Genomic DNA, 281,895 nt, shown 5'->3' with positions numbered 1-281,895 from the left:
GTAGAACTCTGTAGATATTAACAAATCTCATGTTGTTTCAGACCTTGTTTCTCTTTCAGGCCTGAGAATTCTCCAACTATTCAGCCCAAGATTTGTGAAACTGAAGGTGGAATTTTCCCACGGTGCAGCAGTGATCAAAACAGATCAGCATCTCCATTCACAACCAAGTTCAGAGGAGACATTGGGATTCAAACCATTTTGGTCACATTGTCATTAAAAGGAATGAAACAGTTGAATACATATTAGCATTTCAAGCTCAATTGGCTGGTAAACGGGGAACAAGGTAGCAGTTGTTAGAGGGTGGAGAGGGACAGGGCTCACTGTTACAGAGGTTTGGCAGTGACTGTAGGAACTTTTTCTGGGTCTTTTCATATAATATACTGTACATAACCAAAAATCAAATTTTGCTATTTTGCTTTTTATTTTGTCTTCAAGGATGCAGGCATGGTTTCTCCCTTGTGGCTCTAGGTTGAGATCTTCAGGCAGAGCAGCATGCATCTTGAGGGGTTGCCTTCCACCAGGGCTCTTGAGGCAAGGGTCCTGCTAAAGGTTCTTGCTGTTCTTCTTCTTCCCTGCCAGTTTAGTTGTGTTCCCACTTGGGGGAGCTGCTGCAGCAACAATAGACTCTGCAAACAATAGACTCTGCAAACCCTACCCTTCTGCCTGCTCTGTAAATCAACCTAATTTTGATTTCAGATACTTTCCTGGCATAACAAGGAAAGTATGTACTTTTTGACAAAATATATGGGAAGGAAAAATCAATAATCAGCTAGTGCAGAACACAATGGCCCAGAGGGGTCTGCACTCTGCATAGAATTGCTCTCATCTGTTTAATATAAGGGGCAGGGTTTGATATAGGCCTTTATCATCTTGGGCTCACCATTCCTCACCCCCATGTCCCAAGGCAAAGGTCAAAGATATTTATTTTATGTGTGAAACTTGCATGTCATCTCTCTCTGCTCCACCACTGTCCCCTCGTCCAATCTGCATAGAGATCATGGTGTGGGGAAGAAGTGTGGTAACCCTTTGCCCCTGCCTGAGTCCTGATCTCGCTTGCAGGCAAGCCTGCTGGTTCTAAGGCGGCTAGCCTGCCTAATTCCCCCTCTCCTTAAATGAGGTTCATGGAGCGAGCACTCTGTTAGCCTCATTTTTTTTGCTTGTGTGCCGCTGCGGTGCGCGGTGATGCACGGGTGGACCCCCCAACCAGGAGGCTGCAGTCAGCCTCCTGGCCTCAGGGGTCTCTCCAGAATGCCCCACGCACTCGCGCGGGGCATCCTGGAACTTCCGAGGGCCAGGCAGCCCCCGATCCCCACAGCCTCCACCAGCTCCATGATGGAGTTGGCAGTCGTGTGGGCAGCCAATCTGGCCGCCCAGGGCTTGGAGGCTGCTTGTGTGTGGGGAGAGTGGGCTAAGCCTGCTCTCCCTGCAGACATGCCAGAAGCTCTTCTCACTGATCGTGAGAAGAGCTTCATTATGTATTTACAGATGGACAGCTTGAGCAGGCATAAAATGATAGTACTGGTTCCAGGGGCGTAACTAGGTTGGAGTGGGCCCTGAGACAAGATTCTTAAATGGGCCCCCCCCGCCGAGAATTTTTTTAATAATAATAATAATAATAATAATAATTCAATTTCTATACCGCCCTTCCAAAAATGGCTCAGGGCGGTTTACAAAGAGAAAAAGGTGCCTCTTTGCCCAGTTAGCAGGGGACTTTTATTCTCACATTTCTGTCCTCATTCAAAACATACAAAAAACAGATGTACAAAACTGAGCAAATGAGAAGACACTAGAAACACTAATTATTAAAATGGGCCCCTTGCTGCAGATTAGCAAAGGAGACTTTCAACCATGCAGGGTGAGCCTATGTTTGTTTTCTCAGAATTCTGAACCAATTCAGTAAAGTTTGATTCCAGGAGGTTTTTCACAAGAGGCTTTTAAAGCCCTTTAACACACATCTCCTCTGGAATGGAGGTGCTGCATTCACATGTTGGCCAGATTTACCCTAAGGGGAAAAAATATAAAAGCTCAACACATGCGTCACAGTTCTCACTCATGTCTCAGTTCTCACTCAGACCTGGGTTGCAAAACAACTTGAACATAAGTGTATTTATGAATTAATTAATTAATTAATTAATTAATACGTAAATAAATTTGTTCCAGAAGTTTTTGTAATTTCCTGTCATGAAACAAGCCACTTATAGGACTTTTTAGAGGGTTTTTTTTAAGCCAGCAAATTTTCCAATCAGTTTTAAATTAAATATTCAGAGACTTCTCAGTCTTCCCTCCCCCCCCCCATCAAAGCCCTATGGCAAGCAGATCCCTATATAGGGGGTGGGGGGAGTGTAACCACAAAAAGGAATTCATATTCTACCTGGCAAAGGCTGAGCTGTCTGGCCTGGGAAGAGGGTCTGCTGCAGAGAGCTGTAGTGGCCACTCTGACTGCCAGCCTTCTTCCTGGGGCTTGCCAGCCTACTCGAATTCAGGCTTCACTGAGGCCTACACGGAGGCCTCCCTGGAAGCCCCGCCGATCAGCTGAGAGGCGGGGAGAAAAGCAGCTTGCCTGCTGCTTTGATTTCGACCAGGACGACAAGCAGGAGAGAGGGCAAACAGCGCAAGTGGCTGAAGGGTCTTGGGGCTGGGCAGGGGGCAATGGGGAGTCATGTGAGGTGTCTCTGGGGGGGCCCCTCAAGGCAGTGGGGCCCCGAGACGACTGCCTCCCCCTGCCTAATGGTAGTTACGCCCCTGACTGGTTCCAAACATAACCAGCATGGTCACATTGAAGATAATTCCCCCAGAAAATCAGACATAAGAGCCTAATTAGAAAATATCTTGGAAATCTGGGACCAAATCTCCAGTCTCTTTAAATTTTAGCAAATAGCTGCTAATGGAGGAGGGCGAAATTTGGATCAGGAAAATGGCACTGAGGAGGAGGTTAAATCTTTCCCCCAGTTCCATTTTATTGATGCACACCCCACCCACATGGCCCCACCCCCTGCAAAACTACTGTTTGCTGCTTTAGGGGAAACTTACATATACATAGCCTGTGGAAACACACACAAAATAGCTTGTTAACTAACTACTGCCCTAGGAAAGATGTATGTGCATGCGTGCGTGCAGGGGGAGAATGCTTGTATAGTTATCACAAGTATTTAGTCCATTTTAGGTAAGAGTAATTGCTCCCCTGGGAGCCAAAGAGCAGTGTTTCCTCTAACAGGGATTTTCAGATTAATATACCCCTGCTAACTGGGCAAAGAGGCACCTTTTGAATATGATTCTCTCTGAGGCTCTACACATGAGAGTTCTGTGGGGGCTTAGCCCGCTCTCCCCACAGATGAGCAGTTGTCACAGAGCCGGTGGGGGCTGTGGGGATCGGGAGTACATGAGGCATTCTGGGGGGACCCCCGATACTGGGAGACTGCTTGTAGCCTCCTGGCTGGGCGGTCTGCTCACGTGTCGCCATGCACTGTGGCACAAGAGCAGGAAAACAAGATTAACGGAGTTTCCGTTCCATTAACCTCACTTAATGGAAGGGCGTTTTAGGCAGGCTAGCCACCTTGGGGTACCAGGCTTGCCCGCAAGCCCGGTGGTTCCCACGATCACTGGAAAGTGGGCTAAGGGAGTTTAGCCCACTTTCCAGTGACCGTGGGAATAGCCTATTTATTTAGCAGAGGGAGAGTAACTGGCCCTATCCAGCCCCAGCACAGTACCTCCAATGACTGTTACTGGTGTCTATCTTATGGGTTTTTTTAAAGATTGTGAGCCCTTTGGAGACAGGGATTCATTTTATTTATTTATTGTTTCTCTATGTAAACCGCTTTGGAAACTTTTGTTGAAAAGTGGTATATAAATTGTTGTTGTTGTTGTTGTTCACTACAACCTTCAGCATCCCCAGCTGCAATGGCCTTTGGCTGGGGATTTTGGGAGTTCTAGTCAGCAACATCTGGGAATCCCTGTTAGAGGGAACACTGCCAAAGAGGTATATGTTTTACACCATGATTCTCCCAATGCAGGCACACAGGACAGAAGGACGAAGAAGAGATCAAGGGCACATCTTTTCAATAGAAAGTCTCTCCTGGGAACTGGGGTAAAAAATAATACTATGAGGTTCAGAACTTCAAAGAGGTTCCTGATGTTCTCCTTGAAAATGGTGGGTGGCTGCTTCTCTTAATTCTTTTCTTAGGACTTCCATCCCAATGATTATTTTGTCAAGCTCCAATGCCCTAAAGGCTTATTAAACTAAAGGCATAAATATAGAGTTATAACTTCACCCATTCACCCCTGTTTTGATGCAGGGTGTGTGTGAAGATATTTTCATATAGCTTTTACTGATGACACTATCAAAATCTGGACCACATGCATGAAATGCTGTTCTCCTTGGACTCAAATACACACTTCTATCCAGAAAGATACCATGGTCAATTGTATCAAAAGCCTCTGAGATGTCCAGGAGAAATAACAGGGTTGTGCTCTTTGCCTTTCTCCTGGCAAAGATAATCTATTGGGGTAACCAAGGCAGTTTCTGTGCCAGAATCAAGCCTGAAACTGGGTTGAAAGGGATCCAGATAAATAGTTTTATTTAATAGTGACTGGAGCTGCCTGGCAACCACCTGCTTAAACACCTTGCTCCAGGAGGGAATATTTGCAACTAGCCTGTGCCTCTATAGCATTGTGATCTGGCAACCCTAAGGGTTCTACAAGTGACACAAAATATCAGAAGGGGATGAACTGCACATGCCGATTTGAAATAACCAGTCAAATCTTTGACTGTAGGCTTCTAGTGTGCTGTATTGGCTATAAGTTGAGAGGGACACCCACAGGATCAGTGAGAGGAGTGGGGAGATGCATAAATGCCAAAAAGCCGAGTGGTTGGGAAGTTGGAAGAAAATAGTTCTGAGAACAAGAGGGCAAAACCTGACAGCACCCTTGAAAAGTCACTCCCTAGATCCGTTTCCTGAGGCCTCAGAGTGGAGGAAGTGAGTGCTTTCTGTCTCGTCCTCCACATCGACATCCTCCTCTTACAGATCTCTCACATGGGCACCCAGGGATTATGAGAACTTCCTCTTTGACTTTCCTTTCTCCTGCATCCTGTCACACAGCCTCCATGCATTCCTCTTTACCATCACTATACGGCTCTAAATAAGGCCTTGCAAGCTGCACATGCACCAGGGACTGGAATCTTGACTGGAAAGCCTGTAATATTGTCAGGCGTTTGTCCTCTTGCTAGAACTAGCCATCTTCGTTCTGATTATTATCTCTCTCTTTGGCATTGCATCCTCTATTCCCCACTGGTGCCTTTGATGGCCAAACTGGACATGGCTTTAAACATATTGTTTGGCTCTGTGTTGTTTGTTCTTCATAAATAGAATTGTGGGTGCCTCAATCCAGATCAGTCAGTACCACAGCAGGTGCAAAGGGTTAAGCCCCCCTCACATCACATTCCTAATCCAGATCAGGCTTCATGCTGCAATCTTAATCCGGATCAGGCCCTCCTGTCAGAAACCAGCTACTGTAGCATCATCCAAAGTCAGGGTGTTTTCCATATCACATGCTACAACAGTGGTAAAATGCTTCGACTTGGCAGGATCATATGAAAACGACCCCCAGAATCTCAATCTCTCAGAACAGGAAAATACAGCTATTTTCCTGCAATGGACTTGAAACGTTGTAGCACTATAACACAAAGATAAAATCCGAAAGAAAGCATCAGAAATGTGAATGGCACCTTGCTGTCTGCGTAGGGACTGCATGTAACAACACAGTGGACCGGATCTCACGATCAGTGAGACCCGGTTTGGGGCGGTGAGCGGGGAGAGCGGGTTAAGCCCGCTCTCCCTGTACATGAGCAGAGAGGGAGCCCTGGGCGGCCGGATCGGCCGCCCACACGATTGCTGGCTCTGTGACAGGGCCGGCGGGGGCTGGGGGGGAGTGGGGGCCGATCGGCCCCTGCAAGCTCCAGCATGCCCTGCGTGAGTGCGCAGGGCACGCTGGTGAGACCCCTGGAGCCAGGAGGCCGCTTTTAGCCTCCCCTCTGGGAGTCTCCTTGTGAGTAGGCACGGCGCAAAGCCAAGCCGCAGCTACTCACAATCTTCAAATCCATGGTTTGCAGAGCGTTTGCTCCGCAAACCTGGTTTTAGGGTAGGGGCTCTTGAGCGGGTTACCCGCTCTAGAACCACCGGGCTCGCAGCTGATTTTCTAGCCCGATTTTCTTCGATCGTGAGAATAATCCCAGGAAGTTCTGAAGCACGCTTAGCAGATCCATACTGACACTTCTGTAAGGTTTAATCTGGAAAGTGCCCAGGAGGGCCAAGCAGGGAACCAGGAGTGTGTGTGTGTGTGTGTGTGTGTGTGTGTGTGTGTGTGGTGATGGAAGAGATGAAGAACCAGGGTTTGGAAGCAAGAGTTGATGCAGAAGTCAGAGATCAAAATTAAGCCAGCAACCTGGAACCAGGAATCAATCTGAGAGTCAGAGCTGAAGCCAGGGGCCAAACCTGAGCCAGACAAAGTGACAAACCAGAATCAGGAGGTAAGCAGAGAGTTCGAGTGTAAGTCAAGCAGACAAAACCAGAAATCACAAATGGTCCTGGACCAAGAAGAACTTGATAGGCAAGGCTTTAGTTCAGGCAGGAAGCATTTATGTCCTTCCTCCTCAGGAAGGATTCAGCAGCAGTCAGCCCAGCTGAATGAGGTCAGTCCAGAACCTGGGAGCTTTATGTTCTGGTAAGGCTGTTGCAGTTCTGCAGTCTGCCACATGGGGCAGCTATTTGCAGAGTCTATGGCTCTCGTCTTCAACCAAGGCTGCTCTTGACAGCTCCATGGCTACTATTTACAAATAAACACACAGGGTCAAACGACATGTTTAAAATCATGTCCAGTTGGGCTTTGAGTGTCCCTCCAGGACTAAACAGCATACCAGAAGCATGCAGCCAAAGAAATGGCTGTTAACTTCAATATGTGCAGTTCAGCTCCCATAGCTTTTTGGCCTTTGTTGCTCCTTTAGGGTTGCTAGGTCACAACACTGCAGTGGCAGACGATAGTGGAAGCCATAAGTTAACACTTTCCCTGTCAGGGTCCATACTATACACCTCACACCCATCTCTTGGCTTCCTTTCCCTTTCCTACACACTCTTCCAGAGGTGCACCTAAGAATTTTGGAGCCTGGACCTAAAGGCCTTTGGGTGCCTCCCTGCCTGCTGGATGCCCCCCTCCACCACTGCAAGGTAAGCATAACCCCCCTACACACACGTACATCCGTGACACACATGTGTGTCCCCACTCCCCGCTCTGTCTCGAAAGCACCCAGCAAAGGTCATAATCACACTCGGTCGCAGTGTGCGGGCCAGCAGCAACCACACTGCCCGGGACAGACTAAAGAGGATTTGGGGGCCCCCAGAGGGGTGTGGAGGTAATTCTGCCACTGCTTCCTTCCTACCAATCAGGTACAGTCCCAGCTGTTCCTTCCAGCTTTGCCTCAGTCCTGCTTCCTCCTGGGCACCCTGCTTTCTTCAACTCCACTCTATCCATTGATTTTTCAGGTCACTGCTCTCCTTTGTCCCCATTCCCTTTACTCACTCTGCCTTTTGACCATCATTGATCTCTCGCACATCCCCATAGCATATTTTCTTAGTTATCCTATATAATAAAAGGCTAAGTGAGTGGCCGTGGCTTTGGAACGTTGGGGATCTGCGTCCCTGCCTCCCTGGGCTGTTCTGGGCCTGCGCGAAGCGCAGGCCCAGAAGAGCCCAAGGGACACAGGACCTCAGACACCAGTGTCCCACAGCCACGGGCGGCCATTAGCCGGTGTGTGGCGGCGGGGGAAAGTGGCCGAGGCGGCGGCGGAGCCGCCGCCTCGGCCATGAGCTGCGGCACGGCGAGAGGAGGCCGAGGCAACCAGAAGCGGCCGCCCTGAAAAAGGCGAGGGCAATGGCGGCGGGGGAAGACCGAGATGGGGGACAGGGAAGCTCGGCGAGGTGGCGGCGAAGCTGCCAACGAGGCCCCCGCCTGCTCACAGCCGTCGCCCCCGCCTGCTCACCCGCCCTCCCAGCTGCCCAAAATCGCCTTCCCCGCTCCCCCCCCAAAAAGATTAAGGGCCAAAATGGCCCATGAGAAGGTCGCCGCCCCTGCCTATCGCCCTCCCGCCCACCCAGCTGCCGAAGACCACCTTACCCGCTCCAGCCCGAGGGAAAAGAGAGGAGCTCACGAGCAAGTCACTGCTCAAACTGCCGCTATGGACGCAAAGGACGCCTATTGCGTCCATTGCGACAGTATGGGCAGCAGCTTAACACAGAGAGTAGCTCTGTTCCCGAGTTCCTCTCTTCTCCTTCGGGCTGGAGCGGGTAAGGTGGGCTCCGGCAGCTGGGTGCGCGGGAGGGCGATAGGCGGGGGCGGCCACCTTCTCATGGGCCATTTTGGCCGTTATTCATCCACCCCCCCCCAAAAAAAAGTATAAGCAAAATAAGGAAGAACAAAAACAGAGACAACAACAACAACAACAACAACAAAAAAACAAAAAGAGAGAGGGGACAAGGGGGAAAAAAAGAGACAGAAAGAGAGAGAGAGAGACAGAAAAGACGGGATAGAAAGCTAGTGCCCGTTATCATAACGGGCTTAAAAATACTAGTTATTAATAATTTTATACAGCCCTATATTCTAAGACCCCAAGGTGGCTAACAACAAGATAAAAACAATCATGTGAAAGTGCAATATGATCCCCACCGCATTTTAAGGTCATCAGGAGAGGTCCGTCTCCAGCTGCCGCCAGCTCACCTAGCAGCGACTCAGGATCAGGCCTTCTCTGTAGCTGTTCCTGGGCTCTGGAATATGCTCCCTATGGATATTAGAGGCTAAAGAGTTTTAGCAGCCTTTAAAAAGAGCCTTACAACCATAACCTTTTAGCTCTGGCCTTTAGTGAGTACTAAAATGATTTTAAACTGGTTTTAATTTTGTTTTAATGAGGAGGAGTTGTTTTTTAAAATCTGTTTGTATATTTATATTTTTTACTGAGAAGGCCGATCCCAGGTTTCCACCAGATGAACCAGTGGCACCTGAAGATGGACCCCTCCTGATGATCTCAATGAGCAGTGGGGATTTTGTAGAGAAAGGCACTCTCTTAGGTAACCCAGACATAAGCCATTCAGGGTGCTCTTGCGCTCTCTCTCTCATATATATATATATATATATATATATATATATATATATATAGTTTGCTTGCTTGTTTTGTTTACATTTCTAGCCCACCCTATACCCAAAGGTCTCAGAGCGACTTACAATAAAACCAATATAAAACATAATTAAAATACATCATAAAATCAAAAATACAGTAAAAAAAAATACAGTGCCTGAGAGAGGAAGAACCACTACATCTGTCTAGTCAAAGGCCAGGGTGAAGAGGTGCGTTTTCACCATTCACAATATCGGAACACTATTTTGGAATGTGCACAATGTCGGAGCTTGCTGCACCTCAGAGGGGAGGGCATCCCACAACCTAGGGGCCACCACAGAGAAAGCCCTCTCACGTGCCCCTACCCCTTTAACTGCTGACAATGGTGGCACTACCAAGAGGCCCTCTCCTACAGATCTTACTATATGGGCAGGTCTATATGGGAGAAGGCATTCCTTCAGGTATTTGGGGCTCAGGTTTTTCAGGGCTTTATAAGTCAATGTTAAAACCTTGAATCGGGCTTGGTGGCAAATTGACAACCAGTGCAGTTCCTTTAAGACCGGTGTGATGTGCTTCTGGCCAGAAGTGCCCATCAGCAGTCTTGCTGCTGCGTTCTGCACTAGTTGCAGCCTCCAAACCATCTTCAGGGGCAGCCCCACAAAGAGCACATTACAATAGTCCAGTCTGGAGGTTACCAGTGCATGGATCACAGTGGCCAGGCTCTCTCTCTGTCCAGAAAGGGCCGTAACTGGCAGACAAGCCTGAGTTGAAAATAGGCACTCCTGGCCACCGCTGCCACCTGAGCCTCCAGTGACAGTGATGAATCCAGGACAACTCCCAAGCTATGCCCTTGTTCCCTCTGGGTACTGCCACCCCCTCAAGAATGGGATATCTCCCCACTTCATGGACTCGAGAGCCCCTGACACACAGCACCTCTGACCTATCTGGATTCAGCTTCAATTGATTGGTCCACATCAAGCCCATTACCGCTTCCAGGCAATGGTCAAGCACCTCAACTTCCTCTCCTGACTGAGATGGAATAGAGAGATAGAGCTGGGCATCATCAGCAGATTGGTGGCACCTCACTCCAAACCTTCTGATGACCTCTCCCAGCGGCTTCATATAGATGTTAAAAAGCATAGGGGATAGGACTGACCCCTGAGGAACCCCACAGGTCAACTTCCAGAGAGCCAAACAAAATTCCCCCATGACTACACTTTGATATTGACCCTGGAGATAGGAGCGGAACCACCACAATGCAGTGCCTTCAACCCCCAACTCCCGAAGCCTTTCCAAAAGGATACCATGGTCAATGGTATCAAAAGCCACCAAGAGATTGAGGAGAACCAGCAGGGTAACACAGCCTCTGTCCCTCTCCTGGTAAAGGTCATCAACTCGACCAAGGCCATTTTGGTGCCATGACCAGGCCTGAAGCCGGACTGGAATGGATCCAAATAATCAGCAGCCTCCAAGCATGCCTGAAGCTGAGTGGCCACCACCTTCTCCAGTACCTTGCCAAGAAAAGGTATATTAGCAACCGGGCGATAGTTATTCAATACTTCCGGGTCTAGGGAGGATCTCTTAAGGAGGGGCCACCACCTCTTTAAGAGCTGGCAGAACAGCCCCCTCCCCTTATCACCTTATTAAAGGTAATAACCAGCACTTTGTACTTTGCCCAGAAACATATAGGTGGCCGATATGTTTCAGTGGCTTGAATCCTTGGGCAACTGGACATTCTGAGCTGTCAAACACCAGTTCAGCTAAGCAGTGTCAGAAGTTTCACATGTGCAATAGGTGTAGATGTATATATGCCACATTTTCCTAATTATTCTTTGCAGAGTTTAATTATGGCTTTGACTATTAGAATATTGACCATGCTGAGCTGCTGCTTTCAGGAAATTGGTACAGTGACTGACAGCTCTAGTTCAATAAGAAATTGTACAACTAAGTCAGCTTCTAAAACTGGCTTAATTCCAACTGGCTTAAACTGGCTTAATTACAACTGGCTTAATTCAGCTTAATTCTACAACTAAGTCAGCTTCTTCCCCCAAGTGCATTACTTTTCATCTAAACATTCATCAGTAGCATCGCATGATCTGCTTTGGACTGACAGGAGTTTTTTGTTCTTGTTTTTTGGTGGCGGGTGGGTGGGTGAAAGAATCACAACACATTATTGACTGGATCATCTTTTTCTGTGTGTTTATTGACACAATCAAATAATCCATATAGTTTAGTGAAGCATGACTTCCCTTTGAAAAGCAATGCTGATGCTTCCCTAACACAGCTTGAGTAGCAATTCTACATTTACTCTCGCTTCTATCACTTTTTGCAACTCATTAGCTCATGTTCAAACTGCTGGATGAAGTTCTGGACCTACATTCTACACACCACAGACAGAAGGGCTGCAGTTTTGGTTCCACATTCTGTCTCAGAGGTGCTTTTTAGTTAGACTCTGAAATGAGACACCATACAGCTCAAGTTACCCTTGACTTCCCCTGATTGCTTAAGACTTCTGGCTTCCCACACCCAATTTTTCCCCCAGAACATCAACTCCAGTTACTCCACTTACAGCTTGCAAAGGTATGTGTGATAAGTGGTCGTTCTGAGGCTTTAAAAGAAAGGCTACCTCAACAGAAGCATAATTTCTAGATCATAAAGAGTAATAAGCCCTATTCAGATGTTATGTTTAATGTTATGTTGAACAGTTGTACAATGAGTGTATGGTGTACACAGGTCCAGATCTATACACAGGTACAGTTACTCACATGTTATGTTGAATACAGGTACAGCCATATGCTTCTTATCTGTATCGTGTATTTGAGGGGCCTGTTCCCAGGTTCACTTTTCAAATGAACACAGATACAATTGTTCACACAAAAACATGTACAAGTGTACAGGCATCTGTACACTTGTACAACATAATGTCTGAATAGGGCTATAGTTCCATTCCATTCTGCACTGGAAGCAGTTAGTAGGGAATCAGCAATGTTCAAGTGGAACCAAATGGTGACAAAACTTGTGTCCTTAATCAAAAGGTAGTGGGGAAAGAAGAGCTTTAAACAGCATTCTTTAAAACAAGGCTGCACAACATTGGCCCTCCAGCTGTTTTTGGACTACCCATAATTCCCAGCCACGTGGCCAATAGTCTGGGATTGGGAATTGCGGTCTGACATCTGCAGGCGGGGGGGGGGGGGGAGTGGCAGCAAGTTGTGCAGCCCTGGTTTTGCTCCTTGTCCCCCAATTCCCTGATTAGGCTGAAGAGGGCAGGCCTCAGCAAGGGAAGATCAGCCCACATGAACCTTGGGATAAGCTCTTTATGGAATAGCAACCTCGCAAAACTTTCTGTTCCCAGTCTGTAATGTGAGGGGTATCTTCAACTAGCTCAACTGCCCCTCGGCAACTCCAAGAGCCAGTAGCATTTTGTGTCCAGGAGGAGGAGGAGGAGGAGGAGGAGAGTGCTAAAGGGCTTGAGTACCCCCATAAAGAATTCAGAGTAGCAGACCCACCCTGAAATCCAAGCTGTTTCAAGTGGGGAGCTGTGGATTCTCACTTCAAATGCTGGAGACAGCCTGCCCCCCCCCCACTACCTCTCACTCCATGGGACACCCCCTGCTGCCACTCAAGCCAACCGCTCAGCTGCCAGATCTCCATGACAACCACAGCCAGCCGGGGAAAACACCACACAGAGACAGGAATAGGCCGAGCAGGAACACTTGCCGTCATTGCCCAAGCAACAACTAGTGGCACCTCCCCTTCCAAGAGAGAGGGAGGCTGAAAAAGATGGAGCCGCGGCTCTTGGCTGCAAGGTGGCCACTGCCAGCACTGAATGGTGGAGGGACACACCTTTCCCATTTCCCTTGCCCCAGCAGCATCACCCCTTCTTTGAACATTTTAACGAGTGGCACAAAGAACAGGATTTAACTTTTCCCCTGTCATTTGTGTAGGACTGTAGTGTGGTATGTCAATTGGAAGGTGGATTTACAGCCCAATTAAATTCTTTGTCTTCAAAATGCAATATGCAAGCAAGTGCTGAGTCTGTTCTGATCCAGTGTGAATGGATACAGCCTTGAAGAGGTCGGTTAGTTCCATGACAGGAAATGGTGCAGCCCAGCTCCTCTCTTGATGTCCTGGGCCTCTCTCAGGATGGGATGGGGGGAACTGGAAGTGGGGAACGTGCTGCCATTGGAGCTTTATAACAATACAGATGCTTGTTCTATGGAACTGGAATACTGATTTCTGCAACACCACCCAGAACATTCTCTCTCTTTGGGATACCTCAACAATAGTTTCTTGCAGAGCCCCAGTTATGCCCCTGTGCAACACAATTGCCCGATTAACACATTGAGGTCATCCTCATGACCAGCCCTACCTGAGTAGGGCAGTTCTGGCCTGGGTAGGGCTGGGCGTGAGAAGCGATGGCATCGCTCCCGATCCTGGCGCTCCTCCACCAGGTAGCCCAGGTTTGAAACCCGGGCTAAAGATGAGGTAGGAGGACACGCACGCACACACCTCCTACCCCACTGCTTGGTCATGTGGACGAGCAGGCTGCCAACAGCTCCTTTCGTACTGCCAGCAGCCATGCCTACCATAGAGGCTGGGAAAAGGATCATCCTGGCATCAGGGGATATCCCAGTGCATTGCGCTGCTCACATGGTGCATTGTGGGATATTTGACAACCTGACTGCCTTTCCCCTGCCTCCTGGCTTGTGTTGTGTAGGCATGGGAGCGGCATTGCCCTCTGTGGGCTCAGATATCTGCGGGGGGGAGGGGGGGAGGCAGGTATGCTCCTACCTTGCCCCCAGCCTCCCTCCCCCTGCAGCCGATTGGGTGGTGTGAATAGTCTTATTATGTTCAACACACATACTGTACAATCTGTGTATAGTGTACACAATACAGATTTATGTATGTATGTATGTATGTATGCAGATCTGTATGCTTCACACATTATGTTTCATGCAAATACAATAGAACATGTGTACAGACACTCACTGTATAGATGCCCAGCCAGTGCCTCCACGCCCTCAAGGGGCCAGGAACATTTGCCCCACTTTGTTCAATTATAGCTACACCCCTGCCCTGCCCTGTAATCCCTTCACTAGTTTTCTGTCTGCTTCAAGGCAAGCTTTTTGCCCTCGCGCTCCCCCCACCTCTCAGATCTTATACGCTATCATACTCCTGCCCATGAGCTTTGCTCCTTCAGACTCACCACCACCCTCATCTGACCCAGGGTCTCCTGATATAATGGCCTCCGCCCTGAGCAGTAGTGCAGAATCCATCCCTGAGGAGAGGGGAGCAGTCAGGCTGGAAGAGCCGGCCCTGGACTCCTTCCCCACCACAAGCCCTGACACCAGGCTGAAGCTCCAGGCTCTCAGAGCCAGACCCCATAACCAGCACTCACTGAGCCGTAGTTCAGTCCCCAGATGAACTGGGCTCTTCCATGCCAAGTACCTTGTGCTTCCCTAAGCCTGCACAACCGCACCAGCAATGGGCCAGGAGGGACTTTATGGAGGAGAGCGGGGTTCCCAACCAGTGGTACTTCAGATGTTGATGAACTACAATTCCCATCACCACCAGCCACAATAAACTAGCTGGGGAGTTGTAGTTTAGCAACATCAGGAGTGTCACTTGGGAACCCCTGGAGTAGAGGAGTGTTAGTTTCCAGCCCAGAGGACTGCCCCTTTAAATTTCTCTGCTTTCCAGTCAGGGAGGCAGAGTCTGGGTGAGGTAGTCTGGGCCTGGAGGTTTTAAAGTCTTCATGGCCTTTAGTGGAGCAAGTTGCTCAACTGGAGCTCCCCAGGATTCTGCAGCCTTGTCAGTTCTTGACTCCTGAACAGGACCTGGCCTTGCTCCCTCAAACGTCTGTCCTTTCTACCTTGCTGCGGCTTATTTTCTGAACTGCCTTCCAGGAGAAGATCTGCAATGCTGCCTCTCTTAAAGCCAGATTCAGATGTTATCCAAAAGTCCTGCTCAGGGTCATAGCTAGGGGAGAGGGGGCCCGTGTTGACCCCTCTCCCCGGCAGCCCCTCAGAGTGAGGGATATAATTAAGAAAATAGGGAGGGGTGGAGCTGGGGGGCCCTCAAGAGCTGGGGGGCCAGGGTTCTTTGAACCCATCTGCTCAATTATAGCTATGTCTCTGGTTCCGCTGGAGCTCCGCTGTAGCCATGTACAGTGGGGCGAAGGCTGGGTGAGGAAGTCCTGATGGTGGGCACATCCCTGACTGCAAGGGTAGATCACAGCTAGCAGGGCTTTTTAATAATGTCTGAGGGAGGCTTTATGCCTTCAAATCCTGTCTTAAAACCCACCCTTTCTGTGAAGCCTTTGCCACAATGCCTTTCCTTCTACAGTGATGCTTAAGTACACATAACTAAAGCAATCAATATTTCCCTCTCCTTCCTTTCATCCTTTGTTATTTCCCATGTTGTCAATAACTAGACTGTAAGCCCCTCAGGGCAGGGACCTAACCTCTCATTCTTTGTAAAGTGCCATGTACATGAATGATACTCTATGAGTGAACAAACAAGCAAATATAATAATAATAGCTAACAACAATTCATCTTAGAGAATGTTTGTATTATTTTGATGTCTTTCATGCTCAGTATGTAAATTGTAAATGATTGTTATGAGTGCAGTTTAGAATGGTTGATATAATGGTTTAATAAAACTGATTCCTAAAAATTAATTCCTATAAGTCTAGAGAACTGGTCTCAAAACATTTTGCTGAGGGAACCGAGTGATGAAATAATGGCTAACATGATGAAGAAAATTACTCAAAGTAGTCCCATTGGAATTAAAAAGACAAGTTAGGCTTTTTCTATTTTGTCCTTTTAATTTCAATGGGATGACTTTGAGTAATTTCCCTCATGTCAGCCATTGTTTGTTTCTCAGATGTCAGTTCAGTTCCAGCTCTTGACTTGGTAGTTAAGCTCACTTAGTTTCTTGGGGTAAAGTAAAGGGAATACCCACTGTTAGCTGACAGCTTATTATCTACAATGTCCAGGTGGGGAATTGGAAGGATAGAATAGGGGGTTTGTGGCCCACGAAGAGGGGCTCCCAAAGAAAAAGAATCATCTGTGTCTATGTCTATTCAAAGAACAGATGGGCTCACTGATTTCTCAAGTATTACAATCCCAATGGGAAATTCTATTTCCGGCACTCTCCACTATCATCCCAGGATGATTGGCAGCTGCTGCTGCTGCCCCTCCCTACATACCCACAGAAAAAGGCCAGGATGGTCACGCCGTCATCTATTCTGAGAGAAGCAAAGACAGAGGGCCTGCCAAAAATAGATCTCCCACCCTCAGTATCCATGGCTGCCTCCCATCTGTCACTAATCCAGAGTTATCTACACAGACCCCCACAGTGATTGTCAAGAATAAGGCACACTTTAGCTATAATGTCTGAAATACAAACTGGGGGTCTCCATTAAACTATTATGTGGCAGTGAGGAAATGGGACACCTGTTCTGTTAAATGGGAGGGTAATGTTCCAACACAAGAGATACAGCCTCAAAAACAGTCATAACATCATATAGCAACCATGTTCCCTGTGTCCTTGTCTCCCAACTCTCATTGCTTCCCCAACAGTCAGCCTAAATCTCAGTTCCAAGAATTTATCAACACACATACAGATTCCCTCCTCTTCTATATCCACTGTCTTTGGTTGTTTCACTTTGCGATGGCTGCAAATGTGAGGCAGAGGCAGAATATTATAAATGTGAGGCAGAGGCAGAATATGTGAGGCAGAGGCAGAATATTTCCTCCCCGACATACTTTGGAAGGAAAGAAGTGTATGAACCCCATGTTTGCTCCTTCCTGCCACCCATGTACCTTGCCCATGTCCCTCCGCCTGTATATCTGAATACATTCTGTTTATTTGCCATTTTGTTCCTGGTGTGAAGAGCTTCTTGCCTTCCCTGCATCTCTTGTACATCTGATGGGTACACATACTCCTCTTCCTACCTCACATGGCATTAGTGAGTCCCACACATGTTCACCTGCATGCCAAAAATTTGGCCCAACCCCTCTAAGCAACAAGTAGTTTCTCTCTAGTTGCTTCCATTCCACCCCTCCATCCCATTTCCCTAGTAGCAAGAAATATGTTGCTGATATCTGACAAATATTTAGGATTTACTGATATTACGGAGTCAAGGCTCTTATAGTAACTAGATTCACCCCATTAAATTTCCTTAAAGCACAGAGTACCTGGAGTTCAATGTATAATTAAACAAGCAAAGAGTCTCTTGCTGAAGATATACAAGCTATGGAGTGCTGGAGTGTCACAGATCGGGGTTATGATTCCAGTGGAGTCATCACTTTTCTCCTACTTAGATCAGATATGGTAGTGATGGGGTAAATGCACCAATAAGAAACAAGAGAGTCCGTTGTCTACATATACCTCACTTATTAACATTGTCCGTACATTTATTAATGTAGTCCGTTGTCTACATATACCTCATTTATTAGCATTGTTGTCATTTCAATTGTATTTATATCCTACCCTGCCTCTCCTCTAAAGAGGAGAGTTCTGCAAACTCTCTTTAGAGAGCATAAAGTAAGGAGAACAAAAATTTTAGATAGCTAAAGTGTGAAGTTCCACAAGGCTCCATACTGTCTCCAATGCCTTTCAACATCTACATGAAACCAGTGAGAGAGATCATCAGGAGATTTGGTTCAGAGTGATTAATATGCTGACGACACCCAGATGGCATAACCCCTCCAAATCCCCTCCATTATCCCAGAGGTGATAATGGGCTGGATGAGGGATAACAAACTGAAGTTGAATCAGGGGTGTAGTCACCATTGGGTGACTGGGTTCAAATAACCCAGGCCACCGCTCCTCAGGGCCTCAGGGCCTCATCACCCCCCCACATATGACATCAGGCCCATCAGATGCAGTGGGGCTAGTTTAGCTCCTGAGTGGGGCCGCAGGGCCCCATTAGGGAGTTAAATGGCCAGCACTGCATTCGTAATGCTTAGGGAGAGCTGCTTTTGGCCGCACTGTGAATGCAGCCCTGGCCTGGATCGATCTCCCAAACAGGGCTGGCGGCCCCATTCGGGAGCCAGACCATGCCCCCCCCCCACATCTGACATCAGACACGGGGGCATGGCTAACCTCACTTCCAGCGTCAGGCATAGGGGGCGGGGCAAGCGGGGCCGCTGCCGCGGCTGGACATGGGCTGCCACTGGCCTGGCTCCACTACTGAGTTGAATCCAAATAAGATGGAATTACAGGCTGTAGGGAGTTGGGACCCAAGTGATGGTTTAGCTCTGCCTGTTCTAGATGAAATTATACTTCCTCTGAAAGATCAGGTACGTAGCCTGGAAGTGCTCCTGGATCCCAAACTTTTTCTGGTTTTCCAAACTGAGGCAGTGGTCAGGAGTGCTTTCTATCAGCTTCGGCTGATATGCCAGCTACGTCCATTTCTGGAGGTAAATGACCTTAAAACAGTGGTAACCTGTAGGCTTGACTACTGTAATGCATCCTACATGGGACTGCCTTTGCATGTAGTCCAAAATCCACAACTGATATTGAATGCGGCCACCAGATTGGTCTCTAGGTCAACCTGAAGGGACCATTTAACACCATATAACACCAATTCTGAAATAATTGCACTGGCTGTTGATATGTTTCTGAACAAAATACAAAGTGTGGTAATTACCTATAAAGCCCTCAATGGCTTGAGTCCAGGGCACTTAAGAAAACGCCTTGTCTGTCATGAACCCTGTCACCTATTAAGATCCTCTAGACAGGTCTGGTTATGGTTGCCGCCGGCTCATTTGGTTGAGACTCAGGACTGGGCCTTCTCTGTGGCTGCCCCGGAATTCGCTTCCTGTTGAAATAAGAGCATCTTCTTTGCTTGCTTTCAGGAAGACCCTAAAGATGTGCATGTTTTTCCAGGCTTTTAACTGAAATTTTAATTTTTAAAAATGCTTTTATCTACTGAGTGTGTGTGTGTGTGTGTGTGTGTGTGTGTGTGTGTGTGTGAATTTTAACTGTTCATACTGTTTTAAATTTGTTATGTTTTAACTTTGTACACTGCCTAGAGATATTTCTATCAGGCAGTATAGACATATGATAGATAGATAGATGGATAGATCGAGGTGGTATACATCAGATGATCCCACTGAATTTCCACAGAAGCCCACTGAGGTAAGTTAGGCTGTGGGATGGTGACTTTCCCAAGGCCACCTAGTGACTGGGTAACCTGTCCAGCCTGTCTAGTGTGGGTGGGCAAAGTGCTATAAAGCCTTTGAGTGGCAGGTACTAGACAGCATGGCAGTTTCAGTGGCTGCAACATTAGCTCTTCTTTTTGTGAATAAAGTGTTTCTGGGCTGCCCACTGCTGAATTCCTTCCCTCTTGTGCTCTTCTTCCCCAGTGGGACTCACCTTAGAGAACCACACTGCCTTGGTGCTAAATTTTCATTAAATCACAAAGACACACCTGTCCTTGGGACCTTCTTGCTTAACACAGGCTCCTGCTAGCAAATTGTCATCTCTGTAAAGGGTTCTCATGTTGTTATTAAAAATATTTATATACCACTTTTAAAAAAAAGTCATTTACATAGCAAAAAGTATGATAAAATGGTTTCCTTCTCAAAGGGGCTCACAATTAAAACATACACACATACAAAGGAGACACCAGCAACTACCACTGGAGAGATGCTATGCTCATGCTTGCCTGAAGCAAGCCCTCACCAGCATTTAAAGGGGCAGAGTTTGAAGAGAGGAGAGAATGCTTTCAGGCAACCTCTTCTCATCATTTTGGCCTCCTTTCAAGGCCACCAAGGGGACTGTGAAGAGGCCCCTTTCAAGGCCAGCAAGCAGCCTCTTCTCCTTAACCCCACATTCCAAAACCTTTCGATGGTCAGGTAGAAGCATCCCCTACTGACTTCTGCAAGGCTCTGGAAGGTGCTGAGCAAGGTGAGAAAGCTGCCTGCAGCTTTCTCTCCTGAGTGACCCTCCTCCCCAAGGCTTTGCAAAGGTCCGGTGGGAGCATCCCCATAGAACCTTCAAGGGCTCTGCAAAGACATCCCATGAGAAGAGAGCTTTGCCAGCACCATCCTCCCTCTTGCACAGCGCACCTTTGCAAACGGCTTTACAGGGCTTGGAGGGGAAGCTTCCAATCCGATCCTTGCAAAGCCTTTTGCAAGGGTACCTCTCAAGGAAGGAGAGCTTCCAGTGCTGCCTGCCCCCCACCCCCTGCAGCACCTTTGCAAAGCTCAGATGGAAAGCTCCAAAATGGCACGGTGCAAAGAGGGAAGGTTGCCAGCAGCCTTCCCTCCCTGTGTGTTGCTTTTGCATCATGGCTTCCCCCTATCAGGTGGCTGCGGTGGCAGTCACAATAATTCCTCTTCCTCCCTGTGTCTTCTCATCCTCTGGCTGTTCGAAAGGTTGAGGGTAGGGAAGGTGGAGCAGCAGGAAGTGTGTGTTATTACTTTCTGCTGCTCCACGTTCCCTGCCCTCAGCCTTTTGAACAGACACGGGGCAGGCAAAGGTGCACCTAGGTAATTCTGGAGCCTGGACCTAAAGGCCTTTCATGGTTCCCCTTCCCTGCTGCAAGTTAAGCATCATCCCCCTACTCTACACACACACACACACACACACACACACACGGTGTGCATTTTGGAATTTTCTTGTTTCCATTTGTATCCGGATCGAAACACCCCTGTTTTGTTTTGTACCCAAATTTTCTGAATCCGAAGCAGCCCTGTTTTGTTTTGTAGCTGAATTTTCTGAATCCGAATAGATTTGGATTTTTAAAAAGGGTCCCAGGGCAAAAAGAGTAGGTGGTGGTGGTAGTGTCCAATGGGTGGAAGCTACCACCCAAATTTCAAAGGAATTAGGCAAAGGGCTGATTTTTTGTGAATTTTTAAAGTTTTCACATCTTTAAGAATTTTCACATAGGGAATAATGGGGATTCCAGCAAATGTATCACTTCAAATCAAGGGGAAAGGGATGACCCAGAGCAGAGTGTGGTGGGTGGTAGTGCCCAATGGGGGCAAGGAAACTTCCAGAATTATCTCAAAAGAATTAGGAACATAGGAAACTGCCATATACTGAGTCAGACCATTGGTCTATCTAGCTCAGTATTGTCTTCACAGACTGGCAGCGGCTTCTCCAAGGTTGCAGGCAGGAATCTCTCTCAGCCCTATCTTGGAGTTGCTGCCAGGGAGGGAACTTGAAACCTTCTGCTCTTCCCAGAGTTGCTTCATCCCCTGAGGGGAATATCTTGCAGTGCTCACACATCAAGTCTCCCATTCATATGCAACCAGGGCAGATCCTGCTTAGCTATGGAGACAAGTCATGCTCAGCCACAAGACCAATTCTCCTCTACATTGGGCAAAGGGCTGATCTTTTGTGAATTGTTGAAGTTTATCTGTCTTTTAAGATTTCTCCCATAGGGAATAATGGAGGTTTCAGCAGCCCCATAATTCCACTTGGGGGGCACTGGGGTTTTCCAGAGCGAGGGGTTGTGTAGTGCACATAGAGTGCCAACCACCTCCATACCCGCAAGCCCTTGTGGTACTGGGTTTTGTGTTTCTGAGGTGTTCATTGTAGATTCTCTGGTAGCATATGAGATTTTCAGTGAAAAACAAGAATCCACTCTCATATGCTACCAGAGAATCTACACTCAGAACACCACAGAAACAACAGAACCCAACACCCCATGGGTTAGCAACCCTTCCCCTGGCCAATGTGGGGTCAGTAAAGGGTGGCAAGAAGCAAAAGAGCCAGTGGGGAACAAGGAGAGAATTGTCAGCAGGTCAACCCATGATTTAGGTCACCAATCAGAAGGCTGGAAGGGTGGGAAATTCAAAGAGATGTCAAACACAAAATGGAGACTGACTCAGAGATCACTACAAAATGGAGGTCCGAAACAACAAAACGTTTTGTAGCCGAAACAGGGACGTTTTGTTTTGTAGACAAAACTTTTGGATCTGGAAAATGGGTGTTTTGTTTTGTCTACAAAACACCCGAAACAGGCTGTTTTGGGTACAAAACGTTTTGTATCTGAAACGTTTTGCACATCCCTAACACACACACACACACACACACACACACACACGCACTGTGACACGCACTGTATTTTCAACATGTGGGTTTTTGAGGGCACAAACAGCAACTGAACTCACAAGAGTGTAATGATATAAAACAGGTATATTTATGCAAATATGCATGAGCAGAAACATTTCAACACACAACTTAACATATTCCCATCCCACATATTTCTTTGCCCACTCCCCACTCTGTCTCTAAAGCAGAGGTTATGCTCAGATGCCTGGCACAAGTCAGAGTCAAACTTGGGTGCCCGGTGCAGTGCGGGCCAGCACTGTGACGACCACACCACACGGGACAAACTAAAGAGGATTTGGGGGCCCCCAGGGGGATGTGGAGGTCCTGGACTTTGGCTCTGAAGTCCAGGGGTAAGAGCAGCTCTGGGTGCTGGTGAATGCAATGAGGAGGAGAAAATGGCAAGGGCAGCAGCAGCAATCTGCTGCCTCTGTCAAGCTGGTGCCTGAGGTGGCTGCCTCACCTCGCCTCATTCAAGAGCTGCCCTGCTGCTGGGCTAAATAAGGATAGTTGCTTTCCCTCTGCTAAACATAAGAGAGGCACCACTCCAAGGGGTGCTTTTTTGCCCAGCTCGCATGTTCTCTATGGATGAGGTTCAGCTCCACTTACTCTATTCCAAGAAGTCCCATGTAACCCTCTTTGTATTCTTTAAACATTTCTGAACTATGAAATGTTAATCACCATTAAAATTGCCTCTTTATAAATGGAGTGAAAAAATGCCATTTTTTAAAAAAAGCCTCAGCAAAGAGGTAGCCAGTGTTACCTAAGAGCCTAAGGCATCTGAAGGGATAGAGAAGTCATTCACACAGTCAAAAACTGTGTTCCACCTGGGTTTGAGAGCTGTGTGTGCTCCCAGTTTTTGCCATTGATAGACCTATCCTCCACGAATTTATCTAAATCCTTCTTAAAGCTATCCAGGCTGTTGGCTGTGATAACAAACTGCTTTGTCAACAGTATATTCTGTATATGCCAGCCCTAATTGTGGAGAAACCAATCTCCACTTTACGTATTTCATCTACTATTACTACTACTACTACTACTACTACTACTACCACCGTACTACTACTACTAATAATAATAATAATCATCATCATATACTGCTTTTCAACAAATGTTCCCAAAGTGGCTTACACAGAGAAATAAAAATCAATAATTTTTATTTCTCCTCTAATTGGAGAGATGTTAATCTCAACTTTATGTACTTCATTTCCTAATTCTGAGTACCCAGAATGTTGGGGGCAATATGCTAAAATCATTGTAAACTGCTTAGAGAGCTCCGGCTATAGAGCGGTATATAAATGTAAGTGCTATTGCTATTGCTATTGCTAATACACTTTCTATTCATGTTCATGTGAAAACCTGCAGCCACATACCTAGTAACTCTTCAAATCAGCACATATCCAGTTTTTCTTCTTCCATTCCAACACCTCCCTGCACTAGATTTTCTTTATGTTTAAAAGCCTGACTGCTCCATTCACCCTGCTTCATACTATGTATAACAAGTTGTTCCAGTAAGAACTAATCAGCCTGCTTTCCTTTCACTGTCTCTACAACTGGACTAAATTTGGTTCAAACAGAGGTCCACAAGTTTGATCTATTGCACCTCAAATGTTAATGTGTCCACCATCTTGGATCAGGGTGGATTACATCATTACAAACTACACCATTGAGGTGTCCCTGTGTGTCACTCAGTACAACTGTACCAAATTTGGTTCAGATTGATTAGACAGTCCTCAGGTTAGTGCACTTGCACTTCAGAAGTTCAGACGTCCACTATCTTGGATTGGGGTGGATGACATCATCACAAATTAAACCATTGGGACATCCCTATGTGCCCCTACAGCTGTAGCAAATTTGGTTCAAATCACTTAAGCAGTTCACAAGTTAGCCCACTTGCGCCTCCAAAATTTACATGTCTGCCATCTTGAATCAGTGTGGATTACAAGCAATACCATTGAGGTGTCTCTGTGTGTCACTCACTGCAACTAGCAGTAGACACAATGCGCAGTAGACACAAGGAGCAGTAGACACAATCGCTCCTAAGCGTCCTCTCCGACCTACTTTAAAGACAGCCCCATGGTATTCGGATGAGTTATGGGAGCTGAAGTGGCAAGGTAGACGACTAGAGTGCAAGTGGAGGAAGACTCGGCACGAGTCTGATCAGGTACAACACAAAGCACATTTAAAGATCTATGCTCTGGCAGTGTGGGCGCCAAAGAAGCAGTTCTTTTCTGTCCGCATTGCTTCCGCAAACTCACATCCCGCTGAGTTGTCTAGGGTTGTGAGGAGGCTAATATGTACCCCCTCCCCCATGAATTTAAACTTGGAACCATTGGTTACTTGCTGTGACATTTTTAACAACTTTTTTGCAGATAAAATTTCTCATATTTGGGCCAAGCTGGATCCCACAGTTACAGCAGAATCTACTGTGGAGGTATCCAGCAACTCCTCTTATGCGAATAGATTGGATCATTTTCAGTTTGCGACTCTTGAGGAAGTGGACAAGCTGCTTCGGACTGTGCACCCTACAACCTGTTCTCTTGACCCTTGCCCAACTTGGCTTATCTCATCTGATAATTATATTATCAGAGAGGGTCTGGTAAATATTATAAATGTTTCTCTGAGGGAGGGCAGGATGCCTCCTTGCCTTAATGAGGCTATTATCCGACCACTTTTGAAGAAACCTGCACTGGATCCCTTGGAGTTGGCTAATTACAGACCTGTTTCTAACCTTCCGTGGTTGGGCAAGGTGATTGAGCAGGTGGTGGCCTCTCAGCTCCAGGCAGTTTTGGATGATGCAGATTATCTAGACCCATTTGAACTGGCTTTCATGTGGGCTATGGGGTTGAGACTGCCTTTGTCAGCCTGATGGATGATCTCCAATTGGCTATCGACAGAGGGAGTGTGACTCTGCTGATCCTCTTGGATCTCTCTGTGGCTTTCGATACCATCGACCATGGTATCCTTCTGGATCACCTGAGAGGGTTGGGATTGGGTGGCACTGTTTTACAGTGGTTCCATTCCTACCTCTCTGGCAGATTCCAGATGATGTCGCTTGGAGACTGTTGCTCTGCAAAGCGAGAAATGAATTATGGAATTCCACGAGTCTCCATACTGTCTCCAATGCTCTTTAACATCTACATGAAACCACTGGGAGAGATCATCAGGAGGTTTGGTGCTGGGTGTTATCAATATTCTGATGACACCCAGATTTACTTCTCCATGTCAACCTCATCAGGAAATGGCATATCTTACCTAAATGCCTGCTTGGAGGCGGTAATGGGCTGTATGAGGGATAACAAACTGAAGCTGAATCCAAATAAGACGGAAGTACTTATTGTGGGGGGTTGGAACCCGAGAGATGGTTTAGATCTGCCTGTTTTGGATGACGATACACTCCCCCTGAAAGATCAGGTACGTAGCCTGGGAGTGCTCCTGGACTCAAAGCTCTCCCTGGTTTCTCAGGTTGGAGTGGTGGCAAGGAGCGCTTTTTATCAGCTTCGGATGATTTAACAGCGATGTCCATTTCCAGAGGTGAATGGCCTTAAAACAATGGTAGATATACTGGTAACCTCCAGACTTGACTACTGTAATGCACTCTGCGTGGGGCTGCCTTTGTACATAGTCAGGAAACTTGAATTGGTACAGAATGCAGTAGCCAGACTGGTCTCTGGGACAACACGAAGGGACCATATAGCACCAGTTTTGAAAGAACTGCACTGGTTGCTGATATGTTGCCAGGTGAAATACAAAGTGCTGGTTATTACCTATAAAGCCCTTAATGGCTAGGGACCAGGCTATTTAAGAGATCGCCTCCTCTGTCATGAACCCGCCCGCCTTTTACAATCTTCTGGAGAGGTCCGGTTGCAGTTGCCACCAGCTCATCTGGTGGCGACTCGGGACTGGGCTTTCTGTGTGGCTGCCCCAGGGCTTTGGAATATGGTCCCTGCTACACTAAGAGCATCTCCTTCTCTGTTTGTTTTCAGGAAGACCCTAGACTTTCCTGTTCTCACAAGCTTTTAATTAGTATTTTAATAATTTTAATAATTTGTTTTATATTGTTTTATTGTGTTTTATGTATTTTAACCTGTGATTTTAATGTGGGATTTGTACACCGCCTAGAGATGTACATATCAGGTGGTATAAAAATATGATAAACAAACAAACAAACAGCCCTCCTGCAGATGTTGGCCTACAGTTCCCATAATCCCTGGCTATTGACTGCTGTGGCTGGGGATTATGGGAGTTGTAGTCCAAAAACAGCTGGAGGGCCGAAGTTGCGCAGCCCTGGGTTAGACATTCCACAAATTAGTCCACTTGTGCTTCAGATGTTCATGCGGCCACCATCTTGAATTGGAGTGGACGACATCATCTCACACCACACCACTTGGGCATCCCTATGTGTCCCTACAGCTGTAGCAAATTTGGTTCAAATTGGTTAGGCAGTTCACAAGTTAGTCCACTTGCACCTCAAAAGTTTACATGTCCACCATCTTGGGTCGGGGTGGATGACATCATCACAAACTACGCCGTTGAGGTGTCCCTATGTGTCCCTACAACTTTACCCAATTTGATTCATATTGGTCCAGGTGTTGCAAAGTTGATGCTGGGGACACATGGATGGACACACACACACACAGAATGCAGGGAGATCTCATGCGCCTACTAGAAAGGCTAAAAAGGACTGTGATCCAACATTACACAAATCTGTTTTGGGTTTGTTTGGTTTTTTTAGAAACAAATATGTTTCTGGCCTATTATGGTTGCAAAAGTTTGGAAGCAAGGTAAGAGGAAAACCTGGGTAGAAATGATTGTGTGGAAGCAAGGTAGGAGGAAAACCTGGGTAGCTTTTCCTCCTACCTTTGTTTCCACACAATCACTTCCACTCAGGTTTTCCCTCTTACCTTGCTTCCACAAAACCAAAAACTGGGAGCACACACAGCTCCCAAACCCGGGTAGAACACAGGTTTTGATGGTGTGAATGACCTCAGAGTGCGTTTCCTTGGCCTTATCTTCTACCATCTTCCTTGATAGGGATGATGCATTCTCTGCCTTATTCAAACTGTATGCATAAGAGCAGAGAGACTGGCTCTCTGTCTGCTGCCTCCACACTTGTCTCCTTTTCAGCCACCGCTCCTTTTACAGACATAAAACTATAAAGAAGATTTCCCTAAGTTGGAAGTGTCTCTGCTGCCCTGCTCCCTTACACTCATCATTGCCTAAATATGAGATTGGGGCTAGATCAAGCCCAGGCAGGGAGCTGGCACTGTGGACTGTGCCTTAGCCATGCTGCTGCTTCCCTGCTGGGAGTTCCATACAGGAAAGCACTTCTGCACATAGATACACCTAATTGAACATGACGCCACACTGAAAAGTGACATGGGGAAACTCTGTAATAATGCTGGTTAGTAAAAGGATCGATTCATTATAAAGGCTGTTTCATCTGTTCTATTTGGCCATTTCTGTGCACCTTTAACAGCACATGCCGGTGGCCATAGGAAATGTCTCATCCAATAATACAGCAGCAGCTGCAATGACAGAGGGAAATAGTTGCTGCTACACAAACCACTGCTCATGTGGATGGCTCCAATGCACCCCAAAGCAGCCCAACACAACATATGAATTGGCTTCATTATAGAGGAGTCACCATTCTAACCCTCCGTCTCAAACAGGCAGTAGAATAGGAACATCGGAACATAGGAAGCTGCCATATACTGAGTCAGACTATTGGTCTATCTAGCTCAGTACTGTCTTCACAGACTGGCAGTGGCTTCTCCAAGGTTGCAGGCAGGAATCTCTCTCAGCCCTATCTTGGAGATGCTGCCAGGGAGGGAACTTGGAACCATCTGCTCTTCCCAGAGCGGCTCCATCCCTGGAGGGGAATATCTTACAGTGCTTACACTTCTAGTCTCCCATTCATATGCAACCAGGGTGGACCCTGCTTAGCTAAGGGGATAAGTCATGCTTGCTACCCACAAGACCAGCTTTCCTCTCCTCGAAGGCTAGCATCTTGAATGCTAACATTCTTTCCTCTTCCTATACATGATTAAAACAACCATTTTTTAAAAATTTCACAGATGTATCCCACCTGTCCTTCGCGGATCTCATGGCAGCATAGATGAGGTCATCCCATTTAATCCACAAGGACAATATTACTGTTACAGATAAATATTTATTATGCAGACAAAAAGAAGGACAATAGTTGCATTCATCTCACACATAGTTCTTTCTTTTCCAAATCTGTGCCCTGCTTTTCTCTCACATCCCTGTGCAAGTAACCACTCTCTTCCATGACAGCCCCCTTCCTGGTGCCCCCATTAATCCACCCAGAGTGCAATTGTGGGATGAGAGTCAGAAGAAGGCAGATGAAGTCTGCAAAGAAAGCCAAGCGAGCCCATAGCAAATGCCACTGCGCCACACCCAGTCAGTATTTGCCACCTGTCATTTTCTTCCCTACACCTGACTATCAGTAAGAGGGATACATTTAGCCCTTCATTTACTGCTTCTTCATAAATCAGCCGCCTGTCTGCACTGTGTCTCCTCTCCTCAGGGCCAAGATGTGCTGCCTGGGTGGGGTGTGGCTGGCTGCTGCCAGCTCACATTCCCTCTTCCCTCCTTATAACTGACCCGGCCTTCTCCACAGCTTGATCTCTCAGCTTGCAAATCACAGCAGGGGGACAAAGATGGAAGTAATGATACAAAACATGGTGGCTGTACTAGCAGAGACTTCAACAGTCTCCTCCCTCCACCCTCCCTCCCCCTCTCTCTGGACAAAACTTATTCCTCCCTGTATCTAAAACCATTCATGCCATTTGGAATGGTTGGGAAGATGGCAGAAATGGGGAAGTTATGCACCCCCAGTGGCCACCTCTGTTGTGTGACAATTGGCTTCATGTTACTTTGGAGCCAGACTCCAAGATCATTTCATCCAAGATCATTTCAACATAGACTCCAGGGCACTTTCCAGATGACACGCTGCAAGATACTCACAATGCATCCACAAAGTGCCCGTCCATATTGTCCATGTCTCCACATCAGTGTCGCTGCGTTGTCAGAAGGGGGCCGTCCACATTTCCCATGCCTGGATTCGAATTACAATGATGCAATTTTGCCCTACAATATTGTAAATGTGTTGCACATTTACCCTGGGTGATCACCCACCCAGACAAGTGGTGGCTTGGCTTCGGCACTCCCGCGTCTGGCCACAGCTTGCTCGGCAGCTCCAGGGGTCAGGCACAGGGAAGCACAGCCATACAGCAACCTGCCTTCCAGAGCCCCAGTAATGCACTGTGCAAGTGCATGGTGCACACCTGGGATCATCCCTCCCCTTCCCCCCCTTCCTGAGTGTGTCCGCCACGGCAGCGAGCAGCCATGGTAACCTGAATGCGTAAACTGTTGTTTCATCACCCCCAAACACCCCAAAACAGGGTCTGTTTTTGACCCTAAACTTGAATTTGAACCTTTGGTTTGTAGTGAGTTTTGCTGCTGAAACCTCAGGTTCAAAAGGGCCATTGTTTCGTCCGAATTCTGCCACTGCCATAACCTGGGTTTTGTGCTGTGGCTCCTCCCAAAACCATAGAGAAGGCAGCCCAGAGCAGCCCAGAACAGATCAGCTCTATGCTGGCTGCGCTTCTCGCTGGCCACCTCTCTGAGCTGTTGTCCCATCCTCCACCATCTTTGCACTCCTCCTGCAATTTCTAGGCAACAGGGACATTGCATCCCTAGCATTCATCCATTTATATGGAAAGAACCATGTTGGAGAAAGCCCACTTTCCCCTGTGTCTTACGAGCCCCCCTTGTCCACCTGCACAAAAAGGATGGGATGACAAGATGGGGACGGCAAGAGAGGGCTCCAGCAATTCAGGACTACAGTGGTTTGTGCACAAACACATGAAGCCCCAGTAACACCATTGATAGAGCACCTAGGTTGTTTCCCCACAAAGGGCACACATGCCAGGCGGTTGGGGGCGTGATACCACAGCGCTTAGCAAAAATACCAAAGTGCTGACCCCGTGCACAGTGGGGTTCTCATCAATACTACATCTGGAATAGACCCACAGAAACCCCAGCCATGGCAAACTTCCTGTGGTCCAGTCAGTTATAGAGACAACATGTAGCCCCACAAATCTGGTGTCTGTCTTTGTCCATTGGATTGGATTTCTTGAGCAACCTGCAACACACACCTTGGAGTGTTGCCAGGCACGCAGGACCTTTACTTGGAATTGCCATCCAAAACATTTTGACAGTTTCCATCTGGAAAAGGGGAGGGCGCTCACGTGCAAGGGATCCTTTCGTTAATAACATACCTAATCTAGTGCAGCTGCTCAGCAAGTTTTGAAGGTGTTGTGTCTTGTGTGTGCTGTCTTGTTGCGCAGCAAGGCATCGATTTCCCTGGATGCCTGGACAGTGTCTGTATTTTTAAGGTTCCCAAGGATGGTACTGTTCCTTCCAGCTGTATAGAGGGGTGTCTTCAACTCTGCACATATATAGACATGTATCCACATGTCATGCCTTAGCCCCCTGGCTTGGAGATACCCCAGATTGGTGTGGTACCATGCGTTCCAGCAAAGGAAAATCTACCATGATGAGGATAACCCAAAGTTTGGGTTAAAAGAAAGCTCTTAGGTTGTATCAATGATTCTGCTCTTTTTTTTTTTTTTTGCACCAGTTTGTAGGCCATAGTTCATGCACAGAACAATTCAAAGGGACCAAAGGGGTGTGTTTGAAAGCATTGTGTGACAATAGAATGTGCAATAGATGCATGCTGCCTTCTCCCAAGGACCACTCTCTCATGCGAGTGCCTAGTCATTGAGACATGTATGTGGGCCGGAGGGCTGTTGCTGCCTAGCCCGGTTGCTAGATCCATGTAAGCCCTGGGGAAAGGTACCCCGGCAACACCTTTCCTGCTCCTGGCGACTACCACAAACCAAAAGTCCAAGTGCATCCACTGACAGTCTGGTCTCCCTGCAACACATATCCATGCCTTTTGCACCACAGTGCCGTTCTCAGCTGTGGACTTGAGATCCACCCTTGGTTTTCCCCAACGCTACCCACTCAAAATCACTCGGACACATGGAGCAGAGTGGACTTCTTGGAAGTCTGGAAGGATTGAATGCAGAGGGGAAGGTACAGAGTATGAGTTCTATTATTACCAGAGATACTGGGAGCCCCACATCACTGGGGGCCCTTATAGTTGGATGGCCTTCCTCATGAGAGTGCTGTACAATGGAGACCCAAAGCACATGGTGCCTCCGGTGTCCCCCAGTAGACTGGGCCTGTCTCATGAGAGGGCTAATCCCCAGCTGGCAAGCTGACACAGGGGCAGACGTATATCAGGGCTTCCTGGACTGTTTGGCCGGGGTATATGAGTCCAATAGCATCCTTTGTCACAGCAGACCAAACCCCAGGATCCTTTGCCTGCCCTCATATACATCTTCCCTCCTAGAAAGTCATAATGTCATCCAGAGTAACCGAAAACTAGCACCCCTCGCCACCCCCGGTATCAGTAATTGTGCATGTGCAAGACTGTATGGCTGCAGGGCTCTTGCAAGGGCAGTAGTGCAAGTGGAGTGAGGAAAGGGTTAAAATGTCTTTTCCCTGCTGATGGCAGATGATCAATGCTGAAAAGGAATGATCGCCCCAGGCACACCCCCTGAAAGATCATGGCCAATGGTTGCCACTTTACTGATGTCCTGACACCCTGGCCCTGGTCTGGCGACACATGCAGGATGGAGTTTGCTGGGAGGCAGTCTTGTTGGACCAGGAAGAGGGAGGGGTCCCTCTGCCCAGAAGCTGGAGGTTGCTGAACTGCAGTTGAATGATCATCTGCAGCATGATTCCTGGCTTCACAGATTAACCACAGGTTCGTCTATCCAGGGTTTCATGCCATGTCCGAACACACCCAGTGCTTTCAAAGGTTCAGAGTGCTTCTATGGCAGATGGCCTGCAGCTATGCTGTACTCAAAATCTGCTAGAAACTACAAAGTCAAATAGTCTAACTTATTGAACTTCCACACTGGGGGGAAAATGCACATCTTTATAAGGAGAACATTTTGGCAGTAGCAGTAGCAGCCAAGCAAAAAACAACAATCTATATTGCTGGCCAGAGAGCAGGGCCAGCATGAGGGGGTGTTCTCTGTTGGGGCAATGATCCTCGTAAAGGTCTACTACTGACCCCTGAGGCCACCATTGTGCCCACAGGTGCCCATTAAACTACCTTCACATGGTGGTCGTAGCGGTAGTATTTATTTATTTATTTATTTATTTATTTATTTTGTTTGTTTGTTTGTTTGTTTGTTTGTTTAACAGATTTCTATACCACCCAAAACCTGTGTCTCTGGTAATAGAGTTATAGTAGAGATAAAGGTGGCAGAAGTGGCAGAGTGATTCTCTCAAGTGAACTCATAAAGGCCAGGCTGTTGAGGGCCCTCTGAAATCTAGAGCCAGTCCTCTCAGAGAGCACCTGTTCTTGTACATGTGCACCATCTGTGTCTTTTTGTCTACAGGGCAAATTCCCTTGTACTGTATATGGTGTAAGCTCTTATCCTATCCAGCTGCTGCTTCCAGAGAGGAAGACCCACTTGAACACCCACCAAATCGCATATAACTGTGATTCAATGACAAGCCTCTTAACAGGCTTTTCTCTCTGATGGGTACTAGCCTAGCTCAGCTTCATATACATTGTCTTCCCTTGTTATAATCCTGGAGACAATCATGAAAAAAAGGTTAGGATTGTTGGCTGGCATGCAGAGCAGCATTCTGAGAATGCCACAGAAGCTGCAGCTCCTCTTTACTCAGCCAGGGACTTCCCAAGTAGCAGAGTGTGGAAGAAGGGGGAGTGTTCTTCACTGACCCCCCCTCCCCCTACCTCTGAAAGTGCTCTTTGTCTTCCAGGAGTGTCCCTGAGGGCTGCACAGCCCTCAGAGACAAATCCCTGAAAGGCAAACAGCACTTACACAAGCAGGAAAGATAAGTGAAAATCACTCCCCTCTCTCCCTGCACATGTGCACTGCTTTGCTGTTCTGGAAAACTCTGGCTGCGAAGATGCAGCCTGTTTTTCATATTAGCATTATTTCTGTGACGAGGGAGAAGGCTAAGTTACATGCTATGTGATATTAAAAGATGAGCTTAAAAACAGAGAGGTCTCTCTTTTTTGTGTCAAAAGGTTGCTGTAGGGAGTCTAGTCTAGATTGGGACCCTGGGAGGCTAGTATTTTTCTCTTTAAAATTACACCTCCAAGTAACTATCTGGTACAAAGTTTTGAGAGAGAGAGAGAGAGAGAGAGAGAGAGAGAGAGAGAGCGAGAGAGAGAGAGTCCCTTGCTTAAGAACCACCTGGGGAATTTGTGGCAGAGCTGGGATTTGGGTCAGGGACATTCCTCCAGGGAAAATATGTCCCTGAGTGCTGTGCAGCCCTCAGGAACATATTTTTGGGTGGCCCAAAAGGCTTCCTGGAGAAGGAAAAGTTGTCAAATTGCTCCTCCCATGAGTACTGTACTGGGGCTCTTAGTCTGGAAATGTTGATTCCCTCACTGCAGCGGCACTTTCTTGGCCAAGGTATCAGCCACTGAGGCTGTTCTCACAAGCAGCCAAGCCCAGGCTTAGGCAGACAAGCCTGGGCTTGGTTGCCCGTGAGAACTGCCAGGGTCAACGTAGATCCTGGCGGCCCCAAAGCACCAAACCCAGCAAATGCACCCTTAACCCGACTGCCGGGATCATGTGGCACCGGGACCTGCTTGCAACTCGCACTGACACAGAGAACTGTGACAGAGGGGGGACTGAATCCCCCAGTGCACTGTGCTCGACACAGGCCCGATCCTGGTGCGGCAGCACTGCCCAGCCCAGCTTTTAAACCTGGCTCTTAGCCCAGGTTTAAGTTCAAGTTTAAGTTTAGTTAAACAGGGTTCAAGTTTAGCCCCAGCGGACACAGAGACGGGCGCCTAGAGTGCCTGTCTCCTAGAGGAATTCCCCAATGCATTGCACATGGTGCATGGTGCATTGTGGGATATCTGAAGGCCAGGACATGTCGTCTCGGCCTCTGAAGCTCCGTACTGCACCCCACATTGCAGATCGTCTGGGAGTGTGGTCTGCGGTCCCAGCAACAGACAAATGCTTGTCTGGGGGGAAGGTGAGTTCAACCAGCCTTCCACTCCCCAACTTGCCTGCCACCCCAGTCATGTGAACTGCTGACCCTGCTGACCTGGTCATGTGAACGACCTCAGTATCTATGTTAGAATCCTCTTCACTCTGCAAACTCCCTGGCCATCATGCTGATAATCTAACGATTTAGCTGGGCAATAATGACACTTAAACCCAAGGAAAAATCTAAGGAAAGTAGACTAGAACTTTTTTAAAAAGATGATATTTGATGCATAACAAATGGCTACTCAAAAACCATTCAAATGGAAAAATAGTCATTTGTTTAAAAGGAAAGACTGCTGAAGTCCATATCAGGCAATGTAAGTCATTCCAAGGAACCATGTCAGAGTCTGCCCTCATGTTCTCACTACATAAAATTCTGTCCTTACAATTATTTCTCTTTAGTGCTCCCCCGCACCTGCAAACAACTGGCTTCCTTTGCCTGAACATTTAGGGAGGCTCGCAAATTAAAACAAACAAACAAAAAACACAGACCTTCTTGTCCAGAAGCTTAGGTATGCAGAGTGGCATGCAGCAACTTCGCATTAAGTCACGACTGTGCTGTTCAATCACTAACCAACACAACCATGCACAAATCATGATGAAAGCTGTAATACATGCCAATTATAATTGCATGTCAATAAGTATCTGTTTGCTTAATTGCACCCCTTAACTTCTGCAGGACTGTTATGAAAAACATGGTGAACAAGACTGCTTGTAACTATATAAGGATTTATTTATTACAAAGCAAATAATAAAACATCCTGTAACGTCTTCAGTTCTTCTCCCATGTACTTAACTTATCTCCTAGCTGGCAGTTCTGAAAGATCCATTTAATTTTTTTAAGCAGTATTAAAAACAGTGTCAGTATTCAGTTTGGTCTTACAACCTTCTAATTCCATATTAGGGGGCCTCTGTTTTGGAAGCTAGAAGCAGAACGCATTGGAGGAGGGCAGGGTTGGAGGGATCAACCCAAGACTGAAGTCAGGATTTGGAGAAGGCAAGCATCATGGCTGAATGGGAAGGGGTGACGGCAGTGGTAACTGCTTTCCATCTTGTCATTGTTTCCTCCATCCCCACCTCCCGCACAATGTTGGGATGAGACAATCCCCATCTGGAAATACCTTCCCTTTTACAGTAAGGATGAAGGCGCAGACTGAAGTAGCAGTGGGATGAGCCCAATCTGAACTTCTCTTTGGAGGTATTCCAGTTGAGAGGGGAGTAGAGGGAGATGCAGGATGTGAGAAGGCAATTAGCAAGGTCATTGCCTCCTGGGTCACAGCCACAGAGATGGGGGAGAATGTGAACAGTACTCCAGAGACTTGGCTGATGCATCTTTGCTCTTTTCTTTATCGGAATAGCAACTCGGAGGCTGCTCTAACAAGTAATACAAAACACAGTTAAAGTCTGGACTCCTCAGCTGCTTATAGGTATTTTTGCTGCTCAGTTTTTCTGGGCAAGACTGCAAGGAATACATACAGAAAGTGCTAAGCCAGCACAGGCCTGTTGACATGGTTGAAGCGTAGTACTAACAGCTCCAAGTGCTATCTTTCCCAAAAAAGAGAGAAATACACATTTTGTTATGTATTTGGCACACAGGTCATAAGGTCTGGGAGAGGAAGCGAGCATGAATTGCCCTCTTTGCTAAGCAGGATTTGCCTTGGCTTGCATTTGGATGGGTGACTATACATGAGCATTGTCTGCTGTAAACTACAGTATTCTCCTTAGGGGATGGGGCTGTAGCTCAGTGGTGGAGCATCTGCTTGCATGTACAGGTTCCCAGGTTTACTCCCTGGCATCTACAGGTAGGGCTGGGAGAGACTCCTAAATGAAACCTTGGAGAGCCACTGCCAGTCACCTCAGTGTAGACAGAATTGTGCTAGATGGACCAATGATCTGACTCAGTATAAGGCTCTGTTCCGAAGAACAAGTGGCCAAGTAGCAAAAAACCAGAAACAACATAGGAGGTCTCTACACTTTCTGAATCTTTTGGAGGGTTTTGCATTATCAATGCAATTTTTTCTCCATGTTTCTACATGCCACTCACACTTAATGCTTGCCCATCAGCTGTGTTTGTTTCCTCTGAACATTTGCTGACCAACACAATATGCTTATTGGAAGAGTGATTCAGTTGACTCATGGGCAGCTTGTGATGAACCAGATGAGTCAGGGGCATAGCAAAGTTGGAGTGGGCCCTGGGACAAAAAGTGAAGATTGGCCTCTGCCCCCCCCCCCTCACCTTCTTCTTCAGAGAGGCACAAGGGGAGCACAAAGAGTGGGCTGTCACCAGTCAGTGGGCCCCCTCTCCTTCAGAGGGCCAAGGAGGATATTTGTCCCCTCACCCCTGTTCAGTTGCAGCTCCACCCCTGAGATGAACGGTTCTTGGAACTATGCTCTGAGGAACATGGAGTTCTCCAAAGGTTTGTCAAGGGGTTCTTCAATAAAAAGAACAGTGGAAGAAAAACACCTTTGAAATGCAGCTTGCTCACCACCACCAAGCTTGTCCTGCAATGCGCAACTACAAGGAAATTTTGGATGTATGCAAGGCCTATGCCAGAACCCTTGCTTTATAAGCTTGTGTTTCATATGGTAGTACATTACTGATGTAAGTCAACGTGGCCCCTCATAGTTCATGGGGAAGCTAGTGCCATCCTTTTAGCTGCTAATTAAACACAGTAGTGGGCCAAGTCAAATCTTAAATGATCGATATATTTCTTTTACTAGAATCCCCATGGTTTGCCAATTGTGTGCTCAATTTGTAAAGCAAGAGTACATACTTGAGATCTTGTAATCATTAAGGCATAATTAACTATCAAGTGATCCCAAGTATGCACTCTTAAAAACATGAGTGGCTTGTTGGATCAGACCAAGGTGCTTCTAATCCAACATTTTCTGCAAGAACAATCCTAACAAGAACTAGCAAGCATCTTGCTGTCCTCCAGAAATTGGCAAGTAGGCAGTCATCTACCTTCTGTCTGTCTTGATCTGCCACAGCTCGCCTCCTGCATAATAGGTTGTAGACAGAGTCTGGCCTTCCTCCACCCTACTCTCTGCCCCATCCACCGCCAATGCGCACACACACACCCTCTCTCCATCCCAGGCATTTTCCTTCAGCATTGAAATCTTTTGGTTTTTACACAAGGCTTCCTGCTGTGGCAAGTTCTGGAGCCTGCTATGAGGAAGGCGGAAGCACAGGATGACCTTGACAATTTTTCTTTGGATCTAGGAGCCACCACAAACATTTAGGAGCCAGACAATGGACAGTTAGAGAAACTACCAGTGATGGATATTGAGGAAGGGTGGTAAAAGGGCTTCTCTTTATTCCCTTTACAAGTAACATATTTAGCGAACAGAAACAGGACTGCCTGGGACAAATAGAGAGTTGATTAAGTAGCTCTACTTCTGAATTTCCTTGTCTAGGTGCCATGGTTAAATTTCTAGGCATCATGGATTTGTCAAGCCCTGGAATAAGATGTCACCTAGCTCAAGGAGGATCACTGCCCAGAAGAAAGGAAGCAGGAGCCATTCTGCACCAGAGGTCAACATTCAGAATACTGGAGGGACATCATGTGAAATCTGAACTCTGTACGTGGCTCCTACAAGTACAAATTACTATACATTTTGTATAAATTAAGTGTGCATATGTTAGCAACTGTGTTTTTCATATGCAGGCGCACGTGAAACCTGCTTTCATTTTAAGCTCGTTTTGGTTCTTTGTACCTCACGTAAACACATTTGATGGTTTTACTATGATTGGGCTTCTAGTCTTCCTCTTGGCCGGATAAAGTTGAGGTTACTAGTAAGTAGTACCTTGGCCCTATGTGGCCAATGAATCTCTAGTTCTACTGTGGGTCAGGGCCAGCCCAAGGACTAGGGGTGTCCCCGGCAAAGCCTGGCTTTGGCCCTACCTCCTCCTTTACCCATACGGGCACCTTCTAGTAGGCGGGCAGTCTCCATTGCCCACCTCGCCACCTCCGCCCACCACTCCTGCTGCAGCTGGCCTGCCACAGCGCATTACAATGATGTTGCTGCTGCACAACACAGCAAGGCCATCATAACATGCCACAGCAGGCAGGCGGGAGGAGTGGGAGGCGGAGGTGGCAAGGAGAGCACGCAGGTGGGTGCTCCCCATTGCCTGCCCACCCACTTACTCTCCTCGCTGCCTCCACCCACAGCTCCTGCCACTGCCAGCTGCTTCTGGGCAGCTGGTAGTGGCGGGTGCATTATAATGGCGTTGCCCACAACACAGCAACACCGTTATAACAGGCCACGGCAGGCCAGTGGCAGGAGCAGCAGGCAGGGGCGGCGAGGTGGGTGGGCAACAGGGATGGGGAGTGCCTGCTCAGCCAACCACCTGGCCTGACAATGGGAGGGGCACGCAAGGGTGCAGGGGGCACCAGTGTGGGTGGCATGTGACCCCGGCCAACAGCACCCCTCCCTGCTTGGCACCCTAGGTGATCACCTAGTCCGCCTAATGAGCAGACTGAATCTGCTGGGGGTTTTCTGAAGGTCCAGGACTCGGACACATTCTCTGTGCTGCACCAAAAACTGAGGCAGCGTTGGTAGTAGTCCATGGGGAGGTGCATGCCTGTTGCTTCATTCAACATGGGCTTTGAATGAGGCTGACCAATTCACACGCATGCTGATCCAGGGTACCAAGCTGCCCACTTAATTATTCTAGGGGGACTGTATGCAAAAGGCACATCAATTTTGCTTCAGAATCCTGTATCTAGGTCATTTCACTGCACTTATTACAGAATTATTTATTAAAATCAAATATAGACCAAGAACCAGACAAGGATATGCCTACTGAAGTCCCTGAAGGTTAACTTGTTGACCTGTTGAGCCTGTTAACTTTCAGTGAAGGGTGATATACCTTCAAAAAAGGCCCTGTGGCAGGGGCAGCCCTTCCATGAGGCAAGGTGAGGCAGTCACCTCAGGTGGCAGATTGATTGGGGCGCCAGCGTGGTGGCAAGATGCTCCCCAACCATCACTATCAGAGCAGCTCTTTGGGACAATTGGACTCTAGCAAACTTTGCAAGTGCCCCTCCTCACAAAGCTTGCAAGAAACACAAAGAGAGAACAAGAGGAGGCTGCTGGAAGCCTTCCCTCCTCCCTGCCCCTGGACTACTTTCAAAGCTTGCAAAGTTTAGTTTGAAAGGTGGCTGGTACCCACCAGGGGTATGGGGCACGCCTTGTATCAGTTGCCAATGTACCTTGGGCCACCCCTGCCCTGGGAAACAGAACTGGGTGTTTGATATTCAGGCTGGAATCCAACCTAAGGAAGAACCCTTTCCTATCTGAAATCAAAATCTTCCAGAATTTCCAGAATCAAAATCCTCCAGAATTTTAAACACCAGTAGGCCAGGGCAGACCCAAAGAAAGAGCATTGTTCACACATGCTCTGTGGGGTCATTGCAGTTACTAATGGAAGATTCAGAAGTGTACAAAACTACAAATAATACTTTTAAAAAGTTATTTGAAGAGAATTGCTCTCCTCTTCAGAAGCTTACAGCCCCATAGAACATAATGGGTGTGTCTTATTTTTGGCACCATTAATCTGGAATGCCTGCCTAGTCCAGCAGTCCCAGGATATAATGAACTGTGAAGAAAGTACATATGGAAATGTGTCCAAGTCACACTGTCACCTTCAAGGCACAGAAAGCTCTCCAGCGTGATGGCACTCTATTGCTGCTCTTCTCCTGGAGCATAAAGAGTTAACAGCCTTTTCACCACCTGTGGCCCCCACCCCCACCCCCTTCCCTCCTAGCTCTGAATAGCACACTGACTGGCCACATAGCAGCAAGGCTATTTAAGTGTAGTTTCTGCCACCTGGGGAATGCACAGAGGGAGGAGATTCAGGGAGTATAGCCTCTGACATCACTGGCTGGCTCCATTCTGGGCACATGGATAAACAGGGTGACTCATTGTAGGCTGAGATTATCTTGTTGGGAGGTTGCCACTGAGTCAGCTCTCGGAGAGCTTGCAAAAGCTGGGCACCCCCTTTCCCCCATGGGCATAGGGCCTGCTTCCTAAATCTAAAGATTGTGGTGTCTTTTGAGCTCTGTGTGGGATGAATTCATTTGGGAATGGCTTTGGCAATGTGTGTTGGAAGGGGGGCAAGAAAACACATCCTCCATTTCCAACTACTCGCACCCCAAACAGGCTTACTTCCTTTGTTTCAACCCCCACTCCAGTGCAGCCAGAAGCTGTCTAGAGGCGTATATGGATGAGCCCCTAGGCTGGCCACTGGCTGCCCTAGACACCCTATGCAGAGCTCACCTAGTCCATTCTGTAGTAAAAAGTAAAGTTGTGCTGTTGAGTCAATGTCTGTACTGTAGTGCTTGGATTACATATAGTGTTAGATCTGCTTCATCTAACTGGAGAAGTATTTATTCTGCCGCTTTAATAAAAGCCTCTAGTGATTTGGCTTTACACTCATCCATGAGAACTTGTTTCCCTACCCAGGCTTTTAATTTAGTCTTGCTTTTTGTGGTTTGTGCTGGAATTTTAAACTCATCCCCCTTGGCTCTGGTGAAATTCAAGGGCTGCTTTGGGTCCCTCTGCAGCTTAGAGTGAGTGGCTGTTGACACAACAGAAAGCATTCCCTTTTACGGAGACTGGAACAGCTCCCATTTCTCTTACTCTTTGGTTTTCCAAAGCTGGCATTTTTCATACCGACCATCACCCTCAAAAGCCCAGGGCCATGTTCCGGGCAGGCCCATCGGTTGCCAAGCAGAATGGAACCGCGGCATCTCATGACTGGCTTGAAGCTGCCACCCCCCTGTCCCGGCTCCACGAGGGGGCTTTCTCACTCACTGACGGAGGAATCCACAGCTGTTCCAAGCTGGGCGCTGAAGGGTAGGAGGGAGGAGACAGCTGGATGATGTCAAGACCCAGGGATACAAATAGCCATTGCTCAGACCCCCTTCCTGACTCTGACTTGCTCACTCAGAGCAGCTAGCTGTTGCCTTTCTGCCTCCGTCCCACCCAGCCGCCACCATGAGCCAGTCTTACTCCTCCAGCCAGAGGCTCTCCTCCTACCGCCGTACCTTTGGTGGGGCAGCCTCGCCATCCTTCCCACGAGCCTCCTTTGGCACCAAAGGCTCCTCTTCCAGCTCGGTCAGCTCTCGGGTCTACCAAGTGTCACGCGCTGCCGCGCCACCCAGCCTCTCCAGCTTCCGGGCCAGCTACTCAGCCCCGCTGCGCTCAGGCTACCAAGGCGCTGGTGAGCTCCTTGACTTCTCCCTAGCTGATGCCATGAACCAGGAGTTCCTGCAGACCCGCACCAATGAGAAGGTAGAGCTGCAGGAACTCAACGACCGCTTCGCCAACTACATTGAGAAGGTGCGTTTCCTGGAGCAGCAGAATGCACTCATGGTGGCCGAGGTCAACCGGCTCAAGGGCAAGGAGCCCACACGGGTGGCCGAGATCTACGAAGAGGAACTGCGGGAGCTGCGGCGCCAGGTGGAGTTGCTGACCAGCCAGCGAGCACGTGTGGATGTCGAGAGAGACAATCTGCTGGACGACCTCCAGAAGCTGAAGCAGAGGTGAGAATGAGGCGCCTGTTCTTGCCACTTATATGGCTTTGTCTCTAAGCTCATCCCTCCTGACCCATGGTTATCTAGGGTTCTTTCCTGGTCCTGCAGTCATGCTTCTCTGATCAGAGGTAGAGAAGTAGGGCAGCACAAGATATAGCAGGGCAGAATAGCCTGACAGTTGTTATTTCCCAGTCCTGGCTTTTGAGAAGGCAGGACTGGGCAGAGGACCACCCTTGGCTAGGGTCTGAGTATATTTTGTCTATGCTGGATATCATTCGCCCTGATGTTGCACTTCTCCCCAAGTTGCCGATGGCATGTCTTGTCCTACCAGCAACTGGAGTCCTTGTCTGGGACACCAATCAACTTCATAATGCACTCTTCTCAGGGTGGCAATCACCCCATCAGCACAGCTGATTTTAAGGCCTAATCTGGACGCCTGAGTGTTTTGATACACTCAGTAACCACCTTATGAATCTGAATTTTGATAAGGTGGAACATAAATCCTATAGATAAATAGAAGAGTGGCCTGGACTATATCCCCAAATGGCGGGCAATTATCCATCTCCTTAAGTATAGTAAAGTAAGAATATTGTCTGTGCAGTCGCTTGGGAGCGACTTGTTCTTCTTGGAACAGGCATCAAAGTTCAAGGTGTGTCCAATGACAATACTGCCTTCCCTGCCTAATACCCCTTTGCCTGAGGATCTTCTTTTCAGTCTTTATGAGTTTAGGAAGTCCAGATGATTTGGTTTAATATAGATGTTCAATTTAAAGAATCACTTTTAGGTTTAAATGTAACTTTTAGTTTGGGAGATAAGAAAAATGTTTTCTGAATTTGGATGGAAAAAATCTTTAGTTTTCATTGGTTCAGAGGTGTATACATTTTAAAGACAAAGCGTACTACTGAGCAAGCAGAGTCTATCCCCGCAAGAAGTAATCCCCTTCTAATGTTATTGGATCCATAGGCCTAAATTGTCTTTAACAATTTAGACCATGGATAATTGAACAAGCACATGCCGAAAAACGCATGCAAACTTACACAGACAGCAAAGCCAATGGTTAATGCTTTTGTATCACACATTTGATTTCTTATGGAAATGTATCTTGCTTGCATTCCTATTCAGCTGTGGACTTTTCCAGACATTGGTTTATTGAGTTTCTTTTTAAGCTCCCTCAGTACTCACCAACAGCTCTTGTGCAGGATCCAAAAGCATGCCTCAGCTGTTGCAGATCCATCCTCCCTCCTTCCAAGTTTCGGCACTCCATCCAGCTTTTGAGCACCACACTATTTTTACAGCACCACCTGCTGGCCAGCACTTACTTTCCTTTACCACTTTAAAGTTTAAAGTCATTCCCACCCCACAAAGACATCTTGACATGTTTGTGTGTGAGAGAGAGATCCTTGCTCTTAAGCTCACTTCTCATTCCTGGGGCCACTTTTATGGCTCTTTCCGGCCTGCTGCAATCCGTTCCCATGACATGACCAGACCTCAGCCCCTTCTCAAGTCTGTCAAGCAGCTATGATAGTGACCTGCCTAAAAAGGTTGGTTGGTGTAAGGATAAGCTGATATAGAAATCTTTGCCATCCTCGCACCACCATGAGCCCTTAGGGATAGGAGGAGGGGTTAGAAGCATCTTAAAAACAAAGGACTCCAAGCTAGATGTCATAACCATGAGCACACGTTAAGCGTTTGTGGGATGTTCGTGGGATTCTGCTTCTAACTTCTGCTCCAGCCTTTAGGAATGATACTGAAGTCCTGGCACAGACACAATTGGGAAGATACTGATTTAGCAAGCAGATCTTTTAACTTTCTAATCCCGGACTTGTTTCCTGGCTGCAAGCCTAGCTTTGTGAGTGTCACCACTTCTCTCCCAGCTCTTTAGCAGCAAGGAGCTATGGCTGTTAGAAAAGAGGCCCTTGGCCTGAAGCCCATCTTATTTTGTCTGGTTCCCTCAATCAGCACATTCTGTAAGACACCCCACCACCCATGCATGATCAAGGGCTGCCTATGCAGTTATAAGAGGAGAGCCCCCTGTCGGGTTGCTACCTTTTTGTTTTCGCCTGAGAAAAGCTCTGTACCTTAAATAGGGACACAGAAATGTAGCAAGCACCACTTTTTCTGCCATAGAGTTGTAATGATGGGGGAAACCACACCTGTTGTATTTCTGCCTGTCACAGTTGTTATACAGTTACAGCCAGGGGGAGGGGGGGAGGTAGCAATCCTAGTGACCACCCCCCAATTGGGAAGGGAGCATATAGGGTTTATACTGCCTGGAAGGCCTCTAATGGCAATATACCTGGATGTCTGTTATGCCTCACCCTCCCCATACTGAGCAAGAAGTGAAATAGGCAAGGAAAGTAAAGCCAACCACAGACGTGAAGCGGGCCACAAGTAGCAGTGAACCAGAACAACTGCGTTTTCCAGCCCTAAGCCACAGCCTGAAACTGGCTGCGGGGGTCAGTAGCTGCATATAGAGCAGACACAGCGTGGCTGAGTTCAATTCTGAAAAGCCTCTCCTTAGCTTGAAGAAATCCTTCACCCATCCCTCTTCCGGGTAGCAATGGATTTGGGGTAATGCTATTATGGGAGGCCGTTGGGGTGGAAGAAGGATTAACAGCCTACTAGAAAATTACATCCTTGAGGAGGGAGAGATCCTGGCAAGCATGAGGCAAAGAACAAGATAGGCCTAGCTAGCTAGTCCCCAGCACCAGCAGGGTCCATGATGAGGAACTCAAAGGTTTTCGTTTGCCTCCTCCTGATTTAGCTCCTTTATGATGGACAGGGCACAACTGGGCATAGCCGGAAGCAGTAAATGCTGAGCCAGCAAGGCTGGGCAAGTTGACAGGAAGTTCTGGCATTTCAGGGAGATAAAAAGAGAGAAATCCTGACAGAAGATCCCAGAGAGTAAAGACCTCTCCCAGTTTGCACTGGCCTAGCTTCATGGCTCCCAGAGCACCTAAGAAAACAGTTTTCAGATCTGAAGTTATCTGAAAACAGTTATCTGAACAGTTATCTGATACTTCAGAGAGACAATTCCCCAGCACACACTGTTTCTATTACTTCTGCTGGTCGGCAAAACATTTTGGGTCTTGCATGTGCTTTCCTTGCTAAGCTGTGAGCCCCCCCCCCCAAAGGTGAGGGGAAGGAGGTTACAGAATTCAGCTACACTTCCCCTTGCTTTAACTGCTACCACTTGTTGCCATCTGGGTGTGGCAGCTCAGGATGTTAGTTGTAGGGACTGGTTTGGCAGCTGAGAGTTTTGCAATGAACTAGGAATCGGCAGCATGCCAGGGGCATAGCTAGGGGAGAGGGGGCCTGTGTTCACCCCTCTCCCTAGTGGCCCCTCAGAGTGAAGGAGATAATGAAGAAAATAGGAAGGGGTGGAGCTGGGGGGGCCTCAGGAGCTGGGGGCCCAGGTTCTTTGGACCCATCTGCTCAATTATAGCTACTCCCCTGCAGCATGCCAACCTTGGTACAAAAGCCAAGCTGGGCCTTTTGCTGATGGAACCCACCCATACACATACTCTAATTAGAGTTGCAGTCATTGATTCCATGAGGAGAGGACTCCATTATGAGCTCTATATGGGGCGTAGGCGAGCCCTACACGTACGACAACGCAGTAGGCTGCACCCCTTGCCATCCTCCTGAAGTGTTTGCCCCCAGACCATAGGAAAGAAGACAGAGATGGCTGCAGGATCAGGCAAGAGTCTTGTAGAAAAGTCTGCCATTGCAGGAGCTGGATTTGCTATCAACAATAGTTCTAGGGAGGTTTGTCATGTCTAGGCTTGACTGTTGGAAGCCTGAACTGTCCAGGGTTGGGGCCTTGCCACTGCCACTGTGCAGAAACAGGAATAGTAGGTTTTCTGGTTATGGAATATAGTAGTTAGGAGACTGGACTGGAGGCAGGGTGGGATAGTACTTTGCCAGGGACCATGGCCCCATGTTGTCTGCAACAAGAGTGTCAGCCATGCTCCACAGCCTGCTCTTACCATCCCAACCCCCAACCCACCACAGGTGATGTTGCCTGTCTCCAGTGTCAAATGCCTGGGATATCCTCTCTGGCATCCCAGCACCCCAGTGGCATTCCACCTGTCCCTCTGTCCTTGCAGCTAATACCATGCCATTACTCTTTCCCAGTATGCCAACCTAGCACCCTCATACTGTCCCCCAGTATTCCAGCCTGGAGGCTCTCCCTCCTAGCACTTTCCCATTCTTCTTCTTGTCGGTCTCTAGTTCACGCTCCAGCCTGTCTCTTTGCAGCAAAGCTCTGCTACCCTATAAGGAAAGGGGAGTGAGCATTATCCATCAGTGAGCTCATGCCTTTGTGCTTGGAACTTTGACTATAACAGGCAATAAGTAGATATGCTTCTGTCCTTTCCCAGCCTGGCCCTCAGCCAAATCTCACCCCACCCTCTAGAATGCAGGATCCTTGCCTTTCCCAGATGCCTATGTTCCTCCTGTGGTTGGGATGGAGGCACAGGTCACAGGCTTGGACCGAGCTACAGGCCTCCCACCTACCAGGCATGCAAAACGCAGTGCTGTCCCCAGACCTTTGTGCATCCTCTCTGGTGTATCCAACTGTTTCTCACCCATTCTTTCTGCCCCACTCTTTCAGGTTGCAGGAAGAGATCCACCTCAAGGAAGAAGCAGAGAACAATTTAGCTGCTTTCAGAGCTGTAAGTCCAGTCCTTACCTGTGCCGTCTCTGGTGTGGTTGGGGGGTGTAGGAGAGTGAGAAAAACGCTCTTCAGAAAGCTGAGTGCGAGTGACTCTGTCTGAAGGGGTTGCAAAAATCCCTGGGCCCACTATCCCAAAGAGACTGGTTTGGCTTCCTTGCACTCCTGACAGCAAAGGAAAACCCCAATCTCCTCTGAGAAGCAACAGCCCCTCTCTGCTCTTCTGTCTTAGCACTTCCTTCTTTCCAACCTTTTCAAAGTTTGATGCCATTCTTGAATTAGTATATAATATATATTCTTGAATTAATATAATTCTCTATGAATGCTCAGGAGGCTGCTTTAACATAGGGATGCAAGAATCCGGGTTGATAGTAGAAAATGTAGCCAGCTTCTTGTGCAAAGTTTGGGTGAACTGACCCCGAGTGACTGAGTTTCCCATTCATTTCCTGAAGTTTCAGGCCTTCTGACATAGTGTGGATTGGCCACATTCCCAGATGATTTTGGTCAGAGGTCAGAGGGGCATCTCCAGGGTCTTCTTCTCAGAAGCATGCAGTTGAATGTTGTTCTTGTACAACTCATCTTTCCCCCTATAAAGCTCTGCTATGCAGACAGAATGACTAGTATTTTGGTTTTTGTTACTATTGAGATTATGTTCCCTTTCTCTGCCCTCATAGGATGTCGATGCAGCCACTCTGGCCCGTATTGACTTGGAGAGGCGTATTGAATCCCTGCAGGAAGAAATTGCATTCCTCAAAAAGGTGCACGAAGAGGTAAATGTCTATCTCCCAAATGGCCTGCGGTTCTCCTCTCCCTTGTGACTCAGTACGTCTCAAAATGATGAATGCCAGAAGATCAGCTAGCTGAGTATGGTCAGAAGTGAAAGCACTGAAGGGGATGGTGACCATGTAGGAATAAAGGCTGGGGTTTAGCCATTAGGCAACTTTATGGGAGAAGGTGTGTGTGTGTGTGTGTGTGTGTGTGTGTGTGTGTGTGTGTGTGTGTAGAAACACTGGGCAACAGAGGGTTGCCTGGTGGGGGGGATGAGCACAATGGGGGGTGATAAATTGGGTGTGGGGGTGATTACTATATCATCCCCACTCCAGACACTACACTGGGTCTGATCTTTGCTGGCTTTGGCCCCTTCAGGAAATCCGTGAGCTACAATCACAGCTGCAAGAGCAGCAAGTCCATGTGGAGATGGATGTTTCGAAGCCAGACCTGACAGCAGCCCTGCGAGATATCCGCGCCCAGTATGAAAATATTGCTGCAAAGAACATCTCTGAGGCTGAGGAGTGGTACAAGTCGAAGGTAAAGAAAAGGGTTCCATAGGCTGAGGGGAGTTTGTGCTGGGCTCCTTCACAGCACGACAAAGGTGTATATCTCATATTGATCCACATGTACACCCGTCTGCTCCCCCTTCTGACCCATAGGTGTCTGACCTGACCCAGGCTGCCAATAAAAACAATGATGCTCTACGCCAAGCCAAGCAGGAGATGATGGAATACCGGCACCAGATCCAGTCTTACACCTGTGAGATTGATGCACTCAAGGGCACGGTGAGGCTCAGCGGCGGCAAGGGGGCGGTGGAGGCAGATTCCGAATGCAATTGTGTCCTGTTGAGCCATTTTCTCAATCAAAGGTGCCCCCACAATGCCTGAGTGAAGTGCTCAGCAAGTGGGCAAGCCTCATAAGGAAATGCTTTTATTCAAGGTGGAGGAGGGGGCAGCAGCTACGTCCTGCTCTATGATGAGGGGACATCCCCAGTCTCTCAGGGGGAGGGCCCGTAGCTGGTTTGCAGAGTACATACTTTGTATGGATGAAGCTCCAGGTTCATGCCCTGGCATCCCCAGTTCAAGGATCTCCAGCAGCAGGACTAGAAAAGACCCCTGTGCTGCATGAGACCTTAGTGAGTCTCTGCCGGGCAAAGTGGACAGTTTATATCCAAAATGGCCTGATCAGCTTCCTAGGATTATGTGACGTGTTCCTGCACTTCTTGATGTTCCCTATGCTGGAGGTGGGAATGTTCTCTCTGGCTACAAAGTTGCTCTTCTCCAGGCTTGGGTCAAAGCTTTGCCCTCTTGATCCTGCCCCCCCTGCAGTAGCCAGCTCTCCGATTCTCCCTCATTCATCCGGTTCGGTTTCTCTCTCCTTCCTCCTCATCCAAAATAGCTGCCGCCCCCCCACCCCCACCCCGCAGCCACCATTTTCATAATGCGGCAGTAGCCCTGGACAAGCTGGCCTGTGCACCTTGTTCTCCTACACGCCGTAGGCAGAGATTTTGAAGTGCTGCTGGTTTCCCCTTCTGGCTTCCAGAATGACTCCTTGATGAGACAGATGAGGGAGATGGAGGAGCGCTTTGCGGGCGAGGCTGGCACTTATCAAGACACCATCCAGAGGCTTGAAGAGGAGATCCGACACTTGAAGGACGAAATGGCACGGCACCTGCGCGAGTACCAGGACCTGCTCAATGTCAAGATGGCTCTTGATGTTGAGATTGCCACTTATCGCAAACTGTTGGAGGGCGAGGAGAGCCGGTGAGAGTTGGCGTTGTGCCTGTTTATAAGGGCCTAGTAGTGCCTCTGTTGAGGCTGTATTTTTGACAGTTAAATAATTCCACCAAAACCTTGCTTTGGGAAACGGAAGGCAGCAAACTTTGAATAGCTTGCCGACCATGAGGGCTAGTGCGTATGGCTCCATGGCAATCCTTCTGCTCAGTAGCAGCAAAAGAGCATCAGGGAAGGAAACGTAATTCTCCATGGCGACATCTGATCAAATTAGTTGTCACTCATGAAAGAAAAAGACAAGGTAGTCACCTAGGCACCAGATTATGCTTTTCTTTTGGTTTTGTGGAATATTTTGGCCTAAGTCTATGTTGTGTTGTATGATGTGAGAGGGTACAGTTATAGAAACAGTCTGAGTACTGGAAACAGTCTCTCTCAGTAAGTGAATAAAAGGAGCACAATCTGTTCGGTTTGACAAAGAGAAATGGGGCTAAGCGCCTACTTTGAAAGAGAATTTCAAAGCTGATTAGAGCAAAGGGAGCCTGAACAGGAACAAGTGGCCGGACTGATTCTCTCTCCTTCCTTTCTGTGTAGAATTTCACTGCCCATCCAAACTTTTTCTGCAATCAACTTCAGAGGTAAGTGACGTACGTGTGTGTGTGGGGGTGTGTGTGTGTGAGTGGGGGGGAGGAGACAGAGACAGAAGTCAACCAGTTATGGTGTATATGTAAAAATATGAAAGCAGTTCTGGGGAAGTGACCCCCAATATCCTCAGTTTTCAAGTTGTATCAAAGGAGGGCAGAACTATACGTGAACATGAAAATGCACAGAGTAAATCCCACCACAACTTCTTCTTGTAGGGCAGCGGCTTTGTGGTTGGGGATGATGGGAGTTGTAGTCCAACAGCATCTGAGGACCCAAGCCTGGGAGCCTCGTTGCAGGGAAAAGCAGCTTCAGAAAGACGCAATTTAGAAGTAGTGTATGAGCGGGGTGATTTCCTGCTATAACTTGTGCCCCCTTCAGCCATGTTTCTCCATGGACTTCTGGACACACATTGACAAGAGTAAGTGTGTCTGAAACTGCACAGGTAGAAAAGTGGCTGGAGACTAGTTTCAGAGAGAAACAAATGGGTGGCTGCCTTATTTGGGGGGTTGGCATAATTTGAAGAGGAATGAGAGTCAGTTCTAGTAGCTACATGCTGCTTTTGAACAAAAAGTTTTCCAAGTAGGTTATACAGCAGAAGGAATGAGAAGGTTCCCTGTCCTAAAGGGGCTCACAAAAGAAACAGAGGGAAGACACCAGCCACAGCCACAGAGAGAGAGGTTATGCTGGGCTGCATAGGGACACTTGCTCTGCCTCTGCCCTTATTAAATATAGGAGAGCCACCACTTTAAAAAGTGCTTCCTGTCTAGTTCGCAGGGGACTAACTAGGAGGAAAGGGCTCACAGCCAATGGCTCTGTTCTTGCTGACAAGAGTAGGACCACTGTGCCCACTCTCTGCTTCTCAGGGCACAGACACCACTAGCTGATGTCTCTTTCTGTCCCACAGAGACCAGTCCGGAGCAGCGGAGCTCTGAGGTCCACACCAAGAAAACAGTGACCATCAAAACCATTGAGACACGTGATGGGGAGGTGAGTGGTCAAGCCTGTGGGAGTGGGAGGTTTGACTGAGAGGCAGTGGGGAAAATCTGTGAAAATACGATTCAAAATGAGGCTGAGTTCTGGATCCCGCTGTGAGCGCATGTGTTTGTAGTTGGGAACAGTTGGACTTTTTGAGATGGGGCCCTGGCCTGTTCCCTCTAACAGGGATTCCTAGAAATTGTTGACTACAGCTCCCATAATCCCCAGGCAAAAGCCACTGCAGCTGGGGATTCTGGGAGTTGTAGTCAACAACATCTGCGAATCCCTGTTAGTTAGAGGGAACACTGCCTGCTGGGGCTGTAATGCAGGGACTAGGGAGGTATGCAGTCAGCATGGACAGAGCTTTCACTTCCTCCTGTGGCTGCAAATGACTCATTGTATTTGGATAGGGAAGGCATATGAGAATGGGAATAGCAAATGCTATAACTCAAGCAAGAATAGGCAGAAGGCCCTGCTGCTGCCTTAGAAGCATGGACAAGAAAAGTATCGGCGGTAGCTAGATTTTCCCTGAACATCTTTCTCTCTTTCTCTGTCCAGGTGGTCAGTGAAGCTCTGCAGCAGCAACACGAAATGCTGTAGATCCTCTCACCGCCAGAGAGGCAACTGAGCCGTATCAACCCTCTCCTTCCTGTGCGCAAAGACCTGGGGTTCCTGGCTCCCACACACTCTCCCGCACGCCCATTCTGTGATGATTCTGCTGGAGAACCCCACACACTCAGTGGTGTGTGTGAGGCTTTCCTCGCACCCAGCTCCCCAAAGCCTCTCTCCTTCTGCTCCACTTATGCATTTCCTGTCCCAGAAGCTGTGGGGTGGAAGGACCGACAGAGGCATGCAGCTCTGTATGCGTGTGTGTGTGTGTGTGTGTGTGTATGCGTGTGCATGCGTGCATTGGAGGGAGGGAGGCTTCCTGCCACTGTAGGGTCTGAAGCTCTGGCCATCAACTGCAAATAGAACTTTTGCCCACCCAAACATGCAGAGACCCACGTAAACATGCCCTGAAGACAGCTTCACCCCCTCTCTAAGCACAGACACAAGCCCCCTGCCCCCTCAAGGTGCTTCTAGCTGTAGTGGCAATGTGTCTGGTCTTTAGGCTATGGAGGGACAGGGGAAGTGGTGGTGGGAGGAGATACGGGTATAGCCCAGAGAATGAGGATGAATCAACTGCCCAGCCTTACCTCCGGGACCAAAGCCACAGAGCACCCCTCCCCGCAGTGGAGCGGGACTCCTTGCCTGGGGGTTGCCGTGGCTTGCATCGCTAGCTTCAGTGAATGACTGTCCCTCCAACTGAGCAGGTCTCCTTATTTGGACTTGCTATGTTGAACCAGGATTTACCCCCTTGCACCCAAGTTAGGGCTTCCTGTGGGTTGCAAGGGTCTGGTTCCTCGCAACCCACAAAGAGGAAATAAGTGGGGCTGCCTAGGGCTTGGACTCTCCTGGATGAATGCCCCCAGGCTGCTGTGAAGCTCCTCCTAGTCTGGGACGTGGGCTGTGAGGGCTGCCAAAGAGAAGAGGGAGGACTCTGAATCCCCGATTCCCCCACTAGAGCTGCCCTTCTCTTGAGGATTAACCCCATCCCAGGTCCCACCCTTGACCCACAGTAGGGTGCTATAAGGGGCTGCTTTAGAATTATGGGAGTTGGACAAGATAAGAGAAGGAACTGGCAGGTGACAGATTATACGGGGAAGAGAGAAGGAGTGAGAAATAGCTTGTGGGTGTGTGAGTGAAAGAGGAGAGAGGAAATGGAGAGAGGCTGCTATGCCCTGACCCTCCCACCCTAGCACAGACCTGACTCTGTCAAGCAATTAATAAAACATGAAACACAAAACTGTCTGGTCCTTCCTGGAGCTGTGGTAGCCGTTTCCAGTCTTCTGGCTACTACTGTACTTGGGTTTCCTTGCACAGTTATGGCTGGATTCTCTTTGGCTGAAGGAAAGTTCGTATTCCTGAACTACAGTCCGAGGGCCAAGCTACATGTGATATTTTTTGTATTATTAAATAAAAGGCTGAACTGGGCCCTTCCTTCCTTTCCTTAACAAATGCAGCAGTGAGACCCCAATTCTGCTCAGAACTACAGAGGTCTTTCACACAATCTAAAACTGTGTTCTTCCCAGGTTTGGGAGCTGTGTGTGCTCCTGATTTTCGGTTGTGTGGAAGCAAGGCAAGAGGAAAACCTGGCAGAAAACCTCCTATCTTGCTTCTACACAATCACTTCTGTCCAGGTTTTCCTCTTACATTGGTTCCACACAACCAAAAATTGAGAGTACACACAGCTCTGAAACCCTAGTAGAACACAGTTTTGTGTGGATGACCTCCCAGTGTGCAGGAAAGGGAGGGCTCGTGCTTGCTCCCCGTGTCATTTTCCTGCTGAAAATTGCCCCTTTCCTGCTGCTGAGGCTATCCTCACGACCTCCCAAAAGCAGCCTAATGGAGACCAGCCCGCTCTGAGGAGGTCGGGTGCTGTGTGGCTCCCGGCAGCAAACCTCTCCAAATACCCTCCCCTTAAACGAGGTTAGCAGAGCAAGCGCTGGGCTCACCCTGTTCATCTGACCGTGTGTCGCCATGGTGCTGCTCCGCGCCACAGTGACTCGCAAGGAGACCCCCAGCTGGGAGGCTGCAGCAAGCCTCCTGGTGTCAGGGGTCTCCCCAGAATGCCACACTCACGTGGGGCATTCTGGGACTTCCGTAGGTCCGGCGGCCCCCAATCCCCACTACCCCTACCGGCTCTGTGACAGAGTCAGTAATCATGTGGGTGGCTGATCCGGCTGCACAGGGTGAGCTCCCTGCTCGTCTGTGGGGAGAACAGACCAAGCCCATTCTCCCCGCAGAGCCCAGTTAGGCTCTACACACGGATCGTGTGTAGAGCCTCATTGTTTACTGCAAATAGTGGCTCTGGGGGTTGATTTTAGCCTCCTCTTCCGGAGCACCACAGCCCTGGCCAGGATTGGGGCCCCCACCGCTGCCCTTGTTCAAGAGAGAAGAGGGGCTGGCGAAACCCTTCCTTAAGGATTTTGGTCTTGAGAGAACCAGGGTGGGCAAATTCCTGGATTTGACCCTGGAATGTCTATTCCTGCCCAGCCATGAAACCTATAGAATTCTCAGATTCTGTTCACAGCCTGTGATATGGGAACACATTTCTCACACACACAGGGCCAGCTTAGGGTGGTGGCCAAAGTGGCACCAGCCACAGGAGCAGAGGTTTAGGGGCGCCAAAGGTGCACAGTCTCTAGGCCCCCCCTGACCCCCGGGTAGATATTTTTAGTATGCAGCCAGCCACGCAGCCTCACCTTGCTCTGCAACAGCTGCTGCGATGCCTTTTTCTGGACCTGCCCTCACTGCCACCTTTTCCCTGGCCCTGCCACATTGGCTCTTGCCACAGCCAGAGCAGGAAAACTGGCTCTTTCATGAAGTCAAGAGAACCGATTCTCCCTCTCTGGCAACAGAAAGAGCAAGACCTCTACTGAAAATGGCACGCATGCACCTTGATAATGGAGTCAGAGTGCGTGCATGCATGTTGCAATTTCCAATAGGCTCTTGCGGCAGTCAGAGCAGGAGGGCAGCATGGCAGTGGGGGTGGGGGGTGGGGTGCCAGAGCAAAATTGGCCCCCACCACCCCTTGAGCCCGCACTGCACAGACAAGATTCTTTATTAATAATAATGATAAGAGTGTAGAGTTGCCAATGTCTGCTCCAAAGATGGCTTCTGTGTCTTCAACAGCTGCATGACAGAGAGTGAATTGACAAGCCCAGATTGCTTCTTCAGTGTGCTACAGAGACAGGAGAAACAGCAATCAGCGGAACCTCTCTCGCCATAGAAAGGTGCAGGGGCCTACCTGAGAACTGGATCTGGCCATCTTACTCCACACTGCAGCCCAAGGCCGATTGTGCACACCCGCCAGTAAGACAGGTTGTCCTCACTCCTGCCGGAGGAGGGGGGAGTTACCTGGGGTTGAATTCTTGTCTGTAAGGGATTCACAGTAGGCTGCCACTATCCACTTTATTTTGATGTCAGAAAACACTCTCTCCATATATGGTTTTGGTGGTGGTATGGTGGCAAAACTCTCCCAAAAAGAGCTAAGCAAAACTTGGCCTTCACAGGTGTGTGACTAAGGTTGTCCCAGAATGAAGAGCAGCACACTTCACCAACAAGGGTTTATTATTACATTTTTTTTAAAAAAGCAAGATGATGCAATTAGATCAATTGTCTCTTCACAAAGCAGATTGCAAAAGAGAGAGAGAGTTTTCATAGAACCTGGCAACTCAGATTCCAAGCATTACAGAAAAGAAAAATATAAGTCCCCTCACACATCTAACTGAACTGGAACTAACTTCTTACTCCCTGGCTGCGGCCTTCTCATTTCCCCAGCAGCTCTCAACCTGCTGCTTCCTCAGGGCCCTCTTGGGACAGAACTAATAGACCAAAGCTTTCTCCTCTCCAGTAGGTGGCTGTGTGTATAGTCCTTCTGCTTTGAATTTCCTGGGGGCTTTCCCCCCTTATTAGGAAAGGCCCACCCGCCTAGCAGTTGCTCTAAGTGAGGCCTAAGTGAACCCTCCCTCAGGGCCGTCCCATCATTACACGGGAGCGAGGGGCAAAACATGGTTGGAGTGGGCCCAGAGACTAGATTTTAAAATGGCCCCCCCTCACTGAAGCTCAGCTCATGAAGTAAAGAAATCTTAAATGAGGCTGAACAGTGGTAACAAAAAGCAGAGTATATATATGCCACAACAGAACATCATCCTAAATTATTTTTTAAAAGGTTTTGTAAATTGTGGATGATGCAAGTCATCAAGTCATTTAATGGTACTAGAGAAAGACATGCTGTTCTGGTAGCTCCAGGTCTTAACACTCCCATCAATTTCGGAGGATGAATACAACTGAAGGAAGCCTGGGTGGGTGCGCGGCTGGGGGAGTCAGTCATGTGACTTGCCTCTGGGGCCCCCTCCAAGGCAGTGGGCCCCCAGACAACTGTCTCCCCTTGCCCTATTACAGTTACGCCCCTGTCTATATCACATGAGCCCTGGCTACATAGCAGCTCACACGCTTTCCTGTGTCAGTGTTTCTGTATTGTAGATATGCTGCTTCATGGGATACTTTTTTTAATCAGTGGAGGTTGTCTTTGCAGTCTTTCTATTTAAGCTCATGTTGATACAAACAGTTGCTTCACTTTAACAAAGCCTCAACTAATGTCTTTTCATTCCTGTTCTCTAGAAAGAGAAGTATCTGTCTCTACCTCTGAACTGTTTGGTCAAGTGAACATTACCAGAGCAGAGCCTTCCATCTCCCTCCCTCCCTCCCTCCAGGGTGCCTCTGGTTGCCCATAAGAGAAAGTTTGTTTCCTGCCTAGGAAGCAGAGCACAAGTGGGGCTTTGACTTTTTGGCTAGTAGGGGATAACAGGAAGACAAGCTGAGCTCCCACTTCCTGTTTATGCACTTCTCTGGAATGACTGAAATGGAGGAGGGTAGAGGCTTTTATACTATATTATACAGAAGTGTGGAAAGTGTGGAGTCACTCAGTCCTTCCTGTTTCCCTTTGTCAAATGTCCAAAGCTGCTGTATGAGAGTCATAGGAACATAGGACATAGGATGCTGCCATATACTGAGTCAGACCATAAGTCCATCTAGCTCAGTATCGTCTACACAGACTGGCAGCGGCTTCTCCAAGGTTGCAGGCAGGGATCTCTCTCAGCCTGATCTTGGAGATGCCAGGGAAGGAACTTGGAACCTAGATGCTCTTCCCAGAGTGGCTCCATCCCCTGAGGGGAATATCTTACAGTGCTCACACTTCTAGTCTCCCTTTCATATGCAAACAGGGCAGAGCCTGCTTAGCTAAGGGGACAAGTCGTGCTTGCTACCACAAGACCAGCTCTCTTCCCACCTTGTGCAGGATGGCCATATGCAAAGGAGGACAGAGCTCCTGTTTCTTTGAAAGTATTGCACAGATGAAACAATCCAGCCAGTTTGTGCAGGGGCCATGGGGTGCAATTCTTACTGCAAGCTTGTGGGAAGCTGGGAATAGAGTGCATGCAGAGCACATGGATCCAGTTTACCAAAGCAGATAAGCCAAGGCCTTGCCTTCTAACATTTCATGGATTAAAAGAGGGATACACTTGTAACAACCCATTCTCATACCAAGGATTACTGCCCAAGCCCTGCACCCACTAGTACACATTGCTGGGGACTGGATTCCACCTGCTACATGCTGTGCACTGCACCGTGCCTTAGTGCTGTGCCCCCATTGGCATGCAGGTGCACTAGAGATATGATGCATCCACCCATCCACTCGGAGATTTCATTTCTAGAGACTCTGGGGAGGGAGCGGAGTCCTGAAGAAAGGCAACTCTAGCAACTCGCACGAAGAAAACCAAACAAAGCACCCCCAAGGGGCCAAAATAAGGACAATCTGTTCTAGAATTGTCGACTCCTGCTAGTTCCAGACTATACTGGGTGGGAGTTAAAGAGTCACCTGCTGCCAGCTAAGAGGTCTTTTCAAAATATAGACTCATGTCCTGGACCAGCATTAGCTTGACTGTGCGCATTTGTCCAGTTGTTGGGATGCTGCAAAGGTTAAAAAGGAAGCATTTCATGAGCAATAAACTTCCCTGCTAAAACTGGTGTATCCTTGGTCAAGCCAAGTAGATAACACTCAATGGCTTACATTCAGAGCAAGGAAGTGCTGGTGCTGTGAGAGAGCAGCCTAACAACTCACCTGGGCATTTTCTGGACTACGAGATTTGCACCAGTTAAAGCATTGCGAAGTGCAATGGTTTCAAACCAAGAGTTAAGGGTTGTTCAATGCTTCATTGTAGGCTGGTGGCCATTCATATTTTCCATCTACTGCAACGTATTTTCCAGGCAGGAGATGTCCATATTCTCCTTGAAATGCATTTATTTGTCCCTCCTCCTGCTCCATTTGGGTCAATGGAGTCACGGGGTGTATGTGTGACGCGACAACCTTTCTTAAAATAAAATTAAAAAATTAGGCTGTCTTGTGCAAATCCACCAGCAGAGGGAAGCGCTGTTTCAAAACAAAAATCTAACTTTGCCTTGCATCGTTGCAGCTTTGCGCCAGTGATATCCGGGGGGGGGGAGGGGAAGTGGGGTGCATGAGGAGATCCTTTGGAGTGCTGAAAAGGGGCTGTAAAAATCAGTGAACAAATAGGATTACACAGAAGTAAGCAATCCCGTTCAATGGGTTTCCTCTTAAGTAAGTGACCATTCTCTTATCCCAGCCAGCTTCAAGTCACGCTTAGGGATGAGCCCGGACCGGTCCGGAGGCCATTTTGAAGGCCTCCGAACCGGTCCGGACATGAGGGCGGTCCGGCGGTCCGGCACTTGTGTGTGGGGCTCTTTAAGGGCGGGGGAGGGTGTACTTATCCCCCCCACACGTGCACATCACGTCTCCATGTCATGTGCATGCGTGCGTCGCAGAGACGCGACATGCGCACACACAAAAGGCTTTGTGAAGCCTTTTGCCGACGACTGGGGGAAGGGGCGGCAGGGAGGTATCCTGCCGCCCCAAAAGCTTTACTAAATGAACATGCTGGCAGGGGAAATGTGGCCGGGGGAGGTAAGTACACCCTCCCCTGCCCTTAAACAGCCACACACACAAGTGCCGGACCGCCGGACCGCGGTTCCGTGCACATCCTTAGTCACGCTTGCCCTAAATGCAGAGCACGAAAGGAAGCAGCGTAGAAGAATAGGTGCTATGCCATGAAAAAGCGGGGCTGGGAACAAATCGTCACACACTGTGATTTGAACCATCTACACCACACCACACTGCAATGCATAAAAAATGGGGCAAGCCTAAAATGGAAAAAATACAGCTACTTTCCTGCAGTGCATTTACAGCATTGTAGGGCAAAAGAGCATCAATAAAATCTGAAGCAAGGCATGAGAAATATGAATGGCACCCTGTTGACAGCACAGTGACTGCGATGTCAAGCACGGGCAGTACAGAGGGGCACTTAATGGACACGTTGAGAATCTGTTGCAGCATGTAATCTGCAAAACGCCCAGGCAATTGCACTGGTGCAGCTGGGAAGCAGCCGTTTTTGTCACCCTCCCATTCCAAAGTAAGCCCTCTGTGCCACCTGAAATATGTCCCCAAGAGCTGCACAACCCTCAGAGACATGTTTTCAGGTGTGGCACCACACAGAGGGCTTCCTGGGGAAAGGAAGGGCATTAAAAATGGCCATTTCCCTGCTGTACCAGAGCAGTTACTTAGGAAGATTACATGCAGTCGCATGCACACATTTCATAACTGCTATTTTGTTGTCTTCTGGACCATTCACTGCCTACTGGCAGGGGATGCACTGAGATGCACCATCACCTATTACGTGAGTAATAATACATAATTTGTGGAGAGAGAAGAATTCTGGGTTCTCTCTTTCGTTCTAAGGTATACCTTATACCATATGGATTGGGTATGTGAACCTTCAATGAATATTAATTGCTCTCCCCCCATCCTCTCTTAACAGCAAGTGAAAGTGTGAGTGTGTGTCGGGGGCACAATGACATCAGGCATGGTTTGTATGGGTACAAATGCAGGGCTGGATTTTAGGACAGGCAATCTAGGCAACTAACTGAGGTACTGGGCATGGAGGGCTCTGAAACATTTCAGTTATTCCTAACATTTACAGAGCTTCTATAAGATTAGAGGGAACAAATTTGTTTTTATTTGCTTGAATAAATACAGATTACAGAGCCACACTTATACATTTATGGTCTTATATGACAGGGATAAATCAGACATGAAGGTCATGAATCAAAGTTATGAAAAGGGTTACAAATGACATTTAAAAAGAAGGTATTGAAAAGCTGAGCAAATGCAGAGCAGTGCCAAAGACACTCCTTGCCTGAAGCACCATTTGGCGTAGCTCTGTATAGAAGAGAAGTTTTTTACAGACTGTCACATTTATCTTTTCCCTCTCTCTAAACAGATTTGTAATGCTTCCTATTATTATTAATGTTGGTTTATATGATCATTTTGTTTGTCCATTTAGACTCCAAATCAAGTATATGCCTATTGTTTGAAGTGTATAAACACCAGCAAATTACTTGCAGTGTAGAATTATGAGTCAACAAACCTTTTTGAGTCCATATTTCCCTAACGGTGCAGACAGAGGGAAAGCTTATCTACATTTTGGGGTGGGCGGAGTGGGGGGGGGGAGGAAAAACACATTTTGTGGGGGAAAGATATGAGTTGTTAGGTTTGGCAGGAGGGAAGTTCAGTAAAATGAAGAGGGAACTCCTCAAATGCTTAGGGGGGATCTATACCCTTGTGTCTCCCTGTATATGTGTGTGTGAATAGGTGCTTGTGCTTGTGTGAAGGGAGTTTTTATGTTTGTGTAACTGGGTGATGTGGACCAAATGATGGTTCATTGCCTGAGGTTAAACAAGGAAACACACAACTAGCTGGTTTGGGCCTGTAATAGTGTCACATGCTCTTTACAAGTTCTGATCTCCCTCTGTAATGATTTCTATCATCTTTATCCAATTTGCCAGAAGGGTCTCCAGCCCCATGTGAAATATCAGCTGTTCTCTGCAATAATAAGCGGCTTCACTCACTGGAGTTCTTGTGGGGGTGTCTGGCATTTTTCAAAGTGCAGTTCAGCTTGTCAAGGGTATTATGAGACCCAAACAGAACCAGAGATGGAGAAACGGGTTAACTCTCCAGTCATATTCTCCTTTGCTCTCATGAGGGGTTCCCAACCATGGATCTCCCGGGTGGTGTTGGACTACAACTCCCATCATTTCCAGTCACAATGGTGGCCATTGTGGCTGTGGACGATGAGAGTTGTAGTCCAATGATATCTGGGAACCCAAGGTTGGGAGCTCCTGCTCAGTATTTTTCATTTGATGCACTGTAACAAATGGTTACTACATAGTTTTTTTGAGAGCACAAAGCACTCGTACATACAATATCCTAATAACCCGTACAACAACCTTGTAAGAGAGGCTGGAGGGTATTATTACCACGGGAATCATGCTAGGGTGAGAAAATAGTGAGTTCAGATGAGATTTGAAGCAGGGATCTGCCAGTATACAATCAAATGCATTGAAGGCTCTTCCACACTGAAGTCTTCTAGAGGGACTGGGTTAGAAACTTCCATGCAAACAAACCCTTCATGTAATTATAGGCATGGACACAGATGGGAGCAGGGATGTAGCTACAACTGAGCAAGGTGGATAAATGTCCCTGGGTCCCTGAGGGAGGGGGCCCCACCAGCTGGGAGACAGCTTGCTCTTTACTCTCCCCTTAATACTACTTTGAAGAAGAAGGGGGGGATGGGGCCTACCCTCCCTTTTTGTTCCAGGGCCCAATTCAATCTTGGTATGTCCCTGGTGCAACCAAACACAAAACATGCAGCTCCTCATTAAAAAAAGAAGCAGCAGCAGCAGCTAGAATAAGCCTATCTTGTTGAATTTCTGCCTGTCACACAACTATCAAAAGTTGCATTATGTTAAAAGTGACTGATATCCATAAGAAAAGTAAAGTGAGTAGTCCAGGCTTCTTTAGAACTCGGATCTTGATCAAGCGTACTCATCTCTCTTCCCCCTGACAAAGGTGCTTCCTGCAGACTCCACTGCCACTCTTTACAGAGTCCTCACCAATGACTATACCGCTTTTCTTCAATAAGTGTGTCAAATACCCAGTTCTGAGGATTTTATCCCACTCTGTGTGATTGATTGATTGATTGATTAAGTGCCATCAAGTCGGTGTCGACTCTTAGCGGCCGCATAGATAGATTCTCTCCAGGATTATCTGTCTTCCACTTGGCTTTGAAGGTCTCTCAGTGGAGCATTCATTGCTGTCGTAATTGAGTCCATCCACCTTGCTGCTGGTCATCCTCTTCTTCTCTTTCCTTCAACTTTCCCCAGCATTATGGACTTCTCAAGGGATCTGAGTCTTCACATAATGTGTCCAAAGTATGATAGTTTGAGCCTGGTCATTTGTGCCTTGAATGAACATTCTGGGTTGATTTGTTCTATGATCCATTTGTTTGTTTTCCTGGCTGACCGTGGTATCCTCAAAAGTCTTCTCCAGCACCAAAGTTCCAAAGCATCAATGCTTTTTCTATCTTGCTGCTTCAAAGTCCAGGTTTCACATCCATAGAGAGTTCCAGGAAAAACCAAAGCTGGGGATGAGGGAAAGGGAAAGGTGAAACAGGACCACCAGGACATACAGAAAGAAAAGGAGGGTTCACACTCCCTTGCAGTTATTGATCCAAAGTTCTACGAGGCTTAAATAAAGGTGAAGAACGTTCCCTAAGAACACGTAATCATGGGAACTTACCAAGGCTTTCCAAGCACAACTGACCAAGGTGAGGATCATTCCCTGACTCCCTAAGAACATGTATGCCATAGGAAACAATTCGCTTTGAACATGACATCTGTCACCCAGTGGGACTGAGACAAGGCTACCCCTCAGCCCTTCAGTAAGCCCACCTTGAACCTCCAGTTCAACATCTCCCTCCCAGAGAGACAGAGACATGCATATCAACGAGGGTTGACGCCTCATGGAGAGGGACATTGGGCAGAAGTGGCAGCAGGCGATCCCCTGAGAAAGGGAAGCACGTCAAGCAGTGGAAGTGGAGAAAAGGCGAGTTCTCCTGCAAAAGCAGGATGGACTTGCACAGAAGTGGGAGGCGAGTGTGCAATTTGCAGACCGCAGATATCCACGGCTTGAAGCAAGCAGACGTTAGCCGATGGACTGATAGAAACTGGTGGATGCTGATGGGGTGGAAGCCAATGGATTCTGTCTTCTGGCAAAAGAAGCTAGTGGCTGTTTGTGGATGAAGGCTGGTAGAGTAGAGGTTCCCCTTCAGAAGCCTGTCTTCAGAGGCTGGTGGAGGATTGAAGCTGGGGAGTGCTTGTGAGTGGATGGAGACTGAAAGGTGGAGTGGATCGCAGTTGGATGTTGTTCCCCCACAGGACACTTGGGCACATGAATGTGCTAGTGAATGTTTCTGAAAGTGGTTGAGGCAGATGCTGTTGAATGTATTTGGATACATTTAGAAGGTGGCAGAGGTTGCCTTCCAGATGCTGCTTGAAAGACCAATCAGTGGATGTTCATAGGTTGAAGCTGGTGACAGGCAGAAGTTGCTGGATGATGTTGGCTGGGAGAAGCCTGTGAATGTGCCTGGGTGATGCTTACAGATGGAAGTGGATAAGCCAGCTCACTTCCATGACAGTCTGTCTGCAGGGGCAGGGCCACCATTGAGCAAACAAATTTGAAGAACCCAGGCCGCTGCCAATCAGGGGATGCGCCTGGTGCCCCAGACACACCTCCTGCATCTGATGTCAGATGCAGGGGGGCATATCTTTGCTTGCAAATGCGGCTGCACAGCCCCGTTTGCAGGCAAAATCCCTGGACAGCACTGCATTCGCAGTGTGGCCAGAGCGGCTCTCCCTGCCTAAACAGGGAGAGCTGCTCCGGCTGTGCTGCAAACACGGCACTGCCCGGGGATTGTGCTCACAAACTGGGCCAGTGGCATATCTAGGGAAAAGAGCGCCTAGGGCAAGCACTGAAATTGCACCCCCTGTCCAAACATCTGACACCCATCATTCAGATAACTTTACCATAATATCAGCTCAAAAATACAAGTCAAGCTTGTTAATCTTTTAATTTTTCAAAAACTATTTAGCAGTGGACTTAGCCAGACCAAAAAATGCTGGAAAACTACAAATTTCAGTATGTTGGGGCTCATGAAATATCCAAATACTATGTGGAGGTGTACTTGGAAAACCAAATAGAAGTGCCTGTCTAATTCTCTACTAGGCATTGTAGCATCACTATTACATAAGTACTAAAAATAAATGGAGAATTTGACTTTTCCCAGATACTCTGAAAATAATTAAAGGATATGCAGAGTAAACTGTGTCACTGCTTGGAATATATTCTAGTATTTCAGAAAGACAGTTAAAATGAGAGAAAGAGAGCAAGAAACTCCCAGTGGGCCTTAATACTAAGGATTTCACACTGATTCAAAGACAAACTCACCATTAATAGCCATATTATTAAGACATCAGATTTAACTCACTTATCACAAGAAGCAAAGCAAGAGCAAATGGATACAATCCTAGCTCATAAGCTTTAGCTCAGTATTCACAAGCCCTGATTCTCTGTACATAGTGCCAAATTGAATATGTGTACAGTGACATATTATATTATTATATTTATTTTTTTTACCTGTAGCCCCTTTGGGGGGCTTCCTAAAGGCCATGTGTGTGGGGTCTGCAAAGGTTCCCCCTCCCCCTGCTGGCCTCTAGGGCCTTGCAGGGATCATTTGAGCATGTGTGGTGTGTGGCCATTTCTAAAAATAATTGTGTGTGCTTTTTTTAAATGGCCACTGAAAACAAAATGGCCACCGCACATGCTCAATTGGCCTCTGTGAGGCGTGGCATGGCCTAGGGCCTCACAGCGGCTATTTGAGCATGCGCGGTGACCATTTTGTTTTTGGCGGCCATTTTTAATTTTAAAAATGGTGCCCCCTTCAAGTGGTGCCCAGGGCATGTGCCCTGCATGCCCTACCCTAGATACGCCCCTGAAACCAGCGCCACATCCGCAGCATGGCTGGGAGTGACACTCCCTGCCTTTCCCCATGTTCGCAGCACTGCCCAGGTGATCTTGTCTGTAAACGGGACCAAGCGGCCCCGTTAGCAAGCAAAGACACACCCTGCATTTGATGTCATACACAGGGGCGGGGCTTATCATCTGACATCAGATGCAGGGGGCTGGGCTAGGGGCCACGGCAGTGGTCTGAACCTGGGCCGTCGCTGGCCTCCCTCCGCCCCTGTCTGTGTCTTCTAGGGATGTCTGAAACTGGCATTGTTTTCTCAAGGTGCTCGTGATCCCAGAAAGCGATCCTGAGGGAATGTGTGACAAACAGGCACTTTCCCCTGTAAAACTGGGCAAACATGCATCCCGAAGTGAGAGGGGAATTTGCAGCCAGAAACCTGTGGATATCCACACCCTCATAGGATTTGGTTTCCAGACTCCCTCCATCTTTGTTGTCCTCTGAACCTGTTCCATGGTGTGCAGAAAATTTTCAGGAGAAGCATTTTCCTCCAGATTCATGATTCTATAATCCTTTGTCATGTACACCCCTCTTTAATCATGTTTACATTTTCTAAACTATAAAGTTCCCCTCCTCCCAACTGTTGCATCTCTGTGCAGTGGTAGAGCTCCACCTGCATCATTCCTGGCCAGCATGCAGCTTTCAAACTTTACAAAAAGCATCTGCTCATAACAAAAGTAGGGGAGGCAGATCTAAAGGCATTCAAATGTTAGCAAGGGGCATTAGCTCTTTTAAGTTTACTGCAGTCTGTATGTGAGTCAATTCAGCAGAGAATGGTTGTGCCAGCAGTATACACTGCCTGATATGGCTACCTGGCATAGCTATGGGCAAATAAATTGCATTGATTTATTTCCCATCATTTGTTTGGATTTTCATTTATTTCCAACACTTATATTCTTATTTGTTATCAACACACCACTACACAGCATTTACCAATTGATAGAACTCAATCAACCAGACAACACAGCTAGTGCACATCAAATGATTTATATTTGGCTCAGAGTAATTTTTTTGTTAATTTGCCATGTGTTTTAATTGTTGCAGCCAGGAAAATAGCTGGTTTTTATTTTATTTTTTCCTGTTACAGATGGCCTGCTACCTGCTCATAAAAAAACTAACAAAAAAATAAAGATCTTCCTGGATACTATTTTTTTTTAAACACTGGAAGTGTGCTTCATGCAAACTATTATAAAAAATACTCAAAAAACATATTAACTCAACTTTGAATTCCCATGAACCACAAGGGCATTGAAGTTCTACTGCAGGAATCTCTGCCAGATGCTCCATCAATAAACAGGGTGGAGGGAGGAGAACATTAGATATGGTCAGTGAGAAAGCTCGTCTTAGCTTTAAAATGGGCAAATTTAATAAATAAGGTAGAGGAAACAAAGATGGTGAAAAGATACCATGTTTTGACAGCTTAAAGGCTTTTCAGCCTCAATACTTTTGAACCCTGAAGATCAGGGACTCTGGCTTCATTAACAAATACACTGGATTTAGTGGGGTGCATCATTTTTGGCTAGGCAGCATTGTCCTCTCTAATTTTTTACATCTGTGTGCAGAATGAGTTTTGTTCCAGGCAGCAGCATCAAGTCAGTGTGTGCGCACATGCATTCCGAGTAGGACCTTCCTGATTCAATCTGAGCAGGATCTAAAATTAACTGAGCAGACATCAAAAAGCTAGTGAGTGCACGCACATGCACACGCCTTAGAGGTAGGGATGTGCGAAATGTTTCGGATACAAAACGTTTTGTGCCCAAAACAGCCTGTTTCGGGTGTTTTGTAGACAAAACAAAACACCCATTTTCCAGATCCAAAAGTTTTGTATACAAAACAAAACGTCCATGTTTCGGCTACAAAACGTTTTGTTGTTTCGGACCTCCATTTTGTGGTGATCTCTGAGTCAGTCTCCATTTTGTGTTTGACATCTCTTTGAATTTCCCACCCTTCCAGCCTTCTGATCAGTGACCTAAATCATGGGCTGACCTGCTGACAATTCCCTCCTTGTTCCCCATTGGCTCTTTTGCTTCTTCCCACTCTTTACTGACCCCACATTGGCCAGGGGAAGGGTTGCCAACCCATGGGGTGCTGGGTTCTGCTGTTTCTGTGGTGTTCTGAGTGTAGATTCTCTGGTAGCATATGAGAGTGGATTCTTGTTTTTCACTGAAAATCTCATATGCTACCAGAGAATCTACAATGAACACCTCAGAAACAACAAAACCCAGTACCCCACAGGCTTGTGGGTATGGGAGTGGTTGGCACCCTATGTGCACTACACAACGCCTTGCTCTGGGCAACCCCAGTGCCCCCCAAGTGGAATTATGGGGCTGCTGAAACCTCCATTATTCCCTATGGGAGAAATCTTAAAGACACGTAAACTTCAACAAACCACAAAAGATCAGCCCTTTGCCCAATTCCTTTGAAATAATTCTGGAAGTTTCCCTGCCCCCATTGGGCACTACCACCCACCACACTCTGCTCTGGGTCATCCCTTTCCCCTTGATTTGAAGCGATACATTTGCTGGAATCCCCATTATTCCCTATGGGAAAATTCTTGAAGATGTGTAAACTTAAAAAAAGTTCACCAAAAAAATCAGCCCTTTGCCTAATTCCTTTGAAATTTGGGTGGTAGCTTCCACCCATTGGACACTACCACCACCACCCACTCTTTTTGCCCTGGGACCCTTTTTAAAAATCCAAATCGATTTGGATTCGGATTCGGAAAATTTGGCTACAAAACAAAACAGGGCTGATTCTGATTCAGAAAATTTGGGTACAAAACGAAACGAGGATGTTTCGATTCGGATACAAATCGAAACAAGAAAATTCCAAAATGCACACCCCTACTTAGAGGGAACACTACTAGGAAGCTTCTGCACCATATCTGTCTCAGCACAACATTACTGCTTCATCCAAGCAGAGGATAATTTCCTCTTTGGCACCAAGTGCCTTTCTATGGTCCATTTCCATTGCTTTCTGTGGGAAGCCAGAGTTTCCCAAAGGGTTGTGGTGGGGAAAGAGACTGTCTGCAGCTCTTGATAGGCAGCTTGATAGCGAAGCAGGTGCTCCTTTGTGTACCTAGATCTCAAGTCATAAGTAGGGCTTTAAAGGTAAGCACTGGAAATGGGCAAGGAGCCAAGGAAATTCTTTAAGGGCTGGTGAGTTGTCCCCAACATCCATTCCCTGTTAGCTTCCCAGTGCCCCATGGACACTTTCCAGTGTAGTTCCCATTCCAGAACAGTCTTCGAGGGAAAGCCCCATGTCAAACTCATTGCAGCAGTCACTCCCGGCAGTTACCAGAGTGCGGATAACTGGACAGGATGCATACTTAGGTAAGTCTCACTGATGTATTTCAAGTACATGTGCGCTGTGCGCAGGATCAGACCGTGGAAGTTCAGCTTGCTTCGAATACTTCAGAAGGAAAGGCAACATTCTTGCTGAACACAACCACCGAGTGAAGAACTCCTATGGCAGAAAAACTGGAGACATATTAAACAACTGGTTGGTTCAACAAAAAAAGCATTACATTATTTCTATTGCTCTCTTGTTTCTCCGTTTGAGATCGAGCGGGCTACCCAAAGCTACGGTCCGATGCTAGAAAAGCAAACATTTGCCAGCAGGTGGCAGCACACCCCAAACTTTCCCATCGCGCACCACACGCAGGCGCCTACGCCGTGGATTGCCAGAGCGGGATGGGCGTGTCATGTTGATATTGCTTTTGCTAGCTATTCTCTCTGTTGTTATGGCATAGGGCTGTGGGCTGCTGCTGGCTCCTGCACCTGTCAGGGCCCGCTGTTGCCAAGCATGTGGCCAGCCCAGAGCCTAGGCTGTCTTTAATATTCCTGCCAGGGCGCTTCCAACACAACTCTTCTCCTTCCTGTTAGCTGAACTGTGGGCTGGGGGCTCCCCAACTTTAGCAGACCGATGTCCCCAGATCCTTGGGCCAGCCCTAGCAGAGAGTCTATGCCTGCCCACAACCTTTTCCACACTGTCTCCTTTCCCCATCTTCTTCTTTTTCCACTGTGCACTCAGAACTGCCTACATCATCCCAATCTGCCGTCATCATCACGACCTTTCTCCCCCTCTCCCCCAACTCTTCCACCTTGGCCAGATCTGGACTTCCTCCCTTTCTCTTTCCTGGCTGTGTTTCTTGCCTTCTCTCCCACCCCCCACAAATGCAACTCCAGCTCTAACCACCTCTTCACCTCCTGCTTCAGAACTGGCCAGTGTGGTGTCCTGGTTAGAAAACTTGGGCTAGGAAGGGAGGTCAAGGTAAAGTTGTGCTGCCGAGTCAGTGTCGACTCCTGGTGCCCACAGAGCCATGTGGGTTTCTTTTGGCAGAATACAGGAGGGGTTTATACCATTGCCTCCTCCAGCACAGTATGAGATGATGCCTTTTAGCATCTTCCTATATTGCTGCTGCCCGATATACCGGTAGGTGTTTCCCATAGTCTGGGAAACACACCAGTGGGGATTCAAACTGGCAACCTCTTGCTCCCTTGGCAAGTTACCTCCCTGACCATGGTTCAAATCCCCATGCAGCCATGAAACTCACTCGTTGATCAGGAGCCAGTCACTTCTCCTAGTTTAACCTACCTCACAGGGCTGTTGTGAGGATAGTCTCATGGAGAGAGAGAACTGTGTATGTTGCATTGAGCTCCTTGGAGAAAGGACAGGATAAAATGTACTGTGAAAATACTGTCTCCTCCTCCTCCTCCTCCTCTGTGCATGGAATTCCACTGTTATACTGAAGCCACCCAGAAGCTGTCTGGTGCTGCCTGCACGATCAACATTTTGGACAAATGTGCCATTACTTGCTAGAAGAGCCAACCTGTATGCAAGTCTGGCTAATGCACCCTATACCTCTCATCTCATCGCAAGGTGTCAGAGTCAGTGGCAGCTCCCATTGACCCTAATTGTGACTCCCTGAATGATTGTTTACTAGGACTGTGCAAAGCTTCAGCCACAGCCAAATGCTCTGTGCAGCTCCCCTGGCACGATGTAGAGAAGACCATTCCCACCCCACAGTGCTGCGCTTTCTCCAGTACTGCCGGGGCTCCTTTAAGGGAAACAGAGCCCCCGTGAGCCCCAGCACCCTCTTGGATAGTGTCCATGGAGCACTGAGAAGGACTACATTTCCCAGCAGTCTGTGTGCAACTTGCAAGATGGCGCTGGGGCTTGGCATTGCTCTGTTTCTCTTAAGGTCCCCCCACCCCCATGTGGCCCTGAGGTCAGCACAGAGAGGGGTGTTTGTTTGTTTGTTTGCCAAAGTGGCCCCTGCTTGATAAATAGTGAAGATCACTGATACAGTGTATGGAGCTCAGCCATGAGGAGAGAACATGGCTGAAATACAGAAAGCAGCTCTTTTTTGCAGATATCTGCCCCTTGGGCACTCTTCAGATTAACCCCTAGCACAGTGTCACGACGTATCCCTTACGTGCGTATCCCTTAAGTGTACTTCCGTACGGCCTGTGTTGTGACACTGCAGTCCCTGTGCTGTCAGCAGGGTGCCGTTCACATTCCTGAGGCCGCCTTTCAGATCTTATTGCTGCGTTACAGCCCTATAATGTTGCATCAGCATTGCCAAAAGAGAGAGAGAGAGAGAGAGCTGTATTTGCCCCTAACGCCTTACAATGGACCTTACAAGGGATTTCGACTGCAGTTCGAATTCGGCACACAAAACAGTTGCAATTTACACCACTTCCCCTCCCCCCCTGGAAACCACCCTGGTTTCCCTGGGCCACAGAGGAGAGCATATTGTCTCACCAGCTGGCATTCCAGGTGTCCCTGACATGAATTGCTCATGGATGAGGAAGGGAGGGCAGGGCCTGAGTGCCCCCTCCCTCCCCACATGCCCATCCCACTCATGCAGAAAGCACCATCCATCCACCAAGTCTATCTTTGCTAGGAAAGCTAAGCCACTCCAGTCATACGCTCAGCTCTGGGTCAAGGAATGTGACATATCAGACAGCAGCTGCTACTTGCGGAGTGGGGGGAGAGGGGAGAACTGCACAGCGACTGGAAACCCAGTTATCCTGGGCTCAAAAAAAGGGGGGGGGATTCTGTTATGAAGGGTGCAGAGTCTACCTATTAAGCAAGAGTTAGGATTTCAAGAGCTACAGGTGGGGAGGAGTGGGGGCTGAGCAATCCTCGAGAACAGAGCCCATAGCAAAGAGCCTGGCCCCCTTGATGTGTGGGGATGGGCTGACTGCAACCCGAGACTGGCCTAAAAATAACACCCTGCCTGGCAGAGAAATGACCTTCTGGGACTTTGTCCGGCTGGGTGGGCAGGCACCTGGAGCAGCGTCACTGCCCCCTGGCAGGTACCCAGCAGCTGGGGGTCACACACAGAGAGGGTGAACATCAAGCCAGGGGAACGGCTGCTGCTGGGGGGCTTTGCTGGCCTCCGGGTGGCTGGTGGGATCCCGGAGCCTCAGGCGAGGGGCTGTGATGGAACAGGACAGCAACTGAAGACTCTCGAAAGGCCACCGAGTGACCAGGCCCCAAGCCATGCAGAAATCTCAGGGGCAGAACACCCTCAGCCGGGCCACAGAAGAGGCTGGGGGGACAGGACGGGGCCTGGGAAGAGCCCCCCCCAGCCCTGCCATCCCTCCAAAGAGAGCCAAAGTCGCAGCAGAGCAGGAGGGCCCTGCAGCCCCGGTCTTCCTGCAGGAGCTGAAGGACATGGCCATCAGCCTCGGCCAAAACATCCTGCTGAGGGTGGTCGTGACCGGCAGCCCCCAGCCGCACCTGAGCTGGTACAAAGAGAAAGAACCTGTCGCCCCCACCAAAGACAAGGAAGAGGAGGAGGAGGAGGAGGAGTACGGCAGCCTCCGGATCCAGTGCAGCAAAGCGGCTGACGCAGGAGTCTACAGCTGCGTGGCCAAGAACGAGCATGGCGAAGCTGTCACCTGTGCCACTGTGAGGATTACAGGCATGGAAGGTATGGACAGGGTGGGGCACAGGGCTGGTCATTGGGGGGGGCAGCAGTGGGCAAATGATGTGCTCTGCAAAGAGCACCCTCTGCACCGGCCATTCGCCACAAGGTTCCCAAGAAGATCCATAGCTGCTATTGAACTGGGTGGCCCCAGCTCCAGATCGATCATGTCTGATTGGTGCTTTGCTGGGCTCACTAAGAGCTAGAGTGCCACTCTGGACGGGAGCCGCAGCCCGGGAAGTTGTGAAGTAACTGCAGGATGCCACTGGCCGCATAGCAGCCTTCAGCCCATCTGGGATCAGAGGAGACGGCTGCCACGTCACAGGACGCTGGTTCCCAGGCAGGCTTGCTTCACATGCACACACACACACACACACACACAGAGACCAGCCCGTTCTTTTTTAGAAACCTTTCACTGACATATAGAGCAGCTTTCTCCCATGAGTAAGGCACAGTGTAGGTGAAACTGGGGCTTTCACAGAGGATGTTGAACACTTGTTATCGCCTACAGATTTGGTGCAAGGAATATGGGTTTTTTGCTTGCACAGAACTGCAGAGAGGGGCTGAGTATTTTTTTTAATTGTAAACCACCCTGAGCCATTTTGGAAGGGCAGTATATAAATTAAATAAATACATAAATATTGTAATATTAGCACTTAATCTGCATCAAGGCTTAGCTCCAGAACCTGTGAACCACCCCCAGTACGTATTTTTCCCAATTCCAGGGAGTGAATTAAGTATCAAGAGTGCCTCTGAGCATGTGCAGAGTGACATCCCCTTCTCACCCAGTTAGTAAAGCCATCTCGCACATGTTCCCAGTAAAAGACTTCCAAGCAGGCCTGAAACCCAGGGTTAGAAAGTGGGTGCTGTTGATACTGCAGAAAGCAGACTTGAACCTTTGTAAACTCTCCGTTCAGGAGTTGGTTAGATACTATAGATACTACAGCTCTTGAGGGTCTGTTAAACATCTAGACATCTAAGACAAGAGGTTAAAGTGTGTGGCACAGATTGTACTAAATACTATGCTTTTCCTGCAACACAAGCTCAGCAGAGCAAGAGCACCAGCCAGGCAGCAGGGCACATCCTCCCTGCACCCTCCATGTGAACACAGCAATCCTTCACATCTAGGAGATGAGTCCTTTCAGGAAATTAAAATGCCTCACGCTCCCCTACACACTACCATGTGGGTGGCTTCTTGGTATGTCATCTGAATTGCTGTCCCACACACACCTGCACAGACTTCAACATGATCAGTGGTTCTGCTCTTACGCTGAGTGCATTCCGGAGACTGCTTATAACGAAGGTCTCCTTTACTCTACACTGCTCATCACTGATTTTCATCATAGATTGGGGGTTAAGATGGGCCCATTGGTAAGGTGGAAGCAGAGACACAGCAGGGCATCACATAGGTTAGAATTGTCTTATAGGGTGGAGCTGAGACCTCTCATTTTTCAAGATGGACGCTGCTCAGATTTAGAGTGAATGTTTATTTTTTAATTTCATTTTAATATATTACATCCTGCCTTTCCTGGGCGCTTTCCAGGCTAGCTGCTCATTAGCAGCAAAATGCCTCCGTTTGGGCAAGTTGCATTCAGAACGTAAACAGCAGGGGGAGCAGTATCGCAGCAACTAACAACCCCCAAAACCAGCAGCTTTTTCACGCCGGATATACAATGTCCTTGCTCTATATCGCAGTGATTAAATTCACAACAAGGCACTGGAAATGTGAACGGCACTCTGCTGTCTGCGTAGGAACTGCGGTTGTGGAAGCACACTTCCGAGATTTGCCCTGACCCCGTTGTAGGGTCTAGTCTGGAAAGGGCCCTGCCAATGGGTGACAACAAGGTGGCTGACAATGATATATATTTACAAAAGCAGTGTTAAGGTGACTGGATTCAGACTCAGAGAGGAGCTCTTGTTCCTTTTAAGAGATGCATAAAAGATTTTTGCTGTTGTCAAGGATGGCTGCACACTTTCACTTTGCTTCAGAGGAAGCGTATCTGGTGAAATTTACCCTCTTCAAGGTAGCAGCGTTTTCAGGCTCTGGACTAGCAATCCCCGCTCCCACCCAAGGGAAAATCCCACATGTGTGTTACAGATGCTTTAGCCACCTTGGATTTGTGTTCCAGCATGGTCCTAACAACCAGAGAACCACATGGCAGCTGTTAGCTGAGAATGGCACTGACTTGCATCCATTTTGTCAAGGAAGTGGAGGTGATATCCAGGACTGATCCAAATACTGCTGGGCTAGAAGACCATCCTGGCCATAACAGCATTTGTCAATGTCATTTCTAACAATTATTATTATATCTAACTTTTAATGCCAGGCGCAGAGCATCTATGCCTCTAGTTCTCCCCCCTCCTTCCCCCTCTCTCTTGGTTTCCCCCTTTTTTACCCCCACTGCCATTTTCTTCTCCACCCGCTGCCGCCGCCATTTTCTTCCTCCACCTGCCCGCCTCCCGCCACCACCATTTTCTTCCCCCGCCCACCTGCAAGCCTGTCCGCCGGTGCCACCACTTGCCTCTCCCCCTGCCAACAGCTCACTCTTGAACTCTCGCGAGAGCTGTCATGCATGGGATTAGCGACATGTACGCCTTAGAGAAATAGATACTAGCCGACCCCACACAGAGCATCTGTGCGCTCTTTGGGGCCGGCAGTTACCTCTCCCCCCACTTCTGCCCCCGTCTCTGCTTCTGGGTCTAGCCACCTCTCCTCCCCACTGCTATTTCTGTCCCCCCCTTTCTTTCCCTCCTCCTGGGCCTTGCCTCTGTGGCCGGACCAGGCCTGCCACCTCTGGCCTCCACGGCTGGGCTGCCACCATGGCAACCAATCCTCCTGGGTGCGCCTCAGCCAATCAGGAGCGTCCACTACCGAGCCAATCAGCTGGGCTCTGGGACGTACATTCCAAGGCATGCACACCCAGGAGAATTAACATAATAGATAGATATAGATATAGATATAGATATAGATATAGATATAGATATAGATATAGATATAGATATAGAGACTGTCTGCAGGAGAGCCTTGTAAGTCCACCCCTTGTGCCATGTTAAGTGTCTCCAGAGGAAGCTCCCCAGTCAGGCTACAACTCCCATCATCCTCAGCCACAATGGCCACCATTTTGTGGGATGATGGGATTTGTAGTCTAACAGCATCTGGCGACCCCAGGTTGAGAATCCCTGTCCTAGCCCACTCTCAGAGCCTTTGCAGATATTGACAGAGAAATAGAAGAGCTGCCTGCTCTCTTGGATCAGGAGGGTGCCCTCTTGAATTCATAACAGCAGGGATCAAAACATGTGCTCTTATATTGCTGCTCTTCCTTAATGGGCTCAAGTGTATAAAATGTAGTGTGACTTGGTTATTTCATGAATGGCCTGGTTATATTTTAAAATGTTGTTGGTGGTGTTTTGTTTTTGTTTTTAAATGGGTTTTAATGTTTAACTGATTTTAAGGTTTAAAATGTGATTTTTATGGAGTTTTAGTGTATTTTAACTTTTGTAAACTGCCCTGGGATGTCTTATGAACACACAAACAAACAAACAAACAAACAAACAAAAACTGCATATGTTCAAATCCTTAGGATTTCATAATTAGAACTATAAAAGTTATAAAAGTCTGGGAAGATTCTGCCTAAGCCTGTGACAGCCAAATGGCAAATGACATGTTCCATAAATGGGCCTGGAGTTCTGGTTCCACAAATACCAGCTCCTGTTAGGGACAGAGCAGTAGAGACTTGTTTTAACAAGCATTAACCAGAGCTGTGTTTCCTGCAGGCTAGCCATTCATCAGGTCCAGCCTCAAAGGCAGGATGCCTCTGAGTACCAGTTGCAAGGGAGTAACAACAGGAGAGGGGGCATGCCCTCACCTCCTGCCTGTAGGCTTCCAGCAACATCTAGTGGGCCACTGTGCGAAACAGGATGCTGGACTAGATGGGCCTTGGGCCTGATCCTGCAGGGCTGTTCTTATGTGCTTATGTAGGTGGAGCTGTGTGGGCTGGTCAAAAACACACCTGCCAAAATGTCCCTCTTTTCCCATTCAGGTGAATAGGGACATGTTGGCCAGCATGTGATTACCTCTATTTGATGACTGGCCCGCCTGTGGGTAGCACAGCTCTAGTGAAGGGCATGGTGAGATGAGAGGCGTAATGGGAGCTGCAGGAGAACCAGAGGCAGCTGTGTCTCATTTGACACCCTCTGGCTCCTTAAGGCAAGCTGACACTGTCACAGAGTCATTTACCCGGGTGAGACCGTTCTTTTCCTGTGGCCAAATAATGTGTGTCCCTCTCCCAAGCATACACCTCATGTAATAGGATGTCAGCACATGGCTGCAATCCACATGGAGGCCGACTCTGCGCCATCTTGCTCCCCACCCTTTGAGAGAGAAGACTCCTGTGAATTAGATCTCTACACATGCAGGCCTCTGCATGGTGGGTCCATGTCATATAACGTTAAATTATGCACATCGTGTGAGGTGTGGGGGAGATCAAACTCTTTCTTTCATCACAGGAAGAAGATTGTGGGCTGGGTAAACATATGCACCCAACCCACAGAGTTGCTGCAGTGCTGGCTTCCAATAATATGTTTAAAGTTGTGCTGTTGAGTCAGTGTTGACTCCTGGCAACCACAGAGTCCTGTGGTTGTCTTTGGTAGAATACAGGAGGGGTTGACCATTGCCCTCCCCCACCCCTGCAGTATGAGATGATGCCTTTCAGCATCTCCCTATATTGTCCCACCCTCACCAAAGCTCATGACACAACAAACCATTTGTCTCTATGGTGCCATCCTGGTTTTCCTGCTACAGAGTCCAAGAAGCTTTCTGGTTGTAGTGAGAGGCTGCACAAAAAACCGCTTTGCACATTTCCTCCATAAAGTCAGGAAACAAAGCTGTGCTGAGAGAATGGACACAGTAGTCCCTTACTGGGAGCAGAGGTAGACTGGACAGGGCAGTCATATAGCCCTGGTATGCCAAGTAAGACTGTCAAGTCTCACAGCACCCAGGTCGTTGACTCGTTTCCTGTCCCCTTTTCGTCTGAGGTCTGTTCAGCCTCCGAGGTTATAAAGAGCAGCACCTCTATGGAGGCTGGGCTCATTCACAGAAGCTCCCAGTGATGCTCCTTCACCCACTCACAGAGCTCCTGCCAGCCTGAACTCTCATCAGTACACTGCCTAGAGGTTTTTATGCTAAGCAATTCAATCAACAAATAATCAGTGAGGCGAGTCTCATGATCGGTGAGACTCACTCAGAGCGGGTTTGCAGGGAGAGTGGGCTTAGCCAGCTCTCCCAGAAGACGACCGGAGCGGAAGCCCTGAGTGGCTGGATCAGCCTCTTACACGACTGCCGGCTACATCACGGAGCTGGGTGTGTGTGCTTGGGAGTTCAGGGGCCGTGTGGCCCCCAGAAGTTCCAGCATGCTCTGCGCAAGCACACAGAGCATGCTGGAGAGACCCCCGAGCAGGGACGCCGCTTTCTAGCCTCCCAGTCGGTTTCTCCTCATGAGTTGCCGTGGCATGGAGCCACGCTGCAGCAACACATAGTTTTTATTTTATTTATTTATTTTTACATCCCGCTCTTCCTCCAAGGAGCCCAGAGCGGTGTACTACATACTTAAGTTACTCCTCACAACAACCCTGTGAAGTAGGTTAGGCTGAGAGAGAAGTGACTGGCCCAGAGTCACCCAGCAAGTATCATGGCTGGATGGGGATTTGAACTCGGGTCTCCCCGATCCTAGTCCAGCACTCTAACCGGGAACCCCAGTTAGCAGAGCGCTCGCTCCGCTAACCTGGGCTAAGGGGAGGGCTTTGCAAGCGGGTTACCCACTTTGAGGCAACCGGGCTCACCTGTGAGCCCAGCGGTTCTCTTGTTCTGCTAAAATCGGGTTAGCCTCTCCTAGCCCGATTTTAGCCAATCATGAGAATAGCCTCAGTATCAGTAACTGGCCCCTCATCATCTGCCAGTCTCTCTTTATGTAGCTCTTGGCAATCACGGCAAGTCTCGTGAGATCTCGGGCTAGAACGAGATCCTGTCCTGAGATCTTGTGAGAGTCCCTGCAGATTGTCCAAAGCCCTGGTCATAAGAACATAAGAACAGCCCTGCTGGATCAGGCCCAAGGCCCCTCTAGTCCAGCATCCTGTTTCACATAGTGGCCCACCAGATGCCGCTGGAAGCCTGCAGCAGGAGTTGAGGGCATGCCCTCTCTCCTGCTATTACTCCCCTGCAACTGGTACTCAGAGGCATCCTGCCTCTGAGGCTGGAGGTGGCCTATAGCCCTCCAAGTGTGGTTCTGGCCACACTTGCAGGCATCCCACTCTGTTTTGGCCTGTTCGGCCCCAACATCCCCATCAGGGGTACCACTTCCCCTCAAGTCAGGATGGCGGCTGGGGCTCACGATGGGAATAATCAGGCTCTCTCCAACAATGGGGTAAGTTTCTGTGTCTCTTCCCACCCCGCAATCCCCGTCTCCCAACCAGGTGCAGAGCCTGACAACCAGCGGCCAGTGTGTGGCCGTGGCGGCAGCCCCGCTCACCCCACCCCCCGTGTCTGATGTCTCCGTTGTGTGTCAGGCTGGGTCTGCATTCGTAGCGCCGGCCATTTAACTCCCGAAGGGGCTGCACAGCCCCTTCGGGAGCTAGTCTGAGGCTGGTGCTGCGTTTGCAGCACAGGCAGGAGCATCCCTGCCTTAAAGGCAGGGAAGAGCTGCTCCTGGCCATGCCGCGAATGCAGCGGCCATTTAACTCCCGAATGGGGACTACGCGGTCCCCGCTCGGGAGCTAAACCAGCACCCCCACTTCTGACGTCAGACGTGGGGGGCATGTTGGGGCCATGAGGTGTGGCCCCTGATTGGGCGTGGCCCACGTTCTTTGAACCCTTTGGCCCAATGGTGGCTCTGCCCCTGCTCCCAACAAAGATCTACAGCAGCACCAACCCTGGCATCATGCAGTTGTAATCTTTCCATGTTAACCTGTTAACTAAAAGTTACCCACATTGACCTTTCTGTGTTAATTAGCAAGGTAAAACAGCACGAGAATGGCTGAAGAAACAAAAGCGAAGAAGCAACACTGACAGACTCTCCCACAGTGTTCCCAGAAGCTCTGTTGCCACCCACCAATCATGATGCTGCATGCCAACAATGCCTCCCTATTAACCAGGCAGGGCAGGGAAGGAGCCAATTAACGTGCAATGCTGATGACATTATCCTCCCAGAGTGCACAAACGTGCTTTGTCAGGAAGAGCCCCTAGTGCCTCTCTCATCAGAGGCATCCCATGGCCTTGAAGTAAGTAGGACAGCATTTGAACCTTGAACCAGAAGCTGGAGGACTCTCCTCAGACAAGGTTTCAAATCCCACATTAGCTTAAACACAGACACCAGCAGTAGCCTCAGTGTACCCACTTTTTTGTCAGGGAAATTGCTACAGGGATGAAGGGAAAGTCCCCCCCACCCCCCACTCCCTGTCATCTCCAGATAGGGCTGAGAGAGAGACTCCTGCCTGAAACCTCATAGACAATACTGAGCCAGATAGACCAATGGTCTGACTCAGTGTAAGGCAGCTTCCTATGGAAAGAAGGTCATTTCTATTAGGGGTGTGCATTTTGGAATTTTCTTGTTTCGATTTGTATCCGAATCGAAACATCCCCGTTTTGTTTTGTACCCAAAATTTCTGAATCAGAATCAGCCCTGTTTTGTTGTGTAGCCAAATTTTCTGAATCCGAATCCGAATCGATTTGGACTTTTAAAAAGGGTCCCAGGGCAAAAAGAGTGGGGGGTGGTGGTAATGTCCAATGGGTGGAAGCTACCACCCAAATTTCAAAGGAATTAGGGAAAGGGCTGATTTTGTGTGTGATTTTTTTTAAAGTTTACACATCTTTAAGAATTTTCCCATAGGGAATAATGGGTATTCCAGCAAATGTATCACTTCAAATCAAGGGGAAAGGGATGACCCAGAGCAGAGTGTGGTGGGTGGTAGTGCCCAATGGGGGCAGGGAAACTTCCAGAATTATTTCAAAGGAATTGGGCAAAGGGCTGATCTTTTGTGATTTGTTGAAGTTTACGTGTCTTTAAGATTTCTTCCATAGGGAATAATGGAGGTTTCAGCAGCCCCATAATTCCACTTGGGGGGCACTGGGGTTGCCCAGAGCAAGAGGTTGTGTAGTGCACATAGGGTGCCAACCACCCCCATACCCACAAGCCTGTGGGGTACTGGGTTTTGTTGTTTCGGAGGTGTTCATTGCAGATTCTCTGGTAGCATATGAGATTTTCAGTGAAAAACAAGAATCCACTCTCATATGCTACCAGAGAATCTACACTCAGAACACCACAGAAACAGCAGAACCCAGCACCCTATGGGTTAGCAACCCTTCCCCTAGCCAATGTGGGGTCAGTAAAGAGTGGGAAGAAGCAAAAGAGCCAATGGGGAACAAGGAGGGAATTGTTAGCAGGTCAGCCCATGATTTAGGTCACTAATCAGAAGGCTGGAAGGGTGGGAAATTCAAAGAGATGTCAAACACAAAATGGAGACTGACTCAGAGATCACTACAAAATGGAGGTCCGAAACAACAAAATGTTTTGTAGTCGAAACAGTATACAAAACTTTTGGATCTGGAAAATGGGTGTTTAGTTTTGTCTACAAAACACCCGAAACAGGCTGTTTTGGGTACAAAACGTTTTGTATCCGAAACGTTTCGCACATCCCTAATTTCTATCATGTCAGCCAACTCTAGAGTCCGGAGCATAGGAAGTCGCTTGTGACAGAGTCTACAGCTCACCTCCAAGAAGGATCAAGATCTGTTGTGGAACAAAAACATTCACAACAATGGAGCATTGGACATGGCTTATTTGTACTGGTGTTGGTATGAGGGGCACCAGCATTTTGCAGCTTCTTTTGGGCAAGCAGGGAGTCTGAAGACTCCTTGTATCCAGGTACAGCATCCATGGAAGTAGGGTATGGCCTGCAGGTGTACTTCTGTGGATGCTGTACCTAGGTGCAACCACAATAGATAATATAACACTGGAACTAGGCTAGAGATATACTTGAAACAGTCACCACTTTTATTGGACAGCATCATAGGAACATAGGAAGCTGCCGTATTCAGAGTCAGAACATTGGTCCATCTAGCTCAGTATTGTCTACACAGACTGGTAGTGGCTTCTCCAAGGTTGTAGGCAGGAATCTCTATCAGGCGTATCTTGGAGATGCCATGGAGGGAACTCGGAACCTTCTGCATGCAAGTATGGAGATGCTCTTCCCAGAGAGGCCCCATCCCATGAGGGGAATATCTTACAGTGCTCACACATGTAGTCTCCCATTCAAATGCAACCAGGGTGGACCCTGCTTAGCAAAGGGGACCAGTCATGCTTGCTACCAGCAGACCAGCTCTCCTCCCCAGTCCACTCTAACTTTCAGAGTTTCTGATAGCATCATAGAAGAAAGGGGTAGCCAGCCATTATGGTCCTGCAGGGTCTCTGTGCCTGAGGAAGCTGCCTGACAGAAAAGCAGGATATATAATGTTCTACATTGGTACGTCCTCATAAGGAATACAACTGCGCCTGTTAGACTGCTGCCTGCCATGCACTTAGAAGAGGCTCAGGAGCCAAATAAGAACAGAAGAAAGGTGGCAAACTCTCACAGCAGAACAGCTGACTTCCTAATAGTCATTTCTGCTGCTGTTGTGGTCTGCATGACACCAGGGTAGAGATGGGAACATTGTTGTTTCTGTGAATGTTGCACACTTGCCTGAGAAGAAACAGAGGCACGATGGTGATGAACAATGGGTAGCAGCTGTAACAGATAGTTCCTGTGATTACCTGATCCTTAGGCCAAACCAGATGAGACGCTGTTGATCTGAGATTGGATCTCCCATCTCTGTACGTGTTTGTAAAAGAGCTGGTGGCAGGGAGGTTACTGATTTGAATCGGGATTGCAGGGGAGGGGTTTTTGTTGGAGATCCATCCAGCTCCAGATGGCATCGACCTTTTGCACCAGTAACCCTAATGACCACCAGGGGTGTTGGGAGTAGAGAGTTAGGGTCTCCTCTTTCCTGTTTATCTCTGCCTCTACAGCCCCTCTATGGATGGAAAGTACTCAGGAACTTCCTGGGAGTGACTCCTCCTCTTCTTCTTCTTCTTCTTCTTCTTCTTCTTCTTCTTCTCAGAAGAGAGCATCTAGCTCTCCCTCTGAGCACATGCTGCTATAGGTCTCTCTCTGACCAACATGTAGCCAGCTGTTGGGTCTTTTCTATCATGTACTTCTAAATAAAGTAGATTAGTTTAACCTTAGATAAATCTTTATGATCATTTACAAGCTGTTGCCCGAGAGACCCTGTTAACTTCTGCTGTAATGGGAGTGAGTGGCTTAGCTCTTGAAAAGCTCTGCTAAATTGGCAATTTTCTCTGTTTTTAACCTTGTGATTTTTGGGGTCTCTGTGAGCCTATCTGATCAAGTAAAGAGCCTGGGGGTACTTCTGGACCTGGCACTGCTTCTTGAGAAGCAGATCAGAGATGTAGCTAGGAATGTGCTCTCCCATCCGCAACTAATGAGGGTTTCCCCACCTCTTGAACAGGACAGCTCTTGTTCTACTGATCTGTGCTTCAACTGGGCACTTTCCAGATTACACACTGTTCAGCACAGCAGTAAAATGCTTTGGCTTGGCAGGATCATTTTGAAAACACAAATAGCTTGCGCAATGGGAAAATACAGCTAAAATCTGAAAGGCGACATCGGAAATGTGAACGGCACCTTGCTGACAGCACAGGGACTCTGATGTAGAAACACAGGCAGTGTGGAAGCACACTTAACATTGTAGTGTGTAATCTGGAAAGCGTCCTAGTGCAGAATGCACCAATGACAGATATTGGGAGAGATATGTTCATATACAATCTATTCTACACCAGTTACGCTGATTGCTGCTGATTTGCTTCTGGATCCAATTCAGGGCGCTGGCTAATCCTTAGAACCTTGCACAACCTGGGACACATACTTTAGGTTCTCAAACTTGGTCCCCAGATGTTGTTGGACTAAAATTCCCATCATCTCCAGCCACAATGGTCTTTGGCCACTGCTGGGAGTTGTAGTCCAACATTTGGGGACCCAAGTTTTATAACTCCTTCTTTAAGGTAAGCCCACTTGCCAGCTGTGGACTAATCTGCAGCCTCTTGTCTGTTCCATCCTTAAGCCTGGACAGTAATGGCCAAGAGCTGAGATTTCTCAGTGATAGAGGCCAAATCGTGGAACCTGATCCTAGAAGACGTTAGGAGAGGCTCTTGGTTTTTTGACTGAAAACTGAGTTTTCTCTGGCTGTTTAAATCTGTATATGAGACTGGATGCTATTGTGGCACTTTTTGGCTGTGTGTATATATTTTTAAAATTCTGATGCTAATTACTTTGAACTATGTAGTAAAGTGGTATAGAAGTATTTTAGTAATAAATCCCTCCAGTAATATTCCTGATGAAAATCACCCCACCCCATAGCTTCCCTGCTTGGGAAAATTTATCATAAATTAAACCCCCATTCCCCAGTGCCACAGTCCTGATCCAAAATCCGAATCTCCCTTTTGGCTGCTTTTTACAAAAATGAAAAGAGATGAGAAATCTGATCACAGGTCTCCAGCTCTGATCTAATTCTCCTGAGTGTCCGAAAGAGGGTGGTTGTACTCCCCACCATATTTCCCCTGGCATTGGATTCCCGGTGGGTGTGGGTTTCTGGGATCCTGAGGCAGGGAACTTGTATTAAGTTCTAAAAAGACAAAAATTAATCACCTGTCATGTATTTTCGTTAGATTCTTCTGGCTATTTGTGCAAAATTTCCCACGAATATCTCCCATCTCCAAAGTTCCACTTGTGTGCTTATAGTTCTGAATACATGGGGAACAGAGTGGTTTGGCTTTGATATCACGCGTCTCAGTATACAAGATCTGTGTTCCCTGATGGGACCTCTATACTCCTGGTGGTGTGGTGGGATAAGCTCCTGAATTAGCCTGAATTCTGTCCTCTAATATGTGGGAACAGAAAGGAAAATGTCAGGATTGGTGTGGGGAGAGTTGTCTTGGGCTTCTTGTTGATACTATTGGAGTTGTTGGTTTTTTTAATGTAGTCCGCCTCTTTTGCAGGCCTAATTTTAATCCATTGCCAAGTGCTGGACAAACCCCCTAAGTATAGGATTTTGACTAAGGTCCAAGCCCCACACAACGTGCCTCGAACTGCTTCCTTTGGTACAATCCACCAGCACCACACTTGCTCAAGTGGTAGCTTCCCATCAGCACAAAGGCATTGCTATGCTGACATATTTTTTTTATTCTGCCAGTGCAAGGAGACTTAGTAGCAATCCTGTCCTGCATAGGAGACACAATGCGAGGATAGGATTGTGCTTTTAGTTAGCTGGTAAGAAATCATAGGCTTGTTACACAACCCTAAGCAGGATCAGAGGAGTGCCCAAGCAGTGTAGGAGAGCTGTGCACACACCTAATCTGGGGTCATGTGAACTCAGAAAGTAATGGAGGAGGAGGGGAGAGTGATCATGTGGGAGGCAGGAGGTGGGTCCAATGGGCTCACCCTACCCAGATTCTCTCCTCAGTATTTTACCAAGGGTGGACAAAAAGCCATCCAACCTAGCATCTGCCTCCCACCCAATCACTCTCTCTGCTCCTCCTGCCTTTCTGAGTTCACATGACTGCAGGTCATGAGTGTGCATGGCTCTCCTGCCCTGACAGGGTGCTCTTCTGTCTCTGTTTCAGGTTGTGTGAACAAGCCTTCTATCTAGAGATCCATGGTAGGTCAGTCTACCTGGTTTTTTTCATCAGGTGAAGAAAAGGTGTGCCGTTGGGTCAGTGTCAACTCCTGGTGACCACAGAGCCCTGTGGTAGTTGTCTTTGGTAGAATACAGGAGGGGTTGACCATTGCCTCCTCCAGTATGAGATGATGCCTTTCATCAGAGCGAAGACTAAAACAGACAGCAACATACAAATCATGAAGAGAAAAAATTAATACAGAATTATTTCAGGAGAAGAATAAAAATGTTATTTTATTGCTTAATGCAATTTTGTCCAAGTATATAGCAGACTACGATAGGACCGTGCCACACCCCTAAGTGCATTTACAAGCAAACATGTTTAGGATCAGACTGTAAGGACACAAATGTAGTGTTCACTAGGGAGGCAGAATAAACCACCTGCAAGGAATGATCAGAAAGTGGGAATCCGCCACCTTTCAGCCCAGATGATGTCTGATTTCAAAACAGGTGACCTTTATTCAGATAGGCTCAGGCCAATTGTTGTAAATCTGTTAGCTCAGCTAACCCAACAGGATTTACAACCCCCTTCAACACTCCTACTGTGAGATAACAGAAAGGGGAGCAAAACTGCAAGAAGGAAAATAAAATAAAAGGCTCACAAAGAAAATAGTAAATGAATTAATTCCCCCGAACTGAACTAGGTACCCCCCTCTAACAATAACTGAGTAATAAGTGAAAAGAAAACACAAAGCAAGGAATGAAATAAGCGAAGAACACCAGAACAAGGAATTAACAGAACAAAACAAGAAAGCATAAAAAAGGCAAACTGGAACTTGGAAAAGTCTGGAATTTAAATAGCACACTGTCTGCCACCAGCGAAAGTTGCAAACAGCATCTGAGCAAGTGAGAGACTACTAAATATATATGGCTCAAGAGAACCAGCAGCCAATCAGGCTTCCCTGAGTCAGCACTTCGGCTTCCTCTCTTGTGATCTCCTGCGCCTGCGTGACTGCCACTGAGCTTGCCTCCTGAGACGTCTTCTCAAGACAGGTGAAATCCCAGGCTCCTCCCCATCATATATCATGTCTGGCAGCTGTTGCAAATTCTCAGCTCCAGAGTCTGGTCTCCCTGCCAAATCCTGTTGCAGTGCCTCTGAGCCCTCACTAGCAGGCGAATCCTACCGCTCTGACTCTTCTGAGTCAGAAGTCTGAGCCATGACACCAATGGATTTAATCTAGCAATAACCTGACACATTAATTAGCCTGAGATGGGGAGATGTTATTAGCTCATTTCAGTCTGGCCTCTTATCCTTGAAATCCATAGATACAGTGAGGGAAATAAGTATTTGATCCCCTGCTGATTTTGTCCATTTGCCCTCTGACACAGAAATGACCAGGCTATAATTGGAATGGTAGGTTTATTGTAGCTGTGAGAGACAGAATAACAACAAACAAACCCTCAAAAGCCCAGTGCCCAAAAGTCAGCGATGGATTTGCATTGTAGTGAGGGAAATAAGTATTCGATCCCCTATCAACCAGCAAGATTTCAGGCTCCCAGGTGTTTTTTTACTATATGCAGGTAACGAGCTGAGATAAGGAACACCCTCTGTAAGGGAGTGCTCCTAATCCCAGCTTGTTACAGTACCTGTATAAAAGACACCTGTCCATAGAAAGAAGCAAGCAATCACTCAGCTTCCAAACTCATCACCATGCCCAAGACCAAAGAGCTGTTGAAGGATGTCAGGGACAAGGTTGTAGACCTGCACAAGGCTGGACTGGGCTACAAGACTATCACCAAGCAGCTTGGTGAGAAGGTGACTACAGTTGGCACGATAACTCGCAAATGGAAGAAACACAAAACAACTGTCAATCTCCCTCAGTCTGGGGCTCCGTGCAAGATCTCACCTCGTGGAGTTGCAATGATCATGAGAACGGTGACAAAGCAGCCCAGAACTACACAGGGGGAACTTGTCAATGATCTCAGGGCAGCTGGAACCATAGTCACCAAGAAAACAATTGGTAACACACTATGCCGTGAAGGACTGAAATCTTGCAGTGCCAGCAAGGTCCCCCTGCTCAAGGCAGCACATGTACAGGCCCGTCTGCAGTTTGCCAATGCACATCTGAATGATCCAGAGGAGAACTGGGCGAAAGTGTTGTGGTCAGATGAGACCAAAATCGAGCTCTTTGGCATCAACTCAACTTGCCGTGTGTGGAGGAGGAGAAATGCTGCCTATGAACCCAAGAACACCATCCCCACCGTCAAACATGGAGGTGGACACATTATGCTTTGGGGGTGTTTTTCTGCTAAGGGGACAGGACACCTTCACCGCATCGAAGGGACGATGGATGGGACCATGTACCGTCAGATCTTGGGTGAGCACCTCCTTCCCTCAGCCAGGGCATTGAGAATGGGTCGTGGATGGGTATTCCAGCATGACAATGACCCAAAACACACAGCCAAGGCAACAAAGAAGTGGCTCAAGAAGAAGCACATGAAGGTCCTGGAGTGGCTCAGCCAGTCTCCAGACCTTAATCCCATAGAAAATCTGTGGAGGGAGCTGAAGGTTCAGGTTGCCAAACATCAGCCTTGAAACCTTTCTGACTTGGAGAGGATCTGCAAAGAGGAGTGGGACAACATCCCTCCTGGGTTGTGTGCAAACCTGGTGGCCAACTACAAGAAACGTCTGACCTCTGTGATTGCCAACAAGGGTTTTGCCACCAAGTACTAAGACATCTTTTGTGAAGGGATCGAATACTTATTTCCCTCACTACAATGCAAATCCATCGCTGACTTTTGGGCACTGGGCTTTTGAGGGTTTGTTTGTTGTTATTCTGTCTCTCACAGCTACAATAAACCTACCATTCCAATTATAGCCTGGTTATTTCTGTGTCAGAGGGCAAACGGACAAAATCAGCAGGGGATCAAATACTTATTTCCCTCACTGTACATGATGCTGATGACAGCTCCATCCCCGCCCCCACCTTGGCTAAATTCCTGGCAGAAAGAAATAGAGGCTGTGCACTATTGGTGGGAAGTGGGGGTGGGGTGTGTGTGCAAAGAGGAGCCATGTTTTGGAAATTCTGTTCATGACTATCAAGGTGGCAAAGTGGATAGGATGACAGGCTTTCTTCCTGATAAGGTGGAAGTCTCTCTCCCTATCACTGAAGCTTTGCCTTCCCTGGCTGACATTTCCTTTGTGCTGATCCAAGCACTTTCATTAAAAGTGCAAAAGCCATTAAGCCAGATTACAGAGGGCCATTGAGACTCCTGGGCCCTGGCTTAGAAAGTTGTTTCCATCTCATACAATGCCCTGCCTAACAGCTGCTTCACACATAGCTAGTTCCATATAGGATATCACTTCTGTGGAGGAAATTGTCTGTATGTAAAAAGGACATATGGGGACAAATTCTCATATTCCACATGCACATATCACAGGAACCCACTGTTTTTGCAGACAGTGTACACACGCTGTGAACTAGACATGTATTTGTTTGTCAGTGTGTTAGTGTACGCTCAGTATTCCTGTAATGGGCAGTAATATCTAGATAGGGAAAGTATTATGTATGAAGAAGCCTTAAGTGTGAGGTTCTGTGGAATAAACACATTGTGGGTTCACAGTCTGTACAGCTGTCTGCATTTTGCTGGGACACTCTTCTCTTCTCCTCCCCTCCCCTCTCACCTCCTCCCCTCCCCTCCCACCTCCTCCCCTTCCCTCTCTCTCTCTCTCCCCCCCTCCCCTTTTCTCCATTCTTTCTGACAAAAATTTTGGACATTAGTCAGTCAAAAGAAGAACTAGATGCAGGAATACAGCCATCTGTATTCGCCCTATTGAACAGGAAGTGCAGGGGAGATCCTCCCTGGCTGTTGGTGTCCAGGGTCTGTTTGGGGGCCTGCTAGCCAAATGAAGCACTTGCTAGCTGGGAGTGCTGGTGTGTTTCTGGTGTCAATGCAAGGGGCAAGGCTGGTGTGAAATTGGGGCCAAGTGTGGTGCTCAGTCCCAAACAGGTAGGCGCTGCCCAAAAAAGGTGAGCCAGTGGCAGGAGTGGCGGGTGGAAGCGGGAGGCTGTCATGAAGGCAGGTAGTGGGCACTGGCAAGCACCCTCAGATTTTACCCCAGGGCTGCCCCCAACCTTTCTACAAACCTGGACAGATACAGCCTCTTACTTCCAGTGTCAACCTGTCAGCTGAGCACCATGAGTCAGATAAATAAAGATCCAGCTTGTTGTCTTAATCCTTCCAGCCCCACAGGCTTGACAGTCTTTAGAGATGGTTCACAAAGTATTGTGAATGTCATGTGGCAAGGGAGTGCCACAATGTTATGACAAAGTAGGGACTGGCCATTTGGTTAAAACAAAAATGAAGCAAAGTGTGACTTTTAAAAGGGCCTTTAAATGTGTGATATACTTTACCTTAAATTCTTAGGTCAGAGTCCCACATAGGCATCCAAGGGAATAAATAGGGAAGCAGGAGGAGGCAGAGGTCTGCATAATCTGCTGTTCTAGGGGGTAACAAAAGATGCACTGTGCATGTGCCACATCCACACACCCCATAATTCTTGAATATCATTAGGATGAAAGGCTGCTAGTTGCCATTATTTTAAAACCAAGTGCTTTTACAACAGAAGATCCAGACCAACTACACCTCTAGGGCACTTTACAGACTAGATCCTACAACAGGGTCAGGACATATCTCGGAAGTGTGCTTCCACACTTCCTGCATCCTGACACTGCAGTCCCTACAGGTGCCATTCACATTTCCAATGCCTTGTTGCGAATTTAATCACTGCGATATAGAGCAAGGACGTCGTACATCCAGTGTGAAAAAGTTTGGGTTGTTAGTTGCTGCGAGACTGTTCCCCCTGCTGTTGACGTTCCGAGTGCGACATGGCCGAATTGAGGCATTTTGCTGCTGTTCCAGCAGCTAGGGAAGCTCCTAGTCTTTTGTGAGGAAGAACATTTGATTCTGATATAGAACTAGGGGCCAGAATGTGGAGAGACGACTCTCTGAGAAAATTATCAGGAATTTTTTCCTTGGGAGGAGTCCTTGAAATTTGGAGAGAATCTCAGTTTCTTCTTGGAGGAGCCTCAGAAACCCAGACATTTGGAGAGAATTTCCACTTGGGAGAAGTGTCTCCATATCTTTTGGAAAAAAGAAAATGGTTTTCTTCCAAGTTTGAAGAAAAATCTCCAAAAATTAATTGCTGGAAAGAACTTTCAGTTTGTTAATATGAGGGGCGGGGGGCATCCCCACCATAACTTCATATTTAAGTTCTTAACCAATAATGCCCCTCAGCTTTTTGAGTATGGTCTGAGGGTCTTCCTTGACCTTCAAGTTGGAGGCCAAAGCTGGTTCCCAGTTCCTTATTTCACATAGAGATGCATGAGGAGTCTGAATAAGGAACTAGTGTTTTAATTCCACTGAACCTCAAAATTAGCTTTGGGACATCCTGTATAATAACCTCCCATCAAGGGGTCTAGAGAAGGGCAGAGGGGGCAAAATGTCCCAGGATCCCACAAGGCTGAGGTGCCCCCAAATACTATTGTTATCTACTGATAATATGGGGGGGGGGTGCATGAGGAAGAGGACCCAAGAGTATGTTTTGCCTCTGGTTTCCTTTCTGTTATCCCATTCCAATCCTCATAATACTGTCTTATTTGAGGTCCACAAGCATTCAGTCTGGATCAAAGCATTGGTTTTGAGCAAAATGTTTCAACACATTATACCCCCAGGCAACACTTATGAATAAGGGTTTTACATCCCAAAATAAGCTTAGGACACCGGAAATCACACACCCATCTGACCAGGAAACAACTGCTATTTATGAAACATACTAAGAATTGTGTCTAGTCCAATGCTTTGGGTTTGTGCAGGACACTGCGAAATGCACTGCCCCTCAACCAGTAATGTCTAGTGTATGTATGGAAAAATAAGGACCTGGTGCTGTGCATACCCAAATTAGTTGCCACAAATAATACATGCACACAGTCAAGAGAATATAGGGATGTACTGGCATCATGTCTAGCCCAACACTTTATTTTTGCACAAAACCTAGTTATTTTTGTCCAGACCTATAAGACAGGAGCCTTTCCCAGCTCAACCATCCCCTGCCTTGGAAAGGTTTACAAAGCATAGCAGTAATAGGGATAAATAGCAAAGCTTTATGAGTAAATCAGCTATTTCTAGAACAATGACAGAACAGTTGTGCTTTTAAAAAAGGAGTTTGTCTGCCCTACTTTCTACTTTTTCTAAGAATAAAATAAAATATATGGACTCCTCACAGGCGTAACTATAATCGGGCAAGGAGAGATAGTTGTCTGGGGACCCACTGCCTTGGGGGACCCCCCCAGAGGCAAGTCACATGACTGACTCCCCCAGCCACACACCCGCCCAGGCTTCCTTCAGTTGGTTCTGTTGTGGCACATAGGGGTGCGTGTGTGTGTACACACATACACACACACACACTTTTACTATGCTTTACTATGCCACTATTCAGCCTCATTTAAGATTTCTTTACTTCATGAGCTGAACTTCAGTGAGTTGCGAGGGCCCATTTTAAAATCTTGTCTCTGGGCCCACGCCAACCTTGCTACGCCCCTGACTCCTCAACTAATCATTTTCTCTAGATCAGGAGAGTAGCAGAGGCAGCTTATCAGGGGCTAGGCAGACAACGGTCCAGCAGAGTTTGGACTACAGGTCAGTCCATATCAGCAGGGCTTGAGGAAACAAGGGGCAAGGCAGGAAGCAGACAAAGGCGGATACAAAAAATGGGAGCAACTCTGCTTTATAATGCTGTAGAAAGAGGCAGAAATGATATGGAGGAGTTTTTAGGTGATAGAATGCACGGTTCCACTTCAGATTGTAAAGTGGGGGAGGGGGATGTCACACTTTTGAATGCTGTTGCATTATGTGAAGAAACACTCTCTACAAACAGAAACTGAAACAACAGCCAATGAGCTGGAGTAGAATCTAGAATCTCTCAAGCTGGCCAAAACATTCTTATTGTTCACATTATTGCGAACAACAAGAATCTCTCTCCTTGCTGTTATCACACAGCAAAAAAGTGGAAGAGCGGCCAAGAACAAGAGTCCAGAATTCAAGGGAACAAGAGTCCAGAATTCAAATTATTTGCATTTGGGGCCCACTACCATCTTAATGTAAGCCTATGTAAATTTTTCATCTTCCAGTCACTGGTTTTCCACAGCATACATATGAAAGAAGCCTTGTGACAATAATTATACTTCACAATCTTTATAGTGCCTTTTTTTCAAAATAGGCCCCAGCTGTGGTAAACCTTGCATGGGTGGTGGTGGAAGAGACTGAATCTGAAAGAGAGGGCTTGATTAAAGTCACCTAGTGTTTTCATTGTAAATATTTTAAAACCTATTTAAAAAAGCATTTTAAAGAGGGTTTTTAAAAAATCCAGCTATATTAATAATATAACTTTGAGGTCTCAGCCAGATTCCTAAACTGGAGCAAGGTTTTTAAAATGGGTGTCCTTTCTATCTCTCCTTAGACTCCTTTCCCCCTCCACGGCTCCCTTTCTTGTCTTTGCTTTTCATTCCCTCTGCCCCTTACCTTGGCAGCACTTACTAACATTCTCTTTCTGCTGCCCTTCGCTCTCTATTCTCTACAGCCTTTCCTTGCTACTTTGCCAAGGACTCACCTGGCCCTTTACATTGCTCTCGGTTTCTGACTTGATGCCCAGTCTTTTCATTTAAATGCCGTAGGGCCATCCTTGGAGACAAAGCCTGCAGAAACACCTATTCCTCCTGTGTGCTGCCCTGTCTGCCTTTGCTTGTCCTGACTTCAGGTGTTATGGAGCAACCAGGCGCAGCTCTGCCACAAAGCATTTTCCTCCCTCATTTTACAGGTCTCCCCCCTGCCAAACCCAATAACCCATATTTTCAATCCCTAAAACATCTTTTTCTCCCCCTACAAAGTGCCTTTCCTCTCCCCACCCTGCCAAAAAAAAAAAAAAAAATTAAGTGAGGAGTTGCTCTAAAGCTGTCCCTTTGTTTGCACCCCTGAGAGAAACCATAAGAGAAAAATCTCTGTAAATCTTTCCTTGAGAAGAACCCAGAAATTTGGAGGGAATTTCTACTTTGTAGGAATTTAATAATGGCAAGAAGAAGAGGTTGGCATGCTGGCATGATTGACTGATTGATTGATTAAGTGCCTTCAAGTCGGTGTCAATTCATAGTGACCACATAGATAGATTCTCTCCAGGATGATCTGCTTTAAGGTCTCTCAGTGGTGCATTCATTGCTGTTGTACTGGAGTCCATCCACCTTGCTGCTGGTTATCCTCCTCTGCTCTTTCCTTCCACTTTCCCCAGCATTATGGACTTCTCAGGGGAGCTGGACCTTCACATAATGTGTCCGAAGTATGATAGTTTGAGCCTGGTCATTTGTGCCTTGAGTGAAAATTCTGGGTTGATTTGTTCTAGGATCAATTTTTTTGTTTTCCTGGCTGTCCATGGTATCCTCAAAAGTCTTCTCCACCAGCACCCCTTTGGGGGGCCCCAAAGACAAGTCACATGACTGACTCCCCCAGCTTCCTTCAGTTGTATTCATCCTCCGAAATGGATGTGAGTGTGAAGACCTGGAGCTACCAGAACAGCAAGTCTTTCTCTAGTACCATTAAATGACTTGCGTCATCCACAATTTACAAAACCTTAAAAAAAAAAATAGGATGATGTTCTATTGTGGCACATAGGTGTAGGTGTGTGTGTGTGTGTGTTTAGATAGATATAGATATAGATATAGATATAGATATAGATATAGATATAGATATAGATATAGATATATGCTTTTTGTTACCACTATTCAGCCTCATTTAAGATTTCTTTACTTCATGAACTGAGCTTCAGTGAGGGGGGAGGCATTTTAAAATCTTGTCTCTGGGCCGATTCCAACCTTGCTACGCCCCTGGTCATGGGAAAAATGTCACAGCTTGAGTATTCTTCCACGATTCTGGGATCAAGGGAGGGCCCCTTTCAGAGTCCTTCTCCATGAAACAAGAGTTTGATTGCTTAACTATGCTGCTAGGGCAGAGAAGAAAAGAAAGTGGCAACCCTTGTGCTGCAGCTTTGATTTTTTGTGCCAGTGTCAATAATCTTGCCAGTGTTCTACCTAAATACAGTATGTTGGTGGGGGGAGAACATTAAAGGTCACACCCTGCATTTGGGATAATTACTGTGATAGTTTGCTTTGAGGAAACAAAGGACTGTAGAATCCTAGATAATGGTGGCAATAAGGAAGAGAGTTTAGGCAACACAGCCTCTTAGGCACATCATTTGCCTGCCTCAAGAGGCTCTATGGGAAAGGTGGACTATGCAGTTGGATAGCTGCCAGGCTGTGAGCAACAACATAAAAAACTTTGCAATTACTTATTGATATGCTGTAAGCAAAGAGTAAAAAACACTGTGCTTAAACACACACATGCACGCACTTGCAAATTTGGACAAATCTGGTTTGTTTTTTCTGGCTGACCATTAAAAAAAAAAAATGCGTGGAAGGATTTGCAATGTTTTGGAACAGTTGCCATGTCCTCCTTTGGAAATTATCCCTAGACCTTTAAGTGCTCTGAGGCGCCAAAAGAGGATGTAGCTGCAATGCCTTCTTGCCATTGTAAGTCTGTGCCCTACCACCCTCTTGTTCGTAAGGCAGAGCTGCACAACTTTGACCCTTAGCTGTTCTTGAACTACAAACCCCATCATCTCTGAATATTGGCCACTGTGGTTTGGGATGATAGGAGTTATAGCCCAACAGCAGCTGGAGGGCTGAAGTTGTGCAGGCCTGTTCTAAGGTTTGTACAGGAATTGCTCACCCATTCTTTCCCTGAAATGATGAGATTTTTATAATGAAAAAAGTCAAGATCCTCAGGCTTTTGAAAAGGTTGAGGTCTAGAAATGGTGTAATGAATATCAGAATAATACACCAATTTCAGATCAAATGTTGTTATCACGGCCGTAGGCCAATGTAATTACATCAATATACAATGAATATACCAATTTGATAATCGAGTCTAACTTCCTGTCTAATCCACTCCAGGTCAGGAATCATTTGGGCTCACAGTCTTTTATCCGAACATTTCTCATGATAATGCAGATAATCATAACTAGAAAAACATGACTGCATTCTAATAATAAACCCTTATCTTAATTATTTCTGCAGTCAAAAACAGGCCATCAGGTATAGGCTTATTTACCTTTATTTATTTATTTTTACATTTATATTCCCCTTATTATATTCCACTTCCTCTGCGAGAGTAAACTAGGTTTGCAACTAAGAATCAGAATGATGAAATGTTACATGAGGGCACTTTCCAGATTAAACCCTACAACCGTGTCACTAGGGATCTGCTGAGTGTGCTTCCGTACTTCCTGTGTTGTGACACTGCAATCCCTGCTCTGACGGCAAGGTGCTGTTCACATTTCTGATGCCACCTTTTGGATTTCATCTTTGCGTTATAGTGCTACACTGTATTTTTCCATTATAGGAGTCTGAGAGTCTGGTGATCGTTTTCAATATGATCCTGCCAAGGGCGCTTTCCAGATTACATGCTCTACAGTGGTTGAGGTGGTGTAAAATGCTTCAGCTTGGCAGGATAGCACTGGAAATGTAAAGAAAGGGTGGAAGCCACATGTTGCATAATCCTTGGAACGGTGTGTTTTCCCAGCTGGGACCGTTCATATTGTGTGTTCACCGTGCCCCATTTTGAGCCAATGAGGTCGCAGAGGAGGCAGGGGATGATGACGTGTGAGGCTTTAAAAAAAACAACCACCTTTTTTTTCTTGGAGGCTAGGCACAAAGGCATATGGGGAGCAAATAAAGAAAGCCGAAAATTGCACAGCTGAGTGCTGCACCTTTGCGCAAAAACCCCAGTGAACAATTTTTTTTTAAAGATCAGAAGCTGAGAAAACTGAGAATCCCCCCCCCGAAGCAGTCGGAGGGGCCGTGTGTGTGTGTTGGGGGAAGTAGCCCACCTTCTGCCTTACCCTCCTCCTGGGTCCCAGACTGTGCAGCTTTGAGGCACCTCAATAGTGAAGCTTGGGTGGCCAGCAGGCAGCTCCACAGGCAGAGAGGTGTCTCCGCTGCAGCCAGTGCAGGGCCATTTTTTCCTGAGGGGAACTGGGGGAGAAAAGTAGCTGCATGGGCAGCAGCAAGGGTAGGTGAACCTTCTCCAAGGTTGCAGGTAGGAATCTCTCGCAGCCCTATCTTGGAGATGCCAGAGAGGGAACTTGGAACCTTCTGCTCTTCCCAGAGTGGCTCCATCCCCTGAGGGGAATCTCTTACAGTGCTCACACTTCTAGTCTCCCTTTCATATGCAGCCAGGGCAGACCCTGCTTAGCTAAGGAGACAAGTCATGCTTGCTACCACAAGACCAGATATGGTATGCATCTGAAGAGGGCTTGTGTGTACACTGTACAGACTGAACATAGTGTGTGAACAGGGCTTATTATTTCTTGTAAGCGTCAGCAGCATGGGAGGGGGAGTGAATTAAATGCTGAGGGCGGGACTTCTGGGCTTACTTTGGATCATGAACACAAGTTCGCCATCCTGTTTTTGAAATGTCTGAAGAGGGCTCCTGTGTACACTGTACAGATTGAACGTAGCATGTGAATAGGGCTTATTATTTCTTGTGATCTGGACATGATGCTTCTGTTAATGCAGCCCAAGTCTCCATTTGCTTTTTTACCTCCTGCATCACACTGCGGGCTCATGTTTAGTCGGTCTAACTACCTCACAGATTTGTTGTGAGAATATAATAGGCTAGCCCAGCGTGTGCTGGTTTATTTTTCTGATTAGGATGCTTGGATTGTTCTTGGATGAATTTGTAATGATGCTATTTTGAATTTTATTATCCATCTTGGGTTTTTAAAAACTGGATTTTTGTTTTGTTGCCTTGAATATTGATGATAGTAAGATGGATCATAAATGCTATGAATACATAAATATGTCATCTTAAGCTCCTTGGAGTAAGGATGTGGGATCCAAATGTAATTGGTAAATAAAATAGTTAAAATGCAACATGAGCTGAGACCTTGGAGCCAATGAGATTGAAGCACTAAAGGCCAGGCCTCCTTTTAAACAACTCAAAGGCATTCTCTCTTTTCATATCCGAGCCTCCCCCTGCAGATGTGTGTGACTGCCAGGGGGCTCGTCCAACAAGATACCTAATCCACTTGAACTGTCCTCTGGCCTGTTTAGTCAGGACTCTTATGGGAAGGCAGCATCCCAAGGCCATTAAAAATATTTGTTTTGTGTAATTACTGCTTTGTTTGGGTTTTTTTTTTTAAAAAGAGCTGCCTATTTGTGCCATGGGGCAACCCATTTCTTTTCTCCATGTGAGCAAGCAGGGGGACTGGAATACAATAGGCAAAATGGTCACATGATGAAATGTTCTAGGAAATGTGCTGCGGTGTTGACATCCACAACACCTGATGTTGTGTCAACACTTGATGTGTCAAGCTGAGTGACTCTCCCTCAGTCCTGAAGGGAGGTGGTGGAGCAAGGCAGCAGCTGGAACCAAGAGCTCCATGAAATGAGCTGTTGAACTAGCAAGGCCAGGCTTTGAAGGGTGGGGTTATATGGGAGTCTGGAGCCCTGCCCCTTTCTGGAGTTTGGGCCAGCCTTACAAATTAGCCGAGGGGGAGACCTCGAGCAGCCAAGTGAGTCCTTTACTTCCAGTGCTGGATCTTGACCCTGGTTTAGCATTTCCTTTGCTCCTAGCATCCTGGAGGTCATGAAGGGGCTTCTAGGGACAAGAAAGGAGCTCTGCTGGGGGCACTGGTTCCAAGGTTCCTCTGAGGGGACAACAAACTTTGGCTGCCCAGAGTCTGTTGGATCCAGGGTTTTTTTGTTCGGGCCAGGAGTCTAAGCTGGGGTGTGCTGCTGCTTCTGCTCGTCGTGTTGCTGCTCCTCTGAGAGGTGCTCCTCCTAGTTGCAGTCTGGGTGGGTTCTGGCACTGAGTGACGTTGGCACTGTCTGTGTGGAAGTGCCTTTGGGCCATTTGGAAGCTATACCGGGGAAGTGTTGTTCTCCAAAGTGGGCCTCTGTAAGATGGGGGTGGCGGCACGTACCAAAGCCTTTGCCAGGCCCAGTTTCCGTGTGATGGCTCTGTCCGGTGCAGCTGTCCTGTCAGTCAGCCCCTCGCTTAAGGCTTGGTGTTTATTTTTGCTGTGGAATGTGCCAGCCCCTCAGATTCTAGCAGGGCAGCCAGAGCTTGTGTTACACGCCAGGCTGAGGGCAAGTGCCAGCCCCACAAGAGGAGTAAATATAGTGCTTACGCTGGAACATTGCACCGAGTCTTCAGGCATTTTGTCTTTGCTCTTATCCTTGCTAAGAGCCTGAGAAAATGGCCGGCTTCTTAAAAAAAAACCACATAGGAAACTGCCATATACTGAGTCAGACCATTGGTCTATCTAGTTCGTATTGTCTTCACAGACTGGCAGCGGCTTCTCCAAGGTTGCAGGCAGGAATCTCTCTCAGCCCTACCTTGGAGATGCCAGGGAGGGAACTTGAAACCTTCTGCTCTTCCCAGAGCGGCTCCATCCCCTGAGGGAAAGATCTTGCAGTGCTCACACATCAAGTCTCCCATTCAGATGCAACCAGGGCAGACCCTGCTTAGCTATGGAGACCAGCCATGCTTGCTACCACAAGACCAGCTCTCCTCTCTCCTCTCTTCTTCTTGCTCCCCCACAAATCTGTGGCCTTTGCCACCATTTAATGACCTTCAGTTTCAAAAGGATGATGATGCCTGCATCAGCCCTCACTGAGGTGACACTGGCAGTGCCCGTGCCAGATAGCAGGGAGGGACATGGGATGAGAAGATTCTCACCGTCCCTACCTCCTATCTGGCAAAACCTCCTATCTAAATATATATAATCACAGCCAAGGGAATGAACTTGGCAGAATCAGTGGCGAGAGAAGACTCTCTTGAGCTTGATTCTAGTTTGGCAAAGAGTCATGAGATGCCCTGTGCATGAGGTGAGCCTGTGCTAGAGGACAGGCTCTTGCTCTGTACACCATTCCAGAAGCATAGCAGTGTTCAGTGTAAGGTAGCAGAAATTAGACTGGGCCATAGAAATCTACACATCTGTTACTTCAGACTGCATTTCACATTTGCCAGTTTTACAGCAAGCAACCAGAAACCAGCAAAAGAATGTAAATGTAGCACCCACTGTCAAGGTTGAGTATGTGTTATTCTGTGTTAGGTGCAGAAAAAGTACAGAATGTAATACTGAACACTGAACTCTGCTTCGCAAGTATTTCAGCTTTCTTTTCTTTTTCTTTTTCTTTTTTTGGTTTAAATACGTTTCTAGCCATCATGGGTGTGAGGATATGCTTGTAAGTGCCTGTTGAAATCTCAGCAGCGAAGGAGTTGTGAAATAAGATTTCCAGTGGTTAGGGGAGGCGCTTCAGTGTCCTACAGTACATATTTACTTGCCCATCTTCATGATTTAGCGGAAGCAAAATAAACTATGCAAAAAGAGTAAAAATAGCAGAATTAAATTATGCAAAGTAAGATACAGATACATCTGTCTGACTTGTGTAATATATACAAGTTGCAGAATTCTTGCTTTCTTGGTACAGATTTGTTTTTAATTCACACAGCCTGGCAATATCACACAATTGTATTGTATAGAACACTGGTCCTCAACCAGTTGAATAAGAGCAAGAGGTGGGTTATTCTCAACTACAGGTGGATTATGCTATTTATACCACTGCTGTTCTTTAAATTTTGTTTGGGTTTCTTTTTGAAGAGGAATGAAGCAGAAGGAGGAGAAGAAAAACAAACATACAGAAAAGATGAGCAAGTGCAAAGAAAGGAAGACAGACTTGCTTGATACTTTAACAGTCATTCAGAAAGATATGTTGATGAACATTTTTATTTATTTATTTTTAATTTGTTTATTTAATGCATTTATATACCACCCTATATAAAATCTCAGGGCAGTTTACAATTTAAACAAACAGCAACTAACACCTAAAAATCACATAAAACAGATTAAAATTCACATAAATAAGAAACTTTGAAACTTTGAAAATTTGAAACTTTAAAACTTCATAAACTAAAAGCCTGATGAAACTGGTAGGTTTTCAAAAGTCATTTAAAAAAACAAACATATTCATTTCTGCATGACGAATTCGAAAATTCTCCCATTCATTCATATATATATATATATATATATATATATATATATATATATATATATATAAAACACATATTGGAACCCTGTGTTTCCCAGCGTTTCTGGTCACTCTAAAGAAAGAAGAAGCATTCACAGATATACATGGTAAAAAATCTAAAGTGGAGGATCCATTTTGCAGTTTGATATTGAAGGTGGATCTTGAAACTGAAAGACTACTCATACAGGGCATAGAAGTGTAATAGGTTTTGTCCAGAATGCCAGAACTGAGATTAGATTGGGTAGGGTCTGAGAAATGTTAAATGGAGATGGCACAGAAGACAGTCTGGTGCTACAGAACTGAAGCTAAGGTGGAGTTATGATAGTTCAAGTTAGGCTTTGCTTAAGATCTGAGATTTGAGGTACTTGGAATCCATCAGCCGCATTTCAAGGTTTAGCAGATGCTTGATAGTATCATCATGTTTTTAAAGTCTTTGGCAGGCAGTATGAAGCTGGTGGTGCACCACCATATGAGGCCTGCATTAATCGCTAGGTCACAAGCTATGCAGGTCTAGGAGATGAGGGGGAGTTGTTTTAGGCATATGGAACAACAGGTCAGGTGGGAGAGAAAAAGTGGTGGGAAAGAGTTTTATCTAATACTGAGTACTGGTAGAAACTTTAGTGGTGGAATAACACTTCCAGCATAAGCCACTTCCACCGCTATCATTTTTCTCACTGAACAGCTAGGTTCTGCTGTTGCCGGTTAAATATCCAAGGCTGAAATCTTATAATCAGTTACTTGGGAGTAAAGTAAAGTAAAGTGTGCTGTCGAGTCGGTGTCGACTCTTGGCGACCACAGAGCCCTGTGGTTTTCTTTGGTAGAATACAGGAGGGGTTTACCATTGCCATCTCACATGCAGTGTGATGATGCCTTTCAGCATCTTCCTATATTGCTGCTACCCAATATATGTGATTCCCATAGTCTGGGAAACATACCAGCGGGGATTCGAACTGGCAACCTCTGGCTTGCTAATCAACTCATTTCCCCGCTGAGCCATTAGGTGGCTACTTACTTGGGAGTAAGTCCGTTGAAATCAGTGGAGCTTACTTCTTTTATTTTATTTTTAATTACATTTATGTACTGCCCACCAATGAATCTTGTGGCAGTTTACAACAAAATAAAGTAAACAAAACAATTAAAAGCAGTATTAAACAGTTAAATGGTACAGCTAAAAGTCTGCCCAAAAGAGGTGTCTTCACAATGGCCAGCAATTATGCTGAGCCTCGTACCTCAGCAGGGCACTTTCCAGATAATATCTGTTACAACTGTGGTAAAATGCTTCAGCTTGTTAGGATCGAATTGAAAATGATCTCCAGAATCTACAACGGAAAATTTCCCTACAATGGGAAAATACAGCTACTTTTTTTGCAATGGACATACAACGTTATAGCACTAAACCGCAGTGATAAAATCCGAAACAAGGCATCCGAAATGTGAACGGCACCCTGCTAACAGCGTAGGGACTGCAGTGTCACAACACAGGAAGTACAGAAGGACACTAAGCAGATACGTTGTGACACTGTGGTAGGGGTTAATCTGGAAAGCACCCAGGGGGTGTGTTCCAAAGCATAGGGGTGACTATGGAGAAGGGCCCAATCCCGAGACCCAGCCAGAGGTGCTGGTGGCAACTGCAAGCAAACCTCCATAGATGGCTTCAGTGACTGGTAGGGATCGTGCAGAAGAAGACATTCCCTTAGGTAACCTGATTCCAAGCCATTTATTCCTGAACTAGTATTTTTAAGCCCGTTTAAATAACGGGCGCTAGTAGGGTTGCCCCACTCTCTCTTGCCCCTCCCCTCCCCCTCCCCCACTCCTCTTTGGCTTTTCCCACCGCTGCCGCCACCTCCTCAACTGCCTTCTCCAGACCGGCGCTGGGAGAGTTAGTTGTGTGGGCCGCTAGTGGGCCCGGGGCCAGCCATCCCCCGCCTCCGCCGCCTCCGCCACGCTGCCAGCCGGGCCGCCCCCGCCAGCGGCCTTAGTTTTCCTGCTGCGGCCACTGCAGCCAGCGGGGCCAGTCCTCCCGCCGCGGCTGCTGCCGCCAGCAGGGCCAGTCCTCCTGCCCGCTAGTGGGCCCGGGCCCAGCCTTCCCCTCGCCTCCGCCTCCGCCACCATGGGCAAGCTGCCGGGCCGGACCGCCCCCACCTCACATCTGCGGCCGGGCCGCCTTGGTTGACCGGGCCCGGCTGCCGCCGCCTCACGGCCTGGCATGCCGCCGCCTCGCCCCCGCCTCTGCTCTCCCCGGGCTTTCCCTTCCCTGCGGTCGGGCCGGACCCGCTGCCGCCTCTGTCCCCCCAGCAGTCCTCGGCCCACCGCTCTCCTCAACATGGCCGCCTGGTGCCTGTGGCCGTATCTTCCTCGGACGTTCTGGTCATGCGCTCCACGCATGCCCAGAACAGCCAAGGAAGACACGGGCGCAGAGACACAGGCGGACACCCAAGCCTTTTATTGTAGAGGATAAACATGAAGATAATTGAGTTGTCAAGTAAATTCTGTAGCTGATGGCAGCTGAATCATTAATGCTGCCTGGCCTACTCCCTAATAAGCCCCCCAGCCTCCTTCCATCTCTTCCATCCCCACTCCCCTAAACACCTCCCTGATTCACTTTGAACTGCACATACCTGTTGGTCTGCCGGCGTCAGCAGCAGCAGCAGCAGCAGCAGTGTTCCAGCTGGGGTTAGAAGAAAGGAGGGATGTCTCTCCCAAGGGCCACCAGGGTCAGTGCAGCATGCTAAGGCCAGGGCGCTTTCCAGATTAGCTGCTATTAGCCCAGACTATTAGCCCCTCAATGGAGGGAGAGAAAGGAAAATAGAGCCTTTCAGGCAGCAAACGCTGCCTGAAATGAAAGGGCAGAGCTGGTTCAGGGCTCACTCGAGCCCGGGCGGGGGGCAGAGTTCTCTCAGGACTCTTACGGAGCCCCAACCACGCCCCTTGCATGTGATTTCACACACATGGGACGTCGCTTGAGGGGCTGCCAGGCACAGCCGGACCCAGGCCGCCGTTCGGCTGGCTGCGTGCCTGACTATATCACAGTGACTAAATTCAAAACAAGGCATCGGAAATGTGAACGGCACCCTGCTGCCAGCGTAGGGACTGCGGTGTCACAACACAGGAAGCGTGGAAGCACACTTCCGAGATCCGCCCTGACCCCGTCATAGGGTCTAGTCTGGAAAGCGCCCAGGTGCCACTGCTGGAGAGGAGAGGGAAGAAGAAACCTTCTTCCTTCTCGTTTGCCTCCACCAGATTACCACCGGTACTGTCATTGGCCTGGCGAATAAGTGCAGTTTAAGGTAAAATAGGGAAGTATCTGGCAGATACTGGGCTTGAAAGCTGTGCTGCCATCTCTCAGACCTAATCTTGGGGTATTTCATTTCCATAGGCTTGCGAAATGTTCATGTGCCACGAAATGAAGCTCAGCCTGGAGTTACACTAGGGATAATTATTTTGCACTTTGCACCTTGAGATGAGTTTATTTGTTTGCTTATTGCTCCATTTCTATACCACTTTTCATTAAAATAATCCCAAAGCAGTTTACAAAATAATTAAAACAACGCAAAATTTAAATACAAATTAAAATATAAAAATCTCTAAGAGTTTAAAAACCTATATAAAACAGTAACACACAAAACAGCAGCAGTAAAAACTGGACTCTCATATCAAAGCCTGGGTGAAGAGCCATGTTTTTACTTGTTTTCTAAAAACTGTGGTGGAGGCTGAGGAGTGGATGCCAACCAGGAGAGCATTCCAAAGCCTGGGGACAGTGACAGAGAAGGCCCTGACCCACATGCTCAACAGCCAAGCCTCTTTCACCATCGGCATGTGGAACAGAATCCCCTCCGATGATCTTGTCAAGTGGGCAGAAACCCTTAGGAGCAGGCGGTCCCTCAGATGTCCAGGGCCCAAACCATTCAGGGCTTTAAAGGTCAAAACCAGCACCTTGGATTGGACCCAGAAACAAATTAGTAGCCAGTGTAGCTCTTTCAGAATGGGTGTAATGTGATCCCAACAGGCAGCTCCAGATAAAATCCTAGCTGCCATATTTTGCACTAGCTCCAGTTTCCAAATATTCTTCAAGGGCAGCCCCACATAGAGTGTGTTACAGTAATCCAGCCATGAAGTGACTAAGGCATGGGTAACTATGGCCAGATCTGCCTTCTCAAGAAAGGGACACAGCTGGCGCAGTAGCTGAAGCTGTGCAAATGCACTTCTGGCCACCGCATATAATTGTTCAGCAGGGGAAGTGCCTTGGGGCCCATCCTTCCTATCCATTGTGGAATTGTGTTATCTCAGACAAACCCTCTAATAGTTTAGCCATCTAGTAGCACAGCATCAGGGATATTTTCAGGCAAAAACACTGGGCATATTCACAAACCCCAGGAAAAATCACCTTTATTATCTTTGCAAACTCTGTCCATTTGTGGACAACTAATGGACAGGAAGGATAGGAAAGGCTTGCTGAACCGTTATATGCAGACGTCATACTGGCCTCCAGTGTTTCCTATAAGAGGGATTCCCAGATTTTGTTGACTACAACTCCCATAATCCTCAGATGCAATGGCCTTTGACTGGGGATTATTATTTTTTATAATTATTTATTTTTAATTTTTACATTTATATCCCGCTCTTCCTCCAAGGAGCCCAGAGCGGTGTACTACATACTTGAGTTTCTCTTTCACAACAACCGTGTGAAGTAGGTTAGGCTGAGAGAGAAGTGACTGGCCCAGAGTCACCCAGCTAGCATCATGGCTGAATGGGGATTTGAACTCAGGTCTCCCCGGTCCTAGACCAGCACTCTAAACACTACACCACACTGGCTCTCTTTATGGATTATGGGAGTTGTAGTCAACAACATCTGGAATCCCTCTGATAGGCAACACTGCTGGCCTCCCCTCTAGAGTTCTTAACAAACCAGAAATGTTTTAGCTTGGCATGTGTGTGTGTGTGTTCGCCTCTGGCCCTGTTGTCCTAACGTAGTGTGTAGAGGCCAGAATTTGGGGCTAGTTATCAAAATGTTTAACTGGACTTTTTTGAGTGAAAGTCTGTATATTCATTCTCACTTACGGTACAAGCTGGAACTGTAACCTGTACATGTACTCTAAGGAGTTGGGCTGCTGAGCTCTGCCTCAGCTCACGATTACACAGGCTGCTGCATGAAAGACTGCATCTGTGTGCTTCCTCCGCCACCCCCCCCTTCCTCCCTGCCCGAGGCTTTGTTCAGCTGAGGTAGGAAAGGTGGGTGTTGGCAAAGTGACTTGGCAGTGGCAGCTGTGGCAACTGTTCTCAAACCCACTTCTCTGTACAGTTTCTTCACTCAGTACTGGAACAGAAGCACAGGCCCAGCCTACTGCACCTGCCAGCACCAGTTAAAGGTCAGGAGCAGAGGTGGCCCCTTCATAAGGCAAGGGTTGCTTCAGGCAGTAAAATGTTGGGGTGTCATCAGAGCAGCAAGATGCCCTCTGCCACTGCCATTGGAGCAGTTCTTTGGGCCTGATCGGACCCTTACCAGCCTTGCAAAGAGTGGCTCTCCTCATACTGTTTGCAAAGCCTGCAAGAAGCACAGGAGAGAAGTAGAGGTTGCTGGCAACCTTTCCTCCTCCCTACCCACTGTGCCACTTTCAAAGCTTGTGAGGATCAGCTTGAAAGGGGGCAGTCCACCATCGGGGATATGGGGCAAGGCAAATAGCAAAAGCAATAGCAATAGCACTTACATTTATATACCGCTCTATAGCTGGAAGCTCTCTAAGCGGTTTACAATGATTTAGCATATTGCCCCCAACATTCTGGGTATTCATTTTACCGACCTCGGAAGGATGGAAGGCTGAGTCAACCTTGAGCCCCTGGTCAGGATCGAACTTGTAAGCTTCTGGTTACAGGGCAGCAGTTTTACCACTGCGCCACCAGGGGCTCTTGCCTTAGGCATCTTGCCTTAGGCAAATCTTGCCTTAGGCACCACAATACCTTAGGCATCCACAATACCTTGGGCCGTCCCTGGTCAGGAACAAACAGAAAGGTTTTGCACTAAGTTTATATCCTACTGGAATCCACTATGTTCTGCCCTCAGTTTCCTCTGCCAGGGTGCTTTCCAGATCAGACCCTGCAATGGGGTCACATCGTATCTCGGAAGTGTGCTTCCACACTTCCTGTGTTGTGGCACCACAGTCCCTATGCTGACAGCAGGGTGCCGTTCATATTTCCAATGCCTTGTTTCAAATTTAATCATTGCCATATAGTGCTATGATGTAATATATCTGGTGTTAAAAAGTAGCTTTTTTCCAGGTTGTTAGTTTTTGCAAGACTGCTCCCCCTTCTGTTTATGTTTTGAATGTGACTTGCCTGAACAGAAGCATTTTGCTGCTGTCGAGTGGCTAACTGGAAAGTGCGCTGGTGCCACCAAATATTAGAATGTCTGAAAACAAAAGTTGCCAACCCTACTCGCCCTGCAGAACTGAGGCAGCCTGACAGTAGCGCATGCACATGTCCCTCAAGTCACCAAGGAATGTCTTTAGCAGTAGAGGCCAGTACCCTGGGTGTGCTAGTTGAGGAGCAGAGAGAAAACCCAAACTCAAACTTTGAAAACTCAACACAAATAAATGGTCAAGCTTTACCTGGACTGTACCATTTCAGGCTCACAGGGGGCAGTTTGCATGTTTGAATGCTTTCCTACTACACAGGGGTGGGGGAGAAACTCAGCACATTATTTATTTATTTTATTTTATTTTATTTTATTTTATTTATATACTGCCTAGTATAAAAATCTCTAGGCACTTTACAAAACTAAAACATACAATATAACACATTTAAAAATAATACAAAGATAAAAATTATAGATAAAAACATGTTAAAAACACATTAAAAATTTAAAATATCAGGGAGAAGGTTAGGTTGAACCCTTTCCCCTAGTTTTGTATGTGTAGATAATATTTTGGTTTGTGGAGTATTCAAACATATGAGTCCTCCACCAGCAACCTGAAGTGGTATGGTCCAGGAAAAGCATTACTATTTGATTATGCAGAAATGTATAAATTGGCTCTAACACAAGCCCCATGATGATAGTTGGGGGCAGAGAGTGTGTTTAGGCAACCTTCAGCACTCCCACTGGAATTATACAACAAGAGCACTTATCCTCACATTCAAAATTAATGAAAACCCTTTAAAAGCTTTTTTTTAAATGCAGAAATTGAGGGGGGAGGGCATGATTGGGGTGGGGATGTGTCCAATAACTTCTGGTGTCTTGTGAAGTAACGAAAGTTGTATCTGATGAAATTATATCTTGCTTCCAAAAGCTTAGGCTATATTTGGTCTTTTTGGGTATTGCTGATTAAAAAATACCAGTTTGGTTATTGGTTTTTATGGTGCCAGAGAACTCCTTGTTGTATTTTAGACTAAGGGCCAGAATAGGCATGACATTAATCACATAATTGGACACTGATAATACCTGATGCAGGGGTGTAGCTATAACTGAGCAGCTGGGTTTAAAGAACCCGGGGGGGGGGCAGCACTGTTCCCTCTGAGGCATGCACATGTATGTGCGCATGCACATTTTTCTGATGTCTGCTCATTCAATTTTATTTCCTGCTCAGGTTGAATCAAGAAGGCCCCACTCTGGATGCATGTGTGCACACACTGCCTTGATACTGCTGCCCAGAACAAAACTCATTCCACACACAGTTGGGGGGAGGAGAGAGAGAACACTGCCCCCACCAGTGCCTGAGAGCCCCCCAGCTCCACCCTCCCTATTTTCTTCATTATCTCCCTCACTCCAAGAGGCCGCCGGGGAGAGGAGCAAACACAGGCCCCCTATCCCCTAACTATGCCCCATACCTTATGCTTGTGTTTTTTTTTAAAGTGGAAAAGCAGCCATAGGGGTGGGATCAGAAACAGGACCACGATGAGAAAGGAGAGTTTTTAAAATCCTTTACATCTGCAGCGTGGTCCTGGTTTTGTTTTGTTTTGTTTGTTTTTTAAAACATATCTCCCTCGCTGTTGCTATTTACTGAGCCATTTTTGGAAGGGCGGTATAGAAATCGAACAAACAAATAAATAATAAATTTACCTCAAGAGGGAAACTGCCATTTACTGAAGCAAGTGGAGGCCTTGTGGTCATGGGGGAGCATAATTTTCATGGGGATTGAGGCAAAGGGGAAAAGGGTTAAGAAAAGTCCCCTCACTTCAGTGCTGATAGGGCTCCCTGTGGTTGCTTCCTTTCACTTGACAAAACAAATCGGGCCAAGGATGTGGTTATTGTCACATCTAATTTAACATGGCTATTTTTTGGGAGCCCTGTTTTAACTGTAATTGGGCAACCATGTCCTAAGAACATAAGGGCCTAAGAACATGAGGGCCCCAAGAAGGGAAGCCGCTGAGGGCCCCTCGCCTGTCACCCCCTGCTCCTCCTGCTGCCACAGCCGTCATTTCCCGGCTGACACATGGGTCCATAGCTGAGGGAGCCATCCGCCTGCCCACCCTTGTCAGCTCTGGCAGAGATGATGAGGGCTAATGACGTCATTGGTGCATGTCGCCATCACTGACATCATTAGCCCTCGTCAGCTTTGCCAGCACCAATGAGGATGGGAGGGTGGATGGCTTCCCTGGCCTTGGTCCTGGCCCCATACATGCCCACTCTTTACCAGCACTGGGAATGATGTTAGGCAGGCATGCATGCAGGTGGCTAGCTGGCTGGCTGACTGGCTGGTAGGAGGGGGAGCAGCACAGCCAAAAAAAAAGAGGCCAAAAAAATGTCTGCAGTGCCTACATTACCACAAAAAAGAGAGAGTGTGTGTGTTAATATAGGCCTCTTGAGACCTTGCTACGCCATTGCTTTTGGAGTTTGTAATTATTTTATTTTATTGAAAATATTTGTATCCCTAAGGCAGCAGTAATATTACATTCATGAACCAACAGGTGCCTATGACTCTTCTACAGTAATAGATCACATAAAAACTTCATGAGCTGTGGATGTACTTGTGGAAAGAACTGAACTTTCTAGCAGCACAATATTTATGGGAAATGTGTTTTTCACTGCAATTGAAGTCCTGCTGGAGGATCAAGCTAACAGCGTTGAGGCAATAAAGGAAGATGAAACATTGTAGCCAAGACTCACAATAGGTCAAAATTCAGCAGGTGAAACTTCCCCCATCTCTTTGTCTCTCCAAGCTGGTAAAAAACTTCAGGTGCTAGATTTCTGGCTATCATGCAACTACTGAAAGCACAGGCTTCCTGCCAGGGGTGGGGGATGCGGGTGGGTGGGATGCCTGGCAACTGTAATTATCAATGTAGAGGCCTGCATGCATATGTCTGATGATCATCAGGGTATGACAAATACTGGAGTTCGTTTGCCAGCTTTTTTTCAACAGGGCTCCTCTGCTTCTAAAGCTACATGACAGGCTTCTCATTTGAAGCTGAATCTTTTCCCAGCATGATGATGAAGAGTTATTCATTCATTCATTCATTCATTCATTCAACATATTTTGATACCACCCAAAACATAAGTCTCTGGGCGGTTAACAACAAAACAAAAACAGAAAAAGTAAAACACTAGTTAAAAACAAAAAGCTTAAAACATTACAACAATTTAAAATTAAAACAGCATTAAAACCATTAAAACAATATTAATTAAAAGCCTGGGTGAACAGTTAGGAAGAGTTTCACCTGGGCGCTTTCCAGACTAGCTGCTGAAACAGCAGCAAAATGCTCCCGTTCAGGCAAGTTGCATTCGGAACATAAACAGCAGGGGGAGCAGTCTCGCAGCAACTAACAACCCAAAAAACCCAGCAATGTTTTCATGCTGGATGTACGATGTCCTTGCTCTATATCGCAGCAATTAAATTTGCAAGAAGGCATTAGAAATGTGAATGACACCCTGCTGTCCACGAAGGGACTGCGGTGTCATGATGCAGGAAGTGTGGAAGCACACTTCCAAGATATGTCCTGACCCTGTTGTAGGGTCTAGTCTGGAAAGCGCCCCGCTGAATTTTGGCCTATGTGCAGCTGTTAAAGACTCAAGAACCCTGCCAGAAAAAAGGGTTAGCAACCTTAGCTGGCACACTGCATACCCTCATTCTTGTAAAAGCAGCATGACAGCAAGCTGTTTCTAGCCTCATCCATTGAAATAAGCTGGAGCCTCCTTTTGGGGGCGGGGTACTTCCACACTGTGATATAGCTCTTGCCTTTTGCTCTGCTTACACGTCCACTCATTATAGGTTATATGTAGAACTTGTGCCTTCCTAGGCTTTTGACCATCTCTCACCTTCCAGTGTTTGTCAGACGACAAAGGAACTATACCAAATTTACATTAAGCAAAACGTTAATGAAATAGAGAGCACACAGTATGGGCAAGCAAGCGTGTCTTCTCTGGAGTTGTCAAGCTAATGTGTGCGTGCAGCCTTATTATGTAGTTTGAACGTTTTGCTTGAAAATGTAATCATTTTCTATTTTCAGAGCAATGTTCATATCTAACATATCTAATATATTTCAGAGCTTAATACATCCTAATAGGAAAGTCATTTAATGTGGTGCCAGGATAAAACGTATGTTCACAGCCAATGAAATGCATTTGTAGAATGCTCCATTTTATGTACAAATCTGATACACATGCAATAGGTATTTTCCCTAGAAATACAACTGAAGCCTATGCTCATCCTTGCCACATATGGAGCTCATTACTTCCTCAGCCTCCCTGACACATACTTAAATGTAGCTCCCCTGATATATTGTGCTGGCTCTCGCGCCAGGAGAAACAGGCTAGGCCAGTGTCTCCTAGGGTTGCAAACTCAGTCTGAAACTATTCCTGGGAATATCCCCCACCCTCAACATTTCTCACAAGATCAAGCCACTATCATTGCTTTCAGTAGTCACCTGGAGATTGATGTTGATTCCTGGGTGCTTTCCAGATTAAACCCGACAGCAGTGTCACTACGGATCTGCTAAGTATGCTTCCGTACTTCCTGTGTTGTGACACCACAGTCCCTGCCCCGACAGCAAGGTGCTGTTCACATTTCCTGTGCCTTATTTCGGATGTTATCTTTGTGTTATAACTTATAGTGCTACAACGTTGCAAGTCCGTTGTGAAAATAGCTGTATTTTCCTGTTGCGGGAGTTTGAGATTCTGGGGATCGTTTTCAATACGATCCTGCCAACTTGAAGAATTTTACCCCTGTTGTAGCATTTAATCTGGAAAGTGCCCTGGAGACTGCAGGTCAGTCCTTGAGGGTTGGCAGCCCTAGGTCCCCTGAAGGTCACTGCAGGAAGAAGAAGCTGTGCTGTGAGACAGCCGATCTTGAATAAGACTCTCTGCATCAGCCTTGTGGACAGGCACCCACAGGGCCTAACAGGGAGTCACATTTCAGTCTGGTTGCTGCCCGTGTTCTCTAAGTGCTTCAGGCATGAATAAGGCTGGTGATGTCATAGTCATCACCCATCAGTTCTTCCTCTCCAAGGGCCAGAACTGGGTACATTGTGAAACGGAGCTCAACCAAACTGGGGGCCATGCCATAAAGATGTTATCTAAATAAATCCTGGAGTGAAGAGTGTGCTGATCTGCTCTCCACACTGGGCTCTTCTGAAATTCTTGTTAGAACATATCAGCTGCTCCCTTTTTATATGACTGGCCATGTTCTCAAGTGTGGAAGCCTGGAGGGAATTAATGTGCACACAGTTGTGAAAGAGATCGCCTGTGCTCCAACTGGTCCTCTTTACCAAGGACAGACCTGTTTTCTGGTACATCATCATCCTTATTTTGTCTTTTGGAGATATTGGGAGGGGGTGTCCTTGGTTTTTTTGGTTTTTCTGTGTGAGTTGGTTGAGTTGTGAGTTAGTTGAGTTGCCATGCATCAAGTTTCAGTAGCCTCCCTAGGTCTCTCACTGGGTAATCTTATATTCCAGTTAGGCCAGCACCCTGGTTCCATTGGCCAAATGTAGTTGGGATCCTATACTAGTCTGGCACAAAACAGGAACAACTCTAGAGATGTGCAATCCTGCCAGCCCCTTTCCCAGCATCGGAGGCAACAATGCCAGCATGTACCAGTTCCAAGGTATCATGCCTACAATACCCCTATGTGGTTAGGTTTGGCAACAGGGGGATTTTATAGAAGACATGCAAATATTTGGGGGACCAAAACAATTTTTGTTGCACTAGAAGGAATAGAGACTATTTTGGGGACTGAACAACTTTTTTTTTTTTTTGCATTTCTTGTGGTGTCCGAAGTCCTGGGGAGCAGCTGGAACATTTTGTTCACTCAGAACATTTTGCTCTCACGAGCAACTTCTCTTCATTTTTATCCTCTGGCTGCTGGCATCCTACTGACCATCCACCAAGTGAGGAAGCCAGAGGGGAGGTTCTGCTTCCATGGCAATTTGCAGAGCCATGCGATGCAGGAGCATGGATAGGCAGGCCTTGCAGGTATGTGATGGCAGTAGTAAGAGGTTAGCAGTTAGCTAACTAACTTTACTCAGTTAGCAACTACCCCTGCTGAGTAAAAAGGCACATTTTAAAGTGGTTAATCGCTTCTGTTTATCATGGGGAGAGCAACTGGCCCTCTCCAACCCCAGCATTCCTTCAGTGGCTGATGCTAGTGTTACCTTGTGTTTCTTTTTAGATTGTGAGCCCTTTTGGGACAGGGGAGCATCTTATGGCTGTTTTTTCTTTGAAAACTACTGTGAAACCTTCTGTTGAAAAGCAGTCTATAAATGTTTGTAGTTATAGAGAACAGCAAGCGAGTGGGAAACCATGCATGTACTACTGTGCCTGCATGCAAAGAGGCTGGCTCAATAGCTAGCTGACTGCCCTGCCTCAAGCCAAGAGTTGAAGTTGCTGGCCTGGCTGGGGAGACCAGGCTGGCCTGGCTGGGGAGAGCAAGCAGATGAATTTACTGTTCAGAAGCAGGGGCCTTGAGAACTCAGCACCTAGACAGCAGATTGAGCAGGCATACAGCTCACCTGGTCATCAGCTTCACAGTGGTAAGCTGTATTTATTCTCAAATTATCCAATTTGTGTCAAAATATGCATATATAATACCAATAAATATATGCACATTTTATGCAAAGTGGAGACTTTTTGGTGTGTGTGTGTGTGTGTGTGTGTGTGTGTGTGTGTGTGTGTGTGAAAAGTGGAACTCTGTTACCACTTTCTTGGTGATGGATATTGACTTTTTTCACCATCTGGGCCTGGCAACCTTGCATGTAGTCCAGGCAAGGAAGGAGCCAATCCATGCACAGCAATAGGGAGATACTCTCATGATAACACACCATACAAACACACAACCTACCTGACACAAGGTTGCCACAGTACCTCCTGCTGCATAAGCTGTTGTGGCACAGACAGCCCGTACAACAAATACACAGATCTTTTCAGGGCGAGAGTTCAAGTCCCCATGAGGGACTGATATCCATCTGCAGGAAAGCATATTTTTTGCTAGAGAAAGAATTGGGCGGAGTCTCGAGACCATTCAGGCTGGTGAGGATGATGGTAGCTCACTGCATGGGGATCCAGGATGGAAGCCAGTCTTCAGCTAAGCCAGGGGAACAGAAAAAGAAAGGTCAAACATCCCTTTGATTGATTCTATTTCTATATTGCCTGGTATAGAAATCTCCAGGTGGTATATAAAATAAAACATAAAACAATATAAAACAGTTAAAATTCATAAAACATAAAATCTCAATAAATAAGAACATATTAAAATTTAGTTTTCAATTAAAAGCCTGGGAAAACAGGTATGTCTTCAGGGTCCTCCTAAAAACAAACAGAGAAGGAGATGCTCTTATTTCAGCATATTCCAAAATCCCGGAGCAGCCACAGAGAAGGCCCGGTCCCAAGTCACCACCAAACAAGCCAGCAGCAACCGTAACCAGACCTCTCCAGAAGATCTTAATAGGTGTCAGGGTTCGCAACAGAGAAGGCGCTCTCTTAAGTACCCTAGACCCAAGCCATTGAGGGCTTTATAGGTAATAACCAGCACTTTGTATTTCATTCAGAAACATATCGGCAGCCAGTGCAGTTCTTTGGATAAACCCAGAGACCAATCTGGCTGCCACATTCTCTACCAATTGTCATTTCCAAACTACATACAAAGGCAGGCCCACATAGAGTGAATTACAGTAGTCAAGCCTAGAGGTTACAAGCACATGTACCACTGTTTTAAAGTTATTTGTCTCCAGAAATGGATGTATCTGGCGTATCAGCCGACACTGATAAAAAGCACTCCTGGCCATTGCCTTAACCTGAGAAACCAGGGAGGGTTTAGGATCCAGGAACACTCCCACACTACAGGGGGAGTGTAACCCCATCCAGAACAGGCAAACCTAAACCATCACTTGGGTCCCGACCGCCTACAGACAGTACCTCCGTCTTATTTGGATTCAACTTCAGCTTGTTATCCCTCATCCAGCTCATTATCACCTCCAGGCAGGCATATAGGGGGCCATGCCATTTCCTGATAATGTTGGTATGGAGAAGTAGATCTGGGTGTCATCAGCATATTGATAACATCCCAGACCAAACCTCCTGATGATCTCTCCCAGCAGTTTCATGTAGATGTTAAAAAGCATGGGAGATTGTATGGAGCCTTGTGGAACTCCACACGTTAGCTCTCACTTTGCAGGCAGTCTCCACATCATCTGGAATCTGCCAGAGAAGTAGGAATGGAACCACTGTGGAACAGTGCCACCCAATCCCACCTCCTTCAAGCGATCCAGCAGGATACTACAGTCAATGGTATCCAAAGCAGCTGAAAGATCCAAAAGGATCAGCAGAGCAGAGTCACACTCCCTCTGTCAATAGCCATTTGGAGATCATCCATCAGGCCAACCAAGGCAGTCTCAACCCTATAGCCCACCCGAAAGCCAGTTTGGAATGGGTCTAGATAATTTGCATGACTGACCAGAAACACCTATGTTGGAAGCAAAAGAGGAAGAGTGGGCAGGTCTCAAACCTTCTGACTCCCCCTCCCCGCCTTCATGACAGCCATTTACACCAAAGACAGAGAGGCTGCAGACAGAACACTAATTGTGTGGAACAGCACAGGTCAGATGGGCAAGAGATCACAGGTTCAAACCCTGGCATATGGTCTCCTACTGAAAAGGGCCAAGAGGGGTCCCCACAAACAGCCACACCTGAAAAACTGCCTGTTTCAGCTAGTCAGAGGGAGCATTGGGGGGGCCAATCAGCTAGCTCTCATAACACAGGTGCTACCTTTTGTCCCAGCTAATTACACGCCTCCCATGTTGCCTGAGCATTAGCTCTTATCATTCCTCCACTTATCTCCCCAACTGACTGCCTCATTCTTACTGAGAAAGGGTAGGGAGGCTTAATGAAATTCATAAACTCAACTTCCTGACTCCCTCCAATTTTAGCCAAGAAATTCAAGTGCAGAATAAGGATATATGAACAAGCTTTTCTGCTTGCATCACTGCATTTGTCCGGTAAATCAGCTACACTATTACAGAAAATGATGAGCAGGAGAGTGTTGCTTGCAGGTGGTATCTGGTGTGTCTGTGTTTGAGTGTGTTTGTATTTGTGATGTCTCTGAAATGTGGTTAATGAGTATTGCTTGGATCTTATTCTAGATAAACATTGACAATATCATTATTCCCTTAAACACTGGGCTGAAAGTGTTGCTGCCTTCAAACCAATTTTGCATTCTCTTGATGGCCATTTAGTTTAGCCCACATTTCTCTTGTGAACATATACAAATGTCTTATGGAAATGCCTCTAAAAGCTTTCCTGCTTGCATCGCTGTATTTTTTAATCTGGTAAATCAGCTACACTATAATGCTACAAAAATGATCAGCAGGGATAGGATTGGTTGGGGGTGATGTCTGTGTTTCTTTTTCCTTTTTTTGGTTAAGAATGCTCAACATCAAAATAGTGATACAACTGATACCCAATACGGAGGCTTCTGAGACAATCATATTTAACGCAGCAGTCATGGATGTCACAAAGATAGCCTCTCATTGAAGAAAAACAATCTACAGCAACCCATACTAGATTATGTGATAACGATTCTCCTTGGCATTGCCTAGTTTCCTTTAGAGATCGGATGGAGTTATCACCATGTTCCCAGTGGCATCTTTGGGACCTAGAGGCCTCAGGGCTTGCTGAACTCTTCCCAAAGCAGATCAGACTCTTTCTGTCACCTCCACCCCCTTGAATAACTTCACTGAGGTGGCAAAGGTAGTAGATAGGGTCCAATCCATGCTGGAATAGTTATGTGGTGTCTAGGCTTAATTAGATAACATGTCCAGAAGCATCTAAGGCTTCCCTACCATCTGGGCCACTCCTGGCTTGGATAAGATTCCATCATTTCTCAGCCTTCAGTGAGTAATGCAAAATAGCGTGGGAGGGGTGGGATCTAACCAGGTGGGGAGGGGCACAGGAAGGCCTTGAGGCCTCTGGTTTATAACTAGGGGCCTTGAGGCCTTTTGTTCATAACTGATCTGCTAAAAAACAAGTTAATTTGGGGATACTTTTAGACGCTTTAAAAAATTAATTTGTAATGGATCCGTTGGATATCTGACTCAGGGACAGCTGTGTATCCCTAATTTCCCTGGAATACCACCTCTGGTTATTGCACTACCAGCTTCACAACTGCATGTCTTATAAGATTTGCCTCAGGTAGTCTTCCACGAAATTGCCATTAAAGGAAGATTTGCTTGTCCTCTAAGCAGAGGCGTAAGGAGCACGTAGGTGGCCGGAGGACATAGTCCTGCTGGTGGCTCCCCCGCTTCCTGTGACTGTCAAACACGCACGTTTCACATGCATGTGCCCAGTGGCACACCTAGGTAAAACTGGTGCCAGGACTGCCCCCGCAAGGGCCCCCCTGCATTTTGGGAGGGCCTCCTGCTGCCACTCCATGCCGGCCCCGCCGTGCCAAACCACCAAAGATTAACTTGTTTTTAGCCACCAATATGCCCAGCGGGGGGGGGGGGTGTAAACCGGGCAGGCCTCCCCCTACCCTGTGGTGGTGGTAGTGGTGGGCAGAGCGGCCACTGGGCCTGCCTGTCTGGCCCAGTGGTCCTAGAAGATTACGAGGCGCTCCAGCGCTCCTGCGCAGAAAGAAGCACCTCACAGTTTTCAAGGACCACTGGGCCACACAGGCAGGCCCAGTGACTGTTTCGCCCACTGCCGCCGCCACCACAGGGTGCTCAGCTCACCTCAGCCTTCTCAGCTCACACACACACACCCCGCGGCTAAAATCAAGGGTTTGGCGGTTCGGCAGGGCAGAGATGTGGCTGGCGCAGGGTGGCAGCAGGAGGCCCCCCAGAGGCCCCCCTGGTCCCTTGGAGCCCCCTTGAGATTTTGGAGGCCACAGGCAGGGTCCCCAAGGTCTAGGGTTAGAGCACCTCTGCACATGCCCCAAGCCCCAACCACATCCCCTGTGTCTGATGTCAGATGCAGGGGGCATGTCCAGTACCGGGGACAGGGCCAGATGGCCTCTCCAGAGCTTCCCCCAGTCAGCGGTTCTTTGAATTGCTGACTGGGAGCTCCTTTCCCTGCCACTGATTGGGGAATGAACCACTGACAGGGGAAGCTCTGCAGGGCCTGAATGGCCCCATCCCTAGTACTGGCCCCTTCCCCTGCATCGGGGGTAAGAGTCAGGGGGGCGTAGCCACTGCCTGGGAGATAGTCCATTCGGACCACCCTCCCCCTTCCTCCCCAGTCAGCGTTTCATTGGAACACTGGCTGGCTGGGCTGGCTTTCCCCCTCAGCAGCCCAGACAGCATTTGAGTGAAACACTGGCTGAGGAGGAGAGGGCCATGCCTCGTGCCCCCAGCACTATTTTTGCTGGCTTGGTGTGGGAGGGGGCAAGAGGGTGCCCTGGCCAAAGGGGTGCCTTGGTGCCGCCCCCCCCAGACCTGGTTGAGGGGGGAGGGTTGAGCTCTCTTGGTCAGAGGTCCCTACGCCCCTGGCTCTAAGCTCATGCCCTCCCGTCTAAGCACTTTGTGACTATTAGTACACTTGCAGTGCAGCCCTATGCATGTTTATTCAGAAAGAAGTCTCATTGTGTTCAATGGGGTTTGATTCTAGTAAGTATGTGGCAAGAATGGTTACAGAAATGGTATAAAGTTCTAAATTTAAATAACACTGGAAAGCATAAGAAATTGATTTGCCAAGGAGGGAGGGAAACACATACTGACAGGCATGTTAAACTCAAAATACTTTTTAAAATGTATGTTTGTTAGCTAGACCTAATCCTTACCTTGCATCTTGCCCATGTGATACATTCACACAGAGACCCCATGTGTCTAGTCCCAGGACACTTGCCTCTCATTCTCTATGAAGCAAACACAATCAGCTTATCGGGAGCTTTAAGTTGTTTTTTCCAGTCTGCACACAGGTATCTGAAGAAATGAAGATATGTTTACCCCCTGCTTGAAATGACGCAGAATGCCCCTCAGTTTTGCCTCATGCACAGAGTGAGGCCTTGTTTTTGTCTGTTCAAGTAGAACTTTTGACTGAAGCTGTCTGATCCGACAGCTGAATTCTTGACTGAAGCTGCCTGATTCAAGTAGAATTATTTTCTGAAGCTGTCTGATCTGTCTGATATAAACCATTTGTGAATTCTAACTTTCCTTAAGTTTTGTCTGTATTTCATTTGTATAATTTTGAAGGATCCCATGATATTGCTTGTTTAATAACTTTGCAGATATTCTTTTCATTGCAAATATACTGTTGCACAGTGCTGAACTTTCATACCATATTATAAGAGATCATGCAGTCAGTTTAATATCTCCTCACATCTAATTATGTTTAATTTTGGTGGATTAGTTGATAAAGAGAAAATACTGTGATTAGTTGATTGATAGGTGATCTATTTCTGTTCTAGAAAAATCAGGAGTGAATGTTACCAGTGTGGAGAAATCATGACTCTACGCCTGTATAGAATTAAGGAAATGTGATCATTTGGCAGACCATGTTTTGCTTTTGATCCATTCAATACAGGAAAACTAGCTTGCTGTTGGGAGAATATACCTTCAGAATTCAATTAACACCTTTCTCTGGTATCATTAAAATTGCCTCTCCTTTTATGCAAGTGTCCCCTTTTGATCTGCTGTGATTACCAAATATGGTCTTCTCTTGGCTAGAGCAATCAACTCATCTGCCTTAATGGACTGCTTTCTTAATCTACTGTTAGTTTAGTTAGACCTCCTGGAGGGAAAGTCCTGCACTTTCAATCTTCCTGTTCATCCTTTTGTTAAAGTTGTCTTTGCTCTAAAGGAAATTAGTTTTCTTTCTGGCATCTTTGCAATTTAAATACTTAAGGCTGCAATCCTATATACACTAAAGGTCAAGTGATTTTCCGTCGCCCACAGAGCCCTGTGGTTGTCTTTGGTAGAATACAGGAGGGGTTTATCATTGCCTCCTCCTGCACAGTATGAGATGATGCCTTTCAGCATCTTCCTATATTGCTGTTGCCCAATATAGTACCAGCAGGGATTTGAACTGGCAACTTTCTGCTTGTTAGTCAATGGGGCTTGCTTCCAAGTAAGCATGCATAGATTGGGCTGTCATGTCCTCCCTCATGTTTTCTTTCCTGCTTGTTCCATCTCTTTAGTTGGCAGGAGGAGGGGACAGGATTTAAAAGGAAGAACAATTTCCTTCTCTTTTGCAGTGTTCTTCTTCCCCCTCTGTGCATTTTTTTGGGAGTCCACACTCAATGCTTATAATCAAAATAATGTTGTATATTAATTTATAGATTTTTTTTAAAGGTGAGGAGGCAGAGTAACAAAAAGGCAGAAGCAAACTAGACAAACAACAAAATATATCACAAGTGTATACTTAATATATTATGGTTTTTATCATGTGAGATAATGCAGGCCATGATGTGAGCTTTACAGTTGCATCTTTCCTTCCCATCCACCTAGTCCCATCACTGCTCACCTTTCAATGAGCAACAAAAGATATATGTCTTCCAACAGCTTCTTTCAAATGATGATTTTTAAAAATAGTTTTTCTGACTAGAGATGTGGGGTGGTAGTTTCCATTTCTAAAATTTCTGCTCGGCTACTTGAAAAACAATGGAGATTCAGAGAACATAAATTAATATGATGGTGATGGGTTTTCTCTCTCTTTCTTTCTCTCTCTGTATAAATAGGTCAAATAACACACCAAATCAGATCACAATCTATTTAGGCCATCAGCAAAATCTGTATAGTTCTTCTTAAAAAAAGAAAATAATTGGTGCAAATTTTATGCAAATGAGGGGGAAACTTTCATGGGAAATTTTTCCAGAAATATTTCCAGCTCAAAATCTTACGGAAAACCCACATCTCTGTTTCTGACCGCTGCTGTTTTTATACTGACTCTGATGCTTATGGTTGTTTTAGTGCAGTGCATTAATTTTATCAAGTTCACCGTGCTAATTTAATATATTGAATATCTGTATAGAAAAGTGGGATTAAAATGCTGAAAATAAAATAGATGGCTGACATACTGCACAATGTTCCGTGTGCACTTAATGAAACGTTTGCACAGTTGCACAAGAGCGCTCTTGCACAAATGCATGGAATTGAGCAAACGAAGTTGCACAATGGATGGCCAGCCACCTACCACACAGCTGCATTTGTGCACGAGTGCTCAGGCACAACGGCACAAACGTTTCATTTAAACACACATGGAATATTGGTATATCTTATTATACCAATAATATATACCAATATTTTATCAGCTGGTATATTTTATTAAGACAACAGAAATGTGGGCACATATTAAAATAAATAAATGCAAGTGCAACTAAGGAGACCCATGCTCAGAAGCAGCCTTTTTTGCACCTGCTAGTTAGATCAGGAATCGTTGGCATAGATGACAAAATGTAGAACTGGACGATGCTGCATTCCCTCAGTGGGATATGCAGGGGATGAACATGGGTAAACACTGCTTGGCTGTTGCTGTTTGATTATTTCCCTTTACTCAGTCTTTCAAGTTCTGACTAAAATTACCTCCTCTGGGATTTACCATGTTGCCATGAGATCCATATGGATAATTTCGACTCCAAAGCAGGAATCTTTCTTTCCCCTTTCTTCAGAGTGTGCTTAGGAGCATGGATTAATGACTCCCACTCACTTTGTGTGCGGGGGTCTTTCCAGCCTTGCCCTTTTTGGAGCAGTAAAATCATTCTAGCATCTGGGCACATGGAGGGTGCAAAAATATTGAGGGTTCAGAAATACACCACTTTAGAGTGTTTAATCAAAGGTATTTTAAATCAATAAGCAATTTAATGGCAAATTAGAATAAGAAACCAAAAGGCAGATTACATCAAAGGCAAAACAGAAAAAGAAACTAAAAGAAAAACAAAACTCTTTCTACACTACTCTGTCTCTCTGCACTGATATAAGTTTGCTCCAAGGCACAGAAAGTCATTAGACTAGAAAATCAGCATGCCTTGTGCCTTGATATTAAATATAATTGACAGCATTTTCCCCAGAATGGTTGGTTTCTGGCCTTTCTCCATAGGAAATTTTTCTGTTTTTTAAAGGGATGCTTTCAGAGGTGATCCCTTTTGGGCACTAGGCTGAAAGGAAGCAAATGGCAAGCTACCCCTGACTGGCTGAGAGCTGGTGCCTACATGCTGCTTTCTGCTATCAGTGTTCAGAAGCAGCATGAGTGTAACACACATGCACAGTTCTTGGCCCTGTTCTTGCACAGTTCTTGGCCCTTCCACACATGCACAGTTCACCCAGCTTTTGGTGAACTAGAAGTCTCTTTCTCCCTTTTTAAAAAGATTGTATACTTCAGTGGTCCCTCTGATATGCAACAACCACTCTATCCCTCTCTGTGGGTTCATTTGGGCACCCAACATGCAGGGGCGTAGCAAGGTTGGAGGGGGCCCAGAGACAAGATTTTAAAATGGGCCCCTCGCTGATATACACACACAAACACACTTCACAATATATAGTGCACTCACACTCACATCTCCATTATGAATACGGTGAATATCCAGTTCACACTGAATCTAGTTTTTTAACTCTCTGCTCCTGCCGATCTCCAAGAGACTCAACATAATTCATAGGGGGTGCAACATGGGCGGGTGGGGAGTCATGTGATGTGCCTCTGGGGGGCCCCTCGAGGCAGTGGGGCCCCAAGACGACTGCCTCCCCTTGCCTAATGGTAGTTACGCCCCTGCCAACATGTCTGCACATGCTCAGTGGATGGAATGATCACTTGTTCAAAGCACTCCTAATATCTTCCCAGAAAGTTCTAAATACTCTGTACACCCTCTAATCCTTAAAATACCACTAGTTTTATGCTAATAGGCAATTTCATAGAATATAAGGAGTTGGACAGTTTGGGGGTTTTTACCCTGGGGAAATTCTACAATTCTGCCAGAGCACTCCATCTGTGTTAGGCTAACTTTGAGATGCAAAAATAGACCACATGATTATAAATAGGCGGGATTGCGATTTTGACCTAAACATTCCCCAGGTGCTGTAAAGAAGGCGCTTAATTTACTGAAGAAAGTAACAACCTCAGGAAATGTGCACAGAGTATAAGGAGTGTTGTGGTGTTTCTTATTGACTGGGAGCTTTGTTGTTCTGGGTGAGTGACTCTGTCATACACCATTATGAGAGCTTCTAGATGAGCAGCTGTTTGCCTGTTACAACAAGAACAACTGATTCCTGTAGCAATTTAAAATGTGATAAATGTACATGTGAAAATCTTTAAGGTGCTTTGTTACTTATACAGCATTGTATTGTGAAAAGGAAGGACCACCATACAGAAGGTCTCTCTATACTACAGACTTGGTTTAAGTGTCATTGCCCCTCCCTATGGAAATCTGGGCACTGTAATTCTCCGAAGAAGGCTAGAGAACTCTAACAGAATTCTCTATACCCTCACCAAACTACAATTCCCAGGATTCTTTGGGGGGAACCATGAAAGTTATACAACCAATACTTAAAGGCTGCCAACCATAGGAGAAGAATGAGTGAGGGAAAAGCTTTCTCTGCCCCTCCAAGGAAAGGGGCCTGTATAGGGAGTTGATGTCCACTACCTCTGCAAGGCAATAATTTGAGAAGCAAGGATACTCTTCAAGGAAACAGAGAGATGCCTGTGTGGGAAGGACAGCACCACAGTAAGAAGATGTGTTATGTTTGAATGATAGGTGTGAATAGTCCCGGCCTTTGAATTAGAAGATTCTGAAGGGCGATGGTAGCAGGTGGTAGCAGGATATGCCAGGAAAATCTATATATCATTACTATCCATGATAGAGATATGGTACAGAGAACACTTATTTATGTATCTGAAACATTTACTACCCTTCCCTTTAGTTTTTCAACTCCCCAGTGGCTTACAGTCCAAGATTTCAATCACATTTATAAAATAACAGAAATATGGCTAAAAGCAGCAGACAAGATGAAGAGCAGAAACAGCAACAAAAAACAGAACTAGAACTAACTAACGATCTTCATTTGGCACCAGAACAATAGAAGACTGCTACACAAGGCTCTCTGGGGCTAGTGTTCCACAGACAGAAGTGCTAATATCCTTTTCTTGGTTGCCACACCCTTAACCTCAGAAGGCAGGAGCACCTGGAAAAGGACTGCAGAGGAGGCTGGTATAGTTTGGGCAGGATCATGTGGGAAGAGATGGTCCTTTAGATGCCAGAGTCATATGCCATAGTGGGTTTCAGAGGTCGGCAGCAGAAGCATGCTCAGAAATGGACCGGCCAGTGCAGCTGCTTAAGAATTAGCAAGATATGGTGGCTCATATAGTTATCTTGCACTACTTGCAAACTTCTCCAGAGTGAAGCACTGCAAAAGACTGCAAGATGCTAACCAAGATGAACCAGCACCAGCAGTCTGAGTCAGCATTGGAGTTCTTCTGTTAATATATTGATTGATTGATTGATTGATTTGATTTCTATACCGCCCTTCCAAAAACGGCTCAGGGCGGTCTACACAGAGAAATAATAAATAAATAAGATGGATCCCTGTCCCCAAAGGGCTCACAATCTAAAAAGAAACACAAGATAGACACCAGCAACAGTCACTGGAGGTAGTGTGCTGGGGGTAGATAGGGCCAGTTAATCTCCCCCTGCTAAATAAAGAGAATTACCACATTAAAAGGTGCCTCTTTGCCAAGCTAGCAGGGAATGCTCCAGATACCACCTATACATCTGCTTTAGCTGTGGTGTCCTGATTTGGCTCTCCTAGGCTGAATGGCTGTGCTAGCACAGGGGCACAGTCCATGGCTGGAAGGGTTGGCTGGCTGAACAAAGCTTTGTCTCCAGAGAGGCTGCATGAAATGCTTGACATGATGGTGTCTTGGAACTGCTATGTCTCCTGTTATTGTGTGGAGAGGCTGTTGGGATGAGTGGCGGGATCTAGAGATCACAGATGAGTGGAAAACATCAGAGAGGAGGGCATGATTGTTTTATGTCCTGTGCTCACAGCTTGCAACCTTATAGTACCTACCATTCTCTCCCAACCCTATTACTCCTGCTATTCACACCCACACATCTCTTCTCTGTCTTGCCTACCTAATGTAGATTGCAAATCCTCTGGGTAGGAAGTTTGCTTTTTCTATGCTCATCTCTGTGCAGTGCCTAGGACATTATTGGAACTATATATCAAAGAAGAGGTAAAAGTAGTAGGTCTGACTGGTACTGGTGGTGTCCGGTGGTCCAAGGATGGTGCCATGCTGTGTGAGTACTTCTGAGAATTGTTATACTGGCAGACGTGCGTAGTGGGAGAAATCCTCAGCCACACCACTGCAGGGCAGAAGAAGGTAAGAATTGCCTTACCTTGCTAGCCCAGACCAAGTTGCATCTAGTCCAGCATCCAGCGCCTTCACCAATGGGGTGCCAGATACCTCTGGGAAGAGCGTGAGGCTACAAGCAGGGCAGGAAGACAACAGCAGCCCTTCTCAGTGGTGCTCACCCCGGTAATCAGGACTCGACGGCCTCTGGACAGGGGGATTCGATTTATCATGGCCAGCCGCTGCCTATTAGAAAGACCTGCTCCAGCAAGAAGGGGCTTCGCTTGTTCCAGAGTGAGCACGCGAAGTAGCAGGAAAGTACCGGGCAGTGCCTGCGGCAGTCCTCCTGGCGCTCGCTTGCACAGAATCCCGCCCCCCGCGCGCCTCCAGTGCCGAGCCTCTGGGTTTTTTTGCAGCTTTGGGCTCTTCTGCCCATCCTTGCTTTGCCCCTCACCAGGAGCCAGGAGGAGGCCACACATCTCCCTCCGCCCAATTCCTCGATGTCTTGCCAGCCGGTCTCCGCGCTTGGGGACGGGCCGCACTTCTTCGGTGGGGCCCCCCATGCCCCTGCCCTCCCCCACCTGGGGCTCCTCCTTCCAAGCCCTCCCTACTTCCCCCTCCCTGCAGCCCCTCCTTCCTCCCAGCACCCCCCACCTCCTCCCCGCCTGCGCTGTCATTGTCTCGGTCGGGCGGTCGGGCGAGGCTCCCGGCTGGCTGGCAGCTCCACAAGCGCGTTCCGCTGTCGGAGAGCGCAAGAGAGAGGCCGGTGCCAGCTTCCCTCCCCGCCGCTCGCTCGGAGGATGCGCCTTCTTGCCCAGCCGCCTCCGTGCTCCGGGCCCAGCCCCGCCACCACCGCCGCATCGCGCTGACATTCGGGTGGGAGGGCGCCAAGTGTGCGTGTGGGTGAGGTGGGGGACATGAAGAAGATCTGGGTGAAGAAGCGTCTCCAGGTAACGGAGCCAGGCGTGGCGTGGCGGGGGGGGAGAGTGGGAGGAGGGTACGTGGGAGGGCTGGAAGCGAATGCCCAGATGAGGTGCCCACTAGGCACGGGGGAGGAGGCAGGGCGGCGCGGGGCGGGGGGTGGTGCCCGAGGGGGAGCCTGAGGGTGCCCGCAGCTCAGAGGTGGAGAAACCCCACCCGCTGCCCAAGCTGGGATTTCCTGGTGGGGTGGGTTGTTTTTTTGTGTGTGGCGGGGGGACTGCATGTTAGGTGCCACTGTGTTGGGGTGGGGTTTTCCACACCATGGGGATGGTGTGTGTGTATGGGGGGGGGGTAGAACAGCGGTTCTGTGCCCGCCTGCCCTCGCCTTCCAAGCCCTCAGCAGGCAGCTGGCCCCAGTGCCAAGCAGAGAGCGGCTTAGGCGAAGACGAGGCAGGACTTGAGACGCCTGTTTGGTTGGGCTTGAGATGCATGTCTGCCTAGAGAGTGGCGGACCTGCTGCTGTGCTGCCCCTTCAGCTAAGGTGCCCAAGGCAGTGGGTGGGGGCCATGCCATGATCCCCTCTAGCCCAGAAAGCGGTGGTCACGGAGGCTGAACACCTCTGCGTCATCTGGCGCTGCGCGTCAGCACCTGGCAGGGGCACAGCTCCTCGTGGCGCGTGGACGTCACTCGGGGCCTCCAGCGGGCGGGGAGGCGCTCCCCGTTTCCACTGATGGGGATCATTCACAATTGACAAGCGGTCAATGTTAGGACATGCCCTTTCCCCACATCCTCAGCACGATTTGCTCCAGTGTGACTTCTTCCCCCCATACTTCCTCCCTTCTCCAGCCCCCTTGGGCGCGCCGCTCTACAAACCTCGGTGCTCGCCAACTGGGGAGTAATCGAGAAGCAAGGAGACCAGATGCTGAGAGGGAGGGCTTCTTGCCCACTTGCGAGCGCACTAAAAACATCTCGTTGGGCCCTTGTTGGAAAAACAGGATGCTGGGCAATGCACCTCTGGTCTGATGCCGCCGGGCTCTTCTCATGCACTTATGGGTTATCTAGAAGGGCCTTCGTAATGTGGAGGTGGGTGTTGAGACATAAGGTGCTGTTTGTCTTTCTCCTCCTCAGAGCAGAAAGCAGTGGCATCTCAAGCCAGGCAGGCACTGAAGAGACTCGGATTCCCCCCACCTCCAGCATTTGAGGAGGGGCCCCCTCCCCATTCTTATGAACTCCCTGCTGCCAAGCCTGATAATCCATACCTCCCCTCCAAAAGTGTGATTCCTCTCAGCAAAAAAAGAAAGAAAGAAAAGAAAAAAGAAAAGAAAAAAATGATTCAGGGAGTTGCTCCTCAAGCTTTCACACACATACACGCACGTACGCACACACGGACACTGAAACACACTAGGGTGGCAGGGGGAAGAGACTTGTACTGTTCCTCTCCCCCACTCCTCCAGTAGATCGTGAAGGTGGGATATGAGCTGAACCTGACAGAAAAGAGGGGGTCCTGGCTGGTAGAAGTGGTGTCCAGTGTCCAGAGAGGTATCCCCCCCACCCCCAATTCTGGGAGTGCCCCAGCTAAGGACAACAACAACGAATCATCTTTCTCTTGGTGCTGAGTAGGGGTTTGCCTCAAGGCTACCTCCAGCTTTAATGGCACCAACACTGCTGTCCTGGGTTGTCATGAAGCCTTCCCATGCTTGAAACCTGTTTCCCCTGCTACGTCTTCCTTTCCCCTTCCTTGTCATCCTGGTATGCATATTGAGCAAGATTTCCAGTGATGCGGCCACATTAAGCTTTGGGTGGCTCCTGCTGTTTCCCGTAGAATGGGAAAATCCCACAGATGCCTCTGTGCCTGAGGTGCCAGGTTCTGAGTGGCAAGGCCAGTCAGTGGTTGGTGATCCTGGAGCCAGTGCCTGCCCATTGGCATGTGTCTGACCCAGGGCGAAACCTGCCAGGTACCTGTTAATGGCCCTCGATTGTGTTTTCATTTCTTAATGGGGGAATTATCCATTGACAGCACAGCTAATCTGTTCATATATCTTCCTAGCTTGGCACGTGGGCTGCCAGCCAGTGCCAGCATAATTGGGCAAGCTGACTTGGTAAGAATACAAATTCACCTGAAGTAGATCACATGCTGCTGGGAATATTTGCTTCTTCAGGTGTGAGTGCATCCATCTGACACCCACCCCACCCCACCCCACCCCACCCCACCCCACCCCACCCCACCCCAATGGCATCCAGTGCAAAAGAGAAAAGGGAGAACCAAGCACTAGGTTGTTTGTGTGTGCGTGTGCCTCTCTTATGTCAGCACATTTCTTCCCCGTATCTCCCACTCATCGTGGAATGATGCTGTCACCTGGATTCAGTAAGGCCCAGGGTATGGTCTTACCCCACGGCAGGCTTTAGATGCAGCCCTGTAGAAATCTGGTGAAGCAGCTTTGCTGGGAGATGGGACAGCAGGAAAACTGGGGGAGAGGAGTGAGTGGCTTTGTGCCTCAGCTGCTCTGTGTGTGTGTGTATATGTGCCTACAAGCACATAAGTACAGCTTTGTCATGGCCCCTGAATTAAGAGAGTTGGCTGTCCCTGCCGGAGGGCATGATTGGTCTGCCTCTGGAGTCTGGACAATCTCTCACTTAGGAGGTTAGTTACAGTTGAATCAAAGTGCCGGTAGCTCTTTTTCACAGGGAAACCGGACACCTTGGTTCCATCCTGCTGAGAGCCACATAGAAGAGCATGATCGGGACCAGCTAGAGAGTGGGGGGTGGGGAGAGTGGCAGCACTCATCTGTGGCATGAGTGCATTTTCTGGCTGTTTGGTGTGTGTGCACGTGTGCGTGCGCGCATGCATGCACACACACTTGTATGCACATGCCTGCAGGACAATGTGAATGTAGGATAATCACCCTTCAGTGGAAATGATGCATTGTGCATTTGCGGTAACTAACTAAGCTGGAGATCTTTCTGTGGGAAAATGTGCAAGGCATATTTCTCTGGGAGGAGCCTCCCAAACTCCTCCTGACTCCCAGCTGCTTGGAACTTCCTCAGGAGTGAAGTAAAATGAGGGTCACAGGTAGACTTCTAGTATTTCAAAGGGGAGATCTGCTTAAAAAGGGGCCAGAAAATCGGCCATTGCTTCATTCTGTTCTGCCTGAGGTAGTGCATGGCATTGGATTCCTGAGACAGTGACAGCTCAGGCTCTTGCTTCTCTACGTCTGACTTTTCCCCCAAGCAGTGCCTATACATGACCCTGTGCTTGGCACCCATCTGCAGAACCAGCTACACCTGGGTGGCATTTCCCCTGACATTGGCCTTATGCTGGGGACCTGGTCTCCATGGTGATGGGCTACTCTACCCTGTTGGTTGGTTGTGCCATCGAGTTGGTGTCGACTCCTGGTGACCACAGAGTCATGTGGTTTTCTTGGTAGAATACAGGAGGGGTTTAGCATTTCCTCCTCCCGCGCAGTATGAGAGGATGCCTTTCAGCATCTTTCTATATCACTGCTGCCCGACATAGGAGTTTCCCATAGTCTGGGAAACACACCAGCGGGGATTTGAACCAACAGCCTCCTGCTCTCTAGGCAGGTTGCTTCCCCGCTATGCCATTAGGTGGCTTCACTGTACCCTGTAGGCACTGCCAAGTCACCTTATTTTGGTCTGGGTCGTTATCTCAATCTGCCCATCCAGGTAATGCTTTTTTCTTTTTTCCTTTTGCAGAAAAGTGGCCACTCGCGGCGTTTTGGGCGCTTCACGCATGGTGCGTTGTATTACTTCTGTCCCTTGCTATCAAAGACCTGCCTCACACTGACCCCTGCCCCCAAGCTAATACAGTTGGGAGAAGCACACACATAGGAGGTCCAGCTGGGTTTGAGGGCTACAAATGAACCATCCCACAGCACCCTGTGCCCTTACATCCATGCTGTGGAAGGCAGGTGGAGGTGATTCTTTCCTCTACCATGACTGTAGTTTATAGAACTTAGAATAGGATAATTGACTTCTAAAAAGGCCAAGGCTTCTGATCCTTTAAGAGCTGACATCCATTTGCAGGTGCAGTTTCTCCTATGGTGCTGCAGATAGGAGAGGTGGCACCTATTCAAAGCTGATCTGCCTTGGAGCTCTTACAGTGTTAGGAGCCCTGTCCTTGGGAATAAGGAAATTCTACAAGAGAAAGAAAAGGTCCAAAGAGAATTTCACATTCTCTCTCCAGAAAAAAGGAGAGGAGAGCTGGTCTTGTGGTAGCAAGCATGACTTGTCCCCATAGCTAAGCAGGGTCTGCCCTGGTGCATCTGAATGGAAGACTTGATGTGTGAGCACTGTAAGATATTCCCCTCAGGGGATGAAGCTGCTCTGGGAAGAGCAGAAGGTTTCAAGTTCCCTCCCTGGCTTCTCCAAGATAGGGCTGAGAGAGATTCCTGCCTGCAACCTTTGAGAAGCCACTGCCAGTCTGTGAAGACAATACTGAGCTAGATAGATCAATGGTCTAACTCAGTATATGGCAGTTACCTATGTTCCTATGTAACCATGTACTACTCTGTGAATCTTCTGCAGCTGGGATGAAGAGGAGGCTAAAGCAATGACATGGGTACTTTTTCAGTGTAGGGTCACGTTGAGTTCCATGCTTATCTTTTGAAAAGATGACTAAGGATGAGGACATAAAATAGAGCAGGGGTCCTCAGCCTTAAATCCCCAGATGTTGCTGAACTACCACTCCCATCATCCCCAGCCACAATAGCTGAGAATCCCTGAGATAGAGAATTTTAAAATCATGAACAGTGTGGAAAGACAGAGAGGGGGAGACCTAAGTTGTCTCTCTGTCTATTCCCATACTAGAATTTTGGGTCATTCAATGAATGGAATGGTGGTTCATGAAAGACAAGAGGAAGTACTTAATATTTTATATTTGTTGTAAAACATTATGCTCTGCTTTTCACACAAAGTGGCTTACAAAAACTAGATTAAAATGTAATGAAACAGTAAAAAAACCCCAACAAAATACAATGAAAATACAGACATGTTAAAATAATGGCTACAAAAGCAGATAACAGCTAAAGAGAATTAAAATCTGTTTCGGCCAACAGTGAGGAAATCCAACTGAAAGAAGTACATCTTTAAAATGTATCAGAAAATCAAGATTGGGAACCAGCCGAACCACTTTGGCTGAAGGGGAAGGTTCCACAGGGAGGAGGTCACTGCACGGCAAGCTTTATCTTGCATGGCCACCAACAAACCTTAGACGAAGCATAGAGACAGCACATTCAGGAGGCCTTCTCTTCTAGTTTTTATAGACTAGGCAGATTACACCAGGAGAAGATGGTCCTGTGGGTATCCTAACCCCAAAACATTTCAGACTTTAAATCACTTTGAATCACACTCAGAAGCAAACTGCTAACCAGTGCAGCTCGCTAAAGACTGGTATATGTGGTCCTTGGGTCTTGATCCCATCAGGACCCTTGTGGTTGCATTCCGGACTAGCTGTAGCTTCCAAAGGGTCTTCAAAGGCAGCCCCATGTAAAGTGCATTACAGTATCTAGCCAAGTTGTAATGGATTACCATGGCCAGGTCTGACTGAATCAGAAATGGGTGCAACTGGTGCACCTGCTAAAGCTGGGCTAGAGCCCCAGATTACAGCTGACACCTGGGTATCCAAGTATAATGCCAGATCCCAGAGAACTCCCAAACTGCAAACCTGCTCTCCCAAGTGGAGCACAACCCCATCAAGGACAGACCAAATCAGCAGTTCTCCTGATTAGGAGAACCTCTGTTTTGCCCAGATGTAACGTCAGCCTGTTAGCCTTCATCTACCCCTTCACCACCTCCAAACAGTGTTCAGGACATCCATTACTTCTCTAGCTTGGGATAGCAGAGAGAGATCTCGTTAGGTGATGTGCACTACTACCACAGGTTGTAGTGATGATCCTTAGTTTAGATGTCTTTAGATTACTGTCCTTAGAAGTAATTAGATCAATTAACAGTGCATTGGTTTATCTGTGGCTATTAGTTAAATACAGAATCTGTTTGTTCAGCAGCTCTTGCTTATAAAAACCAGATGTTGGGGGTAAACAACAGGGGTTGACTATCACCTTTATGTCCTGCTTGTGAGTGTCCATGGTGTACATGGTTACCTAATATTGAAAATGGAATAGAAAGGCTGTGGTCTGATCCAGCATGCTTGGTATTCTTATGATGAGGTCGCAATTGCCACCTTAGGGGTTCTGTCACCAGCCAGTCAGATTTACTTTTCTCAGCTGTCGCTGTGGCTATTAGGTTAGCACTGCAATGTTGCAGCTTGGAGGAAGGAGTTGGAGGGAAGTGGCACGAGGGAAAGAGAGGGAATGCTATTAATGGATGGCAACAGACTTGAACCAAGCCCTCAAAACCACTACCTGGTTATTGGATATATGTCTCTGCCATTGCCCACCCAATCCAAGGCTTCTGGGCTCATTGACTTTATTGACTTGTTTTTCCTTAGCCAAACATGACTGCGCTACATCCCCCTCCCCAGATCCTTACAACTTTCAATGGTGGGGATCCTATTCCTTCCACTCCATCTCCCTTAAGAGCTTCTCTTGTCACACCTGCCACTGTGTGCCTCACCCTCCCATTCACTTTCCCTGCGTATACATTCCCAAATATTTCTGCGTCTTGCAGACCAGATACTTTCAATTCCCTTCCATCACATTCCAAAATACTTAACAGGTTTAGACAGTAACAATTTGTTGACGTGTGTCTCTCTTTCTTGCTGCCCCTATGGAAGCGAAGTTTTCCGCTCCTGCAGAAAGCAAAGTTACGGTAGGAACTGTGCTATCCCGGGTCTCTCTTGCCTAGCTCTGTCTGTTCCACATCCTCCCTCCATCCTTCTCTCCGTTACTCCCTCTTCATATTTCTGCTGCTTTCTGATGCACCATAATCTTAATCTGCAGCCTCATCTATCAGCTGTGTTTCTTGTAGATCCTTTTGGGGCTGGGTAGGAGAGGAAAACCTTCCTATATGACAATCTAGGTATGACAATCTACTCATGCTCAGAAGGAATTAATAGCTTCTCCCTGCACTGTTTCATGACAGGAATATTTTTCAGTCTCCTTGCAAAACTCCCTTGTTATAGGAGGGTGATGGCAACTACTACTATTTATATACCACTTTTCAACAGAAGTTTCCAAAGTGAGTTACATATAAAAATAAATAATAAATGCATAAGATGGTTCCCTGTCCCCAAAGGGCTCACAATCTAAAAATAAAGTAGATAAAGTAGGGAACAGCCACTGGAGGGATGCTGTGCTGGGGTTGGATAGGGCCAGTTGCTCTCCCCCTGCTATATATACAGGTGAAACTCATGAGCTGTACGCCATGATCATCACAATTATAACAAATTAAGGCTTGACTTATCTCGCTTTGCATGTAATGCGTCTGTCTCATATATCAGTTTCACCTTTTAATTTGCATTACTGAAATTAATGGACTTTTGCACGATATTCTAATTTTCCGAGTTTCACCTGTATAAGAGGATGACCACTTTAAAGGATGCCTCTTTGCTCGGTTAGCAGGGGCTCTGTTATTCACAGAGAGAGATTCAATGAAGGCCAAACTGCACAACTGTGTATATTAACCGAAAACAACCTCTGAGGAGGAATAGTGTGGGAAGAAGGGGCTACTAGCCATTAAATCACTCCCTACTTTGAGTTGACCGCAACTTTCCTTGTGCAATTGTATCGTTGGCCTTTTCTCAACCTGATGAACAATTTGCTGCCACCTTGTTTGGTCACCTTTCTTCTTGTATCACCGAAGATGTTTCCTTTTTCTTCTTTCTGCTCTGGGGACTAAGGTCCTGCAGAAGACAGGCCACAACTGCCAGAAAAATGAGCTGTATGCTTTACACGGGACACTCCCCCCGCCCCACCTGCTGCCGCCCATGCCAGAAAGGGATGGGCTCTAGAGCTCTGTAGCTTACTCAGATGATCGCTCATCATTTGACTCCCAAAGACTTATAAATTTATATTTTTATCCTGCCCTGCCCTGGGGATGTGGAATGGTCCTTCCTTGCCCAGCTTGTAGTTGGAGGCGACTGTCTGCAGTGACTCTGCTGTATGAATCCTTAGGTTGTTGTTGATCCAAGGGGCAAATTGCAGTTGCATGCTGTCATGCATAACTTTCCACTGACTTAAAACAAACAAACAAACAAACAAACAAGAAGTGAATTGCAGGAGTCTGAAACTGGAAGTGGAGCAAGGGCAGGTGGGGAGTGCTCCCCTTGCTAGCTGTTTTTCTGCTCAGAATAGCTTTCTTTAAGCTGCTTTTCCCCTCCAGAGGAAAAGATATAGGTTCCTACATCTATCTGACTGTTGGGAGAAAATCAGCTGGAGGGAAACAATTTTGAGCAGAAAGCCGACAGCGAAGGAATCAAGCACCTTCTCTCCAGCCTCCAATCCTCTAATCAGTATTGCTGACAGATAGATAGATAGGTAGATAGGTAGATATAGATATAGATATAGATATAGTATAAAGAAAGGTATGTGAGGTATATGTATAATGTGTAGTTTGGCCCTGTCAGTCCCTTCTCCTTTTCAAAGTGTCCTCAAGAGGGGGTAGTTTGCCTCTGAGAAGTTGCAGGAATGTTTAACTCTTCATCTGCCAGAGATTCCCTATCTCCACCCCCCCCCCCCGGTCCACAGCTGTTTTTATACCCGTTTGTGTTCCAGACCCATCATTACCTTGAAGACACATATCTGGAACCCTGCATTAGTAAACAAAAGCAGAACAAGCCAAAAACTAAGTATGGTAACTTGGGAGTGAGGCGTTTCAGGAGAAACGTGACTGGTAAAGGAAGAGTTAAGCATTCCCTTTCCTTGGGGCTGCTTTGCAAGGGAGAAGGGGTGGTCCAGGCTTCATTCCACACAGCTGCAATAAAAGTTTGCCCTTAACCCCAGTCAGCCCAAGATATGGGAGGATGGTGACATATTGCATGTTGAAAGCAGCATTGCCAATGTGCCATTGGTTCTTCAGGGTCCCGGGTCATCTGTATATTTGCTTCTTTACACATTTGAATGAATATAGTTTGCCATTTGCCTTTACCTGGTCCTGATGGGCTCCCAGTAATTGATGGATGTGTTGAAAAATAAGGGAAGCAAATTGAAAACTTCACAATGAAGATAACAGAGCTCAGCCCTAGAATTCCCCTAATCTGAACCCTGGTTGTACAACAACATCTCTGCTGTGTAGTACATCTGATGCTACTTATGTGTTGAGTTTTGTTTTCAAGAAACAATTTATAGCATTTGGGATTAGTTCTATGCTGGGTGCTTTCCAGATTACCTGCTATAACTGTGATAAAATGCTTCAGTTTGGCAGGATCGAATTGAAAACAATCCCTAAATCTACAATGGGAAAATTTCCCTGCAATGGGAAAATACAGTTACTTTTTTGCAACGGACATACAATGGACATAAATACCATTTTAATTAAATACTGTTTTAATAGTTGTAACATTGTTTTAAAATATTGTTTTAAGGTTTTAAATTGTTGCAATGTTCTAGCTTTTTGTTGTTATTTATTTTAACCAATGTTTTAATGTCTCTGTTTGTTTTAATTGATGTTTTAACTTTTCTGGTTTTTGTTCGTGCGTTTTGGGCGGTATAAAAATCTGTCAAATAAATGAATAAATGAATAAATAATTAAATAATACGACATTATAGAACTACATCGCAGCGATAAAATCCGAAACAAGGCATCCGAAATGTGAACTGCACCCTGCTGACAGTGAAGGGACCGCGGTGTCACAACACAAGAAGTACGGAAGCAGGCTTAGCAGATAGGGATGTGCATGAACCGGTTCAGAGGTCCTTTTTCGGACCACCGGACCAGTCCAGCGATCCAGCGCTCAAGCCGGTTCAGCAGCGGGGGGGTTACCTTTAAGGAGCAGGGAGGGTGCTCTACCCGCCCCTGCCCCCAGCACCACTGTGTTTCCCCTACCAGCGCGGTGTCCAGAATCGCTGCATGTTGCAGCAGCCTACCCTCTTGCCACCCCAGTCAGCATCAGACTGGAAGTGGCCTCTGTGTGTGTGTGTGCACGTCACATGTGTACACACGAACCGACCACTTCTGGTCTGATGCTGACCAGGGAGGCTAGAGGGTAAGCTGCCGCCCTGCGCAGCAATTTTGGACACCGTGCTGGTTGGGAAAATGGGGGGGGGGAGAGCACCCTCCCTGCTCCTTAAAGGTAACCACCGCCACTGCTGAACTAGCTCAGCAGTGGTTCTTGCACATCCCTATTAGCAGATACATTGTAACACTGTTGTAGGGGTTAATCTGGAAAGCACCCTGGCCTGCTTCAGATTTCCAGGTAGTTAGACTGGCTGAAAATCCTGATATTTATGTATCTTAAATGTTTAGAATCCTCAGTTGATTCCTTAAATTGGTTAGTAATTATAAAAATATCAAGTGTGATTAAATCTGGGAGTTCTTATTACTTGCCTGCTGGTGCTTCACCTGTACCTTTCATATCCATTGTTGTCATGTTTTTAAGCTTATCTGTACCACTGTGGGGGTTGGAAACCTATCTTTTAAACAATGCCTACATTTTCAAGATCTTGTGAGTTAACTGGAGTCTGTTTGTGCCTCTTCCATACAGTTGGGATTAAATGGGACTGGGCACCCAGGGTGCAGTTGTGGGCGGTGTCCTGTTGAGCAAGGTCCCCTTCTCACCTTTTGCTCCCCCCCCTCTTGCTTCAGACTCGGAGACGGGAGAAGATGATGCCAGCAGTACACAGGTGACCCAACGCAGCCAGCTCCAGGATGAGACAACCTATAGCTCCCCTACAGGTGAGCAGAAGCTAGTCAGGGAACCTAATGTTTTCCAAAGGGTTCCAAGTAGAACTGGCATAAAGCTGTATTTGAGCCTGAAGAAGCTTTTCTTCATATCCAGTCCTTCTGTCTCCAAATGTCCTCACAATTCCAGCCTGTAGCAAAAGTGGTATCTAACACAGAACAGTTCCTGTTATTTGAAGTCAGCTTCTTGAGGGTATAGTTCTCCTGAGTCTTTGGCCTAAGAGCTTTTTCTTTCAGTCTCCCATAAACCCTTTGAAGTGAACTGCCTTACATACGTACATAAATGTCTACACAAATATCAAAGGCAGCCCTTTCATGAGGCAAGGTGAGGCAGTCACCTCAGGTGGCAGATCATTAGGTCTCCAGGGTGGCAAAATCCCCCCCCCACACACACATACACCATCACCATTGGGGCAGCTCTTTGGGACCAATCACATCCTTGCAAACTTTGCAAGGAACTCCTCTTCTCACAGTCTTTGCAAAGCATGGAAGAGAAAGAAGAAACTGCTAGCAACCTTCCCTGCTCCCCATGCACTTTAAAAGCCTGCAAGGTTGGTTTTGAAAGGAGTCTGGCCCCCACCAGGAGCAGCATTTTGCACCTTGCCTTGGATGCTGCAATACTTTGGGCTTCCCCTGACAAGTAGGCCCCATTCATGTGATCCATCTACCATGCAAAAAGGTACACAAATCCTATGAGAAGGGTATTTTCCTCACTGGGTGTCCAGCTCTCTTGGTTCATTGGCCTAAAAGCTTCCTCTCAGAATTCCTGTTGCTAGCAGCTACAATTGAAGCATGTGAATTATTGCTCCTTGGAGTCACAGCCACCTTGCCAGAACCTTCTCCTGGAAGCAGGGCACATACTAATTTACGCAGAACATCAGCTTAATAAGGAGGGCAACTTTATATTAGGGAAGAACTCGGCAAAGCATAAAGGTCATTCGACTCTACAGAAATAAAACTGAAAAGCCACAGTCCTTAACTAGCCTCTCTATATCAGGTCCCTGCAGTGCAGAGTCATCTCGGTGGCTCTCAATCATCTTCCCCAGAATGACAAGGCAAATGGAGTTAAGGATCCTACAGGTCACAGACCTTAGTGAGCAATTCATTTTTAACAGGGGTCCATATTTTGAAATGAGCAACAGTAAGATGGTTCCCTGTCCCAAACATCAACTCTTCTTTCTGCCTGTACTGCAATCTGTGCCATGAGATGAATAGTCTGTTATAATGGGTACTTAGAAGGCTAAGAGCTTGAGAAATACTGAACAGATCTCCTCCCCGCCCAGAAAACACCCCAGAATGCACTCCACTCTAGACCTAAATTTTTAGACACATTCAAAGGGAAGGAAGGAAGGAAGGAGAAAGAGAGAGATTAACACTCAAAGGTGACCAAAAAGTGAAAATAGATTCTTAGAGGTCAATTTTCAAACTGCTGTATCTTGGTAATTGCTCAGCAAGCCTGCATGATATTTGGAGATATGATGGAGCATCTCACCTAGATGCTGTGTGCCAAATTTCAGGTGGTTTGGACAGATGGTTTGGATGTTATGACTGATACTATATTCAGGGCTTATACAGGTGGAATGCCATACCCCTCACTCTGACTATACAGGCATTGGTATGCTTGTACAATAACTTAAACAATCTCAAAATTCAATTGTACTCTTGTGTGTGGCCCAGAAATAGAACCTAGAAATAGAATCTAGTATGGAATTGTGCAAATGAAAAGACACGACTATGCAGATAGGAGCTGGCTTGATTCTCAGTGGCTGAGATCACCAGGATTCAGTCTTAGCCACTGCCTCATTGTTTCCCTGAGTGCACCCACATAACTGAGCGATAAGTTCCCATTTGATTCAATGAGAAGAACACTATTGCGCTTCTGTTGTTATGGGAGAAAAACTTGCTCCCTTTCCCCCTCATTGGGTTGTCCAGCCCTCACCAACAGGGATCCACAGTGGGGTGCAACATTTGTGTGGGATGCACTGCACCCTCAAAGGGACCTTGCAATATACAGGCCTTGTCCCAGGGCTTGTTCTGAAGGTCCATAATGCAGCTACCATGCTGAAATCAAGCTACCCTGGTCAGTGCCTTGATAGGAGATTGCTTGGGAACCCCTGCAGGTATGCTGCCCTGAATTCCATGATGGAAGAGAAATGGCATATACATGTAATAAATAACACTCTCCTATCACACACATTCCACTCATCCTAATGATGGGCACATTGAAAGTCAATAATGAGAGAAGTCCCTAGTTGTAGGAGTTGTCTTCCTGTTTTTGTGTTGGACAGATTGCATACGTGAAGTTTAGTTCCGGAATTTATATATGTAGACTTCAGCTTACATTAAAGGTCCTACATGTGGAAGTGGAGGGCACACAATCCTCAGGCTCTCTTCTGACACTCTGTTGCACATGTAACCTCTAAATCAGTGGCCATATGTGAATATTCTTTTGAAATTCTTTGAAAATATAATATCTAAGCCCCAAGATCTTGTCCAAGCACACACATTCATGTACACGTTCCAGATTAATCTACCACAAACTCACTGCTCCCAACCCCTGCACATCTTATTCTGCCACCTTTCTGGCTTTTGAGATGTCAGCAGGCCTTGTCCAGACACATTCAAGTATCACTTTACAGTCATCAGGGCTAGAAACTTACTTTAAAAACAACAACCCTGAGACTGAGCCTGTCAAGAAGCTGGATTCTTTGCCACCTTCCACAACTGTATGTGCTCTTGGACTGAGGCATACACATAGCCCTGCTGATAAAGCCCTTAAAGCCTTGGGCTGTACATTCCTCAGCAACTGATGTCTTCACCACAAGCTTTAGGCTCAGGAGAGAGTGCCCTCTGGATTCATTCACCAGTTTGAATAGGAAAGGCAGACAAAGAGACATTCTTGCTGGTTGCCCCACAAGTGTGGAACTAGTCTCTTCTTCTAGGCCAGGGATGCCCAACCTGTGGTACTCCAGATGCTGCTGAACTAGAACTCCCATCATCCTCAGTCACAATAAATGGTTGGCAAACCGTATTCTAGAGAATCACCAAAGTCTATGCAGCAGCAGCACCAGAAAAAAAATATATTATGGAGAGTATAGAAGGAGCAAATTGCATTTCTAGTGGGTGAACTTTTCCTCACATATTAGATTTCTGAAAGCTAGTTAGTGGTATATTTCACATGAATGCATCCACCCTAATAATAAACAGAAGTGAACCCATGGGAAACAGCTCCTTATATATATTGATGCTATACACAGCATTCTTAACTGCCACCTTGTGAGCTGTATGTGTTCATGCAACCTTTAAAAAGAATATTTTTGTACAGTGTGTGTGTGTGTTTGTGTGTGTGTGTGTGTGTGTGTGTATAAATATATATGAGCATGCTTTTCTTTATTATATATATCTGATATATCGTTCTTTAGTAGATATATCTTTATCATCATTTATGATAATAAAGCAAAGCACTCTGAATATATGAGAAGTGTCTTTCCTTCAAATTACTAGAGGGGTCCAGCAATGGAAGGGGGGGGCAGTGGAGAGGCGAGTGACTTCACGGGGGGGGGGGGTGCTTCCCACTCTCCTCTAGCGCCACCTATGTAAACACTTAGTATTTTCCAGAAGCATTATCATTATAATTTATAAAAATTAGATTATTATTATATTATTATATTACAGTATTCATTTATTTTATCATATTCATATGCTGCCTGACATATGTTTTGCTAGGTGGTGTACATAACTTAAAATAAAAGTAAATAACAGGATACAATGATTGAAACAATTTTATGATATAAAACAGACCATTTAAAATTAATTAATTAAAAGCCTGAGAAAACAGGTATGTCTTAAGGGTCTCTTTAAAAACAGCCAGAGATGGAGACGCTCTGATTTTGACAGGGAATGCATTCCAGAGCCCTGGGGCAGCCACAGAGAAGGCCCGGTACTGAGTAGCCATCAAATGAGCTGGTGGTAGCCGTAAACAGACCTCCCCCGATTATCTTAATAGGTGGGAGGGTTTATGACAAAGGAGGTACTTTCTTAAATACCCTGAATCCAAGCCATTCAGGGCTTTATAGGTCATAAAGCACTTGTATTTTGCCCGGAAACATATTGGCAGCCAGTGCAGTTCTTTTAAGTTCAATGTGATATGGTCTCTTCGGCTTATCCCAGAGACCAGTTTGGCTGCCACATTCTGCACCAACTGTAACTTCCAGACTACGCACAAAGGCAGCCCCACATAGAGTGCATTATAGTGTCAAGCCTGTAGATTAGCAACATATGTACCACTGTTTTAAGGCCATTTCCCTCCAGAAATGGGTGTAACTGATGTATCAGCTGAAGCTGATAAAAAGCTCCCCAGTCGCTATCTCAGCCTAAGAAACCAGGTAGAGTTTTGGATCCAGGAGCACTCCCAAGCTACATACTTGTTCTGTCTGGAGGACTGTAACACCATCCAGAATACGCAGATCTAAACCATCTCTTGAGTTCTGACCCCCCAACCCCAATTCACCACAGTCAGTACCTTCATCTTATTTGGATTCAATTTCAGCTTGTTATCCCTCTTCCAGCCCATTACCACCTCCAGGCAGGCATTTAGGGAAGTAATGCCATTAGCTTCATCCATATGATATGGAGAAATTGGTTGATATGGAGAAATAGATTTAGGTGTCATTGGCATATTCATAACAACCAGCACCAAATCTCCTGATGATCTCTCCCAGCAGTTTACCTGAATCCAAGAGCCGGTTTTTCCCCCAGGTTTTTCAATATTAGAAATCAGGAGATTGTTTTAAGTTCAAAGTCCTTTTCATTTCAAGTAAATGCGGGTATAACCTGTATTTAACATCTACCTTTTAAGGAGATCATCTTAAATTCAGAGTCGTCTTTGATTCGGATAAATACAGGGCAGGGCAGGGCCTTCTCAGCTATTGTCCCCAGGCTGTAGACCTTGCTCTCAGCTGAGATGTGCAACGCTACCTCTCTCCCGGGCTTTAGGAGAAAAATGAAGACTGCCCTTTTTATTCAGGCTTTTGGCCAACGAGCTCCACTTGCTCTTTTTAAATTATTAGCTGTATTGGCTCTGTTTTTTAAATATTGTTATTGAATTGTTTTTATCTTATATATAACTGCCCTGGGGTCTTAGGATGAAGGGTGATATATTAATATTAATATTAATAAATAATATTATTAAGAATATTGGGCAACATCTAGAGTAAGATGTGCACAACTGGAATGCTTCTACTTGTTCATGAGGGTGGGGTTGGAGGGGTCTGATTTTTGTTTATTCTCCTTTGCCTGGGATTGCTTGTAAGAAAGAGGATACAGTATCAGTGGGGTAAATTAAATCAGTTTTAACACTGGATATCTTATTCTACTATGTTTATTCTGTTTTGTTGATCTTATAGTTACTTGACCTTGAGCCCTGAAGGCACCATGGGAAAGGAACTGAAATAAGTAAATAGCTCCCATCAATGGAAGTGATTATCTTTGTAGCCATGAGATTATGCCAGTTATACTTCTAATAGTTAGAAACCTTCAGTTTCCAACTTAAGCTTATTAAAAGGCAGCTTTTACCCACCTGTTCTTCCTCCCATGAGCACTTTTAATATGAACAGCTGTTTTGTTGAAGTCCCCTTGAAGTATTTTGAAGAGTTTACTTCAATTCTCTCTCAATATTCTTTGTGCTAGACAGATATAGCCCAGTTTTGCACCATAAAAGGAAACTTCTTTATTCTTTTGATCATCCTTGTACCTCTTTTTTAAATTATAGGTTCCAGTCAAAGCTGGCCAAACATTATTCCAAATGAGTTTCCTTCAGTGTCTTGTACCAAGGTAGCAGAGTTCTGTGGGTGGAGTACACCTCCTGTTGGGTTCCACTCACAGTCATAGTATTCAATAGAGAGTCCTAAGTAGGCCTCTCTCTCTAAACTTCAAAAAATAATAACCTGTCTCCCAGGGTCACTGAGAAGATAAACAAAACTATTGTTTTAAAGCACTGTGAACATTAAAAGAGTTATATATGTATTAACTGATTTAATTATAGAATAAGAAATGAATTATTTTCCTATTCCTGCTGCAAACGTCTGTATCACATAAATGCATTTCCCTTCTCTCTGGTTACAGCACATTAGGGGTTGAGTCACTTAGTGATCCACCAGATCTTTCCCCCCACTTTTTTGTCCTTTCCAGTTGATGAGTCCCCAGCTGAGAGAAAAATGCTTATTCTTAGCATCCAAGAGCATGACCTTGTGCTTATACATGATATATTCAATAGTACTGCATGCTCCAAGAAACTGGTATTTTACAGCCTCCTGAATTAAACAATATCTATAAAATTACAGAATGTTACAGGCTGTCCTGATGCGAGGCTCCCTCTGGCTTGGAATACACTGTATAGCTCTCTTAGCTCTGCTAGTCAGCCCCACTTCTCCACCAGTGCCTCCCAGTCCTAGCCCACAGCCCTGGACTGGCGCAAGGAGAAAGGGGAGTTCCCAGTCCTCTCAAGCGGTTGTTTGTGTTTTCGGCAGGGGAGTCGGACACGCTGGTGGATGCTTCCATGAAGACCACTCCGACCTCAGTGCCAGGCCTGTCCCAGACAGATGAGCACTCCAGTTGGTCAGGGAGCCAGACCACAGTGTTGGAGAAGGATCCAGATGCTGGCCCCACGGTGAGGGGACCCTACCTGCACCCCAGCATTCCAAGGCAAGCACCTGCCGAGGCCCGGCACCTGGGGGTGGAGCCGCTGGTGCGGGCATCACGGGCGGAGCTGATTGGCGTGGCCCCGGGGTCCGAGGACAGCCTGTCTCTGGGGAGCGACCCCTACGGCAGTGCCTTCAGCCTGTACCGGGGCCGTGCCCTCTCCCTGCACGTGTAAGTAGCTGTGGGGCCGTGGAGTGGGGTGCAGGGGCCATTGTGCTGGGACCATCATTACCCCATACCCTCAGTCATCATCTCCCACTTCTTTGTCCTTTCCAACCCTCAATCTCTGAGCCATTGATTCAATGCACTACTAAATCCCTCCTGAGGCCCTTCATCATGACCCTTAAACCCTGACATCATAGCACCTTCCATCCAAAGCCCACAATGAACTCCCACACCCCCTGACGCTCCCCATGTGATCCCGTCATTGCATCTCTTACCACTGCTCCTCCTGCTGCAATGTCTTTGCCCCTCTTACCTTTGCAGCCCCCTGCCATCACTTTTCTGATTGTTGCTATGAGAATAATAGGCTCTCACTATAGGTAGGTATCTGTCTCCCAGGCTGTAATCACCTCTCTTAATATAGGGATCATAATTGCCTTAGCTTATCTTCTGCTGGGGTTTACTCTCTTCCTTGAGCTTCCTTGTGTTATAAGGAAGAAGTTAAGCCGAGATACGTAATTATAAAATGATTATATATGATTATAAAATGTACTTCCAGTGACTGTTGCTGGTGTGTATCTTATGTTTCTTTTAGATTGTGAGCCCTTTGGGGACAGGGATCTATCTTATTTATTTATTATTTCTCTATGTAAACCACCCTGAGCCATTTTTGGAAGGGCGGTATAGAAATTGATGTATTATTATTATTATTATTATTATTATTATTATTATTATTATTATTATTATATTCCAGCCCATGAATGTAGAGGGTGTTGGAGAGTATAATTTACCTGTGATGGGTTTTGTGATTAATTTGCAGAGTACTAAAGAAGCTAGCCACTCCAGGTATAGAGCAGAATGCAGAGTTTAGTTGTTGCAGCTATTTAGAGAAGATACATGGAGATTATTGTAGAATCAAATACTAAGTAGATTTATTGGTGAAGTACACTTTGGATAGGAAAGACCTAATCCTAATCTATAGGTTACATAATGAATAGGTAGGGAGAGAAAGAGATGTTTCCATCTGCTCTCTAAGAGGAAAGGAAGGGATTCTGACTCTCACAGGAAATGCCTGAGGAGTCCTATCAGGGGTCATAGAGTAGAGATAAAGCAGGGACAGGTAAGGAGACCCTCACTCACTATCTCTACTCCTAGTGCCCCAGTGCTCATTTGGATAGTTGGTGCAAAAGGTCAATGCACTGGAACTCTGTCTCCAACATGTGGATCCATAGGGAGAGATAAGAAGTTGTAGAGCATGCCAAAGCCCTTCCTCTCCACCAGCCATATATGGAACCCCTCTAGCTCCTGGGCCATTAGCAAGCACTGCCCACACATTTTATTCTTTTCTTCCCCTGTAATAATGGAAAACTTGACACCAGCAGTTTTTCTTAAAAATGAAAGCCAAGACTCATCATAAAAACGAAAGCTGAGAGACTCGTGCTCTGAAAATGACAGCAAATCCCACGTTGAACTGCAGAGGCAGGGAGTGTAGTAAGGAACTGCTAGAGTGTGTGTGTGCAGAGGTATGTTAGGATCAAGATTTAAGGGGCACTTAGAGATTCCCTCATCTACCTTCTCTTCCTTCCTAAGGTTGCTTTCCTTTCCTTGTCCTCATGCTTATCATCAACACTGCCTGCTGTTAAAGAGTGAAGGAAAAGCTATGGCATATGACTAAGAGAGTGTGTGTGTGTGTGTGTGTCTGTGCGTGTGTGTGTAGATGAACATGGACACCCTTTTCTTTTGCAGAGGAATGTGCATGCCTGCTTGAATGTATAGTTGAGTTACTATGTATGCCTGTAGCTTGCACCAGGGGCTTTTACGCACAGCAGGTTTTACCGTGAGTTTACGGGGAGACTTAGTGCGAACTCGAAGTTGTCCCAAAAATCCGATGCAAATAGTGGACTTTTTTACCCGGATATAAATCGGGTCACACTCTGATGCACAGTGAAAAACCCGAGTTGTGTGTGAACTGCTCCCCGATAAATCGCAGGGACTTTGGGGTAAATCTAGTTGATATGTGACCACACCCCCTCCATTCCAGAGATGCGAGCTAAAGGGCTTCAAAGGCCCCATGTGAAAAGCTTCCAGGAGAAGGTATGTTTATGTACATGATCCTGCTATGTATTCAGGGGCGTATCTAGGGTGAGGCAGGCATGGCACGTGCCCTGGGTGCCACTTGAAAGGGGGCACCATTTTTTAAATTTTAAAAATGGCCTCCAAAAACAAAATGGCCACCGCACATGCTCAAATGGCCTCTGTGAGGCCCTAGGCCATGCCAGGCCTCTCAGAGGCCATTTGAGCATGTGTGGTGGCCATTTTGTTTTCAGTGGCCATTAAAAAAAACTATTTTTAAAAATGGCCAACGGACATGCTCAAATGGTCCCTGCGAGGCCCTAGAGCAGGGATGGGGAACCTTGGCCCTCCAGCTGTTTTTGAACTGCAGTTCGTATCATCCCCAGCCATTGGCTGGGGCTGGTGGGAGTTGTAGTTCAAAAACAGCTGGAGGGCCAAGGTTCACCACCCCTGCCATAGAGGCCAGCGGGGGAGGGGGAACCTTTGGAGACAACCCCACAGCCTTTAGGAAGCCCCCCAAAGGGATAAATTTAATATAATATAAGTCACTGTACACATATTCAGTTTGGCACTATGTACAGAGAATCAGGGCTTGTGAATACTGAGCTGAAGCTTATGAGCTAGGATTGTATTCATTTGCTCTTATTTTGCTTCTTGTGATAAGTGAGTTAAATGTGATGTCTTAATAATATGGCTATTAATGGTGAGTTTGTCTTTGAATCAGTGTGAAATCCTTAGTATTATGGCCCACTGGGAGTTTCTTGCTCTCTTTCTCTCAGTTTGTCTTTCTGAAATACTAGAATATATTCCAAGCAGTGACACAGTTTACTCTGCATATCCTTTAATTATTTTCAGAGTGTCTGGGAAAAGTCAATTTTAAAACTTATGTAATAGTGATGCATAGTAGAGAATTAGACAGGCACTTCTGTTTAGTTTTCCAAGTACACCTCCACATAGTATTTGGGTATTTCATGAGCCCCAGCATACTGAAATTTGTAGTTTTCCAGCATTTTTTGGTCTGGCTACGTCCAATGCTAAATAGTTTTTGAAATAGTAAAAGATTAATGAGCTTGACTTGTATTTTTCAGCTGATATTATGGTGAAGTTATCTGAAAGATGGTTGTCAGATATTTGGACAGGGGCGCAATTTCAGTGCTTGCCCTAGGTGCTATTTTCCCTAGATACGCCTCTGTATGTATTCTCCTCCCCTCTCCCTTCTGTTGCATTTCTGGCTGCACTAGGGCCTCCCCCATGTTCTCCTGCCCCCACTTCACCATCACCCATCTGGACAAACCTCCCTGAGTATCTACGACATCACTGCCCTTCAGCCCGAATGACTCCCAAATTTCTTCTTTTGGCCTAGTGTGACACCCTGGCACAGCTCATTCAGGAGGCAAGGCCAACAGTTGGGTCCTGCTATTGAGAGTGGCTGTTTTTCCTGGACCTTGTTGGGCAGAGAAGCCTAAATGAGCCAGAGCAAGAAGATGGAAACAAGCCTCTCACTCCCACAACATGTACAGTCCCCAGGGCCACAAGCAAATCTGACTTGGTGGGACAAATCCTCCCCTATACCTCCAGTCAGGAAAGATTCAGATGGCTATTGTTCTCTCTTCTCAAAGAAGTGAAGAATCTCCTTGCCCTTTTTTCTCTTTCATTGATAATTTATTTAACCCCAGGAGCCACTGTAAGTATATGTCCTCCTGCCTGCAACTTCTTGCCCCATAGGTGTTTTCCTCCTTGCTGCTCACCTTTCCTGAGCTTTCAGGTTAACCTGCCTTAGCAAGCCTCATCCTCTTTTGTTTTCCAACTGCAGCAGCCTTCCCCATGGTGGCTATCGGAGGGATGATGCCCACAGCAGCAGCAAAACCAGCTCAGATACCCTCCACCTGCCTTCACAGAAACCTCCTCTCCAGCGCCCAGTGTCCCCCCGAGCAGGGCAGTGCCCAGTCCAGCCACCTGGAGCCAGCCACGGCCCCACACCACCTGTGGCTCCCCGAAGAAAGCTGCTGATGCCCCCTGAGCTCCAGGACACAGCATCGGAAGAGTTTGATGAGAAGCTGAAGCGCCTGAAGTCATCTGGCTACTCTCAGGCTTGCACAGGAGAGTCAAGGCCCCAGACACCACTGAGCGAGGCCTCCAGCCGCGTCTCTGTCCTTCGCCCATCTCCTAAGCTGCCCCGGTCAGGCACCAAGATCTTTGACAAGCTCAAGTTCTTTGAGGAGCGGCGGAAGAGCCTGGAACAGAACGATAACCCTTTTGTCGGCCACACATGGCTACCCCTACGCAAGACACGCTCCTTTGATCAACCTGGCTTGGATGAAGCCAGCCCCTTCCTGTCAGCTGACTCTCATGAGGACCTGAGAGAGGATACCCGCTCTGAACTGGGAGGTGCAGCCTGCCGGCGCCATGCCTTCCACCAAAAGGCATCCTCCTTGGATGACCGCAGCCGCTTCTCCAGCCGCGTCTATGACCTTGAGCACAAGTTCACTGAAGAACTGGGCCGCATCAAGCGCACAGTGTCTCAACAGCATCTGTGGCGATCGCAAGAATTGTTCAGCTCACCATCTCCCCATACCACCACTGAACCACCTGCCCCCACCAGAGTTCCACCACCCCGAAAACTCAAGCCCCTGAAGGCTTTGCCACCTCCAGAGAATGCACATGGCGTGCAGCAGCTGGTGTTGTCCAGTGTGGGCCTAGTGGGCCCCAGAGATGAACCCAAGGGAACACAAAAGCCTCTGTTGAAGAGTGGAGTTGCAGCGGAGCAGGTGGGAAAGCAGAACAGAAGTCAGAAGGAAACCGAGCTGAATGGCCAGGACCTGCGGCGAAAGGTGGAGCAGTGCCCGCTATCTCATGCTGCCCCATTGGGACAGAGGGACTTGCTGCTGAAGACTGGGCCTCCTGAGGGTATTGATGGAACGGATGGAGGCTCTGTGAACCCAGCCAAAGGGAGCCAGGAGTCAAAGGGGCTAAGTGAGACTTTGCATGCCCGGAAACGGGAGTCCGGCCAGGATGGACATCCCCTGCCCTGGGCTAAGACAGAACCAGATAGAAGCAGGACAGGGGTTCATGGCACAAGCAGGGAGTTGGAGAGAAAGACTGGGAAAGTGGCAGAGAAAAAGGACAGTGCATTGCAGCCTCAGGATGGGAAGAGTGCGCGGAGCAGAGGCAAAGGCCGCCGGACCCGGCGCATGTCCCCCGAACCAGGTATGGAATAAAGGCAAGTGCTGCTGGGGAAGAGTCTGGCAGGGCCAGGCAGGGACACACCACTTTGTGTGTAGAGGAGAACCCCATTCACCTTCCCACAGAACTGAAGAAGAGGCCTGAGTGCCCTTCTCCCCGCCCCCCAATATGGGCCACATTCTTGAGATTCAGCTCAAGACACCATGCCCGTCTGGGACTGGAGGGAGGTCCATAGGTAAATGGATTTAAGAAGAGCCCCTTAAAAAATAGAGGACAAATACGGGTGGAAGAGAACTCTGAATTTAAGATGACCCCCTGATGTCTACCATCAAAGAACTTGGAAAAAACCTAGTCTTGGATTCAGGTAAATACAGTAGCTTATTATCGAGACAGCCTGACCCAATAAGTGAACATTCACGTGATGTCTGGTGTCAGCTTTGAATGTATCCAACTGTAATTGTATCATTTTGTGCAAATTCCTTCCAAATTGTATCCCGCTCTAAGAAAGTGAAATAAGATTCATCTGCTTTGGTTATTCCCAGCAACCTATGATCATTGTTACAAGCATCAAAGGGGCATAAGGCCGGGGGTGGTGGTGGATTTTGCCACCTGTGGTGCTCCTCTGATCAGTTAGGTAACATCAGTTTAAGAATCTGTTCTATTTTGTGTTGAAAAATCTAGAGAGAGATTTCCAGGGAGATTAAGGATTTTGAGCAAGTAGAACCAGCATATCAAAAGATTTTCTCTTGGGGCAATCTTCCACACAGCAGACCAGTTCCAGTCTCTCACCAGCAGGGAAGGCAGGGGTTAAAACTTGAAAACAGGTCGGATTAGATGATATGCTGATTGTGTAATTGGGGCAGGCAAGTTTGGTTTTTAAAAATAAAAATATCAGTCGTATAGGCTTTGATCCAGATCAGGACTGTATATATAAACCCAAACATGCTGACCCCTGTTATGCAATCAGTGTATAATCTAGTTGGGCCCTTAGACCTCCCCAAATGCAGTGCAAAGTCCTTAGTCCTCCTCAAATGCAGGGCCCTTAGTCACAGGGCCCTTACAGGTAGTCCTTCCCAAATGCAGTGCAAAGCCTCTGTGGCTTTCAGGCCCTAACTTCTCCCCTCTGCACATTCCTTGCTTTCTGCAGCTTTTCTTTCTCCCTCTCTCTGCAGAATCTTCAGATGATTCCTACATCTCAGCAGGCGAGGACCCACTGGAGGCCCCCATCTTTGAGATCCCTATCCAGGATGTAACAGTTACAGCTGGATCTGAGGTGCTGTTCAAATGTATCATCACCGGCAACCCATCCCCAGAAGGCAAGTGTATGGGGTTCCTGACACAGGGTGGGTGATGGATGGTGAGCATATAAAGGCAGAAACATGACATGCGACAGGGTACAGCCTGGAGCAGGGTAACCCAGGGGATGGGTGGGATATGGAGAGGGAGAGAGACTCTGTGTTGCCCAGCATCAACAATCCTTAAAGTATCCTGCTTTTTGACCACAGCCCAGGATCTTGTGGTGGGAATGGCAGAAAAAACAATTGCAGCTGCTTACTAGTGCTACCAGTGGTGCTCAGTCAGTAGTGAGGCTAGGAACCAAGACTGCCAATCAACCAGGGAGGAAAGTGTGTGTGTGTGTGTGTGTGTGTGTGTGTGTGTGTGTGTGTGTGTGTGTAGGTGCTTTTCCAGAAAAGCAAGGAGCAAGGTTGACTCCCCACCTTGAGCCCTTCTGCTTCTTAAGCTGTATTCCTTAGGTGAGTAAACACTGATTTTCTTTTCTTTTCTTTCTTTCTTTTTCTTTTTCTTTCTTTTTTTTTGGGGGGGGGGACTAACCTCTGTCCTACAAGGCTTCAATCTTTGGTAAACAGGCTTTCTCCCTGCCCTGGTAGCAAATTATATTTTTTAAGAGTTGGCAGTTCTTACCGGGAAGTAATTTTCCAGGAGCAACACTTGCCCATATCTGTTCTCTTGTGATACCACCAATGTGTGGCCCTGAGGTAAAATTGGGAAATTGCCCAAGGAAAGGTACATGATACAAGGTACAAAGAAATGTGATGATTGCCCTTTTTCTGAATTTCCTGAAGCCAGTAGTTCTATTCAGACATTATGTTGTACCTGCATTCAAGTATCTGTTCACTTGTACACGTTTTTGTATGAATGACTGCACCTACATTCATTTTAAAAGCAAACCTAGGTACAGGTTCCTCAAATGCATGGTACAGATAGGAAATATACCGTTGTACTGCATTTGACATAACATGTTAATAACTGGACCTGTGTACAGATTTATATTTGTCTACACTGTGCACAGATTGTACAAGTGTTGAACATGTGACTAGGGCTAATGTTTCTGTGATTTCTGTCATTCCCTTTGGCAATGGCAAAATGCCAGTTTTCAGTAGAAAAAATGCGTTATCTCACAGAGTGTGTATCTGTGTGGGCGCACACGTGCATGTGTGCACACGCACTTACAGACTGATGTAGTGAGATTCCCCACCTCCTCTGATCTTCTGCCCCCTCCCCACCTCCACAGTGTCATGGCGAAAGGACGGGGTCACCTTTCGGAGCAGCACCACTCGCCCTATCAAAGCAGAGGGAGAACGCCACACCCTGCTGGTCAGGAGTGCCCGTACGGCTGATGCTGGTCTCTACACTGTGTGCGCCACCAATGAGGTGGGCGAGGCTTGCTGCAGTGCCATCTTGACTGTGCGGCCTGGTAAGTATATTAAAGTATATGAGGTGGAGGCAGTTCAAGGATGCCAGGCGGCGGAAGGGCTCCGCCTGCCCTGGCCAGCCTGACGTTTTAAAGCAAGCGAGTTTCGCACAGCTCCACACAAATGTGGGAGAAGCCGTTTCTAGCCTTGATTTTTAGCGCTGGGTGTGTGTGTGGGGGGGCCTTCTCTGCCAGCCTTGTTCCTACTGCTGCTGGTTATGATGAAAGAGACAGGAGGCTGCCTTTACCTTACAAGGCTTGGTTTAGGCCAGCCTGCCTGACAAACAGCCAGCAATCCTGAGTGAGGGGGAAAAGAGGGAGAGAGCTTAGACTGCTCAGCACCAACCACCAGGGCGAAGGAGGGGAGGGGCAGCTGGCCCAAGGTGCCTTCAGTCCTGGCCAGTGTTCCACCCTAAGGACCCCACAGGGAGACCTGTGTCGTGACTGCACTTTGTCAGAGTTTCTGGGCACATGCAGATCAATTATCTGAAATGATGCAAATGAGGTCATGCATGGGTTGTTCTGAAATGTGATTCCAGAGGGGCTGGGCTAGGCTTGATAAGGCGGGGAGATGCCTCCGTCAGCTTGCAGCTCCAAGGGGAAGGGGATTCCGACCGAGCAGGCTGCTGGCTGTTTCTTCACGGGCCTCTGGCAACTCTTTTCCAGCGGGATCTGCTTGTCCACTCATCCAGGGTCTCCATCGTGTTGGACACCACCTCTGAAGAGAATTGGGTATTTTGCTTGAACGGGGCAGATAGAAATACAGAATCTGAGAGAGGGAGAGGGAGGGAGACCCCGAACCCAGGGTCCTCATGGCTGCATGGATTGCCGATCTGGGAGGGAAAGATGCCTCATCCATTCCCTGCTTTTTAAGGAACAGAAGAGTTCCAAAAGAGAGAGGAGAGGGAGTGTGGGCACTACTTCTGCCTGGAGAACAGACTTGCCATGTGTGTGTGTGTGGGGGGGGAGCAGATTCTCTTTCATGCATTAAGTATCTCTATTTCATCTAGACAATACAGAGTTAGGGGTATCCCAGAGCATTGCTCCCCTTTCTGCCTTACAGGGCCCATACCTGCTGCCATAGGCAGGAAACAACCTGTTTTTGTGTTTGGGTGCCTCTGTGGGGTGGGTACCATCTTGATCTATAAGCTCTCAAAAGAGTGGCCTCTTGTAGATGCCCAGGACTCTCCCTAAATCTTACCTTGATGTCTAGATAGGTCAGGGTAAGAGTGACTCACCTTCTAAGGTTGCTTGACTTCTTAACAAGATCTTGTTGGGACTGGGTGGGGGAGGGACCTGGAAACCACATGACAGGTCTCCACAATTTCCCCTCCAATCCATAGAGGGTTATTTCCCCCTTTCTGTAGCAGAGCATGGTGTGGGGCTTGGAAGACTAATCCCTTTGTCTGGGACAGACTCTGCTTCCTGGGTTGGATCTGTGCAAGAGGCTAAAAAACCCCTTGCAGTCTAGCTAGTACCTAGCATAGAATCAGCAAGTCCCCTTCCTGTCTCTGTATACAATTAGTTTGTGGTAAATAGCCCCCCCCCCCCACTGAGCTTGAAGGATGGCATTGGACATCACTGCCATTTAGACACACTACTCTCCCCACACCCCATCCTATGGCATAGACTGTATCCACCAACTCTGGCCCTACAGCAAGGACTGTGGTGTGGGATCTGTCCCAGACCCTCCCCACCATGCATACTTGGCATATTATGATTGTCCCAGCTACGAATGTCACCTTGCCAGGAATGCCACTGCCAATATGAAAAGATAGTTGTCCTATCCAAGCTCAGAGCTGGGTCTGATCTCTCTCTCTCTCTGTGTAAAAATTTCTATATCACCCCCACACTGTAATTGATGTACTACTTCTTAGCAAAAAAAAAAAAAAAAAGAGTTCTCAAGGTGGTTTACATCGCAAGAGGAACGAGGAAAGCGGAAAGCATTCCCTGTCCCCAAAGGGATCACAATCTGAAAAGTAATACAAGGCTGGCACTTTGTCCGTGGGAGGGCCCCTATTCGACTCATGCTGTGCTGAGTTGAAGAGGGACCGTTGTTCTTTGCTGCTCAGCGCAAGAGAGCCATCACTTCAGAAGTTGCTTCTTTCCCAGTTAACCATGGCAAATTGACTGCTTTGATTAAAAACCATCTCTGTGCTGTTTGTTATGTGCAGAATGTATTGCTTATATTAAGCAATACATGCTGTACATCACACACAGTACAAAGATGACATTTGATCAAATAAGATAAGCAAATTGTAAAGCAGAGGAGAGCTGGTCTTGTGGTAGCAAGCATGACTTGTCCCCTTAGCTAAGCAGGGTCCTCCCTGGTTGCACTTGAATGGGAGACTACATGTGTGAGCTCTGTCAGATATTTCCCTCAGGGGATGGAGCTGCTCTGGGAAGAGCAGAAGGTTTTGAGTTCCCTCCCTGACTTCTCCAAGAAAGATAGGGTTGAGGGAGATTCCTGCCTGCAACCTGGGAGAAGCCTTTTTAAAATCCTCAGAACAACTCTAAGGTAGGTTAGCCTGCAGGATGGTGAATGGCCCAAGGTGAACCTCGTGGCTGAGGGAAGTTTGAGAACTAGCATACTGTCTGATCCGATGACTTTAGCAATTGTCACCTGAGGATAGTTTTGGACAATTTGTTGCCAGAGAGAATTGAGCTGATAGTTCCCACATGAAGATTTCACTGATATGGAGCCAAACATCACATTCAGAAATGTCCCTAAGTGGGTATACCATTTCAGAATGTCAAACGTTTTGCTATGTAAAAAAACATTTACTGTTTGTGGAGAGCTGGCATGCCAGGATGAAGAGTTCTTGTTTAGCCCTCTCTCTGGTGTTCTAGTTTTCTGTGCACAGGGCATTTTTAATGGGGTAGCATTCAAATATGTGAACCTTCAACTATATTCTGAAAGTACACTCCTAGGAGGGTTGTGATCACTCTGTGATATTTCTCATTGTTTGATTCTGCTCTAAATCAGCCCCTAGGCTCCATCCAGCAGAAGCAGCAATTTGAGACAATGCCGTTCATGCTAGGTTAGGTACAATGCCCTAATTGCAAAATGGGGCATAGTGGAACAGAAGGGGAAAGAGGGATAGAACTGATGTGGTGTCTGTTGACTTAGATAACGGGGGAGGAAATGGGGACCTGGCATCCATGAGAGCCACACAGGGCCAATATTTATATTAAAGGGCCACTGTTATATTATATGTCTGTTGCTTCCCCATGGCTCCATCCCATGCTGCTCCTGTAACATTGGAATGAGGAAGGTTGTTGGAGAAGGGTTGACAATGTGATTACAAGCCAGACTGAGAACCCTGGGGGAGTGTAGCCATAATGTTCCTTTATTATAATAAGGGAACTGGCCTTTAATCTGAAGGCCCTTAGCAGATGTTGCCTTCATCTTTTTTATGCATATCTCTACAAGAAGGCAATTTCTGCAAGATCCCAACCTATCTCAGTGAGCATCTATGGCCATTGGGAACGACCATGCATTTTTAAAGGATGAGGTAGAAGTCTGGTCATTTGTGGATGGTCCCTAAAGACTGCATAAACAGCCAGTCATGCATTCCAGTGGCCATTTATGTCATTCTTTTTTATATGTCCCCTCCCTACAATGGTATCTTTTAAACACAGCAAGCATAAATCTTAACTTTTAGGAAGTGGAAGGGTGCACTGGTATATCACGCAGGAAGTTAGATTCTATAATGTACTCTGTGCTTGTGTCAACTAAAGTCTGTGGATCAAGCACTCAGTATTGGATGGTGTGCTCAGTCCTGGTGCTGTTTTTCCCCTTTGGCTAGAGACATTTCTCCTGCTCTTTTGTGTTCTGCTCAAGCTATATCCCTAACACTCTTTTGACTGTCCAGCTCCCCTAGAGACCCACAGCCGATTGGTGCCATGGCATGAGATTAGTAGCCCTGTCACATCAGATGAAGAATACCTGAGCCCATTGGAGGAGTTCCCTGAGTCTGGCACCCCTCGGCACCATCCTGTCATGAGAGTGCAACCCCGCTCTGAGACCAGCTCTGCTCCTGCTCACGTGGGCATCAACTTCAAGGCTGCACCATCCTTTGAGGTGAGAGGGCAGATAGACTAGGTGGTGGTTATGGGGTGGCAAGGAACTTACAGCTTTGGCATGGCTTAAGAAGCATCCAGGCTCTAAGCAATGCTCCCTCTTGGACTGAAGTTGGGGCTTTTGACAGGTGCTGGCAGAGTCCCACTACCCACTTGCTTGGGCACTGGGGGGCAAAAACCAAGCTCCTGATTTTGCTCTATGGAAGGCACTGCACCTGTTGACATTGCCCTGGCAGAGCTTGCCCCACATTTTTCTCATGCCTGCACTCTGCCCTCAACAAAACCTGTGTCTCAGTTCCCTTTGTCAGTGGCATAATCTTGATGCCTTCTCCTACAGGTGGCACTGAGTGATCAAGCAGTACTGGAGGGACAAGATGTGGTCCTGCGCATTCGGGTACAGGGAGAGCCCAAGCCTATTGTGCACTGGTGAGTGGGGTTCTGTGGGTATGACATGACTTCCAAAGTCACTGTATTCTCCTGGTACCATGTTAGCAGGGGTGAGATGTGGGGGAATTTCCTAATATTGTAAATAACCATTCATCTGGTCTCCAATGGAGAGCAAGAATCCAGGCAGAGGAGCTTTTGTGAACAGAGGAGAGGATTCATTCTTTTTCCCTCTCTGGTCTTTAGTATACCATGACTGATTCAGTTCGCCCCCTGATAACTGAGCAAAGAAGCACCTTTTAAAGTGGCGATTCTCTTATATTTAGCATGGGGAGAGCAACTGGCACTCTCGAACCCCAGCATAGCATCCCTTCAGTGGCCGTTGTTGGTATCTGCCTTATGTTTCTTTTTAGATCGTGAGCCCTTTGAGGACAAGTGACCACCTTATTTATGTATTATTTATTTTTCTTTGTAAACTGCTTTGAGAACTTTGGTTGAAGAGCAGTATATAAATATTCTTCTTCACCATTGACTAATGGTTACATAATATAACCATAATATATGTTAGTAGTTAGTTAGTAACTCTACATGTTTGTAGAATTATTGGCAAAGCTGGTCTTTCACTTCCAAAGGGTACCAGGTCCAGCCTGAGAATGGTTGGTTTGTAGTGGAGCTGCAAAAAGGAAACTAAGTTTGAACATTTAGAAAGTATTTAGGGTCAGATCTGAGATTGGCTGGCCCAGGGCAGAACGGAAAATGAAGCAGCAAGGGGGAAATGGGACCCCTGATCTTCTGGGCTGGGCTGCTTTTATTGTACAAAAAGTGTGTTTGCAGCAGCAACAGGGTGTGGGGGCGACCAAGGGCAGAACCAACCATATGGATGAAGTATGTTGCTTCATTCTGAGACATGTTAATGTGGAGGTGGGGAGGTGAGAAGAGTCAGGCTGCAGCAGGACAGGGGAAGAAACATCACTTGAAGCTGGATGGGGTTGCAAGCACTACAGGTTCTCAGGCCTTCTCTTCTGCCCCTTAGGCTGAAGAACCGGCACCCAGTGAAGTATGGGCGGCGCATTTCTGCCAAGGAGGAAGATGGCGGATCTTTTTGCCTACAGATCCACATGGTGGAGTGCACAGATGCTGGCTATTACGCCTGCAAGGCCATCAATGAGTATGGCACCAAGCAGTGTGAGGCCAAGCTTGATGTGCAAGGTATCTTGGGGAGCCACAGAGCATGGGGGTTCATGCTTGCCTTTCATGGGGTGACCTCTGAAAATCTTGCTTGCATGCCTGCTTCATCCCTTCACTCATCCCTCTTGCTGCTCCCCCATGTGAGCATGCTTCTCACTTGCCCTCACCTCCACCAGCCTCCAAGCTACCATCCCTCTGCCCTCCAGTAGCCTGTGACTGACTCCATGGCTGCTTGTCTCCATATTTGTTGTTACCCTACCTCCTGCCACTGGAGCATATGATCAGCAGTAGACGTCGTCACAATTTTGCCGCTTCCTCCTTATAAGCCTTAGGAACGCTGAGGCCTAGTTCAGGGCTCCTGCCTGACATTGTTTCTTCAAGGGCCTAATCAAGGGGGTTTCTGTGGGATATTTTGGCAAAGGCCCAACTAAGGGGCAGTGGGGGGTGAGAAACAGAAATGAAGGCAAGAAGAGGTCACACATGCCCAATCATAACAATTCTTAGCATTTATATAACATGCTTTATGAGGGTTCAGAGCACCTCACAGACATTCTCTCAGGAATCCTTACATGATGCCTGTAAGGCAAATTATTCTAATTGTGCAGTTATGGGGCTGTGGCTTGCCTGGGGTCTCCTAAAAAGTTTGTGGCAGACGTGAGGTTTGAAGAAGGGACATCTTTGTTCACTGCTCAGTCTCTTAGCCACTATCCTATATTACAAGCTTATATCTGTTTTAAATCACTTTAGTTGGCTTGGGCAGGGCTTGCTTTAACTTTTAGGCACATGTGGTACACCTCAGGAGGCAGATCTGAAGTACTTTTAAAAAGCAACAAATTACTTAATTTATTATTTTTACCACTGTGTGGGGTGTGGGGTGTGTGGAGGCGGGGGCGGTGTGTGTGTCTCATTTGAATTTTCTTCCCAAGACACTAAAATATCTTGGACTGTCACTGGTCATGGCTTTCCCCCAAAGAATCCTGGGAAGTATAGTCTGGTAAGGTGCTGAAAATTCTCTATACAGACCTCTAACACCCTCTCAAATATCTGGGATTTTTGGAAGGAGGAAATGAGAGCCAAATTAAACACAATATAGAGTTGTATGTCAATTCCCACAAATTATTTAAAAATGAAACCAGCGTTGTCATAAGAAATAAGGGAAAGGGGATGCTTCAGGGGCGTATCTAGGGAAAATAGCGCCTAGGGCAAGCACTGAAATTGCGCCCCCTGTCCAAACATGTGACACCCATCTTTCAGATAACTTAACCATAATATCAGCTGAAAAATACAAGTCAAGCTTGTTAATCAGGGGCGTAACTATAATAGGGCAAGGGGAGACAGTTGTCTGGGGGCCCACTGCCTTGGCCCCCCCATAGGCAAGTCACATGACTGACTCCCCCAGCTGCACACCCACCTGGGCTTGCTTAAATTGTATTCATCCTCCGAAATTGATGTGAGTGTTAAGACCTGGAGCTACCAGAACAGCATGTCTTTCTCTAGTACCATTAAAAGACTTGCATCGTCCACAACCTTTTAAAAAACAGGTTAGGATGATGTTCTATTGTGGCACATACGTTATATATCATTTAAGATTTCTTTATTTCATGAGCTGAGCTTCAGTGAGGGTGGGGGATTTTAAAATCTTGTCTCTGGGCACACTCCAACCTTGCTACGCCCCTGTTGTTAATCTTTTAATATTTCAAGAACTATTTAGCAGTGGTTGTAGCCAGACCAAAAAATGCTGGAAAACTACAAATTTCAGTATGCTGGGGCTCATGAAATACCCAAATACTATGTGGAGTTGTACTTGGAAAACTAAACAGAAGTGCTTGTCTAATTCTCTACTAGGCATTGTAGCATCACTATTACATAAGTTTTAAAAATAAATGGAGAATTTGACTTTTCCCAGATACTCTGAAAATAATTAAAGGATATGAAGAGTAAACTGTGGCACTGCTTAGAATATATTCTAGTATTTCAGAAAGACAGTTAAAATGAGAGAGAGAGCAAGAAACTCCCAGTGGGCCTTAATACTAAGGATTTCACACTGATTCAAAGACAAACTCATCATTAATAGCCATATTATTAAGACATCAGATTTAACTCACTTATCACAAGAAGCAAAGTAAGAGCAAAGGAATACAACCCTAGCTCATAAGCTTCAGCTCAGTATTCACAAGCCCTGATTCTCTGTACCTAGTGCCAAACTGAATATGTGTACAGTGTTATAGTATATTAATTTTTTTTAAAAAAGATTTTTACCTGAAGCCCCTTTGGAGGCCTTGCTAAAGGCCATGGGAGGGATCTTTAAAGTTTTCCTTTCCCCTGCTGGCCTCTAGGGCCTTGCAGGGACCATTTGAGCATGTGCAGTGGCCATTTTTTTAATGGCCGCTGAAAACAAAATGGCCACCACACATGCTCAAATGGCCTCTGCGAGGCCTGGCATGGCCTAGGGCCTCACAGAGGCCATTTGAGCATGCATGGTGGCCATTTTGTTTTCGGCAACCATTTTTTTAACATTTTTAAAAATGGCGTGCCCCCCTTCAAGTGGTGCCTGGGGCACATGCCCTGCCTGCTCCACCCTAGATATGCACCTTGCTTCACCGTTTCCACTCCAGCTGTTTTTCTGCTGAAACCTTCCCTCCCCCGAGATGCATTTCCATTTGCAGGGACATGTTTGCTCCGAGAGGTGGAAAAGCAGCTGGGTGTTGGCATGTCAAGTGAGCAAACAGCTAGAAGGTCTAAGTGTACACACCCAGACCCCACTATTCTTCTGTTCCTGATTGCAACCTCCAAGGTTGAGTTTATTTTTTTAAAGAAGTGCAAAGGAAAGAAACATAACTGAATATCATGTCTTCTTTTGCTCTAACCACTAAATCAGTTTAAGTATAAAATGTGGATCTGCTCTTAGCCACTAGTAGGGAGCTGAACCATTAAACATTTTGGTTCAGCTCCTGTTCAGGTTCATCAGTATTTTTTAATCCTCTGGGTCAGGCATTAACTTTAAAAAGTGGTTTGGTAACCAATTCAGACACTTTGAATCAGTTTTGAACTGTTTTAGATACCTCTGATGCAGAATAATGTCAAACTATTTGCTTGCAATATAAAAGAAGTACCATGGTAACCGTTTATTTATGCATTTTTAATGCTTTTACAGACCAAATTTATACAACAGGATAAACAAAAAGGAAAACAAAACTTTAATCAGACGATTGCAAGATGATGGCCAGATTATTGAATCACTTATTTTGAGCCAATCATCATGTTTTGTGTCGAGATGCTCAGTTCTGGTTCTGGACAACCAAGAGATTTTGGGTGTGGGCCCAGTTCTAATTCACTCTTTTCGCCTCCTTGTGCTGAGCAAAATTCCCTCTGATTGGCCCATTGATCCACCTCTTGGGAAAGGAGAGACAAGCAGAGCTGCCTTTCAGATGGCAGAATGGAAGATGCTTGCAGGGTTCACTCCTAGGGTCACTGAATCTACAGAATGTTCCTAGGTGGCATTTTTACCTAGACAGGGAGAAGAACCTGACACTTCCTGTGATGGGCTTTGCCTGGCTTCAGTGTGGGACAGATTGGTCTTGGAGCTAGTAGGAGGCATTGTCAGGCTGTGTGTGTGTGTGTGTGTGTGTGTGCGCGCGCACACACACACATTTATGTGTCAATGCATTATGCTAACCCTTTGCTTCGCCAGACAGTGTCTGCATATGTGTCTTTGCTCTGCACACCTTTTGCTTAACCGAGCATGTGTGAATTTGTTTGTGCATTGCATCTGTGTCACCATGCTACACTAACCCTTCGCTTGCTGACTGTGTTTTTGTCTGTACAGGGGGAGTGAGCTAAGGTGCTGCTGGCCCCCGGGCCACTCTAGCCAGACACCTTGGGCAGTTGCCTCTGCTCCCAGCGCGACTGAACAAACCAGGCTGGCAAGGCTTGGCTCCTGCCCCCACCCACTGGATGGCCAGCGCCGAGACTCACCTGGACCCACAGGGCCTGGTTGCTGCCGGGGGAGGGGATGCAGTGGGCGGGAGAGTAATGCTGGGCTCCCCTTAGCTGTGTGAGCGAACTAATCTGTGGCATCTCCTTAGGGCTTGGGCAGGAAGCTGCTAAACGAATGGGTCTCCATGCAGTCTACTCTAGGGCATCTAGTTGCAGTGCTGGGCACCGTACCAGGCATTACACTTCCAGGTGCTGATGGTGTGTAATCCCGTGCCGACATCCATTTCTGTCTGGCCTGAACTGTGGCCAATGTGTGGTGCTCTCTGTTTCCGCCATGTGTCCATGTCTCATTGCCCCTGTTTGCACACTCCTGTTTCTAGGGGCCTAGGGCAGAGCACTGAATAATCTGTTCCCTTGCTAGCCTTCAAGAGGCTTGTGCTCACTCTTGGGACCCACACATTTTAAAAAGACAGCTTTGATAGGAACAGGCCACATCTGGGCCGTCCTATCCCTCAAAGCCAAGAAGGTCTCTGTGAGTAGAAGACCACACAGTTTAGCATTGCGAGAGGCAACCATCCCTATCCACACAATGTCCCTCTTCAGCACAATATCCTAGGAAGGGACCCTTGCCCCATAGTTGCATGGGATAGCAGTAGCTCTGGGAAGCAAAGGGAGCCCATAGATGTGAGTCTGCTGAGCTGTGGAGCATCTCTAAAGGAGGAAGCCAGGGATACATTCTCTTACTACTATTGTACACCCCACCCCTGGGAGGGTCTCACAGGGGCTGGGCTATAGTGAACCCCATTTTTTGTAGATGAAATAAAGTCTGTTTGGTAAAAGTGCTGTGTGGTTTGTTCCTAGCACAGAGCCCCTGTCTCCCTCTTCCCCATGTCCCCTTTTCACTCCCACATCCAGCTTTTGTGTTTTTCACATTCCACCATTCTTCCATTCAGGTTTAATTTGCTTCTGCATATAGCTGCTTCCCTCTCTCCTATCATTCATTTCCTGTTGCAATGGTTACTGGGTTGCCAGCCTCCTGGGAAAAAAGCTATTTCAATTGTGACACATCTTGACAAGCGTCCCACTCCTTTGAAGGAAGGGAAAATGAACTCTCAGCTTTAATACTTTGTTGAAGTAAAGAGTATATATAGAAGTATTTGCTGTAATTTTCCCTAACTTGCTAGCTTGAAGTGCTTGGGATTTATTTGTTGGTTCCCTGTTGCATGGAGGAAATGTGTCCCTAGATTTAAAACTATATTAACATACTTGCTCTGTGAGATACACTTGGTTCTTAGTCTTGCATATTGGTTCAACTCTGGCATTAGTGTTATTGGATCAAGTTGTTTCATTTAGTTATCTGTAGTGGCATTTGGTGTCTGAGATACAGGGGGAACAGGAAGCACCAGTTACAGATACTTCCTGTTCATTTGCATCTTGAATATCTACTCTGGCCAATTGTAGATGAGATGGCATCATTTTCCTCAGCGAGTTACACATCTCTTGCTGGTAGTTAGTTAGGTAAACCACAGACCTACCTTGGAAGAGTGCTGAGGTTTTAGATGTCTTGATTTATTATACTCAATTCTTTGGAGAATAGGCCTTGAGCATAGCTAGAAATGTGGTGAGTGAGGTAGTTGCCTGGTAGTGAAGTCCAACTTCATGGCCCCTTTCCTTTTGAGAAAATTCACCAAAGGCATCAGAGCATTGTCGTGCACTTACTAGTAGAGGCGGGGAGAGAATCCTATCCGTTACTCTTGCTGACAGCACTAGTCAAGATCCTGGTCAGCTTGGCAACCTTATTTAGCCGCGAGTGCCCATTGCATGCTTTCCCTACCTTGTGCCCTGCATCCTTTCCTGTTTTTGTTCCATTGCTCAGAGACGCATCTCTCTCTCTCTCTTCTTTCTCCGTTTCCTCCTCCTTTCCCTTCCTCCTCCCAGTGCACCCTGAGACCCAGTCCCTGGCAGTGCTGGCACCCCTACAGGACGTGGTGGTGGGGGCTGGGGATGCAGCTATCTTCGAGTGCCTGGTCTCTGGCCCCCCTGATGTGGATGTGGACTGGCTGTGGCGGGGACGCCTGCTCCAGCCTGCCCTGCTCCAGTGCAAGATGCATTTCGACGGGCGCAAGTGCAAGCTGCTGCTTACCTCAGTGCATGAGGATGATAGTGGCATCTACACATGCAAGCTAAGCACAGCTAAAGGTAAGGAAGGAGAAGATCCTGCACTGACAGGGGTCAAGGTAGTCCAAGGGAAAGAGGCTGCACTGAGGCCAGTTAAAGTATGTGTGCAGCTAAGATTGCCCACTTTCCAACCAGCCATAGTAGCTGTGCCATTAACAGCAGCTTGCTGTGCAGGTAATAGTAGGTGAATAATGTTTATCTTCAAGTCATGACAAGCTTAATCTGCTCATTCCAATTTATCAAGATGCTGTTGAATGAATAAGAAATGACCTAGATGTCCCCCCCACCCCAGTCAGTTAGCAACCCTGTTTGCAACGGGTACTGTGCTGATACAGTCTGTCTTCCAATGTTTAGCTAGTGAAAATAGGCACACATGTTAGAAGTGTTAACGTGTACTTGTATTACAGTTCAGTGGAAATCAGGAAGCATTAATAACCTGCTGCCCTAGGGCCTGGGACCTGGAATGCCCCACTGAAGAATTGTGGAAACCTTAACCTCAAAAATGTGAATTTCCCTACCTTCTAAAAAACATATAGTTACATACCGCTTCTCAATTTTTCCCATTGTGCCATACAAATGCCTCTCCGAGCACACCATGTTGACTCAGAAGTGTTTAATGGGGCGTACACCCAAGTTAAAGCATATTGGATTACAGCCTCAATACTACAACTTTCCCTGCCTGCACAACATGCCCAGGAGCCCACACAAACATCTGCTAAGCTTTTCTCTCCACAAACACACTGATTTCATCACTTAGCAGCTTGGTGGAGGAGACAGGATGGTGCTGGCAGCCAGGAGCTGATTATAGCTGCCTCTGCTCCTACAGGCTCGGGAGCATGGATGCTTCAGCTGACTGCCAGAAGATGCCAACACTAGAACCAAGAGTGAATAGGCAGGGAAGATTCCTCCCCAAGGAAAGTTCATGCAGCAGCTTTCACCTCTCCCTGAAAAAGCACAAAAATAGTGGTGTGCTTGGGGGCTTTATATACAGCAGGCAGGTGGAGGGCATAGGGTACAAGGTGTGAATAACCTGTGAGTTTGATTTGTACTGGGCAAGTGCAGCTCTGTGCATGTCTAGAAAAGACATATAAAGAACAGTGATTATGGTGAGTGGCTATGTTTGGGCTAGGACCAGCCCAGTGGCTCCTGCCACACTCCTTGTTACTCTTTTTCGAAAGGGCTTGGGCAGCTGGGCTTCGGAGAGTACAGTAACAATGGGAGAAGGCTCCTGATAAGGCCTGGACATCTACAGATTTCCAGAAAGTGGAGGGAAGAGCAGATTTTGGGAGCAGAAGAAGCAGCACCAACAAGAGCCCTATTTAGACATTATGCTGAACACTTGTATGAGTGTACAGTATACACAGGTACACTTATTCACACGTTATGTTAAACACAGATATAGCAGTACACTTCTTATCTGTACCATGCATTTGAGGCCCCCGCACCCAGGTCCACTTTTTAAATGAATGCAGGTACAGTCATTCACACAAAAACATGCATGAGTACAGACATCTGAACACAGGTACAATACAATAGCTCAGGAGTTCAAAGGTTAAGTCAGTGAACACAAGTACAGGGCCCAAAGTGGGCCTGGAAATTCCACCTACAGCACTGTCAGTCATCCTCCCTTTGGGTTCTTCACACTTAAGGCGCTTGTCTGAAGAGACTCTAGTGCCCTGTGCCCTAGGGCAGCTGGCTGATCATGGAAACGGGGGTGAACATGCACTTAGACCTTAAGCGGCCTTGCCTCTATTCCCTAGCAAACCACAGCAGTGCCTGCCCTGAAACCAGAGTTCTTCAAGATGCAGAAGGGTGGGGGAAGGGTGTGTGTGTGTTACCACAGCTTAACCAATTTTAGTACACCAAAACATATTTATTAAGACTAGGGAAAGACAGTGCAATAGGAGAATGTGGAAATACAGCAAGTTGTACAGCAAAAACAAAATGTATAAACACACACACACAGTCCCGACCCAGGCTCACCCGTTCCCAAGGACACACAGAAATAAGTGATTCACGTCTTCTTTTGTCAAAGCACATGGAAGGAGAAGGAGATGGAGCTCTAAAGGTTTTCATCCAGTCTTGAACTTACGTTCAGACAGAGGCGTAACTAGGGAAAACGGCGCCCGGGGCAAGCATTGAAATTGTGCCCCCCCCCACCCCCCAACATACTACATTATACTTAGGTTTTTCCTCACAAGCGCCCGCTGCTGCCGCCAAGCCAGGCCACTGACTGGCCACCAGGCGCCAGCAAAGCAATGAGGGGGCACGCGGGCGGCGCGGAAGGGACCGCTCGTGGGGGAGGGGGCGCCGATGTGCTCCCTCGACTGCTGCAGCACTGCTGCACTGAGCAGGAAACATTTGTATTAACAAAATTTTTTTAAAAAAATTTAAAAAAAATTGTCATGGCGGTGCCCCCCACGTGACCAGAAAAGATGGCGCCCGGGGCACCTGCCCCCCCTGCCCCGCTATAGTTACGCCTCTGCGTTCAGAATACCTTGACACCTTGGTATTATGTCTTGGCACCCAAGATCATAAGGAAGCAGCCCCTCTGCTCCCCTACGTCAGTATAATAGCCCCACTTATGTTTAACTAGGCCTCAGAATTGAAGTTCCAGTAGCTACCTGAGATAAGGGAGCTAGGCTATCAACTGCCCTCCTTCAATTTCCTCAGATGCTGCAACAGGCACACAGCAGAGCTGGTCTTGTGGTATGACTTGTCCCCCTAAGCTAAGCAGGGTCTGCCCTGGTTGCATATGAATGGAAGACTTGATGTGTAAGCACTGTAAGAGATTCCCCTTAGGGGATGGAGCCACTCTGGGAAGAGCAGAAGGTTCCAAGTTCCCTCCCTGGCAGCATCTCCAAGATAGGGCTGAGAGAAAGTCCTGCCTGCAACCTTGGAGAAGCTGCTGCCAGTCTGTGAAGACAATACTGAGCTAGATAGACCAATGGTTTGACACAGTATATGGCAGCTTCCTGTGTTCCTGTGTTCCAGACCCCTGTGCTGGGGTCTTTTGGTTTCTTTTTCTGTTGAGTGAGTCCATCTTTATAACCACAGAATTTCAGTGGCTTGGAAGCATTTTCCAAGGAGCCCAAGAGACATGATGCGATTCTTTTTCTATGGCAAAGACTACTGGCAAATTACTGGTCTTGCTTTCTTTCTAATGAGTGGTTCAGCCTGGTGGACATGACATCAACTTCCTCCCCTCCTTTGCCAGGGAAGGATCTATCTGTCCTAGGCAGTTAAGCAATAAGGAAGCAGAAAGTAGACAGATCCCAAGTGGTGATTAGGAGGATTTTATATAAGAGTTGAATATATGAAGCTACCTTCTACTGATTCAATACTGTCCACACTGTCTGCCAGCAGCGCACCAGGGTTTCAGGCAGGAGCCTTTCCCAGGGATTGAACCAGGGACCTTCTGTATGTAGAGCAAGTGCTCTGCCTCTGATCTACAGCCCTTCCTCAAAATATAGCTTCCTAGATTCTGAGAAATCCTAGAAGTTGTTATATATATTTGGAATAGGCAAACATTTGGAAAAGTATGGTTTCCCAAAGAGCTAGGCCTGCACTCTTGCCTGTTGTACACTTTGCACATGCAGGCATACATTTAGCATTTGTATGCATACATTTAGCATTTATATTTATATTCTAAATATATATATATAGAATGTTCACAGCATTCCACATGCACTATCTCAGTGATCTTTACCATAAGCCTGTATGGAAAGTCAGTATTATTATACCCGTCCTGCAAATGGGAGATGGGGGTTAGTTTATTTTATTGTCAGATTTGTAGAACACCTTTCATTAAGGTGTAATAAAGGAACCTGAAGGAACAGGTACGCAGCTTGGGAGTGCTCTTGGATCCAGTTCTCACCCTGGTATCGCAGGTGGAGGCTATGGCCAGGAGCGCTTTCCATCAGCTTAGGCTAATTCGACAGCTGCGTCCATTCCTTGAAGAGAATTATCTCAAAACAGTGGTGCATCAGCTGGAAACCTCCAGGCTTGACTACTGCAATGCGCTTGAAGTGGGGCTGCATTTGTACGTAGTTCAAAAACTTCATTTAGTTCAACATGTGGCAGCCAGACTGGTCTCTGGGGCAACCCGGAGAGACCATATTATGCCTGTTTTAAAAACAGTTGCACTGGCTGCCGATATGTTTCCGGGCAAATTACAAAGTGCTGGTTATTGCCTTTAAAGCTCTGAATGGCTACCTTAGAGAGCTCCTTCTTCTGTATGATCCCCATTGCACGTTGAGGTCATCTGGAGAGGTCCGTCTCCAGTTACCACCAGTACATCTGGTGGCAACTTGGAACCAGGCCTTTTCTGTAGCTGCTCCTGGGTTGTGGAATGCACTCCCGGCAGATATCCGCAGTTTAGGTTCACTGTTGGCCTTTAAGAGAGCCCTGAAAACTTATTTGTTTGGCCTGGCCTTCCAAGGTTTTTTAATTGTTTTAAAAGTATTTTGATTGGTTTTAAATGGTTTCTTGAATGCAGTATCTATCTATCTATCTATCTATCTATCTATCTATCTATCTATCTATCTATCTATCACATTTATATCCTGCTCTTCCTCCAAGGAGCCCAGAGCGGTGTACTATATACTTAAGTTTCTCCTCACAACGGTGTACTACATACGTAAGTTTTTTCTCACAAAAACTCTGTGAAGTTGGTTAGGCTGAGAGAGAAGTGACTGGCCCAGAGTCACCCAGCTAGTTTCATGGCTGAATGGGGATTTACTCGGGTCTCCCTGGTCCTAGTCCAGCACTCTAACCACTACACCATGCTGGCTTTTAAATTTAAATTTAAATGTCTTTTGAACTTGTTGTACACCGCCCAGGGCCTCTGGATGGGGCAGTTTATAAATGTAATAGATAGATAGATAGATAGATAGAATCCCTAGGCAGTTTACAGTATCTTTAAAACAATACAAATATATTAAACAATTAAAACAATAAAATTTTAAATTTCAATATTAAAAATAATACCAATCCATTAAGGTTTTTGGAAGGGCGGTATAGAAATTGAATAAATAATAATAATCATAATAATAATCATAATAATCACACAAAAACACAACAGATAAAGTAGCTTGCCTAAGGCTAACTCTGCTGAGCTCATGGCAGAGGTATTATTTAAACCACGGACTCAGGCTAAAGTAGGGGCGTAACTATAATAGGGCAAGGGGAGACAGTTGTCTGGGGGGCCCCTGCCTTGGGGGGCCCCCCAGAGGCAAGTCACATGACTGACTCCCCCAGCTGTGCACCCACCTGGGCTTGCTTAAATTGTATTCATCCTCCAAAACTGATGTGAGTGTTAAGACCTGGAGCTACCAGAACAGCATGTCTTTCTCTAGTACCATTAAATGACTTGCATCGTCCACAATTTACAAAACCTTTCAAAAAATAGTTCAGGATGATGTTCTATTGTGGCACATAGGTTATATATCATTTAAGATTTCTTTACTTCATGAGCTGAGCTTCAGTGATGGGGGGGGGGGTTAAAATCTTGTCTCTGGGCCCACTCCAACCTTGCTACGCCCCTGGGCTAAAGATCGTCAGTCAACAGCTTTTAAGAGAATTAAAATGGTCTGAGGGAGACCCTGCTTCCTCTGCATTAGCCACATATATTTAGCCACATATATGAGCCCCTGGTGGTGCAGTGGTAAAACTGCTGCCCTGTAACCAGAAGGTTACAAGTTCGATTCTGACCAAGGGCTCAAGGTTGACTCAGCCTTCCATCCTTCCGAGGTCGGTAAAATGAGTACCCAGAATGTTGGGGGCAATATGCTAAATCATTGTAAACTGCTTAGAGAGCTCTGGCTATAAAGTGGTATATAAATGTAAGTGCTATATATTTTAATCCTTTGTTGCCTCTTGGTCAAACAGGTTTTGCAGGTTTTTGAAACAATAACCTGCAAAACCTTTTTACCAGATGTCAATGTGAAGTGAACATTCACATCATAAGCAGCACAATCCCTCTTTCAAACTGCCTTCAACTTGGTGAAGATACTATCTTTTGTCCCCAGCCTCAGTGATTACACATACAATAGATCTTACTACCAGCAAGCTTCACAGAAAGCCTTATAGGGAAACAAATGCCTTCCCCCCACCCCATTCCTCTTTTCTCTCTCATTTTCAGATATATTCCAGTACATCCCATGACAGAGAACTAGCTTACAAACCAATAAGCTCTATTAAGACATTAAGCTGTATCTTCATTCAGATAAGTGTACATATGTAAATGTTGGCCGTACATATGTTCATTTAAAAAGTGAGCTTGGACAAAAATCCCTAAAATGCATGGTACAGATAAGAAGTGTACTTCTGTACTGATGTTCAAAATAATGTGTGAATCACTGTACCTGTGTACATTGTAAACAGATTGTATGAATGCTGAACATAAGGGTATTCACACATGCAGCCTAACCCAGGCTAGGGCAGCACAGCATGGGTTAGGCTGTGCATGTGAAGCGCTGGGATCGAATCCGATCCTGGCGCTGCTGCCCCTGCACTAAGCCCGAGTTTTAAACCTGGTGTTTAGCTGAGGTTAAGTGAACCTATGGTTTGCTTAATCATAGCTGGGATCCGGTGGTGGAGCCAGACCATGAGCGGCCTGTGCCCGGCCACTGTGGCGGCCCTGCTCTCACATACACCCCTCCGGTGTCTGATGTCAGACATGGGGGCTAACCACACCCCCACATCAGATGCGGGGCGTGTGCTCTGGCTCCCGAACGGGGCTGCGTGGCATGGAAGAGCAGGGAAGAGCCGCTCCTGGCCACACTGTGAATGCAGCGCTGGCCATTTAAATCCCAAACAGGGCCGCACGGCCCTGCTTGGGAGCTAAACCAGCAACCCCCATGTCTGATGTCAGACGCAGGGGGCATGTTGGGGCGTGAGGCGTGGCCCCTGAGGGGCGGTGGCCCGGGTTCTTTGAACCTGTTCGCCCAATGGTGGCTCCGCCCCTGCTGGGATTGTTAGCCAAGGTTCAAATGGCTTCCACCGAGCCCACCATTTCCAGCAGTGAATGGGAAGGAGTTGCTGCACTGAGTGTTGTTCTAGCTGTGCTCATGTCCTGGGGCACCCTGGGATCAGGGGAGTAACTATAATAGGGCAAGGGGAGACAGTTGTCTGGGGGCCCACTGCCCTGGGGGACCCCCCAGAGGCAAGTCACATGACTGACTCCCCCAGCTGCGCACCCGCCCGGGCTTCCTTCAGTTGTATCATCCTCCAAAACTGATGTGAGTGTTAAGACCTGGAGCTACCAGAACAGCGTGTCTTTCTCTAGTACCATTAAATGACTTGCATCACCCATAGTTTACAATTTGCAAAACCTTTAAAAAATAATTTAATTTATTGGGGCACATAGGTGTTATATACATATATAAATTTCACTATGCTTTTTGTTACCACTATTCAGCCTCATTTAAGATTTCTTTACTTCATGAGCTGAGCTTCAGTTGAGGGGGGGGGGCATTTTAAAATCTTGTCTCTGGGCCCACTCCAACCTTGCTACGCCCCTGCCTGGGATGCAGGAGGGGGTGAAGTCCTCCCACTCCCAGACGGCATCTCTCTCTGCTGCACCGCCATTCATGTGGGTGCACAGTGAAGATGGCGGCTGCTCATCTTTCAGGGAGGGCAGGCAAGCTCCTGCCTTCTCTGCAGCCCACCCTCCCCTCCCAGTGCGGTTGTGTGCATGGCCTCACTGTATGAATAGGCTGGTGTCTGTTGTAGCAAGTTGCAGAGGGGAACCTTAGTGCCTTTCCATAAAAAGAATCTCTGAGATTCTGCTACTGTTGAAATTTGATCAGAGACAATCAGATTTGGGAGATTTCTCCAAGCAGGATTGCCACTTAGAAACAAACAAACAAACAAACAAACAAACAAACAAACAAAAACCCCAAAAACTGGTGCTTGTATTCTATCCCGTATCTTTTTTTGTTTTGTTGTTGAGTAGTTTGTCCCTGTGAAGATTCTGTAGAGGTTGGCGGGGGAGGGGGGGATGGAGCCAGAAAGGGAAAGGGAGGGAAAGGAGGAGAAAGGAGTTGTTTTTGAATAAACCCTGAGTTAAATCTTGTTAAGATTACTTTGTGTTTGTGAGGGAAGCAGCTATAAAACAGTCCTGCTCCTGAAGCGTTAAGAGCAGCTTGGCTTGCAGAATTGTAGTGGGCATGGAGATAACATTATGAGAAAAAGTCACCTGCTTCATTTCAGTGTGTCAGGCAACTGTTAAATATCTAAGAACAAAGCCAAATAATTAAAATAAAATAAAATAAAATACAGTGAACCTAATTTGAATCACAGGGGCAATAGCCATAGTTAGCAAGGAGGACTAGGGTATTTGAATGCAGGGTGGCAATCTTCAGCCATCTTGCACCTAGGATCCAGACAATTGCTGGTGTGGTTTAGATTATGAACTATTTGCTGGTCAAGGTACAGTACCTGTTTAATTCTTTTGCTTAGTTTTCCTCCCAAAAGCTTTCTTGCCAGTCTTTTGCTTCCAGTACCTCTAGGGTTGCCATACTCCAGCTCCCCAAATCCGGGTGGCCTAATTTGCATATTATGTAAAGTATGCAGCAACTAATTTGCATTTTTTAAAAATTTATTTGACAGATTTGTATACTTTCCCCTCCTTCTCTGCCCTCCCATGTGATCAGATCCAGAGTAAAATCCAGGCAATCTGGGCAGCGCATTTGAAATCCATGTAAATCTGGGTGGAATTTAGCAGCTGGGTGGAGGAGCCAAAATTTGGGGGCTGCTCTAAGTTCCAGGGGACGTGGCAACCCTAAATACTTCCCATGCTAACAGGTCCTAGTGGATCCATGCTAACCCCCCAGGGCCAGGAGTACAGCAGGCTGGTCAGGCTGCCCAAGCTGCTTTCCACACTCTGTGGGGTCTGGCCATGATGTCAAGGCCCTTTGAGAAGAAGGTGAGATCCCACAGGACTCTGTATGGATAGCTGACCTTTCCCATTGCTTTATAGATGAGTTAACATGCAGTGCCAAGCTAACAGTATGGCCGTCGCACCAGCCACTCTTCACTCGCAAGCTGGAGGCTGTGGCTGTGGTAGAGGGGCGAACAGCGAGGTTTGACTGCAAGATCAGTGGGGATCCCCCACCAACTGTCACCTGGACTCGCTTCGGTAAATGCCGCTGTCGCCTGATTACCCTCATAATCGATTATGAGATTTGGAAGTGCAGGAGCTTGTGGATGGCAGGATATTCTAAAATCAGCTGCCTTGCTGATTTGGGTGGGACTTCTGTTATCCATCTATCTGTGCCAGTATTGGAAGTGCAGAGAGAACTGGCTATAGGGCCCAACCGCCCTCCATTTCCTTCTTGGGTGCGGTGGGCAGCGGGGCGGGCAATGGATTTTGTCCATGGTTAGCCACATCCTCCTGGAGGCTTCTATCTTTCCTTTCCCTGTTGTGGTGGTCCCAGTGGTAGAACCATGTCACATTACCTCCATCCCAGGTTCTGACTGGTGGGGTCTTGGTTTTGCATAGGCCGAAGCCTCTTTGTGTACCAGCCTCCCTTCTGCACCAGGCTCTTATTGTGATGTGTCTGATGCAGGCCAGCCTGTACAAGAGGGGGAAACCATGCGCTTACAGCAGGACGGGGGGCTGCACTCACTGATCATCCTGCACGTGAGTTCCGAGGATGAGGGTCAGTACGGGGTGAGTGCCAGCAACAAGCACGGCCGGGCCGAGTGCACTGCAGAGCTGTACGTGGAGGAGCCGCGTCCAGCAGCTAGCTCCCAGATGTGAGTGGTGGAATGAGGGAGGGAGGGTTGAGGGGAGGTTGCTGAGAAGAGCCCTTTTAAGTGCCAGGACATAGCCAGTGGTGGGCACTTCATGTTTCTCTACAACAGGGCTTCTCAACCTGTGGGTCCCCAGATGTAATTAGACTTCAGCTCCCATAATTCCCAACCAAAGGCCATTGGGGCTGGGGATTATGGGAGCTGAAGTCCAATAACATCTGGGGACCCACACATTGAGAAGCCCTGCTCTACAGCCCAGGCACTGCCAAGACACATGTTCTTGTGCAGCTTTGGCTATGCCAATGTACCTAGGGCCTCCTGATTCTGTTAGCATCCAGCCCTGAAACGCTTTTGTCTTTTCTGGGGCATATTTAGGACTGGGCCATCCTAAAGCCTCCAGACCAAGGCAGGGATCATCAATACTGTTTGTTTTCTCTGATTCCTAGCCACCCAGCCCCTTCCTTTTCCCCCAGCTCTACCTTAAAGATAGTCAACGAACATTTGTGTCTGGTTTTTATAATAGTAAGCAATGCATATATGCATTGATATATTGACATTTGTAAATGAGCAGTGGCCTTTTCTTCCACCCCTGACCTTGAGAGAGAGAGTGCACACAATGCTATTTGGGGACAGAACTCCCAAATCTGGGAGTCCTTCTATGTTTGATGAGAACCAGACTCAGCTGCTGTTCTCACTGTCCCAAGCTGATGTGCAGCTCCCTGGAATGTAGGCTCCCTCACGGCCTGACTTCTTGCCCAATAAGTGAGCCTCGTGTAGCCAATAAACACTGTTTATTAAACTCATATACAACCCCCCACAGGCACTCTCATAGGCAATGCTGAGACGTATCGCTAGCTACAGTGCAGCTTATGACCTTTGTGGGAAGGGGCTTAGTTCATGGCCCAGCCTTCCTCAGGATAGTGCATGGAGTAATCCAGTTCCAGGTTTTATTAAAGCACACACTCCTCAGAGCACAATTCCCTTGAGGATGCAGCAGCAGCTATAATTAGCATGCTTCAAATGAGGGACATTAGCAAGACAAAACAGGGACGTTTTATATTAAGATCAATTGAACCAATTACATGTAACATAAAAAAGAATCAGGGGAGTTAATCAGTTATAACAGATATCCTAGGCATGCCAACAGGCAGTCATTTGGCCATTCAGGACAATAAAAACACTATCCAGACACCCTAGATGTTGGTTTGTTTGCACAGATATCTCAGCATTCATTAAAGGCAAATGTTTCTATTCCTCTCAAGTGTGGACCAAATCCTGAGGTGACTGCACGATAATGACTTCTAAGCAATATTACCCATTCAGTGCAACCAGCAGGCTGGCTAGCAGAAGCTGCTCCTGTGGCTGAAGAACACTCCTCCAAGACAGGCTATAGTGCAGAGATGACTAGAGTTTCCTGTTCTCCTATTTGCAGAGCTTAAAGAAATGTATTTCCTGGCTAACCTTCCCAGGTTGATTTATTTGTCCTTCACTGGTTGTCTCTGTATATTAGCTGCCAAATAAAAGTTAGGAGGAGCTACAGTCTCTGCCCTACTGCAATAGAATGAGACTGACCCAACATATTTTCTCTGCAAGCATTTTATAACCCAAATCTGTTGGATACTTTCACAGCCCCATTGGGATCATTTGATGTCCTGTTCTCAACAACGGAAGGCCTTTCAAAAGTTATTTGCCTAGTGCTTTTTTCACCCTGGAGAATATTTGCAAGAAACTCCCCTGTGGTTTGCCTCCTTTGCTGGCATGGATTTTATTTAGCACTCTGCTTATGCCGGTTCCTGTAAGACATGGCCATGGCTTGCCCATGGAGCTGGCTTTTCTTGTGCCCACAGGGCAAGGGCAGCTTATTACAACTGGGGTTGTGACTGTCCACCTCTGTAGGCTGTGACCAAGGCTGCGGGGCTGATGAGCAGGACAGCCTGAGGGCTGGGCTGGCGGCTGCAGTTTATATCTGCTCCTCTCTCCCTGCAGCTCCAAGCTCGAGAAGATGCCATCTATCCCCGAGGAGCCAGAACAAGGGGAGAGCGAAGTGGAACGCTTCACCATGCCTGATTTCTTGCGGCCGCTGCATGACCTGGATGTGGTGGAATCCAAGGAGGCCGTGCTGGAGTGCCAAGTGGCTGGGCTGCCATACCCCTCCATCACCTGGTTCCATAAGGGCCGGCGCATTGAGAGCACTGATGACCGCAGGATGATGCAGTGTATGCCCCCACTCCCTGGCATTGCCCATTCCCATATGGGAATCCTCCCTGTTATGCAATCACCAGTGGGAGCTGGGACGTCCACTGAGACCTTCTCCTACAGTACCCAATGAAGAGAAGGCAGGGCTAGCCTAAAACATTGGTGCTTGAAGCAAAAACTCCTAATGTTACATTCACTAACTCTCCTGAATATGACCCACTGGAATGTTCTCCAGCATAAGCCCAGTTGAAATGAACAAGAGCTATGCTCTGGCTTACACAGCTCATAGGAACATAAGAAAAGCCCTGCTGCATCAGGCCAAAGGCCCATCCAGTCTAGCATTGTGCATCACACAGTGACCAGCCAGTGAATCTGGGAAACCCACAAGTGCCCTCCTGTTGGTGTTCCCTAGCACCTGGTGCTTATGGGCATGAACCCCCTGGCTTGTTGTAGCCATTGATTTCCCTAGGAATCGGGCTGGGGAGAGCTCCCATCATTTCAATGAAACTTATGCAGAAGTCCTGGTGGGTTCTGCCCACCTTAGGTCAGATCCATTTGTCTCTGCACAATAGCACTCAAAATCTCCTCCCTAAGTCAGCTGTTGCATCTTATCCTCTGGAAGTGAAGGTTGGGATCATAGTAGCTGGGGGTGCAACCCACAGCCATTGCCCCCGCATTACCCTGATCCCACTGCATCTGTGAGACAGCATGCCCTTCCAAGAGCATTGGTGAGATTCCTCCCCCAGCACCTCTCATTTTATTGTCCTAGCAGCATGCTGCCAGTCATTCTATGTCTCTGCTCTGATTGACTGTTCCCTCATACAAAGGTGGTAACCCCATTCTCTGTGTCCCTCCCCCTTCTGCTACTCCCATGGACCCTTGCAGATAAGGATGTGCACCGCTTGGTTTTCATCTCTGTCAGTCATGCCCATGCTGGGGTTTATAAAAGTGTAATTGCCAACAAAGTGGGCAAGGCCACCTGCTACGCACACCTCTATGTCACAGGTAAGGACTGGTGAGAGCTCCTTTTGAACATCTGTACCCCAGCACATGTTCTGCCTGGGCACACATCTTTTGAGCTGCAATATGTAGCATTTTGCACTATCATTTTCCAGGGGTGCATGTGTGTGTGGAAGTGAAGATTGCCACAAGTTGGCATGCATCAAAACAGGATTTTACATGTGTGTTGCTACCCTATATCTATGATTGGGAATGGGGAAGAGGAAACTTCCATGTGGGGCCACAACTGGAAATTAATACTCAAATGGGGAACAGAGCCACTGCCCTGAAGTCACTAGAATGCCTCAGTCATATATGCCATTTTCAGGGGCTATTCCACACATTACATGGCAGCAAACCTGGGTTGGCTACCAAGGGTACTCTTGGTAGGAAGCTGAAGACAATCTTAGCTCCCTAATGAGCATACTTTTATGATACAACATCTGTTTGTGTCATTCACACATTACTTTGTTATTATTTATTTATTTATTTATTTATTTATTTATTTATTTATTTATTTGATTGATTGATTGATTGATTGATTGATTTCTATACCGCCCTTCCAAAAATGGCTCAGAGCAGTTTACACAGAGAAATAATACATAAATAAGATGGCTCCCTGTCCCCAAAGGGCTCACAGTCTAAAAAGAAACATAAGCTAGACACCAGCAACAGTCACTGGAGGTACTGTGCTGGGGGTGGATAGGGTCAGTTACTCTCCTCCTGCTAAATAAAGAGAACCACTATGTTAAAAGGTGCCTCTTTGCCAAGTTAGCAGGAGTTAGGTACTCGTTTGCATACACATCCGAAAAAATCACAAAGTCGGATCCTAACCTCCTTCCAGGAATGAAGGGGACTCAGTGTGTGAACAAAATTCCCCTTCCATTTCTGAAAAGATCTTCCAATGACAGAGCAACACTCCAGCACTCCAACACATAATGTGGGAAGCGATCCTCAGATAAGTCTTGAGGAACTATCCCAATATTGATTGATCATGGAGCTGCCATGGAGCTGTAAGGCAAGGAACCCGGCCATAGAGGATTCCAGATGGCTCATAGCCTCAAAGTTCCCTAGTAAAGTTGGTGGAGGGAGGCAAAGGCAGTTTTGACCAAGAAACAGCGCTGATGAGTCCCTTATCTTTCTCTGCTCTTGGCATGAGTGCTAAGTTTGTGTTCGCCTTCTTGCAGATGTGGTGCCCATGCCTCCCGATGGGCCACCCACCTTAGCTGCTGTCACTGGTCGAGCTGTCACACTGAAATGGAACAAACCCAAGTGGTTGGACTCAGCCATCGGTAAGCAGGGCCAGGAGAACAAATGGGAAGATGTTGGGTTGGGAAGAAAGCAGTTTCCTAAGATGCCATGCCTGCAGATTTTGCTGCTGTATGGGAAGTGGATCTCAGTGCCCAGGACATTCTGCATATCTGGTTTTCTCTGCTGAACAGGCTGGCAGTTGTCACAGCATGGTGAGTGCGCAATCTGATTGCAAAGACAGCCCCTTCTAATCAACAGCTGCCTCGGATGTATTTATATAATACACTCACTCTGTGTGCTGCTGGTAGATAAGGGGGCATTATACTGTTGCATAAATTAATTATTGTAGAAATATGTGTTCATAGTAACACTGGCTGGTTATTGTCAGAGTGGTGTGCACTCAAAAAATAAAATTAAAATTTGCTCCAACACCCCCCCCCCCAAAAAAACCACTCGCAAACGGGACCACGCAGCTCCATTTTTTAGAAGCTTAGCAAGCGCTGGCTTCCCAGCCTGGCCAGGAATACATCTCCCTGCCTTTTAAAGCAGGGAGAGCCACTCCAGGCCACACTGCAAATGCAGCACTGGCCAGAATTTGCTTGCAAATGGGGCATGCAGCCCTGTTTGCTAGTGAAACCACGCCCCCTGCATCTGATGTCAGATGCTGCATCTGATGTCAGATGCAGGGGGCATGGCTAGGGGGGATGACTGGCGGTTGGCTGAACTGGGGCTGCCGCTGGCCTCCCTATGCCAGTGGGAGGAAGTGATTATCTGGGAGAGGAGCTGGGTTGGATGGCAGTTCCTCCTACCTTGGGAAAGTGCTGGGTACAAGAGAGCTGGGTAGGACAGTGCTGTTCGACCCAGGTCCTCTCTATCATACGTATGATCACTTCCTTCTCCTCAGACCTTGTTCTTTCCTCACACAGAATCACAAAACAGGAGTGTGCACAGCTCCTGAACTAGGGTAGGATAAGGCCTACCCTAATTATAATAGTTTCCAATTAGTTTTGGGGCAAAATACAAAGTGCTGGTTATTACCTATAATGCTCTGAATGGCTTGGGCCCAGGGTATTTCAGAGAGAGCCTTCTTCATGAACCCCACACCGCCTATTAAGATAGTTGGGGGAGTTCCAGTTACGGTTGTCATCGACTCATTTGGTGGTGACCCAAAACTGGGCCTTCTCTAGTGTTGCCCTGAGGCTCTGGAAAACACTTCCAAATGAAATTAAAATTTCCCTTTCTCTGGTTCACTTCATTCCCACCTCTTTCTTCTGCATATGTAGACTAGGCCTCAGTGTCTTGCACTGAAAGGTCAGTTTCCTGGGGGTGGGAGTGCTGGAATGGGAGGCAAGCATGCCCAAAGTCTTAAATCTGGGCACATTGTCCAGAGCCACTTTGGCTTACTACTGGAGCTCCTCTTTTCTCTCTTGCAGACCCTGCCTCTGTGACCTATACTCTCCAGCAGCAGATCCTGGGCACCAGCAACTGGACTGTCTTTGCCACAGGAGTGCGCGAAACCAGCTATACAGTTCTGGCTCTGACCAAGGGTATCCGGTATATGTTCCGTGTCCTCACCACTACAGCCAAGGCTAACAGCAAGCCTTCCCCACCCACTGAGCCTGTGCAGCTCCTAGACCGCGGTAAGATGGTGTCAAAGAAGGGAAAGGGATAGAGCGAGGCAAGGGCAGAGGGAGAGGGAACTTGGACCAGTGTGGGGGGAAGCAGAGGAGAAGCTGCTCTTCGTTCTCCCCAGCCCCTGCTTATGGCTGAGGACGAATTAGGCCCCTGGCAATAACTGGTGAACATAAGTGGGAAGGAAGGCAATGAGGTCCCACCCCAGGGACATTTCTGGGTGTTGCCATTGGGTCTTGCAAGTCATATTTGTGCAGAGTGTGTGGGAAGCTGGGCAGGTGGGGGCTTTTTCATGGCCTCAGCCTGTGCCTGACCTGGCCAACTCCTGATGCCACCCATGCAGGCAGGCACTTGTGCCACGCTGGCTGGTTGCCTAACTCTGGTGAGTGAGCTGGTGAATGGTGGGCCAAGGAGGACAGAGGAGACAAAGGCTGGCACAGGCAGGTGGCGGCTATCCAGCCAGCCAGCTGAATAAAGAGATGGAGGTGCAGGCACTCTGGCATTGTGGCCAGAGTGCAGAGTGAATTTCAAGCAAGTTCACCTGTTTCAAAAGTTCTACATTAGATGAGCCTCTGTGGCCAACTCAATGTCCACCGTCCTGCGTGCTTGTCCAGGGAAGAGAAGCAGGCCAAGAAGCACTTGGGAGGAGGGTTGGAGAACGCTTGGGAGGGAGTACTGCTCAGTCAGCTGCAGAAGAGCAATCAGAAGCAGGGACTTTAAATCAGAAACACCATCCCTGCTCTCTCTTTGTGTAGCTCAGTCTCTCAGGCTAGGTCTGGATCTTCTTCTCGGCATGCATGTGTGTTTGTGCGTGCATGATCTTTGTGTTTTCTGCATGCTTAATTCCTTTGTTATGTTTCCTATATTACACTTAAATCCTTGATTATATAATACACATAGGTGTGGCTTGACCTGTAATCTGTGCCTTGAGTTACATGCACAACAGATGGGGGTGGAATTGTGGGAGGAATTGTGGTGGTAGGAAACTTGTAAAGACATGCAATACATGTATCCCTTTAGATGAACACAACATTTTCTGTGTGTTTCGATTCCTGTCCCACTAGGTTTGGCCTTTGGGTTCAACCCAGATGCATTTTAAAAATATATATCTCTGAATTTGGCTATCCAACATTTGCATATTCACCTGGAAATAAGTCCCACTGAGTTCAAAGGGACTTTCTCCGAGGTAAATTTGCATAGGATTGCAGCCTTTGATTATTACAGCAAACTATCTATCTACGTGTCTGATTTTTATCTTTGCGTTTTATCCTTCCTCCAAGAGGGTGGTATTTAAGGTTCTCCCTGCCCTCATTCCCTGCCTTCACAACAACCTTGTGAGGTAGATTAGGCTGAGAGACAGTGACTGGCCCAAGGCCATTTATGTGTTGCTACTGAGTGATGATTTGAAACTAGGATTCCTTGGTCCTAGGCCTATATTTTGATTAAACAAGCTCTATATTGGGAATCAGGCAGAAGGAGCAAAGGCACTTAAGAAAATGAACAAAGTGTTGCATTTTTAATGTTTTGCTCCTTTCTAGTCTGGTGTTATAATTGGGCTGCCGAGTTTACTTACATTACAGTACAAAAGATTAAAAATCCAAACTAGTGTACGTCATGGTTTCTTCAGAGTCCATGGCAAAAAGCCAGGAGCTCGTTTTAAATTAGGAGAACTGCTTGCTGTCTCCAGCATCTTTAAGGTCACACCTCTTCTCTGTGAAAATGTCACGTTGCATCAATCACCTAAATCCCTCTAATTCCCTACCACTCTTTGAGTTTCTCATTTATATGAGCAATTATTAATATAACCAGAGGCTCTAAACCTCTAAAAACCATCACCAGTAAAACAATGTATTTTTAGCTAGTCTCAGTATCCTCTCCGTGGTCAGTCTGAGCGTGGGAAGTTTTCTTTTTCAACTAAGCTGGTGGATGCTAATTGTGCCATCAAAGCCTTACGAAATTGATCCCTCCTCTACAGTGAATGTGGACTTTAAATATTTCCCGTATTCTAGGTCTGGCAAAAGGAAATATAATGGCTTTAAACAGACTACCTGACACATTTTAACAGATGAAAAAGGTGGAATTTTGTTTATCATCCATTTCAGACAGGAAAGGAACTTTCAGCTATCTGATAACTGTGGAATTTTTATGTAGAATTTCCATTTCCTTGCTGTATTTCCTTTCTTGCTTGGTTGCAGCTTGGCTAAACACATACCTCCCATTTTAACAGGGAACTTAGCAACAACTTTTATTGATTGATTGATTACGTTTTAAATCTACCCTTTCCCCAAGAAACTCTGGGCAACATACACGGTGATCTCCTTTCTCTCTTCTTTATCCTCACAAAAACCCTGTGAGGATAAAAGGAGAGAGAAAGGAGATCACCTTTGAGGAGATCACCTGTGAAGTAAGTAGGTTGTGGTGAGGGCGTAGAGGAGAGCGAGACCAAGACTGGCCCAAGATCACCCAATGACCTTCATGGCCGAGGGTAAATTTGAACTCCTATCTTCCTAGTGCTAGTCTTACACTCTCACCACTATACCATACTGCCTTTGTGGCACCATACTTGAACCTGTGCTGGTGGGTGTGCTTATGTGTGCACATGGACACATTTCAGCTTATCTGACATATATTAAGATACAGAGAAAGGGCTATTGCTTGTTGAGTTCTCCCAAAATAGAAGAAATGGAGGGGGAGGTGGGGCTATGCACACTGCACATTCATATCAGCTTTATACCAGTTTAACAGCCATGACTTTGTTTGTTTGTTTGTTTGTTTGTTTGTTTGATTGATTGATTGATTTCTATACCGCCCTTCCAAAAATGGCTCGGGGCGGTTTACACAGAGAATAATCAATAAATAAGATGGCTCCCTGTCCCCAAAGGGCTCACAATCTAAAACGAAACATAAGATAAACACCAGCAACAGTCACTGGAGGTACTGTGCTGGAGGTGGATAGGGCCAGTTACTCAACAAAGAGAATCACCATGCTAAACAAAGAGAATCACCATGTTAAAAGGTGCCTCTTTGCTAAGTTAGCAGGGGTAACTTCACCCAGAGAATCCTTGGGATTGCAGTTTGGTAAGGTTTTCTGAGAATCCTGTCAGATAGGAACATAGGAAGCTGCCATATACTGAGTCAGACCATTGGTCTATCTAGCTCAGTATTGTCTTCACAGACTGGCAGCGGCTTCTCCAAGGTTGCAGGCAGGAATCTCTCTCGGCCCTATCTCAGAGACGCCAGGAAGGGAACTTTAGAACCTTCTGCTGTTCCCAGAGCAGCTCCATCCCCTGAGGGGAATCTCTTACAGTGCTCACACTTCTAGTCTCCCATTCATATGCAACCAGGGCAGGCCCTGCTTAGCTAAGGGGACCAGTCATGCTTGCTACCACAAGACCATCTCTAGCCTCCCCTCACAGAACTACAGTTCCCATGGTTCCTTGGTGAGAGAGAATGACTCTGAGCAGCTTCACAGGTCATGCTGAACTTCGAGTTTGGTGGAGCCACTGGAGCCCTGGGGACACTGCATGCCTGTCTTCCAGTGCCAGGAAGGTTATGCCAACCTTGGGTGTTTTGTGTGGTGGTTATGCCTACCACCAGTGTTAGCATATCCTACCCTACTGATGGTCCCGAACCCAGCACCTGTCCTGCACTTCAAATCTTGTTTACAGATGTTAGGTTCCAGACTTAAGTAGGGTAGGGTATGCTGACACTGGCAGGTTCACACGACATGCCCAGAATCAGCATAGCCTTTCCGATAACTTCACCTAGCCGGCAGTTAAGTGTTCACACATTCCTGGGGCTTCAGTGGCTCTGCTGAACCTGGAATTCAGCATGATGTGTGAAGCCACGCTATTAAACCTGCATATCTGTACATAGTGTAGATATGCCCTTAATGACACCATGTGTAGGGATCAAGATAGGCATGTTCTCCATAAATTGGAGAACATAACAACTACAGAAGTTGGGCCTTCTTTTGACTGGGACCTTGTATTAGAGCATATTTGGCATGTTTGTTTAAAATTTTTATATCCTGCCTTTTTTGAGAACACACAAGGCAGCTTACAGCAGCAGTATTAAGCAAAATTTTAAAATACCAAGATTAAACTAATTAAATTAATTAAATTTAAAATTTAATTAAAATTAAAATTAAAGGGGTGAGTTTGTCCTGGTTAGAATTATTTTCATTGTTTTGAGTCTTTCTGGAGATGGGTAGACGGAGGGGCATGTCCACTGGTCTCGGGGCGACTATTCTAGTGGTAATGGGGAATAGAAGAAGTTACGTTGGCAGGTCAGCAGGCCGTTACAGGGGAAGGGAAGTCAGAAACCTAATAGCTGTTTCCCCTTCCGGCTGCCCTGTCAGCTCTTTGACCTTGGGGAGCAGTGCCAGCTACCCGCAGAGCCTTGCCTTGCTCCTCTTTAACACCAGGTCAGTCCAAAATAAATCTGAAGTAATTCATGATTTGATTATGGATTAAGGGGCTGACCTGGTGTGTATTACAGAGACTTGGTTGGGAGAGGCTGGGGGCCCAGTTTGGGCCCAGCTTCTCCCTCCAGGATACTCTGTTGAGGAGCAGGTGAGGGAATGTGGGCGGGGAGGTGGAGTGGCTGTGGTCTTTAAGGATAAAATCTCCCTTACCAGCGTCCCTGTCAGAACATCTGATCATATCGAGTGTGTGTACTTACGCCTGGGGACCAGAGATAGATTGGGACTTCTGTTGGTGTACCGATCACCCCACTGCCCAACAGAGTCCCTAACTGAGCTTTCAGACCTGGTCTCAGATTTGGTGTTGGAGTGCCCCAGGCTTGTGGTGCTGGAGGACTTCAACGTCCACTTCAGGACCGGGTTGTCTGGAGCAGCTTAAGATACTGCGGGTCACACGTTTGATCTGGTCCTTCACTCTGATCAGGGTGGTTTTTCGTGGGTGGGGACTCCTATGATTTCCCCATTGTCATGGACGGACCACCATCTTGTTCAGTTTGGACTTACAGTTACGTCCCACCTCTGCAGGGGTGAGGGGCCTATTATAATGGTCCATCCAAGAAGGTTATTGGATCCAATAGGATTCCAGAAAGCCTTGGTTGGATTTAATTTTGGCTCAGCCGACGATACGGTTGATGCCCTGGTGGAAAATTGGAATAGTCAACTTACCAGGGAGTAGATGGGGTCGCTCCTAAGCATCCTCTCCAACCCGCTTTAAAAATGGCTCCTTAGCATACGAAAGATCTGCGGGAGCTGAAGCGGCAAGGTAGGCAACTGGAACACAAGTGGAGGAAGACTCAACTCGAATCAGACAGATTATGACATAGAGTGCACTTAAAGATCTATGCTCTGACAATACGTGCAGCAAAGAAGCTTCTTTTCTGCCTGTATTGCTTCCGCAAACTCATGTCCAGCGGAGCTTTTTAGGGTTGTGAGGGGGCTAGTAGGACCCCCTGCTCCCTTGAATCAAAATTTGGATCCATCAGTTGCCCGCTGTGATGTTTTTAATGAGTTTTTCATGGACAAAATATCTCGTATTCGGGCCAATTTAGACTTCAACTCCACAGTTAGCACAGTATCAGATGCAGAGGTATCCAGCAACTCCTCTTGTGTGGTTAAACTGGATCAGTTCCAGTTTGTGACTCCTGAGGATGTGGACAAGCTGCTTGGAACGGTGTGTCCCACCACCTATCTACTTGATCCTTGCCAACGTGGCCTACACTATCTGGCAGGGAGGTTGTTGTGGAGGGCCTGGTGGCAATTATTAATGCCTCTCTGAGGGAGGGCAGGATGCCCCCTTGTTTAAAGGAGGCAATTATTAGACCTATTCTTAAGAAGCCTATCTTGGATCCCTCAGAGTTTAATAATTACAGGCCTGAATCCAACCTCGCATGGTTGGGTAAGGTGATTGAGAAGGTGGTGGCCTCCCAGCTCCTGGCAGTCTTGGAAGAAACTGATTATCTAGACCAGTGTTTCTCAACCACCGGTCCCTGGACCACTGCCGGTCCCCGAAGGGTTGAGTGCCGGTCCCTGACTGGGAGTCAACCCCCCCCCAACTGAAATCAAGGCACTCACTTCCTCAATTTTGCACATGGCACGGAAGAGGAAGAGTATCACGGAGGCATGGGACCCTTCTTGTGCCTTGCCTCCATGTGCTGCTGAGATCTTCCTACAGCTATCTTATTCCCTATCTTTACAGCTTCAAACTGTATGCGATGTGGGGGCATGGAGGAAAAAGTATGGCAGTGGGCACCACTTGAAGGGCTGCTGGTTCTTGCATGCTCATTGTTTGCAGCCAAAGGTTGGTTGATTGAAACCCAGCTGCCTGTTGTGGTCGAGACGCCTTGAGAGGGAACGCTGTTTCCCTCTTGCATCAGTGGGGCTTGCTTGTATGTTGTTTTCATTGGCCCCATGTAGCTTTTGAATTTTTCTAATGGCCCAACATCCTATCTCCATTGAGTAATCACAAGCACCTCCACTCCAGACATACTGGAGACAAATTTGTTCACCCAGGCTTTTAGATTCAGGGGTTCTCAACCTTGGGTACCCAGACGTTGGTGGACTTCTACTCCCATAATCCCCAGCCATAATGGCCAAATGCCATTGTTGTTGGGGGTTATGGGAGTTTAACTGAGGGACCCAAGGTTAAGAACCCCTAATATTCCATGTTTGCAAAAGATTCCAAATTTAATTATTTTAATGCTTATATTATTTTCATTCTAAACTGCCCAGAGATGCAAGTTTTGGGCAGTATAGAAGTCTGATAGATAGACAGACAGATAGATAGACAGACTTGAAACCCCTTTACTAACTGCTGGTCCAGGAAACTGCGCATGAAGAATGTAGCGGTCCTTGAAACTCTGCACGAAGAATTTAGCGGTCCTTGACTCCAAAAAGTTTGAGAAACACTGATCTAGACCCATTTCAAACTTATTTTCGGGGGGGCTACGGGGTGGAGACTGCCTTGGTCGGCCTGATGGATGATCTCCAGTTAGGACTTGCTGGAGGAAGTGTGACTCTGTTGGTCCTTTTGTATCTCTCAGCGGCTTCTGATACTATCGACCATCGTATCCTTCTGGAACATCTGAGGGAGTTGGTGTAGGAGGCATTGCTTTGCAGTGGTTCCGCTTCTATCTCTCGGGCAGATTCCAGATGGTGTCGCTTGGAGACTGTTGCTCTTCAAAACTTGAGCTTTTATATGGGGCCCCTCAGGGCTCCATATTGTCTCCAATGCTTTTTAACATCTACATGAAACCGCTGGGAGAGATTATCCGGGGATTTGGTGCTGGGTGCTATCAGTACGCTGATGACACCCAAATCTATTTCTCCATGTCAACTTCATCAGGAGAAGGCATATCCTCCCTGAATGCCTGCCTGGAGGTGGTAATGGGCTGGATGAGGGATAACAAACTGAGACTGAATCCAGACAAGACGGAAGTACTTGTTGTGTGGGGTCGTTACTCGGGAAACGATATTGACCTGCCTGTTCTTGATGGGGTCACACTTCCTCAGAAGGAACAGGTACGCAGTTTGGGAGTGCTTCTGGATTCATGCCTCTCCCTGGTTTCTTAGGTTGAGGCAGTGGCCAGAAGTGCTTTTTAACAGCTTCGGTTGATACGCCAGCTGCATCTATTCCTTGAGATTCATGACCTCAGAATAGTAGTACATTTGCTGGTAACCTCCAGACTTGATTACTGCAAAGCACTCTATGTGGGGCTGCCTTTGAACATAGTCTGGAAACTACAGTTAGTACAGAATGCAGCAACCAGGTTGGTCTCCAGGTCATCTCGAAGAGACCATATTACTCCTATATTACAGGAGTTACACTGGCTGCCAATAGGTTTCCAGGCAAAATACAAAGTGTTGGTTATAACCTATAAAGCCCTAAGCAGCTTAGGCCCACGGTATTTAAGAGAGCGACTTCTTCTGCATGATCCCCATCGTCCACTGCGTTTGTCAGGGGAGGCCCATCTGTGGCTACCTTCAAGTCATTTAGTGGCCACTCAGGGACGGGCCTTCTCAGTTGTCGCTCTGAGACTTTGGAATGCGCTTCCCGCTGACATAAGACTCTCCCCATCTCTAGCGGTTTTTAAAAGATCTTTGAAGACTCGTCTTTTAAACCAGGCCTTTTAGCTTTTGTAATTTTAAATATTGTAAATTGTTTTTGTTTTTAGGCAGCTTTTTTGGAGTTTTAATTGATTTTAATGTTTTGTGTTTTTGTCTTGTTTTATTATTGTGGACCACCCTGAGACTTTGGTTTGGGGCAGTATAGAAATGAATTAAATAAATAAAAATAAACACAAAATCTAAGACAAATAAGAGGAGACAACACCCACCATTATGACACAGAGCAAATAAATGAATGGATACAATGGCTGTCATCCAGACTACTGCAGTGTTACACTAGTGCAAAGATGTTGCACTAGTAGTTCCACTAACTTGGGAGCTTGCGTTCCAGGCTAGTGTTGTGCTGGCGCAACAGGATACACTTTGGCAAAGTGTGGCACGCCTCCTGCTGTGGAACCTCTCCCTTAGTCCGTATATGTTGCAGGGTATCACATGAGGCTCTCCACTCTCCTTGTTGCATAAGAGGACCAAGAGCACAAGAGAGTGAGCAACTCTGAGTATCCGTTCAGCTACATGACCTTCTTGCCTGGTGCAGCTTTGTTCTTTACACTAATGCAGTGTTAGCCTGGATGTCAGCCAATGTAAAGTAATATAATGCTTAATCTGGCCCAGGAGATCTTTGCCAGGGCCCACTGGCTGAGTAAAACAAAGTCAAGAAATATTCAGGAATAGCCTCTGGCAGGAACAGCAAGTCAAGATTTTTGTTTCATGAATCCCAAGGGAGACCTAAATGCTGGAGAACTGGGAGATCCAGTCTTCCACCAGCCAGTGGTCTAAGGCAGCAAAACTGACCTTCTTGTCTCTGGTGCTCATTGCTACTGTGGCTGTTCTTGCAGGTCTCTATCTGGCAGAAGCCCCCATGATCCTGGACAAACCAGATGTGGTGCATGCAGTGGAAGGGCAGCCAACCTGCATCACTGTAACCCTAAATCACGTAGAGGTTGCTGTCACCTGGAGGAGGTAGGGCAGTCTCCAAATTACATGCTTATGTCTGTCTCACACCCTTCCTAGCACACTGTTGGGTAGACTACCAGATTATAGTGGTGCTAGGAGAATCATAAGATTTGACATGAGAACAGCTGTTGTGAGACTCTGAGTGAGGGAGGAGGAGGAGAAACAGGGGTAGATGGGAAAGCGATGAGAGTGGTCTGTCCCAGAATATCTTGTAGTGAAAGCTCCTGGGAAACTTTCCCAGTATTTTGTTTGTTTCTTTACGGCAATGGTGGCCACCCTGAGGCTCTCCAGCTGCTGTTGGACTACAGCTCCCATAATCCCTAACTGCAATAAATTACAGCTAGGGATTATGAGAGTTGTAGTCCAACAGCAGCTGGAGTGCCTCGGGGTGCTTTTTGGGTTGCTTAGGGTGAGTTACAACATTTCAGCTGAAAATTTAGATTCCTTGTCCCAATGGATCCACAATCTAAGGGCCATTTCAAACATTCCTGGAGGCAAATCCAGGCTTGCCACTGAATGAGCACTCAACAGCCTTTGGGGTGCACCTGTCTGATATATGTGCTTGTAAACATGTTTCCCACATGCGGGGGTCCCCAACTTGGGGTCCCCAACTGTTGTTGAACTGCAACTCCCATTATCCCCTGCCTCACTGTGACAGAAATTATGGGGATTGTAGTTCAACAATGACTGGGGACCCACAGCTGGGATCTCCTTGATTTAAAGCATCTTAAATCACCCTACCCAGAACATAGTAGGGTGGTTCACACGGCAATTACTAGAGCACGAAAAGCCTCCTCCCCTGATTCGGGAACTGTGTGTGCTGCCAATATTTGATCATCTGCGAGGGGAAAACAAGGTTAGAGGCTTGTTCTGTGATCATATGGTAAGCAGCAGCTGGCTTGGAGCAGTGTTCCCTCTAACAGGGATTCCCAGATGTTGTTGACTACAACTCCCAGAATCCCCAGCCAAAGGTCACTGCAGCTGAGGGTGCTGGGAGTTGTAGTGAACAACATCCAGGAATCCCTGTTAGAGGGAACAGTGGCTTGGAGGGCTCCCTCCTACCCAGCAGCTGTATCAGCTGCTGAATGAGGTAAAGCTAAAGGGTAAAGTGTGCCATCGAGTCGTAGGAGGAAAAATTCGTCCAACTCAGCTTGCTGCAAGATCATGGAATGAGCCTCTGACCTTGCTTTTCCCGCACAGGCGATTGGCAGCATGCACAGTTCCCAAACTAAGGTAGAGGTTTGTCCTACCCTCATCATTGTCATGAGAACAGCCCTAGTGTGTGTGAGGTGGCCGGGGCGGATTAATCTTTTTGCCACCCATAGGCAGCCAAAGATTTGCCACCCCAGGAACAAGAGTAAGGGGGCTTGTGGGGGAGGGAAACTTAACACTGTTCTTTACCTCTAAAAATACCGCTGTGTAGCGGCAGAGGCTCCGCCTGCCTCCTAAACCATCACAGGAGGTGAGGTCGGGTTTTGGAGGACAGTGGCGAAAGAGCTCCATACTCAAGCCAGGCTTACTCACAAATGACACAGAGTGGGCAATTTTGGGCCTCTGTGCACGCTTGCGTATGTGCAGAAGCCCGAAATCGCCTGCTCTGTGTCATTTGCGAGTAAGCTGGGTTTCAGTGAGGACCTCTTTTGCTGCCGTCCTCCAATGCCCAACCTCACCTCCTGTGATGGTTTAGGAGGTGGGCAGAGCCGCTGCCGCTACACAGCGGTATTTTTAAAGGTTGAGAAGAAAAAAATTAAGTTTCCCTCTAAGAGGCTGCTCCCCAAGATTTGCTGTCATAGGCGGCTGCCTATATTGTCTATGCAGTAATCCGTCATTGGAAGTGGCCCTCAGGATTGATTTTATAGAGCCTGAGGAAACAAAGATGGGCAGAATGATGAGCACCATCATGGCCACCATATTTTAATATATGGAATGTATAAAAAGGTACAACACATCTTTTATTTTGGATTACTTCCGTCATGTGCAAGGTGTATCTCCAATGGCTTCTCAAGCTGCTAGTGTATTTTTGTTTCCAAGTGATCCCAAATGGCCAAAGAACTATAATATGCATTGGCAGTGCTCCTGACATGCCTAGTTCTTCACAGATATCGGCAGATATTAGCAGTATCTGCATTGCTGAGGCTCTGGGCTTTAGAGACCGATGGCAGAGCAGCTCTGTTCTTCAGGGCAGTTGAGCATGAAGCAGCCACACCAAGTGTGCAGCTTGCAAGACAGTCTGGTGGAGGCTTGCTGGCTGTGGAAGAGGTGGGGTGTGGTGGTATCCACAGCTTCCCCTCCCATCATCTTCTTCCCCTTCCCTCCCAGATCCGGTGTGGTGCTGAAGGATGGCGACCCCAGCTGGGAGATGAGCATGCCCGATGATGACCAGCACTCATTGCGATTCTTCCGGGTGGGTAAGGGGGACGTGGGGGAGCTGACCTGCGAGGTGAGCAACCAGCATGGATATGATCACTGCTCCATCAGCTTGGAGCTGGCAGGTATGACGTACCCTATAACCTCACACACCCCACACTTCACCTTCAATCCTTGCTCTACAGGCAAGCCCCCCTTTAAAAGCCATGCCCCACAGTCTTATTTGTGGTACTAGAGCTTTGCTTGTAGGAGGAGAACTTCTCTCCATGCCATTCCCATCATCTAGGAGCATGGGAACAAGCCACACTCATGGATCACAAGGGTGCACTGTCCATGGGTAGCGGCTCCTCCTTCCTTGGGTTGGCGCAGCCCAAGGCTTCCAAACAGGTGGTAACTCAAAAGGCTGGAGAGGGGAGAGAGGAAGGGGATGAGGAGGGAAGAGAGGAGAGGGAGGGGAGGGAAAGGAGGGGCAGGGAAGAGAAAGGAGAGAGGTCCATAACAGGGGGATCTCTCCTTCTCCCCATGAGAGGGAGGGATGAGCAGCCGCTAGAGCTAGCTAGGCTGGGACATTTTCTTGGTGTATTAGGGAGCTGAGTGGGTCTTATTCTGCTTCAACAGTGTGTGTTTCTATCTCCAGAGGCACCCCGCTTTGAGTCAATCATGGAGGACATTGAAATCGGGGTGGGTGAGACGCCACAGTTTGCTGTAGTGGTAGAGGGGAAACCCCTTCCAGACATCATGTGGTACAAGGTGAGTGTGGGTCTAAATCTGAGGCAGACTGCTGGGGCTCTCCAAGAGCTCTCCTAGATTAGACCAACGGCCTCTCTAGTCCTGTTTCCCACTGTGGCCAGACAGATACCCCTGGGGACTCCACCAGTGGGAAATCAAGGCATGCCCCCTCTCCTGCTGATGTTCCCCTGCAACTGGTCTTCAGAAGCATACTACCACTGACCCTGGAAGTAGCCTATCGCCTTCAAGACTAGTAACTACTGATAGACTTATCCCCTGTACCTTTGTCTAATCCCCCTATTAAAGTCATCTAAGACAGTGGCCATTGTCACATGTTGTGGCAATGAATTCCGTACATTGTATGAAGAATTCCTTTTATCTGGAAGATAAAAGGATTGCTTGAAGAATGTTCCATTTATAGCCACTGGTTGGGCCTCTTGCAATGCTTACCCTGTCTGTGCCTTTCAGTCAATCTTGAGGACCCATCATATTTCTGCCATGCCTGCTTCCCAGCCATGCTTATGTCCCTCAGTCCTTATCCTTCCCAGTCTAGATATTCTTGGCCCTGCATGATGTTGTCAGGAGTCTGGCTTGGATGTGGGCATGTGCATTCTCTGCTTGGATGGTGATGGCCAGGCTGTGCCTACCACCACCACCACTGTCTTGGGCCCCATGCTGTTGAAGTCACTTCAGGGCCTGCCTAACACACTCTCCTCTGTAGCATGAGTAACAGAACTCAGTGGGGAGATTCGGGTTCCAGAGGGAAAGCAAACAGGGAAAGGCTGAGCAGCCTCCCTCAGGCAGGGAGTCCTGTGCCCTACCGTTCCTGCAGGTTGCTGAATGCAGACTTGTGAGAGAACAATGAAATATCTTCCCTTTCATTGGATGTCTGCAAATGCTTTATCTCCATGAATCATCCCCCTAGGATGAGGTGCTGCTGGTGGAAAGCAACCACCTGAGCTTCGTGTACGAGGAGAGTGAATGCTCACTAGTTGTGCTGAACACCACGGAACAGGACAGTGGGGTCTACACGTGCATTGCACACAACCTGGCTGGAGAAGTGTCTTGCAAGGCGGAGCTTGTCGTTCATGCAGGTACGTGTTATAATACTAGCCCATGAGTGAGAGCAGGAGGCTGGACAACTGGAGTAGCCCTGGTCAAACATGAGACCCCCCACCCCCATACTGCCTGCCTGCCGATCATGGGAGCTAGACTGCACGCTCCTGATCCTTTATGACTCTGAAGAGTACACATGGTCCCAGATCGCTCACTATGCTGTGTCTCAGCTTAAGACTATGAAGTTCCTGGTTCAAGCCCCAGAGTCCATGGTACTGGATATATATACAGTTTACAATTAGGATGATGTCCTCTTATGCCTCTTAAAAGCAATATAGCTATACTTAGCTACCGAAATAGCAATAGCAGCACTTACATTTATATACCGCTCTATAGCCGGAGCTCTCTAAGCAGTTTACAATGATTTAGCATATTGCCCCCAACATTCTGGGTACTCATTTTACCGACCTCGGAAGGATGGAAGGCTGAGTCAGCCTTGAGCCCCTGGTCAGGATCGAACTTGTAACCTTCTGGTTACAGGGCGGCAGTTTTACCACTGCGCCACCAGGGGCTCTTAGAAATTAGAAATAGAAATAGAAGCATAGAAATTGAAGCATCTTTATCTGAGAGCATATGTTTAACAAGATTTCCATCGGATTGACCTACCATTCCCTAGGGTATAAATGGAATTTACAGTGAAGAAGAATATGTGCAACAGTTTCTGTATCTCCTGACCCGCAATTACAGCGTCGTTCTTCTAAAGGCTGGGATATTTTTTGGTTGGGAATAGGCTTGGGAGAGATTGTGGTACATAAGGTGGAAGTTGTGTAAGTGCTTGTTAAAGGATCACAGAAGAGAGCAGGGGATAAGTCATGATTGTGTGAAGAATGTTCTCTTCCATCCATGCTCCTTTGCACCATCCCCTATCTTTGTGATGTTTTTTTAGTTGTGCCAGATGCTGATGCTACACGGGCAGAGGAAGAATCACACATAGCCCGTCGCCTGGCTGACTATTATGATATACATGAGGAGATTGGCAGGTGAGGAGAGATGGGAGATCTATACGAGAGAACAGCAAGATAGGCAGCATCTGGGGCTACTTGGTTGGGGCCTTTTTCATGGTGGAAGTGGGCTCATTGTCTAGCTTCCCTACAAAGAAAAATCTGCACTTCTTGGTTACCGGAGATGTCTTGGAATTAGGTTGAGACTTAAAAGATAGGTTGATGTGTACAGTGCCCTGACATGCAGTCACCGGATCTGCCAAGTGCCCAGCACAGAAAACCTGCTGTCACAGTGGTGGGAAACCTATACATAGGGGCACTGGTGTCGTACTGCTCCCCCCTTATTTGTAAAGGTACAAGGTAGAACCAGGAAAACAAGTTATCATCTGAATTGGTTCTTCCAGATGAGGAGGGAATCACCTCACACCCTCATACATGACAGAACAACTAGGACCCACCATTAGTTATGGGATGTCTTCCCCACTAGACCACTGTTCTAGCAGGGAAGAGTGCTAGACTCTGCCCTGCTAGGGGAGGGACTTCTGTGCCAGACCACTGTTCTTGGGAGGGGCCATAGCTCATTGGCAGAGCAGGTGCTTTGCCTGCAGAAAGTCCCAGGTTCAGTCTCCCGGTAGGACTGGGAAATACCTCCTCCCACCCACTTCACCTGAAATCCTATAGAGCTGCTGTTGACAGTCAGTGTAGACAATATTGAGCTAGATGGTCCAATGGTATGGCTCATTATTGAGGCCTACTCAATTTAGCCCCCCCCCACCAGCTGTTCTTGGACTGCAACTCCCATAATCCCCAGCCACAGTGGCCAATAGCCAGGGATTATGGGAATTGTAGGCCAACATTGGCAGGAGGGCTGAAGTTGAGCAGGCCTGCTGGTAGAGCGGCCCGTCTGGGCCACTCACATAGCATTGTGGCAGAGCTGCTTCTTTATCAGCGAGCAACAAGTGTGGTTCACTGGGGAGCAGGCTCTTTAGTGGAGGCCCCTCCCTCAATTCATGCTCAGGGGATCCTTCCTAGCAAGGCTTAGGCAGGTTCAGAAGCTGAACCTGTTTCCCAGAAAACACTCCTCACACCTCTGTCATATCCTTGGTCATATCTTCCTTTCTCACATTGCTGGCGGGGTTGAGGCCTAAGCAGGCTTTGCAAACGAAAGAGAGGAGCAAGGGCTATGGCTGGGGGGTGGGGGTGGGGGGGTTGCTCACTTTTGATGACCCATGCTGTGTCGCAGGGGAGCCTTCTCATATGTGCGGCGAGTGACCCAGAAGAGCTCCGGTTTGGCCTTTGCTGCCAAGTTCATCCCATGCCGTGCCAAGGCCAAGAAGTCTGCTCGCCGCGAGCTCGGCATCCTAGCTCAGCTGGACCACGAACACATCGTCTACTTCCATGATGCCTTTGAGAAGCGAAATGCCATCATCATTGTCATGGAACTGTATCCTCCATTTCTGGGATCTGGTTGGGAAAGCCAGTAGTCAAGGCAGCTGGCAACCTTTTTTTTTTTTAGTGACCTGGATATATGCCTTGCTGTGGGGAACCTGACAGTGGTTAATTTAGAACACTGCTGTAGGGAGCTTACATGGGGCAGGGCCTCTGCTGGTGGAAGCCATTGTTGTCTCTTCTTACATACTGTTTTCCTTGATGGATTATGCAGCTGCGCTGGAGAGGAACTGCTGGAACGTATAGCAAGGAAGTCCTCTGTGAGCGAATCTGAAGTAAGTGTAGGCTGGGCTGTTCAGCACAGGCTCTCATGGTTATTTCCTTCAGCTGGTCATCCTGGGTTTTCCTGCCAGGTGCTTTGGATGGACCAAGGACAAGGAACAGGCATCCTTTGCAATGACAGATTGCAGGCTAGAGCTTGTTCAATGGATGTCTTATTGGCTGTGACCTTATCCCTGTGTTACACTCCTTGCAGATTCGCTCCTACATGTGGCAGGTCCTGGAGGGAGTCAGCTATCTCCACCATCATGGTATCCTGCACCTCGACATTAAGGTGAGTGCATCCCAGCATGCCCTGTGGTCAGTTCTGGATTCTGGATTATCTGGATTCCAGGGGCATCTTACTCAGCTGGGCTGGAGAGTGCCATTTTGTTTGTCCGAGCCTATAGCAAACCTAGTAGGCTGAAATCACAGCATGGTGCAGCAATACTAATATCTCATAGAATCTTCAGTTTTAGAGAATTACACTTTGCTCTAGTAATTGTTAGTGGGAGCTGTCATCTCACTTGCTGAGACAGTAGGGAGAGAAGAGCCCTATCTCTCTTGCTTTTGCATTGACTAACTTCCTTCCTATGAAGAGGAGAGCTGGATGGAGAGGAGAGCTGGTCTTGTGGTAGCAAACATGACTTGTCCCCATAAGCTAAGCAGGGTCTGCCCTGGTTGCATCTGAATGGGAGACTAGAAGTGTGAGCATTGCAAGATATTTCCCTCAGGGGATGAAGCCACTCTGGGAAGAGCAGAAGGTTCTAAGTTCCCTCCCTGGCTTCTCCAAGATAAGGCTGAGAGAGATTCCTGCCTGCAACCTCGACAAATCTGCTGCCAGTCTGTGTAGACAATACTGAGCTAGATAGACCAATTGTCTGACTCAGTATATGGCAGTTTCCTACGTTCCTATGTTCCTTGGCTTTCCACTAGATTTCTAGAGCAATAATAAGTGGGCTGCAGAAAAGAGCTGGGAAGCTTATAGAATAAGATCCAGCATTAGTTGCTCAAGGTGTCAGACTAGCCTGTAGGATGGGAAATCCCAGATGGTCTGGGCCTAATGGTAATCCCGTGCCCGTGATATGCTTGTTAAAGAGAGTGTATTGTTCTTGGATGCAATATTGCCTGTACTCTACAGGGCTGAGAGTACTGCTTGTTCGGAGATGTAATCTGAGAAGAATGGAAGCAGGAAGGACAGGAAGTATAATGTGAATAGGAACGGAAGTGAGATCTTTCCCTGGACAGAGATGTATTACTGAGTGAAGCAGCAGTTAGGAAGCTCCATTATGTGACATTGCATCACAGTGAGGCTCTGTTATGTGGTTTGTCCAACTTTACTTTAGTAATCCCTAGAAAAAGGAATCAAATGGGTGGAGCAGATTATGTGGTTATTTATTTGTTTGCTTGTTCGTTACATTTTAATAGTGTCACTCATAAACTTTCATGGTGGTATTTCTGTCACTGGCATCCAGTGTTCCCTCTGAGGCGTGCACGTGTGTGCACATTTTTTAATGTCCGCTCAGTTAATTTTAGATCCCGCTCAGGTTGAATCAGGACGGCCCACTCTGAATGCACATGTGCACGCACACTGCCTCACACTGCCTTGATACTGCCGCCCAGAACAAAACTTATTACACACACACACACACACACACACGAAAAAATTTGGAGGGAACACTGCTGGCATCCCACTTTCCTGGGGGATGGTGGTGCTGGGATAGGGAGTAACGCTGTCATTTGCCTATCCTGTATGGTTCTTCTCTGCAGACATACCTAGGGTGACAGGACAACACAAAATTGTTCCCCTTCAGCTGCTATAGCATAGGAGACTTGCTTCAATGAGGAAATAGGAAGAAATCAACAGGTACAGAGTTCTGGTAAAATCTAGGGAGTTCCAGAAAAAACATCTCACCCATATTTATTACTGGCTTTAGAGCAATAGCAAAACAATCTGAGAGTTCTGGGAAAAGTTGTAATCCAAGATGGATGACTGTGGAAATGGAATGAGTGGAAGATACATTGGAGAGGGTGGCTGGCTGAGAACTCCAGGGGCAGAAGGAGCTTGCCCAGAACTGTTCCCTTTCTAAAGGCATTGTGATGAGGTTCACAGAGCAACTCCACAAACAGACAGACACTGAGTTCACACTGCAGGATCCTGGATCCAGTCCTGATATCACAAAAAACAGAAGATGCAGGAAAGAATAAGTTCTAAGGGTGTGAATTATGCTGGAGGCGAGAGAAAGCAGGAGTGTGATTGTGCAAACAGGATTTGGAAGGGACCACAAAAGGTTAGCCAGCACTGCACCTGAAGCAACCCCCCGCCCCCGCCTCTGAAGCATCCCTAACAGAATCTAGAAAGCTATTTAGCCTATTGAAGAGCAGATGGAAGGGGACCTGACAAGAAATATTTTAAGGTTCCCAGGGAAAGAATGGGGGCATTAATGCTTTTGTATCAAGCAAGATGGGAAAGAGCAGAAATCAGTGGTTACACAGTGTTGAGCAGCAAGGGGGATTAACCACAGGGAGGAACTGGATACCCTTTCTCTTGCAACCACCTGGGAGTTATTCACACATGCCTTCATGTTGCGGAATATCTGAAGAGCGAATCTGCTTCACAGCCGATTGCAAGATGTCTAATTCGGGGAATTAAATGGACAGTTCACATTGGGATGGATCCTCTCCTCAATCCCTGGCAGATCTTTTTCCGGTGTATTCCCACTGGCGTACTCCGGGTATTTCCTCCAACCAATCGCAAATCACATCAGAGAGGAGGAGAGCAAGAGAACGTTGTTGTGGTTGTGGCTAGTTTGACAGTTAAGAATGGAAGAACGGCATGATGAGTTGCTAAGCCGGCGGGTCAAATAGCAGAACGCTTAACCCGAGCCTGCTGAATCTGACCCAAATCTTTGCTGATTTTTATGATGAACTTGCCTTTGTGAGTGAATGCCTTCATCACCTCATGCCCACCCCTGCCCGACCATCTAAGAGGCAAGGAGGTTTCAGGCGAATCAGCTCAGATAAAAAGGTCTCAGGTTACATCAAGCTGTAGCCTCCATTCTGCATATCTAAAGCCTATGTTAAGACCCACATTTTGCAGTTTGTGCTTGAGTTTCTCAAACATTTCTCCCTTCCCCTCCCCTGGACTTCCTCCACAGAATTTCACCAATCTGCTAAAACCCTTCCCTCCCCACCAGCGCTTGCAATTGCAAATACTCAGAGCAGACCATACCAAACACAGCTGTTAAACTCCCCTTCACTGAGTTTTGAAAAATATTGTGGCCACTCCAAACATCAAGGGAGAAGCGATGGGCATAATAGAAGCCCCGAGTTTTTCCCCCAAAAGCCGGACATACTTCGGGCTAAGTCAGATTGTGCCGCCTTGATTCAGGGGGAAACAGAGTCATGTCTGTACTGGTCCCTGATAGCCCACAAGGACTTTGGGGAAAATGCAGCTGATATGTGGACTGGCACACTCCATTCCAGAGGAGATTTGAAGTAAAAGCCATGTATGTAAAGCCTCCTGGAGCTTTCCCACACAGGGGCTTTACCCCGAATCTCCTCTGGAAGATGTGTTGTGTGTTCTCACTACAGCCGGATTCCCGTGGCCGAGCTCAGTTCAATGCCTTCAGAAGCACCCCACACACAAATCGAGCATTTCCTGCTGGATTTAATCTCATCCCGGTTCATTTCCGAGTTTTTAAAATGCTGGTTTTCAGCAAAGTTTCCTGAAAAATCTGCTGCAAGTTGCTGTCTTATAAGCAGCAGTCTTTATATTTATTTAATAGGAGCAAGTCACGTCTATAGAATGCAAAAACAAAGCTGCCTACCGGCCTTGTGACCCAGAGGCAGAGTTGAAAACCCAGTTTTTGCCTCTTTGAAAGGGTTGAAAACCCTCTTTGAAAGGGTTATTTTTTGTGGGGGGGGGAGAGATCTGGGAGAAGGATTTGCGATCTTTTGCAGAAAACGAGCATTTCCTTGCATACCCTGCAAGCTGAGGGGGCTACAAAAGCAGAGGCAATGCTGCAGGAAGGCTGACACATGCTGGGGAGACTTCTGTGTGTATGTGCGTGTGTGTTGGGCTCGGGGTGGTGGGGGGCAGAATAGAAAGCCAAGGCTGATGGCTAACAGGCAGTCTGATCTACAAACCAATTAAGCAGCAGTGTGTGTGTATGGACTTCGACAGAGTCAGCTCACAGAGGGTGCTTTAATTACTGAACCCTTTGGGGGAAAGGGAGGCGTGGTGTCCCACCTCCTCTAGGAAGCCATTGGCCACGAGGAAAGCACAGAAGCGAGCTGTGTGTGAACCTACACAAAAGAAAACTTGCAGTAGAGAGGAGAGGGGCTGCTTCCCTAATGTGAAGCAGCCTTCATTCGAAGTGGCTTCCCTCATCAGATACTCCAAGAACTGGAAGTCATGTGTGGGAAAGCTCCAAGATGAGGGCCAGGCACTCTTTTAGAACGAATCAAACGTTTACTGAATAATCTGAATATTTTACTGAATAATCTGAATAAACTTTTACTGAATAATCTGAATATTTTACTGAATAATCTAAATACTGAATATCAACAATGCTGGCAGTAAGGAATCCTCTGGAATCACTGCTGAAATGTGTGACCATTGATGCTATATATGATGCGAGTTTGCTGCTGTTCTGCACATTTCATTGTTGTGAGTTTTGCTAAGCTAGCAGCTTTTAACCAAGCTACATTCCTTACTGCTTCTCCAATCCGTTCTCCTCCCTATAGCCTGAAAACCTGCTGTTGGCTGAAGTTGGCAGTGAGCAGGTGAGGATCTGTGACTTTGGCAATGCCCAGGAGCTGACTCCAGATGAGCCGCAGTACTGCAAGTATGGCACCCCTGAATTCGTAGGCCCTGAGATCGTCAGCCAGAGCCCCGTCTCCAGGGTCACCGATGTTTGGTAATCAGAGGCACCTGCATGATGTAATGTATGTCTGTGCATATACTGTAGGCACCCCTGAACACAGGTATATGTGAAGAGAACAAGGCGCTAGTGTTCAGCCTATGCTGGCACTTCCCACAAAGGAGCAGGTTTGCAGTTGGACTTGGGCTCATGCCTGCTGGTTTGTCTGAAGAAGAGGAGGCACAGGGGGATACCAGGATGGCTCAGTACTACAGACTGTGCAGACTTCATCTTTACTCTTGAAAGTCCACACCATTTTGCCTCAAGGGCAGGGCAAACCCAGTTTTTGTCTTAAGGCTAATGTGGGGCATGAGAGCACATCACACTGGATCATCACCGGCCATCTGACAGTGGTACACTTATTTTGACTCTGAGTTGCATCACCCTCTTCAAGACACTTGGCAAATGGAAACAGTATAGGCACTAGAAGAGCCCGGCACTCTGGGCTCACCCCCACAAATCCCAAGCGTATGTCATCTGCTAGCCAAGGGCATCTTCTTGTTGATGCTATGTGGGCCATAAATTATGCTTATCTTCACACAACTTGTCTCTTGGGGGTATGCCATCAAGGTACTGAAATGTCACCTCTTTTCTCTTTATAGGCCAGTGGGAGTCATCACATACTTATGGTAAGCCTCAGATTTGGGGAGCTGCCCAGGCCCTTCTCATATCCCCATCATGCACAGTGAACTGGTGGACCAATGAGCAAGAGCATGGGGTCTTCCTTGTTCCAAAGTTATAATTCCATCTCTGTGCAATGCCCCCATGCCCCCATTTGGCTCTCAGGTTCCACTGAGTCAGGTTCCACTGCTCCGTGGTTCAGACTGGGGTTGGGACAGCCTTGAGAAGCTATTTCAACCAGTTTCCCCACCACATCTATGCACAGGGCTTGGGAGCCCCAGAGAGTTTGCCTCAAACATGCCTGATGTGGGGCATGCTGAGGATTTTCTGAATCTTCCCTCTCCCAGCCTCACAGGGATCTCCCCATTCGTGGGAGAGAATGACAAGACGACCCTCATGAACATCCGCAACTACAATGTGGCTTTTGAGGAGAGCATGTTCACCGGACTGACGAGAGAGGCGAAAGGCTTTGTCATCAAAGTGCTGGTGAACGATCGCTTGTGAGTAATGGAGTATTGCAAGGGGCCTACTGGGGGCAGGAACAGAGGCCTTCACCCACTGGGACACAAAGAGGGCCTTCCCACTCCCTCTCTGACACTGGGGCAGGCTGGGAGAGGCAGAAAGCAAACTTCATCCCCCCTCCACTGAGACAGAAAGTGAAACCCATGCCTTCAGAGAAGCAGAAAAAAGAAGCACCTCCCAGTGGGGCAATAGGGCAGTTCCAGTCCTTCACTACCTACAGGCGAAAGAGATTCCCATCAGCTCCTTGTGGGCACACAAATAATAATAATAATAATAATTTGATTTCTATACTGCCCTTCCAGAAATGGCTCAGGGTGGTTTACACAGAGGAATAATAAATAAATAAGATGGCTCCCTGTCCCCAAAGGGCTCACAGTCTAAAAAGAAACATAAGATAGACACCAGCAACAGTCACTGGAGGTACTGTGCTGGGGGTGGATAGGGCCAGTTACTCTCCCCCTGCTAAATAAAGAGAATCACTATGTTAAAAGGTGCCTCTTTGCCAAGTTAGCAGGGGACAAAGTCACTTGAACATCTGATACTCTCACCCTTACTTGCTTGCCTGCAGTTATAAGTTCTTATATAATCCCTTCCCATAGGGAAATTGTACCTCAGTAATCCCACTCTCCCCAGACAGAGGGGATGTCCATGGTTCTAAAATTGCTCCAAGGTCATATGGTTAGTATCTGTGGAAGGAGGTACATCGGAAGGAAAGGCGGATTCTGCTTTTGGTGGAAGAGAGTAAGAGAGGTGGGCCTAGCTGGTAGAACTAAATTGGAGGAAAGGAAAGAGGTTTCTTCAAGGTTTGCTGAACACCAATGGGAGTTGCTACAGCTTTCCCCTTGGCTCATGAATGCTATTGCTACACCCTGACTTGTTCTTCTCTTTTGAATAGGAGGCCCAATGCAGAGCAGACCTTAGAGCATCCCTGGTTCAAGGTGAGTCCAGTTGTGGAGGCCTTTTTAGGAGAGCAGTGGGGCCCCTGTTGGCTTTTGGGCAGCTCTCTCTAAGCAGGAGAAAATCCAGAGGGCTTGGAGTGGGGAGCAGGTTCCATCCAGTTCAAGGTCTTACTACATATACAAAGAACAAAAGCAACTATTTTCAGCTGCCTGGCATGACCTCCATCTGTACTTTGCTTTCAGACATTGGCTAAGGGCAAGAGCATCAGCACTGATCATCTCAAGCTCTTCATATCTCGCAGGAAGTGGCAGGTAAATTTAGTGATGGAGACAAGAAACTCCTTGACAGTTGTTGGGACAGGCAAGATGCAGAAGGCTGACACGTTGAAGGTGCATGGAGAGGACTAGAAATTTAGAAACTAGCTACAGGCCCTACCTACTGGCCCTTTCCTCTGTAAAAAAACCCACTTGATTTTTGGTGGGGAGAGGTACCAAATTATGGATATTTTCACATGGGGGCTATTCCCACGAGCAGCAAAAATTGGACTAGGAGAGCCTAGCCCGATTTTTGCTGCTCGTGTAAACAAGCCCAGTGGCTTACACGTGGCTAGCCCGCCAAAGTAGCCCGCCCCTTAAACCGGGTTTGTGAGTGCTCCGCAAACCCATTTTTTCGCAGTACATACTGAAGCTTCTGGGGGCTGCACGGCCCCCAATCCTCCCAGCCCCCGCCAGCTCCATCACGGAACCGGCAGCCGTGTGGGCAGCCAATCCAGCCGCCCAGGGCTGCCGCCCTGCTCATCTGCAGGGAGAGCGAGCTTAGCAAACCCTCATGGGCTTCTGTTGGATGGGGCGTTTGGCCGCCTAACCCATTTCAGTTTCATGTCCTTGTCAAGGTGAATTCAGACAATTTTAGTAACTTCTAACTCAGTTTCTCATCATTTAGAATGAGACATGGATTTGTGTGTTTTGATTTAAGCATCCTCTGCCTAGCCCACAATTGAATTCTGCACAAATTCTAATTTTCTTTATAGCTTTTATAATATTAACTGTACTCAAAAATGTTAATTGGATAGCATTCAATTTTACTTTTCATTTTTTAATATTTTGGATTAATTATGGTCATTGAATAGCACAAAAACATACTTTTCAATGTGCATACATTCAATATTCTTATGCCAAATGATACAGAGCATTCTATATTTCATACAATATCATATTTAGTGCAATATCACTATTCCTGCACATTTACCTTGTGCATTATTGTTCTATAACTTTGATCCAATTTACTCAAAATTAAGGAGACTAGAAATTAACTATAAGTGTCCTAGGAATAGTGACCAAAATTTGCTGCAAAAAAGAATAAGCATCCATTGTTCTCCAGGGCCTTGAGGAGGAGGACTTATCCTGTAATTGAAGGAACCCCTCTCATTTTACACACAGACACACACACACACCTACATGAGCCTAGTTGTCTCATACCATAGTTCCCATGTGTTTCCCATGTACACCTTTATAGAAAACAAAAACTGCTATGGCACATCATCTCTTTGAGAGAGAATGGCCACTTTTCCCTAGAGTGACTTGGACACAGGAGTGGTGATATTGTAGCAGGGTTCAATTTGCTCCAGTTATATGTTCACTGAAATCTTACTACTCCACAAGAAATATTTTCACCTTCCCATTCTCTGCAATGGGGCAACGTAGCATCATTTGACAGGTAAAAATAAACTGGGCAGCCCTACAATGCAGGGGGCGGTGGCAAAATACAGATCTTGCATACTTTGCTTGGGCTCCAACCTATTCTCTCCCCACCCACCTCCACCCTCCCAATATGCTTTTTCTCCCCAGCGCTCCCTGATTAGCTACAAGTGCAACATGGTGCCACGGCCTATCCCTGAGCTTCTAGAAGACACATCCAGCCACTTGTCCATTGCTGTGCCACGCCTCCTCAAGGAGACTTCAGTGCTGTCCTCCTCTTCGGACTCTGATGACCCAGAAGAGTTGCCTTACATTCCCATGCCCCATCAGCTTGAATTTTCTGGTTCCCGCATGTCCCTCAACGAGATCCCCACAGATGATGAGCCTCTGAGTCCCGATAGAGTTCCAGAGGATGAGGAGGGCACATCCATGGAGTGGCAGAGTGAGGGACAGGGAGGAGCAGTGGATTTCAAGAGGAAGGAGGAGGCAGAGTCGTCCTCTGCCAGGAGGCAAAAGGGCACATTGCCAACGAAGCGCTCCACAGAGGCCGTGGAGCCTGGCTCTTCTGACGAGGAGACTCGTGAGGCCCGGAAGAGACCCGAGTACCCCAGAAAGACCCTGAAGAAAGGTTCCAGTCTGGATGCTCCAGAAGCATCTGAGAAGGCCTCACGCAAGGGGGAGCTGCGCCGTGGCAGTTCCGCAGATAGCGCCCTCTTGCTCAGCCTTCCCTCGGAGGAAGCCCAGTCCCGTAAAAGCCTGACCAAGGCAGCCTCCATGGAATTGCCCCGCCGTAGCCCCAGCCCTGGCACCTTGTACCGGAGGAAGGGTGGTTTGCCCGAGGAAGAATATGCCCAGCGCCTGGAACTCATGCGCCAGCGCTTGCTGCATGGCAGCCCTGTCGATGGCAAACTGAGTGGCTTGCGGGGGCCCTTGCTGGAGACGCTTGGCCTTGAGAAGAAGGTGCTGAGGCCTCCCAGACTGGAGAAACAGCTGTCCCCTGGGCACAAGATGGTGCGTGCCGCCTCCAGTGAAACAGCTCCCCAGCACCTGCCGCCGGAGGGGCGCCTCCTCCAAAAGAGCAGCTCCTTCAGCCAGGGTGACGGGGAGCCTGTTACCCTGCATCGCCGCTCTGGAGCACCACTAGAAATCCCTTTGGCCCAGGCTGAGGCCCAGAGACTAAAAGAGACACCATCTCTCTCTGCTCTGAATGAGTCCAGGCCCCATACACCCCACGAGGTTCCCTTCAAGCCACCCACCCCTGAGCAGGGAGAGGGGAAAAAGCCCAGCACCAGGCCCAGCTTAAGGAGGCCAGCTGCCAGGGGAACTGAGGACAAGCCACTGGTGGCCAGGTTTGCCAAACCAGACACCGCAACCGGTGTAAAAGCCATAGCCCCCTCAAGGGAGTCTGCGCCATTCATGCCCATTTCACCCACCCCTGGCAGCTCAGCACCCAAACGTTCTTCCTATGCCGATGTCATGCTGTCCCTGGCAGGTGAGCTGCCCAGGGGCCCTCCCAGGGAGGCAGCAGAGCCTGCTGCTGCCTCAGTCCATATACCCCGCCTCTTACCAGCAGAGACGCAGTCCCACACGGCTGTCTATGCCAAGGTGGCTGCACAGACGGCGGTCAAGGAGCCAGCCACCCCAGCTCGCTCTTCCAGTACTGAGCATATCCCAGACATTGACTCCGAAGAGGTGTTTGAGGCCAAGTTCAAGAGAAGCCGGGAAGGCTCCCTCAGTCGGGGCCGCAAGCTGCTCTCCAGGTCGGAGGAGCAGCAGCTGGCTGGGCCCCTGGTCCGGGAGGAGGGCATATATCGCCCGGGCCCAGTGGGTGCTCCACTAGAGCTGTCCAAATCTGTGGCTTCCCGGCGCTCTTATTCAGTGCAGGACCTGCATGAGGTGGAGAAGGAAACAGGATTCATTCGCAGGATGTCCATGCGACTCCGGCGGACGCCCCCCACGGAGAGGAGAAAGGTCAAGGAGGATGAAGTTGCGGGAGGAACTGCACCGGGGCGGAGACTTTCCTGGGGCCTGGCTTCCAAGGAGAAAAAAGACTCAGACAGTCTGCAGTCAGAGCCTGGCTCCAGCGAGTCCCCTGTCATGGCGGTCCGCAGGAAGATCGGCACCACCATGGGGCGCTTCTCCACACACCTACGCAGCCATTCGCAGCCGCAAACCGATGATGACCACATCAGGCAGCCTGCGAAGAGAGCTCCTTTCCTCTCTCAGCTGCGCCGGGCAACCTCTGAGGGTGAAAACCTGCGTCAGGTGGGCATCCCACAGAACCAGCTGGCAGCCCAGTCTGCCAATGTCCCTTCCACAGAGTCCTTCCAGTCAGAGACATCCACAGGCAATGGTGAGCAAAGATCCAGAATCAACACTTGGGGTGGGGGCGGGGGGGCATATTGAGCGTACCACTATGCAAATGTGTAGAGAAGGTGGAGCAGAGGATTCATCACCTCAGTTTTCTAGCTTTACAGCTGAAATTGTTAAGCAGAAACCTCATGTAGAGGTTTAGACCGATGCCTTTTAGACCAATCCCTCTATAGTGCAGTTGGGGAAGAATGCGGGGGATGTTCCTATGGCCCTGTTCCTTTTGCAAGATGGTTGTTATGGGCGATAGTTGGGAGGGAGCTACTATGGCCTGAAGAGAGACTCTTCACCATCCATAGTGTTGGGAATTCTCTGTGGTAAGAGAATCCCCTTTTCATTATAGCAGAGTGCACAGAGGCACAACACAGCGGAATTTACTTAGGCATGCGTGTATGTTGAGAGTAAAGTAACTTGGAGCCAATTCATAGTTTCAAATCAATATATAAGGTATTTATTAAGGAACTCCATTCTAGATAGGAAAGTAAGGAGTTAGGATCTCTAATCTATCTATCTAGCTGGATGCAGATGGATTCTGCATCTTCTGTGCACACATGGTACAGGGAGAGGAGCTTGCCATGTTGCAAGGTAGGAGGACAGGTAGGGAAGAGAGAGAGGAAGTGAGTTGCTGGAACTGGAAGGAAGTAAGTCCCTGAGATTAGCAATCTACATTCCAAAGGGATAGTGTCAGAGCAGTAGAGAAGGGATGACCAATGTCTTGACCCTCTAGCCCTCTGACTCACTAGTCTGTCCCGCACTGTCTGAGACGAGAGACAGCGCAAAGTCCTTAACTTCCAACACATAGTGCAGTTCAGAGCAGGTACATAGGAAGCTGCCATTTACTGAGTCAGACCTTTGGTCCATCTAGCTCAGTCTTGTCTACGCTGACTGACAGCAGCTTCTCCAAGGTTTCAGGCAGGATTCTTGCCCAGCCCTACCTGGAGGTGCCAGAAACAAGGCCTTCTGCATGCAAAGCAGATGCTCTGTCACTGAACTATGATCCAGCCCCCACAAAGGTGGCATAAATTGGCATCCCATCCAGGCACGTACCACACCAAGACCTGCTTAGCTTCAACAAAGTGGTTATATCATCTGCCCTTAGACCATGTTCTGGGACCATGGTGGGCAGGCAGGCAGGCTCGTGGAGTAGGAGGCAGCTGTACCATCAAGTTACCCTGGCTAACTTGGCAAAGAGGCACCTTTTAACGTAGTGATTCTCTTTATTTAGCTGGGGGGGAATAACTGGCCCTATCCACCCCCAGCACAGTACCTCCAGTGACTATTGCTGGTGTCTATCTTACGTTTCTTTTTAGATTGTGAGCCCTTTGGGGGCAGGGATCAATTTTATTTATTTATTTATTATTTCTCTGTGTAAACCGCCCTGAGCCATTTTTGGAAGGGTGGTATAGAAATTGAATAAATAAATACATTATAGATTAAAGGACACATCCCTTCCCAGTCAAAGGCAGTGGGGAGAAATACAGTTAAGGGAACTGCATCACATTCTTGGTTTTTATCACTTTGCCTGGAAATCGTATGCTAATGCTTGGAAATCATATGCTAATGCTCTCTCTCATGAAAGCATTTCTCCCTATCCATGGGTGTATGGAGAATAATTGATGTTTCTCAGTAGGAAAACCATGGCATCTGCATATGTGTTAAGGCACTTTTTCCTTTATAAGGCTACAATCCCATGCAAAGTCACCAGGGACTCAATGGGACTTACTTCCAAACAGTCATGCATAGGATTGCGTTGTATTTGCTGTGCTTTGTACAACACAAATACAATTTGTGTTGTATTTGCTGGTTAGGGGAAGGGAGTGGAGTTTTGAAATTACAGCCGTGCGCCCCCTGTAAATACTATTACTGTTGTGGAGAACAAGTTCCAGGAAAACACTGATGGAACTAGGGAATGAGGAGCAGGGGCGTATCTAGGGTGGGGCAGGCAGGGCACGTGCCCCGGGCACCACTTGAAGGGGGCGCCATTTTGTAAAATTAAAAAAAAAATAAGAAAATGGCCGCCAAAAACAAAATGGCCACCGTGCATGCTCAAATGGCCTCTGTGAGGCCCTAGGTCATGCCAGGCCTTGCAGAGGACATTTGAGCTTGTGTGGTGGCCATTTTGTTTTCAGTGGCCTTTTTTTTTTTAAGATTATTTTTAAAAATGGCCACCGCACATGCTCAAATGGTACCTGTGAGGCCCTAGAAGCCAGCGGGGGGAGGGGGAACCTTTGAACCCCCCCCACAGACTTTAGGAAGCCCCCCAAAGGGGCTACAGGCTGAAAAAAAAAAAAATTAATATAATATGACACTGTACACATATTCAGACAGCCACTATGTACAGAGAATCAGGGCTTGTGAATACTGAGCTGATGCTTATGATCTAGGATTGTATCCATTTGCTCTTTGCTTCTTGTGATAAGTGAGTTAAATGTGATGTCTTGCTAATATGGCTATTAATGGTGAGTTTGTCTTTGAATCAGTGTGAAATCCTTAGTATTAAGGCCCACTGGGAGTTTCTTGCTCTCTTTCTCTCATTTTAACTGTCTTTCTGAAAGACTAGAATATATTCCAAGCAGTGACACAGTTTACTCTGCATATCCTTTAATTATTTACAGAGTATCTGGGAAAAGTCAAATTCTCCATTGATTTTTAAAACTTATGTAATAGTGATGCTACAATGCATAGTAGAGAATTAGACAGGCACTTCTGTTTAGTTTTCCAAGTACACCTCCAAATAGTATTTGGGTATTTCATGAGCCCCAGCATACTGAAATTTGTGGTTTTCCAGCATTTTTTGGTCTGGCTATGTCCACTGCTAAATAGTTTTTGAAATATTAAAAGATTAACGATCCTGACTTGTATTTTTCAGCTGATATTATGGTAAAGTTATCTGAAAGATGGGTGTCAGATGCTTGGACAGGGGGCGCAATTTCAGTGTTTGCCCTAGGCGCTATTTTCCCTAGATACGCCTCTGAAGGGAGAACAGGAGTGTAGAATGAATTGGGTATATGAAGGCTGAAATAAGGCTCTAGTGTGAGAAAGAGTCATTTTGTGGGAAGAGTCAGGAATCCTGCACTGAGTACACACATCAAAGGAAAGCCAGCATGATGCCAAACAGGTTCCTGCCCATTTTGCAAAATACATTGAGCACTCTCACATGCCTACTGTCTCTGCAGTCCCCAGTGATAGCCACCGGCGCGGTTCTCGCTGGGAACGCTGGAACTTGTCCCGAGCCAAGAAAGACAAGGTTGCATCACAGCCCAACATTCCTGCCAGCCTGAGAGGGGATGGCGTCGTCATTGTGAGTCAACCCTATGTGCTCAGCGAGTCAGGTATGTCTTTGGAATGGGGCACTGCTCTTCAGTAAGTTCAGCCTGGTGGGCTGAACTCAGAGGTCATTCTCTGAGTTGCTCCTGCGCTCATTTGTTCAGTTGGTCAGGAAAGGTGTAACTCCTCAGGCACCTGGAGTGGGCCAGTCTAGGGGATCATGTTAGAAGATCATGTTAGAGGTTGTTGATTTTTACCCACAATAGGTAAAACAGCAAAGCACTAAGGAATGAGCACACACTCCAGTCACAGAGTAGGTAGCAGAGGATGGTTTGGATATTGCAGCTATTTAGAGAAAACACATGGAGATCCTTGTAGAACTAAATACTAAATATTTATTGGTTAAATACACTTAGATAGGAAAGACCTATATCTAATCTAAAGGACTACATAATGGATAGGTAAGGAGAGAGAGAGATGTTTCCATCTGCTCTCTAGGAGGAAAGGAAGGATTGTGACTCAGCAGTAAAGGAAGTGTTGCAGAGTCAGTTCAGGGGTCATAGAGTAGGGAGAGATAAGGAGACCCTTACTCACTGTCTCTACTCCCAATGCCACTAGTGGTCATTAGGACAGTTGGTGCAAAAGGTCGATGCACTGGAAGTTCATCTCCAACAGATCATGGGGAAGGAGTGATCCAGTTTCCTAAGGAATGCAAGGTGTCCTGTCCACCGCTTTTCCCCCCTGTGAAGCCACAGCTGTAGCCTTCATGCAACTCCTCTAGGAGATCATTCTCACCTTGGGGAAAGGAATAACATTCCTGCTCAGTCCCTAAGTACCAGCCAGATAGTACTTCACATTTTCCTCTGATTCCTTCTATTCTCTTTCCTTCCCAGACTTCCCTCCAGTTTTCCACATAAAATTGAAGGACCAGGTATTGCTGGAGGGTGAGGCAGTGCAACTCTTCTGCCTTCCTGCAGCCAGCCCTGCCCCCCGTATACTGTGGATGAAAGGTAGGTCATTCACGTCTCATGAGGAGGATGCCTGTGCACCTTGGGCTGCAAGGATCAATACAGCCTCTCTGCTCCAGAGATCAGGAAGTGGGAACTTGATCCCTGTTGAGTTGCTCCAAAACATCTGAGGGCTAACTTGTCTCCATCCATTCAGCACTCCTTCAGGGGCCAAACAGGTATCTGGTCAGACTGCCACAGTGTGGTGTCACCAAAGGCAGGTTCAGTCATAGAGCTAAGAAAAGACTACCTTGACACGTGGCCCTGGCTGCCATTTGGGTGGGCATGCCATCATGCAGTTGCTGTGTGCTCCCACATCTCTATGGTGTATTTCCTGAATGCTTGGCACTAATTGCCACCGTAATGGCTGCATCATTGGAACCCAGAAGTGTCAATTGAACTGCATTGGACTGGGATGCCTTGGGTTTAACTGGGAAGAGAGAGAGAGATTATCTTGCATCTGTTCTACTCAAACCCGCATGTTTGAGTATATGGCTGGTAGTCAGCCATATGGAGAAGCAGTATTGCCCAAGCTGGAGTGGGGATGGGGGGAGGTTTATGATGGAGAGTGTGTGACATATTGGTGAACCTGATGAGGTTGTATTCCTTTGTTCCTTCCAGACAAGCATCCCTTGGTATCAGAGGGTGTTCTCAACATTGTGGCATGTAAGGATGGCCGTCAGCTGCTCACCATCTCCAAAACCTCCAAGAAGGATGCGGGCTTGTACGAATGCAATGCTGCAAATGCCTTGGGCACTGCCACCAGTTCCTGTACCCTGGCTGTGGCACGTAAGAACAGAAGGAGGGTATCATATGATTCTCCCTCTCCCCCAGCCAATAATCTATGAGCCTTTCTCTGCCACATCATTTATATCCATGCTAGGCCCTATCCGTCCCTAGCATAGCACCCCTCCAGTAGCTGTTGCTGGTGTCTGTCTTTTTTAGATTGTGAGCCCTTTGGGGACAGGGAGCCATTTCATTTAATTTATTTATATCTATGGAAACTACTTTGGGAATTCTTGTTGATGTTGTATAAGTATTTGTCATATTCATATTCATATGCTCTATACATGTCTCTTCCCCCACCCACCCCCACCCCTACTCTTAACAGGACTTCCTGGGAGACCAGGCACCCCAGAAATCCCTCAAAAGTACAGGAACACAGTTCTGGTGCTGTGGAGGCCAGCAGATAGTCGGGCACCCTGCACATACACGCTGGAACGCAAGATGGATGGTACGCACCTCTGAGGGATGTGGCAAACGTTGCCAGCTGCTTTCTGTGATTTCTTTCATGGCCAAGCGCACTCTCTATCTTGTGTTGCTATCTCTTTTTTGCTCAGCTTTTGGGTTTGCTGGGGTTCTGTGTCCATCCCAGCCTTTCCCCTCCCCACAGAGATTCTAGAGGACATTGGGCCCAGCAAAGTCATTGCTGCCTTCTCGGTCCATCCCTTGTGGGACTATCTGGGATGTCATATTCCCCATCATGCTCATGTGCAAAATACAGCATCACTCTGATGATCCTATAGCACAAACCATGCAAGTCATAGGAACATAGGCAGCTGCCATATACTGAGTCAGACCCTTGGTCCATCTTGCTCAGTATTGTCTACACAGACTGGCAGTGGCTTCTCCAAGGTTGCAGGCTGGAGTCTCTCTTAGCCCTATCTTGGAGAAGCCAGAGAGGGAACATGGAACCTTCTGCTCTTCCCAGAGCAGCTCCATCCCCTAAGGTGAATATCTTACAGTGCTCACACTTCTAGTTTCCCATTCAAATGCAACCAGGGTGGACCCTGCTTAGCTAAGGAGACAAGTAATGCTTGCTACCACAAGACCAGCTCTACTCCCTGAGGGATTAAAACAAGAGTTAAACACAAATAGAACAAAGTGCAAAGAAGGTTTTCTCCCAATAATTGCCAAGTAAATCCAGCCACCCTCCCCATAAAATCATGCTGCTGATCATGTATTTAAGATACCATTATTGAACACCTATCTAGAAGACAGTGTTTTCACTGTTGTTGTTTTTTAAAGTATCCCTTGTGCCTTTACACATACATTAAAGTGCAGTCACCATTTAGAGTGGTCCCCAAACCCTTTTGGAACTGGTCCTTAAGAACTGCAATAGCACTGTTAGTGGTCTTCCACCTGCCCATCACTTTGGTTGCCTGCCAATTCCCAAACAGCCAATGATACATCAAGGCAGGAAAGGGTAGGTTTTTTGTCCCCTCCCCACTGCCTTCTTTGGTTCTATACTAATTTCTTATAGATTCAGCATCAATGCAGGAACAAGACCCGGAGTCCTCATCTATCTCCATGGATGTTGACTTGTCTCCCAAGGACAGTCTCTTCATTGCCATCTCTGCTGAGCCAAAGAGCAACACTACACTACACAAACCAAGTGCCCCCCGCCCCCAACAGCACTATGTCTGTATGGGAAGACCCACCCCACTGGCTGATATCCCTGTATTTCTTCCTCAGGGGAGCATGAGTGGAAAATAGTCAGTTCAGGCATTGCTGACTGCTACTTCAATGCGACGGATCTTCCAGTTGGGAGCACCCTCAAGTTCCGTGTGGCCTGCGCCAACAAGGCCGGACAAGGCCCCTACAGCAACCCCTCAGGGAAGGTGTTCATTGAGAGTGCAGGTGAGAATCAGGGAGATGATCTTAGTCCTGGACTCCAGCTCTGTTTGAGCCAACCAGTGGGTCAAAATGTGATTTGTGGAGGATGTGTTTGCCATGTAGTTCAGGGGGCAGGTACTTCACAGACTGGTTGCCAGCAAACTCCACATCAGGACACACAGCTGCTTTTCTCCCTTCAGCTGGCTCTGCCAAAGTTGGGATTACCACTCTTCCTTGACTGAAAAGGGCCTACTCCAGACAGGGCTGGGACCAGTTTTCCCCTCCTTTGTGGCTAACATGTTCTCTTTCATCCCTTTTAGAACCCAAGGCTGCCCACTCAGCTGTCACTGCCAAGAAGAATATAACTGCCCCAGAGAAAATGGCTTCCACCAGATTCACCCAGACCCCATCTGAGCAGTCTCCCAAGCCAACACTCAAAACCACAGCTCCACTGCCCTCCACCCACAGCTCCATGCCCTCCAAGGAGCATAAGGGGTTGGTGCCTATGCTGGGACAGTCTCCTGCTGTCCCGTCATTGACTCAGGCCAAGGAGGAGAAGCCTCTGGCTGCAGAGGAAGAAAAACCCCTTCTTATGGCACAGTCCTCCAAGGATGTCTCCTCTTCTGAGTGCCCAGCCATCACAACTTCTCCAGAGCCAACATTAAAGCCTTCCCGGACTGCATCTTCTCTCAATGCCCAGAGTGCCTCAAACACTACCAAAGTCTTGCCTGCCCCAGAATCCAGCCCTGGCTTTTCTCTTTCCAAATTCTCACCCATCAACCCTGTATTGCGAACCCCTATGGCACACTCACCAGCAACTGTCTCCCCCAAAGCTGTCCCCTATGTAGCCACATCTTTTATCTCCATGCCACCAGGTGTTCCCACCACCACGGAAGGTACACCCAGCCCCCCAGTTACCCCCACCACAGAGGAGGTGCCTTCCCATACACGCTTCCTGAGCCGGAGCACTGCTTCTGGCAGGGACACCATTAGTGGTGCTCAGGGCAGGCTGACTCCAGCTGCAAAGGACGACTCGTCATTGCGCCAAGGAGTCCCTCAAAAGCCCTACACCTTCCTGGATGAGAAAGCAAGGTAAGGGACACACAGTATGCTGCCATACCATATGAACACATGAAGTTGCCTAATACCGAGCCAGACTATTAGTCCATCAAGCCCAGTATTGTCTGGCTGACAGAGGCTCTCCAAGGCAGAGTTTGATTCTTTTGGCTGGAGATACCAGTGACTGAGCCTGGGGCCTTGTGCATGCAAATAAAAAATGGTTATTATTTATTATTATTTTACACAGTCAGACAGGTGTTATTGACTGGTTTGTTTTATCCAGACATCGAGTCCTTCCCAAGGACCTAGGATGGCTGAATTTTATAATCAATATTGTTGCTGTTATAGATATCGTCGCAGAATATAGGCTGATTATTATTATTAATTCGATTTCTATACCGCCCTTCCAAAAATGGCTAAGGGTGGTTTACACAGAGAAATAATAAATAAATAAGATGGCTCCCTGTCCTCAAAGGGCTCACATTCTAAAAATAAACACAGGATAGACACCAGCAACAGTCACTGGAGGTACTGTGCTGGGGGTGGATAGGGCCAGTTACTCTCCCCCTGCTAAATAAAGAGAATCACCATGGTAAAAGGTGCCTCTTTGCCCAGTTAGCAGGGGCATTCCCTACTTTACCCTTGTAGTATATTTTGACCACACACACAGCTGATCTATTTGGTCCTCTGATTCTCATCTCTGCAGAAAGGATGGAAAATAGTAAGGGCACCGACGCAGTGAGAGAAGTTCTTTCTCTCTTGTTGTTTTCTTATCTCTGCAGATCAGTTCACAGAATTATATTTATTGCATGAAAACTACAAGTATCATGTGACAGCTGAGTTGCAGGAGCCACTTAGGAACATAAGAAGCTGCCTATACTGAGTCAGAACATTGGTCTATGTAGCTCAGTATTGTCTTCACAGACAGGCAGCGGCTTCTCCAAGGTTGCAGGCAGGAATCTCTCTCAGCCATATCTTGGAGATGCTGCCAGGGAGGGAACTTGAAACCTTCTGCTCTTCCCAGAGCGGCTCCATCCCCTGAGGGGAATCTCTTACAGTGCTCACACTTCTAGTCTCCCTTTCATATGCAACCAGGGTGGACCCTGCTTAGCTAAGGGGACAAGTCATACTTGCTACCACAAGACCAGCTCTCCTCATGCAATCAATCTGCCAGAGATTAAATTTTACCACCTGATCTCATTCTACAGATTGTGCAGAACAAGGTGGTAGACTATATTTTGGGTTGGACCACTGAAGATGAGGGGGTGGGGGGGACTTTTGAATGCTCCCTCAAGTAAAATACGACTCCCTGTATCTAGTAAATACTAGAGAGCAGGGTTTGTTTGATTGTTTATTGTTTAGAAAATGTTTTTACTGTTTCAACAAAGTGTTTGAAGTGGTTTCCATAGCAAAAGGAGCTTGTTAGGCTGCTTTGTGAAGCCCTTCTCCTGATACACTAGTTTATTATGCAGTGAACCATTTGTATGAGGGAATATTTAAAAATATGACACTCTCCCACCTTTGGTCTAAAATGGTACAATCCAAAATTCTACCACCTCCATTTTATCATCTTGTTCTGCAGAAGGTTGAACTGCTCAGATCAAGTGGCAACAGGCTTATCAAGTGCCAAATTTGTCAGGATTGTGCCATATGAATTGGCTGTATGTTGGCATGCCTAGGAGTAACTAAGACTCCAAGTGCCACAGTGCCAGGCCTCATGGTTGTAGAGAACTAAAGAGAAACCCTCAAGAGATACACCTCAAAAGAAACCGTCTTGGTCTGACATACAGTAATGGTACCCTGGATGCAGCTTGTCTAACGGGGAGGGAGTTATTTGTAATACAAAAGGAAAAGAAAGGGTTGTGCCGTCGAGTCGCTGTTGACTCCTGGCGATCACAGAGCCATGTGATTTTCTTGGTAGAATATAGGAGAAGTTTACCATTGCCTCTTCCTGCATAGTATGAGATGATGCCTTTCAGTACCTTCCTATATCGCAGCTGCCCGATATACTGTAGGAGTTTCCCATATTCTGGGAAACACACCAGCGGGGATTCAAACCAACAGCCTCCTGCTCTCTAGGCAGGTTACTTCACTACAGAGTACAAATATTGAAGGCTGGAAACAGGTGAGTCAGGCAGGATATAATAGAGATCCCTAACACTTGCTCAAAGATATGGGTGTATGTGTTCAAAATGACTCCCTGCCTCCTTCCAGCTCCCCAAACCCACCGTGGACAAGGGTGATGCAGAAACAGTTCCCTCATGCTGTGAGGCATATCTCTGTCAGCACAGGGCATTGTTTAGTTGCTAGTGCTGAGTTCAAATGGGAGGGAATGATCTTGGATGAGGGATTGTGACCACAAATCACTACTTCTCAGCCAACCCAAGGGGCCACTGGATGATTGTAGAGTTTGTCATCACGTCCAGAAAACTCTCAGAATATGGCACCGGCCACCCCATGATGCCCTTACCTCTTAGGTGAGGAATTGTGGGGGGAGGGGAAGAGGGGGGTTTAAAAATAACCTTCCTTTTCTCTCTGCCTTATCTTTCCCATTCACGACTTCCTTGAGGGACTCTCCCAACCTGTTTTTATTTTAGTAGGCTCAAGGCAAGATTTGGAGAGGACTATTATGACAATTATATAATTCAGAGTACACTCTTCTTTCATTAAGTAAGTTTCATTAGTCTGATCAGGCTTGTTTAGTCCTCGATGTGCTTCATCTCTGCAAACTCCCAACCAAGGAACTTTTTAAAGAGTATCAATTGTTGTCAGGAGCATTTCCAGATGGGGCTTTTAGCTTGCTTCTCCTCCGGAATGGAGGGTGTATATTCACATATCATCCAGATTTGCCCCAAAGTCCCTGTGAGCTGTTGGGGAGCACTCCAGACATGATTCAGGTATTTCACTGTGCATTAGAGCCTAGCCTGGTTTATGTCCAGGATTAAAAAATAGACTTTTTGCGTCAGTTTTTTGGGGCAAATTCAAACTCACAATAAAGCCCCACAGTAAACCCATGGTGAAGCCTGCTGTTTGGAAATGCTCCAGGTGCTAACAACTGAAAGCAGCTTTAAATGTTATGACTTGTGAGGAGCAGAAGTGATTTGTACTTCTTGTTCTCTATGCTTCTTTGTGATGTCCAAATCAGAAGAAGTACCTCTCCCCGCTCCATGGTGAGATGTAGGAACTGTCTCTGTATCTGGAGCTTCCATGTTTCTCCATGTGAAGGTGAAAAGAGGTTTACATATCAGGCGGTATAAAAATATGATAGATAGATAGATAGATAGATAGATAGATAGATAGATAGATAGATAGATAGATAGATAGATAGATACAAAACAAAACAAAACAAAACAAAACAAAACAAAACAAAACAAAACATTGTGTTTGGGACATTACAAAGAAGTATGGAGAACAAGAAGTATGAATCATGCTTTCTCTTCCCCTTGCAGGTTGTAGTTTCTGAAGCTGTTCTGATATTTGCCAGATACTTGACATGATCCCAGTGTATTCACATCACTGGAGATATGAGCCTGCGAAGGAGACCAATCAAGAAGATTGTAAAAGCTTCATGTGTCGCTCCCGACTCTGCCCACAGCACGCATGATCCGTCAGTATAGGCAGTCAGAGTACCGTTCTTCTCAGTTCCTTTCCATCCGCCAACCAGTACGGACACCTTGGAAGATTCTTCTGCTTGGTTGGGGTTTGCCGCCTCAACCATTTGGATAAGTGAGAGAGAAAATATCTATACCTATACCTATATCTATCAATCTAAAATATATCTTTGAGAATATTGTAGGTTTCTTGTTTGTCTGACAGTTTTCATGACAGACAGAAAGAAATATGTTTAAGAGGTGTGAGAAATGTAACACCACTTTCCCCTCATCAGATCGATGTTCTCTGTGTCTTCTCTATTTAGGAGAAAAACATAATACTTAAAACTAAGATTTTCAGGATTTTTCTAAACAGACTTGGAAAATTAGACTTTTGAGGTTGAAGGACGCTCTTTACAATTTGGCACTAAAACTTCTGTTATCAAGGTTGAGCTCAACGGCCACCCTAGTATTGAAACTGGTCGATCCTTCAACATCCAAAAATGTGGCCCCTGTCTGCAAAGTAATTAAGTAAGGAAAAAATGAGGTCAACATCGACTCTGAGCCCAAAATCTAGTCAGTCTTCGACACTGATGCAGGTCTCAAAGGAAGGAGCACCAAAGCCCTCTTCCCTGACTTCGAAAGAGGTCAAATCAGGAAGGCTAAAACTAAATTGAAATGTGGAGCTGGCTCTTCGTCCTCCACTTCGATGTCTGCTCCCCAAAAGAAGTCGAAGATGGACTTGACGTCAAAAAGCTTGGAGTCAGAGAAACCATCGACATCGAAGCAATCAACGTTGGTGAAATCTTCAAAGTTCAAACATCCATCAACACCGTCAAAGCTGAAAGAAGTACCGATATCTAACAAGTCAATGTCAGGAAATGGGTTATCGTAGTCATTGGTACCAAAGTTTACGATACCAAAGTTGAAAATTGTGCCTATAAAGGGAGGCGCGAAATGAAGGGATGTTAACATTAGGCTCTCTGACGACCACTTGTTCACTGTCAATAATGACATAAGTTACTCCTTGTAATATTTTGGCACTGCCTTCGAAAGCTAACATAGCACTGTCTCAGGGTGTATACCCTTTTTCTCCACCTCATCCAAGTATTATTGACCTCAGTGATACTGATGATGTGGTTGAAGTTCCAAGGACCCCATCTTTTTCCCCGGTCACCCGTGGCCATTTAATGGAGGATGAGAGACTAAATCTGATTAAATGGAAAACTGAAAAACTCTGGAGTGCCCATTCCTACAGCCCTATATGCCCTGCTTCCTCACAATGGCATCAAGGAGGGGGCGATTGCGCCTATCAGACTTTCCAGTCAACAGCCCATCCATCTTTTGAAAGGTTTACTCATACTGATTGTTATGCGCAACCATTGCGTGTGGTGCGCTACACTGATCTAGTCAGAGATGAAGGCATCTTTTTATGCCCGCATGATTTCCATTGTCCCAGAGAGGTTACACATACAATCACCTCAGGCTTGATGTCATTCCATATGATTCAAGTTACCATGTCAACGCAAACTGATCCTGAGTCACCTCTTGCACCACTCATTCCATCAAATCCACAGTGCAACCTGTTCTTCCACCATTACAACCAGTCTTGCCAGTTGACCCTCTAAGTCCGGCTTCAATACCCACAGAGCATACGCCATGAGGTACCCCATTGTCTGATGGGCATTCTCCCATCCTGGAGGATCCTGTACCAGATTCAGACATGGACTCACAAGCCACTGAGACCCCATCGGAACCTTCCCCAGACGATGAGGTGCTTAAGAAGACCTCTGATTCACCCAAGGAGGAACATGAGCATTATCATATCTTGACTGCCGACATGGCCAAAGCCTTAGGCCTTTGCCTGAAAGAAGTTATTGAAAATATTGAAGACCCCGTTGATAAGTTCTTGCAAACTGCAAAAACCTCCCAACCTACTGCATTGCCTATGCTACCAGTACTGCTACAGGCCTCAAAACAGGTTTGGAAGAAGCTGTCTACTACAGCCCCCACTTCCAGGTGGCTTGAAAATATGTATAAGGTCCAAGAAGAAGGTTGTGAATACCTTTTTAAACACCCACAACCTAACTTGTTGGTGGTTAACTATTCATCATCTTTCTGCTCGGGTAAACAACATGCAGCCCCAATTGACAAAGAGGGTCATAAGTTAGACTCCCTTGGAAGGCGTTTGTATTCAGCTAGCACACTGGCAATGCATATTGCCCACTACACTGCGTGTATGTCACACTACCAACACTCCTTGTGGGAGGAGCTTGCTGATACCAAGCTGGAAGTCATGCAGGCAAAAATTAAGGAGCTGGAGATCAGATCAGCTGATATTACTAGACAAAAAATTAGCACAGCTCACCACCTGATGGACTGTGAGTCAAAGAACATGGTGGGTTCAATAGTCTTGCAACGTCACACCTGGCTTCTCTCCTCCACATTGCAATATGAGGCTAGGGAGAAAATTGAGGATTTCCCCTTTGAGGGTGAAGGTCTCTTCAGCTCTGAAACTGATGATACATTAGAAAAATTGAAGAAATCAAAATTGACTGTTAAGTTGTTTGCAGTCCTAACTACTCAATCCGGCTATCAGTCTAAGCGAAAGCCTTCCTATGTACCTAATGCTCCCTACAGGAAGTACTGGTCTCAATACAAGCCCACTGACAAGAGAGACTTTAAGAAATCCTCAAGACCTCCAAGTAAACTCTACCAACGTAGGGGGAAATCACCCTATGATTTCCAACACCCCAAATGGTGAGAATTCGAAACAGAACCTTTGATAACTTGGACATTCCTGCCCAAGTACCTATGATCTCCTGACATTTGGACAACTGGAGACTCATAACTATGGACAAATGGGTGCTTTCCATAGTCCAGTTGAGCTACGCCATACTATTTGATACTTGCCTTTGGTTCATGGGCATAAGATCCACAACACCTACCCCCGCTTTACAGGAGGAAGTAATATTCTTTTTGGAAAGAGCTATGATAGAGCCTGTCCCCCCAGTCATCTAAGGGGGCAGGTTCAATTCCAGATATTTCTAAGTGCCAAAGAAGGACAGAGGCATCCATCCTATCCTGGACCCCGAACACTCAACAAATTTGTACGGATGACCAAATTTCACATTATCTCCATTGCATCCATGATTCAACTTCTAGTGGGAGACAGATGGTTCGTTGCCATCGATTTAAAGGATGCTTACTTTCATGTCCGGATCCTTCCAAAGGACAGAAAATACCTTGGTTTCATGGTCAGCCCTCTAGCCTACCAATACAAAGTCCTGCCCTTTGGGCTCTCTACCACCCCAAGAGTGTTTACCAGGGTGATGTCTATGGTAGTCGCTCATCTCCGTCGCCTTGGGCTAGAGCAATACCTGTACTTGGAGGACTGGCTTGTGACACCCCAGTCCAAGGACACACTGGAGCAGGATTTGAATATGTTTCTGCTTACTCTCGACAATTTAGGCATCATTGTGAACTACAAGAAGTCCAAAATGACCCCTAAACGGTCCATATTGTTTATAGGAGCATTGTTGGATTCAAAAGAACAAAGAGTTTTCCTTCCAGAAGAGCAAATGCTGAAGCTTCTGCGCCATGTAAACCTGGCCCTCTTGACCCCTGTGAGGACTGCACACCAAATACAAATTTTACTGGGCCTAATGGCTTCATGTACCGCTGTGGTAGGTCACGCAAAACTACGCATGCACGCTCTGCAGCTTTGGTTTTGAGAAACTTCAAAAGCCAGAATATCACCTCAGCCAGAATAGTGAGGGAGTTGTGTGCTTTAAGGACTGATCCCCCTTATGCCAGGTTTCATAATGACAAAGTAGTCATGTGTATGGACATATCTTTTATTCCTAAAATAAACTCGTTTCCACCTCAACCAGGATGTGATCCTGCCAGATTTTCTGTAACCTGCAGTCTGACTTAGAGCAGTCTCTACACAAGTTGGGTGTCCATCGAGCATTGGCCTTTTATCTGGGTAGGATTCATCGCTTTTGTAAAGATAGTAGACTTTTTGTTTCCTATAGAAAGGACAAGAAAGGCATGTGAATCACTCACCGCTTGTCACGTTGGATTGTCCAAGCCATAGTTGAGGCATACAAGTCTCAAGGCAAAGACCCACTTAAGGGTGTTAAAGCCCACTCTACAAGAGCGGTATCATCTTCAGCTGCCAATCTATCAGGAGTCTCCATGACCACCCCTTCATTAAACATTATGTGCTGGACCTGCAGTCCTCCGAGGTAGGGATGTGCCCGAAACGTTTTGGAGGCCATTATGAAGGCCTCCGAAATGTTTAGGCACTGGGGGCGTTTCAGCGCCAGCGGGGGTAGCGCTTTAAGGGCGGGGGAGGGTGTACTCACCCCTCCCGCTGCATTTCCCCCAACGGCACGTTGTTTCTTTTAAGCCCCTCCGGGCAGCAGCGTTCCTCCCTGCCACCCCGTCTTTCCCATCGGCCGGAAGTGGCCGGAAGTCGCGAGTGCACGTGCGCCTGTTGTGTGCGCGCGTGTGCCCTTCTGCCTTGTGCGCGCGCACGCACAATGGGCGCACGCGCACTCACGACTTCCGGCCACTTCCAGCCGACAGGGAAGACGGGGCGGCAGGGAGGAACGCTGCCGCCCCAAGGGGCTTAAAAGAAACAATGCGCCGGTGGGGGAAATGTGGCGGGAGGGGTGAGTACACCCTCCCCCACCCTTAAAGCACTACCCCCGCCGGCGCCGAAGGTTTCCATGCACATCCCTACTCCAACGATGTGTGTTTTGGGAGGGGTGTCTTGAAACAAATTGTATCCTAACAACGCACATGGTAGGGCCAAGAAACCCTCCTCCTCTAGGAGCTTGCTAATCGCACAGTGGTGTGAATACACTGGGATCACATGAAGGATCACCTTCATACACTGGGATCACCTGTAACAGATGATCCTTGAGTGATCCTAGGTATTCACACATCCCACCCAGCCTCCCCTCTTCTTGGAGGTCATGCTCTGGGCAACTTCTATGTTTTTACTTACCTGTTCTCTCACTTACCTCTCCAGTTCCACTTACAATGGTCGCTGACGTCTGGCGGTCATCCAGGAACCAAGGAGAATGGCACTGCGGCCGCCTATATCAGCAGATGCATGAGCGTCGTGGGCAGATTCGGGAGCTCCACACAAAGCTTTTAGAATCTTCCCAATTGGCCTCCTGCTCAGGCGTGCATCCCAGTAGTGTGAATACTTAGGATCACTCAAGGATCATCTTTTACAGGTAAGCAACCTGTTTTTCTCTTTACAAAGAAGCTCAGACACTGATAATAAGTCAAGCTGCACAAGATGTTTGAAACCAATCAGCTCTGTGTCAAAATGGACTCAGTCCCTTGCATTTTCTTGGGTTTGGGTGGGGGACTGTGCCTTTGCTTTTGTTTGACAGCTCTAGCAAGCATCCAGACATGCACTGATCATGCTCCATATGTCTCTGCAGGGGCAGGTTTGGAGTGATCCGGGAATGTAAAGAGAACGCCACGGGCAAGCGCTTTATGGCCAAGATTGTGCCATATGAGGCAGAAGGCAAGCAGAATGTCCTGCAGGAATATGAGATCCTTAAAGGCCTGCACCATGAGCGCATCATGACACTGCATGAAGCTTATATCACACCCCGCTATCTGGTATTGATAGCCGAACACTGCACTGGGAAGGAAATCCTCTACCACTTTGTTGACAGGTTTGCTGTGGGAAGAGGGGTGGTGGTGGTTGGACCGCAAGAAAGAGGCTCCAAGTCTGAGAGGGGCAGGTGTGGGGCAACTGAGAGTTTGGGTAGACAAGCAAAGTGACACAGATTCACAGACAGAAGAACTTTTGATTTAAGGAACATCAGCAATGGTCATGGATTGGCTCTAACAGGGACTTTTTAAACCTCTAGCATTAGATGACATCAAGTAATTTAGCTAGCTGAGTTGTTGAAAACTTCCAACCTAGAGAATACACTACTACATACAGTAGGTCCAAGTTCACATAGGGTATCATACTGACGATTAAAAAATACATAGATGTAGAGTTTCTCTTAAGATCCAGGTTTACTTATATAACTTTGTTAAAGCATTATAGAACACAACACATAGCTAAAGTATGGAACATCAAAACAGATTTGGTCTTAATTTAAAATCTTACCACAGCTATATTTTCAAGCTGCCCCAGAGCCAGGCTGAGGTGACTAGTCTAAGACATCTTGACATCCACCTGAATGGCGTTTTCCAGACTACGAGATTTGCAATGGTTAATGCATTGTAAACTGATGGAATAGTGCAATGGTTTCAAAACAAGTGTAAAGGGTTGTTTAATGCTTCGTTGTAAGCTGGTGGCCATTCATATTTTCCGACCGCTGCAACGTATTTCCCAGGCAGGAGTGTCCATATTCTCATTGAAATGCATTTATCTGCTCCTCCTGCTCCATTTGGGCCAATGGAATCGTGGAATATGTGTGACGTGATGACTGATTTATTTATTTATTTATTTATTTATTTATTTATTTATTTCTCAGCTGCCTTGCACTAATCCACAAGTGGGGGGAGCACCATTCCAAAACAAAACATTTCATTGTTGCAAACTTGCACAAGTGATTCCAGGAATAAATTAAAAAATATATTTTTAATTGAGAAGTGAAAGGAAATCCTGTGGTGAGCCTAGAAGTGGGGGAGCGAGGAACTGGTGTGCCCGGTTGGGCATTCTCTTCCATGATGGTGGTGGGAGCAGCCAGCGGCCCCTCAGTTCCCCCACCAGGGCTGCTGGGGGCAGCCGTAGCAGCAGCAACAGCCTCCGCCACTCCTCAGTCAGTGCCCCAGGAAGAGCCTCGCTAAGGCCAGGGAGCCATGCAGCAGCGGTGGGGCACTTTTCTCCTCTCTGCCATGCTTCCCTCCTGCTGGGCCTTCTGAGGAGGGAGGATGGCGGCAGCACACCTCCAGAGAAATAAATAAATAAACAGGAGGGAAGAGGCGGAGGGGAGGCAAGCACTCCTCCAGTGAGGGCTGTGGGATTGCACAGAAGTAAATGAATCATGATTCAGTTCAATGGGCTTCCTTTTAAGTAAGTGACAGTTGTCTCTCCCTGCCCTTTGCCTTGTAGTAAGCAAGTGAGATTGCACAGAAGTAAATTATTTCGTTAAATGGGCTTCCTCTTCAGTAAAAAGTGCACGAGAAAGGGTTGGATTCAGAAATCTGCTTAGCTGCTCTCTCCTCCCCTTCTGTGTTGACAAGCTCAAGTTATACTGGAAGCAAGCGAAGGAGGAGGGAAGTGTGGGGTTTGGGATCTGTGGGAAGGAAAGGAGGGGAGAGCTGAGATTTCTCCCTGCCTGTTTCTCTCCCTGCAGTGAGGGGGCAGAGGAAGCAAGCATGGTTGGGTGGGGGGCAAAGAACTGTCCATACTGCCACACGCTGCAACGGATAAAATGCGGGGCAAGGCTCCCTACAATGGAGAAATACAGCTACTTTCCTGCAGCACATTTACAATGCTGTGGGGCAAAAACACATCATTAAGATTTGAATCAAGGCATTGGCAATATGAACGGCACCCTGCTGAATGCAGAGGGGCACTTCGCGGATACATTGTGAGTATGTTGGTGCTGGTAATCTGGAAAACGCCAATGTAAACCTTTTTAAATTTGAAAACTTTTCAAGACTACACAGAAAATCATAATTTAAAGAAATGTGTCATCATTCCAGTCTCTCCAAATAGAAAACTGTCTGGCATGTATAATTTTGTTTTCTTTTTGGTTTATTGTTGCTCTAGCTCAGATATACAATTAACACCTTTCATATAGATATGAATTCCTTCATTAATACTTATATTTGGGGAACAGGAAACACTAGATAACCAATTTCTTGAAAACACCTTGTGCACAAAAACATCTTTAAAACCATTGGGTTTCATGTGGAAAGGTTTCCAGTAAGAAGGTCATCATTTTCTAGACCAGAGTTGAATCAAATAACTAAAAGAAAGAAGGGTTGGTTTTATTCTTATACCCATTATACAGTATCATTTTGGTTGCATACTTTGGGGTCTTTGGGTGCGTGGATCTGCTTTAGTTGATCTGGAGCATTTCCAGACAGCAGGCTTTACTGTGGGTTTACTGTGAGTCTTTACTGCGAGTTTGAATTTGCTCCCAAAAACCGACCCAATAAGTGGATTTTTTTACCCTGGATATAAATCAGGCTATGTTCTTGATGTGCAATGAAAAACCCGAATTGTGTGTGTGAAGTGCTCCCCAATAGGTTGCAGGGACTTAGAGGTAAATCTGGCTGATATGTGAACATATACCCTCCATTCCAGAGGAGAAGCGAACTAAATTCCCTGTCTGAAAATGCTCCTGGAAATCTGTGATGGAGTTGACAACTGGGACTGTTCAGTTCAGGGCAATGAAAGAAGACAAGCTGTACTAAAAAGTTCTAGCATAGTAGAACTGGAGGAAAATGAAGGTCATTTAATCCAATCGTCTCCACTTTACCCAAATATTTAAACATATTCACTGTCATTTTCTAGACAATAATCTTACATAAACTGAGGACAGGAACAAGGAGGTTGTGCTGTGCTAGAGGTCACTGTAGGGCACACCTAGATGCTCTGAGCAAGGGCCCAGTTTGACTGAAATGTAGCCCCTGACTAACTTCCCACATTATGATTCTTATTCACAGTAATCACCCTGCAAGGCATTTCTGCAAATCTAGGAAAGAAAAGGAGATATAGATATCCTTCCCACACTATTCCGTCATGGGAATGATCGAGGAGTGGATTTCTGTGAGCATGTAACTAGATATACTCACTATATATTCCCCCTCGTGTCTCCTTTCTTTCCCTCTGGTCATTGTCTCTGCTCATGGTTGAAATGTCTATTATATTGTAAATTCCTTGGGGGCAGGGATGTGGGTCTGGCTGTTTTTCTGTCTGTATTTTTTCCTTCCTTCCTCCATTAGCACCATATATGTTGTTGGTGCTGCAATAATAAAAATATTTTCATCATGGGAAGTGGCTCTGGGTACTATACTAAATGTCAGAAGACCCCAGATGGTTTCTGTCAGTGCTGCTAACACCCTTATCTTATAGACACTCTTATTTCAAAGTATTCAGTATAGAATACAGCTTTCCAAAGGCAGTGGCACCCTGCCCCCTTTTATTAGTGTTGGCAGCCAAAAATTCTGTCTCTGTCCTGGATCTAGTACTGTTCAATATTATGATTAATGACTTCAACAGAATGTTAGATTTTGCTGATGAAACAGAACTAGAGTAAGTGGGTGGGTGCGGGGAAACTGCAACATCTTTAGGCTATGATTCAAATTCAAAAGATCACAGTCAGAGGAGCACAGGGGAGACTGGGAGACAAAACAAGGGCATCTAATAAATAGAGTGGTTAAGGAATTAGGCATTGGGGCGGGGGACCTAAATGGACTCAACGTAACAGGAAATGATTGGCTTACCATTTAGAAGAGTGGGAGGTAGAAGGTTGCCTCACCTCTGTTTTTTCAGAGTGCATGTGACTAGGAATGTCTGTTTTTTACTTTTATATCTATATCTCTGGTCATTGCATGGTAGAAAAAGTAGCCACAAATGCTCTTAAAGTACATTTTGGCAGGGGCGGGATTTAATGTTGAATATATTGAAGAATAGATAGATAGATAGATAGATAGATAGATAGATAGATAGAAGAACTTGGACCCTTGCTGTGAATCCCCTCCACCTCAACATAAATGCACATACTGAAATCTCTTTGCACCTCCCTAGCAGGACTGCCAACTTGGTGGCTATTCTTGGAGATAGTGTCTGACATGATGAGGAAAATTACTCAAAGAAAGCCGTCCAACTGAAATTAAATTTCAGATGGACTGAAATTGAAATTTAATTTCAAATGGACTGCTTTCTTTTAGTAATTTTCCTCATCATGTCAGCCTTTGTTTCTATTTCCCCCCAATATTTTTCACAGCATGAAGCCATTAATGGATATTGTTGCTGGTTCTGGAACACTAGGCTAATCTTCAGGGGTTGGCAATATTCCTAACAAAACTTGAGTTGGTGAATCTGCCATTCTTATTTATTTATATCTAAGTAAACCACTTTGGAACTTCTGTTGAAAGGTGGCATACAAATATGCATCATATTTGTATGAAAGGGGAGGAGATTTGACTGAGTCAGTAAAGATGAGAGACAAAATGGGGTAGGGCACTCAGTCTTATTAGACAAACTTATCTTAGTGCTGGTGTATCAAGCTTGCAGTATATCTGACTCCCAAAGCCTAGCACACAGTAGAATGCCGCAGCTTTGCTTAGATTGGCTGGTTCACATAATAGACTTTGTGGCAGTCAGCTGAAGAAAGCCATTGGTGAGATTGACTGAGAAGGAGTTGGAGCAGCAAAAACAGTTCTGGAAAGCCTTTCAGTTGCTGCTGTTAAATGTTTTAAAAGCCTCTTTGCTCCTGGCTTCCTCAGTCCATCCACACAACAATACCAATTTTACACAGAACTAATCAGCAGGTAGAACTGAAGCATAGCCAAATTTTAGGTGTCTATAAAGCAAGGTTAGGAACATAAGAACAGCCCTGCTGGATCAGGCCCAAGACCCATCTAGTCCAGCATCCTGTTTCACACAGTGGCCCACTAGATGTTGCTGGAAGCCGACAGGCAGGAGTTGAGGGCATGCATGCCCTCTCTCTTGCTGTTACTCCTCTGCAACTGGTACTCAGAGGCATCCTGCCTTTGAGGCTGGAGGTGGCCTATAGACTAGTAGCCGTTGATAGACCTCTCCTCCATGAAGTTATCCACCCTCTTAAAGCCATCCAGATTGTTGGCTGTCACCACATCTTGCAGCAGAGAACTCCACAAGTTGATTATGCATTGTGTGAAAAAACACTTCCATTTGTTGGATCTAAATTTCTTGGCAATCAATTTCATGGGATGACCCCTGGTTCTAGTGTTATATGAGAGGGAGAAGAATTTCTCTCTATCCACTTTCTCCACACCATGCATGATTTTATAGACCTCTATTATGTCTCCCTGCAGTCATCTACTAAACTAAAAAGCCCCAAGTGTTCTAACCTTGCCTCATAATGAAGATACTCTAGGCCCCTGATAATCTTGGTTGCCCTCTTCTACACCTTTTCCAGTTCTACAATGTCCTTCTTTAGATGTGGTGACTAGAATTGTATGCAGTATTCCAGGTGTGGCTGCACCATAGTATTGTATAAGGGCATTATAACTTTAGCAGTTTTATTTTCAATCCCCTTCCTTAATGATCCCTAGCATGGAATTGGCCATTTTCATAGCTGCTGCACATTGAGTTGACTCTTTCAACGAGCTGTTCACCACAACCCCAAGATCCCTCTCCTGGTCAGTCACTGACAGCTCAGATCCCATCAGCATATATGTGAAGCTGAGAGTTTTCGTCCCAATGTGCATCACTTTACACTTGCCAATACTGAACCACATCTGCCATTTTGTTGCCCCCTCACCCAGTTTTGAGAGATCCTTTTGGAGCTCCTCACAATCTATTTTGGATTTTACTTCCCTAAATAGTTTAGTGTCATCTGCAAATTTGGCCACTTCGATGTTTACCCCAACTTCTAGATCATTTATGAATCAATTAAAAATCACCAGTCCCAGTACAGATCCCTGGGGGACCCCACTTTTTCCTTCCCTTCATTCTGAAAATTCTCAGTTTTTACCTACCCTCTGTTTCCTGTCCTTCAAGCATTTAGCAATCCACACATGTACTTGTCTACTTATCACATGACTACTAAGTTTCCTCAGGAGTCTTTGATGAGGAACTTTGTTGAAAGCTTTTTGGGAGTCCAGGTATACTATTTCAACCAGATCACCTTTATCCACACACCTGTTGACACTCTCAAAGAACTCCACAAGGTTCGTGAGACAAGATTTACCTTTGCAGAAGCCGTGCCTGTTCTCCCCTAGCAGAGCCTATTCTTCTATGTACTTTACAATTTTATCCTTGAGGATGCTTTCCATCAATTTGCCTGGAACAGACATTAAGCTAACTAGCCTGTAATTTCCCGGATCGCCCCTGGATCCCTTTTTGAAAATCACTGTTACATTTGCTACTTTCAAGTCCTCTGGCACAGAGCCTGATTGTAGGGATAAGTTATATATTTTGGCAAGGAGGTCGGCAATTTCACATTTGAGTTCTTTAAGGACTCTTGGATGGATGCCATCTAGCCAGGGTGATTTGCTAGTTTTTATCTTTTCCAGAGTTTAGAACATCATCTCTTGTCACTTCTATCTGACTCAGTTATTTAGCCTCCATCCCCAAAAAGCCTGTTTCGGGAACAGGTATATGCTCAGTATCCTCTGCCGTGAAGACAGATGATGAAAACAATGAAACTAATGTAAACTAATGGAGCCAAACAATGAAACTAATGAAAACAATGGAGCCAAACTGCTGCTCTTTGGAGTTTTAATTATGGAAAACATCATGCCAGGGACAAATACTGTATTGTATTTTTTCCAGATAGGCTCTCAGAACTCCTAGAGGTCATTCACACAATCAAAACCTGTGTTCTACCCGGGTTTGGGAGCTGTGTGCTCCAAATTTTCGGTTGTGTGGAAGCAAGGTAGGAGGAAAACCTGGGTAGAAGTGATTGTGTGGAAGCAAGGTAGGAGGAAAAGCTACTCTGGTTTTCCTCCTACCTTGCTTCCACACAATCACTTCTACCCAGGTTTTCCTCTTCTCTTGCTTCCACACAACTGAAAATTGGGAGCATTCACAGCTCCCAAATCCTGGCAGAACACAGTTTTTGATCATATGAATGACCTCATTGTTGGCAGTCGCTTGGCCTGTTTTGCTTGGGGTATTCTGTTGGCTTACCAGGCTCCAGGCTCTATAATTGCTCCTGTGGCAGTAGCAAACTGGAGGACCATTCACATGACCTACCAGGGGGTGGACAGGCGGACAGCTTCTCAAACCTTGCCTTCTCCCCCAAGAAGATGGTTGGCAGCTCGGTGGGAGAGTGCTCCCACACAATCAGCCCTGCTCCATGCAGCGTGAAGCAGGGCAGATTGATCTGAGGCCGGGACTCCTTGTCCCAGCCTCCATAAATCCCACAGTGCAGCACACAACATTGTGATCTAGGCATGATGAGGAAAACTCTAGGCGCCAGTCTCTGTGTGTGGCTGGGCATTCCCAGCCTGGGTTAGGCTGTACATGAGAACAGCCTCCAGAACTAACACATAAAGCAAGGTAAGAGGAAAACCAATACAACCTTGTAGGCTTTCCAGGCAATTTCCTAGGTACCAAAATTCCAGGGACACCTGCCCTGGCTATGTAATTTGTCCTGAAAGAAAGCTCCTGCTTGCATGTTTAGATATATTTATTTTTTCAGGACGTGCTTATAGGTGATTCTAGCCTCTATGTTAATGATGATGTCTGGGAATCCAGGAGTAGTGTTTAGTTTAGATTAATCACTGTGGAGCACAAGAGTGCAATAGTTGTTACTGAAATTTAAAATAAAGTAAGAAAACAATATCCAGGCCAACTCTTGATCATCCTATTGTTCTGCTAACCATATGATAACACACAAGGACAGGGTGAAGTCAAAGCTTTCCTTTGCCAAGATCAGCAAAAAATCTTGGGCTGTTCCTGAATGGAGCTGAACACACAAAAAAGCTTCAGAGCAAGAGAAACAAAAAGAGGTTCATAAGCCACTACAAAAAGTAGAAACTATAATTAACCAAGTAATCACAGATCTTGTTTAGGGCTAATGGTACCACTTTAGGATTAATTGTCCCAGTGCAGACAGACCCAAGGGAGCCTCTGTGAGCTCGAGGGGTCTCCCTCATCCTCTTGATTGCATGTCTGTGCCTACAGGTTCCGTTACTCAGAGGATGACGTGGTGGGGTATGTCACACAGATCTTGCAAGCACTGGAATACCTTCATGGGCAGCGCATTGTCCACCTTGACCTGAAGCCTGACAACGTCATTGTCTCTGCTACAAACACAGTAAAGATCATAGACTTTGGCAGCGCCCAGACTTACAACCCGCTTGTGTTGCGCCAGCTGGGGCGCCGTGTCGGCACATTAGAGTACATGGGTGAGTAATTTTTATAGAGCCAGCATGCCACAGGATTAGGCAGAGGGGGACAAGAAGGGATACATGCAAAGCAAGCTGCTTGTGAAGTAGGTATGCCACGGAATGAACACTTAAGATACAGAGACTGGCCATATATGTGGGTAGTGAATAGCAGTTGCACACTAGGAAGCTGAGAAGGGCATTAAGAGAGCAGAGAGGGGCTCTTCTCCCACTTCCTTTCTCCTACTCCCACATCACAAGTACTTAGTTTCAGGCATAACTCAACTTCTCTGCAGGGTTCACATGGGAGATGGAGGTCGGACTTTCCTTAGTTTCTCTCCAAAACAGCTGATGGGCAGATACTTGCTGTTTCTTCCTGACGCCAGAACCCACGAGGTTCTGAGAGAGGCCCATGAGCCCCTCTGAATATTTCTCATTGTTCACAATCAGTGGGATGGTATTCCCCTGTAGGAATCATGAAAGAGTTTCCAGCCATCACTGCAAACTAACACCCCAAGCCAGTTATAAGGGTCCATTCCCATGTGGCCCTGCTCAGCTAAGCATATTTCAGCCATGCATCTCTGCCTTGAGTGTGCATTCCTTGGCCTGAGGTTTGCTTTGATGGTTGCCTGTCCATACCTTTCTTAGTTACCTCTTGTTGCATTGAGGCAACACTGCAACCAAAGTTCCCTGGCCTTTACTAGCAACTCAACAATGGAGAGACTCAACCAATTTAAATTCTGTGGCCTACTGAGGTCAATGGGTCTGTCCAGTGCAATGAGCAGAAGCTCCCAGGACCCTATATAGACTTTTCCAAGGCAGCCCATCCATTGAGATATCATGTTTTTTTCCCCTTTGTGCAGCTCCAGAAATGGTGAAGGGAGACCCCGTTGGTTCAGCAGCTGATGTCTGGGGTGTGGGAGTGCTCACATACATCATGTAAGTAACTGACTTTGGAGGTTGGAGTAAGTAAATACAAGAATCTGACTAACAGTGAAGCTTGGGTGGATTTAGAGGGGTATGTTAGGCAGAAGACACAGGTTTTAGATCCCTTTCTGACTCATCTGGCGAGGTTCACTGAAGTGACAGCAGCAAACCAGATCAGCTTGCAATAATATATCCCTGATGCTGTCCTGACTTCCTGTGGGCATCAGGAATGCTGGTCTTATAGTAGCAAGCATGGATTGTCCCCTTTGTTAAGCAGGGCCCACATTGGTTTGCATTTGTATGGGAGACTACATGTGAGCAGAAGGTTCTAGGTTCCCTCCCTGGCGTCTCCAAGACAGGGCTCAGAGACAGTCCTGCCTGTAACCTGGGAGAATCCTCTGCCAGGCTGTACAGGCAATACTGAGCTACATGAACCGATATAAGAACATGCTTCCTATGTTCATATGCATCCTCCATATGCCACTGAAAAATAATTGTGCTTCCCATGGAAGTGCTCTTTCTCATCTACAGTTTGGCACACTGGCTTGACAGATGAGAGATATCATGTGCCCTCTTGGGTGTGACTATCTTCCTTCTCTACTATATATCCTGTCCATCAGGCTAAGTGGTCGCACACCGTTCTTTGAAGTGGATCCCTTGGAGATAGAGAGCAAGATCCTGGCAGGGCGCTATGATGCTTTCAAGCTGTACCCCAATGTCTCCCAGAGTGCTGCGCTCTTCATTCGCAAGGTTCTTTCTGCCCAGCCATGGTGAGTGATTGGTAGGGAAAGGAGGATGATATGCTTCAGGGCATTGTCAGTGGATGTTTAGCAGGGCAGAGCTGCCGTATGCAAAGGGTTTCACAGGAGCCAGACCCAGAACTTGGGGGGACTTCAAGTCAGATTGTGGAGGTGTCTGTTTAATGGTTCTGGTGGCACTTAGCCATGGAATTCTTCAACAGTCATTCAGAATGGACCAGAGGTTAGTGATAGAGCATCTTCTTTGCATGCAGAGGGTCCCATGTTCAATCTCCAGTTAGGGCTGGGAAAGACCTCTGTCTGAGAGCCTAGACAGGTGCTTCCAGTAAATAATACTGAACTGGATGGACCAATGGTCGGAGTCCGTACAAGACAGCTTCATGTGTTCTTCATTCCTTTGACATTCTTCGTGTGATCCTGTTTTATTAGGCACTGAGAATTATTAAAAATTACAAGACACTGCACTGTACACTATTAGTTATGTAGGATTGTGATCACCAAAGCTTAATAAGAAGCAAGACTCTTTCTGAGAGAGAAGTGGGGGCTGGAGAGGGGAGGGGGCAAAACTGAGCTCTGTCCTGCTTTCCCCGCACTATGAAGATCATGTGGCCGTGTTACCTGCTGCTCATTCTCCTAGCCCTTTTGTTTTGAAGATAGCAAGAGCTATGACAATTGCAGCCTCTCACGATGCACAATGAAAGGGGTCAGAGCTCAGTGGCAGAGCATATATTTGCATGCAGAAGGTTTCAGGTTCAATCACTGTATCTTCAGATAAGGCTGGGAAAGACTCCTCTCTGAATACAGTACTGCACACCATTCTGTCTGCCTTGTAATAGAACATGCATGCAGTTGTGCAAGAACACTCTTGTGCGAAATGCAAGAATTTCACACATGCATTTGCATGATGGATGACCATTGGAAATCATGGGTGTCCATCGCACAGCTGTGTGTGTGTGTGTGTGTGTGTGTGTGTGTGTGTGTGTGTGTGTGAGTGAGAGAGAGAGAGAGAGAGAGAGAGAGAGAGAGAGAGAGAGAGAGAGATTCCTGTGTTCTGTGCAAGGCACTCTTGCAATGTTCCACTGCAAGGCAGATGGAACATTGTGCAGTATGCCAGCCAACCAGTCAAGCTAGGTGGACCAATGCGCAATACAAGACAGTTTCACATGTTCACCCCATGCGGATTTCTTGCTCTGCAGGAGCCGTCCCACTATCAAGGACTGCTTTGCCAATCCGTGGCTCCAGGATGCCTATCTGATGAAGCTGCGGCGCCAGACCCTCACTTTCACCACTAGTCGCCTGAAAGAGTTCTTGGTGGAGCACCAGCGTCGGCGCAACGAGGTGGCCACCAAGCACAAGGTCTTACTGCGCTCCTACCATGGTGCCAGCAGCCACATGCCCTAGCCGCCTGCCCTGCTGGAGGAGCCACAGAACATTCCAGCAGGGGGCGTGATGGGCCAAGCACCCGTCCTCCCAGCCAGGGTGGGACTGGTTGATATACCTCATGGATCAGGAAGGGTCGTCAGCACTGGCCGCTGTCCTTCCCTCCACCCACCAGTCCTGGCATAGGCTGGCTTAGAAGGGTGGAGCGGTGCCTGATGACAGATTGACAGGATTCTCTACTGTGGGGTTGGGTTCAGGGAAGGGAGACTTGCTCTGGGAAATGCCTTGAAGCAGTGATGTTACCAGGCCAAGGCCAAAGGGAGAAACCCCCGAGATTTCCTCATTAAAACACCATCTCTCTCAGACTGTGCTCGACGGGCTGCATCAATATCCTGTATAGGTCAGGTGCCTCGGGGCAACAATCATTTTTGTTGAACAGCAGCAAACACAAAACATGGCCATCTGCACACCCATCTCTTCCCTCTAGACATCAACCTGAGTTGGAAGAAGACAAAGAGGGATCAGCCCTGAAGCCTTGCAATGAAGGCAAAACAGCACCCGGAAACTTGAATCCCCACTTGCGCAAACATCATGTATGTAGTGGAGGAGGGACGCGCAGGGATGGAGCACCGGTACATCTTGGCTTCTCTGGCTGTTGGGGTGGGCATGGCCATGGGGGCTGCCATGGAGAGCGCCTGCACTTCTGAATTGGCAACTGCATCACTGATAGACGTCATACAGCACAGGGATGGAATAGTTCTTCAGATGTCCAGTCTCCAAGGCAGGGGCTGGGGCAGAGGGCATATATAAGTTCATACCAACCCCACACTTAGGAAAACAGCCAATAACATGGAATGCCAGGGCAGAGAGAGACATCAAGGGTTAATGGTGGTAGTGCCCCTGGGGTTCCTCTCCACCCACATCTGCTTGAGTGCCCAGAAGAAGCTCACAATATGAAGTACCCACCAGGAGTTCTTCACAGTTTACTCTGCCGGCATCCCATTATGCAGCATCTTTTTCTTGCTGACCTCCATACACTTTGCACATGTTTTTTGGAAATCCACAGAGAGCTACACACTCTACAGTACTTTCAGTACCTTCAGCACTGACGCAGACACACACTCCTTCTCCCCCTACATACCTTCCTGAATCAAGTACATGCATCATACACCCTTTCCCACTCTCCATGTAATATTTACATACATGCATACACCCATCCGCCAATGCTTGTTCTGCCACAGTCCATCCTAGATCCGACGGAACACTCATAATGAATCCCACAGAAACATGCACAGAGCCTCTGAACTCATGCACCTTTTCCTTTCTCCCACTCACCCTTCCTAGCATATCTATCGTATCTCTGGTGTGGATTGGTTTCACTGTTAATAAGGAGGGCGATGGGATGGGCTTTCTGACTATCATGGCCCTCTGATTCCTTAGCGTTGTGGTAGTTGTGGTGGCTGACTGCATCTCTGATCTTCAGGTGCACTAATGAAGCCACACAGAGTACGGGGAAATGGATTTGTCCACATGACATTGAAAGAGCAGACCCGAGTCTCTCTATTTTGCTGTCTAGCCTGGCCTCCATAAGGATCCAGACTAGACATGGCCCACTGAAAAGAGCAGAAGACATTTGGAGAACTAGGTCTACAAATCGTCACAGCTGCAGACATTCAGTAGTGGGTGGAGATATTCAGGAGATGAAGAGATACAAGCCTGGATTTAGCACAGTTGGGAGTGTTACCTGTTGAAGAAAGCTAGAAGCAGACCCAGGGTCTGGCCAGGGCCCAGGACTTACTGCATGAATGCAACTCTCCTGTCCCGGCTTGGCTGTGTGAATCCACATTCATGATTTCCCATTTCTGTCCATGCCCCACCCCACGCCCAATGTGTTTTGAATGTGGAGGTGCTAATTTCCCTCTGGTGTGGAGCAAGCAAAACAACCAAGAGTCAAAATAAAAGGCAGTGGATAATCCAGATGGCTCTGTGTGGTCCATGGAGAAGCTGGGAGGTAATAGGAGACATCCCCTACAGTTAAGAAAAAACAACTTGCTTTATTTGTTCTCAGTGCTGGATGAGAGAAGCAGGAGTACCATCCACACTTTTGGATGCTGCATATAGCTGTACTTAGGGCCAGGAACGTGTTCTTTGAAAATGTGCTTGCCATATTTTGGTCAGATATACAATCTTCTGTCCAGAACAGAATTTAGAGGGAACTGGTTTTGGCAATTCACAGCAGATGACTATATACAATGCTGATTGGCTGACTTCTGTAACATCATGGATCTACTTTTTCTCAGAGCAGATTTTCAACTTGTAGAAAAGACAACGGATTTATACAAAAATAAAAGATGCTGAATAAAGGTTTACATGCTTAAACATACAAAGTTAAACAACAACAACAACAAAGGTAGATAGCTGGTTCAAAGCAAGGGGGAAGGAGCAAAATCAGCTTTCATATACCAGAGGTAAGTTTGTCTATTGCTTTTGGGGTAAGGCTCCAGGTCTCATTCTAGAGGAGAGAAAATAGATACAGGCCAGTGCCTGTTCCTTTGGTATATCTCTACCACACTACCTGCTTGTTTTAATTGCACTTGGGAAGGCTCTCACATCTGGGGAAGTTCTAACAGGGTTTTTGTTCTGGATGTAGGGTGCTTCCTAATGACTGAGAAAACCTAATTTTAAATAATATGAGATGCCATGGGTATAGGATTGCCAGCTTGTAGCTTGATCAGCAAAATACTATATTTATTATTACATTTTTATACTGCTAAACCACGAGCTCCCATGGTGGTTTACAAACAACAATTATTTGTAACAATAACCACACAGGTAACGATGCCTACCTCTATGCTGCGAAAAACTTCACCTAGTGAATCTGCTGTTAAAGGCACAGCAGCAGACCAGGTTTTTTCCTAGTCAGTTGGCAATTTTACATGGGTACACAGAGTAGCCAACCTGCTCCCTCCTCCAATAGTTCTTTGACCTTGTTCAGCTGCTTCTGAGTCTGTTTCTAGTACCTAAGATTGTGGGCAGTCTCTGCCACGAACACAGGCATTAAGCAAGGACCGGTTACAGCCCTAGTAGGGGTGGGGATTCTGTGTTTTCTGTACTCTAACCTCACACACACCTGGATGTGTTCAATCCATGCTTTGTACCTGCCTGTTCCTGCACGCAATCACCACTGCATCTGCTATGATCTCAAATCCCCAATTGAAGCAGCTTCGTGTGTACAGTGAACAGACTCCTTAAAGTCACTGCCAGCCTTGTAAGGACACAGCAGAATTCCAAATGGTGGGGGCGATGCAAGAGGGCAAATATGAGGGCAGCTTCACACAATCAACCTTAGGATAAGAGAAGCCTCCTTAAGTTGGGAGCACTCTGCACTCCCAATTTTCAATCGCACGTCAGTTAAAAACAAGGCTGGAGACAGGGAGCTTGGGCATGAGCGAAGCCCCAGCTGGGTACGAAAAGCGCACCCTTCCCTAGAGTTTGTTCCCAGGTTCAGAACAAGTGGGGGTTGGGATCGTCCTACCCAGCTGGGGCTGCGCTCACGATCAAGCTCCTTGCCTCTGGCCTTGTTTTTAACTGACATGTGATTGAAAATTGGGCGTGCAGAGAGCTCCTGAATTAGAGCAAGAGGCTTCTCCTACCCTCGTGTCAATTGCGTGGACTGCCCTATTGATTTAGAATTAGAATGGGTTAGAACATGTTGGGTTTGTTCATAAAATGGAATTTCCTAACAGCATTCAAAGGCTGGGGTTTCCAGTCTTCACCCACTGAGATCATCCAGACAGAGAGGACCGTCTGCAGTTGCCACCAGATCCCTGCGGTCTACACAGGGGTGGGCCTTCTCAGGGGAGGCCCTGAGACTCTGGAGTGCACTGAATTAAGAGCCTCCTCCCCATCTCTGACAACTTTTTAAAAGTCTCTAAGGACACATTTTTTCACCCAAGCATTTTAACTTGGCTGTGGTTTTAAATTGTTTTAAGGTTTTCATTTTTGTTTAATTCGTTTTTATGTTGCAAATTGCCCAGAGACAGAAATTTGGGGTGGTCCACACATACGAGAGATAGATAAATATTTATTTATTGTTGTTTTCATTTATTACCCATTCTACCTCTAAGGAGTTCAGAGTGGTGTACACGGTTATTCTTATCCTCACAGCAACCCTGTGAGGTAGGTTAGGCTGAGAGATACATGAGTGGCCTAGAGTCACCCACTGAGTTTCATGGTTGACTGGGGATTCGAACTCGGGTCTTCCTGGTCCTAGTCCAACACTCTAACCACTACACTATGCTGGCATAGTCCAGTATCCAGATGTTGGACTACGTGACTGGGGATGAAAGGAGTTTTAGCCCAACAACATCTTAGGACCCATCTAATGCATGGCAGAGCAGAGGATCACATTCACAATTATCCTAAGTCCTCAGTTTTGATTTTAAATGAAGCTAGCTATATGCGCTTCCCCACAAACACATTGCATCTCTAGTCTAATTTTTAGCTGAGGGCATATTCTGAACTGAGCATGGATTAAAGAGCCCAACAATCATTGATTCCTCCCACTTCAGTTCTCTCTCTTTAACCTCCTCTTCCCCAGCATGGAAAGCAATAGACACTTTGGCCATTTTCCTCTTATGCAACTTGGCAACTTATACATAAGCCCAAGCAGTTGAAGAACATAATCAAACACAGAGAAACCATAGGTAGCCATGCTGATCCATTAGTCCATGGTATTATTTTGGATAATAAAGTAAGAGCTATTCCAAAGCTCAATGTTTCTGTTCACACTGGGAAGGAGAAAGGTAAAACGTGATTTCCCTTGCCTTGGCTTGCTGAAGAGAAAGCTGTGGAGTAGTGTTTGAGATCAAGGGCTGAACTCAGGGCCATTGTGGCTGGAGAGGATGGTAGTCCAACTCCAACAACGTCTGGCCACCCAAGGTTGAGATCCTCTGCTTTACATCATCACTCCCTTGGGCCTCATTCTGGCAATATGTTTGGGGATCAATTCTCTCCGCTCGTCAGATTCGCATGCAGAAAGGACTGTCAGGAAATCAACCAGATTGTGTCAGATGTCATCCATATCCCTATAAAACTGAATTTAAAAGGTGAGAAGAGATACCACTTTTGTAGAAGGTTGCCGTTCGGATCCCCGCTGGTACTATATCGGGCAGCAGCGATATAGGAAGATGCTGAAAGGCATCATCTCACACTGCGCGGGAGGTGGCAGTGGTAAACCCCTCCTGTATTCTACCAAAGAAAACCACAGGGCTCTGTGGTTGCCAGGAGTTGAAATCAACTTGATGGCACACTTTACTTTACTTTGGATTTAGGTTAGTAAACAATGGATCACACCGAGTTTTCCCACACAGGGAGCTTTCCCACTCAGTGCTTCCCGCTCTCCGAATAACTGATGAGGGAAGCCACTTCAAATGAAATTCACAGTATTAGGGAAGCAGCCCCTCCCCTCTCTTCTGCAAGTTTTCTTTTGTGTAGGTTTACACACAGCTCGCTTCTGTGTTTTCCTTGTGGCCCATGGCTTCCTAGAGGCGGCGGGACACCACCACGCCTCCCTTTTCCTCAAGAGTTTAGTAATTAAAGCACCCTCTGTGATCTGGCTCTGTTGAAATCCACACACGCGCACACTTCTGCTTAATTGGTTTGTGGCTATGGCAGATTAACGTAGTAGCAAATGTAGCATTTGCTACAGGCCCCATGTTTTCGAGGGCCCCGCACGCCCGGCTTCCAGCTGCCCCTTCTGCTCTCTCTACTTGGTGCTTGGGGAAGAGCGTGCTGAGAAGTGGGCTCTGTTGGCTCCTGCCTCCACATGCCTCCGATTAGCAGCCACAGCTCAGCTGTAGTGCACCCCGCCCCCGTCAACAAGTAATGGGCCATCACTTGCTAAGTTTTCAGCAGATCTTTATCTTTATCACTCTCTGAGTGGCAGGGGGAGGGGGGCAGGCAGCAATTGCTTCAAGGGTTGGGTGGTGTGGCTAGCTGGGACAGGGAGAGAAAGAGATCATGAAGCTTGCAGGAGATCCTTCTCCAGCCCTGACTCCAATGTCTCCAAGGGGGGTGGGGGAAATAGGAAAATACTTTTTTACTTCAAGAAATCCCAGAAGCCAGAAAGAAAAATGTTCCAAGTGAAGCTGGAGACAGACCAGGCAGGCAGATCATCTGAAGTAGAGGCTAGGACAAAATTGAAGGTGCAGGCAAGTCTTTTTTAAAAAAAATCTCGGGCAAGGGAACAGGGAGAGAGTGCAGGAGAGCAGAACAAAGATACACACAGAGAACCCAGACCTTTTCCAGGGAGCCTTAGCCTTGCTTTCAAAACCTAAAGTTGCAGGTTGCTGATACCTTTTGGAACTTTCTTCCCCGAACCCCTTTCCTTCATAAAATTTCCAGTTGCGTTGCTAATTTTGGCCAAGCGAGTTGTAGCTGGGAGGAAGCACAGAGTGTCTTGCAAAGCTCATACAAGACCTTGCCGGTTACTTTTCTACGCAAGTCCCCCAGTCCTAGAATTTAGCACTCTAATCACTACACAGTTCTTCACTGGTTCTCAACTATGTGGGTATTAATTCCAGGATAAAAATCTGATGCAAGAGAAAAAACTTCTGACTGTAATGGCTTTAGTTTTGCTTGATAAGCTGCTAGTCTTGTAGTAACAATCATGCATTGTCCCAACCCATTTGCAAAGCAAATGGCTTGTTCTGCATTTGAAGCACTGAATTTAATGTATTTCCCTTGGGGCATGGCTGAAAGATTCCTGTAAATAGTAGACTTGCTGTGCAAGCCCCCAAAGGGGCTACAGGTAGTTACTTTGTACATTTTTTAAAAAAATTTTTAAAAAGTTTGTGGACCTGCCGGACTGGACCCAGTGGTCCGATTCCGGTCTGGACGGAACCGGGGTGGGGTGGGTTTCAGTTTGATTACAAACCCACGAACCCCCGGATCGTGGACCGCCGGACCAGTTCTGCACATCCCTAATTGTAGATTTAAATGAAAGCAGAACTAACAGACTATATGGTTTGTGCCTTTTTCCAATCTTAGGGACTTAGGGACATAGGAAGCTGCCATATACTGAGTCAGACCATTGGTCTATCTAGCTCAGTATTGTCTACAAAGACTGGCAGTGGCTTCTCCAAGGTTGCAGGCAGGAATCTCTCTCAGCCCTGTCTTGGAGATGCTGCCAGGGAGGGAACTTGAAACCTTCTGCTCTTCCCAGAGTGGCTCCATCCCCTGAGGGGAATATCTTACAGTGCGCACACATCAAGTCTCCCATTCATATGCAACCAGGGTGGACCCTGCTTAGCTAAGGGGACAAGTTATGCTTAAATTTAGGGCCCCTTTATAACATATGCTACAGGCCCCGCACTAGCTTAATCCGGCCCTGAATTGTGGATCAGACCAGAGGCGTAACTATAGGGGGGCAGGGGGGGCACGTGCCCCGGGCGCCATCTTTTCTGGTCACGTGGGGGGCACCGCCATGACAAAAATATTTTTTTATTTTTTTTTTTGTTAATTTTTTGTTAATACAAATGTTTCCTGCTCCATGCAGCAGCGCTGCAGCAGTCAAGGGAGCGCGTCGGCGCCCCCTCCCCCATGAGCGGTCCCTTCTGTGCCGCCCGCGCCCCCCCCCCCCATTTATTTCTTGTCACCTGGCGGCCAGTCAGTGGCCTGGCTTGGCGGTGGCAGCGGGCGCTTGTGAGGAAAAACCTAAGTATAATGTAGTATGTTGGAGGTGCGGGGGGGGCGCCATTTCAGTGCTTGCCCTGGGCGCCGTTTTCCCTAGTTACGCCTCTGGATCAGACTGCCTGTTTGCCTTCAGCCTTGGCTTTCTATTCTTCCCCTTCCCAAGCCCAACAGAAGGGGGGGGGAGTCTCCCCAGCATGTGTCAGCCCTCCTGCAGGCATTGCAGCTTGGACTGCATGCAAGGAAATGCTCATTTTATGAAAAAGACTGTAAATCCTCTACCCAGATCTCCTCTGCCCCAAAAACTTTCAAAGAACAAAAAGCCTGAAAACTGGGTTTTCAACTCTTTGCCTCAGGGTTGAAGGCAAGGCAGCTAGGCAGCTTTGTTTTTGCACCCCATATAAGCATGACTTGCTCTTACCATGTTAATGTGAAGACTGATGTCAGTGCCTTGCAGCAGATTTTCCAGGAAACTTCGCTGAAACCCAGCCTTTTAAAAACTCGGAAATGAACCGGAATGAGATGAAATCCAGCAGGAAAAGCCCAATTTGTGTCTGGGGTGCTTCCAAAGACATTGAACTGACCTCAGCGGGAATCCGGCTATAGTGAGAACATATGCTCTCCCTTCTGGAGGAGATTCGAGGTAAAGCCCCGGCATGGCAAAGCTCACGGCCCACTGATGTCTCCTCTTCTGAATCTAATCCCATCAGCATTTCAGAAGTTGTCCCCATGCACTCCCCTGATCGTAGCACCTGCTTTTCCTGAAACTGTCACTACAGGCACAAGATACACTACAGGCAGGGATAGAGTAGGGATGTGCATGGAACCAGTTTGATACTCCCTTCCTGAAGCGCCAAAAATGGGTTCAGTCCATTGGAGTTCAAACTGGTTCAAAGGGTGGGGGGTTGCTTTGAGGGACAGGGAAGGCACTGCCTACCTGTCAGCCCTCACCCCGCCGGCAGTCTCCAGAAAAGCAGGCATGCAGAGCTGCAGCGTTCCTGCTGACAGCCCCGATCAGTGTCACCACGCTCATGGCCAACGTTCGTGTGTGTGCCATGCACATGCACATCGGCTATGAGCATGGCGAGGCTGATCAGGCTGCAACTAGGAACACTGCAGCCCAGCACGCCCACTATTTTGGAGAGTGCTGGCGGAGGAAAAGCAATGGGGTGGGGGCTGACAGGTAGGCAGCTCCTTCCCTGTCCCTTAAAGATACCCCTCACCCTCCAGGGAGTGCACAAACTAGTTCATGCACATCCCTAGGACAGAGATGTGGTTTCACTTCTGAGTGGCAGGTACCAAGGCAGATAGACAGACAGCCTATCCAGATGACCCAGGAAGGCAAGACAGCATACAGTTCAATGTCTTTATCCTAGTTATCAAAGAAAATCCACAGTGAATCAGAATTTTATAACCAATAAAACCATTCAAGTTCCTAGAATTGTCCAAACTAATATGGACCAGGACAGAAAGCTAGGCTAATCAAGCAAGATGTGGTTTCCAGACCCAATATCTCTGAATTTCTCTAAAACAGGCAGCTGCAAAATCCAAAAACCGTCATAATACAGGAGTCTTTCCCTTAGAACATAAGAGCAGCCCTGCTGGATCAGGCCCAAGGCCTATCTAGTCCAGTATTCTATTTTCCACAGTGGCCCACCAGATGCATCTGAGAAGGCAAGAGGTGAGGGCATGCCCTCTCTTCTTCTGCTGCTGTTGTTCCCCTGCAACTGGTATGTAGATGCATCTTGCCTTTGAGCTGGCCTATAGCCACCAGTCTAGTAGCTATTGATAGACCTATCCTCCATGAAGTCTGTGGTGCCACCCAGACCTCAATATCACATACTTCAGCACTAGATTTTGCCATTGGGAATGAGTGACTTCTCCCTTCATGCTCAAAAATGTGACTCCAAACATTGACACTGAGTTGTTTTTTTGCTGGATATGTCACTTCATTCAATTCACAACATTCATTGTGGGCATTGTGAGAAATTTGATTATAGAAATGCCGCTGTCACCTTTAGACAGTGTTGTCATTAGTGATGAAATATACAGCTATTCCCAGACCATTATGTGGAGTATTTTACATTTTTAGACTGAGGTTGGCCCTATGCACTTAAGCCACTGAACAAACCACAGTTCCCCAAAGTGGTTTAATTTAGGGTCAAACTAGGTTGTCACGGAAGCAGCATATTGAGTCGTGTTTGATTGTCAAAGAACAAATCTGCAAATTTGCAAAGAGCTCTCTTGTGAAATAAATGACAGATGGTTAACAGCCCATTAACAGGAATGAGGAAAGTTCCAGTGATTGTTATTGGACTGTATGGACGACAGAACTGTGAGCGGCACCAACCTGGACTAGCCCACAGTGCCATGACAAGGAGAATTCTAGCTGGTATAGCTTTTCCCATCACAGGAACACTGTGTAGGGAAAGTACTGCTAGTGAAATTATCCCTCCTGTGTCGCAAGTACAAGAGCTCTCAGTCTCAGGGCCTTAACCTGGCATTAGGAGAGGATTGGGCATTGGCAGGCCAGCATGCCATTGCAGGGGAAAGAGTCCAATAATTTAGTTACTGTTTTCCCTTCCAGAGTTAACAGGGTTTGTTGCACTGTCAACTCTCAGGCCTCGGGGAGTAGTTCCAGCTCCCCACTGAACCTAACCATGCTCCTTTGTAATGGTTCAAAATAAGGTTGGTTCAAAATAAAATCAAAATAATCCATGATTTGATCATGGATGAAGTAGCCGACCTGCTTTGTATAACTGAGACCAGGTTGGGGGAGGATAGTGGTCCTGTGTGGGCCGAACTTCTTCCCCCAGAGTACTCTGCTGCTGAGTAGATTAGAGGAAGTGGGCGGGGTGTGTGTGGGGTGGCTGTGATCCATAAGAATAACATCTCTCTTAACAGGATCCCTGTGAGAGAATTGCCTTATATTAAGTGTGTATATGTTAGGTTGGAGACTTGGAATAGATTGGGGATTTCTGTTGGTGTAGCATCCATCCCGCTGCCTAACAGACTCCCTAACCGAACTGGCAGAGCTGGTTGCTGAATTGGTGTTGGAGTCGCCCAGGCTTTTGATGCTGGGTAATTTCAATATCCAATTTGGGACTGGCTTGTCTGGTGCTATTCAGGAGTTCATAGCAGCCATGACAACTATGGGCCTATCCCAATTAGTCCTAGGACCTACACACGTTGCGGGTCACGTGCTGAATTTTGATTTTTGCTCGGATCAGGAAAGTGTTCTGTGGGTGGAGTTTCCTGTAGTTTCCCCATTGTCATGGATGGACCATTTCCTGGTTAAGGTTGGTCTCACAGACATATCTGGCGCCGGCAGGGGTGGTAGACCCATTACAATGGCCCACCCAGGAAGGCTGTTGGATCCAGTAGGATTCCAAAGGAGAGTTTTGGAGTTGGTTCTGCCGGTGATTCTGTTGATGCCCTGGTGGCTACCTGGAACAGGGAACTTACCAGGGCAGTAGACATGATCGCTCCTAAGTGTCCTCTCCGACCCACTTCAAAATTAGCTTCATGGTATACGGAAGAGCTACGAGAGCTGCAGGTAGGTGACTGGAGCACAAACAGAGGAGAACCCATCTTGAATTGGATAAGACACAGCATAGAGTCCATTTGAAGGCCTATGCAGTGGCAATACGTGCAGCAAGGAAGCAATTTTATTCTGTGTGTATTGCATCTGCAAGTTTTTGTTCAGCAGAGCTGTTCTGGATTGTTGGTCGTTTAACTCAAACCTGTTTCAAATCTGCTTCTGGAAACAATGTCTCACTGTGATGCATTCAGTCTTTGCAGATAAAATCTCTCACATTCGGGCTGATCTGGACTCCAATATTTCTGCAGGGCCAGTTAGGGAGGTGTCCAGCAATGCCTCTTGCAAGATTAGATTGGATCAGTTTCAGTTTGTGACTCCTGAGGATGTGGACAAGCTGCTTGGAGCAGAACGGCCTATCACCTGTTCTTTGGATCCTTGCCCGAAATGGCTGATATAATCTTGCAGGGAGGTTGTTGGAGCTGGCCTAGTTGATATTATTAATACCTTGCTGAAGGAGGGCAGAATGCCACCTTGTTTGAAGGAGGCAATGGTTAGACCTCTTCTTAAGAAGCCTGCTCTCTGGATCTCCTGGTGATGGATAATTATAGGCCAGTCTTCAACCTCCCATGGTTGAGTAAGATGATTGAATGGGTGCTGGCTGACCATCTCCAAGCAGTCTTGGAGGAAACTGGTTGTCTTGACCCATTTCAAACTAGCTTTAGGGAGGGCTATGGAGTTGAGGTGGCCTTTGTTGGCGTGATAGATGACCTTTGCCAGGGAAGTGACACAGGGATTCAATAAATCTAATTAAAAGTCTAGGTGAACAAATTTATCTTAAATGACTTTTTAAAAGTTGTGAGGGATGAAGAAGCTCTTATTTCAACAGGGAGCACATTCCAAAGCCTCGTGGCAGCAACGGAGAAGGCCCGTCCCTGAGTAGCCAACAGACGAGCTGGTGGGATTGCACTTGTGGGGAAAAATCTTCCCTTGAAATACATCAATATTTGAATAGCAGAGGGACTTTTGTTACAGAATCTTCACTAAGACATTCAGTCCAGCCCTTGAACATCTTAGTGATGAGAGTTATAAGAACTGCTTACAGGCCACATGACCAAATTGGCATATTCAGAACGTGAGTTGAAGAAATCTATGCAGAGCTCTGTACATGATGAACTGGGTCACCTAATTCCCACAGCACAGGCCCAGTTAGGTTTGCCAACTATTTATTGACCCTGCTCCAGGGCCAGCCCAAGGATTTTTTGTGCCCCAAGCAAAGCCTGACTTTGGCACCCTGTCTCCTTTTACAATGTCCATTATAATGCACTGTGGCCAGAGGCAGCCAGCTAGGAAACTAACTGGGCATGTGACAGGAATGGGGAGCACCCACTCGCTCACTCACCTGCCCAGTTGCCCAGACGATGGGAGGTGCTCGCGCGGGTGATGAAGATGGGTGGCAGCAGCGCCCTCTACCCCTGCTGAATGCTCTCCTTGCCTCTTTGTTGCTGTGGCCATTAATGGTGGGGCAGCACACAAATGCCCATGGACTATACTTTCGATTCATGGGGCAGCACATGACGCAGGCCGTTGGTGCCCCTCCCCGCTTGACGTCCTAGACGACTGTCTAGATTGCCTAGTGGATGGGCCAGCCTTGCCCTGTTCCTGTACAAAAAGAAAAGTAGCCTGACACCACAGAGGTTAAGCAAGTGAACTTTCCCCCATCATTTTACCATTATGTCAAGAAAAGCTACACTTGCTGAATTTTAGTGTGTTTTTTATTTTTAAAAGCACAGGAGTGGGACCAGTAAGAAAAAGATGACACCCTTGTGTCCAGTCTTCAAACCAGTCCACATTCACTAAGCCACCCATTTTAGTCTTCTCATGGTACTTTTATGACAACACAGTTTATTGTGGGTTGAGTTACAAGTTAGATGCATGGTGCATCATTTCATGGGTTTTCACTCATCGTGTGCTGAATTCTGCTTGGATTCATTCAAGCTACATGTTCAAAATGCCTATTTGGTTGAGTGAACTGGCATATGGACTGCCATAAAAAGCCCAATGTTTTCATACCCCATGCTTTATTTTTGAAATCCAATAAGGTTTGGATTCAATGGCATCACAGTTGTGGAGCAATCTCCCTGAATATATCAGTCAAGCTTCCTGTTTGCCAACATTTAGGCATCTGCTGAATACAGTGTTCTTTTGTAGGACCCTTAATCTCGCTTGCTGTAGATGGTTTATTGCAATACTCGCTGTTTTCAATCTGAGTGCATATTTTACTATGGTTGTTTTTACTGGGATTTTAAATGTTGGTAGCCACCTTGGCAAGATGCATCTTACAAGGTGGCGTTCATACACATGCATGAAATAAACACACATGGAGCATTTTTGTGCATACCCAAACTTCCATGAATCACTCTGTAATCTGCTTGGTTTCACCCACCACTATACAACTGAAAGATCTGGTGTGTCAAAGTGTGTTAAAGTCACTTGTTAAGACGTTTATCATAACTACTGAAATGGTGCATTGTGGAGAGTGCTGATGATCAGCATGTAGATGTGGAGGCATATTTTGCACTGGCTGCTTGCTCGGTTAATGGCGTGTTTGTACAGTTTGTCTTGCATCTTTGAGGAAAGCTCCGATTCTCACAGGGGCATAGCGACAATTGAGCAAGGAGGGGACAATTGTTCCCAGGCCCCTGCAAGGCTCCTGCTCATCATTAGATGGAGCACCCCTCCTCCTTGCCACCTCTAACACCCAGCCAGTGAGCGAAGCACTCGCCGGCTGGGAGCATGAGGCACAACCCTCTCCTCTCCAGCCAGTGTTTTATGCTGGCTGGGGAGGAATGGAGTCTCCTCTCTCCCCCCACCCCATGCAATGGTCTCTCCTCGGCGTCTGATGTCAGAGGCAAGGGGGCAGGGCCAGTGCAGAGAACGGGGCTTTCACAATCTTGACATAGTTTCAGTTCCTCATTTCCCCTGTCAGCAGTTGGTGGAATCATTGAAAGGGAGCTCCTTTCCAGGGAAAGGAGCTCACTTTCAGCAATTCCACCAACCACTGACAGGGGAAATGAAACTACGCTGAGGCTGTGACAGCCCTGTTCTTGGCACTGGTCCCGCCCCCTTGCATCTGACATCAAATGCAGGGGCCGTGGCTTGGGGTGCATGCGTGTTTTGCGCATGCGCAAGAACACCCAGAAGGCACGGGAGCTACCGGTCAGACCTTGTCCCCTGACCCCCACAAAGCTCCCTACACCCCTGGGTTCTCTCACCAACTGTTTGGTTATCCTTTAATCCTCCTGATGTCATGCACGCGTGCGCACGCGCACGCACACACACACACAGCCATACTCCTTCACTCCCCCTCCCCCTTGATCCTTCCAGATCCTTCCAAGGCAGCAGCATGTTTTGGTAGCAACCCAACAAGGAAGGCTTGGCCTGCCACTCCCCCGTCTCTGTCTCTCGGCCAGAGGGCAGGAATGGTGCAGCTGCTCCATCTTGGTCCCTCTGGGCTGGTCAATGTGATTACACAGCACTGAGCTGCAATCAGCGCAGCCCCAATTCTCATAGGTACCTGGCAACAGGCTATATAAGGGAGTGTCCAGGATTCCCGCCTGGCCAGGGGGCACAGCCCCCACCCCTATGCCAAAGAAGGAGACGTCCAGGCAGGAATGCAGCTGGGGGCATGAACAGACCTGACTTCTCCCCTCCATAGATATAAATTTGGGCGGGATGAGGGGCTTGTGGCCTTCTCCATTACAGCGGAGCTGCACGGGTGCTATCCACGGTAAGAGACCTCTGCCTTGTGAACAGAGACAGGGACCTTAGAACCCTCCGTCTGATGTGGACACGATGGTACAGCTGCTAAAGATGCCCAACAGTTCAAGGGGACACCTGGCAACTCTGTCTGAGGGTTGGCTAAACCAGGGTTTGCAGTAATGAGGGGGAAACAATTTATGCTCCTTACTCTCAGGGGTCTGGAATGATTTGCCTTGGAAGTTTCTGGAAGAGTGAGGGATGGAACTCGCTGAGGCATCTTTGTGCTTCACAGGGCAAGCAGATTGGAGATGCCCATATCTTCCTGAGATGGACATTGGGAGTCTCATGTGAGGGTGGCAGGGGTCAGCTGCATTGATGTGTAGGGCTTTTCTCTTTCTGATGCCCAGCCTGTTGTTCTTCCAGATGTCAAAAGCTGCTCCCAAGAAGCCAGCCCCTCCCCCAGCAGGCTTCACCTTGGACATTAATGACCCTCAGGTGCAAAATGCTGCTATTCGCATCCAGGCCTCCTACCGTGGGCACAGGTGAGGGAGCAAGTATTTTATGTATTTATTTAGTGCATCTCTATACCGTCTCATACAGAAGTCCTTGGGTGGTTCACAATGCCAGGTGGGAGGAGGAATCAATGGGCAGGGGAAAGTTGCCTGCAGCCTCCTCTTCTCACCTCATGCCTCTTGCAGGCTTTGCAAGGAGTGTGAGAAGAGGTGCTTTTTGAAAAGTGTGCAGGGGCCAGATGGGCCCCCAAGACCAATGGGGTCAATGGGGGGTGCATCTTGCTGCCTTGCTGGAGGCCCAGTAATCTGCCACCTGAGCCGACTGCCTCACCTTGCCTCATGGAAGGGCCATCCCTGTCTGGAAGCCAGATCGGGCCGCAAAGGAGTGGCTTTAGGGATGTAGTCAGTGGGCAGTTCTCTGGCAGGTATGGGGACTGGAGGTCTGGACTCTGCAGTTTCCTTCCAGCCCAGAAGATTAATCAGGATCTGGAAGTTGTTTGCATGCAGATTCCAAAAGCATTTATGTCACAGTAAAATACATGGATGGGGAAAGAGGTGTTCCTCCCTTTCCCCCAGTTAGTGTTAACTCCTGCTAACTGGGCAAAGGGAGACCTTTTTAACGTGGTGAGTCTCTTTATTTAGCAGGGGGGAAATAACTGGCCCTATCCACCCCCAGCACAATACCTCCAGGGACTGTTGCTGGTGTCTGTCTTATGTTTCTTTTTAGACTGTGAACCCTTTGCGGACAGGGAGCCATCTTATTTACTTATTTGTTTTATTTGTTGTTTCTCTATGTAAACCACTTTGGAAACTTTTGTTGAAAAGCAGTATATAAATTGTTGTTGTTTTTGTTCAGCATCCCCCGTGGATCCTTGAACTTAATTGCATGCTTGGTCACACCCCGGTCCCTCTGCTCAACCACACTGCCAACTAAGTGCCCACCTTAATTGCTGACCATTCCCACTTGCCTTGGAATTATTTGCAGAAGGTGAACAAACTAAGCCATTCAGTCTAAGCAAGCAAAAGAGGAATCCAAGGCAATTATCATCCTTTCCTCATGGGTACTTTCCCCTTTTATACTTTTATCAGTCTCTGTTCTGTGGTGTGGGAAGGAAGGGGAGCAGAGCAGAAAGAGGTTATCTGATTTTCCCAGTCAGCCGACTTTGATAGTATGGATATCCGTTAGAAGGTGTACTGTGTAAATATTGTTAATCAATTATCTTACAAAGTTGACTTTTTGCACCTTGGCAAAGTTGACTTTTGACAGACAGGCAAGTGGGGTGGCCATTCCAAATCATACACATCCCTTCGTCTTAAAAGTGGGTTGCAAAATTGTGCCCCATGTGGCTGTTTCACCCAGTAATGCTGTCATCACCACCTGCTTTGCCCCTGATCTTTCTTTGTGCTCTGACCTTGGGTACCGATAGAGGTAAGGCCAGACTGCAGTTGTTCTCAGTTACGAGGGGGGAATGTTGTAGCATCCCAAGAAGAGTCTTGAATGCCTGCTGCCTACGCTCCTTCTCTCCACTCCTAGGTCCCGCAAGGAAATGAGAGAGAAGGGCCCCCCACGGGTGTTGCAGAACCTCAAGGATCTGGTGTTGATGGAGGGGAGCGCAGCCAAACTAGAATGCCGCATCAGTGCCTTCCCTGATCCCTTTATCCGCTGGTCCAAAGATGGCGCAGAGCTCAAGGATGGGCCTAAGTACCGTTACATCTTTGAGGACCCTGACATAGTAGCCCTGGTGGTACGTGACGCTGGCCTCCCTGACCTGGGCAAGTACACCATCTCTGTGAAGAACCCCTTTGGAGAGTGTTTCGACTCCGCGCGTCTCCTCATAGAAGGTAATGGGGCCTGCTGCCCTTCCTTGCATAGCCACTCCCCACCTTCTAAACATAGCCACAGGCATCCCCTGGGCAACCAAACCATTCTGGCAAGGCTCCTCTTGGTAACCGAGCCTGCCTGCTCCACTCCTTCAAGTCGTAGCCCGGCCCATTGCTATTCATAGCTTCCCATCTTGTGTAGAGAAAACCTAAGCCATGCCTCTGACAAGACGTAGCTTTTCTCCTTTTACCCTTGCCTACCAAAATCCCCTTTCGTAACTGTTAAGAAAAGTAGATTGACCCCGGGGTCCAAAATGCTGGGTAAGATGGGCCTCCTGTGTTCTGATCCAGCAGGACCTTTCTTATGAGACCACCACCCAGAAGAGGTCTAGTTTTACATCACTTACCACCTTCAGACCATGTTTTGAAAGGGATGCTTTAGCTCAAAGAAGGGCATGCCCCTGGTCCCAGTCAGGGTGGGTTCAGATAACCTTACCCCTGCAAGCCATATAGCACCTGTATTGCCTCCATGCTGATCCTCAAATCCAAAAAGCAACTGGGGAAACTTCAGAGTTATAACAGAGTCTCCATCACTGCAAGCTATGCAAAACCCTCAACAAAGTAGCTTTTGTGGGTAACTGCATTCCTTGATTCTGATTGTAGATTTCTGCACTGAATCTGAAGCCCAGGGAGTTCCTTCCCCATATGGATGTCTCAACAATTCCATGGGATTAGCCAAGTGGCAACTAGAGGAGATGCCATGGCCACACTATAGAAACATTGCATGGATAATCTCAAAGATGATATACTCAAACCCAAAGACACCTCAGCTCTGTACAGCCCAAGAATAACCCTTTCTAAATTTTTAGCCATGCAGACCTATCTTACATTGGATGGGTGGAGGGGGTGTGTGTGGAAAAGGCAACAAGACTGGATAAACAGACAGGACAACACATCTCTGGGAGCAGCAAGAATTACCTGTAAGGGACCCCAGGGTGCCCTAAAGTCCACAGGGTGCCTTAAAGTCACCCAGGCTAAAGCCTGCAGTCTAGAACTCAACTAGAACAATCCCTTGCCTCCCATGGGGCTCTTCATGAAGACCGCAAAGGAAGAAGAACGGATCACAAAGGCATTATTCTTACCCATGTCCTCCTGACCTTAGCCGAGGAGGGCCAGGTGCCTTCCTAAGAGGAGGGCATCACTTTTGCCCCAGGACAAAGCAACTTGTCACAAAACCCATCGGCCCAGCATTCGGTTAACAGTGCTGCCAGAGCAGAGTTTCCCCTTAGGCAGAAGATGACCAAGACAGGAGTTGTGTCCTGGTCTTACCTTCTCTGCCTCTCCCTCACAGTGCCTGCAAAAATCGAGAGAGGCCCAGACAGCACTAAGGCCAAGAAGGGCAGCACAGTCAATTTGACAGCCCACATCAGTGGAGAGCCAGCGCCTGACGTCGGCTGGGCCAAGGATGGCGAGGATATTGAAGAGGATGATCGGTGAGTGGAGTTCACGATGGGCATAAAAAGCACAGAGCGCCTCAGAGCAGCAGTTCTGTGTGGTCGAGTAGGCAGCAGAGAAACAGGAGTGGCACAGCTGCTTCCCTTCCCTTGCTCACATGGCTGTGTCCAGGAATGTTCTGGAAGTCTAGGGATCAGCATGGTTGCCATCATAGTTTGCATTTGGGAATATCTCCTCCAATGCAGAACCCCAAGAATGTAAGCGTTCGTCCTTTTTAAAAGGGGGAAGTCTCTAGTCTTCATGGTTATTATGGAAAACCCGGCATCTGTCGTTTTTCTTAAAAACACAGACCCTTAGGTGGGGCTTTCAGTAATGGGCAGGGTGGGGTGTGTGTGAGATTTCTTCATTTAACACAGGCCCCAGGCTGCTCCTTCAGTGTTTTTGTTTGCTTACTTCACATGGGGCAGGGCAGATTGGATGGAATTATAGACAACCAGAGCTGAGTATCAGGACTTCCTCTATAGCCACTCTATATGGTGGTGGTAGGAGGAAGAAGAGTGTAACAGAGGAGAGCTTTGCAGCCGTGGGAGGGCTTAAGAGAAGCCACCACCACCCCTGCCCCATTAGGCACAGCAGAGCCTCTGATGGGAGACTTCTACCTTTCCCTTCCCTGCAGACTGTACTACAATATCGGCAGTGACTCAACAACTCTCACCATCAAGAAGGTGACACCGGCTGATGCTGGGAAGTACGAGGTCTTTGTGGAGAACAGTCTGGGCATGGACCAGTCCTTTGCACGCCTTGATGTGGTTTGAGCTCCTGCCCTCCAGCTGCCTAGCCCCCCCAAAGAAACTCTCTGTGCCCGCCTAGCATGGCCCAGCCAGGGGGTTGTGTTGCCCAACTCTGGGATCTGGCTGAGCATAGAGAATGGCACTGACCAGCCCTCAGAGCTGGGGAAAGCAAACTAGACCCTCCATGGTGCTATCACGGCCTTTTGTCCCTCTCAGTTGCAATTGAGAGCCTTGCTGATTCTCTCCTTGGGTTATCTCACCAACACAATTCTGACTTGCTGGGTGTACACCGTTCCCCCCCCCCCCGCCCGCCCCCAACTGCCTGGCAAGGATTCCTCACCCAGCCCCAGGGCTGAATCATTTTATTGGGCCCATGAGGTCATGATGACCTGGCCAGCTAATGGCTTTGCCCTACATGTGCCATGGCAGCAGCTCCTGAAAAAGCCTCTGTGGGGGGGGGGGCACAGGAGGAGCTTCCAAGGCCCTACGCACCAGCAGCTTTTCCTCAGAACTTCAGAGATCATGAGCCATCCCAGAAGCCTCCTCCGGGCCTGTTTTCTTGCTAGATGAACTCAATAAAACTCAAGTTGATTACACAAAGGGTCTTGTGTGTATTACATGCAATTCCAGGCACAGACACTGAAACCCCCAGAATCTCATCTGTACGTTCTAGAGGTGGGAGGTCACATTTCCTCCTAGCCATCACAGTCAAAGTAATTAATTCTGCAAGCTGCCTGTTCTAAAACATCAGTAACCAAGTTTCAGGGGACAGCTCTTGCAGGGACTTTTGTGCCCTGCCTAATTCCTTATTTCTTACATATAAACACACACCACAACTGACTGTCCTGCTTCTCCATGCTCTGCACTTCCCCTCCCTCATATCAATTACAAGATAAGAAATCTGAACTTCCTTTCTCTAGAACTCCCACAGCTGTTCAATTAAAAGGTAAAGTGGAATGGCAATTAATTTTATTCATTTATTACATTTATATCCCACACTTCCTCTGAAGAGCTCAGAGCAGTATACATGCTTATTTTTATCCTCACAACAACCCTGTGAGGTAGAGGCTGAGAGATAGATCACTGGTCCAGAGTCACCAAGTGAGTTTCATGGTTGAGTGGGGATTCAAACTCAAGTCTTCCCGGTCCTAGTCCAACACTCTAACCACTAGGCTATGCTGGCAATCCTATGCATGTTTATTCCCAGGTAGATCACATCATGTTCATGGGGTATAGGACATAATCCCGCTGAATCTAAAATCTATCTAGTCCAGGATCCTGCTTCCCACACTGACCACTTGGATGCCTCTGAGAAGACCACAAATAGGGCTTAAAGAAAGGCAATCTCCCCACCATGGCAAACAGTATTCAGTGGCCTGCTGTCTCTGAACCTGGAGGTAGCAACAAACAACTTTCATGAGCACTGATAAGACTTCTCCATGAATGTGTCTAAATTTCCTCGAAAACCCATCTGAACTAGTGACCCTTGCCACATTTTCTGAAAAGCAAATTCATAAATTAAATATGCACTGTGTGAAGAGCACTCTCACCAGGGGCGTAGCAAGGTTGGAATGGGCCCAGAGACGAGATTTTAAAATGCCCCCCCCCCCACTCAAAGTCCAGGGCCTCCACACACCCCAGGCCCCCAAGGATTTAAGTCTGATATTCCAAAGTAAGTATGCTGCCTGGAAATACATTTCACTGAATACACACACGCACACGTCACAATATATAGTGATATACATTGAGTACTAACTATATATTTGTGCAACTTTTAATGCCTAGAACACACTAGCAACGCTAATTATTAAAATGGGCCCCTCGCTGCAGATTAGCAAAGGAGACTTTCAACCATGCAGGGTGAGCCTATGTTTGTTTTCTCAGAATTCTGAACAAATTCAGTCAAGTTCGATTCCAGGAGGTTTTTCACAGGAGGCTTTTAAAGCCCTTTAACACACATCTCCTCTGGAATAGAGGTGCTGCATTCACATGTTGGCGAGATTTACCCTGAAGTTATTGGGGAGCAGTTATTGGGGAGCAAGTTATTTGGGAGCAGTTCACACACAAGAAAAATAAAATAAAAGCACAAGACATGCTTCACACTCACACCTTCTGGGTTGCAAAACAACTTGAACATAAGTGCATTTATAGATGAATGAATGAATGAATGAATAAAATAAATATAATACTGTTTCTTCCAGAAGTTTTTGTATTTTTCTGCCATGAAACAAGCCACTTATAGGACTTTTTAGATAGTTTTTTTTAAGTTAGCAAATTTTCCAAGCTGTTTAAAAATAAATATTCAGAGACTTCTCAGTCCCTCCCACCCCCCCATATCAAAGCCCTATGGCAAGCAGATGCCTATATATCCTGGGGGTGGGGGGAGGTAACCACAAAAAGGAGTTCACACTCTACCTGGCAGCAGGGGGTCTTCTGCTGCAGAGAACAGTGGAGGCCTCTCTGGCTGCCTCCTCCTTCCTGGCTGGCTTGGGCCCTACTGGAGTTCAGGCTTCACAGAGGCCTACACCAGACCTCCGTGGAAGCCCCGCCCACCCGCCAATCAGCTGAGAGGCGGGAGAAAAGGAGCTCTTGGCAGCTTGCCTGCTGCCTGGATTGCGGGCCAGCAGAACAAGCAGGAGAGACGGCGAACAGGGCAAGTGGCTGAGGGGCCTTGGGGCTGGGCAGGGGGCAATGGGGAGTCACGTGAGGTGCCTCTGGGGGGGCCCTCCAGGCAGTGGGGCCCCCAGACAACTGTCTCCCCTTGCCCGATCGTTGTTACGCGCCTGACTCTCACCTGTCCTGAATCTCCTGCCAGCCAGGTTCCTTGGATGACCTCAGGGTGTAGTGTTGGAGAGGGAGAAAATGTTCTCTCTACCCACTTTCTTCCTACTGTGGGCTTATTCTTCCATCTGACAGCTGGGTAGGAGCTGCATCCAGCCAGGCTGCAAGCCCCACATGCACTCCCCAGAAACAGTGGTATGTTGGCAAAAACGGAGGGAGGAGGAAGGTGAGCCTTGGTCGGGGGAGGACAGTGCAAGGCATGCTTTTCCTCCACCCTTGATACAGTGCTAGGCACACAATGTGGGTTGTCCACCACCATCATACCCAGATCACTAGCACAGGTCACGGCGAGCATGTCCCTCTCCTACTCCCTTGTCTTTTGCTGGCATGTGACTGTTTCTTGGGAGTGCACACTTGGGGCTTGGAGCCCAACTGGATGCTCCTCCTACTCAGCAGGTTGGGAGAACAAGCCCCATGAGTAGTAATTTTATCACTCTCCAGCATATCCTCTCTCAACTGGGGCGGCCCTTGCATGAGGCAAGGTGAGGCAGGCAGCTCAAGTGGCAGATTTGGGGGGCACCAGCCGGGTGGCAAGAGGTCCCCTGCTGCTGCCGCCACCATCAGAGCAGCTCTGGGGCCAATCTGACCCTTGCAAGGAGCACTTCCCCTCATGCAAAGCTTGCTAGATGCATGAGGAGAGAAGAGGAGGCTGCTGGGAACCTTCCCTCCTCCCTGCCCCACCCCCCATGCCACTTTTAGAGCTTGCAAGGGTTGCTTTTGAAAGGAGTGTGGGGCAAGGCAGCATTCGGTGCCTTGCCTCAGGCACTGCAATATCTTTGGCTGCCCCGGCCCCTTAATTATCATTTTTCTAAATGAAAAAGGCCTAAACACTTCCCCCTTTCCTTGAAGGAGCTCTAATTTTAAATGTAATTAAAAAAAAAGAAATGTAAATAAATAATCCCGATAGATAAATGTGCATACACTGGCAGCTCTAACAAGCAACTTTGGGCGGGCTGGCTGGCTGGCTTGCTTGCTAGAGTCTCAAATGTCACTTTCTGCATTAAACATTTGGGGCCCTTCCAGAGACCTTCTGTAGGTCTTTGCATTGACCTGCACATGGAAGAGAAACAGCAGTCTACATGCAGCAGTTCTTCTCACGTGTCTTTTGTGTCCTCCTGCTGTTCTGTTCCTCCCACACTAGGGGGCAGCATGTTGGCTGTCTGTACCTCCCCTTGTCCTTCCCACTGTGCCCACCAAGACTGTCTTTAAATTGAAATTCTGTTGTCATGCACGTCCAGAGCATTTTTCTACCCCTTTTGCTGAGACTTCTGTGAAGGTTGGGGCTCTTCCACATGTTGGTATATTCCAACCTGAGTACAAATTACAATTTAAAATAGGACACTCACACCACATACAAGGGCATCGTGTGATATTCAGTCCACTGTGACACTATCATGTCTTTTCAAACTCATTTTCTTTTAACTTGGAAAATGCCACAGTCATTTCGCAAATTGCCACAGATTGTCAGCAGATGACGCTAAAAATATTACATGACATCCTTGTATGTGGTATGGATTTCCTGTTTTATTTTTCATCACAATTTGCACTCAAGTTGGAATATATCACTGTCTGGAAGAGCCCTTGGAATGAAATAAACATTTGATGTGGTTTTAAGTATTCCCTGGCTTTGTTCTCTTTGCATTGTTGCTGATGATCAATTAGTGATCAATCATTTCCAGATATCCCTTGGTTCATTCCCCTTTCATGACTTTGTTGGAACCCTATGCATATGTTCCTGGGAGTAAGTCCTATAGTAGATCTTACTTCTGAGTTAGCAGCCATATATTTTGTTGTTGAGAGGCAATTTCTGCCTTTTTATTCTTAAATTTTTGTTAAATTGCCACTCTTAGGAACATAGGAAGCTGCTATACATCAATTCAAACCATTGGTCCATCTAGCTCAGTATTATCTACACAGACTGACAGCAACTTTTCCAAAGTTACAGGTAGGAGTCTCTCTCAGCCATCTGGAGATGCCAGGGAGGGAACTTGAAACCTTCTACATGCAAGCATGCAGGTGCTCTTCCCAGAGCGGCCCTCTCTCCTAAGGGGGAATACCTTACAATGCCCATATGTAGTCTCCCATTCAAATGCAAACCAGGGCAGATCCTGCTTAGCAAAGAGACAATTCATGCTTGCTACCACAAGACCAGTGTTGCTCCTGCTCTCTCACTTCCTCAATCCTGCACTCTTTCAATCACTGCAAGAAGAGAATGAGTGTTATATTAAAAGTAAAATGTGCTATCAAGTCGATTTCGACTCCTGGTGCCCACAGAGCCCTGTGGTTTTCTTTTGGTAGAATACAGGAGAGGTTTACCATTGCCTCCTCCCATGCAGTATGAGATGATGCCTTTCAGCATCTTCCTATTTTGCTGCTGCCTGATATAGTACAAGCAGCGATTCGAACCAGAAACCTTCTGCTAGTTAATCAAGCATTTCCCCGCTGCGCCATTAGGTGGCTGTTACTGGCCTAGCAAGCATGAGGTTGCTGGTTCGAATCCCCACTGGTATGTTTCCCAGACTATGGGAAACACCTATATCGGGCAGCAGCGATATAGGAAGATGCTGAAAGGCATCATTTCATACTGTACAGGAGGAGGCAATGGTAAACCCCTCCTGTACTCTACGTAAGAAAAAACACAGGGCTCTGTGGTCGCCAGGAGTTGACACTGACTTGATGGCACACGTTACCTTTACAGTCATAATAGAGGTAAAACAATTATCTGGAGTATAATAAGAAACCACTAAAATGCCTATACTTTTAAAAATGTATTGTCAGACTGCGGTGAAAATTGCTCCCCTTCTGAGAGCATTATACCTCCAAAATTTCTGTCAGTCAGGTGTGGGGATTTATGTGAAGATAATCCTTCAGGGTCACCTCATCCCATAACATGTTCATTTCTTTGCAGAATGGGATGAAACTTGTATGCATGATAGAACCTTCTGAGGCCATAATGCCCTCAAATTTCAAGAAAATTCTACACACACTTTAAAGTTTTGAGGCTTGACTTTCTGCCATTTAAATCCTTGAGATCAGAGCACTTGGTATGGAAATAACTTTTTATTGACAGCCCTATGTTTCCTCAGAACTCATGGTCCTGCCCCCCACCCACCATCTTGGGAAGAAGCCTCATTGGCAGCAGTGATGCTTATATTTGAATAAACATGAACAGCAGTAAACTCTTACTTAATTTTTTTTTTTTTTAGATGGGGTGGGGCAGAGAATATAACAATAGTGATAAAACTGGTTTTGGTGGCACAGGTGTAGGAGAGGGAGGCATGCCTTTGGAAGCCAACTCTCCATAAATCATCACCTACCTCAAATTGCACTATGATCCATCTACACCTTTCTTCATTGCATGATTTGCTCCACAAGTTTTTCAAGATAGAATAAATGAGGTCTGAGAAGGGATGGGTATTTAATGGGAGTAGCACAGATTCTACATGGAATGAAGAGATAATCTCTGGACACTCAATAAAATTTAAAATAAATATTTTTTAAAAAAGATTTCCACCCATGTTTTTGTACAAAGGTGCAATCTGATTCATATGCTTTCGGCTTTTGATTTCAATTGCATTTGCTTTAGTCTTTTCAGACACGTTCATGTTTCCTCCTTTTTTGTTGCGCTGCGGATTGGCTGGATCATTTGGCAGATCAAAGATCTGCTGATATGTAAGGGCCTCATAGATAGACAGACAGACAGATTTATTTCTGCCCCATTTCATTGCTTGCACAATCAGAACAAGCACAACAGAAGGAGCTGCGCTTCCCCATTGAACGAAATCATTCACTTCAGTGCAATCCCATTTGTTTACTACAAGGCAACGGATCAGTCCAGGACAGAGAGAGAGAATGGTCACTTAAGAGGAAGTCCATTGAACTGAATCGTTTACTTCAGTGCAATCCCATTTGTTTACTGCAAGGAAGCCCATTGAACTGAATCATTTACCAGCAAGCATATGGTGTGGATATGTAAGGCTACATTTAAAAAATATATATTGCTCCATTTCTTGCGCAAGGGCGCAATCTCCTCTTGATTTTGGCCCTTGGTTTTGCCTCTGGAATTTGTGTGTGATGCCATTTTTCTCCCCATTTCATATGTTTTCACTCCGTTACATGTCCGCTTTTGGTCTTCGCTTATTATGATCACATTTGTCTCGGCAGTTCCACAGATTATACAGCAGGGAGAGCAAACGCCTTTGGCTCTGTTTGCCGCGATTGATGTGTGTGTGTGGGGGGTCAGTTATCCTTGCTCCTTCTATGCTCAGAGGCTGCATCGGTGCTGTGCAATGCTAGCTGCCGCCGACAGCTTTGGGATTTGAACAGAAGAGGAGTCCTGTATAGGTTTGACTAAAACATCCTCTCTTTTTTTTGCAATGAACACAAATTGGAATCCGTGCTCACAGTTTGATATCTTACTTTTCAGTGTTGGGTTTTGCCTCTCAAAGGGGCATTGCCTCATAGATGCTGTCGGTGTTTGGGGACATTTGTTGGTCTGGTTTTCAGTGCTGATGGCTGCAGTTCTCAATGATGGGCTGGGAATTCACCATCCCTGCCCCTCCCAGGCTTGGCGGGCATCTGCCCCCACCCCACCCCGCCAATTGCAGCTTGAGAGAACAGAAGAAAGCTGGTTGGCTTCCTGGACGAACCTGGCAGAAGCGGGGAGTAACTGCCATTACCCATCCCCAGCATGGCTGACTTGTGGCACATAGAACTGCGGTATCAGTTAGCAAAATGCTGCTGGAAAAGGCATGTGTGTTCCAGCCCAGCATGCTCTTTCTCACAGTGCTCAGCCACATGCTTCCAGAAAGCGCCAAAGAGGTGCACAAAGGAAATCTCAATAAATCCCATTCCCACCCAGTGCCAACAAACTATTATTGTGAATATGGAGGCTTCATTTCTTAAGTATGGCCAGCTGAAGCTTCCATAGTCACTGGCAGTTGAGCTCTGGTGTAGAACCTCCATGTTCAAGAGCAGTCTAGACCAGATGCACAGAGCTGAGATAAACCAAGATATTTTCTTCTTATTAACTGTAATGTATTTAGAACTCTTTAAAGTGCAAAGACTGGTTCACAGTTTTTACCTTGTTGTTACAACAGCCTTTGAAATAGGTCACTATCATCCCTTTTCACAAAAAGGGAAGGAAGCTAAACAATGGAGATCAGCCCAAGTGAGTTCATAGCTGAAGCAAGATTCTTTCTAGTCTCCCAAGTCCAGCAGTCTCCACTGAGAGAGTCTGGAACTGGGTGTGGTCATGGAGGGAAGCAATTGACTCTGAGGTCATTCACACAATGGATGAAAACTGGGTAGGACAAGTGTCCTACTCAGGTTTGGGAGCTGTGTGTGCTCCCAATTTTCGGTTGTGTGGGAGCAAACAACTAGGTAGAAGGAGGGAAAAGTGACTGTGTGGCAGAAAGGCAGCGAAAGGAGCTGGGTAGGACAGCACTGTCTTACCCAGCATTTGAGCAAGGTAGGAGGAAAAGCTGTCCTATCCAGGTTTTTCTCCTACCTTGATCCCCCACAATCACTTCTCCCTTCTCTTACCTAGTTGTTTGCTCCCACACAGTCAAAAATTGGGAGTATACACAGCTCCCAAACCTAGGTACAACACTTGTCCTACCCAGTTTTGGTAGCGTGAATGACCCCCCCCCCTCCATTATGTATTAGTGAGTGCATCCCTACCTTCATCGGTGTGCATAAGGGCAAGGTGCAAAGGTCCTCTGGGTGAAACAGCAAATGAAGAGCCCACAGCCGTGGGTGCGGTGCTCCAGAGTAGGGATGTGCACAAACCTGTTCGGAGGCCCTTTTATGGGACTCCAAACAGGTTCGAACACTGGCCAGTTCAAACATTCAGCAGGAGTATGGGGTAGGACTTTAAGGGCGGGGGAGGGTGCACTTACCCCTCCTCTCACTCCCTACCCCCCAGCTCTGGAGTTGTGTAAAATCCCTCGGGGCGGCAGCGTACCTCCCTGCCACCCCTTCTGCCGGAAGTACTGGGCACGCACATGCTGTGATCGTGTGCCCATCTGACAGTGCACACACACACCCATTACTTCCAGCCAAAGAAGCAGAAAGGGTGGCAGGGAGGTACACTGCCACCTCAAAGGATTTTACACAACTCCAGCGCTGGTGGGAGATAGGCAGGGGAGGGGCAAGTTCACCCTCCCCCGCTCTTGAAGTCCTACCCCCCCCCCACCCGGTTCCATGCCCATCCCTACTCCAGAGCCCTGGGAACTAGATGCAGCAGTGCTAAACAATGATGCTAAACAATCCCTCAGTTCTCCTTTCAACTTCTCCCTGCATCAACAAGCACTAGCCATTGGCTAGTAGCCAAGGTCTAATCATTCTAGGCACCTGGCCTTCCACTGAGCACAGTTCAACAATTCAACTTCTAAGAACTCCCTTGCAGGCTCATCAGGCCCAAAGTCTATCTGGTGTCACATTATTCTGCAATCTGTTTCCACCACCAGCAACATTTCCCTCACCCTTTAGTTCTTCTCAAGAAGCACTCACAGTTCAAGGGAGCCAGACCTTTGTCCTCCTATACCTTTGCCAATGCTGCCTCCTACGGGTACTAAGGAACACTGCAAGAACCCTACTCGGAAACCTGCAGCTCCGAAACTATAAATAGTCCTTCCTGACCATATCAGGGATTGTTTGGGCCCTACAGCTGTGCCTCGTCTTGCCCACGTGACTCGGGCAAGGAAGAGCGGGGACACACAGCCACGGATCTCTCAGACTCTGTCTTATACCGCCATAGGTCCCATGCACGGCCCTTTTGCCCATTCATCAGGCTTTTAACTTCAGAACCATTTTTAACTGCTGCCAGGGCTCAACTCCAACGCACGTCAGTGAATGAAGAATGCTTTGGGACATGTACAAAGCGCTTTTCCTTCAACAACTGGGTGATCTCACCCATTTGAGTTTGAAACGGTCCTCCGAGTAGTTTTCAGGGAGACTTGAGTCCAACCCAGCACCTAATTTCAAAATCTGCAATACCGCCAAGAGGCCACATGTCGTACAAGTGGATCTCTTGTGCCCTTGTTCAATCAGGACAGTCATTTCTTCTCTCCATTGCTCAGGAGGTCGCAGCCCTTTGTGTAGGGGGCTGGCTGTGTTACTCAAGCCGGGAAGGAAGGAAGGTCATCTGTATATGCTCAGAACCACTCTAGTCCGAATTACTCCCCGGGGCTTCGGGGATTAAAACAGACTTCAGGGCTGAGACCTGGAAACGAAACCCTGCCTGAGTCGGCCTCCCTCCCAGGGGGGGCCATCGCGTCGAGGGGCTCCGTCTGCGGCACGAATGCTCGGGAAATTCTGCTCCTAACTCCACCCACGAGTCTCCGGGATCATCGCCCAAATGCTAGCCGACAACACCACCTTCCCCGGCCCGGCTTCCCTCTGCGTTTCCGGTGGAGCAAAGGCAGGACATCAGCTGCAGCAGCAGGAGTCCGGTACGCGGCGGCGGGACTTCAAGCGGCAGTCTCGGAGCCTCCCGTAGGGGTGCCCGCAGACTAGCTCCACGAAGCACCGCCCTGTGGCAGAGCCCTGTTGCGGTGACGTGGCATTCTCACGTGTTCGGAAGTGAGACGCGGCGTTCTGTGGAGGGGGCCGAGGCGTTTCGCCGCTCGCTGGTGTGTCTTTCTGCCCGGGTGGATGCCTTCTTAGTGGAGGGTCTCTTGCGCCTCTGCCTTCCCGCAGCCTGCCCACGCGCAGCCTCCCTTTCCACTCTCCTGCCAGACAGCGCGGACGATGCTGAAAGCCGTGATCCTCATCGGGGGCCCTCAGAAAGGTGAGGTCCACCAGCGTTCCCAAAGCGGGCACCTGAGAGCCTGGCTCGCAGCCCCACCCACCTGCCTGTAGCCATTGGCTCCTCCTGCCATTAGACCTCTCCAGCCCGTCCTCACCCCACTTCCGGCTCTTTCAGGGTCAACCCATTTTTGTTTGCCTTGCCCTTGATCTGCAGCGCCCAAAGGTTGATGCAAGACGATCCAGCAGAGAGGCTGAACCGGGGTGTGGGGGGTGACTGGTTTCAATGTCCTTTCGAGAGAGGGAGAAATGATAACATACGGCCAAACTTCCTTCTCTGAATCATTTCCAAATGTGTGTGTGTGTGTGTGTGTGTGTGTGTGTGTGTGTGACTACAGTCAATGGTTAGGGAAAGACATTCCAAACATGTTCAGAAGTATTCTTTTTTTATTCGGGGGACATGATAGTATGCATAGGTTTATAAACCTCTATGGAGAAAGTGGAAAGAAAGAGCTGTTTTTCTCCTCCACTCATAATAGTACAGCCAATCAAACTAATTGGCAAGAGATACAGGATGCAGGAAGTACCAGTTTATACAGCATATAACTAATGTATCAAATCTACTGCCACAAGTTGTGCCACTAGCTTAAAAGGCAAAGTGTGCCGTCAAGTCGGTGTCGACTCCTGGAGACCATAGAGCCATGTGGTTTTCCTTGGTAGACTGCAGGAGGGGTTGACCATTGCCATCTCCCATGCAGTGTGAGATGATGCCTTTCAGCATCTTCCTATATCGCTGCTGCCCAATATAGGTGTTTCCCATAGTCTGGGAAACATACCAGCAGAGATTTGAACCAGCAACCTCTGGCTTGGCCACTACATAGGAACATAGGAAGCTGCCATATACTGAGTCAGACCATTGGTCTATCTAGCTCAGTATTGCCTTCACAGACTGGCAGCGGCTTCTCCAAGGTTGCAGGCAGGAATCTCTCTCAGCCCGATCTTGGAGAAGCCAGGGAGGGAACTTAGAACCTTCTGCTCTTCCCGGAGCGGATCCATCCCCTGAGGGGAAGATCTTGCAGTGCTCACACATCAAGTCTCCCATTCAGATGCAACCAGGGCAGACCCTGCTTAGCTAAGGGGACAAGTCATGCTTGCTACCACAAGACCAGCTCTCCTCTCCGCTAGCTTAGATTACTTCAGAAGGAGACTAGATGACTTCATGGAGGATCAGTCTTGAGGGTTTCTAGTCATCCATCTGGTGATGTGGTTCCTTTATGTCCAGAGTCAGTATGTCTCTGAATACCATTCCTTGGGAAGCAACAGCAGCGAGAGGGTAGAGGCATCAGCCTCCACAATGTGGACTTCTCAGGAGCATCTGGTTGGCCATGGTGGGGAATAAGATGCTGGACTAGACAGGCCTTTTGACTGATCCAGTAGGGCCCTTCTTTTGTTCCTGTCTTCAATTGTACAGGCTGAATTCTGGTCCAGAATATAGGCTTGAGACCTGAGCTCTAGGACAAAAGCAGTTTTGAGCCTGCTTCACTTGCTGTGTTCAGTGCATGTACAGTAGTATACTTCTTATCTGGGTACCCAGCTTTTGAGGGGGGGAGGGATACCCAAGTTCATTTTAAAACGAATGCACGTGCCTTCTCACAAAAGCATATACATGTGTGCAGATACCTTTACACACATACCTGTGATACATAATGTCTGACCAAGGGGCCTTTTCTCTCCCCCATCCATTCCTCCCCTCCCCTCGCTCAGTCCTTTGCTTGCATCATCAGCTGTTCCCCAGGAGCCTGGCTGCACTGCTCTTTCCTCGCCATTGTTCTCTCATAGGAACATAGGAAACTGCCATATACGGAGTCAGACTACTGGTCTATCTTGCTCAGTATTGTCTTCACCGACTGGCAGCGGCTTCTCCAAGGTTGCAGGCAGGAATCTCTCTCAGCTCTATCTTGGAGAAGCTGCCAGGGAGGGAACTTGAAACCACCTGCTCTTCCCAGAGCGGCTTCATCCCCTGAGGGGAATATCTTGCAGTGCTCACACATCAAGTCTCCCATTCAGATGCAACCAGGGCAGACCCAGCTTAGCTACGGGGACAAGTCATGCTTGCTACCACCAGACCAGCTCTCCTTGCAGCATAACGTTCCACGTCACCCGGCCCATGATGTGCAGTTGCCCCTCCTTTCTGGGAGGGAGGGGTGGGCTGAATGAGCTCCCGCTCCATGACTCTGTGATCTTCTCCCTGCAGGGACGCGCTTCCGCCCCTTGTCTTTTGAGGTGCCCAAGCCCCTCTTCCCTGTGGCAGGGGTGCCTATGATACAGCACCACATCGAAGCATGCACAAAGGTACTTAGGGGTGCTGATGTGGGGGTGGAGGGCAATTCAGGGCACTCTGGGTTCTCTTCAGCTCTAAAGCTTGATCAAATGGGCAGGGGAAGTGCAGCCAGCCTTCGCAGCGAGGACCTTCCTGACCTCTGCCCCATCCCTTACAGGTGCCCAACATGAAGGAGATCCTCCTGATCGGGTTCTATCAGCCCAATGAGGCCCTCAGCCGCTTCCTGGTATCAGCCCAGCAAGAGTTCAAAATGCCTATCAGGTTGGTGGCCGGCTAGCATCCGTTGGGAAGGGAAGGGAAGGGACCCAGATCCTGCTTCTGCACAGCCTGTTGCAAGAGCCAGCTGCATTTGTCAGCTGATACGGCTCTCGGCTTAGACAACTCCACCTCCGGCAAGCAAGGCTATCCAGCCCTCATTGTCTTCAGGTACCTGCAAGAATATGCCGCCCTCGGCACAGGTGGTGGCATCTACCACTTCCGGGACCAGATCCTCACAGGTAACCCCGAGGCCTTCTTTGTGCTCAACGCCGACGTCTGTTCCGAATTCCCTCTGGGTGAGATGCTGAGCTTCCACCGGCAGCGAGGCGATCATGACAGCTTCCTCATGCTGGGCACCACGGTAATGACCTCCTCCGTGGAATCCGAGAGCCCCCACTCGGGGAATGCCGTGGGAGGGCGAGCTGTGGGGTCCAAGTCTATACAGGGCAAAGTGCCTTACTTTATCTTGGGGGCAGAGCCTGGTGGGGGCATCACTCAGTGGCAGGACACCTGCTTTGCATGCAGAAGGTCCCAGATTCAGTCCCTGGCCCCTCCAGGCGGGAAAGACCCTTGTCCAAAACCCTGCAGGGCTGCTGCCAGTCAGTGCGGACAGCACGGAACGAGACGGGCCTGTGGTTTGTCTCATTCGAAAGCCGCTTCCTCGGCACAGTTTGGGCTGGGCTCCCTTAGTGCTCTGCTGCAGCAAGTCAACCCCTTGCAGGCTTCAGCCCAGCTGCAAATGCTCCTCCCTCCCTGCGCTCTTCTCTGTGACCCTCTTCTCCCTTTGCAGGCCAACAGGAAGCAGTCTCTGAACTATGGCTGCATCGTGGCGAATGCCGAGACACACGAGGTACGTGGAGGCCTGGGCAGAGAGCAGGTCACAGCGGAGAGTTCTTCCTGGAGTCCTGACTGCTGCTTTCTGGACCCTGGGCTCAGAAGGTGTGGCGTAGGCTAGGGCTGTGCCTCGGGATTTCCAGTTCCGACAGATCTGCGGCAAACCCCTGGTGCTGCCCGGAGGAGGTTGCTCCCAGAACAGCCAGCCCCTTGCTGGTGGGGAGGGAACTCTTCCTTGGAACCAGAATCCACGGCGGTGCTGGGGAAAGGCACAAAGGGAACACTGGGGAGACCTGTGGGGGTAGCGGGGGACTGCAATCCCAGCCGGCCCTTTCCCCTTCCTGGCGTCCCCTTTGTGTCTTTCCAGGGTCCTCCTTCCCACCTTCCCTGGCACCTCTGTGGGCTCCAGTTCCAGAGAAAGCCCTCCTCCCCCTCCCCCAGGGCTGGAGCGGACCCTGCCGGGAGTGCCCACCTCTGTGCTGCACCGGGTGTGTGTGTGTGTGTGCTGCAGACGGGTTGGATTGGGAAATCCCCATGCACAGCAGCCCGAGGGGAGGCAAGTTTCATGGGCTTTGTGCTCTCCTGCCCCATGGCCCCTTTCTTCTCCAGGTCCTGCACTACGTGGAGAAGCCCAGCACTTTTGTGAGTGAGCTGATCAACTGCGGCATCTACTTGTTCACTCCGGCTATCTTCCATCACATCGGGGCAGTCTTCCAGCACAACCAGCAGGAACTGCTTCTGTGAGTGTTCTCCCCCCCACCCCGCACCCACACCTTGATGCCCTTCCTGCTCCCAAGCAGCTGCAGGTCACTCATCTACCATCTTTCTCTTTCTGTCTCTCTTCTTTATCATCATCATCTCCTCCTCCTCTTCCTCCTCCTCCTCCTCCTGCCATCTTCTGCCCACCTGTAGGGGCTTATGCATTGGGTAAGTGTCCACCTCTTCCTTCATCTTGCACACCCTTCACCCAAGTGCTGTAGTGGCTTCTCGCTGTTGGGACAGATGCCCTGAGGCTTAGGACTGGCTTCTTGGTTTCCCAGCTGCTGCTTGGTGGGGAGGAGCTGAGCTGTTTCCGTTTTTGTTTCTTTGTTCAACCACCAGCTTGAGAATCGGCTTGGCTTGACCTAGAGAAGTGCCCCTCCCTTTTCTGGTAGTCGGCATCCCACCCCCGGGGCCCCGCCTTCAGGTGAGCAGTTCTGTCTCCCTCACCCTTTGAATGTCCTTTTCCTCCAGGGAGGAGAGCAGCAACGGTTGGCAGCGAGCCGAGGCCATCAGGCTGGAGCAGGACGTCTTCACAGCACTTGCTGGGCAGGGACGCCTCTTTGCCTACAAGACAGAGGGCTTCTGGAGCCAAATCAAATCCGCTGGGTAAGGGGGGAAGAGGCACTATCGGATTCAAGCCTGTGGCGCTCTGTGCCATTGGGAGGGGGAAGGAGGCGATTGCAACTCGGTCTGTGTATACAGGGGGACATAACTGAACAAAGGGAGACAAATGTCCCCGGGCCCCTGAAAGACCGGCCCCCCGCTGACTGGGCCACAGCTCACCCTTAGCTTTCTCCTTCTAGGGGTGTGCTCGGCTCGAATCCAGACCAGGTTCAAGCCAGTCCAGTCTAGGGATCCAGTCCGGCCATCAAATCGGTTCACAGACCGGCTCAGGGGTATACTTTTAAGAGGAATCCTTGCCAGATTCCTCTTTACAAGTAAAGGGAATTCCTAGTAAATGCCAGGGGTGGGCGGGGAGAGAAAAAAAGGTACTTGTTACCTTTTTAAAATGCAGATGGTGGAGGCGGCGGTGGTGGAAACATTAGAGGCAGCGATGGAGGCTTCTCCATGCCACCTTAAGGCCTCCCAAATGACAACCCAGGCTGACTGCACAGAGGCCATTTGCGCATACGCGGAGGTCATTCTAATGGCCCCGGTTCAGTCGTTAGATGGCCCCGGTTCAGTCATTAGGCTCATGGCCCCAGTTCAGTCATTAGGCTCATGGCCCCGGTTTGGCCATTCAACCTTTGGCGGAGGTCACCCACACCCTGGCTGCATTTACTGGGAATTCCCTTTACAAGCATACCCCCAGAGCCAGTCGACGAGCAGGTTCTCCAAACCGGGGGTTGCTCCAGTTCAAACTCTGACACACACACATCCTTTGTTGGGGCTGGTCTGAGTACCAGTTGCAGGGGAGTAATAGCAGGAGAGAGGGCATGCCCTCAACTCCTGCTTGTAGGCTTCCAGGGGCATCTGGTGGGCCACTGTGCGAAACAGGATGCTGGACTAGATGGGCCTTGGGCTTGATCCAGCAGGGCTGTTCTTATGTTCATCCGAACTGGGCCAGCTTAATGGTGAGCCCAGTTCAAAGTGAGCCGGCTCATATTCCCTGTCATGCTGCTGATTGGAGGACTTACTTGCATAGGAGGGAGAGAGAAAGTGTGCTGAAACTGGTTTGTTTTTCACCACATCCTTGCAGTTCTTCAGTAACAAAGAACATAAGAACGGCCTTGCTGGATCAGGCCCAAGGCCCATCTAGTCCAGCATCCTGTTTCGCACAGTGGCCCACCAGATGCCACTGGAAGCTATAGGCAGGAGTTGAGGGCATGCCCTCTCTCCTGCCATTACTCCCCTGCAACTGGTACTCAGAGGCATCCTGCCTTTGAGGCTGGAGGTAGCCCACAGCCCTCCGACTGGTAGCCATTGATAGACCTCTCCTCCATGAAGTTATCCAAACCCCTCTTAAAGCCATCCAGGTTGTTTGCTGTCACCACATCCTGTGGCAGAGAGTTCCACAAGTGGATCACGCGTTGTGTGAAAAAGTACTTCTGTTTGTTGGTCCTAGACCTCCTGGCAATCAATTTCATGGAGTGACCCCTGGTTCTAGTGTTGTGTGAGAGGGAAAATAATTTCTCTCTCTCCACTTTCTCCACACCATGATTGTTTAGACCTCTATCATGATTCTATAGACCTATGTCATTTTATAGACCTCTATTCATGGGGGAAGACATATCTCTGGAAGGAGGGGGACGGTGGGGTCTGAGGGCTCACTCCCACTTTGCCATCTCCCTGTTTGTATGTGTTTCAGTAAGACTGCCAAGTATAGAATCAAATATATTACATTCTAAGGGTCCTTTATTCTAGACATCCCCAGTTTCCTTGTCTTTCTCAAGTGCCTGGACTTTATGGTTGGGAAGGCAAACTTGCAAATGTCTTGTCAGAAGTATGGCAAAGCTGCAAATGCCAGAAGAAGGGCTGAGCATTGCTTCAATTCTTGGGAAATGGGCGGGCTTGGGGGGCGGGCGGCTGATTATGGATGCTGATCACAGCCTCTCCTTCCTCCTCTGTGACTACTGATGCATAGCCTCTAACCCGCAGCGCACTGTATCCTTCCCTCAGGTTGTGCCTAGGCAAATTCCAAGCTAATAACAACTTGGATCTGTGCAGCAGAATAAGCAGCGTAGCTTAATTTCCACAAGTTATTTTTGAGCTTAGAATTAGGGCTGCTGTCACACAGGTGGCGGGAGCCCGGCATAAAAATGAAAGAAGTTGAGCTTCCCTGGTAGATATAGAACTGGGGGAGAACTGGGGTGGGCCCCATCAGCAGGAAGAGATGGCAGGAAAATGCTCCGTACCCTGTCCAAGGTAGGATGGCTGCTTCTTCTTTGGGACACAAGTCTGGCTTTTTGTGAGGCTGCCATTGATTCTGCCTTGTTCTCTTTGCCAGGTCTGCTATCTATGCCAATCGCCTCTACCTGAGCTGCTACAGCCAGTGCCACCCAGAGAGACTGGCCCAGAATCACCCTGGTGGGCCCACCATTCGAGGTATTAGCTCCCCCTCCCCCCCCCCCACTTTTTGTGAGACACACGCAGAAATGTACACTCTTAATAGGGCCAGATTTTTTTTTATTTTTTTAAATTTTATTTTATTTTATTTATTTAACATTTTATATCCCGCTCTTCCTCCAAAGAGCCCAGAGTGGTGTACTACATACTTAAGTTTCTCCTCGCAACAACCCTGTGAAGTAGGCTAGGCTGAGAGAGAAGTGACTGGCCCAGAGTCACCCAGATTGACATTTGGTATCCCAAAATATAAAGGGCCCATCCCCTCTGGCAACATAAAAACGGCAAGATGGTTGTGTCCAGAGCGTCTCCTTGTGGTTCGATTTCCAGGGAACGCTTGTCTCCTAGAATCAGTGGGAGTTGTCTCGAAGTGTGTAATGGCTCTTCTTTCAGTCTCCACAGATCAAGCAATGTACTCTTTCCATGTGATGCTTTTAAAAACATTTGTTAACATGAGCTTGCTTTCTTAATGTTAAATAGTAACCAGATTGCCAGCTCCCCCCATCTCAGATTGGACATATGTCAGGAGCTTTAACCCTACACGTCCCTACTGTGGTCCCACTCCAGACTCCCCAGCCCACTCACTGGTAAGGAAGAACTTCCATTAGTGTTTTTCCCCCTGTGGCAAATAGCAGGCGGGGATGGAGACTGGGATCACAGAAGGAACATGTTGGGTTAAAGCTCACCCCCTTCTCACCACAACCCATCTTTGAGGGCCTGATCCAGGTGCTATTTAACATTATATTAACAAAAAGAAAGCTTGCATTTGTTAAGCACATACTTAAAGTAACATCTAGTTTGATTCTGAGATACTGGAGTGAAAAAGTGTGTCTGTACCTTTTCTTTCCCCCGTCCCTAGTTATCCTTTCCGTTCTGAGTTGGAAGGAGTAATTATACTTGGAGGCAGAACCTGTCACAATTATACTCTGTTCATTCTGTGTCCCTGGGGAGAGGCAGTTTTTTGTGGTCTCAAATGACCCTCTAGGTCAGGGGTTCTCAAGCTTGGGTCCCCAGATGTTGCTGGACTACTGGCTGCCTCGACCACTGTGGCTGATGGGAGTTGTAGTCCAACAATATCTGAGGACCCAAGGTGGAAAAGCCCTGACCTATAGCAAGCCAAGGGCATTATCACAAGAGCAGGCCATAAAGTCTGAAATACCTTAGAGAGGGTCCTTGGAGGCTAACCTCTTGATGGCTCCACTCGGATGCACTTCTCCTAAACCCCCTGATGACTATAATAATAACCAATTCCCATTTCAATCCATGGGATACACTACGGATGCAAAAATGCTTCGGAAGCCAACTTCATACTTGTATTCTTGATGAAAATGGAATTACAGCAAACCTAGCTGTCAGCAGCCTAGTTCCATTACAGAAATCCACACAGCGTACAGCAATAGTTATGCAGAAATCTCCCTTAAAGGTTTTTGTGGGGCCTTGTGCTCTCTCTGGGCAGGGGTGATTGTTAGGGGATACTGAGTGGAGCCCACAGATGGCATAACGTCTGCCTTGAGGACCACAGTTGGATGTCATGTTGTGGCAATGCAGAACTTCTGTGGTGGGGCCTTTAAAGGGACTGAAAGCAACCCACTCACCCCCATCCTGTAGCAGGAAGAAGAAACAATTCTACTGCTGCTTCTTTCCCACACAGGGAACGTCTATATCCATCCAACAGCCTCTGTGGATGCCAGTGCTGTGGTGAGTATAGTGGGCCCTGTGTCTGGATTTCAGCACATGTGAGGTAAGGAGGAGTCCTGTGTTGGGTCCTCAGGGCTGCGCTGTATTGTCTTGAGAGGATACAGGGCCAGAGACTATGTCGCTGTGCCTAGGGGAGCAGGTGGATGAAGCAATGCCCTTGTGTGCCAGCTCACTGATCCTGTGCTTTCCCTGCAGCTGGGTCCCAACGTCTCCATTGGGAAGGGGGTGACGATCGGTGCTGGAGTGCGTGTGCGTGAGTCCATCATTCTGCATGGGGCTTCTCTCCAGGTAGGTGCTGCCCCCGCAAGGAGTGCTGTTGACACTGGGTCATCACGACGCAGTATCTTGTATGCCCTTAGGGAGTTCTCTGAATACCATTTTTGAGAGCTGCTTTTGTGTAGGGCGTAGAGGGTTGGACTAGGAGCAGGGAGCTTCATGGAGGAAGAGTGGGCTGAAAATTGCAATACAGAATCAGTGTGGCATTTTTATTACATCTTTGGCGCCGGGAATCCAGACACCTTCTCTCGAAGCAGTGCATCTTCCAGAACTCAAGCAGCAGCATTGTGTCACAAGAGAAATTAGACTTCCTTCTGCCTCTAGGTGAGCATGTCTACTGCAGTAGTTAGTAGGGTGCAGAATGTGGTTGCACAGTTGTCCTGGCCACCCATTAGATATTGTCTGTGACATCGCTGGTGATGTGATGGAACTTTCTCTCCAACCCTCCCCCTGTGCCAGTTTGTGATGTCTTATAGTTGCATTTATTTATTCTCTGTTTTCTGATTTAGAAAGTGTGCTTCCCCCCACTGTACCACCCAGATATAAGAGTACTTATGGAGCTCTTTAAAACTTAAAAAGGAACAGCAAGGTTAATATCTCTTCTGCAGCAGTATCTTGCCATTGTGTGAACTTTTGTCGTTTTTTGTTTCTTTTTTTCTTCCCCTTCACTAAATTATTTTGAGGCTGTGTCCTGCCCCTTTGAAAATGTGGGAAATACAACAACAACACTGCCACAAGATGGCATGTGTGGATTGGGGCTAGCAGGGGTAGTGGGCAAATAGATTGGTGGTGGTGTTTTTTAAAGGTTTCTAGTTAGCCTTTCTCTTCTTCTCATTATTTGTTGATGCCCAGCAGGTGGCACTAGTGAACTGCAATAGTTTTTATCTTGTTTGACTAACTTCACTCTTGAAATTTTTTTATTTTTTTTTACTGGAGACTTTACAGACAGGGCTTCTACCCAAATCTCCTTCGGGGGAGAGTGTGTGCGTTCACACTCCAGCCAAACTTACCCCCAAATCCCTACCAGATCCTTGGACCCACTCCACACATGTCGGGCTTTGTCTTGCGAATTCTAGCTTATCTCAAGGTGTTTCTGGGTTTTTAAAATGCTGGTTTTAAGCTACTTTTTCTGAAAATGCCTGGAGCAAGTAGAGAGAGGCACTATCTGTAGAATCATTAGTATGATAAGAGGGATACTCTCTTTACAAATGCAGATGTAGCTCTTTAGCAATCTCTCCCCCCCTCCATTGGCTAGAAGTGAAAACACTATGTGAAGTTGCATCAAAACAAAATCGAAGAGCAGAAGGGAGGGGCTCCTTCCCTCAACGCCACAAGTGTAATTCAAAGTGACTTTACTCAACATTTACCCCGCAGCATGAAGCCATGTGCGAATAACTCCCTGGAGATACAAGTGGCACTTTTCCAAGTGAAGAAGGTTTCAAGTTAAACATCCAGTGTGTGATTTTGTAGAAGCCTGAATCAAGCTGTAGGGGTGTTTAACTGTGTATGTCAGAAATTTTGTTTATTGGAATGCTGCTGAAGCTGCAAACTGCTTTATTTCACAAGAAATCACCAACTTTGAAGCCTTTCTTTCTTTCATTCAAAGAGGACTGTTCCGTTTTGGGAGGAGAAAATGATCTATGCCCCATCTTTCTTTTTTCCTTAGTGTATCCATTAAATAACATGTGCCATGTAATTCTAGGCATTTTTTAAAACTTAGAAATAAGTCCCTCTGAATTGAATAAAACTTCTTCCCTTGTAAGTGTGTGTTATGGCTGCAGCTGTGGTCTGTTTATGGTGCTGTTTCTAAGTGTTTAAAGTGGTTGGCGAACGAACTTTAGTAAACCTTGAAACAACTCTGCTAGGTAGGCCAGTTGTTTATTCCTATGTGAAATCAATTGAGTTATTCCTAGGTGAAATCAGTGGTTGGAAAGCTGCCCTTAGGGCTGTTGCAAGTCAGAAATGAAGGGCTGTGGGAATCTGGAAGGAGCTGCCATTGAGACTGGTCTGTCGTGATTCTAACTGTAGCTCTGTCTGCATGTAGGGTTGTCTGTTGTCTCCCAGCTTTTAAGCAGAGAAGGGAGGATGCAGCCGCTGGGCTCCCTGCTCCTCTGTTGGCCCTTTTGCCCACCCTTCTCCCTGTTTGCTATGGGGCAAAACAGAAGTCCTGAAGGTCACTGAAAGAGCAGAGGAACTGAAAGAACCACTGCCACATCCTCTCTAGCTGCTTCCGTTTGTAATGGGACAGGCACAGCCCCCAGAGTGACAGCGGACACCCCTGTCTACACTGTGGTCCAATGTAATCAGATCACATGTCACAGGTGAGGTTTCTGTCCAAACGTGGGCAGGTGTTCCCCACATCCTAGTGAGTGGGTCCGCCTCAGGCTTTTCTGGCCAAGCTAGCTTTCCCTGAACCCGTTTGGGCCCTGCTCAAGCCAGGCAGTCCTTGATTGACAGAGTTGGGACTTAGTGCCTTTGACCAGGGTCCTGGGTTCTGAAGGCAGTGATGGCTGCAAATGGAACTTCTCTGGTTGGCACACGGTCACCGTTTTCTCTGAAGATTGCTCTGCATTCCACACTTTGACCAGCAGTAGTATCCTTGCTGACCTCTGCCTAGACATGTGAAAACTGCGTGTGGAGGGTGCAGCAAGATTGAATGTGGTTCCCTTAAGGCTACTGTTTCCCTCCCTCTTCCTCCTTCCTGCCGTTCTCTGTATTCCTGTTAAGATAGGTGCTGCTTGCTGAATGTTTATTAAATACGTGTTGCATCTTTATCCTGCCTTTTATCCCAACAACCCTGGTATTCCTGCCTTTTATCCCAACAAATTTGTGAGGTGGGCTAGAGCGAGATTGGCCTAAGGTTACCCCATGAGCCTCAGGGCTGGTTCTAGTCCCACACTCTAACCACTGCAATGGACTAATACAATGCGCTGTATGTGGGGCTGCCCTTGAAGATGGTTTCAGAAGCTTCAGCTGGTGCAGAATGCTGCCGCAAGGATGCTCATGGGTGAAAGTCACTTCACGAATATCACACCCATCCTGTGGCAGCTTCTTTGTTTACCGGACCACTTCTGAGCTAGATTCAAGGTGCTGGTCTTGATCTTTTAAAGCTCTACATGGCTTGGGCCCGGGGTATCTCTTGGATTGCATTTGCCCATATGAACCTGCCAAGGCCCTTCTCTCATCATCTCAGGCGCTGCTCATGGCCCCGCCACTGACAGAGATCCAGTTGGCGGGGACTAGAGACAGCACCTTTTCGGTTGTGGCCCCTCGGCTCTGGAATGCCTTCCCTGTAGAGCCTCGCCATGCTCCCTCCCTCATTGTTTTTAAAGAACAACTAAAAACACATCTTTTAAAAGAAAGAGGCTTTTAAATGTTTCACTTGTTTATATCTAGTAGGTTATTTAGTTTTTAAAATTCTTAGATTTTAGTGTTTTTTAAAACAACTTTTGATTTGAAATTTTAAGACCTGTAATTCTGATTGTGGTTTTAGCTTGGATATTTAACTTGTTTAGCTTAATTTGGTTAATTTTATTAGTCTGGTTTTACAGTGTAATTATTTTATGAATGTTGTGAGTTGCCCCGAGCAGTATTGTACTAGGGGGCGGGGTATAAATCTTTTTTTTAAAACCACAAAAACCCCAGTACACCACATTGGCTCCTTGCTCTGCAGTTGTCTACAGGACTGTCCCCAGAGCCACTGACATTAGTCGGCAGAGCACCAGGTTTCTGGACAAGGGCAAGGCTTCTGAGCCACAAGGTCTTGCTGGCTTGGATGTATTCAGGGCAGCAGACCCTTCTTCCTGCCTCGATGTGTGTGCTGTGGTGGACAGCCCGTCCTTGATTTCCTAGGTGGAGCCTCACCTTCTTGTTTCCCTCCCTTTCCCACAGGATCATACCTGTGTGCTGAACAGCATTGTGGGCTGGGATAGCACAATTGGACGATGGGCCCGTGTAGAGGGAACTCCCAGTGACCCCAACCCTAACGACCCCTATGCCAAGATAGACAGTGAGACTCTCTTCCGGGATGGCCGCCTCACCCCTTCCATCACCATTCTGGGTAAGCTGTTGTCCCTTTTTGTTGCAGTTCCGAGTGAACCCTGCCCACTGCCCCCCCCCACCAGTGAGTAAGATCTTCTTGCATGTCTGAGCTCATCCCTTTTAAATTTATCTTTGTTATGAGGTGGCCTTCCTCCCCACACGCTTGTGTGCGCGCGCGCGCACACACACACACACACACACACAGAGTTCCTGGTCTGAGGCCTCTTTCTGTTCCCTCCTCAACAGGTTGTAACGTGACCATCCCTGCTGAAGTGGTCATCCTGAACGCCATTGTCCTGCCCCACAAGGAACTCAGCCGCAGCTTCAAGAACCAAATCATTCTCTGAAGGGGCAGGGGGTGACTCCAGTTGCCCTCAGGGCGGAAGGCAGGGCATCTCCTCGTGAGGCATCACCCAACCCACCCTCCAGCCACATCCTGTCTTTCTGTCCGGCAGGCCCAGGACTTGCTGCTCCGGCATCGGGGCAGAGCTCCCTCCAGGCCTGCTCATGGAGGAGGGAGGGGGGTGCGTTTTCTTTCTTGGGCTGCCGGGATTTGCAAAGCCTCTCGGCTGCTCTTTGTTGTAGGACTGAAAGGGGGAGGCCTGCCTCAGCCTGGAGCCATGGTGCCCCCTCATGACCAGGAAAAGACTGTGGACACCAAAGCTGAAGCCTTCTCTCCGCACCTAGGCGTCTGAGGGGACTGGAGGCATGTCTGCATGCTCCCCAAGGAACTGGGTCAGCATTTGTCAGCATCCTTTAATTCCCACCAGCCACACAGTACCCTCCTGGATCCCCATAGCAGCATGCAGAGGGGGTCAGAGGCATAACGGGGTCAGAGCCAGTAGTGCAGCCCATGTGGCAGATATGCAGTCTCCCCCACCCATATAGGACCCTTTTCTGTTTTTCTAATGATGCTTCCCTGCCCTTCCAGTTGTGCTCTAAGGCCCTCAACCAGGGAGCTGTCACATAGCCATGCCCTAATCCAGAGGTGCACAGTTTGGGCCCTCCGGCTGCTGTTGGACTATAGTTCCCATTCTCCCCAGCTACAGTGGCGAATACCATCACAGATGATGGGAGTTGTAGTCCAGCAGCTGGAGGGCCAAGGTTGTGCACCCCTCTCTCAAGCTGGTTGCCCAGCACTTCCCCCACACTGAACCTCTTTCCGTTTGCAGTGTCGAGGAACTGGCTTGCAGCCTCTAGTGGAGGAATCTGAGAATGGCAGGAGGGGAGAAGGGAATCAACATGCTATCACATACCTTGTTTTCCTCTCCATCGTGAAACTTTGGCCCCAGTTGCCTCCCTAATATGTCAAGAGTGCAGAGAGGGTTACGGAGAATGTGATGGCCGCCAGCAAGTCACTGGTTTGAGACGGTGATTCTCCTTGCTGGGTCCAAGAGATGGTGCCAGTCAGCTCCTCCTACCCCTTGGATGGCTCCAAGACACAGGACTAGATCTTGGTGAGGAATCGGCAGCAGCTGGAGACAACAAGCCTCTATTGAAGGAAATGGCTGGGTGTGTGAGCTTTTAATACGTGGGATCGGCTTTCCCCAAGGGGTGGAACAAGAGCCTGAATTGAGCAGGGGGGCTCTGTCCGATGGAATGGAGCACACATGAAACAGCCTTGTAACTCTTAAGGTTTGCTAGGAACCCTACACACTTCAACTCCAGGGAGAGGAAAGTGTTTTGACCATCAGCTTTACTTCTACATAAAAGGCCTGAGGTTTCAGGGCTAGGGCAGAAATGCCCTAATTTGATTCTCTCTGACCCAGATGCAATTAAAGTGGTTCAAAACTGAACCAAACACAATTCTCCTTGCCTTAATGACAGGCTTGCCACTGCTTCGTGGAATGTACCAGCTTTGCATTAAATGTCAGTGCTGATGGTTGCTAAGCTGCACCCGGAACCTTTTCCCTCTTGCATGCTCAGGAATTGGAGCACCCTGGTGAACTAGCAGCAGCATCAGGAGAAAATTGCAACCCTGACGTGAAGCTGCCTCCCGTACAGCTGGACTCCTGCAGGTCATGGGCTTAGAGCTAAAATGGGTTCTGTAGCCTGTGACTGCAATGATATTTAACCAATAAAGGGCGTATTCTGTGGCTGGTGTTCCTCACAGGTTGAGAAGCAGACTCCTCTCCTCTGTTAATCCCTCCTGCCCCTGTGGCAACGTGGGAGTCAGTGTCATGACGGGACTGAAATGCCTGCATTCTCTTGCTGTGCATTTACCCAGGATGCAGGGTGCATCTCTTACTTGGTGATGTTAAATTTTGTTAATGGTAGCATCTGGTATAAAATAAAATAAAACCAAGAGATTGGATATCAGTACATATTTTAAGTGCTCTGCGTGACAGGCTTCTGTAAAATGGGACCAGTAATTGTGTCTGTACTGGGTTTTGAGGACTAAGACGATAAGGATTGTAAAGCACTTTTATATGCTGACAAGATTCAGGGTGGGGAGCAAGTCTAAAACAGAACCTGTGTTTCTGGGGCGATCGGCAGATGTTGCCCCTTTGCAGCTGTTTCCTCCCACAGAACTTGCTGGGAAGCCACCAATAATCAAAGAAGCCCCCACATGGATAGAGCCAGCCCTGGCTTCCATTTCTGGGAATGCTAGAGTGTGATGGGGAATGCTGAGGGCCTATGTATGTATGTGGCTAGATAGATGCTTCCGGGAGCAAAATCTAGCATGTGGGGTAGAGTAGCTAGCTTAGTTTGTGTAAATGGAAATCCAGCCTTGCAGCTCTGTTGAGAACCTTGAGAAATTGCCAGTAAGTAAATGCAGTAAAGGTTTGTGTAATTAGACTTCTATAAAGCAGGTTGTAAAGTTCCCCCTCCCATCAAAGGCTCCTGCAGAAGGTTAAGTAGTCATAGCATAAGCAGAGGCATCCTTTCATGGATTAGCAAGTGGCTGAATGATAGGAAATAGAAAGTAGGCATAAATGGTCAATTTGCACAGTGGAGAGAGAGAAACCACAGGGAGCCTCAAGGATCTATAATGGGACCTGTGCTTTTTAACATATTCATTAATGACTTGGGAAAGGGATTGAACAGAGAAGCAGCAACATTTGCAGATGATAAATTATTCAAGGTAGTTAAATCTAAAGCAGATTGTAAGGAGTTCCACAGGGATCTTATAACAGTGGGAGAGTGGGTAATGAAATTCAGTGTTGATAAGTGCAACAAAGTACATTGGGCAAAAAATAACCTCAGTTTTACATACTCACATGATTGAGTTTGGTCTCATCTACTTCCATTTAAGAAAACAATTGGACAGTCTGGCCCTAGGCATGTTTACTCCTTGAAAGTCCATGGCTGGTTACCGAGGCTATCAAGATGGGGCATTCAAGGCCCTGTGAAGCCAACAAGGTATGGCTAAAGAGGTCTAAAGAAGCTGAACAAAACTTTCCAGCCAAAGCACCGCATTGTCTTTGCTGTCCCATTAGCGTTAAATGCCATGTTATTCCACTTGGGTACCCAACTTGGCCCTGGTTCCGGAGGTTTATGTTGTAGTTAACATCTCCACCCCTTGCTGGTTAAAGAGGTCCACAGATGGACAGGTGGCCCCATGATTCTTGAGTCCTACTGCCTTCAATGGGACTTTCTCCCTAGTGAGCGTACTGAGGATTGAAGCTTTAGGATTATGAGGTATCTCCCCATGAAACCCTGCATACTGTGTTTTGCTGTTCACCAGTGAATGGATTCTAAAAGATAGAAAAGTGGCAAGAGAGGATGGATGTCCTTACAAAAATCAGTGAGGCATCCACACCTTGAGTATATGTGTGTGCAGTTCAAATCACCTTTTGGACCAGGGTGGATCCAACATGGCTGGATAACTGCCATGCCCTCTTTTCTGTATGGGACAAATCACTTATTGAATGGGGCATTCAGAAGGGCTGTAGTGGTGAGGAGGAGTGGCAGCAAATGTCCCTGATTTTGCCTCTTCCTCAGCAGAGTCCAGCCTTTCCTCATCGTTCTCCTGTACTCAAAGGCAGCTGTGGTTGTGGCAACAGCAGAGGATGTAAAGGGGGTATTGAGTTATCTCTCATGCCCTTCTGTGCATGGTAGGTGTTTCCACCCACAAACATGGAGCAAACACCCACGCTTGGCTTGTTCTTAGAGCCCCGTGTGCACTGACTGGATAACTCTGCCTCCTTCAGTGCCAGCCATTTCACCCACCCTCTCCCCATGGCAGTGAGGAACCTCAGCAGCTCACCTGCCCTCTTTTTCTGGTTCTTGTGTTCCAGGAAAACAAACCCCAGAGGCAGAGGGCAGGTGGGCAAGCAAGTGTATGGTGGTGACCACTTCTCCTGGCTAGTCCTCCACCATGGAGGCAACCCAGTTTTAAGTTGGAGGGGAACAGCCCTGTTCCACAATACCACAGGTGGTGTGTTAGACACATACGGGCACCGGCAGTGCTGAGCCACCTGTGTGAGCCTGTGCTGTATGTGGGCCACTGCCTACCACTGCTTGAAAGGACCTGGAAAGGACTGTAACTCTCTTCAGATGTGATAGAGGGCTACCCTGCTCACACTTACAAGGGGCGGGGGAATGGAAAGGAAGTCCCACCCTGCCATTGTCACTCACCCCCTCATGCCCAACGAACATGTTTATGGCACTTTTTGTCTGGTTGCAGCTCATGGAGTTGCTGTTGAATACATGGCAACGCCTCCTTCAGACAAACAGCACTGTAAGCATATTAGTCAGGCATGAGAGGGTGAATGACAGCAGTGGGGTGGGACTTCCTGCAAGTGTGAGCGTAGCTGCCCTCTATAACATCTGAAGAGGGTTTGTGCTTTGAGCTACAGGCCCAGTGTAGAACATGGATGAGGGCCTGATCAATACCCGGAT

General features: G+C 47.4%; 4 protein-coding genes across 15 annotated transcripts; all 4 read left to right on the top strand.

Moving 5' to 3' along the window:
- The first annotated feature begins 41,290 nt into the window (after positions 1-41,290).
- On the top strand, positions 41,291-52,737 carry DES (desmin). Its single transcript, XM_053283217.1, has 9 exons — positions 41,291-41,916; positions 46,523-46,583; positions 47,257-47,352; positions 47,729-47,890; positions 48,013-48,138; positions 48,896-49,116; positions 49,678-49,721; positions 50,633-50,715; positions 51,262-52,737. The coding sequence occupies exons 1-9, from the start codon at positions 41,369-41,371 to the stop codon at positions 51,301-51,303; spliced, it is 1,383 nt and encodes a 460-aa protein (XP_053139192.1). The 5' UTR covers positions 41,291-41,368; the 3' UTR covers positions 51,304-52,737.
- Positions 52,738-70,642: 17,905 nt separating this feature from the next.
- On the top strand, positions 70,643-235,591 carry SPEG (striated muscle enriched protein kinase). Of its 7 annotated transcripts, none has more exons than XM_053285046.1 (43): positions 124,291-124,791; positions 128,477-128,516; positions 131,519-131,548; positions 135,482-135,571; positions 142,105-142,447; positions 146,325-147,718; positions 148,867-149,010; positions 150,228-150,410; positions 154,283-154,491; positions 154,828-154,916; positions 155,908-156,083; positions 161,937-162,197; positions 171,160-171,318; positions 171,749-171,938; positions 173,922-174,151; positions 175,017-175,136; positions 176,318-176,422; positions 177,815-178,021; positions 186,957-187,080; positions 189,394-189,566; positions 190,079-190,191; positions 191,096-191,264; positions 192,173-192,266; positions 193,471-193,671; positions 193,891-193,951; positions 194,152-194,229; positions 198,684-198,856; positions 199,462-199,488; positions 199,828-199,980; positions 200,898-200,940; positions 201,145-201,213; positions 202,750-204,952; positions 208,146-208,301; positions 209,130-209,246; positions 209,865-210,032; positions 210,355-210,477; positions 211,719-211,883; positions 212,180-212,951; positions 221,974-222,213; positions 230,349-230,572; positions 231,415-231,490; positions 232,099-232,248; positions 233,433-235,591. In XM_053285046.1, the coding sequence occupies exons 1-43, from the start codon at positions 124,759-124,761 to the stop codon at positions 233,635-233,637; spliced, it is 10,080 nt and encodes a 3,359-aa protein (XP_053141021.1). In that variant the 5' UTR covers positions 124,291-124,758; the 3' UTR covers positions 233,638-235,591. The 7 variants fall into 7 exon arrangements, with proteins under 7 accessions (XP_053140297.1, XP_053139540.1, XP_053141021.1 ...); XM_053285791.1 differs by having other exon boundaries at positions 124,292-124,791; positions 131,514-131,548; XM_053286597.1 differs by lacking the exon at positions 128,477-128,516 and having other exon boundaries at positions 124,292-124,791; positions 131,514-131,548.
- Positions 235,592-235,735: 144 nt separating this feature from the next.
- Positions 235,736-253,758, top strand: SPEGNB (SPEG neighbor). 2 transcript variants are annotated; one of them, XM_053289875.1, is made up of 5 exons: positions 235,736-236,084; positions 249,032-249,150; positions 250,655-250,962; positions 252,293-252,434; positions 253,073-253,742. In XM_053289875.1, exons 2-5 carry the CDS (start codon positions 249,032-249,034, stop codon positions 253,209-253,211), a joined length of 708 nt encoding a protein of 235 aa, XP_053145850.1. In that variant the 5' UTR covers positions 235,736-236,084; the 3' UTR covers positions 253,212-253,742. The 2 variants fall into 2 exon arrangements, with proteins under 2 accessions (XP_053145850.1, XP_053145094.1); XM_053289119.1 differs by lacking the exon at positions 235,736-236,084 and having other exon boundaries at positions 248,719-249,150; positions 253,073-253,758.
- Positions 253,759-262,622: 8,864 nt separating this feature from the next.
- Positions 262,623-279,364, top strand: GMPPA (GDP-mannose pyrophosphorylase A). Of its 5 annotated transcripts, none has more exons than XM_053285023.1 (13): positions 262,623-263,820; positions 266,032-266,129; positions 266,276-266,379; positions 266,545-266,737; positions 267,167-267,226; positions 267,820-267,950; positions 268,123-268,137; positions 268,444-268,578; positions 270,920-271,017; positions 272,687-272,733; positions 272,929-273,021; positions 273,248-273,333; positions 275,054-276,892. In XM_053285023.1, the coding sequence occupies exons 1-13, from the start codon at positions 263,781-263,783 to the stop codon at positions 275,178-275,180; spliced, it is 1,227 nt and encodes a 408-aa protein (XP_053140998.1). In that variant the 5' UTR covers positions 262,623-263,780; the 3' UTR covers positions 275,181-276,892. The 5 variants fall into 5 exon arrangements, with proteins under 5 accessions (XP_053140998.1, XP_053140999.1, XP_053141000.1 ...); XM_053285024.1 differs by having other exon boundaries at positions 262,625-263,820; positions 274,384-275,181; XM_053285025.1 differs by lacking the exon at positions 275,054-276,892 and adding an exon at positions 276,901-277,063 and having other exon boundaries at positions 262,631-263,820.
- The last annotated feature ends 2,531 nt before the right edge of the window (positions 279,365-281,895 follow it).

Source organism: Hemicordylus capensis, chromosome 1 (genome assembly GCF_027244095.1).
Source record: "Hemicordylus capensis ecotype Gifberg chromosome 1, rHemCap1.1.pri, whole genome shotgun sequence".
In the NCBI taxonomy this organism is placed as follows: Eukaryota; Metazoa; Chordata; class Lepidosauria; order Squamata; family Cordylidae; genus Hemicordylus; species Hemicordylus capensis.
This window is presented reverse-complemented; position numbering and strand designations above follow the sequence as displayed.

Excerpts from the sequence above, each read along its gene's own strand:
- DES (XM_053283217.1), top strand. The coding sequence starts at position 41,369 with ATGAGCCAGTCTTACTCCTCCAGCCAGAGGCTCTCCTCCTACCGCCGT. Across the intron at positions 49,722-50,632 it reads TTCTGCAATCAACTTCAGAG|AGACCAGTCCGGAGCAGCGG; the intron begins GTAAGTGACGTA and ends TCTGTCCCACAG. Across the intron at positions 50,716-51,261 it reads TTGAGACACGTGATGGGGAG|GTGGTCAGTGAAGCTCTGCA; the intron begins GTGAGTGGTCAA and ends TTCTCTGTCCAG.
- SPEG (XM_053283565.1), top strand. The coding sequence starts at position 70,812 with ATGCAGAAATCTCAGGGGCAGAACACCCTCAGCCGGGCCACAGAAGAG. Across the intron at positions 156,084-161,936 it reads GGCCAAGCTTGATGTGCAAG|TGCACCCTGAGACCCAGTCC; the intron begins GTATCTTGGGGA and ends TCCTCCTCCCAG. Across the intron at positions 232,249-233,432 it reads GTTCTTTCTGCCCAGCCATG|GAGCCGTCCCACTATCAAGG; the intron begins GTGAGTGATTGG and ends CTTGCTCTGCAG.
- SPEGNB (XM_053289119.1), top strand. The coding sequence starts at position 248,984 with ATGTGTAGGGCTTTTCTCTTTCTGATGCCCAGCCTGTTGTTCTTCCAG. Across the intron at positions 249,151-250,654 it reads GCCTCCTACCGTGGGCACAG|GTCCCGCAAGGAAATGAGAG; the intron begins GTGAGGGAGCAA and ends CTCCACTCCTAG. Across the intron at positions 252,435-253,072 it reads GATATTGAAGAGGATGATCG|ACTGTACTACAATATCGGCA; the intron begins GTGAGTGGAGTT and ends CCTTCCCTGCAG.
- GMPPA (XM_053285021.1), top strand. The coding sequence starts at position 263,781 with ATGCTGAAAGCCGTGATCCTCATCGGGGGCCCTCAGAAAG. Across the intron at positions 267,227-267,819 it reads CGAATGCCGAGACACACGAG|GTCCTGCACTACGTGGAGAA; the intron begins GTACGTGGAGGC and ends TTTCTTCTCCAG. Across the intron at positions 277,070-277,296 it reads CCCTTCCATCACCATTCTGG|GTTGTAACGTGACCATCCCT; the intron begins GTAAGCTGTTGT and ends CCTCCTCAACAG.